Below are 260,920 nucleotides of genomic sequence, written 5' to 3' on the forward strand. Positions count from 1 at the left end.
CATAGCCTTTTAGCTTGTAACTATTATCATGTACCTTGTATTTCGAAAACATCTCCGCATATATTTTGTCACTTATACATGATATAGGCGAACCGGTATCCACATGCATGGCCAGCCGTCTATTCGCCACGGTCACTTCGGCCACTACCGGATCCGATCCCGTCAGTCGTACCATGTAAAGCCCGCTGGGGCCTCCGACTCCTTCGTCATCATAATACCCAGCCGAGTTCTCACGTTCGCCGTCACTGTCACCGCTACGTTCTATCCCTTCCACTCGATGTGCTGTATCTAGCCGGAGGACTTGACCCTCCGCTTTCCGTCCCGCACTAGGGCATACGCGCTGCAGATGTCCAGGCCTCAGGCAGACCCTGCAAGTAAAGTTCTGATAGCGGCAGTCCGGCCTAGTGTGGTCTCTGCTTCCACAACACAGACACGCTCCGGTCTTCTGTCGACTATTTAGCCCACTTGCATGACGGCCCCTACTTCCAGAACCTTCGTAACGCCGCCGCGACTCCGCGCGCGCGGCGCCGTCGGGACGCGGTGGGCGCGCCCCCTGCGCGTGCACCGCATGCACCGCGCCGTCCGTCGTCGTCCGTTGTTCGACTGCCGCAGCGTCATTCGCGGCTGCTTCCAACGCAACGGCCTTTTTGAAGGCCGACGCGAAGGTCACGCTATCCTCGCAGAATAACCTTTGTCGTGAAGTTTCACTGTATAGGCCACATACAAACTGGTCTCTCAAGTTCTCCTCTAGGTTATCCTTACAATCGCAATCTCTGGCTAAGTGTTTCAAAGCTGCTGCGAACTGAGCCACCGATTCGCTCTGAGCCTGTACTCGTTTCCGAAATTTATATCTCTCCGCGAGAATCGATGGCGTTGGCTGAATGTGTTTTTTCACAAGGTGGACCAATTCACTAAATGTCATCTCACCAGGCTTCTTTGGAGAACACAAATCCACCATCAGTTCGTATGTTGCGTCACCTACACACGCGAGCAACGTAGGTACTTGTAGGTTAGGTTTCACGTCGTTGGCAAGAAAATATTGCTCCATTCGATCGATATAGGTACTCCACGTACCCGAACTGAGGTTAAACTCGCCTAATTTGCCGACCGACATCTTGCCCGACATTTAAAACTAAGAAAAACTTATTATTTCGACTGCGCCACTGTAATATATCGAAGTAAAACGCCGAGTTGCAACAACGGTTTATTATGGACTGGCTTACATCAATTGACAGCTACAATATTATTTCCTAGAATACCCGCATAACATTATAATATACTACAAAAGGAAATCTTATAAGATCACTTCGTTGTCTATCTGTTTGGCTATCGTGTCTGTCAAGACCCGTCAAGGGAATTCCCGTTGACCTAGAATCATGTAATTTGGCACGTACCTATAGCAAGCATATAAAGAGGAAAATCCGAAAATCGTGAATTTGTGGTTACATCACAATAAAAAGTGTTATTTTTTCTATGATGGTACGAAATGGTGTGCGAGTCCGACTTGCACTTCATCGATTTCTTAACCCCCGACTCAAAAAGAGGGGTGTTATAAGCTTGACGTGTGTGTGTATCTGTGTATATATGTATCTGTGTATCTAGACAGATCGTATCTCCTGTGGCTGTGGCATCGTAGCTCCTAAACTAATGAACCGATTTTAATTTAGTTTTTTTGTTTGAAAGGTGGCTTGGCTTGATAAAGAGTGTTCTTAGCTATAATCCAAAAAAATCGGTTCAGCCGTTTGAAAGTTATCAGCTCTTTTCTAGTTACTGTAACCTTCACTTGTCGGGGATGTTATAAATTTTTAATTTACACTTGTTTATTCATATCTACCTAACCGATGTGTATTTACAGATTTGGAAACAACATATACTTAGTTACGCTATTTTAGCTTTAAGTACCATGTTTCTTTGAACTCCAAAAACAATTTCTATAACTTAGCCACATAGGCCCGTAAAAGTGTTATCTAAATTGTCTTCTAAATTTGAAAAGGAAGCCATTAGCCTCCTTTAAATTACCATTTAACATATTCATTAGGTATAATCCTAACCAAAACCTTCTATTCATATAAAACAGGTTACTACGAGGTGGTAAGTCAAAGTCAGATTTTCCTTATCCTTTAATAACATTGGACAACTAACATGCCTTGGAACACTTAAAACTTGTTTTACCAAATAAGCTGTCTCCTACACGCATTCTCGGCTGGCCGTACTTACCTACTATTTATACTTTAGAATGGATAAAGAAGTATTTTCTCAAAAAAACGATTCCTTCCTACGTAATAATTTCCTATAAAAACCGTATAATTTGAGCTTTTTGTACAACATACAATACACTAGTAAAAGACACACATATTATCTATAGTTTAAAAAAAAAAGTTGAGGTTTTTGAAAATCCAATAGAAAATCTTAGTTTCCTTTTACCCGTCTCCAAGCCAAAAGCACACCCTATGTGCTTTTAACATTATTGCTCAGCAGTGAAGCCCTAAAAATGTTAGTAAATAGCCCGCGTTCTAAAAAAAATATTTAGCCCTCTTAGAATTTGTGTAATATTCAGAAACTTTGATTTTTCCACGGTAAAAAGTAGCCAATATGATGTTTCACCAAGATCAGTATCAGGGGTTTAGTCGTAGAAAGGTAACTAACAATCAAACAGATACACTTTCGTGTATTATACGAACATATCAATAAATAGGTTATAACATTTGCTTAATCCTTGATAACATTGGACAACACGCCTTGAAACACTTATTACTTGTTTTTCCAAATCAGGTGACTCCCACACGCATTCTGCTTGTATTTGCGAAGTATTTACGAAATATTTCCTAAATGGAATTCAAGTACCTACATGTATGTATGATGAGGATGACAAAATAATACCATTAAGGTAAATGTACAAAATAGGTTATACCTAGTTATTAAAGTGTTAGAAAACTACAAAATTAAATAGAAGTAGTCAGATCCTATATGTTTAAGAATTAATGTACATGAGTAGATACAGGAGAATGGAAAAGGAACGGAACAGATCTATACAATAAAAACGTTAAATGTTAAAAGGAAATTCCAGTTTCAGCTCCTTAACTACGGAAAACATGGTAAGGAAATTGTTTTCCCGTTATTTTAATTTATATGAAAGAGTTTTTAACTGGATTAAAGTTTTTTTATTCTTGCTGCATTTTTATTGAAAATGTTAAAATAAAATGTAAAGCTAGCCTTTATCTTATTTCTGTACAAAATATTATGCCCGCGTGGAATGATGCCAAGAATACTGGCTGCATCTCTCCATTTAAGTTAAGGTAAAGATACGATTAAAGTGTGGGGTTGCCGGTGTACCTAGTTCGACGAGGCGATGTCGTTAGCATCTAAGTACTTATTAGATATTAAATTCAAATATTACTCCTCTTCAATGTGAGATCCCCGTTCTTGTCGATAGAAACAGCTTTCCAAACGGCAAACCAGCAGCGATAGATTGCAACATAACAAGTGTAGATTAACAATTTATAAAATCCCCGACAAGTGAAGGTTACAGTAACTAGAAAAGAGCTGATAACTTGCAAACGGCTGAACCGATTTTCTTGGATTATAGCTAAGAACACTCTCGATCAAGCCACCTTTCAAACAAAAAAAAAACTAAATTAAAATCAGTTCATTAGTTTAGCAGCTACGATGCCACCGACAAATACACAGATACACACGTCAAACTTATAACACCCCTCTTTTTAAGTAAAATATGGAAAAAATATTATTAAAATAATAATCAAAAATAATGATTAAAACAGTTTTTTCTAGTTCTAGGTTTTTGCCTTTTTGAGGGCTCGTTTTGCAATATGCATTTCATTTTTTTTAAATGGTGAATTCGTCTAACATTCGAGAATCGAGATGCACTCGATTGCAGTTTGTTGACTCGCAGTGATCCTCTGAGTTCAGACGTCTGCCTGCCCACGCTCCTAATTATTCTAGACATAACTCGGTACCTATCCTATACTATCTACATAGATACTAATACACATACAAAATATATAGAGCCTCGATAGCTCAACAGTTGAGGAGCGGACTGAATTCCGAAAGGTCGGCGGTTCAAACCCCACCCGTTGCACTATTGTCGTACCCACTCCTGGCATAAGCTATACGCTTAATTGTAGGGCGAAAGGGGATTATTAGTCATGATCAGCATGGCTAATATTCTTTATTTATAAAAAAAAATACATAAAGACTCCGGAACACGTTGGCCTAAGCGTATGCTGCAGTTGGCGAATCGCGTCGAAATCCTTTGATGTTTATAAAAACCTAAATATACAAGTGTAAATTAAAAATTTATAACACCCCCGACGATCCAAAGTATCTGAGTTTTCCAAAACATCATTTTCAAATAAATAATTATGTATTTAGGCAACGTCCATCTTGGCAGCTTGACATTTGTCTATTGACATAATATTATGAACCTAACGGTTATCTTACCTTCTTTTCTATAAGAAAACTGGAAAAGAGCTGATAACTCTTAAACGGCTGAACCAATTTTTTTAGATTATAGCTAAGAACACTCTCGATCAAGCCACCTTTCAAACAAAAAAAACTAAATTAAAATCGGTTCATTCGTTTAGGCGCTACGATGCCACAGACAGATACACAGATACACAGATACACAGACACACAGATACACAGATACACACGTCAAACTTATAACACCCCTCTTTTTGGGTCGGGGGTTAAAAATGTAAAAAATGTAAAAGTTGGCGAGCCTGCCAGCGCACGCGGGATAATTAGGTATAGCTAGTACGCTAAATGGGTCTCGCTGTATGCATTGACCGAGCCCAACAACATCCATATCCACACTTCCATACTAATATTATAAATGCGAAAGTGTGTCTGTCTGTCTGTCTGCTACCTTTTCACGGCCCAACAGTTTAACCGATTCTGACGAAATTTGGTACAGGATTAGCTTATATCTCGGGGACGGACATAGGCTACTTTTCATCCCGGAAAATCAAAGAGTTCCCACGGGATTAATAATAATAATAATAATAATTTATTTTCAGGCAATTTTTTTTTTTACACCCATTTCTTAAATATAAAATAAAATAAAATAGAATAGAATACAAGAGTAAAATAAAAATTAAAAATTATTTACGGTTGTTGCCACGATGCACGGCAAGCCAGTACTTCGGTATGCGATTTTCAGGACACTCAGAGCATACCCTGAGGATCTCGTTCTGAGAATTGCGGATACGGAACCAGAAAGCCGCAACCCGAGATCTAATAATCGCGAAATAATCGGGCACTTTGGCGTCAGCAAACATGCCCGACGCGCTGCAGTATTTAGGCAGTTTCATCAGAATACGGTATGCGTTATTATACTGCACTCTGATGCTGCTACGTGCACTTGCGGTGCAGTTGACCCAAAGCTGACACGTGTAAAAGCATTGACAATATGCTCTAAACAGTGTCAGCTTCGCCTCAGAACTACACCGCGCAAATCTGCGTGCGAGCATGTTGCACCGAACAGACAAAGCCCTTCTTTCTCGTTCCATGTCTTGGTTATCACGTAGATCCTCAGTTAAAATATGCCCCAGATACCTGAATTGCGCCACCCTTACTACAGGAACTCCATCTAAGAAAACCGACGGGATCCTCTCCGGGCCCTTGCCTGCACGGAAAACCATCATCTGCGTCTTTTTAACATTATATTTAAGGCCGTGATCTCTAGCATATTGTTCACAGATGTTGAGTAGTCGTCTAAGACCCCTGATTGAGGGACTTAGAAGTACCATATCGTCAGCATAGCTGATATTGTTAATACACGTTGTACCTATGTGGCAACCTACTCTAGTATTTCTAAGTCCCTCAATCAGATCATTAACATAAATGCTGAAGAGGTCCGGAGAGGTCAATCCTCCTTGACGCACGCCGCATTCTAATCTATAATCATTAGAGCCGGCGTCGCCCCATTTCACAAAATTAGTTTGGTTCTCGTACCAGTATCTCAACAGATCTACCGTCTTACGCGATACATTAGACTTAATAAGTTTTTGCCATAGTAACTGATAGTTTACCAGGTCAAAAGCTCTACTGAGATCCAGAAAGCATGCGTATACGGATGTGTTTCTATTCGTATAATAGTTAACTATCGATTTGAGACTAAAGATAGCCGAATCTGTTGAGAGCCCAGGACGAAAACCAAACTGCGCGTCATCAATCCTAATGTTCTGATTTACATCAGAATAAATTATTCTTTCCAGTATTTTGCCTATAATGGTACCTAAAGAAATCGGCCTGTAGTTTTTGAGGCTGGAAAGATCACCGGTCCTATTCTTTGGGACAGGAACTACCACAGTTCTCATAAGGTTTTTAGGCAAATAACCTGAGTTTATACATAAGGTAAACAGTTCCGCCAAATTAGATTCCCAACAACCCATCCGCTTTACGGATTTGTATGTTTGGTACCGAGGTAGCTTGCGTCCCTGTAATTGACATAGGCAACAGTTCCCACGGGATCTTAAAAAACCTAAATCCACGCGGATGAAGTCGCGGGCATCCTCTAGTATTCAATAACAAGCGATATTCTATGTGCCAATAGTGTGTGTGTACTTAGTTTGTGAGAAGGTAGACAAAAAACTAGTAAAGTTGGATAAAAATATGAAAGCAATTTATTTTTATCTCAAAACTTCTAAACATTTGAACTTCTTAATTTTTGTTTAAAACTTAAGTAATTACATGGTAGATATTACACCAAGTGCTTATCTGCTAGACCACTACACAGTATAAACATAGGTAGTTCACTCTGATATGTACCTAGGCACTAGTAGGTACGTCTACAAAGGTTACTCAAACTCTACATACTCGTAAATATTCATAGAAAGATCCAAAAATTTTTGAAATCCAAAAGTTTTGGAATTTGTATTTTTATACCTACAACATAATTAAAATTAACATAATACTCGACAAATGAAAAATCACAATTTAAAATACTATTTTACACGTTGCCTTTGTCCTCGTATAGTTTCTGTGTTTTCCATTGACCTGGAAAAATAAGCTATTTTTCACATCTTGCCTATTTTTCAGGGGGACTACGTTATAATATTTTCAGGATAAAATGTACTGTGACATTCAACGTAAGCATTTACTAAACTATGATGTATTTGTGAACTTTCCAAATTTTTTACATAGTCCAGTAGGTATTTGCCTACATTTTATTCTTGAAATATTATTGTTTTGGGTGATAACGTTTGTATTCCCCGTTAAACGTTTAGTACATTAGACAATTTTGATCTCATTAGATTAGTACACCTTAATCTAGGCTCGTATGTTTTATTTTTTCAGTATTTTAGTTAAAAATACGCAAGAAAGATTTTAGGCCAAAGATATGGATATTTAGACGCTATTAACTTTTAATATAAGCAATATTTCTTTAAAATTAAAACGTACGAGCAGATTCCGTCATTATATTTACAACAATTCTAAAAATCATAAAAATTAGACCACATTTAGGTACATACGGGGAGAACAACGTTATCGCTTTTTGCATGAAAATTTACAACTAGACCATCCTCTTAAAACCAAAGTTAATAAGAAATTCATACATACTAACGCAATCTGCAGAACACTCTACAGACTATGAAATCTATTAGTATTATCAAGTACAATAATCATAATCTCAACAGTTTGCAACAAGTGCACAACATACCGGTAATTTTAGTCTGCCATTTCGTCTATTTCTGGTACCAGACGCAATATCATTTGCAACGCGGTGTTGATATGCAAATCTCTAAATAGTATAAAACAAAGTCGCGAACCGCGTGTGTTTGTGCATTCCCTTATTTCTAACTAAACTTCTTTAGTAGATTTCAATACGATTCTCATCATTTAAAACATTTCACGGGAAAGATTTAACAAAAGTTCAATTTGCTCAAAACTTTGCAATTGTGTCTTATGGAGTGTAAATATCCTGAATATGCTCCGGTGTCAGAGCGCAGTGTAGGTAGTGTGTTCTAGAAGATTAGTATGGTATTGTGCGTTTGTGATGTGTACTGCTTGCTTTTCCTGCTTCTTTAGTAGTGGCTGGACGGTACATGTTGTATCCACACAGATTTAACTGCTTTGGCGGATTATGGTGTTTGTATATCATGAACGTTAACAAAATAACACCTGCATCTATACAACATTAGAAAGATTCATGTTTTACGGTCGGGTATAACATATTCAAAAGTCTATGGAATAGGTGAACTTACCTGTGCGAAGTCGGGGCGAGACAACTAGTAAATTATAACATACTAATGTAGGTACTTACTCACGTACTGGGAACGTGATGGTGGTGTTGTAATGCGCACGAGAAATTGAATTTTGCTAGCAAAGTTCATGTTATGTAAAAGCTATATGACTTGGTATTTCAATAATCATATTTAATCAGTTTCTATAATGTATAGATTAGAATTTGTTGTATTTGAATCCAAAGGCAAAATGTAGCTATCTCGGCCTTTATGATCGTTTTAGTGTAAGTAGCTACAAGGATCTGTTTTTTATTCTGTCTATGGATACATAAAAATCTGATTTTAGGCCATTGTTTCGATGCTATCGCGCTAGGTTTTCGGACCTGCAAAGCAAAAAGCCCTAGGAACAAATAAAAGCTCCAAGAAAGTTTTGTCGCACTAATTTAGCTAGGGCTGCCGCAATTTGGTTCGATTTATATCAGGGGAAACCCTCTACAGAATATACCTAATAACATCTACATCAAGTTTTTAACATAGTAGATCATTAGACTCCTACAAAATTCGTGGGTGTAGAGCTAGGCAAAAATATAAAATACTACCTGTTGCCCGCGACTTCCTCCGCGTGGATTTACGTTTTTCAAAGTCCCGCGGAAACTCTTTGATTTTCCGAGATAAAAAGTAGCCTATGTGTTAATAATACAGGGTATAATCTATGTCTATCCATTCTTTTCCGCTAAATCCGCCTGGTAGTTTTTGCGTGATTGAGTAACAAACATCCAAACATCCACACTTTCACATTTATAGGTAATATTTGTTAGGTTTCTTGTGAAAATAACATCCGGGTATAGAATAAGCTTTTAGTATACCTACATTTTATACGAATCTACGTTTACGTTAATATATTAACAATGTGTGTACAAAAGTTTGTTGGTAATTGATTGAAAGAATGTCGGAATTGCGTAGAGTTTCATCGCTGTTAATTTAACGCTCGACACATTTATATACAGCGCTTTTTTTTTACATTTTATCTTAAATATCCGTGCTAAAGATGTTTCATATAAACTGGGTATGTACCTGCTGTATAGTTGGCTAGGATACGGAATGCCTTTCCGACATCAGTTTTTCAATATAACTTTCAATATAAGAAGGTACCTTCAAGTCAAGATTGAATAGATTGTCTTCCAGGCAAGCGCGTTCCATCATCACTTGCCAGGAGGTTTGACTGGTTTTTCTTACATGTTTCAAATAAGTCTATTCAATTATACTTTGTATGAAAAGTCCACACATAGGCCACAACAGTGCCGTGTGCGCTAACCGGTAGTCTGCGCCCGCGCATGCTATTTTCAACCGCATACGTAGACCTACGCATCTTACGTCTACTATTTGTTTATTTGCGGCCGACATATTTAACTTCCAAGAATATTTTTATCTAGGCACTAACGTACGGAAAGAACGGAACTGTTTTCAGTTTATTTTTAAGCGTTTTGTCAACGAGTCTTATTTACGTTAAATATATTTTTTTAGTATTGTAATGGAGAATGAAATTGAATACAAGAATAGGTTTTCATCAGAATATGATTGTTTGACAAACAGGTTGACACAGTTGAAACACCATGGAATGTTATGCCAATCCTATAAATCTGTCAAGCACTTGCACGCGAAGAACTCAGTACCTACTGTCTTACAAGAAATAAAACTTTTTAATTTTTGTAATTTGCATGGCGGTCATTTTGAAATTCTTATTTAAGTTGTTGTTATAGTGGCAATAATTATAGAAATACACGTTCTGTGAAAATTTCAGCTTTCTACCAATTACGGTTCACGAGATACAACCCGCTGACAGACGGACGGACGGACGGATGGACGGACGGACAATGGGGTCTTAGTAATAGGGTCTCGTTGGCATCCTTCGGGTACGGAACACAAAAATATTTAAAATACAAAACCTGCGAATCTATTTAAAAGATGTTTTTTACAGCAAGTATAAAATGTTTACTCTTTACACACATTGTATTTTCGAGAAGTAAAAGCAAAAGCGTTGTGAACCGAAATACCGAGCCGAGACTTCAAAGAAAGGCAGCTAATTAAAAGCTCATACCTTAGTTTTCCACGCTTACTTCCTCTTAGAAAACTAGAACAACGTTTTCAGCGTTAGTGCTAAGAAAACTACAAACTGTAACTGAGCATACATTTCTGTGATTCTAGGGCTTCATTAAAACAAGCTCGACGCAAAGTTGATAGTTTATTGCTTTTTCACAAAATGTACAGTAGTCTGAAATTTCAGTTACCAGTAGGTCACACACAGAAGGTTGGGTGGTGCCGTTGATTTGTGGGACCCATTAGACTGCCCTTTGGCACTGAGTATTTAGCTCAAATACCCGCCTGAAGTACCTAAGTCAATGCCGTTGCTGATATAGGCACAAGTACCAAGCGCCGCGGTAACTTGCAGTTTAGGTTCCTGCTATTGCACTTCCTGTTGAAATAGAGCACTGCTAGCACACTTATACCTATATAATTTACAAGATGAGGAGCTATATCTAGTAAAATATTGATTGATTTACACTAGAAAAACTGGTCAGGTCTTGCGTGCATAGAGTAGTTCCGTATTAGTCATGATTATAAAACTTGATGCCTAGACAGACAGACAGACAAGAAAGTGATCTTATAAGGGTTCCGTTTTTCCTTTTGAGGTACGGAACCCTAAAAACTATTATTATAATAAATGTGAGAATATTTTTTCACAGAGAAACTAAAACAACATTGTTGTGTTAGTTACTAAAATAGTATAAAGCGGAGTGGCTAATTAGGAGCTTGCAGTTTACTTTGCTACAGTTATTTCCTCTTTGTATATAACTGTAACGCAATACACCTATATCTCCAATATGATGATGTTTAAAGTAAGTAATTAAATTACCTACCTAGCTATTTGTAAGCGTGATGTTATGTTTTCGTGGACAAATAAAATGTTTATATATCTATGCTTTTACCACCTTTTACTAAAAGCTTTTTACGTACTAAAATTTTTAAACAATAAGTACCTAATAGATTTTAATTATGTCATGGAGTTTATTACGCCAAAGCTTGCCAAAATAATATTACGCTGTAGGCATATACGGTATGAAAATTGATTGTTGCTCGTCGTTTAGTGTTTTCGTCTAATTAGGAGCCGCCTTTTCTTGGCATACCACGTCTTGATCTTAAGAATGAAACAAGTTGTTTGATTGTACTTCTAATTATGTTAAATTGATCATCCAAAAGAGAGGAGGATCAAAATGGCGAACGTGTACACATTTTAAGGTACGTTTTGACCTTACAGTCACGACAGTCGATATTGACGACAAGGAGACAGCAACAAGTGGCAGAAATGGCTGGTTTACGCAACGCAGGATAATGGCCGATGCAGGTACATTCATATTGTATAGCTGTTAGTTATTGCTATCAATATAATGAAAAATGAAAATGAAAAAAATTATTCGATTAAAGTTTAATTAAGTATTTAAAATTTAAATAATTTATTACGAAAATTATTTATTATGAATTAATTATTAATTATTATTAATAATTATTTCAATTATTATTTATTGAAATCGAGCCAAAAGAGCGTGTTGCAACGAATGACGGCGAATTTTAATCTATAAGTTAGAAGGATTCTTCTTTGTTAAAACTCCGTCTTTTGGGATTCAGGTTACTTACTTTAAATGTTGAAAATTAAGTCTCTATGTGCCACACTATAAGCCTATAATATAAATTAGGCTTTATTATTAAAATTTAAAAACCCCCGACACAAATACCTCTATAAGAAAACTAGAAAAGAGCTGATAACTTTCTAACGGCTGAACTGATTTTCTTCGATTATAGCTAAGAACACTCTCGATCAAGCCTCCTTTCAAACAAAAAAAAAAAAACTAAATGAAATCGGTTCATTCGTTTTGGAGCTACGATGCCACAGACAGATACACAGATACACACGTCAAACTTATAACACCCCTCTTTTTGGATCGGGGGTTAAAAATACAAAACTTATAACAAGTGGTCTATGTAGACTGTAGAGCCTACTAGACCATGTTTGTCTTGGTAAGGTTTCATCAGGGCTTACCTTAAGCTTTCCTTCGTCTTGAGGACGAGTTCCCGTCAAGGAATGTCAATTTAGTAGATTTTATCGCTCTATTTAACATTTTTAAAAGGAGCGCTCATTTTACAGGAAAAAATGTCTCAAATGAACCTTTGGATTTATTTAAGGCGCCATTCGTTGCCCGAGCCTTTTTGTTGCGTTCGATTTTCCCCGAACTTATAAGCTATCAAGGTCTTGGCGGTTAGCAGAACCAATTCGGCTCTCTATTTTGGAAGCCTAATTACTGATCTTGAATTTAAGTGTGTAGAATGTGGGTGGAAACCGTCACGTAATAACTAGGTACCTAAATATGGTATTAGGATCGTGATTAACTTGAATTCTAATTGTTGTTCAGGGTTTCATACCTTATAATGAAAAACTGAACTCTTGTTTCGTTGTTTCTTTGCTATACTAATTATGTCGACAAAGGTAAGTAATTAGCCTGAATAACAATTAATATAAATTAAGGTATGTTATCAATAAGGAATTCAAATTAATATACGCTCGGTCAGCCTTTTCTTGTATTCTCTTGTTATCTTGTATTCGATTTTTAAAGAGAAAGCGTATTGACAAAGGATAATGTTTCTCTCTTTTCCTTCTGTAAATATTTATCCCGGGTGTTGGTATAGGTATGTTTATTATGCCTCGGGTCAGGATCTCGGGTCACGCGGAACTCTCGCGGGTGCCACAGGGCGTCATTCACAGCAGGAATTAGGTCACAACGTTCACGGCACCTTTTTAAACAAAACTATATTTTTGTTTTGATAAAATGCTTCAGCTTCAACAGTCAACACATCAAAAGCTGTGTAGCTATAAGCTAAGCCATTCGTACTTATTTCATTCAGTCCTTTACAGATTATACGAGATATCTCATACAATAATTTACTCTATTTTAATACATTTTTTTTACAAAAAACTTTGCAAAGTTTTTGGTTTAATCTCTATGAGATATCTCATACAATTTAAAACATTATTATAATTACTCATAGATAAAAACCTATTTAATTTATTAAGAGGGTTAACATAGAAACCACATTGCTCAACTCACGTGCCAATTTGATGCACATTATTACTACTGGTGAATGGTGATAAGTATCACAACAACCAACATAAAAGAGAAATAATATACCAATTATCTCTTTATGATGAGAACCATGATTCAAATAGATCATATTTTTAATATCTGGAAGCCGACAATCGTTTATACCCTGTGCTTATAATCTTTTATTAAAAATTCCTCTGAAAATATCGCTGAAGGCAGATGCAGTTAAGCTCCCGGCTAAAAATCATTCATCGCTCGAAATTAGGTCATGAGTATTGCTCATGACATAAATGCACGCGACACCGACCTGATAATATTTAAGACATATTTTAGGTATAAATCAATGTTTTTAATGAAATAAATGTTTTCATCTAAAAGGTACATATTATTTCATCCTCCTTTGAGATACTTTTTTTTAGTTTTTAACCCCCGACCCAAAAAGAGGGGTGTTATAAGTTTGACGTGTGTATCTGTGTATCTGTGTATCTGTGTATCTGTGTATCTGTGTATCTGTGTATCTGTGTATCTGTGTATCTGTGTATCTGTCTGTGGCCTCGTAGCGCCTAAACGAATGAACCGATTTTAATTTAGTTTTTTTTGTTTGAAAGGTGGCTTGATCGAGAGTGTTCTTAGCTATAATCCAAGAAAATCGGTTCAGCCGTTTGGAAGTTATCAGCTCTTTTCTGGTTTTCTTATTACTTTTATCCCAGGACCACCAGAGGTTACGTATTTTCTGACACAGGAAATATGTACGATTGAGTAGTGTTAGTAAGTACTAAGAAAGCATGCCTAGCCTACGTGCTAGCTTGCTTAGACGGCCAATTTTCAGGTATCTGATAATCAAGGTACATAAAACCATTACTTACCTCACGTAAATTCTCCAAACTGATTTTTACGTATATTTTAGGCAATATCCTTAAAAATATGTCGCCAATACTCCCAGACACTTCCCGCGTCGGCCGTATTGCTTTGCAGATGCTTTAAAGCACCCAAAATAAGTAATTACTTAACTGCACGTAAATTCTGATGCTCCATTTTTATATATGTCCACCAGACAACTATTTTAAAACCTTTTACAAGAAGACAGACCGATCCAGAGGGCCAATCATCCCCTAAATTCAATTTTAATGCCTCTGTGGGTTTGAGCGCGAGGGCATCATTATCTACGCGCATGAGACTGAGTAAGACATGTATTAGGATATATTGACTTCTCTCTCACTCTCTTATAGTTTACTTATGTCAATTAATTATTAATATTAAAAAAAAACAGCTAAAAATTAAAAAAATTGGAGAATTTACGTGAGGTAAGTAATGTATTTATGTACCTTGATTACCTGATACCTGAAAATTGGCCGTCTAAGCAAGCTAGCAGGTCTGTAGGCATGCGTTCTTAGTACATACTAACACTACTCAATCGTCCACATTTCGTTCGTCAGAAAATACCTACGTGACGGCTGGTGGCCCTGGGATCTTTCACTATTGTAACAGAGGTTCATAATATTATTTCAATTGGCAAATGTCAAGCTGTCAAGATGGACGTTGCTTAGATACATAATTATTTATTTGAAAATAATGTTTTGGAAAACTCCGATACTTTGGATCGTAGGCGCGGAGTTTCTAATTTATAAAATATTATAATCACAGTTAAACGAGAAAACATCAATTCAATTATAATATCCAACAGTCAACCAAAGGCCAAGAAAAATCAACCCAAACCCAAACCATAGTCAAACTATTTTTAGGGTTCAGTAAGTATCTGTAGAAAAAAAAAATGTAGCCTCGACTGTTGTAGTCGCGTAGGTGTGCATGGCACCATTAAATATCGTAAATATAGGCGATGACCCTCCGCGCAGCTGAGGTTCCCGCATCGTAGTCGCTTTGTCGCGCAGGTTTGGATGATGCATTAGGCGCACTTTCTTTATATTTTATCTGCTTGAACTCAGCTTATTTACTTTAACAAAATACGTTTAAAATTCATCATTATCAGGATCAACCCATCGCCAGCTCACTACTGAGCACAAGTCTCCTCTCAGAATGAGAAGCTACCACACTGGCCAAGCACGTATTGGCACACCTCACGCACCTTTGAGGGAGCATTATGGCCAACTCTTAAGCATGCAGGTTTCCTGACGGTGTTTTCCTTCACCACTTCGTTGTCTGTCTGTGTGTCATCTTTCAAGAGAATCAAAACTTATAAATTGGGTATTTCCCGTTTACGTAGAATCATGAAAGGCAGGTAGCAATATCTTATAGCCCAAGTACTCTACTCCTGTGGCCCAAGTAAACAGAAAAATCCGACAACTGAATTGTCATTACATTAAAAAAAACTTGTACGGAACTCTTCATGTGTGAGGCAGACTCGCACTTGACCGGTTTTTGAAAGTTATGTCAAATAAAATTTTTACATGCAATAACAAACAAAATGAAATACAAGCCCATTTATTCCTTATTTCATCGGGTGAAAGTCGATTTCAATTTAATCGTAGGTATATCTTGAAAAGCGAACTATTATACGACTACGTAAAATGGGTACCTTTTTAAAGCAACGACATGTTAGAAACAGATATTTCGTTTTGGTCATGTTAAACTATGTGAGTCATTCAGATAATTCTTGATTTAGTGATGTTCGGTCAAAAATATTTCATGGAACGTATAATTAACATAACATTGATGTTACTTTTGAAGAGATATTAGCTGCCTTATTGGATTTATATTATTATAGAAATTGAGTTTTAGAATGGCACAAATAAACGGTAATTTATGAATAAAAGTTTAAAAAGCGTGAAATAAAAATTAAATTAAAAATTTAAAAAACCCCCGACACATAAACCTCTAAAAAGTAAAAAAATAATAGGTAAGTATGTATGGGCCCTTTAAGAATAGTATAAATAGTAAAGTTTTTATCCAAGCGTTCGTTGCGTCGGGGGACCGCTAAAGACTATTCTTTCTACAACAGATGACTTTCATAGTTTATGATAGGTAGCGGTCCCCTGGCGCAACGAGCGTTTGGATAAAAACTTTACTATTTATACTATTCTTAAAGGGCCCATACATACTTACCTATTATTTTTTTACTTTTTAGAGGTTTATGTGTCGGGGGTTTTTTAAATTTTTAATTTAATTTTTATTACTCCGGTACTTACGATACAAGGGAATAGTAACAAAGAAGTTATTTATCAGTTTTTAGTTTCAATTTTTTAGTTTAGTATATTTTTAAAAGAGTACCTTTAGGCAGATTTTGTCCATAAATGTAGAAATCTACATTTACATAGGTAAAAACATAGAATAAAGATCGCACCACGGTACAATCACGTGAATGAATGAATTATTTATTATTTTGTTCTCTATAAATAGTATTTATTTGGTTTTCCTTTCAATGATAATAATATAATTAGGTACCTACATAGGAATTTGTTGTACCTATCCCTTGATATCATTTACTATTCAGGTGATTTAATTTAATTCTAATTGGGCATTTCTCTGTCTATTTATTGCAAATTAAATACCTGTAATATCTAGTCCATTGTAGAATGTAATTCGATAAAAATTGTAAACGAAATGCGTGAACTATTTGCACGCCTGTCGAAATAGGTCAGGCCGTACTTTAGCTGGATGCAGCTGCCCCGGTAACCTACATCCAAGGCACAAGGGCACACTTCCCCCCACACCCCTGGAACATTGAGTTAGGCTCAACGCACATTCGTTAAGAATGTTGTATACTCAAACCATGGGCGTGGTTTATGTAGACATTGTGCAGAAACAAAATAATATTGTTAGACATTGTTCAGGGGGTGCCATCACCATAACCACTCTAAACAAATTTTTAGACGAATATTTATGTAAACTAATTAAGTAATTATACACTCGCATTACCCGGCTGAGTTTGTTGTGGGCTCTTCTCAGACTTGGGCGCGTTTGGAACCCTCGTAGCTTTTGTTAAAGTTACGTAATTAATTATCACCACTCGCTGTCACCACTATATCGTACAAATTTAACAATTTCGACCGTCAAAAGGAGTACAATTGTATCTACTTTGAATAAATGATTTTGACTTTGACTTTGCATGGTATGCCGAACTTGCCACATAGCCTGAAAATCCGATGGGACACCCAGCGGGTTGGGAGCCGATAGATGCAAGCTTCTTATAGTATAGGTATAGTAGTTAGTTTGTCGCGTGCCGTAGCGTCACCTGTATAATGTTTCTAGGTGAAAATCAACACTATAATATGCTCTTGTATTTTTTTACGAGGCATATGGCATTGAGTATGCTGAGCTGAAACCTTTAGTTTTTCAGTTTGTCACGCTTATATTGCTCGATGCTCAAAATAAATTAATATTTTTATTACTTAGTGATTTTTTCTAGCAACACACAAACCAAGACGAATTTACAACGTTGAAAACATATTTATTACATTTTATTAGAGGGACTAAACCTAACCATTTGCGTGAGAATAATAGTACGTACAACATGTATTCAAGATCTTTATTATTGATATGATTTAATTAGTGAATGTAAGTACATTTCCGGTGCTACTACATTATAACCAGTTTTCACTTTTAATTAAGATATCTTATTTTAAACGTGATAGACACTGATTTCTTTCGTACAGGAAATGTTAACGCATAGGAAACTGGAGAAATCTAAAAAAAACCGGCCAAGTGCGAAAATTATGCAGGTGCCTATACTTACTTTTTAACCCCCGACCCAAAAAGTGGGGTGTTATAAGTTTGACGTGTGTATCTGTGTATCCGTGCATCTGTCTGTGGCATCGTAAATCCTAAACTAATGAACCGATTTTAATTTGGTTTTTTTTTTGTTTCAAAGGTGGCTTGATCGAGAGTTTTCTTAGCTATAATCCAAGAAAATCTGTTCAGCCGTTGGAAAGTTATCAGCTCTTTTCTAGTTACTGTAACCTTCACTTGTCGGGGGTATTATCGTCACATCGAGCTTTAGTAAAAAGCTTTGTTTGACAAAAATTTCAATGGAAACTTTTTGAAATTTTTGAAACATTTTGAAATTTTGTAATTGGGTGGTGTACTTACTTTGTTTATTCTATGTAAAGATATCATGTATGTTTCTCAAATAAAAATTAAATTAAAAATTTAAAAAACCCCCGACACATAAACCTCTAAAAAGTAAAAAAATAATAGGTAAGTATGTATGGGCCCTTTAAGAATAGTATAAATAGTAAAGTTTTTATCCAAACGCTCGTTGCGCCAGGGGACCGCTACCTATCATAAACTATGAAAGTCATCTGTTGTAGAAAGAATAGTCTTTAGCGGTCCCCCGACGCAACGAACGCTTGGATAAAAACTTTACTATTTATACTATTCTTAAAGGGCCCATACATACTTACCTATTATTTTTTTACTTTTTAGAGGTTTATGTGTCGGGGGTTTTTTAAATTTTTAATTTAATTTTTATTTCACGCTTTTTAAACTTTTATTCATAAATTACCGTTTATTTGTGCCATTCTAAAACTCAATTTCTATAATAATATAAATCCAATAAGGCAGCTAATATCTCTTCAAAAGTAACATCAATGTTATGTTAATTATACGTTCCATGAAATATTTTTGACCGAACATCACTAAATCAAGAATTATCTGAATGACTCACATAGTTTAACATGACCAAAACGAAATATCTGTTTCTAACATGTCGTTGCTTTAAAAAGGTACCCATTTTACGTAGTCGTATAATAGTTCGCTTTTCAAGATATACCTACGATTAAATTGAAATCGACTTTCACCCGATGAAATAAGGAATAAATGGGCTTGTATTTCATTTTGTTTGTTATTGCATGTAAAAATTTTATTTGACATAACTTTCAAAAACCGGTCAAGTGCGAGTCTGCCTCACACATGAAGAGTTCCGTACAAGTTTTTTTTAATGTAATGACAATTCAGTTGTCGGATTTTTCTGTTTACTTGGGCCACAGGAGTAGAGTACTTGGGCTATAAGATATTGCTACCTGCCTTTCATGATTCTACGTAAACGGGAAATACCCAATTTATAAGTTTTGATTCTCTTGAAAGATGACACACAGACAGACAACGAAGTGGTGAAGGAAAACACCGTCAGGAAACCTGCATGCTTAAGAGTTGGCCATAATGCTCCCTCAAAGGTGCGTGAGGTGTGCCAATACGTGCTTGGCCAGTGTGATAGCTTCTCATTCTGAGAGGAGACTTGTGCTCAGTAGTGAGCTGGCGATGGGTTGATCCTGATAATGATGAATTTTAAACGTATTTTGTTAAAGTAAATAAGCTGAGTTCAAGCAGATAAAATATAAAGAAAGTGCGCCTAATGCATCATCCAAACCTGCGCGACAAAGCGACTACGATGCGGGAACCTCAGCTGCGCGGAGGGTCATCGCCTATATTTACGATATTTAATGGTGCCATGCACACCTACGCGACTACAACAGTCGAGGCTACATTTTTTTTTTCTACAGATACTTACTGAACCCTAAAAATAGTTTGACTATGGTTTGGGTTTGGGTTGATTTTTCTTGGCCTTTGGTTGACTGTTGGATATTATAATTGAATTGATGTTTTCTCGTTTAACTGTGATTATAATATTTTATAAATTAGAAACTCCGCGCCTACGATCCAAAGTATCGGAGTTTTCCAAAACATTATTTTCAAATAAATAATTATGTATCTAAGCAACGTCCATCTTGACAGCTTGACATTTGCCAATTGAAATAATATTATGAACCTCTGTTACAATAGTGAAAGATCCCAGGGCCACCAGCCGTCACGTAGGTATTTTCTGACGAACGAAATGTGGACGATTGAGTAGTGTTAGTATGTACTAAGAACGCATGCCTACAGACCTGCTAGCTTGCTTAGACGGCCAATTTTCAGGTATCAGGTAATCAAGGTACATAAATACATTACTTACCTCACGTAAATTCTCCAATTTTTTTAATTTTTAGCTGTTTTTTTTTAATATTAATAATTAATTGACATAAGTAAACTATAAGAGAGTGAGAGAGAAGTCAATATATCCTAATACATGTCTTACTCAGTCTCATGCGCGTAGATAATGATGCCCTCGCGCTCAAACCCACAGAGGCATTAAAATTGAATTTAGGGGATGATTGGCCCTCTGGATCGGTCTGTCTTCTTGTAAAAGGTTTTAAAATAGTTGTCTGGTGGACATATATAAAAATGGAGCATCAGAATTTACGTGCAGTTAAGTAATTACTTATTTTGGGTGCTTTAAAGCATCTGCAAAGCAATACGGCCGACGCGGGAAGTGTCTGGGAGTATTGGCGACATATTTTTAAGGATATTGCCTAAAATATACGTAAAAATCAGTTTGGAGAATTTACGTGAGGTAAGTAATGGTTTTATGTACCTTGATTATCAGATACCTGAAAATTGGCCGTCTAAGCAAGCTAGCACGTAGGCTAGGCATGCTTTCTTAGTACTTACTAACACTACTCAATCGTACATATTTCCTGTGTCAGAAAATACGTAACCTCTGGTGGTCCTGGGATAAAAGTAATAAGAAAACCAGAAAAGAGCTGATAACTTCCAAACGGCTGAACCGATTTTCTTGGATTATAGCTAAGAACACTCTCGATCAAGCCACCTTTCAAACAAAAAAAACTAAATTAAAATCGGTTCATTCGTTTAGGCGCTACGAGGCCACAGACAGATACACAGATACACAGATACACAGATACACAGATACACAGATACACAGATACACACGTCAAACTTATAACACCCCTCTTTTTGGGTCGGGGGTTAATAAAATAAAAATGAATAAACACTTGATCGATGGAAAAATGTTGCATACATTTTAAACAATCCGACGCTATCGTGATTCTTAGAATTTATTCACTAAACAAGTTATGAAGCTTGATACCTATACTCGTGTGACAGTGTAAGTGCCTCACACATGCACATTGTGCAGTGACAACACGTTAGGTTATAACTATAAGTGACTTATAGTCCGAGAGACGAACCCTGTTTCGTATTGAACTGCTACGTACCAGTATATTGTACCAGTATAATATACATACTTACATACTTAATATTATAAAGGCGAAAGTTTGTGTGTATGTGTGTATGTTTGTTACTCTTTCACGTAAAGACTACTGTACGGAGTTGGCTGAAATTTGAAATGGAGATAGATTATAACATGGATTAATACATAGGCTACTTTTTGTCCCGGAAAATCAACGACTTTCCACGGAATTTTTAAAAAACATATATCCACGCGAACGAAGGTATCAGGTAGTAGCCTAGTAGTACCTATTACATATAGTAAAGTATGGTAAAAGTGATGATAGCCAGCTAGTGGTTAAGTTAACGGTGAAGGAAATCATCGTGAGGAATCCTGCATGCCTGAGAGATCTCCATAATATTCTCAAAGATGTGTAAAGTCTGCCAAACCACATTTGTTTTCGACTGCCATTCTGAGAGGCGATCAGTGTGATCATGTTGCAGATTGCGGAAGAGTCATGCTGAGGTAAAGCAATGTGTTCAAATATTAAGGTATTTCTAGGTATTTTAAATGGTCTTTTACCTACACTTCAAGGAAATTTCCAATTAATTTTTAACACACATATCGAAAATTGTTAATCCGGCAGGATTCAAACTATAAAAATTATTTAGAAATTTGAAATGCTTCTTCATTGCTCGACCAGATCTTGTGGCCCTGAAATTGCTTGTTGTGTTCTTCATGTTTTCACATGCTGAAAACTATCAACCGCCTCTTAGAGTAGATGAGTAAACGCGTCGAAACCTGCTTACAACCGAAGCAGTCGCACACAGGTGCAAGTAGCGCGTGTGGCTGTGTGCGGCGTAAGCGTAGGCGGTACGTACACAGAGCTTTCACGGCGCAGCCTTGGCCGCGGACACGTGCGTCACTACTAGAGCTGCGACCACTGCCCTACGATGCTTTTATTTTATTTATACCTAGATGATGCCCGCAACTCCGTCCGCGTGGATTTAGGATAAAATCCCGTAAGAACTCTGCTTTTCCGGGATAAAAAGTTGCCGAAGTCAATTGTCGGGGCATAAGTTCTCTATACCAAATTTCATTAAATCGTTTAAGCGGATAGACCCTTAAGAATCCCGTAGGAGCTTGATTTTGCGGAATAAAAAGTAGCCTATGTCCGTCCACGGGATGTAAGCTAACTCTGTACCCATTACAAAGCGGTTGAGCCGTGTAAACGTTGCACACAGATAGACACACTTTCGTATTTATAATATTAGTATAGAACTATGAATGGATTGCTTTTGCTCGTGACGTCACATTATACATCGAAAGATTGACTAACACTAAATGATAGCCATTGAGCTCATTTTTGACATTCATTTTAATCCATTGAAGGTTTTCTACACAAATTATTTTAATATCACTCAATGATCAATGTAGAACTGCATCCTATGTCAAATATATTTAGTCTATACACTATAAATTAAGCGACACGTGTAAGTACGTACTATCCCTACTGTCCACACGTTCCCTGTAGCTAATCTATGTCTATTCTTATTTTTTGTAAATCCATAAGTAGTTAATTAATAAAAAAAAATTATCGACCTCAATATTTACATTCTTGTGTCATTACACATCACTAGATGTCCATCCCGCACTGACTCTATCAGCTAAGCGACTATCCGCCTAACGTTCCCCCAAACTTTTACACGCATTCCCTGTAAATGTAAACACTCTGTGGAAATATGACACTATGGGAAACTTCTTTCAGAGAAATTGATAGAGAAAGTAAATTCATCGATAAATATTTACATTCTTGTCTTACTGCGCATCACTACAGGGTATGAGGAGGCTAGCCCCCCCTCTACTCTATCAGCTGAGCGACACGTGTACTATCCCGTCTAGTGTAGATAGAATCCACCAACACAATCCACACGTTCCCCGTATCTACTCTGTGGAGAGGTTATAGTCCAAAGCCGAAATGCCTGTACATTCCGATTGGCCTAGGTCCTAGGGCCTAGGCAATCCTCAGAAATGCCCAGAGCGCTTAGTCCAAAACCAAAGCTTCAACTTCTGCCTAACAAGTTTTCAGACCAATTTGAAACTCTATTTTGTCAATTCGACTATGGACTAAGTAATAAATTCTTAATTAAGTAGGTATGTACCTATTTGACAAAAAGTTCACACCTACCTAGTTCACAAAAAGTTTCAATGAAGCCGTTTTTAAATTCGATGTCGCGTATTTTTAACCCCCGACCAAAAAAGAGGGGTGTTATAAGTTTGACGTGTGTATCTGTGTATCTGTGTGTCTGTGTATCTGTGTATCTGTGTATCTGTGTATCTGTGTATCTGTGTATCTGTCTGTGGCATCGTAGCGCCTAAACGAATGAACCGATTTTAATTTAGTTTTTTTTGTTTGAAAGGTGGCTTGATCGAGAGTGTTCTTAGCTATAATCTAAAAAAATTGGTTCAGCCGTTTAAGAGTTATCAGCTCTTTTCTAGTTTTCTTGTAGAAAAGAAGGTTAGATAACCGTTAGGTTCATAATATTATGTCAATAGACAAATGTCAAGCTGTCAAGGTGGACGTTGCCTAAATACCTACATAATTATTTATTTGAAAATGATGTTTTGGAAAACTCAAATACTTTGGATCGTCGGGGGTGTTATAAATTTTTAATTTACACTTGTATGTTTTTAAAACAGAATACAATTTCTATGATAAGTCAGTTAAACGTAAGTCAATTCTTATTTGATTTGCCTAGGCTAATCGAAATGTGCCAGTATTTCACTTTTGGACTATAACATGGATGCCACAGCTCTCTCCACTTTAGTACCTATGTACTTAGGGATGAACTAAATATATAACCAAACGACTTCAGTACACTCACCTATACATACAAAATCAATAAAACTGGCCATTTACTTTCTCGTACCTCTTTAAATTAAAATAACAGTAAATTTTAAAAGGGTGATTCCATAGAATTGGCTGTAAAATAGCCCACTATAGGTATTTACTATCGATATGTGTAGTCATATAATTTATTGAACATACCTACCTAATAAGTACATAATTTAAAAATATAATTAAAAACAACTTTCTTCTCTTCTCTATCTCTTTTTTTCGGTACTTGAAAACAAAATACTTGTGTAGTAAGTACCTAGTTCAAATCAAGTAAAGATTATGTAGACATTCATATCATAAATTAAGTGTAACTTAATACATAGTTAACATTTTATTTCTTGTTTTTAATGATTATTAACTAACATTATGATTTTAATGTGTTGAATTAGAAAAACGGTATTCTGAGAAAACAGAAATACGTAAGTATGTAGAGATATTCTTCGACATCAAAATAAAAATCTCTATTTCGCTACATACTTATCTATGATTTCACTATACTATTATTAATAACTGGCATACTATTTATCAATTTTAAAACACACTAATTGATGCACCCAGTTTCACTCGTCATAGACTACGTACGTACGTATACGTAACGATATATTATCTACCTAGGAATGTTACTCCTCCATAGAGTAGCTTTGTAATGGTGAAAGAACTATTAAAATCGGTTCAGTAGTTTCAGCGTATATCGATCACAAACAAACAAATCTTTGTTCTTTATAATAAGTACTATTAGTATACGAATAGGTGGATAAATAAATATAGGTAGGTATAACATGGAAAAATAACAAAATGTTCAAAACATTTCCTGTCTCAGTAATGTTACGTCGGCCATTAAAATACATCGTATATTTTATAACGAAAGAAAACACGAAACAATGTTCCACTATTATTCATTCTCTTACAGATTCGGGCGTCACTTTGTTTTGTAAGTGCAGCGATCGCTACGATATGCGCGCGCGCATGAATGCATTCGCGGTGTGACGGCTTCCCCATATGGCCAAGGCTAGGCCTTTTATGGCTCACATAAGTGGCCACTCACCCACCGCCTGAACGAGTCAGCAATATCAATGAACTGCCCATCAATAAAACATGTGGCTCTAAGCCAGGAAAGGAAACGGCGAAATGAGAAAAAGAAATATTTCAAAAAGGCATGCAATGCGTACACTCGATTGCGATTGTTAGTGCTATTGGAAAGCATTCAATGTAAAGCTCCGAGTACACGATATGAATTATTCGAGGGTATTATGTAGTTTTTTTATGCCTTTCCGTTTACTACACGCCATATTCGTCGTGATTGATTTCATGTCGTTACATAACTCGTATTGCTGTGCGGCCGGACTTTGTAAAGGCTGAAACACACACTTCGCGCGACGGCAACCGCACGGTATACCACACGCTACACTTCCGTGGGTCGCAGCCGATGCGACTGACCCGCACGATGGACGCGCTGCAGCTGACGCAACACACAACACTATGAAAATGTATGGCGGAGCTTCCAAATCTCCTCCTCAGACGCGCACGGCCGATGCCATACATTTTCATGTGTTAGTTTAGTATTGTCACGTCAACCGCGACATTAACTTGAAAATTGACGGACTTCACCTCTTATTAATCCCCTTAGGGTTGCCATTTCTAAAAACCCCTTCTTAGTGAGTACCTATATCACAAAAGAAACCTACCTGTTTGTTGATACTTGATAGAGAGAGCGTTAAAAACGTCGTCATATCGCGTTATGTGTTTAAACCTTAATAAGGAAAAAGCCTGCGTTTCATTGAACGGCGACCGCTCGCAAGGTTCCCGACACATTCAACCTCTGAACTCGTAGCGAGATATGCTTTATCGATGTACGTGGAGGCGGATTAAATAACAAGTATAAAAAGAGGTCCGTGGGAAGAGGTGTGTCGGCCGCCCGGTCGGTCATGAGACGCATTCCGTACCTTAAAATCATCACTACCCATGTTATAATACCGAAAGTGTGTGTTTCTTAGATTGTTGGCCTTCAATCAAGTCACAACAGAGCTACAGATTGACGTGATTTTTGCATGCATTTAGTTTAAGACCTAGAGAGTAACATAGGATACTATTTGTCCCGGAAAATAAAATTTTAAAACCTAAATCCTACCGGATATAGTCGTGGGTATCATTTAGTAAACAATAAAACCAAGCGAGCTTACCTATTAAAATATTAATTACATTGCAAATTAACCACAAACTGATTTGCGTTTTGAGTCACTGTTGATGTTTACATCGAGGATTTACCTATATCACCTATTTTTATTACAAGCAGCTAGTTACTTAATAGGAAATAATAACGACACAGCTGTTTGTCTATTACAAAAATAATAATAATAATAATTAGTCGGAACTCTTTAATTTTCCGTGAGAAAACGTAGCCTATGCCACACTCCAGGTCTTTAACTATATAGTCAAAAATCACGTCGATCCGTTATTTCGTTGCGACGTGATTGAAGGACAAACCAATAAACCAACAAACAAACAGACGTTAGCATTTATAAAATGGTTAAAGTAAGAATAACATAAAAAATCAAAAGTCGGTCTTGTCCCATATTATCTTTTATTTGGAATAAAGTACCTATTTTATAATATCTAGGTAATTCCTAAGTAGGTAAATACTTAGAAAGTCACCTATGTAAATCCGAATTTATGTTATGTAAATAGATAATTGATAACAAAGCTCAAAACTTTTCTAAAGATAGAACTAAAATAGTTTTGCATTTGTAAAAGTAATGCCTAAGTTAATTATCGTTATTTCCGCAACAACTTTTCCTAATTTTCATAATTCGAATACAAAGTTTTCATTTCCTACATAAGATTGTTTGTTCTAACTAAAGTACAGTATGAGTAGTTTTATCGGACCCGTCGTGTTAATTGGTTGATGGTTCGGCGCGGTGCCCGCGGGCCCCTAATGAAGCAGGTTCGTGCAGCTGCATTCCAGCCACGCATTTTCTGGGAACACACTTTTTTAACGCGGTGATGGAATGTCAGTTTTTAGAGCCGGTGCGTATGATTTTTCATTGAAATTAAAAAGAAAACGCTCTGAGTTTGCGGAGAGCACTGAAATGGACATATACGATTACCTACGCTGGAAGAGGTGTGCTGTACAAAACGACAGTTATTTTTTGGCTAATTCGAAGTGCTTCGCCCAGCGTACCGGGAATTAAAATTGATACATTATGGTCTTCGTGTTGAAACTATGTTGTCAAATGTATCCTCATTAACATCTTCAGGCTTCAAACGAACTAAAGTTGAAAACTAAAACTCGACTACGATCGTCTTAATAACCGCTGAAATATTAGAGTAAAATTGTTTTTCTGTCACTTGGTATATTTTAATGTTGTTGTACATTTATATTAATGAACTTAGAATTTTCTCTTTTTTCATTTGACATCCCACTCGATACAATAGCAAATAAAAATTTTGGAGACCCCACTTTTTTGATGTAACATCCGTTAGGTTCACTTTTTCGTATAAAATATAGCCTATGTCACCTGGACCTTTACAACGAATCAATTGACACCTCATTTATCAAAATCAGCCCAGTAGTTTAGGCACTACGGGGGAACACACAGAATCTGGATACAAACATACATAGACTGCTAAAATCATAACCCTTCCTTTTGGCTTTGCTGCAGTCGGGTAAAAAGACCGGTAGTCGCAAGTCCAGCGTACCTACTTATACTAGTAGATGTCAGTGGCGGAGAGGTAATAAAAGCAGCTCAGCATGCCGACCGCGTTTGTGCTCTTCTTTTTGTCGTCTGCGATCCTCGGCTTGTTTTATTATAACCTGGCAAATGCACGTTCATCTAAGGATGTACGGATAGTTTTATATGGAGCGAGAGGGAGTCTGCGTGAATGTATGGTGGCCAATTTCGGCTATATTTGGCTTAAGGCGGCACTCTTTTGGAAGAATAATTTGAACTTTGAAGTTACAAAAAAAATTACTGTGGTAAAGTGAGATTGCTTCTTGTTCGTGGATGGAATTATAAATGGAATAGCTTTTCGGATTATTTTTATGTGGTAAGCTGAATGCCCAAACAGATCATAAAAAGATAATTATGCCTTGTACGCGACTTAGTTACGGTGTGGATCCTACGGATTGCCAACGATCCAGAATTCTGAGTTCAGCGTTTTACGTTTCGCTGTAAAACTAATACATAATTACTACCTGGAGGTAAGTCTAATAAAGCAGTTCCTTATTTGACCGTTGCGGTCAGCTTAAACCTTATGCCTTAGGTACATTGCGCGCCCTAATCCGATTTTTTCCATTTAACTAGGTATATAATATATTATCTAAAAGAAAATTGGCAATTTACGAAATGTTTCTTTAGTTTATAATTTTTATTTATGTGATGTTCATATAAATAGTTAGATAATAAAAGAAGAAAAGGTGGAAGATATACTATATTAGGTCTCTATTAGTTTAGTTGAATCCATTAACAATATAATTTTCGGCCCAATCAACAAATTTTGTTCGTTTTGCGAATTACCATGGGCCTTGGGAGCTGCGTAAATTTCCCATGGGAGGGGTAGAAGCCCGACATCGGCTATCACGCGAGCCTCGGAACGCACCGTTGCGTTGCCGTGAGAACTCTCTAATGTGAACACTACCCGAATATTTAAGGTCTACAATCTACATACCTACATGATACAGCGCTTCTCTATGTTGCTCACAATCAATGATGTTATACGTAGCTAGATACGTTACATGCTTCATATCTAAAGTGAATACTTAAAACTACGACACATGGGTCACATTTGTGACCCAAATATATTTTTTAGGGTTCCGTACCTCAAAAGGAAAAACGGAACCCTTATAGGATCACAAATATGCATACTTATAATTTTAGGTAAGTACCTACCTACTTAGTATAAACCAGTAAAATATCTGTAAAATCTTTCATATAAGTATCATTTTATATTCATTTTCTTTAACACAAGTTAGTATTTATCATTGCTACAGGCGATTGCTGAACATTTGGAAATATATTTCCTTCGTACTCGACTTTTTGTAATCTTCAAGAAAAATCTTTTTCTTTTTGCTAAACTCAAACTAGTTAGGTACTAGGTAAATAAAAAGGAATCTGAAACAAATTAATCTAGCTTAAAGCTTAAACAATCCGAGGTAGTTCATTTTAATTATGCCTAATTGTAATTTATTGTTTTCGCGTAACACGCCAGGATAGAGGAAACAAAGGCGGATAATCCTGTAATATCCTGTATTCATAAAACAAAAACAAATCAGGAAAGAATAGAAGATTGTTAATTAATTAAATATCTGCTTGGAAACTCTGTTATGTAATAGGTATACATTTTTTCCTTATAAATCATCTTTAGTGACGAGCTGGATTTACTTTGCCTACATTTTAATGCAAAATATGTTGCGTAGAAGCCACTATGAAAACAGGTATAAGTACCTGACAAAAACAAAATATCTACATGATCATCATAATCAAAATAATGTAATGCACCTAGAATAAGAGGACAGTCTCATTAACAGTCAAAACCACAGGCATAGATATTAGTTTCTAGAATATGTCTACAAAATTTGATGGACTTTGGTTGCTTAGTATTCAAATGAAATTGGAACTACGATTGTATGAAACGAGTGACGGAGAAAGCACGCACAGAATCAACAACTCTTTTATTGTTTGGGACAATATTACATGGCGACCCACATGGGCATTAGATTTGTTTAAAGATAAATCAACACATCTTTGAGAACATTATGGAGAACTCTCAGGCATAAAGGTTTATGCTCACGATGTTTTGAAAGTAAGCTGCCAAAAGCATGCTAAAAGTTAGAAATGCGTGGCCGTCAGGTTCGAACCCCGACTTCCCAAAAGAGATTATCAGTCTAGATTAGAGTATCATCTTGTAGTGCACTTGTCATATCAAGATAATTTTATGTCTATATTTATTCACACACTCATATGATTCAGATGTATCTAGGTAAGGTAGGAACTTGTTTTCTACAGAATCTCTATTTCTATCCTAGTTCCTCATCCTAGTATCCTTAGTAGAAAGTTCAGAACTCTTAACACGGTCTAATTAAAGATAAAACCGTCAAATAAATTATTTCACTAAACAAATTTTGCGTGTCTTCTAAGAGATCCAATTAATAATCCAATCCTCTCATAGAGTACTAGATGATACCCGCGACTTTGTCCGCGTGAACTCTTTAATTTTCCAGGATAAAAAGTATGGCTGTCTCCAGGATGAAAGCTATCTCAATACCTACCTTCCAATTACGAGTAGATGAAGCCCACAACTTAATCCATATTGATTTAGGTTTTTAAAGATCCCGTGAGAATTTTTTGATTTTCAGAGAAAGCCTACGTTTTTTGTACCAAATTTCGTCAAAATCGGATAAAGGATGGGCCGTGAAAAGCAAGCAGACAGGCAAATAGGCAAACAAACCTCTACTTTTTCGCATTTATATAGAAGTATGGATAATAGAGAAAGCACATCGCACAACTCAGAACTGTAGAACGTTGGCTTTGGGATAAACGTCTAATTACAGCACTCGGCGCGTTATTACGCCAATTACCTCTCATTGCACAAAAATAACCGATAAAACTGACCACCCAAACGTTTATTTATTGCTCTGGCCTAACTAGTATCATTAATTTATCTGAGTCCTTAATAGCTTGTTAAGACAAGAATAGAATGACTAAGTAGGGCATGCGTGTATCTTAAAATAGTAGCGTAAGTAGTGCAAATCGTTGATAGTTATTAAAGCGGCGGCTAAAGTCGCTAAACAAATGATTGTCGACAATTAGTCAATTAACGCAAGGCTGCGGCGGCGGCGGCGCGGGCGCACAGTGGACGCCGAGAATCGAGATCGCGTAGTGCGGTAGCGGCTTTAGTAATGTGCTGGACACAAGTATCGATAATATTTAATTTTTTTTAAACTAGTTACTTTTGGTCTTTATTTTTATTCTAATTCTACAAGTTAGCCCTAGATTGAGATCTCACCTGGTGCTAAGTGATGATGCAGTCTTAAGTGAAAGCAGGGTAACGAAGGGGCATGGCCGTTTCATGAAACCCATATCTCTGATCAGTTTCTACGAGACATCGCTAAATCGCTTGGCGGCACGACTTTGCCGGTACGGTAGTAGCTAGCTACTGCCGAAGCCAGACCATACCAGACCAGAGACAATTTAGAAATTAAAAATCCCTAAATTGCCCCTATCGGGAATCAAACTCGTTACCTCCCGCTTGTAAGACTTGTCTTGTGTTGAATGTCTTGGCTGTTATCATCTTTTTTTTTCGCTGTCGTCACTTAAGTATTTAAAAGATTGGCCATGTTTAAAATATTAAATACCCCAATAACAACAACTGCGAAGCACGTGCAGGTTTTTTTTCAGTAAACCCCTGATATTAATATTCCAGAGTCCTTAAGTGGCAAAAAATTGAATTATTTATTTAACTTTCTTTTAACGTGCGTTGTAGTGAATGTTGTAACTTGTAATGCATCCAATAATTACAAGTTCGGCAATTTTATCGATACCTAACATGATTCAGCGGCAACACTAGTAGCCGAGGTTAGGTACAGTTGCTGAATGCTGTGTTACTGCACAGCAACAAGGCCGTCGACCCCGGCAACCTTGAGCCTGGCAATTAATTTCAATCCGGATCGAGCTTCGTACGAGGCACGGGTTGCGGGAATACCACTTTGTAATGCACACCACTTGAATAAATCACCAATTTCTTGACGGTTAAGACGTCGGCCTCCTACTCAGAGGGCCCGAGTTCGATCTCGCGCGGGTGACCTCTAACTTTTCGGAGTTATGTGCGTTTTTAGGGTTCCGTACCTCAAAGGAAAAACGGAACCCTTAATAGGATCACTTTGTTGTCTGTCTGTCTGTCTGTCGTGTCTGTCAAGAAAACCTATAGGGTACTTCCCGTTGTCCTAGAATCGTGAAATTTGGTAGGTAGGTAGGTCTTATAGCACAAGTACAGAAATAAATCTGAAAACCCCAAAATTGTGAATTTTACATCATTAAAAAAAAATTAAAGTGTGTTTTAATTTTCAAAGTAAGACAACTTTACCAAGTGGAGTATCATATGAAAGGGCTTTACCTGTACATTCTAAAACGGATTTTTATTTATTTTTATGCATAATAGTCTTTGATTTATCATGCAAAGTGTTGGAAAAAATAACCCGAGTACGGAACCCTCAGTGCGCGAGTATGACTCGCACTTGGCCGGTTTTTTTAAGCAATTTCTCCGTTAAGGCAAGTGATATTACTTGCTTTAATAGTGACGGAAAACATCGTGAGGAAACCTGCATACCTGAGAATTCTCCATGATGTACTAAAAGGTGTGTGAAGTTTGCCGATACGCACTTGGCCAATGTGGTACACAGCGGCCGACCTCTACAGATACATCGATGTTCAGATCATTCTGAGAGGAGACCCGTGCTCAGTAGTGAGCTGGTAGAGATTGATGATGATAACAATTATTGAATGATAATAATTGATCTTTAGCACAGTTTAGCACAGTTCTAAAGCACAGTGTTTTCTCGGCATTGTTTTTATTTTTAGCAAGCCGCATTGTCGTAGGCAATGACTTCTATGATAGAAGTCATTGCAGGTGATGATGAGTGTTAATGATGATAATGTAGGCTGTTAATGATAATGTAACGTCAGAATCGGTTACACTGTTGGGCCGTGAAAAGGTATTTTTCTTTTCTTTTTTTTATTCACTATAGGTAAGCGCTTGACCACAATCACACCTGATGGAATGTGATGATGTGATCTAAGATGGGACGCGTTTACCTAAAAGGTGCCTATTCACTCTTGTTTTAAAGATACCCGGATCGTAATTGGTAGGAAACACAGATCGCGGAAGAGTATTCCAAACCTTAGCCATGCGTATGAGGAATGAAGACGCAAAACGTTTCGTAGCAAACGGTAGCAGACAGACAGACAGATAGACAGACAGACAGACACACTTTCGCATTTATAATATTAGTATGGATACGGCTGCTATGCGGAAGTTTTTACGTTTTAAGTCGGTAGCCTATGGTTGAAAGTGAACCAAGCATTAAACCAGCCATCATAGAAGGTACAATGTACCCTGTAATTGCATTATTACAACAAAAACTTACCTCTAACCTTTGATTATGTAAATAAATTGTCAGTATCTAACACTTACGGACATGGAAGCCTTTCACAAAATGAATGTCCAACCGACGCGCCCACAAACACGAGCGCAAGCACTTTACTACAATTTTACTATACTCGTCCGTTGAAGCGGCAGAACAACATTGCCTCTTAACCATATACGGGGCTCTATTCTATTTATAAGTACATTGCACATTTATACCCAGTATAAAATATGAAGAGCTTTGAAAGTCCGCAATGGATAGGCAATACAGATGAAGTGTTGTCTATCGATGGTCTTCTTAATTATAATCTTTGTGTCAGGATAATGACCCGAGTCTGCCCGTGCGCCGCCCGTGCCGTAATAATATCAATGCGTACTACGAAGTACATTACTTTGTTATTATACTATTGTTATGGCTATTTGGAGCGATGCCGCGGAGATTGGAACGTATAATGTGTACTTAGGCACTAGATATTAGATAACATATACAATATATTAAGTACCTATATACCTACATAATATAAGCATAATTGTTTTGTATGCGTAGGCGAACTAACGCTGAGCGTAGGTCGTTTGCTTTATAGTATTGTAGATAAGGGATTTCGAGGTAGGTATGTATTTCACAACGATTTTTAAAATCACATCAGCAGCAGTACTTTAGTTAGGGACATACTTTATTATTTAGGCCCCATTCCAAAACCATAGGTACCTACCTACCTACTCTGTTGAATAAATTTGACATTTTAAGTTTTAACAGATTCCCAAATCCCAATACAAAAAATGCCAAAACGTTTCGGCAGATAAAGTTTGTTTTGCGTTTGTAAAACAGGTATTCAATGTAAGATATATCTAACCTTCGGTTTCGGCTTTAGCCACCTTTAGCCAAAAAATCACCTTGTGCAATTGCCCAAAACTTCGACTTCGGCCAAAATGAATCGTGGCTGATGACGAAAGTTCCTAGGTTTCTAGCAAGCGCCGATATTGAACTACGTACTTTTAACTTTTTAAGTAGGTTAACAGTAGGTTAACAAAGGTAGGAAAGATTATCTTGACGATTCAAAAGCACTTCAAAAACACAATTAAACTTTTAGTTCAATTGAATAAAAATATTTTGAATTAGAATTTGAAAATTAACTTTAAAAATACTTTATTTTATTCACTTTTAGCCAATCTCGAACTGAATTTCTTTAAGTATAAGTATAGTTAGGCATAGTGGCTTTAAATGCAGATTAGGTATATTAATTAAAATACATCGATGATTATTAAAACGCACTCAAAATTTTATTTCAAGCGGACACAGTCGCAGGCAGCTTGTAAAAATGTAATACAAGTGTAAATTAAAAATTTATAACACCCCCGACGATCCAAAGTATCTGAGTTTTCTAAAACATCATTTTAATAATTATTAAATATATAATTATTTTTTAATTTAATAAATAATTATGTATTTAGGCAACGTCCATCTTGACAGCTTGACATTTGTCTATTGACATAATATTATGAACCTAACGGTTATCTAACCTTCTTTTCTACAAGAAAACTAGAAAAGAGCTGATAACTCTTAAACGGCTGAACCGATTTTCTTGGATGATAGCTAAGAACACTCTCGATCAAGCCACCTTTCAAACAAAAAAAACTAAATTAAAATCGGTTCATTCGTTTAGGCGCTACGATGCCACAGACAGATACACAGATACACAGACACACAGATACACACGTCAAACTTATAACACCCCTCTTTTTGGGTCGGGGGTTAAAAATAGAGATTACTGCGCTATCCCGACCGCGATCAGGATAGAAGATTAAAACATATTTTCGCGATATAAATATCTTTATGACAAACATTATGCGTTTAGTTAGTATCCATGGGTATATTAAAAACCGGTCAAGTGCGAGTCGTACTTGGACACGAAGGGTTCCCTACCATCGTACACAAAATAACACTTTTTCATTTATTTATTTTAATTTTCATGGTGGAAATTTAGAAAGTTAGTCGTTGTTGTTATAGCGGCAATAGAAATACATATTCGCTGAAAATTTCAGGTCTCTAGTTATTATGGTTCACGAGATACAGACAGACGGTCGACGGGTGGACTGACAGATACATCTTAGTAATAGGCTCCCCTTGGCACCCTGTGGGTACGGACTACGGAACCCTAAAAAATGATATGAATCACCTTATCTCACACATTTCGCGTGAATGAGGATAAACGACTTGTTTACTTTGTAGTCGTGAACTGAAATAAAGGACACGTAATACTCGCAGAATTTCGATGCTGGCGAATGTACCTACTTAGTTCCGGCCAGGTTGCAAGCGTCTTCGAAGTTCGAACCCAGCAGATATTCATAATTCGACAATTGAGGAACTCCATCTACGCATTTCTACTTTTCGAAAATCGAAATAGAAATAGAAAAGTTTTGGTTCAAATTAAATTTTATAAGTGCTTTTGGATCGTCGTACAGAGAATTCCACCAAAAAATGTGAGAAAGGAGTCAAGTTCGGTAGCTATCAAGGGAAGTGAGTGATTTCAAGCTTAGCTGATAAAAGGTTTCATATCAAACGTTTACGTTCAATTATCACGTAAAAAATTGATATCTTAAAGTTTTTGTTCAAAAAAGCTTTTACAAGGATTGTTGAGTAAGTTTGAAAATGTATAATCTCTAAAATTATCTATGGTCTGGTTTGGTGGGGCTCTACTCTGGAGTTACTATGGTTACCATTACTATACCGTCCTATCAGCAAAGACGTATCGGAAGCGATGCGTTTCAGTATGGTACCGGCCATACATACTGTACCTAGGTAGGTACTACGTAGGAATATATTTCTATCATCAAATATCTCGGCGGAACCGAGCTCACGTAATAATAACATTAGATTCCTGAATATCCCCATTCCTCCAAAATTTAGTTCTTCAAGCCGGCGGCATCAGCAATATGAATGGTAAATTCCTCTGCCCACTGACTGGCCTGAATGATTTCGACATTCTTGGCGCAGCTCCGATAATCCGAGAAAAAATAAACGACCTGCAATTAGAGTTGTTATGTTACTAGAGCAGCAATATTTCGGAAAAGCTCATTCACCGAAAGTTGACTGGTATACAAAACAAAATTACAAGTCATCTTTCTTTCTTTCTTCCCTCTGGGCTGGTTTCCGCACTTAAACGTTTCCGTTCAATTACATTACTTGTTAAATTACAAGTCATGCCGCATGCGTTCTAAATAAGCTACAATTTACAATATTTAGTCTGAGTTAATGAGTTAAGCTGATTTTTTCTGATTCCCACTTTCGTGGTTCAGTAATTCAGTAAATTAACAAGAAATAATTGGCACTGTAGGTGCTTGCTTTTTCTCCGTCTTTCAATAATATTTTAGTCATCTTTGTCATAATTATGACGCATCACTAAACGGCAATGTCGTATAGTATACCTACTATTTGGGTAGTGTCTCAAGAGTTAATTTTTTTAATCAATATAAGCTCTAGATATGTTTAAAATTGTGTAAGTTTAGGATGCAATCCAATCCATTTTCTATGACCTATGTGGTCACTACTAGACATTTTTTATTATATATTACTAGACGTTTTCATTCTCGAAAACCACCACCACTCCACTAAACATGGTGAAAACCGTGGATGGATGAGGAAAGCGGAAGTGCCTTCCCGCCACCTTCTTGAGCAGTTAAGTGGACTGGAGGCAGCGAAAGATACTTTGCCGGAGGTCACCCTACAATGCATTTCAATCGTCATCTCCTCAAAGTTACGTATTTATGATCAAGAAGAGGTGCTTTTATGACGTCTGATGTTTAATGCCTTATGTCTGCTATTCCATGGCCTAACTCAATGCCTGCAGCGTAAATAAGCCCACTCCGAGTTTGAAAGTGCGCACGGTGGCACGAAAAATAAATCACGACAATATGGTACGCTCGGTATAACGTATTTTTACGCAACGCAAGCTCTTTGTTTATATATAGTTAGTAATGCTGGCAGTTGGCACACAGACGGCTGGTTATTCAACCGGGCACATTCCGCGACGGCTCCACTTTTTGCTCGGCCGTCCGTCCGTCCGTCCTCTTGTGCCGAGGAAAAACGACCAATTAAAGCTTTTAGGGCAGGAATTAAGCTAACCGCAAACTGCGGCATATTAAACTTAAAATTATTGCTCTGATATCTTCAGTTATATCTGTCGAATTTTGAAAATTAAATAGAGACAGGGTAACAAAACTTAAAACTTACCTACAGAATGGAGCTTTCAGTAAAATTAGCGGCTATATTGATTACAAATTTTCTACCAAACTCGTTACAGAGGATATAATAAACAGCGAGAAAGTATTACGGCTTTAAGAGGTGTTGTAAAGAGTGCAAGGTTTTTTTCTGTGTCTTACAGCAATTAGACACCATTACATGGCAGTGAAAAGTTTTTTATTTTACTTTTCGTTGTTTCTGTTATTTTATTGTTTGTTGTTTTTGTTATTTTATTTTTTGTTAATGCTATTATTTTATTTTTGGAAACATTTCTTAAAAATAAGGTAATATATGAATAATAAATAAATGAGAGTAAAAAATTCTACACCTAAATTCCAAGCAAAATAGAAAATATTAAAAGAGCTGTTCTTTTTATAGCAAATCTTTCGATATGACTCACTTTGTAACTACTTCATGAAACACAATAACATAAACAATGTACTTAACAGGTGTATTTTGCGATATGTTAGGAATTATGATGCAGTAGTGTGCGCAAGCTTTTAAATTCTCGTAGCGTCCGCGCTTACGCCGCACCTCAACACGTTCAAAACATCACTCTTGGAAACATTTTACAGTCAGATTCCAAGCCTTCATTGCCTTTGTTTTGCTTTCATTATAAAGGCTGCCGATTTCAATAATCTCTACTGTGCTTTTAGTCACAAAAGATACTCGATGTTTCACGTTTACTTTTGTTTATCTCGAAGCGGGCGTCCTTTTTCTTCGAATGATAAGTCCACATAAGAAGGTTTACGTCTCGACTTATATAATAGTACTGGCGCCAGCAAGATTGGACACTGTTTTTTTTTTGGTTGAAATAAAACTGACCCAACGCTTTTAAACGGCCAAGCCGTCCGCCTGGCAGTCACAAAATAAACGTTAATTGTTAAATTTTAGCTGAATGGGCCATGAATGATTTTTAATTTTAAAATCATCTTTAGTCTAATAATACCTAATTGCTGTTTGGCTAACTCCCACGTGGAGATACACGTAACTCGTAAGATATAACGAGAGTAGACACTCGAACGGCGTCAGGTAGAGACGAAAATAAAACAGGAGTTCTAAATTCGTGCTTTTATTAGTTCCATCGACTCGTTTTAATCTGTGGGCCCAGTGGCGGACAATGTAGGGCCAATCAGAGTAAAAAAACTTTGTTTTAAGCTTAAAGCACACTCAACGACGCCTGCGACGCGCGACTTCTGCGTCTCCAAAATTCCTAGATGTTGTTATATTATAACAAAACTGTAGGTATGACAATAATAGCGTTAATAATAGGTTAGTGTCCAAACTAAAATAAGAATTTTACGCCATATTGTGATGGCTTAGCTAGAAATATATTGTTTTTCTACGTACATTTTCAGTGGATTTTGTAAGACAAGACTTAGTTATTTAATGTAGAAATACTTTGCATAATAATGCAACGTATTTTCCGTGCAATCCATAACTTTCAAGTGACATTTGACATTGGATACAATATGGCTTTCGTAGTAAGTACAAGTTTGGACGCTTTATTATAGAACATATGTTAGCACTGTGGAGAAAATACTAATATCAGAGGGAAGAGACCCCGCGAACGAAGTCTGAGACATTAGTCCGCCGAGATAAGATAAACTGTTCTCGCACCTTTCTATGATGCTTTCTAACAGGGATAAATGCCACAACATCATATCTCGAGGGAACTACGATCCTGAAAACTGAACCGACACGAGAAGAAGAAAATCACTACGGAACCCGAGTAGGTGCCACGCAGTTGCTATCGTAGGTAATGAGACGAGTTTCATACAGTTCCTTGAATTACAAAATATAGTAAACCCGTAGCGCGTTTTGATTGCCATCGACGTCTTCAGTTTTGCGTTGCATATCGCATCGCATGTGTTTCAGGATTTAAGTTAAAAAAACTACGTGTTATGGTCGTACGCGGGCTCCGACCAACGACGGCAATACAACCAATCGCTACGAAACAGCCATAACAAAAACTCAACTCCTGTGGTGCAACATCCACATTATTTACATTTTTTCACATTCTATGCCGAAGTAGTATCAAATTACTATCGGAATGCGTAGTAGGGTCTAGTGTGGAACTTTGAACCGTAATCCTGTCTAGGTGTCGAATTTCTGCTTTTTTTTAGATTTTCATGTAACTTATATGCCCATGGTTTTTTTGATCGACCTAATACCTACTACATACTTAGTCAGGGTTTAGCATAGCTTCAAAACTATATAAAAACAATAAGACCCTGTCCAGTGTCCATTAAACACGAGCTAACCTACAACTTATAAAAACATCTTAGGATTTAACACTTATTTCTGAATAATAACTCTTCAGGGATTTGTGTTTGGGGAAGACCTTTTTTTTGGAAAAAAAAACACTTTACCTGCATCACGACGGTTACTACGAAATTACGTTTTGAAAAAAAAAACACTCAATAGTTGAAAGCATAGGCTCCTAAACTTTTGTGTCACAGCTCACTGCTCAGCGTTTCATTAAATAAATAAATTAATTAACAATTTTTTTTGATTGATGTATGCTGTCAGTAGACTAGCTACATTATTTTTCATTTCATATACGTTCTACATATTATTATTTAGACAAGTTTCTAGTGCTAAAAAAAATCATAAAATATTAAGTAAGTAATTTTTCTTTTTGTCTGTGTTCAGTGGCGTCGATTCTTTTGGCGTTCGTTTCACTAAAAAAATACCTTAGTTATAATGAAAGCCTCCGGCTTCTTATATGAATATGTTCCTCAATGGCTCAATTATTGTATTCCGTAGTATGTGCGTAAACTTTGAGAACCACCTAAATTAGGGATGGCGCTTAAGTATGAAAACGCATTGTTATAGATCGATCTCTATTGTATAAATAAGATAAGTAAATATTTTTTGCCGGCGCTATTTTCCATATAACTTATCTGTGATATATAGGTACAGTCCTGCAGGACTATTGAAATTTGAAAGTATTGTCACATACAATGCTCTCACGGTGGGCGTCCCTTAGTTATAGACTTTAAAGACTTTAACTTGAAAGACTTTCTTATGGTAAATAGAATGATATGTTTTTTATCATAGAAACAGGAGGCGAAATTGCAAATTCACATACATACATAAATAATACCTATAATATTTTTATTTATAATATGACTAGCTGATGCCCGCAGCTTCGCCCGCGTGGATTGGTCAGATCCCCTGCAGCATCAGGATTGAGGAGTTAGACTCCAAATTTTTTATGAAACAATGTCGCAAAGTTCCTCTATCGATTAAAAAAGAAATGACGCAAATCGGTTCAGAAATCTCGGAGATTTCGGTGTACGTAGGTAGAAAAACACAACTCCCTTTTTGAAAGTTGGTTAAAAAAGTAGCCTATGTTACGCCCTGGTCAATCCTCTATTTGTCTGTGAAAATCCCGTCAAAATCGGTTCAGCCGTTCCGAAGATTAGCCTTTTCAAACAGACAGACAGACAGACACAAATTTTAAAACCGGGTGATTCAGTTATGGTATCGTTCAAATAACCATATGAGCTTAATATGAGGTAGTTATTTCGAAATTACAGACAGACACTTCAATTTTATTTATTAGTATAGATGAATATAATAAGTTTAAAAAATGATTATAATAAGTTATAAAAAGAAATGGATATAATAAGTTTAGTATATAGGGCCTGTCTTACTATATTTTCCTATATGTTAAAAAAATACAATTAAAACGACACTTGTAAGGACTATTCTCACACTAACAATAATTAGGAGCGGTTCACAAAGCACAATGGGGCATATTGAGCCCATGTGTGCAAATCTCCACGGCCGATTGTAGCCACGTTGCGACCAGATTCCAGCCGAGTGATGGACGATTTTAGTTTTGTTATGCTCGGTCAAACCTCTAGTCGAATTGAGATTTGAGAGTGAGGAGTTATTTTTAACCCCCGACCCAAAAATAAGGGTGTTATAAGAAAATCGGTTCAGTAGTTTGAAAGTTATCAGCTCTTTTCTGGTTACTGTAACCTTCACTTGTCGGGGATGTTATAAATAAGGTACACTTGTAATTAATAACAAGCGACCTACCCCGGCTTCGAACGGGTAGCATATTACAATTTTCGTAGAGATCTCTATTTTTTTGAAAAAAAAATATATAGCCATATGTCACTCAGGATTAATGTAGCTTTTGACTGGTGCAAAATTTTTCGAAAACAGTTCTGTAGTTCCAAATATTACTTCCTACAAACTTAACTTACTTCTTTATAATATTAGTGTAGAAGTTAGGTACTTATCTAATTCCAGGCAATGAGTTGCAATACGATTTGCGTGCTGCCTGTTGTAAGTTTGATGGTGCCTACCTACTATGTCAAAATCTGAAATCCTGAAAGTTTCAGCGATACCTAACTGTACAATATATATATGTATTTACAATAGATGTACAATGTTTTAATATAATCGAATGAACTAGAACGTATAGGTAACAGACAGACAGACAACCAAAGAATCATTAATTTTTATATAAATACTATATAGGTATACAAATAAAAAGAAAACTCCTAAGTTCTAACTGACCAGCCTGATTCTATCTTTTACAGCCAACTAACTCACTTGTAGCAACGTAAGTCGTCTCTGAAAGCGTCTTTCTGAAGTCGATGGATTTGACTTAAAATACAACAGAACTCGAATGCGGTTGCCCATCACTAATGGATGTTCCCAAAAAAAAGGTATTTTCAAAAGACATGACTCCAACTTTTGCACTTCATCAAATATAAATTTAACTCCGAATAATGGTAACCAACCTGCTCTTTGAGACTCTTTGTCATTTTCAGACAATAGATTTTAAAAAAAAGTGGACCCAAAGCCACTCTCGAGCTTTTGTCAACATAAATACGTTCTGTTATTATTGTTTTTAACTTAGTTTGCCTTTTGTATTCTTGAGTGGTTTTTTGAAAAGACACTTTTGAATATATTCAATTTCTTCATGTTACACGTGTTACACATATTTTCTAATCTGTATTAACTATAATATATACAAGAGCAATAAAAATTCGAAATTCAAATTTTTTTTTTTCAAAATATTTTTATTCAATTAGACTTTTACAAGTACTTTTCAATCGTCAAGAGCATCTACCATTGGTTCGGAGTGCCTTTCCTACCGAGAAGAACCAGCAAGAAACTCGGCGGTTGCTCTTTTCAAAGATGTGATATACATAACTGATAGATATACATAAGATTTGATATAAATAACTCTGAAAAGTTAGAGGTGCGAGCCCGGGATCGCACCCCTGACCGCCTGACGTCTTAGCCACTAGGGCCTAGGCTATAACCGCTCTCGATCACAAGTGTAAATTAAAAATTTATAACACCCCCGACAAGTGAAGGTTACAGTAACTAGAAAAGAGCTGATAACTTTCAAACGGCTGAACCGATTTTCTTGGATTATAGCTAAGAACACTCTCGATCAAGCCACCTTTCAAACAAAAAAACTAAATTAAAATCAGTTCATTAGTTTAGGAGCTACGATGCCACAGACAGATACACATGTCAAACTTATAACACCCCTCTTTTTGGGTCGGGGGTTAAAAAGCTCAGAATTACATATAATAATAGTATGACCATAGTATGGCCTAAAGTTTTTGTAAAGTCTATTTAAAAGTGCTAATATTACGTCTTATAAGTACTTGATTACTTTTTGTACCATTTTCTCTCACCTTTTCTGTTCCTTTTGTGCCTTTTCAGACATATTTTCAGGTGAAAAAGAACTGTGTTTATGGGTAAAATTTTTGTACAATTTCCGGCCTCAAATTGCCATCTAGTGAGTACACTTAGAACTTTGTAATAAGGTTGGCTTCACAGTCCATAGTATGTTAAAGTGTATGGATTACTCGGTAGGTAGCGCTATTCGTGATATTGAAACAAAAAAGACAATAATATTTCTTGATTAATTTAGTGGGAGAATTTTATTTTCAAACCGTTATACTTATTTGAAAATTAAATTTTCTTCGAAATAAAAATAAATTGTTATCTTGGTCTATCGGGTCTATCTATGTTCTATCTTATTTTCTTTGTATTCGATGATCTATGGATGATCTTATTAAATCATTAAATCGATTTTGACAATAAAATGTCATTTTAAGTAATTCAATATTTTCATGTCAAAATAATATTGTGTATTAATAAATAATGATTCTAATAAAAATACAAAAATAACTCCCTTACAAAAATGTCAGAAATATTCCATAAAAGTTGTTACACCACACGAACAACAGGATACAAATACAGAACTCTATCGACCAATACCGGTGAAAAGACACGTAGGGACTCTAAGGAAGATACCACTTTTGATAGAAAATTTACTGAATTACAGCGGGAAATCACTTCTAGGATCGGAAAAGAAGTCAATGATACCCAGAGGGCGCGACAATCGATCCAAGACAAACTGGAAAAGATCGAAACTAAAATTAACACAATGCTCGACGTGCAAAACACAATACAATCACTTCGACAAGATTTACGTACGGCAGAAAATACACTGGTCGATATAATGGAAAAAGTGGAAAAAATAGAAGGATTCATCGGCGTCAGCGAGAGCTGTAGTCTTAAATCTCACAAAAGTTCCATCTTCAAATCTAGACCGATTTTGAAAGATTTAGAAGCAATATGTAATAAAGAAGATATCGAAATTTCTAGTCCTGAAAATGTATAAGCTAGTATACTATACTATTTAAAGCTAGGTTTTACTTTCTTTCCCTTATTTTATTTTAGTTAACAATTTTCCGGGTTCAAATCCTCTGTAGTTTTCGTAATTTGTCTTAAAAAGGTCTATTTAATTATTTTTATGTAATTTAACTGGAACTAATTACCTAAGTACTATTATTGTTGCTCATAAGCATCTTTTGTAGAACTATTGTTGTGTTGTTTACTTGTTATGCAACTCTATCAATTCTTTATCTCAATTAAAAGTTCGCTTGCAGGCGATTCTTATCTTCCTGTGACCTTCCAGTCTTCCTTCGAGGATTCCAATAAAAGTGGTCCCATTTAATCTGAACCAGGATTCATAGGTTCAATGTTTAACATGAATTAAAAATAAATGAAACAATTCATTTTCCTTAATGAAACAATTTATTTTCCTTATTTGTCTTCAGTTTTGAATAATTTCATATTAGCAGCTCCGAGCTGAACACATAATACATATCGCTACATGTTAATCGATTAATAACATTTCAATGAAAACAATTGTGTTTTTAATTTAATTAATCGTTTCAAACGATACACACATATCTATATCTTATTACAATACTTACATGAATCTATTTTTCAAATTAAAAAAAACTGATAAATTAATTGATAATAATAATTAGATAGTGAAGATAGTTTTCACATCTCGACCGTATCTTTTACTGAAATTTCAATAAAAGTTATTTTCTTTTTGCCAACTTTCAACAATTTAGATTTTGAACTGGTCGTAGACAAAATCAAATTGAGATCCATGATAAAAGTTCTGAAAAAGCTACCAGTAGTTAAGTATGTACTAAGTTTGATTTACACGCTATGACAATAGATATAGGTACATTTACAAGCGTATTTTGTATTACAAACGCTACATACTAATGTACAATATTTTACGTTAATAATGCTAGGTATATAATATTCTCATAACGTCTACTGACTTCGTCTGTGTCCTGTTGGAATTTTGCAAAACTTTCACGCAAATTCTAAAGTTTTTAGACCCATACAGTGGTTTGATATGTATCAATATGTCAGTCAGTTTTGCTTTTTAAGTAGTTTTTTTTTCTTTCAAATAACTAACTGACATATAAATGAACAGCTCAAATCGCTATTTTGTCCAGAAATTTGAGAATTTGTATGTTGAAGGTTCTTTCTACAATACAGAGTTGCACTGAGAAATAATTTTTTGAAATTTCACCCAAATGAAGCCGAGGCTAGCAAGTATTTATGCACCAACTTTTAATTACCATAAATAATCAGCTTAGTCAGAATTCGATACTTAACACGTAAATGCTGTTTAAAATATATATTTAAATCAAGTGTCCTACAATATTCATAAAAATACCAGTAGATAAGTAATTGGTCAAAATATTGTTAACGCTTTGACATAACCTTTTGTTATTCGTAGCGTAAATTATGCATAAAAAAAATAGCTTGGACACACTATAGTGTAACTGTCCACACATTCATTCATATTTAAAAAGCAAAACAAACTTTAATAACATAATATTATTAAATTGAAGTAAAAAATGTCTGATTCTAACCAATCTAAACTTTTCTTATATTCGCCCTTTTATGGTAATTAAGAAGTAGTGATGTAAATAAACAAAAAGTTTATAAATCAGAAGTTTTTGGAACGAGACATTGATATTACAATAAGTAATATTTTTTAAGAAAATACATTTTACTTTATTTAATATTTTATATTTATCTTAATGTATATTGATCATAGAAATTCCCTTCAGACTGTATGATTTTTACATTCAGGTGAAATATTTTTGAGATTTATTGATCATAACATTACTAAATTAAAATGACAAACATTAATTAGGTATGGCACAGTTTGAGATTTAAAAACAAAGTAAAAGTTATTTACTTGTAGTCATATCTGTCTAATATCTACTGAAAAATATCCAAAATATACAAAGTTAGAACATGTTCCTGTGCAATGTAGGCAAAGTCAAAAATAATCGATCCAGGACATTGTTTATGAAAAACAATTGTTTCTTTACGCTTTTTGCTATACCTACTATCCAGATATAATCTTTGATCCTACCTAAAATCTAATAACAATATATCATACTCGTAATACACTTTTATAATAGGGCAGTGTCTATAACTTAAAAATTAAGTACATATTACAATAAAAAAAATGCTTATAATAAAAACTGAGACAAGATTTTATCTGTACTTAAAATAGGACTAGATGTTAAAATTACCTAATAATAATACGTGAAACAATCTTTTTACTAAACACTAAATAAAAACTATTTTTGAAACTACCTTATTGGTAACTGATTCACAGTAGGTACGGATTCTATTATTTGTATTTACATACACAACGTATATAAATATCCAAATACTTAGTATTTTATAAGTAGTTGTTGCTTTAAAACTGTAACTGAATAATAGTTTAATCAAATCCATGCGAATTCTATATGCGAACAATCATGATTTTCACAGAGTTCATAAAGCAGCTAAGTAAAAATATAATAAGTAAAAATTATTCCATCCAAAAATTCTTAGTAAATTAAATGCAACAAAATTTGGCTACATAGGAATCAGATTTTTAAACTAGAACACCTTAAATAGGTATACATATATATTTTGTGCACCAATTCGTACCAACAAATAATTAACGAAACAACGGTTCTGAAATAACATTTTTCTAGCACAATCAGATTTGCAATCCATTAGCTAAACTTCTAAAGCAAAGTAGAATATCACATCAATAAAGATAAAATTAGGATAATTTTTAGCTATAAGTACATAGGTAATACTTTTATTAGTTAGCGTAGCTCAGCTACGATAGTATTATATTTCAACTTAAATCAACTAAGACATCTTTAAAAATGTACTAAATGCATGGATTGATCCAGCGCTGAAAAACTAACCAGTTCGACTTCGAACTTTAAACCATCTAGCTAAGTACGTACCCATATTAAAATTTATGTTATATAAAATATTTCTTTTAACGTTTTTATCATAGTTCCAGAGTTCCTTTATGTAATCTATCCAAAACATAAATAGATATGAAGGAATAGATGAGCTAAATACATTCACAATATTTTTCCTTTTTTTAGTTCCTTTCAACCTATTTTCGTAAAAATTCAAAATCATACTTCTAAATGTTCTTAATCAAACAAACAGACGAACGCGTGGATTAATCCGTGGAAGCAATCGGAACAGCAGTTACTCTTGGAGGTGTTTCTGCTATCTTCGGGCTCGAAGCATGGTTGTTTTAACTTCTTAGGACGACGTCCACAAAGTTTGCTGGGTTGGGGTTCTTCTATCGTTTCAGAACGCGGGCTTAAAAATACGGGAGCTGCAGCGGGTTCTGCAGGACGAGGTTGAGCCCACCTCCGGAGCATGGCCTCCTGCTCAGCACCCACAGGAACCGGAGCAGACAGTTTGCGTGCCCGAGCCAAAACCAAAGCTCGCTCTATTGGCTCCAACAATTCTAGAGCCAAAGCTCTGTCTAACTCTTCTCCCGCTAATAGTAAATATCGAGGACAGTAAGCTAATTCACCAAGAGCAGCGCGTTTATTGCTCGGCGTTAATTCTCGCTTAGTTCGTTTGCAGGCAGCTGTACTCCATCGCGCGAGTGCCTCTGCCAAGACAAGTTCACTAGATACACGCAAGGTTTCTCGTTTTACTATTAATACCAAGTCTTCGTACGTGAGATCTTCTAATTTTTCGTGTGTAAGGGCTGCATCCGCGTTGTCATCGATAACAAGAAGTGCGTTGTGTGCGAGAGAATCGCACCACATAGCGCAATGTGACAAGGTTCTTGCGGCAGCATCGCTCTCGAGGGCAGGCAAAGGGGGTGCTGAAGCGGCTCCAGGTAATCTCGCACATAAATATCGTAAGTCACGCAAAATTTCAAGCGCGACTTCCGCGTCTAACATTTCATCGAGACGACGCGCACATCTTTCAGCGAGCTGAGGACACAAGAATTTGTATGCGGCATTAAGAGTGGCTCGAGCCGTAAATACGGAAGTTAATTGTGTCGGTTCACAATAGTAATAGCGTAACAGCTGTTCGAAGCCTCTACGATCGATGTAGTCCACGACAATAACGTCTGCTTTTGTTGATAGTAGAGCGGCGAAGACGGGGCTTGTGGCAGCCAGGACGCGACGATGTCCGGGAAAGCGGAATGTGTCCCCATTGATGCCGGCTACGAAAACTATGTCACTCTGTTTTTCATTGTCGTACAGGCGACAGTTTTCATCTATTCGTAGCTCGCCGTATTGGCCGAAATCAAGTGCTAAAGGTAGCTGTGTACCAGATGTGCCAGACGTCGAGGCCTGGGAACCTTGGCTTTCACCGTTGCTGTCTGTGCACGCGGGGTTCGTTACCACGGTCATCTTGAGCTCTTTCTACCTCGTCTGAAAAGAAGAAAAATTGACTATTAGTTATAATATGCTTCACGAACCATAAATAACATAACATACAGTTGCGAATCGTTCATTTAGTGCATGTATCGGAATGTCTGACGCTAATTAGTGTTGTTAGCGCCCTTATTACCCACTCCTGTGCGAGGATATCAGTACCATATAAAGAATAATTATTGCCTCGGTTTGTGTTAAATACAGGTTAAATAGACCCCAAGGGCGGTCAATACTCAAATATAATAGTTGTTAGCAAACCGTATTTGGATCTAAAACAAATTCAAAAATTATGGAAGGTAAAAGGTAGTTTAAGTTCCGTACCATTTTTAGGATTCCGTAGTACAACAAACAGTTCCGTTCAGTCCGTCCGCCTGTCTGTTCGTCTGTGTATAAATAAACTATAAGAGCGGTGAATTGAACTATAGAAACCCATTATTATAAGTATAGATTACCGCTACACAGAGGCATAGGTATACCTATAACCTATTTTGATTTTGATAGTTTTTTTTTAGGATATCTCCTGAACATGAAAAGCGTATTGTATTATATACCTGTTTATAAAACAGGACAAATAATTAATAATTTAGAACCGTAGGTACTCCTTACGTCGATAAACAAACATAAAAGATTTTTTTATTGACATATCAGCTACATTGCGTTACATGCCACAAGCTTCTCGGAAAAGGTACGTTATAGGTCAATGTTATTGACTTTATTGGCGCTCTTGCTAAATTCTCTCCAACAACGTGTGTTACATTTCATTTTCAGCAGAACACTGGGAAGAAGACGTGCGTCAACGCCTCGCGATGCGTCATTTGCATCAACAAAATTATACTCGGAGATGGAAACAAGCAACCTTTTACAAACTTCAAACCAAAACTTGCTTTTTAACCCTCGACCCAAAAAGTTTGACGTTTATATCTGTGCATCTGTCTGTGGCATCGTAGCTCCTAAACGAATGAATCGATTTTAATTTAGTTTATTTTTTGTTTGAAAGGTGGCATCGGTTCAGCCGTTTGAAAGTTATCAGCTCTTTTCTAGTTTTCTTATAGAGGTTTTTGTGTTGGGGGTTTTAAATTTTCAGTTATATTTGCGTGATTCTGCAATTTTCAGGAAAGCTATTATATATATTTGAACCCGAAAATTCATAGGTAGTATATTCATTCACTTAACGTTTAAATTTCGAATGTGATTTTTAACCCGCTTACTCGTACAATGATTCTAATGGCCACATTGGTAATAATGGTTATTTGGTAGTCTTCTTCATATGTTTAGTAGGTCCGTAGAATAACAAGCGTTACTGAAGTAGTTGCGAACCTGTAAAAGAAATGGGCAGGGCACATGGTTCGAAGAATAATAATAATTAAAAGATGTTAAGATCCCCAAGTACTGGAATAGTGACCTCACCTCGAGAGCGGAACGTTGGCAAAACCTCCCAGGTGCACATGATGACATCAATCAACAGGGAACCGCTGGATTCAGGCCGTGGACCTGGACCGTGGTGTGTCCAGGTCCAGCCACCAGCCAGTGTCCAGCTGTGCACGTCTATCGGTCGACGACAACGGCATGATTATACTAAATGATTCCCGCGACTTCATCCGCGTAGATTTAGTTTTTTTTAATCCCTTAAAAATTCTTTGATTTTCCGGGATAAAAAGTAAACTTTATCCTTCCCCGGGATGTTAGCTAACTCTGTGCCTTTCATCAAAATCGGTTAAACTCTTGGCCGCGAGCTAGCAGACGGACAGACAGGTGGATTTTAGGCAGGTTCATTCTAATTGATAAGTCTCGACTGTGCCCAGAGCTAATATTACTGGCATCACTTATGTTTGCTATGTCGCAATCTAATGTCTTCCTGTTTAAATATAAAATATCCGAGAAATGCATTTCGAAACTGCAGAGGACATTAACGATTGTCGGCTATTCGTGATTCCTACTGACCCATATTTACATTCGCATAGCTTTATGGCGCTGAACTGAAATTGGCCTATATTTAGAGGCTGAAACCCGAGCACAGTACCCAATGTTAGTGATGTTGCGAAAGCAAAATGCGTTTCTCAGTTTCTGTGAACTGTTGAATAGAAACAGTGCGGCCATCTGCCAATTCCTAAGGCTTGATTTCCACTAAAACCAGATGGACGAAGACTTAGCAAATAAATCAGATTACAAGTCTCCTAGATACATCTCAGTTCCGCGCTGCGTTTGTTTAAAATTAAATCGAAAGAGAAATTGACACCTATCTTCATTACTTATTGAATAAAAAAGTGCGCACGTTTACGGCAATCCACGTATTTCCTATATTAGTTAAGTACATAATAATAGGTATGTTTCCTACTTAAAAATCTTTTTCAAGATTTGCCTCTGAAAAATGTTTCTAAGTAGGTACAACGGGAGTGTGGATAAAATTACTAGGACACAAATATTTACCAAACAGTTGGATAGTTCCACACTAAATACGCATTGTACACGCGCAGTGTTATTAAGTCATTGCAAATATTAGCTGAGCAAATTCCGATAGGAATTACGATAAGGGGAAATGAAACCTAATCTTATTTAAACGCAGTTACCTAGTGATCAATTTTTAATTACCAACAACTTGCCCTGAATAAAACCCTTTAGGACAAGTAAGTACCTATATCCCTAAATTAAAAGAACGTGATTGCGGGAAACTATATAAACTTAGTCGGGATTAGTCAAGGGAATCCTTTCATTCAGGTAGAGTAAGCCAAGGATGTTTTGACCCAAAAAAAGGCTCATCGGCAATGACATCTACAAGTATGTACCTATAATAGCGCATAACTGAGTAGGCTTTTACGGTAGCAGTTCGGAAGAGTGACAGTTTTCACAGGTTGACGAATCCCTGAACTCACGCGTGACGTCATCACACCCCTCCCGCATCGCTCCACTACCTCAGGAACCAACTCAGTAATGCGCTATGCCTATAGATCAGAACGACCTTTGGTGTCTTCCTCGCGAATAATAATAATTAAGTAAACCTATCTAGTTAAATAGCGGCATTCTGTCTAAGGGCCATCGCCCATGGAGATATTTTTGTAGAGATAAAGCAAGCGGTGCGTATTTTGAACGCGCAGCGGCTGTATTGATAATATATTTTTAACCCCCGACCCAAAAAGAGGGGTGTTATAAGTTTGATGCGTATATCTGTGTCTGTGGCATCGTAGCTCCTAAACTAATGAACCGATTTTAATTTAGTTATTTGTTTGAAAAGCGGCTTGATCGAGAGTGTTCTTAGCTATAATCCAAGAAAATCGGTTCAGCCCTTTGAAAGTTATCAACTCTTTTCTAGTTACTGTAACCTTCACTTGTCAGTGTGTTATAAATTTTTAATTTACACTTGTATCTGTTGCGGCCAGTTGTGAGTTATATCCTACAGGAATACAAATCCCGAACTGTATCAGTACGATGTACAACGGTAATATAATAGTTACACATATAATCATACGGGCAGGTGGAAATTAAAATGTAAAACTGATACGATTGGCCCCCGAGCCGAACTGATGCGTGCATCCTACATTGCGTAATTCCTTAAGAGCGATAATGCCAGCAGCCTTGACTAAAACCAAGGTATTTGATAATTAGATCACATTCGATATGTACGTGATGTAATATTTCTTAACAATAATTGTACGGTTACAATAGGCGTCAACACCATTAGGAAATAAGTAATATAAATTCATTCAAATTTCAACAAGTCATCAGACTTGATTTAAATTAAAAATGCAAATCATGACTAGTGCTGCATGCAAAATAATAATAATATCAACAAGTGTAAATTAAAAATTTATAACACCCCCGACAAGTGAAGATAGTAACTAGAAAAGAGCTGATAACTTTCAAACGGCTGAACCGATTTTCTAGGATTATAGCTAAGAACACTCTCGATCAAGCCACCTTACAAACAAAAAAAACTAAATTAAAATCGGTTCTTTAGTTTAGGCGCTACGGTGCCACAGACAGATACACAGATACACAGATACACACGTCAAACTTATAACACCCCTCTTTTTGGGTCGGGGGTTAAAAAACAAATCAATTCATCGCAAAACTTCGCCTTAAACTTGTCTTAAAAGTATCTAAGTGCCTACTATAAAATTGAAATATACCGACATTATGTAAATTGCTAGCAACGAGTTTTGGGGTTAGGTATCTACAGGAGTTTTCCGTAAGCTACAATTGGAGGTTCGTAGACTTATATATATATTATTATAGAGTCAAAAACAGATAAAATAATCTGTAAAGTAGACCTTAGTATTTGTAATAATGGTCATTAATTTGTTATTCTACTTTGAAATGTATGTTTATTTACAGTAAACAAAACAAGCATATCTGCTAGAGCTCATGTTATACCTTTTAACTGAGTTTCAACCAGATCACAGCGTAGAAGCTTCGGAAATAGAATGGGCTGCGACATGCGGAAATGACTGTTCAACTTGTGCAAAGCAAATTCAGCTTCATCGCTTATTATGGAACTGTTTTAGCTACTAAGTACTTACGTATGAACGTATTTAGTACCTACTTACGTTTTTTTTAACCCCGACCCAAAAAGAGGGGTGTTATAAGTTTGAGGTGTGTATCTGTGTATCTATGTAACTGTGTATCTGTGTATTTGTCTGTGGCATCGTAACTCCTAAACGAATGAATCGGTTTTAATTCCGTTTTTTTTTAATTTGAAAGGTGGCTTGATCGAGTGTTCTTAGCTATAATCGAAGAAAATCGGTTCAGCCATTTAAAAGTTATCAGCTCTTCTAGTTTTCTTATAGAAGTTTTTGTGTCGGGGATTTTTAAAATTTTGAGTAGCCCTTGATTTCACCTGGTGGTCAGTGATGATGCAGTCTAAGATGGAAGCGGGCTAGCTTGGAAGGAATAGGGCAGTTTAAAAAAAAGAATTTAGAACCCCCTTATCGGTTTCTAGACACCGTATCGGAACGCTAAATCGCTTGCCGACACAGCTTTGTCAGTAGGCTCGTAAATAGGCACGACCGTAGCCTTTCACCAGACCACACCAGAGAAAATTTAGAAATTATAAATTCCTAAATTGACTCTGCTAGGAATCGAACCGAGACCTCCCGCTTATTACCACAGCGCCCACGACTGCACCAGGGAAGAAGAGTAGGTACATACCTACGTATGTATAGTTGTACATGTCATCATCATCCTGCCATCGCCAGCTCACTACTGAGCACGGGTCTCCTTTCAGAATGAGAAGGGTTTGGCCATAGTCTACCACGCTGGTGAAGTGCAGATTAACAGACGTCACACGGGATCGGAAGCTTCAAGTCAAACACTTCTAAATACGAATAAGTATATTTTAAGGACACCGCGCAATAAAATGAACGCATTGTTATGGTTATTATCGGTGAAAAACACGTAGTCACATAACCGCAACCTTAAAATAAAATGGCTCTAGTAAATAAACAATTAAGTACTACCGCTATGTTATTATTCCTTAGCCATTAAGTTTACTTGTTTTACTTTTATTTTTAGTCAACAAAGTTTTACATATTATGTTGTTATTTACCGGAACTCCACCTAGCGGCGTAACACTAAGAAAAGTTAGTTAGGTATAAAAGCCCTTAAATAAATAAAGAAAAAAAAAAAAAAGAAAAGTTCATGAAAAAGATAAAGAGTAGGTAACTCCCCAAGCATTTTGCATATTATTATTTAACATACTTATACAAACATAAAATATTTTTATATTTAAATATTTTCTATAGCCAATGCGTATAAATTGTTTATCATTGACCTCATAACACTAATTTTTATGTAAAATACACCCAATGTATTAAAACACTTGTAAGTGTGACCCAAGCTCATTTAGTTTGCAGAACGCCATACATTCCCGTGTAAGTATAAATAAAGAGATCCTTTCAGCTTCACAAATATTGATACAACAGTTGCGTTTCGTAATCAGCACCTTTTATAGTAGCACGACATTGAAATCGGAGAGGCTATTTGCTGAACAAAAATATCGTTATATTTCTTAGCTACCTACTGTTATTGAACAATATAAGTTAAACCAAATACCTATTTGGGCAGAACACAGAATCGTAATAGATATATCAAATAATGTGCCATATAATATTTATGTAACTTATTAGAATTGTCCAAAGTAACTAATTCAAGGTACCTATTGGTCAATTATTTCACAATTACTTATTTAACCACTATACCTGTTCTGGTTCTGGTAGTCAACAAGAGTCTGTCAAGGTAGGCAAAGTTCTATTGAGGCAAACCGTAATAATTATCTAAATATATAAAAGGAAAAGGTGAATAACTAACTGACTGACTAATCTGTTAACGCACAGGTTAAACTGCTGGCTGGGTCGGGCTGTGGCATAGCTGTAACCTATGATGTAGACATCCACTAAAAATTTTGAAAATTCTACAAGGTAAAATAGGGGTTTGGTTGTGTAGTCCACGCGGATGAAGTCGCGGGCATACGCTAGTCATAACATAATAGGTTAACCATTATATTGATCTGGTTAAGACGTCGTTGGCCTCCTATTCAAGGGGGCATGGGGATCAATCCCGGGCACAGAACATCCCAGGGCACGCATCTCTATATTCTCGGAGTACCTACCTAATGTCCGTTTTAAGCAACAAATAGGCAGCGCTTGCTTTAAAAGTGAAGGAAAACAGTGTGAGGAAACCTGCATGCCTAAGATTTTTCCGTAATGCTCTTAAAGGTACTTAGGTGAAGTCTGCCAATCCGCACTTGGCCAGCGTGGTAGACTACGGTGACTATGGTCAAATCCTACCATGGACCATAGTCACCCGTGCTAGTGAGCCGATGATGGGTTAGTGATGATGATGGGGGTAGCCAAATATTTTTGGTTAACAGCAATACCTACCTATTTTTCCTCTCACGTTTTTCAAAGTTCAAAGAAAACTCATTTTATTGATGGGGCTTCTTCATCCCCAGCAATGTCGAAAATAACTCAACAGGAAATATTGAAGAAATAAAAAAAAGTTATAAAGTTTTCAGTTTTTCAAAGCAACAAAAGAAAGCAATTATGAAGGCTATATTTTTGTTCTTTGTAAGTGTTGAAGACCCTTGCTCCTTGATTGATGCTTGATTGGGCTCGATTCTTTTGACTTTTTTAGAGAAAAATTATTATTATTAAAGACTAGCTGTTCCCGCGACTTCGTTCGCGTGGAATAGTGACCGCGCTTTATATTAGCCACGGACGCTCAGGCGCGAGGCGTCTAGTACGTACTCTGTACGTTAAAAATGTTCGCCGTGATTCTTTAAATTGACATAACTTTTTTATTTATGAACCGATTGACATGAAATAAACACTAAATGCTAAGTGAAGCTTACTACAATATATTAGTGAAAACCGTATCTAAATCGAATAAGCCGTTTCTGAGATTAGCGTGCACAAACACACAGACAAACAGACAAACAGACAAAAAAAATTAATTACAATTTTGGGTTCGGCATCGATATAATAACAACCCCTGCTACTTTTTTTTTATATATTTCCATTGTACAGACACCACCTTTCTACAATTTTATTATATGTATAGATATAGATTTGCTACTGCCTGCTGCTAGTATTTTGGACTATACGCAACTAGATGGAATCCATGAAAAATTAATTTTATGAACTAAGTATGTTGTTATTGTAAAATTATACATATTTTTTTATTGTTACGGAACGCGGTCTACGCATACATATAAAGGATAAACTGATTGACAGACATAGAGATTTAAAAAAGTAGGTTTTCCTTAAAAAAGTAAATTCCCACTAAAAATAATTTTCAGAAATTATACGCAGGGAGACCAAGGCGGGGACGCTAGTTTAATGTCAAAATAAATTATGTACCTACCTACTCGTAGGTATTTCATATTCGACGATTTTTAATATCTGTTGTTGTTTTCAGACGAAGTGAAAGTAAAAATCCACACCCGAACGCGTGGAATATTTTGGCAACTACATCGGAGCATGGCACAACTTTCCAGGGCGGCACCGGCGAGTCCGCGCCGCCCTATTTTAGTAAACTAGGTCAAGAGTAAACCTGAAAAAAGATATGGCGATGCATTCTACTTTCTTATCGGCGCCATTCTTGTTGGCAGAAAATACGAAATTTTATGTTGAATATGGAAACATTTTCAGCTAAAAAAAAATTGTAAGTAAAAGTTTGTAATTGTAAGTAAAAAATTGGGTGATGTTTGATTATGAAAACTCAGTTCTCAGCTGACAAATTTCTACTACAGAGTAAAAAATCTTTACTCATAATATGGTTGTACCACCAAGCGTTGGTGTAATGCAGCATTGAAGAATTACAAGCTTAATTTGCTATAGTCCGCCAAAACAGACAAATCTGTATAGTGCAACGTGCTACATGCGATAAATGCACCGCCCGCCCCCTCCGCCAGTAGTGCGAAAAGCAAAAGTCTTTGCAATTGTGCATTGCGGAGTCTACATCTTCTGAGGATGATCGGAGTGAAACTGAAGTTTGAGGAATAGCTTTTCCCTCGAAGTAAGGAGGTACTTTTAGTGACCATAAAAAAAGATTTGTTCTTGATTCTAAATTTATTTAGGGGATTAAAATTACTTATATAAATCAGTTTTAGTTATAGTATGTTTAAATTATTCCATGCTTTAGCTACTTGTAGATCAAAAATCATGAAAGTCATACCCATTGTACCTACCTACCTACGATGAGTAACTACGTTTTATAGTTACTTCAACACTAAAATTTTGATTCTGTGAACATTCTGGACATTAAAACGCCTATAAAATGGTAAGGTCAAGCTCCTTACCGATGAGCAACTGATACAGATTCATGAGCTTATTTGAATCACAAGTGTAATGACTGATGATTCATTGCGGCTTCAATGTTTTGTGCTCTTCGAATATTTTACTCAGATAATAAATAGGTATCTAACTTATACCAAAAAAACCCGGCCAAGTGCGAGTCAGACTCGCGTACCGAGGGTTCCGTAGTCGGGTATTTTTTATTTGTTATAATTTTTCCCAAAACAAACACTATATACAAGGAATCAAAGCTTAATTTGCTATAATCCAAGGCAAATCTGTATGGTATAACTCCCAAGGTGTGCATTGTAAGGTCTACATCTCCTGAGGATGCTCCGGTGCAACTCCGGTATCGGAGCGAAACGTGCGTCGAGTGTGTTCTAGTGGATTTTTGTGGTGTTGCGTGGTGGTACTTGGTGCTTGCTTGGTGGCTGGCTTTTCCTGCATGTTTAGCAGTGGGAGGGCGGGTGGGGCATGTTGCTTGCTGCATGTTGTGCCATATAGATTTGCCTTTTTCAGTTTGATTTCTTGTATATCATGGCGTTATTCCGCAAAATAACGCCTGCTTCTATACAATATTTAAAACAAACACTATCCATTAAAAAAGGTAGGTATTTTTAACCGACTTCCAAAAAAGGAGGAGGATTCCTCTTGGATTTCTAATTTTGTTTTGATATGCTCGCTCGACTTCATACGACGACCTAGGTATATTACACGTGTAGCTAAACAAAAATCATTTTCTACTTTTTAGTGTTTTTGGTTTTGGAAGTCGGTTTTATTTTTCTTTTGAATTTTTTTTTGAGTGTTGCGCATTGACACCTATCTGATGTTATATAGTACATAAGTGCTTCATCATAGTTCCATTAATAAGTTCAAGTTCTTATAACTACTTTAGGTACCTTTTGCACATTATGTACCTACATTATGCTCAGAAGCTCTGATATTAATAGACACTAATCAATAACGCATTACGCAACTTGTATGATGTACACGTTTAGTTCAATGTTTTAAATATGTAGTGTAAATAAATAAAACATTGATTTATTAATTAACATAATACATAATACAGTTTATTTGTTGATACATCATTTTATTTATATAACAATATGCTACCGCATCAAAAGCTGTAAATAAAAAAAATACTGCATATACCTATAACAGTAATAGCAAAGTTTTCTTGTATTTTATTTAGCGTGTTAATTAAATATCAGCAACCCGTAGTACCTATCTAATTCTTAAGACGTTTAAAGATGTAACAAAGCGTACTAGGTACATTGAACCTTATGACTGGTACTGTAAACTTGTAAAGAGCTTATTTTTAATCGTGGTACTTATTATGGTCATACCCCACTGTAGGTACATACTCTTATGAAGGCAGTTAGCCTTACAAGGTTTCATAGAGCAAGTATCTACATTTAAGAGGGCTCTCTCCGTCACTCGTTTCCACTCGTTTCATACAATCGTAGTTCCAATTTCATTTGAATATTAAGCAACCTAAGTCCATGAAATTTTGCAGACATATTCTAGAAACTAATATCTATGTCTGTGGTTTTCCAGATTTCTGTTAAAATATTCGGTTTCAAAGTAACGCGGTCTTAAAATTTTCATACAAATCTTGGAGCCCCTGTAATTTTAAAATTGCATATTTTTAGAAAAATCTGAAACACCACAGACACAGATATTAGTTTCTAGAATATGTCTGCAAAATTTCATGGACTTTGGTTGCTTAATATTCAAATGAAATTGGAACTACGATTGTATGAAACGAGTGGAAACGAGTGACGGAGGGAGCCCTGTTAAACCCGATTTTAATCCATACTAATGTGTCTGTCTGTCGGCTAACTTTTCACGGCCCATCCGTTTAACCGATTTTGATGAATTAAGGTACAGACATAGCTTGCAACCCTTGAACGTAAGCTATATTTCGTCCCAGAAAATCAAAGATTTCCCACGGGATTATTGAGAACCTGCCTACTTAGTTATTACTAGCTGTGCCCGCGACTTCGTTCGCGTGGAATAGTGACTTGACATAACTTTTTTATTTATGAACCGATTGACATGAAATAAACACTAAATGTTAAGTGAAGCTTACTACAATATATTAGTGAAAACCGTATCTAAATCGAATAAGCCGTTTCTGATATTAGCGTGCACAAACAGAAAAAAAAAAATTACAATTTCGGGTTCGGCATCGATATAATAACAACCCCTGCTACTTTTTTATATATATTTCCATTGTACAGACACCACTTTTCTACAATTTTATTATATGTATAGATATACGCGGACGAAGTTTGGGCATCATCTAGTTTATAATACCTAATTACTTAGTATATGTAATTATGATCTGTAGGCCTCTTCGATTGAAATCTATGTGCATGATAACCGACAATTAGCTTTAAGTAGATTCCCCCAATATTATGTTATAATCACATTACCCGTTTGTTTCGCATCACTGCACTGCCTTCAGCAATATAATGCCCCACTAGATAGGGCGCTTCATAATCATAGTAACAAGACGTCAACATGTTTCAACGAACATCGGTGTCCGCACTCCTGTCAATCGTATCCGATTTAGAGTTAGACACAGCCCGTTTCTACAACCATGGGTAAGTTGAAAGAGAGTATATAGGTATTAAAGTTATATATGTAAATAATAACGTTTAACTAAATTTGAACAACTATCGTGAGTGATTTCCATTATATAAGTGTGGGTTGTTACGGCTATCGTATTTAGTTGATGTAAGCCCGACTAGTTTGGATAAGTTATCGAAAAAGGACCCCGGATGGGTTCGAAGCTAGTCGGGCTTACGTCGATTAAATACGTGAGTGTAGCCGTAACAACCTATACTTATTATGTAAATAATAACTTAGAGTTATCGCGCAAGTTTATTTTTTACAAACGGACTGCATCTTATGCGAATTGGGGTGCGGACGCTATGTTCGTGTGAACATGTTGTTACTATGAAGCGCCCCGTCTAGTGAAACATTTATATCGCTGACTGGCTTCGAAGGGAGCAATACTCGTTGAAGCTTTATGAGTGAATGACTTGTTGCGCCGTACTGTACGTCCATGCCTAATTCATTGATGACTAATTTACAGTTTACTCAAGTGTTTAGGTGTTTATTTTCAACAGTTCTGTAGTCAATATACAAAGGTACCTACTATATAACTACACTACATCCATAGTAGGTACTTAATATGCCATACCTAGTTAATATCAGAGTCAGTCAGTCTGTCTGTCTATCTGTCTGTCTGAAGTTTTCCCGTTTTATCATTAACATGTCGGGGAAGTTTTTACCCATCCCAAAATCATCCAACGTGCCTAAAGCATATTTTACTTCAATAGATTGGTTTTGTGTTAAAATAAGGTAGGTAGGTAACTACTAAGAAAATATATAACGTGAAACCATTGCGGAAACAAAATAATTATTATCGGACGGGCAGCTGGACGCGACAATACTGAAAACAACGATTCATAAAACTTAGCTTGTAAGCTGTGACCAAAACAAAGGAACATTTTTTGGGGATTTTTTCACGGTTTGTATAGCGATGTCTAGCTCGGAAATGAAATATTTTATACACACAAAATATGTTGTTCATAATAATTATTTACGGAACCCTAAAAAAGCGAAATCCAACTCGCACTTGGCTGTTTTTTAGATGTAGGACGGCAGACGAACCTATTAGATATTTTATTATTAACTTTTCGGATATGTTTTGAATAGAGTCAAATGATCGCGTAAGAATGTTTGGTTTCCACCCTGTAAAACTTAATCTTATTAATGTTCACCCTAAGCACACTAACATTAGAAAAAGTATTCGTAGAACCTTATTTTTGTAGTACTTAATAGAATTTATAATGTACTTACAAATAAACGAACAGCGTTGCGGCCACTTTGCACTCACCAAACGGTATGAGCATTTTATCCCCTAACGAAGGGTTAATATAGGAATTATAAAGCATTATTCATATTCCCTAATGAAGAATGGAAATATTTGTGAATAGAATTCGCCATTAAGTTTCCACTAGTGGAATATTTAAAGCTTTACTTAGGTACGTAAAACGCGTCAGCAATACGTCGTCGTACCTACCTATGCAATATGTCATAAGGTCGCGTCATGCGGGAAGTACACTGTCCTTCTCTAATTAAATGCAAAAATTCGTAATAAATCTATTAGGTACTGCATACTTGACAAGTTTTCTATAAAACTTGCAATCGATATCTACAAAATCCATCTTAATTGCGATACAAATGTGAATAGGCCAAAACATTCCTATTTTATTCGTCTGGCTTTACAAAGATTAGCCAATGTCAAGTTTGTAGTTATTTGTAACAAGTTAGTTAAACTATACAAGTATGAACCCCGTCTGTGCCGGCGCTCGCGGACACACGCACGGCACCCCCTTAGAGCACTTTCCATTCAGTTTTAACAAAAAACACGCAGAGCACGCCCGCTAGCCAACACCAACACAGACGAAGTCAATCCCAGTTTATTTAGTTAAATCTTATGAAAAACCAATCTACTTAACAACATTCCGAATGAATGGGTATAGTCATAGACAAACATAAGAGACACCTATATAAATTAAATAAATGACTTTGATTTTATATTTACTTTTTGCAGGATGCGTGCGATTTGCAATCGATGCACGCCATACAAGCATAATATGAAACCGCATTTTCCAAAAAGGAGCAGATCTCACCAGGTGGTGGTACGTTATCTGCGGCGTCAGAGACAATCGAAATTCAATTCGATTTCTCAGAATTCTGCACAATTTCAAACCAGAAAAAGCTGGCGGCACGTCAAAAAAAAAATTGGTATCATCAGAAATTGTATTATGAGTTCATAGATGACTAATAATAAGCTAACAATACAATCATTTTAAGCGTTGAACTTCTAAGTTTTGAGAAGTGCGCTGAAATCGGATGTTGATTCAGACATCTAATTAGTCATTTTTGGTGTTAGATACCTAATTAGGATTAAGGACTTATTATAAGCTAACAGATGCTCGCGTTTACAGAAATGAAATTAGTTCAGCTGGAGTAAAAATTATTTTAAGTTTTAGTTATAGTAAGTGACTGTTTAGAATTTCACCGCTGTATCTTTATTTTACTACCTTTTCAGTGATTACGTCCGTGTGATATAATTTATAGCCTAAAGCACTCGAGGATAATGTAGAGTTATATCTTACTATTATTTATCTATTATATATATATTATTACTTATTATTATCTATTAGTGAAAGAATTTTCAGAATCGGATAAATCCGAAATAATAATAAGTAAAAATATTTATGCTTAGGTACTTTCGAGATTAGGTACCTACCTACATAACACTCTACATCCAAACTAGTGTAGAGCGTAGACGAAACCTACCTAATTTAAGAGCTTTTTATGGGCGGATATCTCAAAGTTGTATAAAAAAACTTTTAGTAGATTATAATGCGGCTTACACCAGCAGTTAGAATTTTAGAATATTTAAAATTATGGATTCACAATATACAGTAGGATCTGCGGTTGATTATCTGCGGAAATGTAAACTTGATATTGTAAATCAAAATAAATACAAAATGTAAACTCTATGATTCGCAATAATAGGTTAGCCCACTCGTGTAAAGTCGAGGTACATAGGGAATAAGTTAAACCTATTCAATATTTTTTTTATTATTAGAAGTTAGAACCTGTAGGCACACCTGCCTTAAAATAGCTATAAAGAAACAGATAAGTCACTACTCACTTATCAATATAATATACAACGTTTTTTCGACATACTTAATTAGACATTTAATTTAAATTCAATGATAACATTTTAATTAATTCCAGTAAAAGTGAATACTGAAACCTGAAACGATATCTTCACCTTATGTACCGTATGTTAATTAACGCTTCAGTAGCAAACACTTATGTCTCATTTGTTTTTGAAATGTTCATTTACAGGACAAACGAACATAGAGGATATTAAACCTACCTGTTGGTTAACGAGGCTCACATTTCAACACGTTCCAAAATGTCCCGGAAACCCACAGCACTGATCACTTTGTTGTGTGAATTGTTATAATGTCTCAAATATGTTTAATTGGATGGGAACGTGTGTGTATGGATACGGTGGTTTGCGTTGTGAACGGAGATATGGGCAGGTCGCAGGGTGGCATGCGCGCGCCGCCCCGCCCGCCCAGGAAAATCCGAGCTCTCTGTCCGGCCGCCCGAACAGCGCTTGCGCGGTAGCCGTAGCACTTTCCCGCGCTAATAATACCAACGGTTTTCGCGTGGAGTCGCGACTAGCCTCCGATTGTGAGTGCTCGTTTCGAGAGCTGTCATGAAACGCGCATGCGCACCGCTTTTGAAAACAAACGTAGCTTCCTACCACAAACAAACCGTATTGACCAAGTTAATTTTCCATGAGCGATGGTATTGTGGTGGACAGCGAGATGTTTATGCAAAAATTCAAATTTTATTACCTACAGGTATTAGGTATACTGAATCTAGGTTTAGATAGGGATATGCAGTTGTAACTAAACTTATCTATGTTTTGCTCAATAAATGACTTATTTATTTACTAGAGGATTCCCACGACTTTGTCCGCGTGGATTTAGGTTTTTGAAGATCCCTATAATGTTGTTGCCTAAAAGTTGCCTATGTCAATTACAGAGACGCAAGCTACCTCAGTACTAAATTTCATACAAATCGGTTAAGCGGATGGGTTTTTGGGAATCCCGTGGGAACTCTTTGATTTTCCGGGATAAAAAGCCTATGTCAGTCCCCTGGATATAAGCTGACCCTGTACCAAATTTCGTCAGAATCGGTTAAACTGTTGGGCCGTGAAAAGGTAGCAGACTGACAGACAGACACACTTTCGCCTTTATAATATTAGTATGGACAGGTATTACATATTTAGGTTTAGATAGGGATATGCAGTTGTAACCTATCTATGTTTTGCTCAATAAATGACTTATTTATCTATCTATTTATTATAATCTAACTAAATCTCTTTTTTAGCGTTCCGTGTCTGCAGAGAAAAAAAGGAACCCTTCTAGAACCACTTCGTTGTCTGTCTGCGTCTCATAGATCGTCGGCCAATCTCTGTAGAGATAAGCCAACAGCGCTGGAGATATTATAATGCACAAGTGTGTGTGCAACACAGGTGCACTCTCTGTTCCGATTGTCTATTAGCCCGATGGGACGGAAATCCGACACGAACGAAGAGACATCAGCTGCAGGACATGCTAACCAGTACACCACTGAGGCAGTTAGTAGGCACTTGTCTAGCTGTAGTATTTTGTTTGCGTTTATGTTATAGGTACTACGTGCCAATGCCAAGTCAATAAGTGCGCATAATATCGCCTTTTTATTTCATTCAATAAATATTAAATACCTATCAAAAGTGTTGTTCATTGTGGATATTATCAGGAAATACAAATCAAAATTATATTTATTGGTATATTAAAATACTAGACGATGTCTGCAACTTCGTCCGCCTGGATTTAGATCTTTATAAATCCCGTGACAACCGGTAGTTTTTTGATTTTCCGGGATAAAAGTAGTACTAAATGTAGGTACATCCCCAGAATGCATGATGGTGACGAAGTCGTCTATGTGCATTTACGGCTTTTGTTAATTTTTAAATTTTCTGAGATCAAAAGAAGCCTAGTCTTAAATGTACTCGTAGGATGCTAGCTATCTCTGTAGGTTGTTACCTACCTTTCGAATTTCCGCCTCCGGAAGATCCAAAAGTCATTTGTGAGAATGTGAATCTTTTATAACAAAATTCCACAATTAATTTTGGACCTGCCTTTTTTACACAAGTTTAAGAAATCTAGCTCCTGAGAAAAGCATATTATACAATCGAAGATTATGTAAATGATAAAAGAGCGTGGATTTGATCTGCAGCTCGCTATGCGTGGGACCCTGGCCGGGCTTCAATTACTTTCATACATGGCGTCAAATCTTTGAAAAGAGCATCCGCCGAGTTTCTTGCTGGTTCTTCTCAGTAGGAAAGGCATTCCGAACCGGTGGTAGATGCTTTTGACGATTCAAATGTACCTGAAATATTTAGAATTTTTCAACCGTCAATCGGTATGGATGGGCCGGCAAGCTAGCAGACAGACAGATAGATACACTTTCGCATTTATAATATTAAATATGGATTAGGTAGGTTATTTAAGGTTTTGATCTCTGAAGGACTTAAAGGTCATGTTCAGGGCTCATAGTTAGATACAGCATTGATTTTTCATTGTTGGAGTCTAGACTGGCTTCGAATGGGGGAAGTAACAAATTACGCCCGGCGGGACGTCTCGACGTGAATAAAACCAAAACATAATTTTATAAAATAGGTAGGTACTTAAGCACTGTTAGGGCTTGTTCTTTTAACAAGTACTTAGGTAGTAATTGTTGGTAATGATGCTGAAATGACTAGGAAGAAAAAGTTGATACTTGATAATGGTAATAAATGTAGGTACCTACTTCTATATTTCGTAAAGGTGGACTTACCTTTATTGGCTACTAAAGTGTACCGTAGAGCCACACGGCGATTTCAAGCGCATACACGGCGACTGCAATATACTAATTAATTATTACAAACTTTAACGGCCCGCCGACGAACGAGTTGCCGGGCGACTAGTCGACCGTGCGTAATGGGTCTTAGATATTAAGTACTTCTATAGGAAATGGACTTCTATACTTACCAATTTCATAAACCTAAGATAGACTTTAGTAGGCCAATATTTGGAATATGACTGTGGCCTCTGCTCTGCATACCACAGACAGGTATAGGTACCTATTCTTTCTTTCAAAAAGTAATAGCTGCTAACTACCTACCCCACATCAACAATAATATAAAATTTTCATTTATCTAATGAAGTTAGTTTGATAAAATCTATATATTTTGGCTCATTCGATGTCATACGATCTGTTGCTAGGAGGCAACAAGATTGAACTTGCATAAATACGGGTGTTTTGAATTGAAGGTCTTAGTTTAATCTCCTAAGTGTGTGCTTTGTATTTGTTTTGTTTATTGTTTATTGTTAATACTGTGTGTCTCCAAAAAATAAAAAAATAAAAAATAAAAATAAAAATATTTAAATAATACCTGCTTTTCTGAGTGACGCCAATTTTTCAGAAGTGGGATGTGTCTTACGTGACGCAAATACTGTCTTATGCAGGATCAATGAGATCAATCGGATGAATCGGTTTAAGGATCAAGGTAGGTATAATAATATATGGGTAGTGATAAGTATATCACTACATACATATTGTCCTACATCTTTCCTAAATTATTTCATTGCGTCGTCGCGTTGATGTACACTCATTACACGTTTGACACGCCTACATTCTTACCCATGATGACTAATATAGTTCAAAAGACCTGAAGCCAGTTTAAAACTAGTTTGAAAAAACAACAATAGTCTATGAAATGTCAGTTTCAGTCTGTGGTCAATTTAACATTGACAATTTCTATTTCACTCAATAGTCAATTTTATGTAGAAAGAATCTTTGAATTGTAATATTGTTTATTTGTAATATAAAAAAGGAATTACCTACTAACTGTATAATAAAGTAATTATTGTTTCAGTGGATATCGAGTTCAGAATCTTTCGATCCTCGACTCCTAGGGATTAGGTTACAGCATGTCGTCGTTTCAAGATCGACAAAAGAGTTTATTTAACCACCTGAAAGATGCAGAGGAGCAATACAGTTTTTCCAAGTCAAATAAAGTTACAGAGCAACCCGATTATGGTGTTATCGACAAACGAACCTATAGGAAAATAAAGCGTGAAATGAAACAGTTTCGTGGTAGAGAAAGTATTTATAAAAGACAAGATGCGAATCTTCGGGAATGCCTACGCGCCAGATCGTCTCCAGACCATATGAGGAATCCACAAAAGTGGCAATATTATTCATTATCAGATGTTACGCCAGAACAAATGTCTGATAAAACTAATACAGAAACTGCTTTGGCTTTTATGCGTGAAATGGAGGAAAGGGAATCCAAAGATAACGAAGTTGTCGATGAGACAGGTGCAGTTTTCAAGAAACCAACATTTAATATCTCTAAAACGATTAAAAAGTTACCTGAGGAACAGAAGCAACCTCTATTCAAGTGCAATAAAATAATTATGCCAGAGTATGTAGTAGGAATGAGTAAGAAAAAGGTTAATAAACTTCCAATAAGGACCAAGAAAGAAAAGGATGATGAAGAAAACAAAAAAGCAGAGTTAAAATTGAACCATTTGTATGAAAATGATGATGAGGATGACTATAGCAATAATTGTACTTAATAAACTGAACTTGTAGAAATTTTCTTTCATTCAGAATTTTATAAGTACCATTTACCTTGGCAATGTTAACCACATCCCAATCTGTCACACATTGCACATTTTTAGGGTTCTGTAACACTGCAGCGCAATTAGCATTCAGTGATTGCAAAACAAATAGTCCAATCTGAAGTTGCATCATAGACATGGGTTGTGCAGGTCACAGACTTGAAGATCAAAAAGCCAAGCAAAGATGTTATTATGCAATGTCATATGCATCAAGTTCAGATTAGTTGTTTTTGGTGTTATACCTACTACAAAGGTTGAAATCTGTAGGACACACTTTGACTTTGTTTCAGTTAAAACAAGATGTATGGCTGCTTTTCCACCAGAGAAGTGCTATGCTACGTTGCTATGGATGCGTTTAATATCCACCAATCATATTCATTGGTGCACATAGCTTAGCACTGGTGGAAATAGATTCAACTAAGATATGTTTTTACATGGAAGGATGCGTGCTATGGCGTACAGTGGTGCAGAGCAGAATACCTCAGTATGCGCATCTTTCTCGCAGCTACTTTGCGGCGGCGCATCTTCTTCGCACAGCTACATAGCTTAGTAATGCTGAAAACGGTCACATATTTTCGTAGCATAGATTTCAGATCTTCGCAGCATAGCTGCATAGCACATCTCTGGTGGAAAGGCTCCCTTAGTCTGAATAAAGTGAAAGTGCACTCTATAGATCTCAGCCCTAGCTTAGCTATATTATAATCAAAACACAAAATAAATATAAATCTTTATTGCCTTAAAATATGCTCAATAATCACTTCAACACTGTGACACAATAGCAGATTCAGACTTGATTTCTAAATTGTCAGCTGGGGTGTCTGTCTTACTATCAGCCGCAAAAGTGCTGAGGTCTCTCATCATAGAGTAGGCATCTTCACCATCTGCATAGTATTTTGGTTCAATTTCTAAGATCTTGAAACCGAGTGAGTTTGTGTACAAATTAAGCGCAGCTCTGTTGCTTTTTCTAACATGCAGTGATACATATTTGGCCTGAAAACAAAAAATTATATAGCATTAACAGACTTGCTTATGGTTACCTATTAACTTTTTTTACATATTTACATATTTTTTCACACTAATAATTTCTACGGTGTAAATTGAAATTGTGTAGCAAGTTTTGAAGTCTTAAATGATGACAACACAAACCCAGCACACTACTAAAACTTTGAATCCCTTTACCTTATATAAAGCTAATGCTGGGTGTAGCTCTGCCCATACAAATCTTGGAAACTTGAAGCAGCGTCCAGTAAACTTAACCATGTATGGCTAACAGTGTGTATTATATTATCATAATAACTTAACTGTGTACAGCTAGCAGCTGACTGGATGCCACTTCAACTTGACAGTAAACTTGATCCTGTATGGCCAGCATAAGTTACCACAATTTTTTACATATATTATGTACACAATAATCTTTCTACATCTCTGTTATGACAATGTACACCAGAGAGTGATTTATTTTCTGCGTAGTTTTATCTGTCAACTAAAAGAAATCTAAAAGGTAGATTTCAATCTGCTCTTTGACAGTATTTGTTGGATATTAATTTCCTTGCTTATAAGTATGTGGGTATGGTACTTACTTGAAAACACTCCACCATAGCCAATGAAGCTTGATTCATCAGCTTTTGAGCAAGCCCAAGTCGCCGATGGGATCTCTTGACTGCAAGGGAAGTAATGTGTCCATGGCGATTATCTTCACCATCCTCCTCCATCTTTGCCAATACATAGCCTACAAAACAATAAATTTTATCTAGATATAGGCAACAAATACCAAGCAAGGCAGTTTTAGAAGTAAAATACTAGTAATTACTGAAAATAATACAAATCACATATTTAAGAGCACAATCTCATGACCCAATTTGTTTAGTTTGCATTATTTAGTGTTGGAACAGATTTAGTAAAACTAGAATTCTATTTCCACTCGTTTTTGGTAAGTAAAGGTATTTATACTATAATCTATCTGAACACTTTTGAACTAAAATTTCAGTAAGACCTTAAATGTTAACTGTGAAACTACATATAAAAAAAACCATCCGAGGATCTCATATCAAAATGAAACACTAACCTACTATGTGACCTTTTTCGTCTTCTGCCACATAACTGAGCTGGGGCCATGATAAACCATGATAGAAATAATATTTCATCTGGTAGTTCTCTGGCAAGCATAACAAGTTGCAATGCTGCATGTTCATAAGATCACTAGGACGAGCACAGCGAATATTCATTTTGATTTCTATATTATAGGTATATGACTGTTGAATAAATATGGTTTATTTTATTATTCCCTTCTCGTTTTCCTTTGTTTCGGCTGACGTATCTCTGAAGCTGGAGGGGTATCCGACATACCACCAAGAAGCTCGCGAACAAATCGGAATTTAGACAGACAGCACTTCCATACGATGTACCAGCCTAGAACAAAGACAAAGAACACCAACGTATTATTATCTGTTTTAAATAAACAATTGCTTATAAAACTAGAATAATAAACTTGATGTGGACTACTTACAAAATAAAACAAATATTAAAACTAAAAATACACTACATACGAAGGTTATAATAGCCAAAATCACTTCTTTCATGTTAAATTTTAAAAAATCAGTTTAGACTGTATTATGTGTAAAATGATATGGACACTAGATCATTGCGGAATGCAAATACCCGAAAATATCACATATAATAAATTAATATTGAATGTAACCTAATTAAACTAAGCTATCTACAAACTAGATAAAATATTATAAAACGAAACGCGTTGCACGAAATCAATGAATTCCGCCATTTTGAACTATAGTGCACTTACAAAATAATTTAATTTAGTTTAAAAATATTTACAGTGTAAAACACTTTTTCAATAGCCAAATTGGGTTTAACAATATAAATATCAATTTATTGCAGTCACTTAAAAATTTCTCAAGACAATAATAATAAATTATAACCTAAAAGGTTTTCTTTCAGTTTCAGTCTGACTGACGAGTCAGTAGTCACTCTGACATTGATTTTGACATTACATATTATTTTGGATTTGCATTTTTGTGACAGCCCTTGATGCCAGTTTTATACCGCCTTCCCACGGTTTCCACGGCGGTCCGTAATATTGCGGATGGACGCGGAACAACTCTCTCGGACTGCTCTAATGTTGTTCGCCACAAGCATGAAGTGGCACCATTTAAGAGCGATCCAGATCCAGAGATCCAGCACATGTCCAGCACAGACCTAGATGATCGAAGAGATCCAGCATTTATTCCTACTCTATCGATCCAGCTGTCCTCTATGGATCCACAGACCTATAACTGCTCGCGAAATTCAAATTTAATTTGGTTTTTCGCATTTTTTAAACTACACTAGCGGCACGCTATGATGGCCGGTTTGACACATTACAATAGTGATGTGGAATGTCAATTTATTCTCGAACAAAAAACAATTAAGTTTTGTTTTTGTACCTGATTAAATAGGTTTAATAAAACAAAAATGTATATGTTTATTTAATTTATTTGAACGAACTGAATATTTGAACGAAAATGAATATACATACTTTATATGCACACAAGAAACATATGAATACAAAAGATACCAAAAAAGGTGCCACAAAAGGCCATAATTAATCAGATTCGTCCATACTACTATTTTCACTGTCGTCACTGCTATCATCACATACATTAATAATTATATGTTCGTTTTCTATAATATTATCTATTTTCACATCTCTTTCATAATCTTCCCTTATTAATTTAACAGTTCTATTCACAACCTTTTCCCAGTCTCCTTTAGTCACATGTTCACAAGCTTCTTCTAATAATTTTAGCATTTTTTTTGTGGTAAATGGGGGTTCTGTATTGTGTCTTGCAGCATATCCCTTAATTTGAGCCCACACCAACTCAATCGCATTATACTCACAATGGTAAGGCGGTAACCGTATAACTCTGTGCCCATGTTCTAATGCTATTTCGTCAATGACGTATCGGATCTTGGTTGGTTTGTTTTCTTTTAAAAGACGTACTAATTCCGCTTTTAACATATTCATGTTTGCATCTACGCCATTTTTACGAAGCCATGCGACGATATCAGCTTTCTTTTGGGATTGGGCAGGTGGCTTGTCAATTTGCATCGAGTGGTATGGGGCGTTGTCCATAATTATAATAGATGGTTCAGGGAGGCTACACAACATTGAGGTAAACCATTCAGTAAACTTTTCTCCATTCATGTCTTCATGATAGTCTCCAGTGGTTTTTGACGCAAAAGCCATGAGAGAACCTTCGACAAACCCGTTGATGGTTCCGGCGTGACAAATTATAAGTCGCGATCCTTTTCCTACAGGAACTTTGGAAGTAGATGCTGCTGTGTCATCGTTCCAAGAACGGCCTACAGTATGGTTAGCATTAAGCCATGTTTCATCCAAGAACACAACATTTTGCCAATTTTTGATTTCTTTCACTTGCCGTAAAAAAGTATACCTTGCCATCGCTATATCAAATCTTTCCATCAATATTTTGCGTTTGTTACATTTTTTGTATCGAAATCCAATGGTCTTCAAAATCTTCGTTAAAGAACTTTCCCCACCGAAGAATAATCCAGCTTCCTTCAGTGAATGCACCAACTTTTTTCTTGTTGGATACTCCTTCTGTAAATAGTAGCCGTAAACATGGCTTCGGATAGCATCGGCATCAAAGCTATCGATGCCTACGACTGGTTTTGCTCGTTTTCTCTTTTTTGGTGTGTGAAGTTTATTTTCTTCTGTGCCAGTCTCGCCATATTTTTTTTTAGTTATCCGTCTAACAGTTCGTTGTCCAATATTAAGCGCATCAGCTACGCGTTCAACCACTGACGTTATAGGTAAAATTGGCCCTCCATTTTGAGCTTCACGATCGAAATAGTTACGAAGGCGTATTACGAACTCACGTGTCTGACTATTTAGAACAGTTCTCTGCGTACGTTCGGTCATATCGACGAAATCCACAACAAAGGGCTTGAACAGAGTCCAAATTAACGAGCAAGGGTCAACAGTAATGCAGTATCAATATTTGAAATCCAAAGCCAGGTCAAAACTATATCACAATCGCATTGCACTGACAGTTTATACTTTTCGAAGCAACGTCAATTCGAAACTGCTTTGTTTTGCATTGAGCATTGACGCGAGTTTGCCGGAGGTAGTAGTTGTGCTAGCCAGCGATCCTATGTGACGATCGTATTAGATTCCATTTTTAAAAATTTATTGATATTTTTTTGCGATTTCAGAGGTTTGTCCACATAGTGAAAATTGTTCATATTCACAAGTACATTCACCCCTTAAATGGTGCAAACTGATTTTTCTACACTTGTATACATTTAAGAAATCAATTTAATAAATAAATTTTGAGTCCTAAACCTAAAACTACATTCGATAAAATTTATGAATCTCTGCACATCACTATCGTCAATAAAGTAATACAATTATTTCCTTCAAAGTCGTTATCAATTAATACGGAACTTCATGAGCGGACAAACGTCAAACCGGCCATCATAGCGTGCCGCTAGTTTAATAGGTACGAAATTAGCTGTAGTATCGACTAATTCTGAGACATTAGTCGATACTAGAGCTAATTTCTTAACCTGGTCCCTTTCAAGTAAAGATTTTTATATAAACCTGTGAGGATGATACTGCCATTGTCGCAATTGAAATGCCATAAGCCCTACGTTGTCGTATTAGTTTAAAAAATGCGAAAAACCGTATAAAATTTGAATTTCGCGGGCAGGCCCGTCGCTTCCACCTTAATCACCAAGACCAAACCATATCCAACCATACCAAACATTGGTCTATGCCTAGACTAGTATATAGTTATCTGTGGAATGTGCGGATTCGTGGTCTGTGCCAAGCACTTGGATGCTTGGATGAAATCTCTATGGCATGGAGCATAGTAAAAAATAAAAATAGTAAAAATAAAAATCCAAAAAATATTATTAGTATTTAGTGCGGCTTGTAAAACTTATAATAAAACAATTGAAATTAATCTAAAGGCTTAAAATGGATAATGAAGATATTTTGGTTACTTCTCAGTAAGTTTAAACCATGTTTACACATTTTTTTAAAAATAATACTTAATTAAAATTTTATTAATAATACTTACCTATTATTACCATCCTATTACCTACATAATTGTTTTTGTTTATTGATAAATTATGCAGAAATTCCACCCCCAATTCCAGAACCTTAGGTTTAGTCAACCATTTATTTAATATTTTAAAATGTACTGTGTTTTTGTTTGGTACAGCAACAGGAGTAGAAATTTTAGCCATGAGGAAGAAAGAGCATTGGTGGAACTAGTTATAAAACACAAAGATGTAGTCCTAAACAAATGCACCAATTCAGCTGCTAATATTGCTAAAGAGGAAGGGTGGAAAAAAATATGCAAGGAAATTAATAAAAGAGGCTTCGAATATAAAAGAACCTCCGAAAGTTTGAAAACAAAATGGTTAAATCTTAAAAGGTTTGCAAAGAAAGTGTCACACAATATTATAGATGACACGAACTTAGATGAAGTGTTAACTAGTGTTGTGATGCTGATAAATGAGATGGACACAGGTGCAAGTCTGACTGCAGTTCCAATGGATGGTAGTGAAAACAATACAAATGGCAGTACGACTGAAGCTCCTCAGGAGGATAGTTTTCAAGCAGTAAATGGTATAAATGTTGTAATATCATAATTATTAGCTTTTATTTTACCCACCTATTTCTAGAAACAAAAGTTGGCAGCAAAAATGTTGTGAGGGCGAGCTGAAACTAACAGCTGGTCCTTTATGGAGAAGGGTGGCACAGGACTGTAAGCACTTGCGAGTCTGAGTAGACTTTTGCAAACAACTTAAGTACTAAAACATTCTGGACTCTGAAAGACTATTTTAATTTTTTTTATTTATCTATTTCTTGGTGCACATGGATCTTATAGAAATTTTGGTTTCCAAGTCAATGTCATTTATTCAAAATAGTTTGATTGATTTAATCATTTCATTTCATTCATTTGATTGTTAATTATTGAATATGTAAGATAATTTATATAACGGTGGTATATTTAATTATGTACATTTAAAACTTAAGCTAAGGGGTTTCCAAATGTGCCCTGGTTTGAGAGAAGCCAACAACTCAGCCAGCTATTCTTTTAAACCAACTTCAGAAAAGGTAGTTTTATATTGTTTCCTATTGTATTGTATTCAGTATAATATATGTGTATTTATGTGTATATGTCCACAAAGAACAATGAACCGATTTTGATAATATTTTTACTTTTATACATATTATTCATCACTTACCCAGTCACAAGAGGTAACTTGTCATTGAAAAAATCGGTCAAGTGTGTGTGGTGCACCCACACAACAGGTGCCGTACATCATCAAATCATTGTACAAGAAATAACATGACAGCAATTTAATTTGTTTTATTATTTGTTGTTATAGTAGCAATAGAAATACTCATTCTGTGAAAAATTCCACTGTCTACACAGACAACTCTGACAGGCGGACGGACGGACGGCGGATGCTTAGTAATAAGGTCCCGTTGGTATGCTTTGGGTACAGAACCATTAAAATCTCTTTATGTTTGCAGATATGGAAGAAGAGAAAGAGAAGGTCAACCTCTGGAGTGACAATGCACATAATCAGTCAGATGAATCTGATGGTAAGCTACACATTCCAAGCCACAAACGGCTAACTTGTCAGTTTTTTACAAACGCTAACTTCTCAGTTTTTTACAAAATAGTATTTGATGAAGTATGCTACTTCTCCGTGTGGATTTATGTTTTTAAAATCCCATGGGAACTGCCCTCCTAGTTGGGCTCTCCTGTTGTGCTTTCCGGTGGATACTCGCCATTTTAGCAGCTTTGGACCCCAATGCCGTTTATACGAATTATGTGCGGCAGACGGCAGTCCATTGCCACTTCAGGGATCGCAACCGAAGTCATAAGTAATAAGTATGCATTATTTTCGAGTAAATCTTCATTTGTCATAAATTATTATTGGTTGAAGAAAACTTAACATTACTTTTCTCTTTTAGTTTCAGATGCTGTAAAAGTTGTGCCAATCAAGCGGTTAGTAATTTGTTTTTAAACTCAAATTCGGATGATTTTTCAAATCGGGACCATTGTTCGCTTTTTGATTGTCAGTTATTGTGGAGTTTGTAAGATAATTATATTGCATCTAGATGATGGCCGCGACTTCGTCCGCGTTGATTTAGGTTTTATGAAAACCCCATGGGAAATCTTTGATTTTCCAGGACAAAAAGTTGCTTATGTCAATTTCGCGAATGCAAGCTACCTCTGTACCAAACTTCATATAAATCGGTTAAACAGATGGACCCTTATAAGAATCCTGCGGGAACTCTTTGAATTTATTTGACAAAAAGTAGCCTCGATGCTGCGACGACGCAACACAACGCAACGCACTAATGGAGCAAAGCTCTAAAACTAAAGCTACGAGGGTTCTAAGGGGATAATTTGGTACCCAGAGCCTCAATAGAACATTTGCAGTGCTGATACATTATCTAGTAATGACACAACATCGTTTGTTTTATTGTTTTTTGTCACTTTTTTTTTTAAATTAGTCTAATTGTAAAAGAATTTGATATTTTGTTAAAAAAACTAAAAATATTCATAACTTTTAGGGAAATTTAAATATGGCCATGCTGTAGATTTTTTTTTTTTGGAAATGACCTCCTCTATTTCCCTATCGCGTTTGATCCACGACTTTTTGACCACCCTGTATAGATAGACTATTAATACTATACATTTCTGTCTTACCTTTTAGAAGACGCTTCAGAACATTGAACTTCACTCCATCGGAATGTAGTCTACTCCTGAAGTGTATCAGAGAAGAAAAGGATAATATACTGATTAAAGGCAAAGGAATGTCAGCGAAGGCTATCAAAATGCAAAATAGGGCATGGGATAGGGTAACACATTATATCTTATCATTTTACTGATGAAATTTAGACCTAGTCTCTACATCTCTTAAACCGAGGCACATGGCAAGGTGACGCGACAACAATGTCTCTAACGAAATTCCTCAATCGAGCCCGAGACCTCCCACTTATAAGACCACAGCGCTCACCACTGCACGAAGAAGATCTTTAAAGTCCTGATCTTATGTTGGGGCCTCCACATATTTTGTGGCCATATCTGGTGTACAAAATAAACTAAACTAAATTATTAGGCTTAAATCCCGTCGTCGTAAATTCTTTTGCAATACTCCCTGTATAATGAAAGGGTATTAAAACACATTTAGACCTGTCATTTTATTTTAGAAATTTTGTACAACAGAATTAGGCACTTTATTCGTTACTGTAATTTCAGATAACTCAGAAATATAACAAACTGAGCCCACGGAAGAGGACGTATAAAGTGTTGCGCACGAAATTTGATAATATGAAAAGAATGAGTAACAGCGTTAACTTTAAAGACATTTTTTCTTCGGACAAAGATGAAAAATTTGACAGAAACAGAAACCGCCAACATGAAAGACTTGATGAAAAACATGAAGATTTTGCTGAGGTATCTTCTACTAAAATAGAACAGTATCTATATAAAAGTTTTCTATCCAAATTAATTTATACGAAGTTCTTTTGAGTCGTCAAGTATTAAGTCCGGATTGCCGATCGTACCGAAAAACCCCAACGAGAATCTCGGTAGTTGTTCTTTCCAAAAATTCAAATTACATTTAGTCGCGGCCGCGATTGCTTTCATCATATTGATTTAACCTAGGACTTGAAAAATTACTGGGAAGATTCTTTCTAAAATATGTGTGTTTCACAGCTATACCATCTGCAGTCACTTTTTTCTTTTTTTTACGTTACAATTTTTCCTGAAAAATAAATGTATCTATTATGATGCGATTTTTGGCACTATACAGGCATCACCTCAGAGCTGGTTTTCTAAAATATGTTTTAAGATTCCTACGGGCCGCTGCAGTTTGCGGTGGGTTTTTAAAATTTCAAATTTTTCAAAACTTCGATTGTAAATAATAAACTCATACAACTGATTTTTTACAGTCTTGTAAAGGCAAAACAAGCACTAAACCCATAAAAATACAACTTAAAGTATTTAAACTTTAATCTTACAGGTAAAATATGAATTCAAAACAGAGCCTGTGCCTGACACCAGTATGGATAAGGACAGTGACGTAGATAATGAGGAATACCCGGATATTTCCGTCGCATCTCGTGATAAATATGAAAAATACTCGGACCCACTATCTACGGTCCTAAATGGAGATTCTGGGATGGGTAAATATACTGAGAATATACACCACTAATTTTTAATTACCATAAAAAATCTGCTAGCGTTGACTTTACCTAAAGGCCACGATAACACCTGTAAATTTTACTCACGTAATGCACCTAGCTTACATGAATAACTTACGACAAATTTACTAATGTAAACGCTCTTACAAATACATTTAGGTACATTAGTAAATTTGTTTAATCCGAATTATGTAAGCAACTTACGTGATTAAAACTTACAGGTGTAATGACGGCCTTTCATTATTCATAGCATAAGGACAATGTGCAAATAAACTAAACCAGGCACATCAGTTAATTATGTAATTAAATATGAATACATATTGTATAACACCATATTGTATATGGTGATCAATAAATTTACAAAACTGTCTATGATATACTGTATTAATTATTTAACAAAGAAAATCATGATTCATACCAAACAACAGTTAAAACAGATTTTCGTTAATTATTTTTCAGAATCCATAAGCCATTTCGGGTCTTACACTCCACCGGAAAATAAGGAAATATCAAAACTGAAGCTAGAATTGCTGAAGTATCAACTGGAAACTGCAAGAGTAAGCAACAATTTAGTAATACATGGCTAATCCGCTAGGATATGGAACACCCTTCCTCCATCAGTTTTCCCTTCCACTTTTAATATGGTGCCTTCAAGTCAAGAGTGAATAGGCAACTTCTAGGCATGTGCAACATCTTAGGCTGCATCATCACTTGCTAGCAGGTCTGATTGCAGTCAAGCGCTAGCCTGTAAATTAAAAAAAAACTGCTGTACAAAATCTCTAAACTAATTGACAGGCCAATACAAGACAAAGTCAGTTGCTTTCTGTACCTTTACTAATAACCCTGATTTAGTTAGTATTCTATGAATATTTAAGGTCTTAGGTTTCTCATACTTGCTGACTGATTTTATTTATGTCTAGATGCTCCCACAACTTGGTCCGCGTGGGTTTAGATTTTTATAAACCCTGTGGGATCTCTTTGATTCTGCGTTAAAAAATAGTTCTATGTCTGTCTCCAGGGTGAGAGCTATCTCTACTAAGTAAATGATGCCGACAACTTCGTCCATTTGAATTAAAGGTTAAATAATAATCCTGTGGGAACTTTTTGATTTTCTGGCACCTAAGGTAGCCTTTATCCTTTCCCGGAACACAAGCCAGGTCTAAATTAAAAACTAAATTTCGTCAAAATTGGTTAAATAGATAGGCCGTGAAAGACTAGTAAACAAAACAGACATTTGACACATTTATAATATTAAATATCGATTTTAGTTGGAAAGACAAAGAATCAGCGCAGCTTTAGAAGGAGAAAACTCCGAGCGACAGTCAAAAGCCATAGAAACATCGCTTCGATTACGAGCGGCGAGATTAGACACCGTTGCCTCCGAGTCAAAACTGCCCTCAACCCATCCCGCACTGCAATACAGTGAACAAGAGAAACTAGCGCAACAGTACATGCGACAATTTGAGCACACTTGCAATTGTATGAAAAGTAAGATTAATTAACTTTCATTATTGATTAATTATTATATTTAATGATCAATCGATTTATCTGTAAGAGATTAATGTTACAAACTTTCCTCAAAACTGCCCTCAACCCATCGCACTGCAATACAGTGAAGGAGAGAAACTAGCGCAACAGTACATGCGACAATTTGAGCACACTTGCAATTGTATGAAAAGTAAGATTAATTAATTTTCATTATTGATTAATTAATTATAAATGGTACGTAAGAGATTAAGGTTAAAAATGAAGAGATTTCCTCAAAAAAAAAACAAGCAAAACCCATAGAAATAGATAATAATATATTTCTATGGATTTTGCTTGATTTTTTTTAAACAATTGTATCAAAAGTTAGATTAATTAATTTTCATTATTGATTAATTATAAATGGTACGTAAGAGATTAAGGTTTAAAATGACGAGATTTCCTCAAAAAAAAATCGAGCAAAATCCATAGAAATATATTATCTAAGTGTTACAATAGTAGAATAGCGAAGTTAAAAACCGTTGCCTCCAAAGCAAAACTGACTTCAACCCATCTTGCACTGCAACACAGTGAACAAGAGAAGAGAAGAGAACAGTACATGCGACAATTTAATCACACCTGAGTCTTGAACAATTTCTCATGTTTTCTAACAAGAAGCATTGCAACTAGGGATGTAATTATCAAAGAAATTATTTTTCGTAATAAAACTAGGTACTTACTCGTAGGTTCGATGTTTATCGAAAGTATTATTAGTTAATTTTTCTATTCTAAGTATAAATGATACCTACTGGTTTCGTACCTTTGTTGTTGTAATAATATATATTGATTATTGGTGCGTATTCAATATTTTAAACTGCGCCGGCGTTGCGCTGAACTTACAAAAGCGTGCGTTAAAAAAGCGTTGACGTGTGAACAGACACTTGGGACTGTATTTGTTCTATTTGAAACGCTTTTTTAACGGACGTTAAAAAAGCTCTCGTGCGAATGAGGTGAACCGATAAGAGGTATGGTGATAAAATCATCACCATTTATCACTTACGATTAGGTGAGATTGCAGTAAGGCTAACTTGTAATTGATAGAGTAAAAAAAATATTGTTAAAAAGATAGCACTAATTTTAGATCTGTCAATTTAGGTTAGAATTATAAAATAGCACCATTAATTTGTTATAATAAAGGATGCAGTGGCGTAAATGAAAGATGTTTTAAATACGAAAATTTTGTATATTTACTTGATTGCGTTTTACAAGATGATTAAATTATAGTATTTCATTAATAAAATTATTATTTTTAATAATATGCATTTGTACAATTTTCATCTATACCTAACTAAACTACGACATCTAGGAAATATATTACACATTGCTAATATACAACATGCTTTTTACATTGATATATCGTATCTACGGCAAACTATTACAATATTTATAAAATACAAAATATTGACACGTACAATATTACACCCTACATGACGCTCAGACATCATCAAGAAACAACCAATGTTGAAAATCCTGTTTTTAATTTTTGGAGCATGGGCACAAACAGTTCCTTGTATTACATCTGTTAAGAACCGCTTTAAGGTGGATGCGACGGGTCTGCCCGCGAAATTCAAATTTAATTCGGTTTTTACGCAATTTGTAAACTTATACGCCAACGTAGGCTTATGGCATTTTAATTGCGCCAATGGCAGTATCATCCTCACAGGTTTATATAAAAATCTTTACTTGAAAGGGTCCAGTTTAAGAAATTAGCTCTAGTATCGACTAAGTCTCACAAATTAGTCGATACTAGAGCTAATTGTGAAAAACCAAATTAAATTTGAATTTCGCGGGCAGACCCGTCTCATGCCCCTTAAGGCTGGAGCGCATTAAAGCGACGCTGCACAGCGCGACACAAAGCGTCAAAATATTATTTGCATGTCGCACTATAGCGGAGCTGGGCAGCGCGTCGCGGCTTACTTACTTACAGACCGTTCACTATAACTTGTCACCGGTCGTCATGTTGGCATCATTGCTTTTTTGCTTTATTCCTTAGAACTTAGTGTGTGATTTGCCACTGTGCCAACATAGCATCAAGGGTCAAGTCATAGTGAACGGTCTGTAGAGAATATTTTGACGCGAAGTGACGCGCTGCGCAGCGCCGCTGTAATGCGGTCCGGCCTTTAGACTTCTTATAGCGAGTCATTGTCTTGTGCGCCTGTTTCAAGCTTTATACCTTTCGAGAACTTTGTCTATATAAGCAAATACATACATATATTCTACAGTAGAGATATTCAAGATTGATTGTTCGTTAATAATACACTTTCTGACATGTATAGGGCATTAGTTGACTAATTCCATAAAATTCCTTGAAGTACTTAGCCCTCTATCCGACCATAATGGAGATGGGTCCTAGGTGGAATGGTAAAACAACGACATAATAATCCAAAATAATTTCGTGCTTGAACTCGTTTTATTAAAATAATCACTAGTGTTTTAGGTATAACGAATAATAACAATTTATCGGAAACAAAAATGTAAGAGTTCTTAGGGTGCGTTTCGACTGAAGCGAAACAGAGCGAAGATACATTCAAAAGCACAATCATGAATCATGAATCATGACGTGTCACGTCATCTCTTAATGATTTTATTGGTCTTTTAAACACATTTCCGCTCTACTTCACTGGAAATGCACCCTAGTGCACAGACAAATGTCCTTAATTGGTTGTACACAAATCGAAATGCATAGTCGCAACGAGTTATTTTTATTTTCTTGCTCCGAGGAACAAGAAACTTTTAAATACATTGACATTAACCGGTAAAGATGTTAGGCTTCTAATTTAGTATACATAACAATATTTGAGCTGAATGCCGAACTAGCAAAATATTCTGGTGAAGTTAAAATTAACATGTTACAAATTTTAGTAGAATGAGCATAAAGTTATGTCCTATTACTACTTTCAAGGAACATTTGATTTGCAGCGTTAAAAATCCCTAATTTTGTTTCACGATAGCATCACAACATTTGAATAGTTAATTAGGTACCTAAAACCGTCATCATCAATCTCCAAATGGTACCTATTTACATTTTATACTTACACAGGTTAAGTTAATAACGACTTTCGTCGCATACGCTACATATTTTATAATACTTGTTACAATTGAAATATTGGCTTATTCCGTTTATCCACCATAAAACAGCCCCTCTAGGGTGTATACTCGGAAATGAGTGCCCATCTATTCACCCTAGACTAAAAAATAATATAAAAACTTGCCGTCCAGGGTGCATAGATGCTAATCACTGCGGGTAATCTGTGTACCTTTCCGAGTATACACCCTAGAGTGGCTGCTTTGGGGTGGTTAAATGGAATAAGCCGAAATATTGTATAAAACTGGACGGACAACTCAACTCACTACAGCAAATGAGCATCCAGCAATTTAAAACTTGCGTATATAAATTCGAAAACCATTCCAGATTAAACTAACGGCAGCCTTCATTTTATTGTATAATATAAAATGTTAATATTAATAGAAACTTTGTTTAATGTACCTATTCGTTTTGTTGGCAGTCTACGTTGATATAATGTGCGTCATATAGTCGGTTGTCTTTGGTAATGTATGTTTTAAAGAGGTGTACCAGCCTCCAATCCAAAATGTTATGTTATAACATAGTCAGTGTCCAGCACGCACCAAGATCAATATTCAAACCGTTATACACGATATTTAAATCTAACAATCACTCATCGATACTTTAAGTACACAGAATAATCGATAAAATCAGTTCCAAATCTAGCAGCAACAAACCAACACAAATGATAACGTCTCCAGTAAACATTCATTAGGCTAAGTTTTCCCGACAACTTCAGCTGTTCATTATCATCTAATGTCTGCCAAGCTAACAGGAACATTTATGCATTATCCTATAGCTCTCGACTTGCAGCATGGGTCTCGGTAAACTCTTGAGGAAACCCAAATTCCACAAAGCCGTTTATGCTTTTGAAACCTTATCGACCATACTTCTTGGTCAGGCTACGTCGCTTTTCAGCTAAGCCTACGATCACAGCTTTTCAACTCAGCTATAAGTCTTATACAGCTTATATTACGGGAAGCGATGGCGAGCCAATGCCGTGTGGTGCAATGGGAGTCAGCGGAGTTAAGGGCGTTGTAGTCGATGAAGGAGGAACGGTTGTCGCTGGGGTCGAGTCCTGGGGAGGCTCCGCGGCTCTTATCAAAGCCCTGCGTAAGTCCTGGGCTCTGGATGCGAGTGTTCGTGCAGACTCTGCCATGTCCGCGACAGCGCTTGCGCAAGGGAACTGCAATGCCGCCGCTTTCGTCTTCGCAACCGTTGCAGCTAGAGCGTCAGATAACGCGTCGGAACAGCGGAGTATCTTCGCTTTGAGACCGGCGTGTTGGGCGCTCCTAAAATAAAAGGACCAGCAGTTAGAATCAGAATCTATATTATTTCGCTATCAACAGTTCGTGAACCCTTATCGTTTAGGAGTGCTGTACCATGCATCATCAGGGTGAAAAGTGGAGACTTGGAGTTCAGCCAGGAAGTTGTTGCTTGGTACCAACAGTTCCTGAATCCCCATAACTGAGGCGGGCAGTAGTCCTGCAGCATCAGGATCTTAATTCTGATGCTGCAGATGACCTCATAATCCTCTATTCAGCAAAAAAATCAAATCGTGTACCTACAAATAAAAAATAAAAAATATTGGTGATGTAAGGTAGCTGTCGGACACGAAGAAAACGAAAAAGCCAAGTTCTGACCTCCAAAGTCGGTCACCCATCCAGTGATTAATGGAAAGTGATCACAACCCTCAGCATACGACTGACAGAGAGAGAAACAAAATGATGAGGATTGGTGCTTTAGAGCACCAATCCTCATCATAGGGAACTCATGAACTAAATGTCATCTGACATTTAGTTCAGGGTTAGCCCTGAACTAAATGTCAGAGACGTTCTATGGCAAAGAATCATTGGTATACTGATAGAGCTAAGCAGTATTCGCAAAAATATGAAAGACAACTGACCTGTGCACAGTGTCGCCAACGTGAACTATTCTATGAGCGCTCAGGACAACGAATTTGCCGTGAGCGAGGAAGACATCGGGAGGTTGTCCCATTTCAATGGTCCGTAGGAAAGCTTCGACAGCGGTGGAGAGGTGGGCGCCGTAGGTAGCGGTTTGCGCCGCGTAGAATGCCGCTAGTTGCCGATCGTCGGGAGGCAACCTTGTGGCAGCGGCTACCGCGCTAACCTGCAATGAGAAATAAGATTACAGCTGCAAATATATTACAAGACTTCCGAGGAAGACTACTAACTATTCTATATCAATGCTACTAAGCCTCCAGAAAGCTACAACCTATCTTCCGAAGTGGGTATTCGAAGTGATTAAGGAAAGATCTAATGATAGAGCAAGTAAAAGATGTTCAAAATGCGTTCCAGTTCATATATCTGCTCAGCTGGACCCACTGGGTTTGATATCGATAAAACATATAAAATTAGGGATTCTAAATCGCCCAGCTGAGGATTTGAAGAACAGTGTGGCTAATTATGTCGTACATCTCTAAGCTAAACTAAAATGATAGGTCTAATTGCTATCACTTTCATGATGCTCCCTGCAGAAAGGGCTAGGTACTAGATTTACACCTGTCAGTTTAGTTTAGAGATTGTGTACAATGGAATTACCCACAATATACATACTTTGTTACTTGGACCATTTTTTCTTTTGGACGTATTGAAGGATACTGACCTCGCCCGCATGGTCGGCGTCTCTTACAAGAGCGTCGAAGGAAGCCCTTAGTTTGTCTGGTAGTGCTGCTCGGATTTCAGCATTCCGTCTGCCCACTGCAGTTCTAGACTCAAGTCGCACGTAGTCGTACTCCTCAGTCCATTCGTGTTCTGGAACTGCTGGCGATCGCCTGTTTAATTTAAAAAATATATTTAACACTTTATTAACAAACCAAAATTATTATTATTAAGTTTGCAGGGATATAGATTTCGTACGCGTGTGCAGGTGTGGCTTGCTTGCGCGTGGATCAAGCTTTAGGAAGACGTAAGAGACGCGTAGTGGGTGTTCAAAACCAATAAACTGGGAATAATATTAACCTGAACAATAATGAAGCATTTCCATGAATAAAGGACGCGGCACGCCTAACATCCTCAGTTAAGGAGCGTGCACACGCCACCAGCTGGTCCAAGGCGTCCTGTGTCCCGTCGGTCGGCTCGCGCTCGCGTTCCAGCCGCTCCGGCGCCCAGTCGCCCGCGTCCAACGCGCTCGTCGCTTCGTGCGTTATGCGCTCCGCGTCCTTGAGTGCCTTCACTAGCGGCCGTAGCTTTACTGCGATACCTGAGTATAATTAATTTTATTTTAGAAGATTAGAACATCCATAGGTACTTCCGTACCAATATTGTAAAAGCGAAAATGTCTTTCCAATCTTGTCGACATTTTGGTACAGAGATAGCTTACAATCCGAGGATGAACGGGTTTTTCCTTTAACAATGAAGACATAGCGAAGAAAAACATCGTGACTGCAAAAAGTTTTCAAAGGTGTGTGAACTGTAAAGCCTGCTAATTCGTACCTACTTGGTCAGTGTTTCTGAGAGTAGACTCAAGCTCAGTAGGCGATGGGATGAGATGATGATAATGAAGTTCGTGTTCATGAGCTGTAAAGGATATAAAACAAACAGGCACCTTTATCTTGTGCATCATGCGCGTTGGCCAGCGTAGCGTCGGCGAAGACGGCGAGGTCGTGCAGCGCGGCCCGCAGGCGCGCGCCCGCCACGCGCACGTCCAGCACGCGCGGCCGCAGCGCGCCGCGCCGCCGCCAGCCCGGCGACACGTACGACAGCAGCCGCGACACCGCCGCTGACGCTTCCTCCTGGAACAACATCATTTTACAATGATTTACAAAAAAAATGCCTGAAGTTCAGATAGGAGCCAGCGTCTCTCAGAAGAGCGACTTCTACCACGATGCCCTTCGCTAGAGTGCCAGTCTTTACTAGAGTAGTCTTTCGTGTGGATTTTTGACATACAGTAAAATGTAGTGCCCAATCCACGTCTACTTAGCTAACGGATATATTTTATCATTGATTTTTGAGACAAAAAATTCAGAAAAAAACCGGCCAAGTGCGAGGCAGACTCGCGCACCGAGGGTTCCGATTTTTTCTTTACTTGTGTTATAAGACCTACCTACCTACCAAATTTCATGATTCTAGGTCAAGAGGAAGCACCCTATAGGTTTAACAGACTGACAGACAGACTACAAGGTGATTCTATAAGGGTTCCGTTTTTCCTTTTGAGATACGGTACCCTAAAAATAGGTTCAGACACATCAGAAGTGGGATGGATCATGCCATACATAATTTTCTTGACAGATTCCTACCTGTAGCCTTTCAAGTGCCTCCAATGCTGCATCGCAAGGTAAAGGTAGCGCACGGGTTCGCGGTACGTCATACGTGCTGGAAGCTGAGGCGGCAGAATGCGCTGAACTGCCGGAATTAGCGGACGCACTGGACGTGGCCGATGTTAGCGATCCGGTGCCACTGCACGCGGAGTCCGCGCTCGCCGGCCGCGGCGCCCGCGGTGCGTCGTACAAGTCTGTGGCCAGCCTTGGGCAGTCGTATGTCCCGATTATACGCTGTACAGGCATCGGAGCTCGAGGTACGTCGTAATGGGAGCATTCTTCAATCTGGAAGAAAAGCATTGATATATCATGTCTGGTCTGTCAGACTCATTAGCGAATCTCTGTCTCGCTCATTATGATTACGCAGCCAGTATTATGATTCATCGCCCCGTTCATTCATTCTTTTGTCTCGCAGCTCGTTCGAGCAATGCGCGGCATTGTTATGATTACCTTAATCTTAGGTAATTACCTACTTTTATACAAGACAGGTACTCGTAATTAAAATCGAATCTTTGAAAGAGCAACCGCCGAATTTCTTGCTGGTTCTTCTCGCTAGCAAAGGGCATTCCGAACCAGTGCTAGATTTATTTGACTTAAGAAATCAAAAACACTTCGTAAAAGTTTATTTGAATTAAAAATATTTCTGTTTCACTTTTTAAGAGTACGCTCCAAACTTCGATTCTAAAACTAAGTACAAGGTGATAAAAGATGTCTATTAAATTCTGCCGCGACATAGAAGATATCCTCGCACGTTTTCTTTTCAGAAAGTGCATAATAAAAGATCGAGATGTTTTTTACAAAATAGTTCAAGGAGACGGATGTCCGCTTAGCTTGAGGCTTTCATTTCAGCGGGCTATTAGCCTCATAAATCTCTCCGGAATATTAATCAAAAAGTTCCCCATTTTTCTTTAAAAAATCCGGAGGAAACTAAGCAAAATTAATTCAAGCCATCCTTTAACATGTCGGGGTCCTTCCCATGTTAGACATTGATAAAGTGTTTTTTTAATCTATTGTTTCTGAATCAGAATGAGTGTGTCATGTCATCAGGATTCAGGATCCTCATTTTGATCCTCGTTACGATGGATGAACAAAACATGAAATTCCCCTGTCAGCGTCAATTCTGTGCGTAACTGATGAGAGGTCATGACACTGCAGTTCTTAAGTCACGTAAGTAGGTATGCTTATGTTATGGCTGGTTTTTAGGTACGAGTATTTACCCCAATCGTTGTGTCGTAAACATAGGTATTATCAACGATAACGTGTTTGCCTGCAATATGCGTAACACATTATGAATGTATAATCTTATTTAAATCGCCTACCGATTGCTTGGACTTAATAACTATCAAACTCCTGTTTATAGTAGGTATATCACGTATTTTGAAGTTTTTGAGTTTCTAACGGACGTATGTTTGTATAATGCTGTCTCGTTTCAACAATGTCTTAAGTCTGAGCAAAGTTAAAGTGCACTCTATAGATCTCATCGCCTAACAGTTTGGTGGTATTCAATGTAAGCTTACTTTAGTGAATGCGGGTGACTGTTGTGCGGGCATGGGTTGATGCGCGACCGGCGCTGGGGTGCGCGTGCGCCGCCTCTGCAGCGCGGAGCTCGCATCGAACACCCCCGCCACAATCCGCAGTCTGTTTCCTGGACATATTCCCTGGAAGGCAAGAAAAATAACGTATATACCATGTTTATTATGACGCATTTTCTCTAATATTATATCTAAACATTGTTATAGTTGGTTTGCCTATTTTTTACGCATAAATTACTGGCCCAATGCAGGTGAAACTTTCGCCTTTCGAAAGCAGTTAATGGGCTACGCAAAATCAGTTAAGATTTAAGCTACCTGGAATTCGTGCACTAAGGTTTATCAAAATTGATCCAGAAGAACGCTGATAAAACTTTTCTAGCGGGCGACGTTGAGACCGACTTTTTACGAGACAATACCGATATCATTTATCATTAAGTATACCTACCATTTTATTCAGATAATTAAATGATGATCGATAACTATGCAATTATTCTATCATCTATGGGAAAATCGTGATATAATACCTAAGCATCTCGATATTATGAGCATTCTAAAGCAACGACATTTACCTCTAGCTATAATGAAACAGTAAGTATCGTAGGTACATATATATTTTTCCTCTTTAAGTTTTAACTTTGGGTCACAACTCGCTTTTGTAAATTCAATTAGGTTGTTATTATTAATGGAACCACGTCATGTCGATGCAAAAACGACGTGCGATGACCTCAGAGTGGCTCAGAGCGTGCGACAACCAAAACAAGATCTCGATTTTCGCATTTACTGCTGCAGTTTATTGCAAGCAGAATGCAAATTCCCGTAATTTACTCTATATGCAAATCGTAAAAAACTGTTCGTGACAACTGCTTTAATTTGAGTAGCTTATCAAAACTCGATGGTATAGATGAATGCTTTATTAAAAAACTAGACGATGCCCGCAGCTTCGCCCGCGTGGATTGGTCAGATCCCCTGCAGCATCAGGATTGAGGAGTTGAAATCCAAATTTTTATGGAACAATGTTGAAAGTTCTTCTATCGATTAAAAACAAAATTATGCAAATCCGTTCAGAAATCTCGGAGATATCAGTGCATAGGTAGAAAAATATTACTCCTCCATTTTTAAAGTCGGTTAAAAAAGTAGCCTATGTTACTCCTTGATTAATCCTCTACTTGTCTGTGAAAGTCTCGTCAAAATAGGTTCAGCTATTCCGAAGATTAGCCCGTTCAAACAGACAGTCACTTCAATTTTATTCATTAGTAGGTATAGATTGGTAGGAGTATTTTTATAGTTATGCATAGGTTTATTAAGGTATGATGAAAAAATTTCCATCCATTTATCATTTCACTTTAGGTAAGTCTTCATCAGTACGACATGGTCATGACTTGACTTTTAGGCTTTCATATACAAGCCAAACTTGTAACCTATTGTAACTTAAAATTATTTAACTCTTCATTTTAAATAGGCTAGATCGTACAATAGGAAGATCTTCCTCCGAGCGGATCATACTCGGGGCCCAGTTCATCCAATCGTTGTAACTTGGAACTTGTATGTATGTCGCAGCGAAATGGCATAAACTTAGAGTTGGCCATTTCCCTCAGGTATAATTACCTCCCGCGAGGTGTTAAAACGACAAGTAACTCAATTAGACCATTTAGATTATCTTGGGCAATATTGTCATTATCAATTAGTGTTTTACTAGACTAGAATCGAAATCTGATCATCCCGACTCCACGCAGTCTTGTCTATCTTATCTCTAGAGTACTTTGTGAAGAAAATCGTTCAGTTTGGTCCGTAGTTACATTTCATACTAGCTGATGCCCGCAGCTTCGCCCGCGTGGATTGGTCAGATCCCCTGCAGCATCAGGATTGAGGAGTTGGACTCCAAATTTTTTATGAAACAATGTCCCAAAGTTCCTCTATCGATTAAAAAAGAAATGACGCAAATCGGTTCAGAAATCTCGGAGATTTCGGTGTACATAGGTAGAAAAACACAACTCCCTTTTTGAAAGTCGGTTAAAAAAGTAGCCTATTTTACGCCCTGGTCAATCCTCTACTTGCCTGTGAAAGTCCCGTCAAAATCGGTTCAGCCGTTCCAAAGATTAGCCTTTTCAAACAGACAGACAGACAGACAGACAGACAGACAGACAGACAGACAGACAGACAAAAATTTTAAAAACGTGTGATTCAGTTATGGTATCGTTCAAATAACCATATGAGCTTAATATGAGGTAGTTATTTCGAAATTACAGACAGACACTCCAATTTTATTTATTAGTATAGATACTACCTATGCATAGTATTCTATGATATCACTAGATTTGAGTACCTCAATAAATATAATAAATAATGAAATGAGTGGTAGATACCTAGTGAAATAGTCTAAAAATAGGGTTGTCGTTTTAACATCTCACGGGAGTTGGCCATAGGTACGCCTCAGGGTGTGACCAACTCCCGGTTTATGCCATTTCGCTGCGACATAGCCTTCGTGATTCAGGGTGCTTCTTCTATTGCTTAACATTATCTAGTGAGACCATTGTGTGTAGCTTCCCATCTTAGGTTCGTTTCGTATCAACATATGGCACTACAAGCTATTTACCTGTCTTCCTCTTAGCGAGCAGAGCCACCAGCCCTCGCTGCCGCCGGTGTTCTGCTCCAGCACGGTGAGCAGGTCGCCGCGCCGGAATGCCAGCTCGTCCGGTGACTCCGCTATGTTGTCGTATAGTGCTCGCGCCATGCACTGCAACAAATTAATACTACATAAGTCAAATAGTTTCGCCTTATTTTCATATACCTATCCTTTTATGATTCTGTAAGATTAATAATAAGGTTTCCTTATAACTACACAACACGAGGAAGCTAGTTGTGACAAAATAAATCAATCATCAATAATTAGTAAGCATTGTGGACCTAACGCGACTTAGTCCGCGTTATATAATTTATAGCCTATATCACTCGGGAATAATGAAGCTATGTACCAGTGAAAGAATTTTCAGAATCGGATCATGAGTTCCGGAAACTACCCCTACATCCAAACTACCTCTGTTACAAACTAAATCTATTACCTTAGATGAGGGATTGGTCTTTTTGGATTGGACCAATTCTTAGTCTAGTCTATTACATTAATATACCCAGATTAAGTCTTGAACCACAATTATTATATTTCCAGGAAAATGAAACGGCTATAGCCAGTCATTACTCCTGGATAATTCTAAAATGAAAATTCCAAATTGATCTAATAGAATTCAGGCGATAACTCACACCGTGTCAGAAAGGTCGCCATTAGATTTACGGCATACTTAATCAGATATAATTAATTTCATGTCCATAAATAGGTAAGTACATGTGCCGGTAATAATTCCCATGTCAATAAAAAACCTGCCCGCATGTGTTAGGCTCCGACTAATTTATGTGTATAACCATCATGCTTGTTCTCCCGCGGGAACTATGTACCTATATTACTGTCGAGTTTGTATGCAAATGTTTTGCAAATGTCTAAGTTATTTGCAAGCTAGTGTCCTGTTAATAGATATCTTTATCCATATCCATACTTCTTACTAATATTGTAAAAAATACGAAAGTGTCCGTCTGTTAGCTTTTCACGGCTAAGTACATATATCTTACCGATTTTGATGATGAACTTTGGTTCATGATAACATAAGAAGTAATTTTTATAAACTACATCTAAATAAATGGCAGCCTCATGCCTATTAGATCAGGGAGTGATCAGTGCATCCTTAGTACAAGCTTTTTTTTATTCCGATACAAGTTAGCCCTTGCCTAGCCACGGCCGAAGCCTCCCACCAAACCAGACCAGAAATTTAGAAATTATAAAATTCCGAACCACTTGCCGGGAGTCGAATCCGGGACCTCCCACTAATAAGACTACAGCGCTTACCACTTGTAAAGAGCAGCAATAGGGCTTTACACTGAACAATTGGGCCGCAAAGGTTGTAAAGTGATGTCGTAAAACAACATGATTCATGAAATTAAGCCTGTACATGAAAGTATGGCTGGAAGTTGACACCGCTGAAAAAGGTCGCAGTACATGAATTACCGATTGGCAATAAAATAAAATGATGTACCGCTTTCGCATTAACCCAATAACGATCAATTCCTCCCCGAGTCGTACGTTCAATCAGTGCTAATTAGTAGGTAGCTTCCATCTCCATTATCTGTCATTATGTGAACAGCATCTGCGTTCATTATGAATGATAAATGAGGATTTATTATGATTTTTTTGAAGTAGTGAGTGCCTTCAACCTTAATTTACGTATTTAACTACCAGAAGGTTATGCCGTACACGCCGTAAAAACCAGGATTCGTATTCCGACGAATAAATACACGTATTTGGGCATCGTTGACCCATCACCGACCCAGTGCTGAGGACGGGTCTCCTCTCAAAGTGAGATGTTTAGAAATAGACCACCACGCTGGCCAAGTGCGGATTGGCAGTCTTTACAACAACTTTGAGAATATTATGGAAAACTCTCAGGCAGGTTTCTTCACGATATTTTCCTTCGTCGTTAAAGCAAGTGATATTTAATTTTATAAAACACCCAACTCCGAAAAGTTAGATATGGGTGCCAAAGATTGAACCCCAGACCTCCTAAATCTTAGGCATTAGGCTATCACCGTTGGGGACAAATATTTGGTGTTATGGAAGCATTCATAAATAAATTGTTTGTAGGATATACTTAGTAGAAAGTAAGAGCCGTTATTAGGGAGCTGCTTATTAACATTTGACACCTATGCGTCTGCCTACATAATTTGACTCGAATTGCAACGCTGGTTAGGGCTGTCAAAATGTTGCTAACAAAATCTTAATCCCTTAATTTGAATAGACATCTAAAAAAAGGAGTGTTTTTTTTTTAAATCGGTGCATATTTTTCTAAAGTAAATAGTACAAATCGTACAAATCTAGTTAAAACCAAGCCAAGTAGTCGGAGATTGCCAAAAAGAGAATTTTCTTATTCAACATTTGAATCGTCAAATGCATCTACTACTATGGTTCGGAATGCTTTTCTTACCATAATTAATGTTACTAGGTATTGAAACCTGCCTATTTGTATTCAAATTTTGAAAAAAAAAAGTCTTTCATTGAATAACAAAAAATTCAGCTCACCCCTCGACGAATACGTAAAAAAAACCAGAGCTTTTTGAACAGAAAATCTCGATTTACGTAAATTTTTGCTTCCAATGAATGGTGCGAATAAAAATATATCAAAAAATTGTATAAATGTTGGCGTTTAATTTTAAATTACTCGGAGAAATGCCTCGTTGTCACGTCTCTGTCATCATAAATCCCGCGTTACGGGATTCCATATCGACAGCCCGCGCCCAGAGCGGGCGCAGCTGCAATGAACGCGTCCCAAATCGACCGATAATGATGGTTAGAGTGAGAGACGGCTGCAAGATTTATGGACGGAATAAATAAAAATATTAATTGTTATGCTGTGGTGTGTCTGGCATCTTCGATTAATAAACTACGGCGTTGATAAACTATCTATTAGTAAACTGATTCTTTTATCATTTGTATCGCGTGGATGATTGATCTTAGTTTCGTGTGTTCTGTAATCTGTACCTATGGTTCAAAGGTTAAATTATCAAAATTAATGCTAAGATTGCATGTGACCTCATAACATTAATTTTTGAGTACCTACTTATCATTATCATATCACCGCTACTATTACCATGGGCGTCACTGGTTCAACAATTTTTCGAACATAGGTATGTCAGTCATAAGAGGCAAAGTGGAAGCATTTCCATCTTTGGAAATGCTTCCACTTTGCCTCTTATGACTGACAAGCGACCCGCCCCAGCTTCCCACGGGTAGCTATTTACGGGTAGATATTACAATTTTCGCAGGGATCTCCAATTTTTTTGAAAATAAAATATATCCTTATAGATAACTTAGATAAATTAGACAGGTATTCCTTATTTTCTAAAAAGTTTGCAACCCTACCCTGAGTTGATCAGTGTTCACGAACAATTGAAGTGTAGTTAATACATGGAAGATTTCGCAGCCGAGTCTGGGACTATACCTACCGATAATGACAGATTGCATTGTGCAACACAACTGCGGCCGTGGGCGACAACGTTGGGGCAGGCCATGTCCGTTTCCGATCGACACATCCATTTATGCAACTGATATAATATTTATTAGCATTTATTAACATTTACAAAAGCCGCCATAGCTCGGTTAAGACGTCTGCCTCCTACTCAGGAGGTCGGGAGTTCGATTCCGGGCACCCAACTCAAACTTGTCGGAGCTATGTGCGTTTTAAGTAAGCAAATATTACTTGCTTTAACGGTGAAGGGAACCTGCAACGCCTGAGGCTGAGGTTGAGATCTATAGAGCGCACTTTGACTTTGCTCAGACTTAAGAGACTGTTAAAACGAGACAGCGTTATACTGCTGGCATAAATCTATCTCGTTTTAACTGAAACTTAAGTCTAAGCAAAGTCAAAGTGCGCTCTATCGATTTCAACCTGAGATCTAGTATAGAGCGCACTTTGACTTTGCTCAGACTGAAGACACCGTTAAAACGAGACAGGCGTTATACCACTGGCATAAAGTCTCATTTTAGTCTGAGCAAATCAAAGTGCGCTCTATAGATTTCAACCTAAGAGTTCTCTGTAATGTTCTCAAAGATGTGTGAAGTAGTCTGCCAGCCTTGGCCAGCGTGGTAGGCTATAGCTAACCTCTCCTCTTCTAACAAGAGACCCGTTTTCAGCACTGAGCCGACGATATATTGATCATGGTGATGATTATGATTAACATTTACACATTCGCAACAATCACAAAACGTTCACCATTTAATATTTATTCAATGCGGGCACTTTTGTTGCATTGTTTTTAATTAATTTGCTAATGAAGTTTTATGAAACGGTTTTAATTAAATCAGTCGCAACAGAATTGTAAATGGAGGGTCATGATTTGTGTACAATACATTTAAAATGTAAGTATCTGTACAATAAGTACGGTACACAAACAATTATGTACGCATGTTTTACATAAAAATATGTTGGCATAATAATAAAATGACTAAGACTATGATTTCGGTTCTCTTCTTTGAATATTATCAATTTATCACAAACGTGGTAGGTACCTATAGTATTTTTAGAGTTCCGTAACTCAAAAGGAAAAACGGAACCTTTAGATCACTTTGTTGTCTGTCTGTCTGGCTCTAGGTCTGTCCGTCCGTCGTGTCTGTCAAGAAAACCTATAGGGTACTTCCCGTTGACCTATAAAAAGCTATTTTTGATTAAAAAGAATTATCACATTACTCCAAAACTATTTATTTGAATTGCCCTGAATCTGTGCCTTAAATGATCAATCACAGATACAAATCGACCTAGTCGCTTTTTAGGGCTGCTTTCAGGTGTTATAACTAAGGGCTGAGCCATGCCATTTTCTTGATATCTATGAACTACTAAATAGGGTTTAAAGTACTAATGCCTACTACTAACCCCTTTCTCGGATCCTTTTTGGCACTTTGCACTGGGAGCATCCTTAGTGTTACACATAGAACATTGAATCCTTCTGATTTGTCTCACAAACGCAACGAAGTTCACTTTGTTCACCATTTCGTACGTCTGGTTACAATTAACGACTGTACTGTACTAAAGTGTAGTAAAATGTCGAGACAAAATGATGTTATTGAATGTAGATTATTAGAACCGGTCGAGTCTGGGATGAGTCAGTTCACAGAATATGAACCGCATAATGACGTCACATGCGTACGTGCATTTGGTATAGTTAAATCTTGATCCTTGGTTTCATCATTTGGGAACTTAGGTTTATGTGAAACCCTCCGTTCACCTTGTGGACTAGTCATTTTAATATTTTGTTCGTCTGAATTATGTATGTAGGTACTGAAGGCTTCCGAAGGATTTTTAAATAAATAGAGCCTCGATAGTTCAACGGGTGAGGAGCGGACTAAATTTCGAAAGGTCGGCGGTTCGAACCCCACCCGTTGCACTATTGTCGTACCCACTCCTGGCACAAGCTTTACGCTTAATTAGAGGGGAAAGGGAGTATCAATCATTAATAGCGTGGCTAATATTCTTTTTAAAAATCGTTAATAACAAGTACGCCTACTCACATCAACTTTATGTATGAATAAATACTGTGGCCAGACCACCAAACACCAGAGATTCCTAAATAAGTAAATAGCTACGTACGGAACTTAGTTAACTAATAAATTTCTATGAATCCTTAGTTGATTTAAAGATTGATTGTTAGCCTACTCAACCCTCACAGTGTAAACCTGAAAACTTACGTAGTTACTTTCTATTTTCGTAACGCCTAAGTAACTGCTTTTTCATAAATATCTTAGTATAGAAAATTCAAGGAACCAACAGAGAAACCACAACGAACAGAAGTTTTATTACATTACGGAGGCACACGGTGAAACTTTATTTCAGAACAGTTTCTTACAAAACTGGATTGAAGTCAAAATAAACTTATCTGACTTCATAAAACACGAACGACAGGTCGTAACTCAGTTCTGATTTTATTTTCCCTTACTCATGATAAATCGTCACACTTTAAGAATATCAGCCCGCACACACAGAATTTTAGGCGTACATAAGGTAGTTAAGGTTTTTATCGTAGGATATCGTAGGTAGTAAGTACACTACTTGGTATTTTAAAACACGTCGATAAAAGTTGGCGGCCTCAGAACAGCTGTTTTGTTTGGCAGCCTATTTAAATACGGACGGAAGTAACTATTATATATTAACTTACATACTTATATTACTGCGAATATTAGATACTTACATCCGAAAAAGATCTGAGTCCCTCTCGAGATACGCCTTTACTTCAAAAAAATGTCTGAGCTAAAACCACAGAGCTCCTAAGAAGGCACTAAATCTGTGGCTAAAACGTATGTGGAAAAGAACCTACTTGGAGTCTGGATGTAGGTACCTACGTTTCTTAACGTAGGTTTCGTTTCGAATTTTTCGTTTCGTTTCGATTTTCAATTCAATGTGTGTTTGGGCCGTGAGAGTATTCCGTGAGTACTAGACCCCTATACAATTTTATTTCAATGAGAAGTTATGGACACCGCGTATCTAGATGAGCTTTTAAAGCCAATGTAATCTGTCCTTTTTCGATTTTCGCAATTTATGGGCGATTTATATCAGCAATAAATAATTATTTTTTGGGTCACTTATTTAATCATATTTTATTTATTCATCGCTTTTTGTGATGTTCCATCGACATTTTTAACATACAGGTACGTATCCTTACCATTATTGATTATTATTATTAAAGTTCCTAAAGTTTATTCTACCTGTATGTATATGCATTAACATACTGGACATTACTTAGATATTTTTGAAGTAAGATAGCATATTCCAATCCGCCTATTTTAGGTACCTATGTGAACTTTTGGAATAGTACCTGCCTGCTACCTAGGTAGGTATAGAGCGATGGTAGTCATTTCCTAGGTACCTAACTGCTTTATAAGTAAGTAGGCACTTCTGTTATTATAAGCATTACGATGACTTCAACGTGTTTACAATGTATATTGTTTACATAACGTATTAATCGAATTACTTAGATAAAATGAAAAGAATTCAATAATGATCACAGGAAGTACATAAGTTAAGATACCAATAGTTTTTCACCATTTTTGGAAGCTGATCTACAGTATGGCAAAGATGCTGCGAGCCGGATCGAGTGAATCATAGAGCAATCATTCGCGGAATTGCCTCTACGTATGGAGTCGTTAACACACACGACGCATAGCCTTCTATCAGTGCACGTAACGCCGCGATGAGGTCACTGACTCACTGTAACTACTTTGATAAGCTCATGAATGGGGTGCCTAAATACTATACCGAGTAATTACGCGTATTATCTCACAGACTTGGTATAACACCTACTATTTAATTAACCCCTGACCCAAAAAGAGGGGTGTTATAAGTTTGACGTGTGTATCTGTGTATCTGTCTGTGGCATCGTAGCTCCTAAACTAATGAACCGATTTTAATTTAGTTTTTTTTGTTTGAAAGGTGGCTTGATCGAAAGTAGGTATTCTTAGCAAAAAATTAAAATTAATTATAAGTCCAGTCATACCTAACAAAACCTACGTTACGTTAATAAAATATTAGGTAAGGTGTATTTACTTAAAACTTTAGATAAAGGTTATTCAAATAAATTATGACTAATAAAAATTGTATTAGGTATATTTCGGTAAAGTTCCGTTTAATTATTCATCGTTAAACCACACAGATTACGTATTTCAAATATCAAGACCGCTAAAGTTCATAAGAAGAGCAAATAAGGACGACGCGTCACGCACCCTTCGAAATTACCGTTTGAGAATACTTCATCAATATTTTTCTGAGAAAGTTCAATGCACTAGGTGTACGTAGGAAAGGGCCCTGGTTGACAACACAGTTGGCCTTGTTTCTTCTTCACTTCAAAGAACTGAACTAAAAGGAAAATAAATAAAATCAACGGTTCTTGTTGTTTATAACTTTATAGTGACGTAGACATTTATTTGTGTCCTTTATGAATGAATAGGTAATAACTTAAATCATATCTGTGGTTTAACTAGGTACTTTAAAACAATAATAATAGATTTATATAATACTAGATAATGTCCGCGACTTTGTCCGCGTCCATATTTTGGGTTTTTTGATAATTATGCAAAAACTCCTTGATTTTCCGGGATAAAAAGTAGCATATTGTCCGTCTTCGGGATGTGAGATAATATGTCTGTATCAAAAAGATGATGCCTGCAACTCCTTCGGTGTGGATTTAGATTTTCAAAAACCCATGGAAACTCTTTGATTTTTGGGGATAAAAAGCAGCCTATGCTCTTCCCTGGGATGCAACTCATACAAGCTATATCTGTACCAAATTTTTTCATAAACATTTCAATACTGGCTGTGAAAAGCTAGCAGACAAACAGATACGCTCGCATTTATAATATTAAGTGTGGATTTTATCATAAAAACCACATTCAATGTTTGTTTGCGGTTAAAACGCGGGTAATGGATTAAAATAAATCAAGACGCTCCCAGCTAGTTTATTCCTAGGTACAATTACTTTACAAACAAGACAGGTTATAAAGGCAAACTAACAAGTGCCTCCCTGTTGTAAATGTAAATTTTGTCTTGTTTCTATTTAAATATTTAAGACTATAAATTAGGGAAACATTAGCAACGAAGTGGTTTTGATCCTACGCAGATACATTTTGCATGCAGCATAAAACGTATCTTCTACATAATTCATAAATGAATTTTGATACTTGCTGAAATAATTTCTAGAGGCAAGAATCAACCACAAGATCTTCTGCAGTTGCATACTTAAATAAATATGCAACACTTCGTTTAGCTTAAATCGTTTTAGTGTTCGTCGGGTATATTTTATCTGAGCACTTGCCTACCTGTTTTCGTGAAAGTCTCACAAGAAAAGATTTTTCGCGGCAAATACATTTATAATAAGTACTTATGTAGGTAAGTACTAAGTTATATTATTTAAGCTTGGTCCGGCATACATGGAAAAAAATCACAACTTTAAACCACAATAGTGTTAGAGCTTAGTCCTCAGAGCGCATTGATATTATAACTGTATAAATAAAAAAAAAGGAATTAATAAGGCAGATACCTTATTAATTCCTATTAACCTAGATAGGTTTTGTATTTCCTTTAGAAGAAGTTTCAGAAAAATGCACTCTAAATATTATTAAGTAGGTAATATTTGGCTACTTACATAATACTGGCGACGCGCGACGGTTAGATTGATACACCAACAACCCACAATCAATCACGGATAGGTAAGCTCTAACACTTTCTCCATAAACACAGACGGATGTCCACCAGACTTTGTACAAAAACCACTAGACTGAGAGACATCCATAACCAAAACGTCTGCACGGTTGATTCTAATTTCCAGCACGATCAATTGTATAAAATATTATAAATTGTAATAAATACATAGACATTAGAACATTTCCGTCCAGTGCACAGCTATTGGGCAGTTTTCGCGCCTGAGTAGTCTGCTATATGGAGAGTCAAAAATCAATGAGGGTTGTAACTGTCTGAATGGCGGGCGGCGACCTACGAAGGTCGCTTTTGCTCCTGTAGTACGCGACCCTTCAACGCGCATGCGCACAACATGCTTTGTCTATTTTTTTTTTGTAAGAATATTTCAATTTGCTTGCACGGAAACGTTAAGCACAATATGGAAAGTAAGAATTACTTACATAAGTTAGCGCTTGACTTCGTCAGATGGTATATCGTAGAGACCTGAAGTAGAGACGATAGTCTATGGTAGTATGCTAAAGCGGAATTTAGATCACGAAATTAGTTTCACGACATTAATTTCATTATCAATTGCACATGTAAACGTCTAATGCCGCAATGCAATTACTGTCGTGAAACTAATTCCGTAATGTAAATTCAGCTCTTGGACTCTAATTTGATTTCTACACGGCACTCGAACGCTTCATAGGTTGGCGATACGGTTTTTCAGGTAATAAGTAGTAACTCAGTCATAGCCGAAGCCTCCCACAGATCAGACTTAAGCCAATTTAGATATTATAAAATCCAAATTGCCCGTGTCGAAGTCGTCCTAGAGTTACTTCTGCGAATTGCAGAATTGTTGATTTACACCTTAGAAGCTGTAGCTTAAGTTTTTTTACTGAGCTTACCAGTATAATTTCCTGTTTGAAGACTGTCGAGAGCAAAAACGGTTCCAAGAACAGCAAAACAATAAATTAAATATTTGTCATAACTCATATCAGACATAACATAAACCTATCTACCTACCTAGAGTAACGGATACCTAGGGTGGGCGTATTGGATACAGGTGGCTATAGCTAACTAGGTACCCAGGTACTCAGGTCACGCAGTGCTTATAAAATATGCCACAGGCCAGGTCAGCTGTTTATAATCTGCACTCTGAAAATATATTAGCTCATTACCCACCAATTTGTTAACCGATGCGAAAATAAATGAGGCTTATGGACTTCAAAATTATGACCGCGCTACAGTAATGTGGAACAAACCAGGAACAAACCACAACTAATAAATTTAATCCATATTTGATTCGTATTAGGAAAGAGTTGATAATGATTGAATTGGGCAGTTGTGAAAAAACATCTGAAAAACTTTACTTTTTTGGTATACGTACCCACTTACTTCATACGTATTCTTTTTCATTCTATCAAAAGCTTAATACTTTTACACTTCGCTGCCGAACTGTTCGTTGCCATGGAGTGAGTAGGTATAGACTCAAGATAATCACACTAATATTATAAAGGCGAAAGTTTGTATGTGTGTGTGTGTATGTTTGTTACTCCTTCACGCAAAAACTACTGGACGGATTTGGCTGAAATTCGGAATGGGGATAGATAATATCTTGGATTAGCACATAGGCTACTTTTTATCCCGGAAAACCAAAGAGTTCCCACAGGATTTCGAAAAACCTTAATCCACGCGGACGAAGTCGCGGGCGTCAGCTAGTACCTACATAATTATTAGTTTACTACGTACAGGTAAATAGGTACTTACTATAAATTGTATTTGTTTAAAAAAAAATCTCAACTGTCGTATTGAATTATAATACGGTTTTCAGTTTAAATTACCATATGGATATTAGGTTAGAATATTTCACGAGGAAGATTAAAATATTTTTATTAGTACCTACAGAAAAGTCACCCGAGTACCTAAAGGCAAGTCAATGATGGGGAACGTCAGTAGAACATTTGTATCGCACGCTGTATGAAACTTTTTCAGATAGGTATCAATAAAACTATCGAAGCTGTCGAGAAAAACAAATAAATGTATCAGGAAGCGATTGCGTCCACTTAAAATAGTCGTACCGACGACTTCGTTCTAGTAATGCGGTGCTGAGTCGTCCGCCTGGCGCCTTGGCGCGACCACATATTTTTTTATGAACCATTTCATAGTTTATTGAAAACAAAATGACATGACTAATTATTATTATTATTGCCTTTTTATTTATCCTGATCCGTTCAAATAACCTATTTTAATATTATACATATAATAAATGAAGTTATTATAACAGTATAAGTTATTTTTCTAAAAAACAAAACCACTCGGTTAGATAGACCGTACCAACTGCTTTGAAAAAGAAACAAGGAAAAAATATGGATTGTACGAGTATGTATTGTACCTATATGAGTGAGCACATTGAGGCCCGGTTTAAGTGGAGTGGAGGAGATGTGTTCAGTCGACTAATCAGATTCTTAATAGATGAGGTTGAAAAATTATCACGTCATCTTTTAAAAATCTGATGGTCTTACACATATTTCTCTCCGCTCCGCTAAGGTGGACATCGTTCCTTAGTCCAGTGAACACAGCACACATATACATTTAAGGTGTAACAAAAAAAAAATGAAAAAAAAAAAGAAACCGAATTCTTGAACCGGTAAACTCTCCAAAAAGTACCACTTTAAGATCCAATCTAAACACACATTTTGCAAAGTTGATCTTAAAAGCTCGAGATGAAGAGATGTTAGATCCATTAAAACCTCCGTATCGCCGACATCAGAAGCAAAAACCAGAGCATTTAAATACCGTTTGAATCGCTGAGCAAAGAACTAAGAAGTCGGCGTCATAGATGAGGATGACACAGCCGCTTTTAAAGACTTGGACAACAACGACGCGCGGCGGCGCCACGAACCTATTCATCAACCTATAAGTTGTAAATCCTGAATTCCTACTAGATTTTGCACGCGAGCGACTCTCTTACCACACTGTGACGCTAACTAAGCAGACAGCACAAATAGGTACAATACGTGACCAATTTTAAAACAGTATACGTAGGTACTGTATACGAAAACTATGCGCAACCGACGTATGCGGCCGATATCAGTGTATTAGAGGAATTCAGGCCTAATACGAACAACTATAATATTATTAAGACGACCACACCACAAAGCGCGCCGACATTTATCGCTTCCTTGTACATATTTTAAACGTAATGATCGTAGACGACGTAGACACGTAGGTACCTACCGAGTAACGTCCTATCGTCAACCGTCGCGTATTGGAATGAATGATCATTTACCAGCTGACCCGCCGACCTTGCTTGTGTGGAATTTTCGAAAATTGGAGACGGGGTAGGATTTTCAAAAATCCTGAAAGAAGTACTTCTTCATTTTTAACCGAAAAACTAAATATCAATTTTCATGGATATATCTTGAAAAATGACAGAATTTCATACAAACTTTCACCTATTTAAACCCCTTAAGGGTAGAATTTCCAAAAATCCTTCCTTGGTGAGTGCCTACTCCATAAAAATAACCTACAAAATTGCAAATTTCTAACCACAGCGTATTAGGCTGTGCGTTGATAGATCAGTTAGTCAGGAGGAAGTCTTTTTATAGTGTAGATAAGTCTTTTTATATTGTACAATTGTACATGGAAAGAGAAACGCAAACAAGCAACGCTTTGTGCCTCCTCAGGTCTTTAGCTGCAATGTGGACTGTGGGGGCAAAAACATCGCACTCTCTGGAACCGACGTGATTATCTCACTAGATAGCAAGCATGAGGCAACGTGTGCGAAGCGAAATGAATATCCTTATCAAGTCGAGTGCTTTGCAAATGACACTTCTAAAATAAACAGCGTCAATGAAAACGAGTTTGCAAGATGTATACTACCTAGTTTGTATGTTAACTAGGTAATGGTGTATATCACACTCTAATATTATAAAGGCGAAAGTTTGTGTGTATGTGTGTACATATGTTTGTTACTCTTTCACGAAAAAACTACAGGACGGATTTGGCTGAAATTTAGAAAGATTAGATTATAACCTGGATTAACACATAGGCTAGGTATATCCACGCAAACTAAGTCGCGGGCATCGGCTAGTTCGTCATAAGTATAGATTGTTACGGATAGTACTCACGTATTTAGTCGGTGTAAGCCTGACTAGTTTCTATTCGGTGGTGTTGCGCTTTTTCGCAAGTCAGTAAACTGAATTGATAGATCTAAAATAGTGCTATCCTGTACCGCAGGAAATTTAAAAATGCATAAAGAATGGCACTACTAGATTTAATAATTGTAGAAGTTTTTGCACTGTACAACCGAATATTTAATATGCTGATGCCTAGTTTAACTACAGATAGTTAGCTACTTTATATAAAGTGCGCTTTACCTAGTGCGTTAAAGTAATGTTTACTGTTCGCTAGTACCATCGATGTATAGCTAGTACATTATACTTCAATGACAGAACACATAGAAGTACTTACTTATGGTTACAGTCTAGATTAGCGCGCGTCGGAGCGTAGCGGAAACCAATCCTTAATCTAAGATTAAGTACCTACCTAGACATACACATACTGGTAAAGACTGGGAGTAAAATAATACAACAATAGATACAACCCTGAACCGTGTGACTTCAATGTTTTGCGTAATTAATTAGATGTAGCAGAAAAAACAAACATGTGTACAAAATATGTAACGATTGTACTCTACCAAGTACCTACCTACTTACCAAGATACATCTTGCACAGCCATGAGCCATCTAATGTCTCATTAGGTCTCATAGGATAAAAAATGGTACCTACCTAAGTTTTATGTATGCCATATATGTATTCTCATATGGTAGTTTTAAATTAAAATTTCAAATTACGTAATTTATTCATCAGAATAGAATAAAAACACGCGAGCGCATATTGAATAACGCAGAGGGGAAGATTGAAAAGACTGAATGGGGAGATTGGGGTGAGGTGGCGAGCAGTGCACTTTTCAATTGCAACCTAAAGATAAGCGAGGATTCCTAAAAAGAAAAAAAAATTGGCCAAGTGCGAGTCAGACTCACGCACCGAGGTTCTGCATCTTTTAAGGATACGCATAATTATTTATTTTTGTTGTTATATTACCGCGAATGTTTTGTGATCGTTGTGATATTATGTTTAGCCACAATTTGAGGATCTTCGGATTTTTTCCTTTAGGTACTTTGTACTGACCTTGTCACTTACAATATTTAATACTTATATCTACAACGAGATGCCAAACACTTCGGCATAAATGGCCGTATTTTTTTTTGATTGCGTTGAATTTGATTTTTACAGCTCCAAGTGACTGTAGACTTAAGTATTTGATATAAACTCCTGATACCTACCTCAACGCGGTTCTGAGCAACAGAGTATTGACAGACAGACGGACGAATAGACAACGAAGAGATCCAATAAGGGTTTCATTTTTCTTTGCGATACGGGACCCTAAAAAGAGTTTTCCTTAATTTAACGAGTGTAACAATTACACTGGCGCCGCTGTTGAACAAAACACTTGCAACATTGGTTGAATGAAAATTTGCTGTTGTCTTTTTCGTTCGCGGAACGAGTAATTGCCGTCGTGTCCTCATTTTGTTGGTCTGTTACCCAATTTGTCTGGAGCAGACGGATGCCAAACGGCAATCCGAAGCGCCCACTTGTAGCTTGCGCCTGCTGCAGGTCATTTGGCATTTCTCCAACTTCGCACTGTTACATTGGACGTTATATTTTTAGTGCTTTTATGGTCACTCAGCCTGCAACCGTATAATTAAAACTTTATTCTATGATGAGTTACTGTTTCTGACAGATATTAGGTTCACCCATGCTATAATATTGTAAATTCGAAAGTGTGTCGGTCTGTCTGCTAGTTTTTCACGGCCCATTCATTTAATCAATAGGTACCTACCTATAGTGATTATGTCTTTTATCCTCAACTTGAACGAATGAAGCTTTTTGGTGTAATCTACTGAGTTTCATCTTGAAAATGCATCATTAGGTAGATATACCTACTCGTTAAAAAGCTCGTAATGTAGATTCAGATTTCAGTTAAGCTTAAAACATTCATCAAAACAAGCAAAGTAAGAATGTAATAAAACTTTTTGCTGCAGTAGGTACTCCTGTTGTTTAGTTCGTCTTGTTATTACCTACAGAAAGTTTAATCAAATCTGAAAAAATACAATCAAAGACATTTCAGTCCAAATGTTTAAAAGTTACATACTTTGAGACCCGGCAAATAACACTTCTGTCGTTTTAATTCAATCGATTGATATAGGCCTAAATAAACTTTAGTATATAAAAGGAACGAACTAAACAGTCTAAGATCTAAAACAGTTCAATTCAGGTTTAATTAGACAGCTTTGAGTTACTCCCCGGTTTTTACTCCCAAACAGGTTTTACTTAAAAAGCTTAAAACAGGGAAAAGATGTACAAAGTTTTTCAATAAAATACTCTCGCAAATTAAACGTGACGGAAAAAGAATCTTGAAATAACATTTACTTGTTTTTTTGTGCCTAAGCCTAATGGAAAGAAATACAATTTCAAACTAACCCTAAATACTGACTTTGTTTCTGTTGTTCTAAGTTGAATTCTGGTGTTAGGATGTTGACCTCAGAAATAGCAAATTATTTAGGTTTCTACCTACTGTAACATAACTAATTTTATTTAAAGAGCAGAAAAGGCTGTAATATCCCATCTTACTGAAAGAGTCACAAAAGCAAAATTTGAAATCTATCGGTGATTTGCAGACAATAAAACAACTATTAAAGGTAAATTATAAGCTTACTAGAAACGTTACTGTAATCCATAACAGATACAACACAAACTGTACAGCAGTCCTTAGCTGAAGGCGACGTAGCTAAGGAGTGAAGTTGAACGACGACTCTCGACGCGTAACACAATTTCAATGGTAGCTACACTCCAACACTCAAGAGCTCTGTGTCTGATTAAAACTCGGCCGCCAGTGCACTCTCTTTTATTTGAGCCCCAACATAATAGTAACAACTCTTTAATTTTAACCATTGTGTGCTTTAATATCCTTCAAGCCATCAACGTTTGTACTTGCAGCATTTTTATGTGGAGTATTTTTAGCTATCCAATTTTAGACAGCATTTATGAAAACTCTATTTTTTTAATGCTATAAGTAAAGATTAGGGATTTTTATTATGTGTGTCCGCGTATTGCTTTCCCACATGATGTTCGCCTCTCAGAATCAGAAGGATTTCGCTATACTCTACCTGGCCAAGTGCGGATTAGCAAACTTGAGACACCTTTGAGAAGTCTCAGGCATGCAGGTTTCTTCGTGATGTTCACAGCCCTTACAAAATGAAGGCACAGCGTAAGCAAAACAAAAAGGATGGTATTCAACATTTAGAACAATTTCCACGGTAGATAACTGCACTACACCACTCAAACGCTTCGTCTGATTAAAATTCGACCGCTACTGCACTCTGTTTTATTTAAATCCCCAACATTATTATTAAGCAAAAGCCCTATAATTTTAGCCCATTGCATGCTTTAAAGCTATTCATGCCATCTACTTATTTTATTCTTTCGGTATGTAGGTAGAGTTATTTTTAGTTCTTCAATCATGCAATCTTGAATCTTTAGTTCCTGTAAGTATAAGTATTTAAACTTTGTCAAATCGGCAAAGTTGCAAAGTATTTCCGCAAAGGCCTAACATTTTCTGCTATTTTTACCAAATCCATACCACAGAATATATACTTACCTATTAGAACTATATCTACTAATATCATAAATGAAAATAATATGTGTTTGTCTATCTGTCCGCTAACTTTTCCAGTCCCAAAGCCGTTTTGACAAAGGTACTGAGACAGTTTGCATCTCAAAGACATAAAGAGTTCCTATGGGATTTTTTTAATAAACCTACTGAAATCCACGCGGACATCATAGGTAGGTTATAGGTACTATAACGGTAAAATGGAAATTGCAATTAAGTTTAAGTTACCGCAATATGTTAGGTTTGTAGTAGGACCATACTTTTGTTATAACTTACCCACAATAATTTGGAATTGAATTACAAAGAGGGTGGACATAAATTTGACGCCGGAGAGTCAGCCAGACTCGCTACATTATGCACAAGATGGCACCCCAGCTAACCCAGCGTTGCTCAAACATGGCTTCCGAATAAATTATTCTAATGCCGACTTCGATTGCGATTTGCGAGATCTATGAAAATGGTGTTTCAGAAACGGGTCTTGTCTAGCTTTTGTCCCCAAATGCACGTACATTTTCATGCTAATATTATTTAAATTAGACCAATTTAATAGTTTAGTAGCAATTAGGGTATTTCAGACACCAACATCGCTTCCTTGACACTACCTTTAGCTACGCTGAAACTGAACAGCGATACTTTTGACCAAAGTCCAAATTCCTTCCTATTTTTATGGGTACTTGATAGTAGTAGGTAGGTATATAAGGCTGTAACTTGAAAAATTACGAGCATTCGTACAAACACCGGCTCCAAAAATGTTATTAGGTATATAGATCTACTTTACCTCTTGTATACATAATATATTCGGTAATAAATTAAATTATTGTTTACTTTTTAGTGTTTTTGGTTGTTAAAGTCGATTTTTATTTATTTTTGATTTTTCAATTATAAGTTTAGGTTCGTTAATCGTAGCTAATCCATTGGACTAATAATACCTCAGTGAGCTAATCACAACTTGTGTACTTGCTAATGGAGCTGATTGCTATATCTAGTACCTACCTATCTATTTATAGCGTGGCTGCTTATTATAGTTAGTAATTGAATTCCAGACAGGACAGAAACTTCCCCTGTTCTTTCTGCTATGTTGCAACAGAAGTTCGGGATAAAGTTTAGGAACCGCTGCACGCAGACAGGCTAGTGTCTCTCTTGAGACGTTGTCCCTAACCAAGTACCTACTTTACTATTAACTATGTAGCGTCTTTGCTAAATTAATGTGCAATAAATTGTAATTATCTCTTTCGTTTTGTTTATGAGCGTAACAAAGTTATTCCCGATTTTGCGGTCTAAAGGAGTTCAGCAAGAGTCGCAGGAGGTAGAAAAAACCCAGTTTTAGTGCTTACAGAAGATGTAAGCAACGTCAGAATCGGGCGCACCTTAAAATGCGTGAGCAGAGGTTATGTCAGCGCTCAATTCTGTTGACTGCATCTGCTATTTCTTCAGCATATCTTTGTTGCACCCGATGCTACTAAATTTTGCACGTCAAATGCATTTTCAGTATTACAAAATGCTTTGCGTGGCGCCGTTATAGTGGATCTTATAGTACAAGATCATTAAAGATATCAATAAAGATAGATGCGCTATAATATATAGCTAAGATGATCTACTTTGCTTATACTTTACATAAACAGGTCATCAGAATATATTACTGAAAAAAATTGCTACGAGCAGAATATTAATATCCATTTTTCACAAGCAAGTGACAACAAATTCACCCAACATAAAAAGCTCTTTTAACAGGAAATATTTGTGGATTATTAAAATTTTGCACAGTATAATATTTCATGCGCCAAATATCCTCGGAACGGTTTTTTTCCGAACTGCTACAATACGGCGAATCTTGTCGCTCAGCTCCCCCAGGCTACGTCGTCTCTTGACAGGGATAAATTCTGCCACCCTCTTTTTATCCTACTTGTAGTCTCAGATACGGCTCCTATATTTTCGATTTATCAAATACATGAAACATTTCAATATTAGGTAGCTCTTGAGCTATCCTAAAACCCGGATCATACATAGATACCTACTACCTTAATGGCGACTGGTGAAGGCGTAGTAGCGTAGACACATTTTTTCTCACCATAGATTTCCCATTCCGTAATTTACACTGGACAACACAACATGCAGCATGCTGCTGTATTTCACGCCGAGGCACCATCGTGCTGTAGAACTGGAATATAATATGCAGTACGACAGTTTGCCCCATGATACAAGGTGCATATGCTATGCCACACAGTTTTTGCTACAATATGCGACCACATAATGCAATGTAGGCACCAAGCGTTTCTATGGCGAGCAAGACATCTACCATCGAAATTGTTTCTAATCCCCTATGCAACAAATAAAAAAAGTTAGAGTAAGATTGACTTTATATTTGTTTGGCAACGTTATTTTTTATTTAATTTTGAGACTCATCAAATGAGGCTCCAAGGAAGTATTGGCACTTTCCATACCAGTTGAAGTTTCATTCATTTATTGCGGCTGCTAGGGTTATCATCTGAATAGAGTTTCATCCTACTTAGTATCAACAGTTAGTCAATGGAACTAGTCCAAAATCAAGAAATAGTATTCAATATATGTATTAATAATCGTATCGCTGTCTCTCAAACTATTATAGATTATATGATATTATACAGCTGCAGTGCTACAACTCATTACTGTACCTACAATTTTACTCCCCCGCTTCAACCTAACAATGGTAGGTATAAAAAAATAGGTACGCATTAAGAGACAGGCAATGCTAGGCACACACGGCCCTCGTCCATTACAAGAGATGGATACCCATACACAAGATTACCTCCTAGCTTTGTTCTATATCCCTTGAGGGCGATGTAATTAGTTTCGATCCGAAGTAACAATGAAGTGGGGTCAAATCAAGTTAGTTGCTGGTCATGCGGCTTAATGAAGTTATCTTAAAAGTTTACTACGAAGTTTTAAGACGAGCTTTCCACCCACGTTGCATCTACACACTTCGATAGCTACCTAGAAATACAGGTTAAGATTTAGGGAGCGTTCAGTGAGCCGAAACCTGAAACTTTTATTTTGAAAGCGACGCTATGTTTTCAGACTTGTCTTTAAACTTTCAGTTTTGGCCTCACTCTCCCCTCTCAAAAGTTAATTTCGAAGTCCCAAACCCGTGCCCGAAAAAGGTCTTCTATTACCTACTTAAGTAATTTACTAGATATTTAAAGAATTAAGAACTAATAATTTCAAAGAAACTCAGCCAAACCCAGTGGACCTGGCGAATACGGGAAAACTTAGCCAAGATTACGCAAGTCGTTAGGAGTTAGGGCTCCAATCGTCTGAGAGAGTCTATTATTTAACAAATGATGTGCAATGATTGTTCTGCTCAGCAAAATAGATTGTTTGTGTCTAAAATAAACCGTGACATCACGAGCATGAAGTTGTGAAACTAATGTAACCTAGGTAGTAGGTACTACCTACTTTACATCAGCTACCTTTTGTTAACAGGGCTCTCTCCGTCACTCGTTTCATACAATCGTAGTTCCAATTTCATTTGAATATTAAGCAACCAAAGTCTATGAAATTTTGCAGACATATTCTAGAAACTAATATCTGTGTCTGTGGTGTTTTAGAATTTTCTAAAAATATGTAGGTAGTTTTAAAATTACAGGGGCTCAAAGATTTGTATGAAAAGTTTTAAGACCGCGTAACTTTGAAACCGAATATTTTAACAGAAATCTGGAAAACCACAGACATAGATATTAGTTTCTAGAATATGTCTGCAAAATTTCATGGACTTTGGTTGCTTAATATTCAAATGAAATTGGAACTACGATTGTATGAAACGAGTGACGGAGAGAGCCCTCTTAAGTATTGGACACGAACACCTATCTACCTACTTAATTTCAAGCGAACACATTTCAGCTAAGTAAATATGAAAATATGTACCCATTTATAGGTAAGTATATATGAATAAACTTTTACATATTTTCTTATTTATTCTTTGAACGATAAGAAGTGCTGGTAAATTCCAAGTAAATGAGAAGAAATCATATTGGAGAGGAGAAATGCAGTGCACAAATAGATAGACCACGGCGACAACAAAAACACTGAGACAGATGACATTTAGATGCAAGAATCTTTGAAGCCGTTATTTTTTTTTCATCTATCGCATAATTTCCGTAAGTGCATAGGTGTAATACATTTTTGCTCTAAGTATGGATATCAGTTAGTTACAGAGATCAATCGTTTGATAACACTGAGTGTAGATATGTTTTCGTGTTCTACTTGTTCGTTGAAGCGACGATGTATTGATGACTAATAAATAAAATTGGAGTGTCTGTCTGTAATTTCGAAATAACTACCTCATATTAAGCTCATATGGTTATTTGAACGATACCATAACTGAATCACACGTTTTTAAAATTTTTGTCTGTCTGTCTGTCTGTCTGTCTGTCTGTCTGTTTGAAAAGGCTAATCTTTGGAACGGCTGAACCGATTTTGACGGGACTTTCACAGTGTAAGCGCCCTCTAGTTACTTAAGTTATTATTATATATTTAATTACGCTATCATACATACACACATACAAACACTCACGCACACATAAAATTCCATCCTATTACCCGCTCTCACACCCCGCTCCTGTCAGTTACCTTTGAACCTGCGTTTACGCACGTCGAGTCTGAAACCCGCAAACTGCGTGACGCCCGCTGTACAAACGCCACGCGCCGCTTGTGTAAAAAACTCATATAACGCTAAATTAATCACGCAAAAACCCGCTATTAAACTGTAAAAACGCTACGCTAAGTACATAAGTTAAAATCACATAAACTTTAAAATTAAGTGAAGTGTTCTGCGAATCTGTGCTTCGAAGAAACTATCCACGGAATACGAGAAAGGGAAGACTCCAAACCACCTGTGACCTATCCTGCCTAAATCCAGGTATTTATCCTACAATTTCTCTGGTCCTATCGCACCGTATCCAATTTCTCTTCCTAGAATCGTATTCATATACAATTCAACACTAAACACGCTATTTATTGTATATTTCAATATTCATTGCAATAGAATTACGTTCGGAACATAGGTACCGCCGCTAACAAAAATATACAAAAATCTTGTATAATTACGCATATTTATGTTTAGATCCACGCATTACATTATATTAACGCATTATATATAATTATTTATGTATATTTTTCAATATTTAAAGATAAAAACTTTTTATATCTACCTACAACAAACTCATTATAAAAATTATATCGAAATAATTATTCGCCTGTATTGAGTCTTATTCGCTTGAAATAACGTTTATTATCGCATATCAGAAATCAGAATGTCGAAATCTAACGAAACTATTGTTAGATTAGAGGCTAAGAAAGAATTCTTGTTTTTATCAATTCAACAAATATATGATTTAAGTCTGAAGGTGAGTGATCCTGTGAACAAAACGAATTTCTTGTCTCGCGTTCAAAGTTTAGAAAAATTACGTCAAGATTTCGCGATAGTTATAGACGATTTAATTTCAGCCTATTTGAAACATGACCCTGTTTATACGCCGAACTATGCCCCGCTAGGCGCATTTGACACATTATACTGTCAAATTCAATATACTCTAAATGAAATTAAAAGTGAATCTGCTGTGTCACAGTTTGACAACCAATACAGTTTGTTAAATAAAAAATTACCTCCACTGAATTTAAAAACATTTGATGGCTGTCCGTCAAAATGGACTGTCTTTTACGAAAACTTTTTGAACTTAATACATAACAACAATAGACTCACTGACGTACAGAAAGTCCAATACTTAGTTAGTTGCTTAACTGATAAGGCGCTTTTGGTTTGTTCTGGCATACCACCCACCTCTGAGAATTATCTTATTATATGGAACGCATTATTAGAGAAATATCAAGATACTAGAGTGCAAGCTACTCAATATATAGATACGATTTTAAATTGCAAACAAAATCAACCGCTCGAATCTTTTGTTGATCAATTTTGCTCCGCGCAAGCGGCACTGCAACGCCTAGAAATACCAGACTTATCAGACTTTATGATTACACACATTGCACTCTCAAAGTTAAGTAAAGATGTTGTGTCATTATTTGAACAAAATCACAAACACATTAAAATACCTACCTTTTCCGATTTAAATAATTTTTTAAAAGAACAATTAAAAATACAAACCTTACGCTCCGCTCAAGTTAACACTCAAACTCCAAATAAAAAACCTAATTCATATAAACCTAAATCGCAAACTCAGACTTATACTAGTACAGTCAGCAACAACAATAATTATAATTTAAATTCTCAAAATACTCAACGTAAGTGCTTAATCTGTAAAAATCAAGACGCTCATCCGCTTTACAAGTGTGAGGTTTTTAAAAATCAAGACGCTAAAACTAAGCTAGACATAGTGAGAAAAAATAGATTTTGTGAGTTCTGCCTAGGATTTCATTTAAAATTCCGCTGTAAGAGCCAGGGTCGATGTGGGAACTGTGCGTCTAGCTCACATCACAGTCTGTTATGTAGCTCCTTTTCTAAGCCTAGGTATGAACCCGGGACCTCACAGTCACATGCAACCGCTTACTCACCGAACCGCTATGGTGCTAACAACAGTAACACTCCGATACAGATGCCACCGCAGAATGATAAATCTAGCGATTTACCAAAGATTACAGCACCGCTACCCGCACCTCACGCTCCGCCAAGTAATCCTACAGAATTAGCACTTTCAGTGACTACCTCTTCACGCAATTACTCGAAAGATACAACTGTACTTTTACCTACCGCGAAAGTAAATGTATGTAGTAACAATACGCAATACGCTATCCGTTTATTTTTAGATACAGGTTCAATGACTAATTTTATTTCAAAAGAATGTTGCCAACGCTTAAATATGAAAATTAAATTCGCTCCGTCAGTTGTAAAAGGCATTGGTCAAACAGAAAGCACATCCCTGGGATTCGTAACATTTAAAATTTACTCTCGCTTTGACTCACGCTGTTCTTATACTATTACCGCTAGGGTGATAGACACAATTACCGACCACTTACCAAACGCTCGTATCGATGTTTCCCAGTTAACTCATTTACACGCATTGCCATTGGCTGACGACGATTATCATACTCCAGGGCCGATCGATTGCCTAATCGGTAATGAACTGTTCCCCTTCTTGCTTGGGTGTGACAGAGTGGTCTCGCCTCGTTCGTCTGTAGTCGCGGTTCAAAGCACGCTAGGCTACATACTGATGGGGAGAGCAGACTGCGCAGCTCACAACTCGACTCACCGCTCAAACGATTTTAAAACTTTTTTATGTCACACAGACTCTCCGTCACTTGATGAAATTACTGAACGCTTTTGGTCATTAGAAAATGTACCTAATAAAATTCACATAAGCCCAGATGATGAGGCATGTGAACGCATCTTTAAAGATACTTACTCACGCGATGAAACAGGCCGATATACTGTTCACTTACCCTTTAAAGATGATCCCGCTAAACTCGGTGACTCATACTCGATCGCCAAACTCCGCTTTCTTCAATTAGAGAAGAAATTAAACGCTAATCCCGCTCTTCGTAAAGATTATAACGCAACCATTCAGTCATACATAGACAAAGGTTATCTTACGAAAGTAGACAACCCTTCACGCGATATAAACTGTTATTATATACCGCACAGAGCTGTTTATCGCCCCGATAAGCAGACTTCGAAAACTCGTATCGTTCTAAACGCTTCAAGTCGAACTACCTCCGGAAAATCGCTTAACGATTTATTATATGTAGGTCCTAACTTACAAAATAACATATTTGAACTCTTAATAAATTTACGCTTATTCTCAATCGCAGTAACCGCAGATATTGAAAAACATTATTTTCAATTAAATTTAACGCCCGCGCATCACGCTTTTCAAAGAATTCTTTTTAGATTTGACACTGAGCAATCTATTGACACTTATAACTTCACCGTAGTATCATTTGGAGTATCTAGTTCACCTTATCTCGCTATGAGAGTCGTGCGTCAGCTAGCTGAAGACAGCATTGACAGGTACCCGCTCGCAGCTAATGAAGCTACTCATCACATGTACATGGACGATTACATAAACTCAATCGATGGTTTTGAGAAAGCCAAAGCAACTTATCATGAAATGGTCGATATGTTCAACTCAGGTGGTTTCAATTTAACCAAATGGATCTCCAATGACACTAAATTTCTAAATGAAGTTCCTAGCTCTCATAAAAATCCGCACGCAATTAATTTTGATTCAGATGCTCAAGACGTTACAAAAATAGTGGGAATGCAGTGGCATCCTAAACTCGATACTTTTACTTTTAAAATCAACGCTAAGGAAAGTCCACGCGATTATACAAAACGCTTAATTCTTTCAATTACCGCGCGCCTGTTCGATCCAATCGGTCTAATAGGTCCTGTTACCGCTTTTATGAAACTTCTCGTCCAAGAATGTTGGAAATTAAATCTCGACTGGGATACTCCAGTACCCAGCTCAATCGCTCAACAGTTTGAACAATTTTGTAATGAACTACCACATTTAGAACAAATCAAAATTCCACGCTACGTAGGGATGAACTCTGAATCCCATGTAACGCTCATAGGTTTTTCTGACGCTAGTGAAAAATGCTATGGAGCCGCCGTTTACATACGCGTAAGTTCAGATGAACATTCTTCTGGATCTATTCATTTGCTCGCTTCAAAATCTAGAGTCGCACCGCTTAAGAAAACATCACTCGCTCGACTCGAGCTTTGCGCATCTCTTCTATTAGCCAGTTTAATTGATTTGATACGTGAAACTCTTAGCAAGCGCTGCAAAATAAATAACATTTACGCATTTTCGGACTCTACAGTAGCTCTTTCATGGCTGCATTCTCCCGCATATAAATACCATACATTCGTTGCCAATAGGATTACCGAAATTAATTCAAAGTTATCTGCTGAACATTGGTATCATATAAAAGGACGCGAAAATCCTGCGGACATTATATCTCGTCCAGTCACGCCGAAAGAATTATTAGAACGCAAACTTTGGTTTAACGCTCCTCAGTGGACAACGCATCCTATATCGCGATGGCCTATAACGCCTTTTCAAGTAAACGCTCATAATGAAAATTTTGAAGAAGCAAAAATTACTGTTCTAGCAGTTGAAACTTCTGTTTCCGACACTCAACATCCGATTGATATCTTAGCCGAACGCTGTTCTAGCTGGTCTAAATTATTGCGCACCATTGTTTACATGTTAAGATTCTCTAAACGCTTAAAATCACGCGGTTCTATTACAGTTTCAGATCTAGAATTTGCAGAAACTTATATAATTCGCTATGTTCAAAATAAACATTTTTCTCAAGATATTCACGCTCTCAAAAATAATAAACCTTGCTCGAAATCGATCTTAAAACTTAACCCATTTCTCGCAGACGACATCATCAGAGTTGGTGGTCGTTTAAGCAATTCGCAATTAAATTTTGGTCAAAAACATCCAATAATCTTACCTTCTAAAGACCGCATCACTCAACTAATAGTTGATTATTATCATATCACTAATTTGCATACAGGACCCGCGTTATTACTCGCTTTACTCAGACAGAAGTTCTGGATCATTGCTGCCAGAAACTTGGTTCGACAACGTGTACACAAATGCAATATTTGTTTTCGCACCAACCCTCAATCTACTTTTCCACAAATGGGAGAGTTACCCGCTTTTAGAGTAGCGCAAGTTAAAGCCTTCGTTCACACCGCTGTGGACTACATGGGACCTTTCTTTGTAACTCACATTCGCCGCCGAGGTATTAAAAGTCATAAAGCGTACGTCTGCATATTTACATGCATGACTACCAAGGCAGTACACCTAGAATTAGTCTCAGATCTTAGTTCTGACTTATTTCTTGCAGCTTTTTTGAGACTAAGCGCACGCAAAGGCCCTGTAAGTCTAATATACAGCGATGGAGCTACTACATTTTTTGGTGCTAAACGCAAATTAGATGAACTTTACACTCTCATACAGTCCAATGCTCATAAAAATTTCATTGAAAATCGCCTCGCAGAACATCGTATTCAATTTAAACATAGCCCGCCTTACGGCCCGCATTTTAATGGTCTTAGCGAAATTAACGTTCGTTGTGTAAAAACGCATTTATACAAGGTAGTAGGGACACAAATCCTTACTTATGAAGAATTAAATACAATTATAATTCAAATCGAAAACTTATTAAATAGTAGACCATTATGTATTTTAAGCTCTGATCCGTCAGATCTTTCCGCACTTACGCCCAATCATTTTCTTAATCTCACTCCCGCAAAATATTTACCTGTCGAGGATTTAACGGATATTCCTGACAGCCGCTTATCCCGCTATCAATTGTTAACTAAAATTACTTGTTCTTTCTGGAAACGCTGGAGCCAAGAATATTTGACTTCTTTACAACACAGACAAAAGTGGAATACTCCATCCAACCCTGTGAGTCTTGGAGCTGTTGTTGTAATCAAAGACTCCAACGTTCATCCTCTTTGCTGGCCTCTAGGAGTTATAGAAGAACTCTATCCAGGGAAAGACAGTATAATTCGAGCAGTCAAAGTTAGAACGCGTTCCGGAAGCTACATCAGACCTGTAGTTCGGATATGCCCTCTACCTTCTCAATAGGCTGCTATTAACTCTATTTAAACGCTTTTAACGCTATAATTTTTATCTCTCTGTCTTGCAATTCGTTCTGTTTAGAGGATTACCTCTAGGCGGGGGAAGTTGTAAGCGCCCTCTAGTTACTTAAGTTATTATTATATATTTAATTACGCTATCATACATACACACATACAAACACTCACGCACACATAAAATTCCATCCTATTACCCGCTCTCACACCCCGCTCCTGTCAGTTACCTTTGAACCTGCGTTTACGCACGTCGAGTCTGAAACCCGCAAACTGCGTGACGCCCGCTGTACAAACGCCACGCGCCGCTTGTGTAAAAAACTCATATAACGCTAAATTAATCACGCAAAAACCCGCTATTAAACTGTAAAAACGCTACGCTAAGTACATAAGTTAAAATCACATAAACTTTAAAATTAAGTGAAGTGTTCTGCGAATCTGTGCTTCGAAGAAACTATCCACGGAATACGAGAAAGGGAAGACTCCAAACCACCTGTGACCTATCCTGCCTAAATCCAGGTATTTATCCTACAATTTCTCTGGTCCTATCGCACCGTATCCAATTTCTCTTCCTAGAATCGTATTCATATACAATTCAACACTAAACACGCTATTTATTGTATATTTCAATATTCATTGCAATAGAATTACGTTCGGAACATAGGTACCGCCGCTAACAAAAATATACAAAAATCTTGTATAATTACGCATATTTATGTTTAGATCCACGCATTACATTATATTAACGCATTATATATAATTATTTATGTATATTTTTCAATATTTAAAGATTAAAACTTTTTATATCTACCTACAACAAACTCATTATAAAAATTATATCGAAATAATTATTCGCCTGTATTGAGTCTTATTCGCTTGAAATAACGTTTATTATCGCATATCAGAAATCAGAATGTCGAAATCTAACGAAACTATTGTTAGATTAGAGGCTAAGAAAGAATTCTTGTTTTTATCAATTCAACAAATATATGATTTAAGTCTGAAGGTGAGTGATCCTGTGAACAAAACGAATTTCTTGTCTCGCGTTCAAAGTTTAGAAAAATTACGTCAAGATTTCGCGATAGTTATAGACGATTTAATTTCAGCCTATTTGAAACATGACCCTGTTTATACGCCGAACTATGCCCCGCTAGGCGCATTTGACACATTATACTGTCAAATTCAATATACTCTAAATGAAATTAAAAGTGAATCTGCTGTGTCACAGTTTGACAACCAATACAGTTTGTTAAATAAAAAATTACCTCCACTGAATTTAAAAACATTTGATGGCTGTCCGTCAAAATGGACTGTCTTTTACGAAAACTTTTTGAACTTAATACATAACAACAATAGACTCACTGACGTACAGAAAGTCCAATACTTAGTTAGTTGCTTAACTGATAAGGCGCTTTTGGTTTGTTCTGGCATACCACCCACCTCTGAGAATTATCTTATTATATGGAACGCATTATTAGAGAAATATCAAGATACTAGAGTGCAAGCTACTCAATATATAGATACGATTTTAAATTGCAAACAAAATCAACCGCTCGAATCTTTTGTTGATCAATTTTGCTCCGCGCAAGCGGCACTGCAACGCCTAGAAATACCAGACTTATCAGACTTTATGATTACACACATTGCACTCTCAAAGTTAAGTAAAGATGTTGTGTCATTATTTGAACAAAATCACAAACACATTAAAATACCTACCTTTTCCGATTTAAATAATTTTTTAAAAGAACAATTAAAAATACAAACCTTACGCTCCGCTCAAGTTAACACTCAAACTCCAAATAAAAAACCTAATTCATATAAACCTAAATCGCAAACTCAGACTTATACTAGTACAGTCAGCAACAACAATAATTATAATTTAAATTCTCAAAATACTCAACGTAAGTGCTTAATCTGTAAAAATCAAGACGCTCATCCGCTTTACAAGTGTGAGGTTTTTAAAAATCAAGACGCTAAAACTAAGCTAGACATAGTGAGAAAAAATAGATTTTGTGAGTTCTGCCTAGGATTTCATTTAAAATTCCGCTGTAAGAGCCAGGGTCGATGTGGGAACTGTGCGTCTAGCTCACATCACAGTCTGTTATGTAGCTCCTTTTCTAAGCCTAGGTATGAACCCGGGACCTCACAGTCACATGCAACCGCTTACTCACCGAACCGCTATGGTGCTAACAACAGTAACACTCCGATACAGATGCCACCGCAGAATGATAAATCTAGCGATTTACCAAAGATTACAGCACCGCTACCCGCACCTCACGCTCCGCCAAGTAATCCTACAGAATTAGCACTTTCAGTGACTACCTCTTCACGCAATTACTCGAAAGATACAACTGTACTTTTACCTACCGCGAAAGTAAATGTATGTAGTAACAATACGCAATACGCTATCCGTTTATTTTTAGATACAGGTTCAATGACTAATTTTATTTCAAAAGAATGTTGCCAACGCTTAAATATGAAAATTAAATTCGCTCCGTCAGTTGTAAAAGGCATTGGTCAAACAGAAAGCACATCCCTGGGATTCGTAACATTTAAAATTTACTCTCGCTTTGACTCACGCTGTTCTTATACTATTACCGCTAGGGTGATAGACACAATTACCGACCACTTACCAAACGCTCGTATCGATGTTTCCCAGTTAACTCATTTACACGCATTGCCATTGGCTGACGACGATTATCATACTCCAGGGCCGATCGATTGCCTAATCGGTAATGAACTGTTCCCCTTCTTGCTTGGGTGTGACAGAGTGGTCTCGCCTCGTTCGTCTGTAGTCGCGGTTCAAAGCACGCTAGGCTACATACTGATGGGGAGAGCAGACTGCGCAGCTCACAACTCGACTCACCGCTCAAACGATTTTAAAACTTTTTTATGTCACACAGACTCTCCGTCACTTGATGAAATTACTGAACGCTTTTGGTCATTAGAAAATGTACCTAATAAAATTCACATAAGCCCAGATGATGAGGCATGTGAACGCATCTTTAAAGATACTTACTCACGCGATGAAACAGGCCGATATACTGTTCACTTACCCTTTAAAGATGATCCCGCTAAACTCGGTGACTCATACTCGATCGCCAAACTCCGCTTTCTTCAATTAGAGAAGAAATTAAACGCTAATCCCGCTCTTCGTAAAGATTATAACGCAACCATTCAGTCATACATAGACAAAGGTTATCTTACGAAAGTAGACAACCCTTCACGCGATATAAACTGTTATTATATACCGCACAGAGCTGTTTATCGCCCCGATAAGCAGACTTCGAAAACTCGTATCGTTCTAAACGCTTCAAGTCGAACTACCTCCGGAAAATCGCTTAACGATTTATTATATGTAGGTCCTAACTTACAAAATAACATATTTGAACTCTTAATAAATTTACGCTTATTCTCAATCGCAGTAACCGCAGATATTGAAAAACATTATTTTCAATTAAATTTAACGCCCGCGCATCACGCTTTTCAAAGAATTCTTTTTAGATTTGACACTGAGCAATCTATTGACACTTATAACTTCACCGTAGTATCATTTGGAGTATCTAGTTCACCTTATCTCGCTATGAGAGTCGTGCGTCAGCTAGCTGAAGACAGCATTGACAGGTACCCGCTCGCAGCTAATGAAGCTACTCATCACATGTACATGGACGATTACATAAACTCAATCGATGGTTTTGAGAAAGCCAAAGCAACTTATCATGAAATGGTCGATATGTTCAACTCAGGTGGTTTCAATTTAACCAAATGGATCTCCAATGACACTAAATTTCTAAATGAAGTTCCTAGCTCTCATAAAAATCCGCACGCAATTAATTTTGATTCAGATGCTCAAGACGTTACAAAAATAGTGGGAATGCAGTGGCATCCTAAACTCGATACTTTTACTTTTAAAATCAACGCTAAGGAAAGTCCACGCGATTATACAAAACGCTTAATTCTTTCAATTACCGCGCGCCTGTTCGATCCAATCGGTCTAATAGGTCCTGTTACCGCTTTTATGAAACTTCTCGTCCAAGAATGTTGGAAATTAAATCTCGACTGGGATACTCCAGTACCCAGCTCAATCGCTCAACAGTTTGAACAATTTTGTAATGAACTACCACATTTAGAACAAATCAAAATTCCACGCTACGTAGGGATGAACTCTGAATCCCATGTAACGCTCATAGGTTTTTCTGACGCTAGTGAAAAATGCTATGGAGCCGCCGTTTACATACGCGTAAGTTCAGATGAACATTCTTCTGGATCTATTCATTTGCTCGCTTCAAAATCTAGAGTCGCACCGCTTAAGAAAACATCACTCGCTCGACTCGAGCTTTGCGCATCTCTTCTATTAGCCAGTTTAATTGATTTGATACGTGAAACTCTTAGCAAGCGCTGCAAAATAAATAACATTTACGCATTTTCGGACTCTACAGTAGCTCTTTCATGGCTGCATTCTCCCGCATATAAATACCATACATTCGTTGCCAATAGGATTACCGAAATTAATTCAAAGTTATCTGCTGAACATTGGTATCATATAAAAGGACGCGAAAATCCTGCGGACATTATATCTCGTCCAGTCACGCCGAAAGAATTATTAGAACGCAAACTTTGGTTTAACGCTCCTCAGTGGACAACGCATCCTATATCGCGATGGCCTATAACGCCTTTTCAAGTAAACGCTCATAATGAAAATTTTGAAGAAGCAAAAATTACTGTTCTAGCAGTTGAAACTTCTGTTTCCGACACTCAACATCCGATTGATATCTTAGCCGAACGCTGTTCTAGCTGGTCTAAATTATTGCGCACCATTGTTTACATGTTAAGATTCTCTAAACGCTTAAAATCACGCGGTTCTATTACAGTTTCAGATCTAGAATTTGCAGAAACTTATATAATTCGCTATGTTCAAAATAAACATTTTTCTCAAGATATTCACGCTCTCAAAAATAATAAACCTTGCTCGAAATCGATCTTAAAACTTAACCCATTTCTCGCAGACGACATCATCAGAGTTGGTGGTCGTTTAAGCAATTCGCAATTAAATTTTGGTCAAAAACATCCAATAATCTTACCTTCTAAAGACCGCATCACTCAACTAATAGTTGATTATTATCATATCACTAATTTGCATACAGGACCCGCGTTATTACTCGCTTTACTCAGACAGAAGTTCTGGATCATTGCTGCCAGAAACTTGGTTCGACAACGTGTACACAAATGCAATATTTGTTTTCGCACCAACCCTCAATCTACTTTTCCACAAATGGGAGAGTTACCCGCTTTTAGAGTAGCGCAAGTTAAAGCCTTCGTTCACACCGCTGTGGACTACATGGGACCTTTCTTTGTAACTCACATTCGCCGCCGAGGTATTAAAAGTCATAAAGCGTACGTCTGCATATTTACATGCATGACTACCAAGGCAGTACACCTAGAATTAGTCTCAGATCTTAGTTCTGACTTATTTCTTGCAGCTTTTTTGAGACTAAGCGCACGCAAAGGCCCTGTAAGTCTAATATACAGCGATGGAGCTACTACATTTTTTGGTGCTAAACGCAAATTAGATGAACTTTACACTCTCATACAGTCCAATGCTCATAAAAATTTCATTGAAAATCGCCTCGCAGAACATCGTATTCAATTTAAACATAGCCCGCCTTACGGCCCGCATTTTAATGGTCTTAGCGAAATTAACGTTCGTTGTGTAAAAACGCATTTATACAAGGTAGTAGGGACACAAATCCTTACTTATGAAGAATTAAATACAATTATAATTCAAATCGAAAACTTATTAAATAGTAGACCATTATGTATTTTAAGCTCTGATCCGTCAGATCTTTCCGCACTTACGCCCAATCATTTTCTTAATCTCACTCCCGCAAAATATTTACCTGTCGAGGATTTAACGGATATTCCTGACAGCCGCTTATCCCGCTATCAATTGTTAACTAAAATTACTTGTTCTTTAGAGGATTGACCAGGGCGTAAAATAGGCTACTTTTTTAACCGACTTTTAAAAAGGGAGTTGTGTTTTTCTACCTATGTACACCGAAATCTCCGAGATTTCTGAACCGATTTGCGTAATTTCTTTTTTAATCGATAGAGGAACTTTGCGACATTGTTTCATAAAAAATTTGGAGTCCAACTCCTCAATCCTGATGCTGCAGGGGATCTGACCAATCCACGCGGGCGAAGCTGCGGGCATTGATGAATAATAGTCGCGTCGTCTAGTCGCTTCTGTCTGTCTATCACATACAGAGCCCCCAATGAGTTTATACATGTGTATGTAAGTTTAAGTATTATAATATTATACTTACATTAAAAAAAAAGATTCCGACGAATTGAGAACCTCCTCCTTTTTTCGAAGTCGGTTAAAAAGCGAAGTGATTAGGTAGGATTGATACAGTGCACAATTCAAATATCACAAATCAATTTGATTTGCTGTCGTGAAAAATGATCAAGTATATGATTCATTTTGAAGGTAAAACTAATAGAACTATCGATTTGTTAACATAGACAAATGATTGCGTGCTCGAAGTCCAGACCAAATTGTTCTACGAAATAAAAATCAAAACAGCCTGTATTCTTTTGGACTGTGTTTAAAAAATTACAAAGCAAAATGAACGTCAAATGAAAAATGAAACACTTGAAACTTTTGCATTATTTTTAACTTTTTGTGCAAAATATTAATTAAAATTTTGTATTTAGACGCCATTTGGTGCAACTACAGGACTTATCAAGTCCTGGATTCATTGTTTTTGTCAAATACCTACCACATGAGTAGACCTACCTATACGGAGAACATTAGGTATCCGCGAAACCCTCAAAAACCGTCATACAACAGTTGCAAGAGGCGCATTTTTCAGTAAGTATGCACTGAAAATTTCAGAGACGTAGGTAACATTGGGTTCGCCGTAAAACGCGTTAGAAGTGGTTTTATAGCTCGTTCACACAGGCTGCGTAAGCGTAGATGTAGCGCGTACTATTGCGTTGTAATGTATGGAACTGTATGAAACATGGCACACCGCTTGCGTAATGCGTGGACGTATGCGTGACCCGGTGTGTTAGGGGTTTTCACGCATTACTACGCACGTGTCACGTGTACGCAATTGGTGTGATTTGGCCTTTAGTCAGCGCCGATCTCAATTGACGACTGACGTCGACAACTAGCGCTCGATGCAGCCGACTCTTGCTGTTGACATCAAACGCATTTTCAATAACATGCGCATTTTCGTTGCGAGCGCCTATTGCGTCCTCTTGCTGAAGTGAAAATTTCTAGGTGCGATGAGCGATTTTGGGATGGATAAAAACTTGAAGGTCGTGTCACCAACATGCTATTTTTAATAGCGCTCCGAGTGCCGATAGATGTAAAAACTTATAACACTTAAGTATAATGTTAGTGGTTTTAATGTACAAATTATGAAATTTTTATTTTCTATACCTACTGCAATTATTTTGAAAATCCAAAAAAGCAATTGTTATTTCATAGTTTTAAGTGAATTTAATTAAAAATTGGCAGTCTGTGGGGACTGCCAATTTTTTATTAAATTCTTCCAATTCTTGCGCTCCTTGGTATGCGACCGCCATTAGATTTGATTAAATTAAGCAATTTATTTTAACCAGCTCAACGATTTTCAATAAAGAACCCAATCAACAGCGCTACGGGCTAAATATATCTACCTATTTGTACTTTGATAAACGATTGCATGACTCGATCGTAGGGAACAATCAATTTGCTTACAGAGGAAATTGAGTCAGAACATAGAGCAGCAGACCTCTCTACTCTACATCAGAGGTCTCCACATAGTGGCGTCGATTCTGATGTTTTTCTCTAAACTAAATCAAGAATACCTGCATCTTTTAGAATATCTCATTATGTAAGGCGAAACATGACGAACTGGAAAATATGTAATTAAAATTAATAACATCTTATTGTAAAAATTGTTTCTGCAAATAAAAAAAAAATCTTCAATCTTGAATTTTTTTTTAAAATATGGTTAATAAAAAAAAGATTCCGATGAATTGAGATAATCCTCCTTTTTTGAAGTCGGTTAAAAAGGAGGGAAAATGAATTTTTAGTTAAAGACTAAATAGTGCAACTTTACTTTAAACAATAGGCTCACGACTGGCACCTAAAGTCAGGAGGTTTGACACTTCTAAGTTAAATTAAGTTTGTCTATCTTTTTCTTATTACATAAATAAGAAAAAGATGCAAATATTTATAGCGACAGTTAAAAAGAGCTCTGGGAGACATGCTGAGAGTGGAAGGGATATATCTGCGTATAATAAGTGCGCCGCCTAAATCCAGCGGCTCCCTGCGACTCATTTGATGTCGTCCATCTACTTAGTGGGGGTCTTCCAACGTTGACTTACATACCAATAGCACAGTCTTTCAAAAAGAAAAACCGGTCCAAAATGAATAATTTACTGAATGACAAAATTCACGACCGGTGAATTAGGTACACCAGTCAGATTGAGACCATTTTGCAGGGCACTGCTACTCTAATAATAACAACTCTCTGGAGGCAATGATGGCGTGTTCAGGCCGATTGTGATTACGAAAAGAAATCAAAACATCCTTTCCTTCATTCTTTTCGACTGTAAATATAAAACGTATAAGCAAAATATAGACTAATGAGTACCTTTGCCTTGAAACTTTTGTATCAATCAATTTTTAAGGTTGCGTTAGTCCAAATAAAAAACAGGACACTATTTATAAGATTACTCATGTGTATGTCTGTCCGTCTGTCACAGCCAAATTGCTCCGAATCTACTGGACCGGTTGAGTACTAATTTTCTAATTTCAACCCATATTTAAAATTTATTTTTTAGGGTTCCGTACCCTAAGAATGCCAAGGGAACCCTATTAGTATTTACGATACACATCCGTGTTTAGGCCACACTGTAGGTACCTAATTTAACCTGTCCAGTAGATTCGGAGCAAATTGTCTGTGTTAAACGGACAGACAGACACAAAAATGATCCTAAAGGGGTTCTTCTATTTCATTCGGACGTAGTAGGTACGGAACTCTAAAAGCTATCATCTGTAAAATCTGCGAAAATATTCTGAAAAATATTGGTCAGTTCGTATTGTAATCAGAATACAGCATCAACAAATCCAATAGGCACGCATTGAATAGCCATTGAGAACGAGCAATCGAATTTCCTGAGGGTCAAATCCCATTAGCTCGCTGTCCGCACTTCGCACCCCATCGCATCGCTTCATCACATTTAGAACGTATACCTAGTGCAGTATACTTAATATACCTATACAGAGAGTTATCATATTGCTAGAAGAGCAATTTCCCGTAAGTTGGGCTAAACTGGATTGTCCTAGTTCACCATTATTGAATTAAATGTATTGTACGGCTACTCCAAACAAAAATCGTGTGCCACAAAGCTTAGAAAATTACATTGGTCAAGTTATTAGCAAAAGATACAACTGCATCAAGAAATTCTGGTTTGAAATGCACAATCTAGTGCATCGTGTTTTATCATTGGCTCTGGATCTAATTTTAATCCGTTTGTCAACAAGTAATATCTCAACCGTAGGCACATCATTCATGGAGTTTACTTAAGTATCTAGATATATTCGATGGGAGTGCTTTTCTGATGAATAAGTATTAACTACTTATATCTGATCTGCTGCTCCATTCCCTAACTCAATGTTTTTTTTTTTAAAGAAGAATATTAGCCATTTTTAATCATGACTAACATTCCCCTTTCCCCTCCAACTAAACGTTAAGCTTGTGCTAGGAGTGGGTACGACAATAGTACAACGGGTGGGGTTTGAACCGCGGACCTTTCGGATTCCAATTTCCAGTCCGCTCCTATAACCGTTGAGCTATTGAGGCTTAATGTAGTTACACATTAGCCTACTCATTATTCGTGTCAACTGCTAAAATCAATGGAATAATCTAGATTCACAAGTTGAAGGCTTCGACCTAGTTCAACTAGTTATCACAACCGTGGTACTCAAACCGAGTCAAAGCCAATTAGAGGCAGAAACTGCCATCTTACACGTGAGCAGTATGCTCTGAGCATATCAGTGAGATTACACTAAACTTGTATCTTCTTGAATAAACACTTACCTACTTATTGACCGTAGCTATGCAGTATTAACGACAGTCTTAAATAAGCTAGGGTACATAATGTATGCAAAATAATTTTCCACTCAATATTGGAACAATTAACGAGCTAAAAATTAATAGTTGTAAGCAGAATATACAAAACATAGACCAAATAAAAATATTTTATGTTAAACTATTTAGGTATTAAAAGATGATGTCCGCGACTTTGTCAGCGCGGATTTAGGTTTTTAAAAATCCCGCGCAAGCTCTTTGATTTGGCATCAAAAGTACCCCGATGTCCTTCCCTTTGATCCAAGCTCTGTACAAACGTCAAAATCGGATGAAGCCTTGAAAAGCTAGCAGACACACAAATAGACACACTTTCCGATTAATGATACCTACTAGTATCAAATATTCATTATTAGAAAAACCGGATTGAAAAACTACACTCAATTTGTAAAACATCAATAAATTCATATTTCTATTACTTAGATGAGTGTACGGGTTCTATCGTTAGGCTACCACTCCAATTGCGATGCACCCTCGACTGAAGCCGTTCGCCTGCTTTTGACATATTTAGCGGAAAATTCCTATAACCAATTCATCTATACATTTATTTTATTCCACAAGGGAATAAATTAGAACGAGATGATTCTATGAAGGAGTGCAACCTCACGAAGCGTTGCTTTGCGTGGCAGTATGGCCTGAACTAATTTATATACAGAGTGTTTGGTAATTAGTATATAATGTCGACATGTACCCATGCTACTTTGATCTGATAAATACAATGCTGAAGTATAGTGACGAAATAAAATTATAAAATTTCCATACAAAATAATACTTAATAAAAAATTATGTCAAAGTTTTCATGACCCTAACGTGCTCACTAACTCACTGAGATCGTTGGCCATATTTAGATAAGCCGAGACCAACGATCTCAGTGAGTTAGAGCACGTTAGGGCCATGAAAACTAGGACATTAAAAAAAAATTGTATGGAAATTTTTATAATTTTATTTCGTCATTATACTTCAGCATTGTATTTATCAAATCAAAGTAGCATGGGAACGTCGTCATTATATACTAATTACCAAACACCCTGTAGATGCGCTTTGACTGAGACGGCTTTACCAAGGGGTGCAACTTGAAGCATCGCTTTGCTTGGCAGTACAGCTGGAATGGTGCTGGGTGCATCTCTCGATCGAAGCAGCATGATGAAACTGACCACCAAGGCAACGTGTCCTTTAATTTTGAACAGTTTCGACCCACGATTAAAAATTAAATACGTACCGGTTAGAAGCTTAGGTATAGCTCAGCTTTATGTTTCCATTCAGCAGTGTAACTAGGTCATACCTGCAAATAAAATGAGCGCAATTTATTCGGTGGTACAGGCAAAACCGCAAGTGGAAAACCGCCATAAAGTCAAGCTAATCGACTTATTCATGTGCAAATAAAGCTTAAAAATCACTTCGTCGCTTGCTCTCGCCGATCCCTCTTTTTAAATGGTTTTGGGGTGAAGGGAGGCAAGGGTAGAATGTAATTTTTAAGACATAAGTCGATTAGGTACTCCTATGTACTTTAACTTTGATATCAAGTACACGTGCTTATGTTTGATCTCACTTTTATGTTTATCAATACATCGAAATATATTTATATAAATCGTTTATTTAATCATGGAGGACGAGATGAAATATATAGACAGTATAAAATAATATTATAGTAAGTAGGAATTTGTGAAATATAAACATACGTCTACGTAAGTATATTTAATGTTTCACTTTGTTTCTTACACAAATACTTTATCCAAATGTACAAAAAAGCTATTTTCATTTTAATCCACCGATTAAGAGAGCGATAATTAAAGTATCAGCGATAAACATAGTATATTAGCTAACTATCAGTGAAAGAATTTCCAGAATTGAATCATAATTCCGGAGATACCCCGTACTTACAAATTAATAGATTTTACCTCTTTATAATAACAGTATAGGTACACAAAAGCTCGCCTACTATAAATTTTTCAACGAAGAACCTACTCCAACCTACTCATTTATTATAGCCGACTACCAGAAATGGCCATCTGGGAGTTTGCTAGAATCTATCTAAAAGTTGAGCTTCACAAATTGAGGTTAAGCAATATGAACTTTGCAGAGAAACTTCTATGTAGGCCAAGCAAAATAACAAAGTTTGTCTAGAAAATAATATTATGATAATAATATAGAAAGTCTCTGAATATTTTAAATTTCAGTAGGTACAATAAATACGTTCCTCCTCTTCGTTTAATTCAGCATGACCTATTCCTAAATTCGTATAACATTAAAACAATGTTTATTTTCAGTCAGTTCGGATCATTGAGTTATTAGATATAAATGTATTTAATATTCAAAGGTTCGAATAAAGTTATTATTTTAGAGAACTTTTTATTTACTTAATTTTTGTTGTTTTGTTTCAATCGAACAGTTGGACCAACAATTTTCGGATTTTTGGAATTTGATTAGAGGTTATATCGTTTCGTCCGCCATGAAAAGCTTGTAGTTAGCTTTTTATAGCTAAATTATTATTAAAGGCTGATTCACACCAAGCACGTACACGCGACACGTGAGTCGTGACGCGCGTAAACCCCTAACACACCGGGCTACGCATACGTCCACGCTTTACGCAAGCGGTGTGCCATGCTTCACCAGTTCCACACATTAGAACGTAATGGTACGCGCTACGTCTACGCTTACGCAGCCTGTGCGAACGAGCTTTAAGCTCTGAATTCATTTGTTTGAAATATAGAACGCAGAATGCCATCTTAATTCTTAACACTAAATGAGTCTGTTTTATTTTTAGTAACAATTCATAAATCCCTAGAATGTATAAAAGAGGTGGTATATACTCATTAATTAGACAAAATAGGATGGTTGCTAGTTGGACGATAATAATTACGGCAAGGACTAATGATTACATTCCTTTAGAATATTCTAATGTGGTATTACCAAGCTGGTTCGTATGTAAATATTATGTTAAATGTTTAAAGTAGAACTACACAAATGATAAAGATTCATTTATACTATCCTCTGAACAATCTCTCTCTACTAACCTCTAAACATTTCATCTACTTTTGAAGATAAAGGAAATTCTTTTTCCACTCCGTCACCAAAGATTAATACAATGGACTCTTCCTGGTGCAGTAGTAAAGTCCGTAAATAGCAGTACTGATGGATAACCACATAATGCTGTGACTGTTTTTTTTGTGATTTTCTAGAGAGATTTAAATACATAATTTATTCATACCTGAATTTACAGTGACATAGTACCACGTATCAAGTAAGAGGGGTAAGAGGTACCAATAATCTAAATTCAAGGCTATCTCTAGGCTCTACAAGTATTTATGATGCCTGCGTGGATTTATATTCTTAAAAATCTTGTGAAATCTGGCTGATTTTCCGCGGCAAAAATATTCTATGTCCGTTTAAAATATGCAAGCTATCTCTGTGACAAACTTCAAAATCTGTTAAGCTGTGAAAAGCTAACAGACAGTCGGAAATTTTCGCATTTATAATACTGGTAGATATGGATTTAGTATAAACGCAGCTTAGTATTCTTAAGTATTCAGATGCCATTCAACAAATCGCACTTGCTAAAGCAATACCACAGGTAATACTAAGTAGAGTGTCTTGTTATTGGCTCTGTCGCGACTCTCGACATGAATGGACAATAAAGCGTATAAAATATATCACCATTCGCCTTCGCCATCTAATAAACAAGACGAATGTCTGCGACGTGATCTATTTTATACATTACCAGATGATGCCAGCGAATTCATCCGCGTGGCTTTACCTAAGTCTTTTAAAAATCCTGTTGGAATTACTCAAATTCCTTTCTTTATATGTCTATGTTTAAAAAAAATCTGCATACAAAATCTCAAGTTTTAGCTGCACGTTTATTATATGTCATTCAGCTAGTTTCTCTCTCTGTGCTGTACCTACTGTATTTTTTAGGTTTCAGAAGAAAATCAAAGAACATTCAGTTTCATCCAGTCTGTCTAATCTGTGTATCACATGATCACAACTATTTAAACAAGTGTAAATTAAAAATTTTCAACACCCCCGACAAATCATTTTCAAATAAATAATTATGTATATCTAGGCAACGTCCATCTTGACAGCTTGACATTTGTCAATTGACACTTGAATATTATGAACCTAAGGGTTATCTAACCTTCTTTTCTACAAGAAAACTAGAAAATAGCTGATAACTTTTAAACGGCTGAACCAATTTTTTTGGATTATAGCTAAGAACACTCTCGATCAAGCCACCTTTCAAACAAAAAAAGTAAATTCAAATCGATTCATTCGTTTAGGCGCTACGATGCCACAGACAGATACACAGATACACAGATACACAGATACACAGATACACAGATACACAGACACACAGATACAAAGATACACACGTCAAACTTATAACACCTCTTTTTGGGTCGGGGGTTAAAAATAAACTACTGTGAAGCTGAAGCACAGTTACAGAACTGCTAAGCATACGAAATAAAGATTTTTCGGGGTATTTTCTCCACATGAAGATTTTTGGTTTACCCGCTTGCGTTACGTCGTGTAACAGGATATTTTAAATGTTTGTGCCGCAAGCTATCACACTAAAGTTTCTGCGATAGTTTTTCGAAAAAAACCAGTGTTTAAGAAATAATGACCGCCAAAGTTAACTGATCTAACTTATATACCTGTTCTAAGCTCTTCTGACACGCCCTTGACCAATTTTTCACATACTTATGAAAATGTGTGACTAAATATATCTCTTTTGTCTAGAGGTAAGGAGAAGTGAGGCATCCATAAGGTTTTGCTGTTTTATTAAAGACTGACCCATCTAATTCGATCACTGATGTGTGCATGACACAATATTATTAGCACAGCATATCTGGGAAACATTTTGATCTATCATTTATACATCATACCACTAATGGACGCATATGTTAGACCTACATAGAATAAGGAGTATCTAAATTGGGAACGATGTCGTAGTCACCTAATAAATAGGTTCAATTAATACAATCCTGAACACTTGCTATAGGCATACGTCACATGCACGTTAGGCTCCCCGTGTCTAACCGGAGCACGTTTTACAACTGATGACAGCCTCCTTCTACCCCCTGCTATGTGTATGTACGGGTAGATGCTATTTATGGCTATAAAACATAGGTAAGGACATTACATGTACACTAGAAAAGATACACAAACACAATACACTACAAGACAGATAGATATAGATAGATATAGAAAGATACATACAAAATGGCACTTATTTTTGTGTCAATTCAAAGCGCCTAACCTGTCATTTATAGGTAAAATTGATACAACAATTATCCGAGACATCGACATGAATTGTAATGTCGGTGATCCGAGGAGTTATACCAGTCTTCGATTGATTAAAAACTATTACTTGTATATATTGTATAACCTTTATAACACTTCTTCTACCTGTATTTTACTAATTTTCGCTAGAACAACTATTTGGTAGACACTAGACATCAAAATGAAATAAAACTCCAACTTTTGACCTCAATTCCAACATCATAATTAAATGAGCTCTCCACGTCCACGAGTTTTACCATTAAAATTAAAAATAATTTCGCTTCTAACAATAATATTTGCCATGCCAGCGCTTATTACAAATTAGTAAAAGCATATTTCAGTGCTGTTTCCAGAATAAAAACGAGATTTTTTGTTTAAAACTAGGCATTCAAAAAATATTTTACCCTGTGGACAGATCCAACCATACCAAAGTGTCTAGTTATAGCTTGATGTAGATACGTAGCATCTATTCAGTAATACTATCCGCTCTGTAGTAAAGTTAGTAATATTTTTTTAAACCTATTAAATGCATATTTCGCTCCCTAACATGGCATAGGTACTTTACCTAAGTTTAAATTGTTTCGGGTCCTAACCTAGGTCTTAAGTCCTAACGCACACTCGTCGAACAAGCCTCATAAGTAGGTATGTACACAAATGTTGCTTGTGCAGTCTACACATACTTACCAAGACGAATTTTCTTGATCGGATTAAAAAACATCGACGAGGTAGGAGGACGAGGACGACGAAATACACGTACGAGATCCTCGTTAGTTCTTCGGCAAATATACTCGCAGTAGATAGCAGAGCCATCAATTTGGTCTATCAATGACTCTGTTGATTTCTATAAATAACGGCAGTACAGATATAACTGTACGGTTTCAATAGAGAGATATTCCAATTTCTGTTGAACGTGGTGATGATTAGCGTAAACGTTTTCAAAAGGAACACGATCAATACATTCCCCTTACGAAGCTGTGTTCAAAGTGAATAGAAACAGTTAATTAACGTTTCGTCTGCTTACGTAGGTGGTGATATGTTAATTGCCCTCTGATTTGTCCCGTTTTATTGGCAGGCACCAAGGGAAATAGAATAGAATTGTTTTTTTTTTAGATAAATAAACTTTTACAAGTGCTTTTGAATCGTCAAAATAATTATCAGAATGAATAATTGCAGAAAACCGTATAATTTTCGGTTTACGACATTTACTGCTTTAATAAAGAAATCCCAAAAAACAAGGTATTAAAAAGACATTTAAACTTATAACAAGTGTAAATTAAAAATTTATAACACCCCCGACAAGTGATGGTTACAGTAACTAGAAAAGAGCTGATAACTTTCAAACGGCTGAACCGATTTTCTTGGATTATAGCTAAGAACACTCTCGATCAAGTCACCTTTCAAACAAAAACAAACTAAAATAAAATCGGTTCATTAGTTTAGGAGCTACGATGCCACAGACAGATACACAGATCCTCAAACTTATAACACCCCTCTTTGGGTCGGGGGTTAAAAATCAGAATAAGTAGGTAATAAGTATGAGTTATGTAATATGTCCAACTAACGCGATTGTCTGCTTTTCAAGCTTTTATCACCAGCGGGACTGCTTTGTAATATAAGTCGTATCAGATTCCGAACAGAATTTATGTATCATCTCTCTTCATACTTAATTTAGTTTTCTCCCATTTGCTCAAACTCAAACATAGAGTTAAAAAACTGCACATGCACTTACAAGCAAACTTTATGAAAAACCCCTTAGTAAATAAATGTGGAATAAAATATACAGCTTTTGAAGTACGCCTATGCTAAAGAAAGTCAATCAAACGCTTTCAAAACCCGGCTCGACGCGACATTGCAGCAATGGCAAATGCATTGATATTTTGAAGGGTTCTTCAATTATAACACATCGTTACACACTAGACTAGCGTAGGATTAATTAGCATACAACTGTATCAAACACTTGTTAATTTGAGAGCTACCTTACACACGAGCCACTACGAGACTTTTCTTTGGCGATGTATGGCTTTATGCAAAACATTTCTGAATTATTATATTTTACGACGAAATTTTTAACCTATTTTTAAACTTATGTAAAGCAAAATAAGAAGAATTTAATTTTTGTTCATTTTACCCCGACCCAAAAAGAGAGGTGTTATAAGATTGACGTGTGTATCTGTGTATCTGTGTGTCTGTGTATCTGTCTGTGGCATCGTAGCGCCTAAACGAATGAACCGATTTTAATTTAGTTTTTTTTTGTTTGAAAGGTGGCTTGATCGAGAGTGTTCTTAGCTATAATCTAAAAAAATTGGTTCAGCCGTTTAAGAGTTATCAGCTCTTTTCTAGTTTTCTTGTAGAAAAGAAGGTTAGATAAGGTTCATAATATTATGTCAATAGACAAATGTCAAGCTGTCAAGATGGACGTTGCCAAAATACATAATTATTTATTTGAAAATGATGTTTTGGAAAACTCAAATACTTTGGATCGTCGGGGGTGTTATAAATTTTTAATTTACACTTGTCTATTACAATGTTACATCAGTCAACTTCTTTCCCGATCTTCAACGTTAGTTAACATTCTTGTACTATTTACTTCAGACTCGTTTTTAAATACAATTTTAGAACTACCCACATAAAGTATCGATTTAAGCGGCAACAATCGTACACGATAGCAAATAAAATACCCAGTATCAGTAGAATCTAGCTTCTGTGTCTCATACTTGTTTACTTTGTGGAATCCTAGTTTAGCTTTAAAAATAATACCGCGTCTGGGACTTCGGGTATTAAGGCGCCTCCAGGTGTCTCTTTTCTGAGAGCTCCCGCATCATCCTTCAACGTTTTCGAGACTCTATTCCGTCTGCAGAAGGCTCATTTTGGGATGAATTTATTAGAACAAAATCGATTAGGCGTTGTTTACCGAGCGGATTTGTATCGGAGTTGTAATCTGGAGCTCAGCGTATCGCTGGTGGCGTGTTTCGTGTCTCTGAGATAGATATCGTCCGCTGAGTTATTGGATTCAGTTTACTTAACTTTTGTAGTAAGTAATGACGTTAATAGGTGAATTGTATAACGTTAAGGTATAGGAGTAGATATAAGTAATAATAAAGATAGCAATAGAAAGATTGTTTATATTATAAATGCACTGGTTCGGAATACCGGAATCAGTTTTTTCTTGCTAGATGATTGCTGTTTTCAAATATTATGATCGACTAAGACCTAATGTCATTGTCAACCGATTTACGTCCACAGCTGGACAGTTGAAACTATATCTCTTGTAGAGACCACGGTCTTTTGCCGCCTGTATCCGGCGACAAATGCCATGAGAATTTTTTGTTTTGTTGATATTAATATTTGAGATCCTGTAATAACTATATTCAGAATTTAGCCGCCTTTGACTCTCATGTAGCCGAAAGGTTGAGTGCTTAGAAAGCTATAGATGTTAGCACGGAGCGCGATGTTTCCTGCGCCGGCGCCGCGTATATTAACATTCTGCGAAGCGCTTGTTACGAGCTGTTAAATTATTAGGGCTGCTATTATTTCTTGTTATTTTAAGTCACAACATATTATTAGGGAAAAACATCATGAGTTTCTTGCGGGTTCTCTTCAGTAGGCAGAACATTCTGAACCAGTGGAAGATTCACTTATCGATTCGAAATCACTTTTAAATAAAACTATCTGTTCCATTCTATATACTTAGGGACATTTTCTACAACCAAACCAAATTAAAATCCTGTATCTGTTTGTTTGTAGGACCTACTTATTTTTTACTTCTATACACTTTAAAGGATTTCAATGAAATTCTGGTTAAATGCTGGGGGCGAACATTATGCTATATATAGCCTGGAATCCTGGAAGATGTTCTTATCATTTAATTACATATACTGAATTCTCATGTGTTTAAAAAAACCCCATAACCGTGGATGAAGTTGCTCCACCATTAAATTGGAACTGAATTCGAAAGCTAATAACTATCACAGCGATTACAGCCGTTGAAAGATAATATTTCTAAAAGCAATAATAGAGTAGATAAAACATTACCAGTTCCAGTTCCAGACCCAATAAAAACCACAGACATGCCAATAAATTCAACCAACCAATAAATTTCTTATCTGCGAAATTCCGCGCGTTGAGCTATGTATTTTGATAGCATAATATCGTTACGGTATGATCAGTGAATAATGATTGAAAACCACACGTGATGATGATGATAGATGATATTCGTGACTTCGTCCGCGTGGATATAAGTTTTTATTATATCCCGCTGGAACCCTTTGATTTTCTGGGATAAAAAGTAGCCTATCTACGAGTAATATATCGGCTCTTTCTAAAAAGTAGCCTTTTGTTAATTCAGGATATTAATAAGCTATCTCCATTTCAAACAGATTTCAAAATCGGTTTAGTCATCAGTCAGTTAGGGCATTGTGGTCTATGCGTGAAGGACTAACAAACTCCCAACCTTTCACTTTTTATTATATTAATTACGATCATCATTACCAAGATCAATCCAATATCAACGTAAAGTTCTACTCAGTTGTTCTACTCACTACAGTGACTTACATGGTAGTAGGTATTTAAATTGCGTAGTTATAATATGTCTCAAAATGAAACTATATATTTTAAAAATCAGGAATGTTATGGACTTCGTAACCGAAACTATAAGGAAGGGGGTACCTACAGATTTTTGTGATCGTACCCATAAATACCTCCCTGTCTTATAGTTCTGTAGGTTCGAACATACGGGTTACCTGGGAGAGATCACTCTAGTGATAAGGTCACCCTTTGTACTTGTATAAGTGTATCATTTATTATTGTCTTTGTATTTTGTACAATAAAGTTGTTTAAATAAATAAATAAATGAATGAAACGGATGAAATTCTGTACATGTATATTTTCCGTCGCCAGATCCAGACCCGAAATCTCATATCTTAAGCAACCCTATTATTTTAAATACAATACTCCAATACTCCAAATGTATTAATAAATGATACAGTTGGAAGGAAAATGCACAAAATAGAACTCGCTTATCAAACAGCGGATGGGTGCGTGCGTAAAAACAGATCAGGAAGTTGACATACTGACTTTCCATCCGGGTCAGCATTGGTCGCCAGCCCTGGAGACGCGACGACCGACGCATGCGCAAGGTCGCCGGGTGCGCCTCTATCGCCGATGGCGCCTATTGACCGTTCCAACCACAAGCAAACTACACTCCTATACCTCTCGACATAAGGCACACAATGCCAAAACAACCTCGACTTGTCTAATGTTTGTTTAAGCAATTGCAATAAATCAGTATGTCGATGCTTCGCTTATAAGTTAGGTACGTCCCAGTTTAGACATCTATAATAGGGACGTCCATGCATCAATGACGGTAGTATCTATTGCGTCAATAGATGCTATGCAAACGTAATTAATTGATTGGGTATATCTATTAAGATTCCATTGTTTAAACTGTTTGCGATTTTTTATAGCACCGATCGGTTTTGTAGCAACCGCTATCAAAAATTACTTCGGTTTTACAAGTATCTAAACGTTCACTACTATTACTTCAGTTCGCTTTCTGCGATTATTCTTGCCAGGTCCAACCAAAAGTTAACTTTTTTAAGTTAACATTTGTGCACAGCTGTATTACTGTGAAAGCACCGAAAAACATTAACATGTGAATAAATGATACGAGTAGTTGGTCGTAAGTGACGAATCTCAATAGGTAATTTGTTTTGTTGAATTTCCGCCATGTATGTAGGAAATAATAATTCTTATAGTCCTAAGATTTCCGTTCGCACGGTAGAAATTCGCATAAATTCTTTGACTTTCAAGATTTGCCTTTAGAAAGCCTATGAAAATACAAACAAGTTCCTCTTCAACAAATCATACAATGCAAACGCAGTTCGATACATTAGCAGAAAAGAGAGTTTTTAACGTGTTTTATGTAGATGTTTCGTCAGTGTAAACTCACGGTTAGCAACATTGACAAAACATTTTCCCAGTAAACAGAGCACATAAATTATGAAGAGTGGCCGTCCGCTTCTACGTTATATCTATCCAATAAGCTATTGTTTGTGAATACCTATAAAAATACATTTATACAGATTAGTTATACAAAACACGTAAGTAATCAATCTTCTTGATAATTTTAAAGATATCTTCAACCAAACGTAACCTTGAAAGATTATGATTAAATCGGTTTTTTACGTCGTTACTAATATTCCGTAGGTAGACGTATCTAAGTATTTGATATTTTGCAATATGATACGTGCCTAAGCGCAAGTGCGAAGATTATTTCCATTCCAATTCAGGGAAATATCTAAATAATATTCCAAAATGTAGGTATGTATCTACTTCATTTAAATGCATTGACTATAAAATATGCAAAGCAAACAATAAACATCGTGTTCCCAAGACGGAAATCTTGTTTCAAAATCAATCATCATTATAGTCATCAACATCGTCAAGGAATGATATTGAACTATTTGCTACACAGATATAAATTTAAAACACAAGAAGCATTCTTAACTTTATGAAGCAAAAAGCTTAAGACTAAAAACTAAGCTAAGCTTAGCTTAGTTTTTAGATTATTTCCTTGCTGACCTTAACCCAAAAGATATATTTCAATTTTCATCCCCTGGGCTATTGCATTTCCCAACAAATTTATGTACCTACATAGGCTGCACTAAAAGTATCGGGAATGGAATATTTCCACTGTCCCTGTCATATTAAAATCTTTTCAATTGAAAACTCCTTGTTTTTAAAAATCGAATACCATTTATTTATTTAAAAAAAGATTCTCGGTCTTGTCACAAGGTCTTGCCAAACTTGTTTAGTCGTTGAGAAAATGGAATTGACTCGAGAAAATTCTAGAGCGATGATTAATATGACTTTCGAAGTGGTTTAACACAAAAACCGTGTGTTGATCGGATGATTTCTGCATTTGGTGATGAAGCCCCATCTATAACCACAATGTATCGCTGGTTTGCTGAATTTCAACGTGGACGTGTCAAGCTCAGTGATGATCCCCGTCAAGGTCGTCCAAAAACTGCAGTCACCCAAGAAAACGTTGATGCTGTGCGTAAGCTGATTGAGGAAGATCGACATGTGACATACCGCGAAATTCAGGCAACTTTAGACATTGGCATGAGTCAAATACAAATAATCTTGCATGAACAATCAGGTGTAAAAAAGTTGTTTTCCCGATGGATACCGCATTTGTTCTGTGAAGAGCAAAAAGCGGCTCGCGTTACTTGGTGCGTCAGAACTCTCGAAAGATTCCACGCAGGATCCTCAAATGCTGTATACAACATCGTATCAGGTGACGAATCCTGGATATATGCGTACGAACTCGAAACAAAAAACCAGTCACGAGTTTGGGTGTTCGAAAATGAGTTAAAGCCAACAAAAATTGTTCGTTCACGAAGTGTTGCAAAAAAAATGGTGGCCACGTTTGTCTCCAAAACCGGCCATGTTGCGACTATTCCTCTTGAGGGACAAAGAACGGTTAATGCAGAATGGTATGCTAGCATTTGTTTGCCACAGGTCGTTTCTGAACTCCGTAAAGAGAACTGCAACCGCCGCATCATCCTCCATCACGACAATGCGAGTTCTCACACCGCGCACAGAACAAAAGAGTTTTTAGAGCAAGAAAACATAGAATTATTAGACCATCCGCCGTACAGTCCCGACCTAAACCCTAATGATTTCTGTACTTTCCCTAAAATAAAGAATACATTGCGTGGTCAGAGATTTTCATCACCTGAAGAAACTGTGGACGCCTACAAAACGGCTATTTTGGAGACCCCAACTTCCGAATGGAATGGTTGCTTCAATGATTGGTTCCATCGTATGGAAAAAGTGTCAAATTTCGCGGAGAACACTTCGAAAAGCAATAAATACATTTTTAAATAGTAATGTTGTGTCACTTCCTTGATTCCCGAAATTTTCAGTGCCGCCCTCGTATAAGATCTAGTTACATTGTAGTTCTTTCTTATTCAGAGACTAACGTAGTAGTTTCGTTAGAACTCCGAGGATGCACCAGGTTCCATCAAACAGCGGGCTATATTTTAAGCATACGCTTGTTATGTCGTGATAAATGTTCAGTGGCTTTTTCAAGTATATTGGTTCCATGTCTGGCGCTGGTGTGCCAACCCCAAATGTCCTGCCTTCCCACAGCCTAACGGACAGACTCTTGTAAAAAGATGCGTGTGTAGAAGCATTATCCTTTTATTCCCTTGTTTTGATATCTAACATGACCTAATGTTTATTCTGGTCGAGTGTCCCACAGCCGTAGTACAAGGCACCTATTGTAGCCTATCGCTTGTAATCGTGTGATAAGACAACAAGTGTTCGCCGTATCTCATTACCGGGGCGTAGCACGTTGCTGCACACATTCCTGCATGTTTTGTTGACTCGATAATTTGTGCTAAGGCTAACGAGACCTATATGGTTACTTTACCAACAATGTCAACCCTGAAGCGCTATCGCGCATTTGTGAAATTAAAAAAACCGGCCAAGTGCGAGTCAGACTCGTTCCGTGCCATCGTACAAGAAATAAACACTTTTAATTTTTTTTTTTAAATTTTCATGGCAGTCAATGTAATTTTTATGGTTTCCCATTACATACTCGTACCCAAAGGGTAAAAACGGGGCTCTATTATTCTCACTCTGCCCGTCTATCTGTCCGTCTGTCAGTCTGTCCGTCTGTCTATTTAATTTTCTTATCTATGAGCAAAATTCGTTTAGGAACCTTAAAAAATGTCTCCGCCAGCCAACGTGACATTACGTGATAACACTTACCAGTACCACGTGAGATTCCAGTCTATCTTTGAAATATTAGTTCGATTGAAAACAGTGTTATCTAATACTCATCACATGATTACTAACGTGGCAATATCGCCATTGGCTTTTAAAGTTATTAACACTTGTATGCGATTCTGTCGGTAACTTTTCAATATCGTTTATCTTTGTAGGTATTTCTTATCACTATCATATCAGTACCTACCTATACCACAGAATCTATACCTATTACAAACTAAAAATATTATTTTTGACTTTATAGGCCATAGTTAGGTAGCAAAATATTTTTTTATTAAGTAGGTCCTGTACTAGATGATGCTCATATTATTACATCTGAAGAAGGTTTTCAAAAACTCCCGAGGGAGCTCTTTGTATAATTTGTTATTTCTTTTCAAATTTTCAGCGTCCTGCGGGTTCCCGCAAGACTCACAATTAATACGGGGATAGATTTATTTCAGGAACCCCATATCATTGGTAATAGATAGTATAATATTATTATTAATTACTTAAGAAGATAGCTTTGCTGGTATGAGTGATATTTTAATTTTTAATTGACATACGATTAAATATCCACACTAATATTCTAAATGTTTAATCGGTTTTGACAAACTTCGGTATAAAAATTGCTTACATTCCAGGAACGGACATAGGCTACTTTTTGTCCCGAAAAATCAGTCTCCCGGGAGTTTTTCAAGAACCTAAAACCACGTGGACGCAGTGGCGGGAATCATCTAGTCATCCATAATTAGGACGCCGTAATTATACAAATCTACCAAAGTAAATGATATTGGCAGTTTTTCAAGGCAGCTCTATGAGATAATAAACATCAACAATGATGGGGACGGCTAGTGAGTAATAAACAGCATATTCCACTCGTTATAGCCAAGTACAGCATCATTGCCATGCCTTTGTCATGTCACATCATGAACGACATCCATCGTCGACTCGCAATTAGCAGAGTGACAGAAAATATGGTCTTTACTTACTCGGAATTGCTAATTTTGCTCATAAAAAGTACTTACCTCTTACTTCAAAGATATAGTCACCATTTTCAAGTCTGTCTGCCTAGTGTGCCTGCCTATACCTACCTACCTATAGAAAATATATTTTCGGAATCAATCATAGTACATCTAGGTAGGTATATTAATTTATCTTATTTGACTGTTGTTTACACATTTTTTATTTATGTACTAATAGGTATATTAAAGTTTAATACAGCGTGAGGACATTGATTCAGGCCTCACGGTATGATTAAAGTTCCGAGCCCAGAAGCTTTAATGTATACCTCAGTTGTAACTTTTCAAGTCAAAGTTCATTAACAACCCATCACCGGCTCACTACGGAGCACTGGGCTCCACTCAGAATCGACATAATCAACCACGCAGGTCAACACACACGTCCTTTGAGAACATTATACAGCTCACAGTCACAGGCATGCAGATTTCCTGACAATAAAGTGATATTTAATTGCTTAAAAGTAAAAGACACATACTCGTAACTCCGAAAAGTTAGACTTTAGAGGATCGAACCCCGCCAAGTCGCAACTATGTATAGACTATAGACATGGGAAAAACTATTGGAAGCTGGGTGCTTCCTTGTTAAATACTATGAGTCACTATAGTACTGGACGCTTACATAGCACGCTAGCAAAGTAAAAGAATCTCTACAAGTTTTTGCGCTACCATATTCATTAAATGCAATTACGCGATTCTCGTCCTCTTATTTCCTGGCACGCGTCCAACTTTTAGTTTGTTCTACAATTCTTTGCCTTATCGGTAGGGTTGCCTTTCCAGTCATTGTTAACGGGAGTTCATTGCAAATCCTACATTTTTAACCCCCGACCCAAAAAGAGGGGTGTTATAAGTTTGACGTGTGTATCTGTGTATCTGTGTGTCTGTGTATCTGTGTATCTGTGTATCTGTGTATCTGTGTATCTGTGTATCTGTGTATCTGTCTGTGGCATCGTAGCGCCTAAACGTATGAACCGATTTTAATTTAGTTTTCTTTGTTTGAAAGGTGGCTTGATCGAGAGTGTTCTTAGCTATAATCTAAAATAATTGGTTCAGCCGTTTAAGAGTTATCAGCTCTTTTCTAGTTTTCTTGTAAAAAGAAGGTTAGATAACCGTTAGGTTCATAATATTATGTCAATAGACAAATGTCAAGCTGTCAAGATGAACGTTGGCTAAATACATAATTATTTATTTGAAAATGATGTTTTGGAAAACTCAAATACTTTGGATCGTCGGGGGTGTTATAAATTTTTAATTTACACTTGTTGCTCCTGTTATTAAAAGTTAGTGCCTAGAAAACATATGAATATTTGTAGGTATCTTTTGAAAACTGTCAAATGAGCAAATGTTTGTATTGGTAGAATGATGGAAGAAAATGAAACCAATTCGGCTCTGGTGCTTTACAGTGTAAGATTAAGTAGGTAAATAAAAAATTGTCTATAACGCAAAATGTCCGTTTCATCAGCTTGAGTAAAAAGGGAGGAAAATTTGCTTAGTTAATTCAGAGAAATTATTATGTTGGGTTGCTAACAATGTGATCTAATCCAAAATAAGGTTTCCAAAGTATACCTCCTACCTAACGAATTTCGAGAGGTAAACAGGAAAATGAGGTCGCTTGACAACCCTCCTTCATCAACGCCTGGGAATTATAAAGTTCGTTTACTTGATTTAATCCAGTTCAACGTTCAATCAATTAAAAACTGATTTATCTTTACAAATGAAGCGAACAAAAACGGAATTAACTTTTTGACTATAGAATGTAATAGAGCCTCCAATAAACTTTTACATGTGCATAGTAATAGATCGTCAAATCTGTTATCACTTATCACCCAAACCACATGTTTGCAAAATTTCAACTTAATCGGAAAAGAATAATGGAGGTAGCCAATAAATCTGTTAGCAAACCAATTTCGACGGAATGACGACATACAAACAAGTCAAACTAATAAAAAGCTTTGGAGAATACGGTCTTTTCCCGAAGAAACATACAGTTGTTAGTAACTAGATTGGTAACTAGATAAAGTTGCTCGCATCTTTCTCGTGTAAAAACTAACGTCTGAAAGTTACCGGCATCTACTTGTAGACATTTTAACTGGATTTAAGTCATAACTATAAAACTCCTTCTATAATATCTTCTGTAAGTGGATCAAACTCTGGGATTTAAAATTTAAATTAAAAGAGCGCTTATTATAATTGATTTTGGCATATTATTTAAGAATTTTTATTATTGACAGATATATCGATCGTAGGACGTAGATACAACATCTTCTCTCTTCCAACATCTAATCAGGATTTAGAGAGATATGCGAATATCTCTACTAAAGCAAATTAATACAATGAAAATTTTAAAAGGAAACAAGATTTTCTCTTAAGTACATATAAAAAATAAGGAAAAATTCATTTTTTAGTTTTTTCCTTGAGTTATAATTTTTTTAACTTGAACGTCTGCGCACCTAAGCATGATAAAATTGACATTTATTTTTCCGATTGCCATCTCGTCCTGTCGCGTGTTATGTATTAATTATTATGATGTTTTAAAGCGCTTTGCATATTCTACTGCATAGCATATTTTAATATCTACTTCTATTCAGCAAATAAATGCTAAATATTTCAGAAGTACTACGTATTTTATACTCATATAGGTTCATATGGAATTAAGTTTTGTATAGTTTATTACCAAACTAAACACTAATTAAATTTGAATTGATAAAGGCTGATAATAATTACTACCTTTTGGGGCGTGTACTTACATGTAACGATGTTTAAAGTTTAGTGTTCTGTAAATAAAACAGATCATTAGGTGCGTCAAACAAGGGGTCGTGGTGTCAATAATTAAGTTAAAATAACAGAGTGGATGATGTTAGGGTGCTGCTGGGTGTTGACCCAACAGGGAAGCACCACTACAAAGGGAATTATTTCTATATTATACCTACATATAGGGACTTCATCTGTGTTGGCGTTGGTTGGCGGGCGTGCTCTGCCTTTTTGGAGTGTTTTTTTTGTTAAAACTGACTGAAAAGCGCTCCAAGAGGGTGCCGTGCGTATGTCAGCGAGCGCCGCCGGCACAGACGGGGTCCATACTTGTATAGTTTCCCTAACTTGTTACAAATAAGTACAAACTTGACATTGGCTAATCTTTGTAAAGCCAGACGAGAGAGAAAAAAAAACCTACACATAGATACGTCCTCTGTGACCTATCGTATTATAGGTAAGTAGATATACCTAGAACGGTTAAAGGTTTAACTAAATACCTACGTAGCGACACGCGACGGTTGCATGGCAGGGCTGAATTTTTTTATAATGAAAGCGCGAGTACGCGTGTACGATTTGTTCTGCAAATGGCACTCAAAACTAAATAAGGGACACCCGTATAAGTTATATACCCGTATTTATTAAAAATAATTATTTTTGGTTAATTAAATTAAAGTAGCCATAGATAAATCATCATCACTGGAAACTTTTCTGAGCTAAAGAGAATCAACAAAGTTTTGGATGCCATTAGTTTGGTTTGAATAATCTATAATATTATTATAATATAGCCTAGCTTAATGTATGAACTTCTAAAGTATATTGCTCATAAATAAGCGGAACTCAAATGATTGGATTCAGCTGATAAATAATAATGATGTTATGTTATAATCGACCGCAAAACCGTTGTCATTGAGATTGCGGTCGCCTTTACATAAGCGGCGCCATCGGCGACACACAGTGCGTATTTGTAGTGTGCGCACGCGCTGTTGATGTTTATTTATTAACTGACCATACTCGTTAAACTAATTCTCTCACCACCGAGCTGAATCTAGTACGAAAATATAATCTTACTATAGCTACTTAGGACATCAAAATTTCACTTTCAAGATAAGTGTCGACAGTACAAATATTATAAAAACTAATCGTAAGTTTAGATGTAGGAGAATCTTAGGAACTAGTGATCCGATTCTGAAAATGCTTAAACTGTAACAGGATATTTTAAATTACCATGCCGATAATGTGTAAAAAAACTATGTTTACTTTTAAATAAGTATCTAATACTTACCTATATTTTTTAATTACCTAAGTCCTAGGTATTAGACCGATTTCCCGAAAATTCGTAATAAATTCGTTTCATCCCTGGGTTAAGTAATTCAGTAGCTTTGAACAAAATCCATTTAACCGATTTTGACGACAAGTTTTGTTTAGGTTTTGATGAAAGATTTTGTTGTGTGTAAGCTTACATGCTGGGGAAGGACATAGGCTTTTTATCCTGAAAAATCAAAAAGTTCCCACGGGATTTAAATAGGGTTTATTTGCACGAAGTCGGGGGCATCATCTAGTATCTAATATATTTTAATTACCTACGTAGTTTTATAACTATGCAAATCACATAGTGTACACAATACTTAATTGTAACGGGACGGACGCGCGGCCGCAAGGGATGAGCGGACACGCATCGCTGCTTGGCACAGATAACCACCCCGACTCAACACCGCTATAATTCAACACGATGTCAGCGGACGGAAATCCTAAAAGTAGGGGCCTATTTTTCGTCTACATCGGGGTGGCATGTTTATTGTAATTTAGGATCTACTTACATCACATATCATGTGTATAAAACATAACAGTGTACATTATAAGAAATAAAAACCTAAGAAGAATCCTGATCTAATATTATATGATCAGGATTCTCGTTAGGTTTTTATTGCACAACAAGCAGTAATTAAGAAATATGAATCGTCAAATATATCTATGAAGCTTCTTTAACTTAAATAAGCATCTTCTATGTATGTGGACAGAAGTAAGAGAAACCCTAGTGCGCTCCCTACAACTTTCCGTACAAACGTAGTTTGATCCCTATTTGAATATTAACCAACAAACTCAATGAAATTTTGTAGACAGGTTTTAGAAACAAATGAGTATATGCGTCTGTGGTTTGCCAGATTTCCATAAAAATGTGTAGTTTCAAAGTTACACGGGCTCAATTTGTATGCACTTAAGTAAATCTGGTAATTTTACGCAAAGCAAACATCCTGCAGGCGTCAAAGAAACATGATTATTTCAGAAAGGGTATCTTTTTTTAATCCTCGACCCAATAAGAGGGATGTTATAAGTCTGACGTGTGTATCTGTGTATCTGTCTGTGGCATCGTAGCTCTTAAAGTAATGAACCGATTTTAATTTAGTTTTTTTGTTTGAAAGGTGGCTTGTTCGAGATTGTTCATAGCTATAATCCAAGAAAATCGGTTCAGCCGTTTGAAAGTTATCAGCTCTTTTCTAGTTACTGTAACCTTCACTTGTCGGGGATGTTATAAATTTTTAATTTACACTTGTTAAATCTAGCCCACGCCAGAGTGCGAATTTCTTTTACTCTATAAATTTATGTTTCCAGTTTTAATTTGTGTAGAAATTTGCAACTATGACGCCTATAAATGTATCGTGGTTCTAAAGTAAACCGTACGGTACTAGGTAACAAGATGAGCGGTCACGTACGGAGGCTGTCCGATGCAGATAACACGAGCCCCATGCGGTCCCTGAAACACTACCGTAACTCACCAGAATGTCACCGCAAGGGGATGCGAAAAAGTAAAGGTTTTTTTTTTGCAATAAACTGCTGTATTGTTTGTAGGATAAATCAAGGGATGTAAAAAACTTGCACCGTTGCCTTTTTGAGGTTTTGTTGTCAATCTTTGAAAAAGCTTTATCTACCGGCAAGAGAAATAGGGATGATGACTACTGGTCCAATTAGTGACTTTTTATCAAACGTCAAAACACTTGTTTAGAGAGGAAGCTTGTATGAAATTCACAGATAGAGCCTCAATAACTCAACCGGTAAAGGAGTGGACTGAAAACCGAAAGGTCGACGGTTCAAACCCCGCCCGTTGCCCTATTGCCGTATATACCTACATACTCCTAGCACAAACCTGACGCTTAGTTGGAGAGGAAAGGGGAATATTAGTCATTTAATATGGCTAAAAAAAAAAAATATAAAAAAAAAAATCCTAAGAAATAATTTATTTTTGACATAGTCATCATCCCAAATGCGGTCAAATATGTACATTTGGTGCATGGTGGTGATAATTCGTTCATGCTTTTCCTGCTGTCCAGCTTATTGCTCCTTGTGCATGGACTTCCGCTAACGCATACCTACTCAATTCTTCAACAAAAGATCAAATTAAAATAAACTTCAAGTTTTGACCCATTGACGCATCGATTAGTCAAAGCTCATAGGCGGGGCGTGGGTTACGTTTCTATACCCATTCCGAGAATATGTAGGTGTCTAATCTATTATATCTATTGTAATTCTCTGTACAATAATAGTCTTTGCATCTTCATAGATTATGCTTTTCATCTACCTAATACATATCATTAGATAATCTTTCAAATATATCGTCTCTTTACAACAACACCTAACCTACTACTAATACGAAGCAATTACTTAGTTATCACAGACTTAGATAACGCCTATGGAGCGCACTCTCTTATTTTGAAGGTGGCGGACCTATATTATACTCGTAGGGGCCGGGGAAACGGAAGCCAAAAGGGCATTCCATATTAGCGGTATGAATCAGAAACAAGGAAGCGAATCGTTCGTTAGTGTCCATGGAATGTCAATTTCGTAGACTAATAATTCATATCCAAACAAATATTAGGTATAAAGGCAAAAGTGTCTGTATTCTTTCCATGGCCCATTTCTTTAGTCAATTTAGACGTTTGGTACAGAGACAGCTTGCATCCTAGAGACGCATATACACTATACAGGCTACTTTTAATCCCGGAAAATCAAAAAGTCCCCACAGAATTTTTTAAGCCTCATCCAATCAACCGATTTTGACGAAATTTTATACAGCTTAAGCTTGCCTTCTGGAGGTGGGCATGCGCTACTTTTTATTCCAGAAAATTAAAGAGTACCCACGGGATTTTAAAAAACCTAAATCTACGTGGATCTAGTTGTAGGAATCACCTAGTAAACAATAATTTACAAAATCACATTGTGCTCTCCGCAAAGCCGGATTTATTAATGTCTATAACTGACCAGAGATTGGATTAACCCAGCTGCTAATTTTATATTTTTCTGCTTACGTATTATACTCGTAGCTTATCCTGTCACATTCCACGATACATGGGTATCTACTAAAGGATTCTAAACAAGTACATGTCAAATATATGTTCCAATACAAAGACCTATTTACACAGAGATAACACAGGTCAGCTAGTCATGCTCATCCTTCTACTATTTGAAAGTTTGTTTAGATTTAGATATCCGTGTACCGTTAATACTTGAACAAATATACGGACGCGAGAGACTTACTTTCAAGTTAGATAAATAGGCGCAACATTAAACTAAGCAGATGCTAGTTAAAATAGCGCATGTTGAAACTTAAAAGATACACCAAGTACCTACCTAGTGCAAATCCAGGTTTTGTATGACTGTTTGGTTTGTATCAAGATAGCCAAAATCAACAAATAGGATTTTACATAGTACGCCATAAGTTAGGATAAGGTTACCATATTAACACTATGTACCTGACTAAATTAAACTCATAATCTATTCTCCTAGTTAGAAGAAATTTAAGCAAACTCAATACCCAAACCGAAATCTAAGGGTTTCGCCTACAGATCAGGCAATGCTGGGCCCTTATGGCTAAGCCCCAAATCAGATTGGTCTAAAAAAAATAGTTGCGCTTATACTAAAAACAAGTGACTATTACAAATTAAAAAGCAGCTGATTACAAAAATATTAGCAGTGTATGCTCTTTTTTAACCCCCGACCCAAAAAGAGGGGTGTTATAAGTTTGACGTGTGTATCTGTGTATCTGTGTATCTGTCTGTGGCATCGTAGCGCCTAAACGAATGAACCGATTTTAATTTAGTTTTTTTTGTTTGAAAGGTGGCTTGATCGAGAGTGTTCTTAGCTATAATCCAAAAAAATTGGTGCAGCCGTTTAAGAGTTATCAGCTCTTTTCTAGTTTTCTTGTAGAAAAGAAGGTTACATAACCGTTAGGTTCATAATATTATGTCAATTGACAAATGTCAAGCTGTCAAGATGGACGTTGCCTTGATACATAATTATTTATTTGAAAATGATGTTTTGGAAAACTCTGATACTTTGGATCGTAGGCGCGGAATAGTCCAAGAAAATCGGTTCAGCCGGTTGAAAGTTATCAGGTCTTTTCGGTCTTTTCTAGTTACTGTAACTTCACTTGTCGGGGGTGTTATAAATTTTTAATTTACACTTGTCTTTTGAGATGATTCTTTGAGACTAACGATACGCTCCAACCTATTACCTCATCATTGTTCTGTTTCTCAGGCATGATTAGCGTCAAGCGCAAGCCTGTCACATAGTAAAAAAATGATTGAATTCTAAACACCATAGATAATATTATGCTGACTGTGCCTGCATAATATGACTGACCACCATAAAACTTTTCAGTAGCTATTGAAAGCACGGACGTCATCATCTGAACAACTTTAAGAAATAAAAAACTGGTTAAGTTTCATAATCATAACACTTGCGTAACACTGTAAGTTCAAAATAAAACTAAATCATAAGTACGATGCACGTCATTTCCGCCAGGGAAATATAAACGAGCGTCATTCGCTATTTGCAGGTTTTATTGCCACCATGCCATACGACATACGGTTAACTCCGCATATGCATAGGGACATAAACATAACAGTTGCTGAAAGATTTATTTCAGTACTAGCTGATACCCGCGACTTCGTTCGCGTGGATGTAGGTTTTTAAAATTCCCGTGGGAACTCTTTGATTTTCCGGGATAAAAAGTAGCCTATGTGCTAATCCAGGGTATAATCTATCTCCATTCTAAATTTCAGCCCAATCCGTCCAGTAGTTTTTGCGTGAAGGAGTAACAAACATACACACACACATACACACACACACACACACACACATACAAACTTTCTCCTTTATAACATTAGTGTGATAGTGTGAAGTGTGATAGTGTGAAGTGTGATAGTGTGATTGAATTTCAGTATTTCAGTATGAAGGCGAAACTGAATTCTACTTATTGCAGAAATTATATTCGTAGAAAAGTATGTAAGCAGCTGGTTTGTATAAAAATACTCAGTTTTAAAAGTGGAGTCACGCTGAGTAAATAGTTCGAAAAATTGAGAAAAGTTTTGAGCTGGGGGTAAAAAACAAAAAGGCAATTTCGAAACGCAATTATAATGTAGAGCATCGATTGAAGTATAGACATGTAATTAATTACATAATATGTAGAAGTAGTTTTCATAACCCAGAAATGAAGATAAACCAAGTGCATATATGCTTTTGAAATACATATTTATGGGAACAATTTACCCCTGGAACAACCTCTCTTTTTCATTATTTTAAAATATTATAATAATAGTTTTTTCTACCTATTAAAATCTCAGTTTTTAAAACTTTTATTTCGAAGTCATAAGTATGTTTCTGCTTTATGAAAATATCCAAAGAATTATAATATTAATAAAAAATACCCCGCATTAGTGTGTACCGGAATTAAATATGTAGGTAATACAAGTAGGTAGGTCCTAGTGCAAAAGTAAGACATTAAATGAAAGTTAATCAAATATCCTCTTCGTATCTTCAAATGAATGAATCGATAAACATACTCGTAAATCTCTAAACTGGTTTGTTAGGTGACCTCAAATTTAGTCATTCGCTGAATCAATCGATACAAGGACCGTTATTCGCTAGTCGTGATTTCATATATTATTATCGATTTTAAATGATTTGCAATTTTACGACTTTGGGCAGTCGACTCCGGAACGAATGTTCCCATGGTGCGTAACGAATCGTTTCTTGATTCATACGCGTTATGCAGTATGTTTCACGTACCTACTCTTATCGTACCTATACATCTACGTGTATTACCTACGTTTGGTTATATACGTTTGGTCACTAACTATGGGTCTCATAAGAAAGCCTCAGAGTCAGCTTAGGACAGAGAGAGCTAAGATCGAAGTTCCTCTACGTGATCAAATCAGAAATGAAGAGATCACGTCAATGTGTTGCAAAGCTGAAGTCGAAGAACCGATATTCGAGTCACTGAGAGTCGCTGGAGAAAACCTACGCATGACAGAACTTTTTGAATTGGGGATTCAAACGAGCTTCACAAGCTAATAATTTGAATCGTAAAAGTTCTAGTGACATTAATTATTATTATTAGTCACAGGCTGTATACCTACGTATTACATACTAATATACTTAAAATAATTTGTCTATTAAAATTAACTCAGTGTAAAGCCAGAAATAATGTTTGTATTTTTTCTATCGATTCAAATACACTAGCCAGTCCATAGCCAAAGCCCAAAATGTATTTTTTATTTCTGCAATTGTAAAATCACGCTAATGGATGTTTATCTTTTAAATCGCATAGTTACGCTTATTAGTTTTCATTGGAGAATGGAGATCGGTGAATGGATACAATACAAAAATATCAAATGCTAAAATTATACTAAATAAAAAAATAACTTTTTCAAAAACGGTTGTTATCAGACAAAGAATAGGTTGTATGTAGGTCTCTTATTGGCATTTTTAAAACTTGGCATTGCAAAAATATATCACAAAGAGCGACTCAACAACCTGTTTTATCAATCTTGATCTGAAAGAAAGATCAGTTCAATGCCCGTTTTTCCTTTTGCGTTTTCACTAGTTTCCAACCAACCATATATACTACATACAGTAATAAATAGCTACTACACTATCTATCCATACTAGGACATTTGCTATGATTAAAATGCTACGTAATAAATACCCGTTTATATTAGATATTGTTAATTGTGTTTGCTACAATTAAAGTAGGTAGATATATGTACTATTTTAAGCTCCCAATTGCTATGTATAGGTACATAGGACATACCCTCTAAAATTCCACTTGTTGACGAAAAATCTTTACAATCAAGTTAACAACCATGGCTATCATCATTTCCATGTTTAACGAATCAGCAATTTCTGACCCATTGTCATAAGAATTGATGAGAATGATAACTGTAAACACAATGTAGGAATAAAAGCGTTTTTATTAACTCAGATTATACTTACTGCATATGTATACCTACTCATCCTTTTAAACTGTAGTAAAGTCCGCTACTAAACGCTGTTCTATAAATATTTCTAACGGTGTATAATATGAAAAGCTTTACAAAAAAATATTCACTAAACTATCGACCACAAAAAGAAACTGGGAATTCAACTAGTAGCATATACATTCAATAGACAGAGCCGGGAACTGTCGGGACTCAGCTGTTATCGATTGCTAACTGGCTCGCCTAATTACTTAACAGAGGTTAATACACCCATTATAGGACACAGGTTCATCGTTACAAGGTTTAGTGATGCTCTATTACTGCCCAGATAATGTTACACGAGGAATGTAAGTCGAGTACCTACCTACCTAAAAGTAAAATTAGATATTCTTCTACCATTATAAGTACATAGATGAACTAGATGTCTTCCGCATCCTATTTGGGAGGTCGGAGGTTCGATCCTGGACACACACCTCAAACTTTTGCGAGGTAGGCACATTTTTAACCCCCGACCCAAAAAGAGGGGTGTTATAAGTTTGACGTGTGTATCTATGTATCTGTGTATCTGTCTGTGGCATCGTAGCTCCTAAACTAATGAACAGATTTTAATAGAGTTTTTTTTTTGTTTGAAAGGTGGCTTGATCGAGAGTGTTCTTAGCTACTTATAATCCAAGAAAATCGGTTCCAGCCATTTGAAAGATAACAGCTCTTTTCTTGTTGCTGTAACCTTCCCTTGTCGGGGGTGTTATAAATTTTTAATTTACAGTTGTAAGCAATTAAATATCACTTGCTTTAACGGTGAAGAAAAACATCGTGAAGTAACCTGCTGACAGTTATCCATAATGTTCTTAAAGATGTGGGAAGCCTACCGATCCGCATTTAGCCAGCGTGGTGGACTGTGGCCCAAACCCTCCTCACTCAGTAGTGAACCGGCAATGAATTGATCATGATGATAATGTTGACCATAAGATGATTCCCGCGACTTCGTCCGCTTGAATTTAGATAAGTACATATGTATTTAAAAATCCCGAGCGCACACTTCGATTTTCCAGGATTAGCCAATATCCGTGTTTGGAATGCAAGCCAACTCTGTAAAAAATAGATTAAGCCCGCAACTTTATCCACTGAGATTTAGGTGTTTTATAAATCCAATGGAAACTTTCATTTTCCGAGAGTAAAAAATAGCTTTGGCTGGTGATGGGTTGAGATCATGATGATGATGTAGGTAGATAATAAAACTAGTCGTTACTTCCATAGTAATATTATAAACGCGAGAGTCTACTTCATTTTTAATAGCCCATCCGATTAATCGATTTTGACGATAGTCACAGAAATAGCGCTCCCTGGCGAAGAACATTGGCGTCTTTTTCTCCCTGAAAATCAAAGAGTTCCCACAGGGAGACACAATTTGGTACAGAGATAGTTTTCATCCTGGAAACACATACACTAAGCTACTTTGAGACTGATTAAGAACTCTTTGATTTCTGGAATAAAAAGTACTCCAGAAATCAAAGAGTTCACACGAGATTTTTAAAAAACCGAAATTCACTCGGACGCACAAGCATCACCTAGCACCTACATTATAAATCATTTATTGTAGCTTGTATAAAAACTTACTACACTTACCTGTAATTTGCATAAATGCAACAAGCTGACCTTTCAAGACCATTTTGTTCGAGAACTTTTCGAGACCTTGCTGAGGACATCGCCTGAACTCCTGACTCACGCGAATGACTACATTGTGAATTACCAAAAAAATATTCCGTTTATACCTACCTAGTTATAAGTAACTGACCTCAGGTATAAAATTGAATGTAAGAAGAGTTTCAAACATCCCCTATCAATAATGGAAAACGTGGTTATTTGAAAAGTCATTTGGAGGTGCCCATTTCGATTAACTACTAACTAACGTGACTATTATTTCAATTTTTAATCAATAACTGTAAGTAATCCTTAGGTGTGACATTAATATCTAATATTGATTTTTGATTTGGATTAAATGGTAAATAAATCATCACATTAATACTGAATACATTAGGTATGTTTCGAAAACCGAAAATCTTCAAAAGAAATCTAAATAATACTATGGGTGGGCTACGTAAATTTATGGTGATCGCCGCTACTCTTCACGTAAAAGATCAATAATAGCATTGGTTTTGGGCGGCGCGGTGTGGCAGCCGTTTTTTTACATTTGTGGCGTCCCGAAGTGGTGTTAGAAGAAATCCTATAAAAAATAGTTAATGAGCACGGCTCACTTCGAACTCTTGTGAATGGGAGGTCAAAATAAACGCATGTGTAGACGAACTTCTGCCGTTAATATTTTATTTATAAACTAGCTGATGCCCGCAGTTTCGCCCGCGTGGATTGGTCAGATCCCCTGCAGCATCAGGATTGAAGAGTTGGAATCCAAATTTTTTACGAAAGAATTTCGCAAAGTTCTTCAATCGATTAAAAAAGAAATGACGCAAATCGGTTCAGAAATCTCGGAGATTTCGGTGTACATGGGTAGAAAAACACAACTCCCTTCTTGAAAGTCGGTTAAAAAAGTAGCCTATGTTACACCCTGGTCAATCCTCTACTTGTATGTGAAAATCCCGTTAAAATCGGTTCAGCCGTTCCGAAGATTAGCCTTTTCAAACAGACAGACAGACAGACAGACAAAAATTTTAAAAACGTGTGATTCAGTTATGGTATCGTTCAAATAACCATATGACCTTAATATGTGGTAGTTATTTCGAAATTACAGACAGACACTCCAATTTTATTTATTAGTAGTATAGAAAAATGTATTAAGTAAAATTATGAAACCAAGGAATATAAATATATTATTTTATATATTAATTGCACTGAGCACTGGCTTTAAACAACTTTACGATATATACATACACCTATATAAAGTTCCAATGAGAACGCTCCAGTACAGCTGTTGTTCTGTGTTTTTCACTACGACACAGGTTAAAAAGTTTTCCAGTAGCAACCGAAAAAAATATAAATGTACCTATTATAGGAAAATTACCCCTAATCCTTAGGCAGAATCGAAAAGAAATTGTGAATATTTAAGCATCCCAGAAGCTATACAGAAACATTTATCTGCATTCCAGTTGAGTGGATTCCTAACTTTATCTAAACACCGCCCATCGCTATATTTAGTCTCAAAATAAAACACATGGCATCCAAAAGCGCTCGTCGGTCACTAAAAGCAAATATTTGCGCAAAAACTAAAAAAACGCTAACGTTTCAGTATAGGGCCATTAAATACAAATCCAAAACATGCTGGGGCGTCCTCGAGCGGCCTTACATTCCTGGAATGCACTACCTGCTTTTTATAGCGGAGATAAAAGGTTTACACTTTTATGCGTACGTTGTAACCTGACCTAATTCGGTTATCGATCAGTTTGCAGCCACCGACGGGATCACAGCGACCTATCAAAGTCGATTGGCTAATGCCTCTAGTGACCCAATACCTCGGATGGCTTACAAACACATGTATGGCCATGCCATATGGTGCTATGCAGTATGCACTAATGCAGTCATGGGTCAAGCATAACTCTACATTTATAGATGAAATAAATCAAATAATTATAGATTTTTATTGCGTCTCATAATGGCTATAATAAATTGCAACAGTCTATTCATTACAAAAAAGCTATAAAGAACTGAAGTAAGTACCTAGCTATATTTATTTTAATTGGAAAAATCTGTAGGTTTGCGGCACGGCAGTCGGCGGAATGCAAATTGACTTTACCACAAAATTCGCATTTCCAGTTTTATTTTATTTAAGTGAGAGAAAAAATCTCTTTAAAGTTTTTACTTTATTTTTTTGTTTTTAAATCCTTCCACCATCACCACCATTATCAAGCCATTGCTTGCTTTGAGGACGGGTCTCCTGTCAGAATGAAAATGGTTTCGCCATAGTCTACCGCCTTGTCCAAATGCGGATTTCTCACATTTTTATGAACATAATGAATTATGGAGAGCTCTCAGGCATGCAGGTTCCCACACGATGTGTTTCTTGGCCGTTAAAGAAAGGAAAATTTAGAGGTACGTCCGGGATCGATTCCTAGACCCCGCCAACTAAGTGGATGACGTCTTAACCACTGGGCTAGGCTATCACCGCTAAGTCCTTAGAATAGATTTATTTTACACTGATTGTACGATAATAATTATGGCATTGTATGAGGTAAGTAAGCCAAGGCAATTCATGAAAGTTCGTCCCCAGGCGATTCCCCATCCGGGCGCAAAAGTATTAATGGCTCGGCCACACTACGGCCCTGCCCGTGTACGGCGTGAAATAAATCGTACCTAATAGTGGAAATCAAAAATGAGGGCGAACATTTATATGTCTTATGAAATGTCAATATGTATTACGTACGCGCAGATAAGATAAGAGAAGAATACCAAGAGACAGCTACAGTAAAGAAAAATGATTACTTTACAAAGCTTGTCCTTGTGACCGAAGTCACAAAAGATAGTGTCACGGAATGACACGCGTTGTCACGCGCACTCCTCAAAGCGAAAGCACAAAGGGTCAGTTGTTAAAGAAATTGTGGCGACTGATTTGATTGTCCGCCTCGGTGCTTACTTAGGGCCAGCGCAGACCGAGCGGCAAGCTCGCATGCTCAAGCTCTTTTCCCATACATTAATGTTTTTCTTTTTACCACACTCACACTATGCTGCGCTTTAGTTACCTTTTACCAAAAACTGTGTTTAATTTTTCAAATAAATTATTTTCAGCCTGCTAATAGAGTGGGATATGTTGGGTATTTCCCTCGAGGAAGAAATCCGTAGGAGAACCAAATTAATCTACATAGCTCAAGCTGAAGAAGCAGTAGGCAGACCATGTCTGTCACAGAATTGGGGCAGACATGATCTGGAGTGGAGGCCGAGTACCAGGAAGTGGGTGTACGAGGAAGGCGGAAGGCCGTGTGTAGTGACTATGTAGTTGTAGGTACAGCAATGGACCCAAACAGGCTGATTAATTATTACTATTATTGATTGATTGCTGAATATTAAAATAGGTATGCTTATGGTTTTATTTTTGTCGCCGGATTTATTGACAAACGTACATACATCATACCGTACACCTATTCATGAATCCGTCGGAAAACTGAGCGTGCGTGCGACCACAGTATACCTACCGCTTGGTCTGCATTGGCCCTTTGTCGGCATGATGAGCGAATAGGTACAGGCCAGAACGAAAATAGAACAGGGAATGGAATACTCAGATTAAGTGAAGTGCAACTTATTCTTGCTAAGCTGAGGACCGTTTTCGCACGTCCCATTTTAGATTTCTTGGTTATACGAAGATAAAAGGAGTTGAGACGAAGTTATGCATCTTAGGGCTTTCAAATCGAGAAAACTCATCCTAAATATGACACTACCGAGATGTTGGGCGGACCAGGTGAAGGAAGTACTTGACTCTGGCATCTACTGTGCTTATCAGACTGTGCTTCCAACGTAGCCTGGAATTTTTTTATTAAGAGGGTGTTATCAAAAAGAAGCCACGATTTTCAGTAATAACTAATGAGAGAGAGAAGCTAGGAGGAGGAGTACGCTAAGTAGTACATAATTAATTATTCAATGCCCAAAGCCCAAAAAACAAAAAAAAATTAAGAATCATGATTGATGATTTTGCACTGGCGCTAAAGATACACAAAAACGACTTTTAAGCTAAAAGTGAAAGCAGGTTATATTTCATGCTTAGATTTTTCGATAGTGTTGGCAACCCTTGGCGTTATGAAGGCGAGCGAACGTCTTTATAACTTTGAAGACCGTATCCAATAAGTTGTAAATGAAGTCCACGTAAGACGTCTGAAGTGTTTTGAACAATTTGTAGCGAAATATAACTTATTTTAATAGATAATTAAATATACCTAGATTAAACTTTTAGCTTTTCTTCATAATGCGATTGCCGACAATACCTGCGTGCGCTACAGCTAGGTAGATAGGTACGTACCTAGTATTTAGGTACGCAGAAAAAGGTTTTTATACGCTCTAAGAAAAAATTATTATTAGATTTCAGGATTTTGTGTATAGTTAATACATCTATAAGATACAATAAGAGCAATAGTAACAGTAATTATTGAACATAAAATGTATAACATTTTATTGGTCATAAAGAGTTTTATATAGGAAATTATATAAAAGTTTATTAATAGAAACAAAACAAAAGAAAAGATTCAGTTATTGAAACGTCACTTACTACATAGTTGATAATATATTATTTTATAAAATCACGAAGCGCATACCTGTAACAAAGAAGAGTTAATCAGTATAGAATCGATAGCTCTTTAGAATGATACAAATAAAGACAACATTTACACATTTATCAGGATACATCACATTGTATTGTATCGGATACAAAGGGTGTGGGGATTGAGCGGGTATAATAAAAAGGCTCAACAAACAGCCTTCTTTCTCAGGCTTTTTCTATTTTGACATAAAGCCTTCATAGTATTATTGGCTACAAGCTACAAGCTATTAGATGACAGATGAGAGTTGGTATGCTTTATTGCGTCGGGATTTATTGTAAGGCTGCCTTCCCACCAGCGATTGATTAATTCCACCCCCGTTGCTAACTTAACGATCAAGGATTTGGTGGATTGGTAATGTAGTAATGTGTGTCAAACTTGCCAATAGGATAGCTTGATTTTCATAGCATTTTGTTAGCTTAGCTCTGGTGGAAATAGGTTTAACAAAGCTAAGTTTTGTACATATACTAGTTCAAGAGAAAGATGCGAGCTTGGGATGTAAGCTAAGGACACGAGGCTAAGGATGTGAGCTGCTAGGGATGCGTGAGTAGCTATAGCCACAGCCTTGAAACATACTATAGCTATAGAAAGTATTGAGGCCCGATTTCTACATAAGCGGAACGGGAGGAGATGTGTTCAGTTAATCTGATTGGTCGTTCGTATAAAGAAATAATTATCACACCATCTTTTAAAAATCTGATTGGTCGACTGAACACTTCTCTCCGCTTCGCTTAGATAGAAACCAGGCACAGTCTAATTGTGCCTCTTCTTCGCGTAGCTTTCATTTTCATAGCATATCTTACCAGCCGCTATACCACTTAAGTTTGCTGAAATAGACACATAGTTTCATATCTAAGCTTTAACCTCGTTTACCGCTTAGCTACATCGCACATCTCTGGTGGAAAGGCAGCCTAAAGCGTGACTTTCGGAGGTCGATGACCTCACTACTGGCTCCTGCGGTATAATAGAGATAACTTGCCGCTGCCGTGACATTGTTTATGATAGTAAGATGGCTAAACGCTGATCCACTTAAGCCGCAACGAAAACATAACAAATTATGAGATAGCAGCAAATTAGTGAGGAGATCATTATAAATAACAGTGCATTAAGGAGAGTAGAATATATTGGGGATTTGTGTTTGGAGCGTAAACTTACAGCTACGGTTCCTGCGTTGAATACTATTCTACTAATGTTTCTTATTACGGTATTCATGGTTATAGGTATACCTACTCAACCGATAGGTATACGTGACGTATTCAAACCCCAGAATTTTCAATTTTCCAGGATACAAAGCCATGGATCCCGGGATGCAAGCTATCTCTGTACCATACGTCAAAATCGGTTACACGGATGGGTCAGATTCAGACATTCATGATGGAAAAGCGTAAAAGGGATGCAAGTCATCTCTGTATAGATAGATGGATGATGCGGACGACTTGGTTCACGTGGAATCAGCTTTTTTAAAATACCGATTGATCTCTTTGATTTTCCGGGACATAAAGTAGCCAATGTATACATGGATATGGATAAATAAAAGAATAACAACTAGAATCTTTGAAGCTAAGATACATAAGAATATTAGCTATGTACATCCCGAAATAATTTAAAAATGTTTTAAATAAAAGTCTTATAAAATAATCACTATAATTAAGTCGTTAGTTCTTAAAACCTAACAGAGATAAATCTTGAAATAAAACTGTTAAAAATTTAGTTTCGTGAAGCGAAGATAATAATTAAGGAGTCGGCTATTAGGAATAGATTGTCCGATCGGCGAAATCTTAATAAATCAGCGTAACGATAGCAATAAATAAACCCGTTTCTGCTTTCCGGAGGAGTTGTCCGTGTGAGTGAGAGTGAGTAAATAAAAAACGTGTCATTAAATTTGCATATAGTGTTATGTCTGAGAGGATGTGAGTTAATTGGGTTCACTCGTAAAACCCGATCGCGACCACTTTCAGAAAAACTAAATGGTCTCCGTCGCAATACGTTCAAGAACATCAAAAAGAAGGTGATTAAGAATTGACGGTCGGTAATTTGCCATGAGTTCGCTGTTCAAGAACATTATAAAAAAATGTATGAATAAAGCTATTTTATGTAATGCCTCCAGGGCCATTTTGTCTTGATAGTTTTTGTGTAAAACTAGATTCAACTTTTTTATTCATAACCGCCTTGCCCACCGTATTTAGTGAGTATAGAATTTGTAAGGAATTAAAGTCAAAATTTTCTCACAAGGCTGAAAGTAAACACTTCACTGAGTGCTAAGTTATATAATAAGGGTAACTGCGTGTTTTGTTATCTGTATGATATTTTTATCTGTAATACATAAGATCGCACAGTTTAAAGGCGTTTATTGCGTAATTTCCTCGATTGACCAAAACCAACCTGATGTATAAAATATTAAACAGATTATAAAGTCGAACATGGAAAGCAAGAAAAATGTTGGTAGGAAATGATTTAAAACAGTAAAAAATAGAAATAAGGCCTACGGCCGGCCTTATAACTATTTATCACTCTCAGAACCAAATAATACTTACTATAAACAAATTCTAAATACAAAATACATTAAATAAAATATTCCTACAAAGCTGACAAAAAAATGAAATATGTAATGCTATTGAAAATTGATAATATCGCACCTAACAGAAAGCTTTTGAAACTTAATAAATTCATATCTCCTCATACAAGACTGGACGTATGAATGAATGTAAAGAACGGAGAATTTATAACACAGACGATTGTATAAGATAAGAATCTGGCTCGAGAATTTACAGAGAAGAAAATTAATTTTAATAACATTTAGTATTCAGCTTCGTCGTAGAACAAAATCGATTTTAGATCGATATCAAGATACAACCTGGGAGGGCTAAGGCGGTATCTTTAAAATGCTTCGAATCTTGGCATGTGCTACCCATTATACTGTCCGCGGTATTTGTTTTATAAACACTTGAGCTATAAAACTTTGCGACACATCGTTGAAACCATTATGTAGAGGCATTGTAGAGGTAATAAAAATAAAATCAAAAAAAAAATTTCAAAAGAAAAATAAAACCGACTTCAAAAACCAAAAACACTAAAAAGTAGAAAATAATTTTTGTTTAGCTACACATGTAATGTACCTAAGTATGAAGTCGAGCGAGCATATTAAAACAAAATTAGAAATCCAAGAGTGAAGCTCGCCCGACTTCATACCTAGGTACATTACATGTGTAGCTAAACAAAAATTATTTTCTACTTTTTAGTGTTTTTGGTTTTTGAAGTCGGTTTTATTTTTCTTTTGAAAATTTTTTATTTCACAATTTTTAGTGGCCCCACTGTACTATAATATGCTATGCCCAGTTAAAACCCTACTGTTTACTAAGCTATTACAGTGATCGCGAGCAATTTGCTCTTATCCATTGAGGAGTTCTGTTCTCCATCTCCGAAGATATTCATCAGATCTTCACCAAATTTATATGGGACCACCTGCACAGTATACCCTTTCAAACAAAAAAAAATTTTCCAAATCGGTCCAGGGGTCTTTGAGTAATCGGGGAACATACATAAAAAATATAAAAAAAAAAAAAAAAAAAAAAAAAAAAAAAGATCCCGACGAATTGAGAACCTCCTCCTTTTTTGGAAATCGGTTAAAAATATATAAAATGCATTTGTATTTCAAAGCTCGTACTGGAGGTTAATAGATACAATTTAAAACAATTCTTTTTAGGCTAAGCGGGTACCAGCAGAATTATATCTCTCGATGATAATTGATTAACGACGTTTATAGACATCTGCGGCGTTGAAAGAGCTAAGACAATCTCTAATGATACACCATTTGGGAGGAAAATGGCTCTCAGGTGCGCCTGAATCACATCAAAGACACTTTACGGTTGATTTCGGCAATTAGCTAGTATTCGTGAAGGAATCTTATCTGCAATCACATAACATAGCTGGAATTGTTCTTCTAAAAATTTAGACTCTAAAGTAAGCCTAATATTTAGGTCACTTTAGTCTTAATTACTTACTTTTGGCTTGCTATATTAATTATAATCGGTCTACTTAATATTGTAATCTAGATTTTAGACTCGTTACCACTTTTTATAATCAGCGATTGCCATCTGACCTCCAAAATTTATTGAATGAACTTTTCACATTAGCTGGAATAATTCTACCTGGATAGGTGTGATAATATAGTGTGACAAGTCTACTAAAGTCCGTTCACTAACAAGTTGGGTAGTGACACCATATTTATTCTAAGTGGACAGACTATAAATCAAGGAAAGTGCACGAGATTAAAATAAAAACCTAGTTAAAAAATACACAAATATTTTGAAATGATAAATAAATGAAGACTGTTTGAGTCTTTCTTTACTTGAAATCTCGTCAGGGTAGACTAAAAAGTTAAAAAAAAAACAACAACCAAAGATTTTAAGTTTAAAATCAATATGCCATTAAAAGACTAACAGACATAGTATGTTATGCAGAATAAGTTACAATGTTATAACTTATAAATAACCTATAGTGCGCTAAAAATAGATTCATTCTCAACCAATGTGTTATGTGATAAAATTGTACCGTAAATCAATCGAGGCCACATTGTCGGCCCTTAACAACTTTAATAATATATTTACAATGATTACTAGTCGGTTGATGGATATATTGTTGATTCATAAACAACGATAACGGCGATAATACAAAATTATGGTCCTCAGCCTTTTGAACTTGAAAATATGTATATCGGTATATATGTATGAATTTGCATAAATGCAGAACTTTTGTGTTCAGAATTTTAAAGCTGTAAGCCGTTCACGTTGCCACACGAATATTAAAATCGACTTTTATGACGAAATTGTACTATATGAGTTCCGGGGTGACTCGAATCTGCGATCGTAAAACCTTGGGAAAACAATGTAAAATGAATGTCGGTAAAAATAAGGTTTTAAATTAAAAAGGACAGAACCCATAAAGAAATTACTATCGGGTCGTTGAAAGTGGAACTTTGATAGCAATAGACGCCAGACTCGGTAGTTATAAATGTCCTAAAACAGGACGATTTACGTCATAGAAACATGTGTGGCTATCGAAAAGATAATTCTCGGACAAGTGGCGCCATGTAGCAATTAAATACATATTGAATGTTTCATTGCAACTTACATGACTGTTATTATTGATATAGATACAGATGTTTGCTATGGTGTAATGGTACCTATACATCTCGGTCTGTAAAAAAGTAGTTTCAAAAAGTGTGCGTTTTAATGTGAAATTATTTGTATTGAGGAGACAACTTTAGATGAAGATAATTATAGATAAAGACGTTTCGTGAAACTATAACGTAAGTAGGTAAGAAGGTAAGTTAAGGGCTGTAAGCAATTTGATATAACTAACGATTGATTTATTTATTTATCTAAACATTTTTATTGCTTAATACTATAACAAAGAATAAAAATTCTGGATGGACTAAAAATTGATATGTATAGTAAGACAAACCTTTTAAACATTTTTTTTAATTAAACATATAATTAAATATACGTAATAATACGAAATTAACATAAAAGCTTAGTCACAATTCGGACACATTAAAAAAGTAATGATTTTAAGCTTATTTCGTGATTTAACGACATCAGATAACGGGTATACATCGTGATATGTACCCGACTACAATATAAAATAACAAAAAAAAAACTGTTAATAAATATAATGCGTCATGTAATGATATCGTACCTATAGCAATAAATAAGACGACGATGATGTTATGGACTCACCTTTATGTAACAATTCATTAACATTATGTCCGTCTTGCGAAGGCCGGCGATCATTTCATTTTATTCAATAACTTTTCTTTCATTATGATTATGAAAGAAACATTTGATATATCGGACCTACCTAGCCGTCATTTCATCTGCGTAATGGGTACAATTAAATTTTCATTAATATATTATAAGATTGAAAAATGAAAGTCTTTCATAAAAAAAAAATTATTCCCTTTATTTTTATTCTAACCCCTTACTCGTACTGCCATAATTTAAAGATTCTAATCCCAGTGGTAGGTATATGCTGTGCGTTGATAGAGCAGTCAGTCAGTCAGTCAGGACAAGACATTTATTTATATATAAAAAAATACTCGTGGATAATGTTACCATCTATATAAGACACAGATTTTAGCCAGATTTAGAGCCTTGATAGCTCAAAAGTTGAGAAGCGGACTGAATTCCGAAAGGTTGGCGGTTCAAACCCCACCCTATGCACTATTGTCGTACTCACTCCTGGCACAAGCTTTACGCTTAATTGGAGGGCAAAGAGGAGTATTAGTCATGATTAGCGTAGCTAATATTCTTTAAAAAAAAGACTACGCGGAATGCAACTTTGTAGAGAAGAGGATTTAAGACTGAAAGAAATCTGGCAAAGTTACGTAGGTATATTAGAAATGCTGTATGAGGTTTAGCTTATCTCTGGTAGAGTGGTGACCCTACACACTAGACACGCTAGACTAGACACCAAGAACACTCGTAAGTAGTAACAACCTATTGATGAAGCACTGCAAAGAAGAGGATCCTCTTATACTGAGAGCGCTGAAGTGTCGCTTCTTCACCGCAGACTGAAGGGCAATTTACGACGGAAGATGGATAAAATGTGAAAGCGGAAGAAAGTATAGTAATATGATTTATGGGTAAAGTTCGTTTGATGTGCCAAAGTCGTTAGCCACCCAAAATTATAAAGTTAAAATGAACTAAAAAGATTTTTCATAAAAACTGGGTTTTATTTATGGAAAAATTGGGGAAATTAGTAGTTATGAATTAGTCAAACCCATATTACAAATGCGAAAGTGAACTGTTTGTTGGTACGTTGGTGTATGGGTTTGTTGGTTCGTCCTTCTATCACGTTGCAACGGAGTAACAGATCGACGTTTTCAGGGGTTATAGTTAAAGACCTGGAGACAGACATAGGCTACTTTTATCCCGGAAAATCAAAGAGTTCCCCACGGGATTTTTAAAATCCTAAATCCACATCCAAAATATATTTTTCTCTTAAAATTACTGAAAATTGCAAAGGAAAAGATACCCAATTAAGTCAGTAGTCTAGACAAAAGCACAAGGCATGCACAAGGTGTATTAAACGGAAGCTTAATATTACTTATATTTTAATTTTTAATTTAAATATGGAATTTCATCTACAAAATTTTAAGTTAATGAGCAAAAGAGAAAGTCTCACATAATATCCTTATGACATGCAGTAGGCACCTTCTGTATTAACGAGTAAAGTCTGCATAGTCGTTCTCATAATTAAGTTATTAATTAACATGATTAATAAATAAAAGATAAGTTTCGCAAATAATAAAAGATTTCGCAGGCGGCAGGTAGGCGCGCCATTTAATACGTTCGTTGTTTCATTTGTGCTCGTTTATTATTTTAAACGATCTTTCAGTGATTGATATTGTATTAATTACTTTAAAATCATTCCAACAACAACTAACAATAAAACAGCTTAAAACTCGTGCGAGAAATGAGTACTACAATAGTGCAACGGGTGAGATTTGATCACCGACCTTTTTGACCTGAGTTTGTCGTGGGCTCTTCTCAGACTTGGGCGCGTTTGGAACCCTCGTAGCTTTAGTTTTAAGTTACGTAATTAATTATCGCCACTATATCGTACAAATATAACAATTTCGACCATCAAAAGGAGTACAATAATACCTACCTACTTTGAATAAATGATTTTGACTTTGACTTTTTTTATTTGAGTCCACTATTAGGCTTTAATTTTAATTAATGTATGAAAACTAGATTTCGTATTCACACGAGACACCACCGGACCAGTTACGTGTTACCAGAAAATTCTAGTTGCTTTGGTCACTTGGATAAACTTACGAGTAAAGCAAGCAAGTTGGACGGCAAAAGAACACGCGGCAGAATGCAGATCACAGCTGCCGATGGTCTGACCAGCCGGGCGATTCAGAACACTCGATTCGGTAAGTTGTCGTTCGATAAGGTGTATTTTTCAATGGAAAGTACGTCTTATCGAACGGTAACTTACAGAATCGAGTGTTCTGAATCGCCCGGCAGGTCATGTCACTCATTGGTCTTCCACTTGCAGCCGCAATTAGAAAAGTCGTGGAAGCTATAGTTACATTTGAAGGCATTTGATTGCGGATACAACCTTCAGTTATGAAGAAAACGACCAAGAAGAAGAAAAGTAGATGTATTTGTATTCCAATAAAATTGAGTAGTGTCCAAGTTAAAAAATTTATTCGTGCGCCATATTATAATGTACGCAGTCCTCGCTTAAGAATCGTGTTATCACTTTATAATAGGGCATTATTGTGTGTCGATTCTGCGCAAGTGTTGAATTATTTATTAATTTCAATCGAATTAAACGTATATCTGTTTCGACAACGTATCACTGCTCCATTTGCATATCAGTCATGTTCCGCCGCGAGCTGTGCGTGCTTTGCGTTGTGCTGTCAAAAGAACAACTATACTTCGCAGGACGCACCCGGCGCGGCGTCGCAATGTTAAATATACCAAGCTGAATACTATTTTAGAAAAATTATTGTGATTTTATCATCTTTTGAGAGTTCTATACCTCAAAAAGGAAAAATAGAACTGTAGGATCACTTCGTTATCCATTTATCTGTCAATACTTTTTCTCAGAAACGCATGGAGTTATCAAGTTGGAATTAATATCAAATACTTAAGTCTACTAAACCCCTGTGTGTCCCTAGTAAGCGGAAGTCCCAACAAAAGACCTATGCCCAGCCGTGGACGTTTATCGATTGTCGATGATGATGATGACTTAAGTCTCTTGGAACTGGAACAATCAAGCTTCTAATCAACTCAATATAATAAGCACGTGCTCACTTACCGAGCTTACGAGGAACGTAGGTAAAGTTATTAAATCTTATTAGATACAAAATATTATAACTTATATATTGTTTTATGTAGTGGTGACATGTTCATATATTTGCGGAAACACATAGACTCAAATATATACGATTATGTGATGGTTTATTACAACGTGGTCCTTACAATGTCTCTTGGTCTCTACATTCACCTTTCACTTCACATTCGTTAGATTTCCTGAAACCCTTCACGGAAATAGAATATGTGATGGGTATTACACAAACATTCGTATCGTTCATCTGTCTACAAAATAATACAGGCATTTTCATTACCACAATGGAGATTTCTAAAACGTATATCATTGCATGCATTTTAGAAATCTCTTGCACCCCGATTGCGTTTCCTATTTGACAAATGAAAATGAGCATTAAAATTATAAACTTATGCAAAATAGGAGTTTCGTAGTTCTGGTAGATAGGCTACTAACGAACGTTAACTATCTCAGAGCTGACGAAGTTACTTATAAACTCAGTTGAAGTCTTTGATGCTCCGAAATCTCACGCTGTGATCTAATTTCTCGTAACAAGGATTTAATAAGCCACGCCAGGGATGAAATATGGCCATTTGTCCCTGGATTTCTTAATAAAATAATCCGGGAGCTAGTTTTATTGTGTAAAGTCACGAGCACGACTGTCAACTGTGAGCGTGCAATCGTCAGATGGTATCTTAGCACGAACTCTTACATTGCCCGTTTTGGCTCAAAACATAACACTTGCCGTCATGAAAATGTACAAAATTGGTGTTATACCTGTTCGTTTACTGCCTACCTACTACGAACGAAGTGATTAAGACGTTATAATTTTAAAAGGTTGACGATTAAGAAAAACAAGATTATAAAATTGTGTTCTTAATATTCAGAGAGTGTTCGTGTTGTAAATTGATAAGATTAGTAAATCCCTGTAGGATACAAAAAACAACTTTTATTTAAAATAACATACCTACCTACTAACGGCCGAATATAAAAATGTCTTTTAGTGCTTAAAAGCTTGTTAAATAAGTGGCTGTTTTCTTACTTTTTGTACGATAAATTGAAATGAAATGGAATCGTCGAAAAAACTTGATTTGTTGAATTTTCGAGTGCACTGCAGAAAATTATGTAAATTATTTGAATTTGTACTTACGAATACCTAAGTAGGTATATTATATCAAAGGCTATGAAATGTCAAACAAGGTCCATGACAATATGATAGTGCAAATGCAATTAGATACATTAACAGAAAACAGAGTTTTTCAGCGTTTTTTAATGTAAATATCTCGTCACTGCAAACACACTGTAACTCGTACCTATTAACTCATTTTATTTCAATGCAGTCTAATAAGAAAAAAATGCAAACTTGCCGAGTGGCGCCACATACAAGAGCTCATAGTGACATGATTGCTATAATTTCACTATAAAATATAGTCTTCCCATATCCGTCGATGCTGATGGCCAAATTAGTACCTACCTCTCCTTATCTGGGCAAGGCACTTTTTATTCAACTACGAATAAAATTAATAAAACAAGTTGTAGGTACATACAACATGTTCTTTGTCCGTAACATGAACGCGAAAGAACAAAAAAATCTACATTTGTACCGATTCAAAAGTAACCTTCAGATCGAATGCTAATATGAATAGTTTACCATATAAAGCTTATGAAGAAATTGAAGAATCTGATATCTGATGTGCTAAAGAAAGTGCTCATCAAAAAACAAACTTTTTACAATTGCTAGGAATTCTCTATTTTCATCTTGTCGTTTTTCTGAAATCTAGATTTTTATCTCTCTATCTATTTAAGGCGTGCGAATGGAAAAACAGAACCTTTACAAGATCACTCGTGTGTCTGTCTGTCTGTCTTTTTGTTCGTCTGTCTATCTATCTATCTGTCTGTCTGTGACAGTTAATTTGCTGCAAATCTACTGGACCGATTATTCTAGTACCTACTAACCATGATTGACTTATATCAGTTTAAAAATATACCTATTCAATTTGAATCATATTTTTCCACGTAAATAAATATTTCAAAATATTGATAACGCTCTTTAAATGTATTATTGTACACGTCGTTTCTTAAAATCGTGCGCTGATATCAACTTATACAAACATGCGAGGAATTTAAAAGGCTCACAATAGGGAAGACGAGCGTGCCCGTATGAGTATTGTCACGATTTATGATTGACGCGGAATTTTCCAATTCATAAGCGTTGGGAAACTAGGATAAACATTGCCGGAAACAAGGGTCAAATATTTACTAAGTAGACTCAGATTTAACCACCTGAAAAGCTACGAACGGAAAACGAGTTGAAATAAAGATGAGTAGAGGAGTACGACCTAATCTATTCGATTTATTTCGATTCGATAGATGAAATGAAGCAGCAATTTGGGTAGCATTCCGTGTACCGGAACCGTGTAACATTCCGTGTATTCGGGTACCGTGATAATATAGTAAGGTACATAGCACCAATTCCTGATTAACTCGCATGCATCTCGCATATCTATATTTGAAAGTAGGAAAACTCATTTTCAAAATATTTAAGATATTTTAGGTAACAAATATTCGACTAACTACAGGTCGCAAGCCTGCAATCTGCGAAGTTGAAACAAACTTTAGAAGTTCGCCGTAGATCCGGCGACGAGCGTAGTTATTAGTTAGCCTTAGCAGTTTTCATACAAACTGGGATCCTATTATGCAAAGCGAGTTTGCAATTTATATGCTCATTAAATCTTTCTCTTATATTCAATGTTAAGACTATTACTTTTTCGTAATAATTGTCACAGTACTTCTAAAAATATTTATTGCAAATACGTACGCCTTTGGTTGAACTCATTGTTATAATTAATGCGAAAGTGTGTTTGTTAGTGGGGTTATTGGTCTGTTGATTTGTTTTTCAATCACACTGCAAGCGAGCTACGGATCGTCCTAATTTTTTAGGGTTCTGAGGAAAAACGAAAACTTTATAGGATCACTTTGTTTGTCTGTCTGTCTGTCTATCTGCCCGTCCGTCCGTCCGTCGCGGTCGTGTCTGTTAGGAAAACCTATAGGATACTTCCCGTTGACCTAGAATCATGAAATTTGGCAGGTTGGCACGTCTTATAGCACAAGTACAGGAATAAATCTGAAAACCGCGAATTTGTGGTTAAGTACATCATTTAAAAAAAATGTGTTTCAATTTTCTAAGTAAGATAACTATACCAAGTGGGGTATCATATGAAAGGGCTTTACCCGTATATTCTAAAACAGATTTTTGTTTATTTTTATGTATAATTAGTTTTTGATTTATCGGGAAAATGTTGGAAAAATATCCGAGTACGGAACCCTCAGTGCGCGAGTCTGACTCGCACTTGGCCGGTTTTTTGCATGGATTTGGTTAAATACCTGAAGAGTGACATAGGCTACTTTTTAACCCGGAAAATCAAAGTTCTCAAAGGATTTTAAAAACTTAAATCCATGCGGATGAAGTCGCGGGTATCATAGATAATGCATCTAGTAATATCATTCTTATTTATGAAGAAATATAATAACGTCCTTACATTGCCAATATTTTTGATACGCTACACCGATTTCTCCGAGATTTCTGAACAGATTTGAATTTTTTTTACAGTAAAAGGTCATACATATCGTAGCGAACCGTAATTAAGTACCATTCAATTCGTAAAATATATTAACGAGTAATGAAGTATGGCACATGTCTAGCCTAACCAGTGACCGCTAATATGTAAAAGCCTTCACCCAACCGACCACTTTCGCAAAACGTGAGACCGGCTTTTAGCAAAAATTTGATCAGTGAAAGTCAAATACAGCATTACATCGAAGCCTGAAGGGAGCCCGATTAATATAATCGATTCTGCTTCTCGACTCAGCTATTTAGATAAAGCCCTTTAATACTATGAAAGCTTAGAGGGCTTGCTGAAGTGAAAATCACAATTTAGTTCTGTAAACTGTTTTATTTAGGAGCACCACTTTCGCATTGCATAAGTATAGCAAGTCGGATTTATCACAATAACTCTTTTTTAAATAACTATCGCCAACTCCTCTATAATTCGTAGGCATCTTCTTCTTCTTCTCTCTGGGCTGGTTTCCGCACTTAAACGTTTCCGTCTGTTGTGCGTGCGTTGCCCCTCCCCGCCGAAGTCTTCACTCCAGCCATCCAAGCTCGCTCCAGAAGCCAAGTAGACCGCCCAGGTTGCCGAGGGCTTCATGAAGTGAGGTTGGGGATCCCAGATGGCGTCCTCGATGTTCTGCCAGGCTTGCACACTCCAGGAGCACGTGCGTCGGTGTTTCATCGACCTCCATGCAGGCCCTGCACAGAGGACTGTCGGTAACACCTATAACGAAAAGGTGTTTGTTTAGTGGGCTATGCCCTGTTATGAGTCCCACCACCTTCCTAAGTTTACCTTTGTCCAGGCGGAGTAGTTTGTTAGTTTGTCGTATATCTATGTTAGGGAAAGCCTCTTTGGCTTGCCTGCAGTCAGTTGCGTTTGCCCATAGTTGAGAATGCGTAGTGCGTGAATCCGTAGGCATATTTCAAAGATGGAAAATCCGAGGCTTCTGAAGTACCAACACTTCAAGATTATTTTTTTAGAATATTTCTAAAATATTTAAGCTATTTTTGTAAATATTCATCTAACTATACAAGACGCAATTCTACGTTTCGCGAAGTACCTACGCGTCACCAGCTTCGCAAGTCCGAATGTTACTAAATAAATAACGAATTAAATATGTACTAGCATTATTTTCAGTTTAAACAAGTGTAAATTAAAAATTTATAACACCCCCGACAAGTGAAGGTTACAGTAACTAGAAAAGACCGAAAGACCTGATAACTTTCAAACGGCTGAACTGATTTTCTTGGACTATTCCGCGCCTACGATCTAAAGTATCTGAGTTTTCCAAAACATCATTTTCAAATAAATAATTATGTATTTAGGCAACGTCCATCTTGACAGCTTGACATTTGTCAATTGACACTTGAATATTATGAACCTAAGGGTTATCTAACCTTATTTTCTACAAGAAAACTATACAAAATAGCTGATAACTTTTAAATGGCTGAACCAATTTTTTTGGATTATAGCTAAGAACACTCTCGATCAAGCCACCTTTCAAACAAAAAAAAGTAAATTCAAATCGATTCATTCGTTTAGGCGCTACGATGCCACAGACAGATACACAGATACACAGATACACAGACACACAGATACACAGATACACAGACACACAGATACACAGATAAACAGATACACACGTCAAACTTATAACACCCCTCTTTTTGGGTCGGGGGTTAAACAAAAGAAAAATAAAACCGACTTCAAAAACGACAAACACTAAAAAGTAAAAAATAACTTTTGTTTAGCTACACGTGTAATGTACCTAGGTATGAAGTCGAGCGAGCATATTAAAACAAAATTAGAAATCCAAGAGTGAAGCTCGCCCGACTTCATACCTAGGTACATTACACGTGTAGCTAAACAAAAGTTATTTTTTACTTTTTAGTGTTTGTCGTTTTTGAAGTCGGTTTTATTTTTCTTTTGAAAATTTTTTATTTCACAATTTTTAGTGGCCCCACTGTACTATAATATGCTGTGCCCAGTTAAAACCCTACTGTTTACTAAGCTATTACACTGATCGCGAGCAATTTGCTCCTATCCATTGAGGAGTTCTGTTCTCCATCTCCGAAGATATTCATCAGATCTTCACCAAATTTATATGGGACCACCTGCACAGTATACCCTTTCAAACAAAAAAAAAATTTCCAAATCGGTCCAGGGGTTTTTGAGTAATCGGGGAACATACATAAAAAATATAAAAAAAAAATAAAAAAAAAATAAAAAAAAAAAAAGATTCCGACGAATTGAGAACCTCCTCCTTTTTTGGAAGTCGGTTAAAAATTGATATAATAATAAACCGACGAGAGCAATTGCAGCAAAAAATACTACTTAAAAATGTTTCTACAAGTTACACAATTACAAATTAACAGAAATAAAAATAAAAACTTTTAAAAGTATTAATCACCGTATCTTTATCTCTTAAATCGATACATGTTTTATCGGTCGATCAGTCGATATCTTTTTTAATAGCAGCGCGATAATAATTTTACGATGTTAATAAAAAACAACCCACATTGTAAACAATCGTCGATTTCGATTTCCGTCATTTGCGATCATTTCAAAAGTCGGACCACCCAAAAAAACAATCGAAATGATATCGATACAACTGCATTTTATGCACTTGTTTTTTGGTGGTGAAGCGTAACAATGCGAAGTTGACAGGTTTGGCTTTATTAAAACAAGTGTAAATCAAAAATTTATAACACCCCCGACAAGTGAAGGTTACAGTAACTAGAAAAGAGCTGATAACTTTCAAACGGCAGAACCGATTTTCTTGGATTATTGGATTATAGCTAAGAACACTCTCGATCAAGCCACCTTTCAACCAAAAAAAAACTAAATTAAAATCGCTTCATTCGTTTAGGCGCTACGATGCCACAGACAGATACACAGATACACAGAGACACAGATACACACGTCAAACTTATAACACCCTTCTTTTTGGGTCGGGGGTTTAAAAGGCGTGAATAATACCTATACATTTTCTTTCAAACATTCAAGCCATGTAGTTTTTAGAGCTTTCTAAACTTGCCTTATTTTTGAAAGACAAGGCAGTTTTTTATACAGCTCTAAGTTTCAAGCTTTTGAAAGGATTCTTTTGAAAGTCCTGGAATTTAAGATTTAGACACCCAGTGGAGAAATTATGATACTTATATTTTTTAATTTATTTGACTGAAATTTGGAATGGAGATAGATTATATTATCTTGGATTTACACAGATACTAATTTTTATCCCTTAAAAATCCATGGTTCTCGTGGGATATTTAAACATATATATATTATGATACTTATATTTTTTAATTTATAGACTAGCGCTTGGCTGCAATCAGACCTGCTGACAAGTGATGATGCAGAGATAGGTTCTTGACTAGAAGATGCCTTTTTACACTTGATTTAAAGGTATTCATATTATAAAAGTGGATGGAAAACCCGATGCCTGAAGGGCTTTCATATCCTAGCGGTTGGATTTAGAAACGAAAAAGCAAATCGTTTCGACGTAGGTACTACCTATTTATGAAGAGTACATATTTCGTTATAGTATAGGTATACATTGTAGTGTAAGCTGAAATTCAGTGTTGAGACTTAATGGACTATTTAATGTGTTATACTTATTTTAATAGGTATATATTTTCAAAATCTTAAGTTAAAAATAATTGCTTAATATTTTACTGATCAAGGATAAGTACTTGAGATTAATCACTCATTTTCGAGACATCGATTGCATTGGAGCAATTAAAATGCAATCGTGAAATTTATTTTTTGTAACCCTAATAACAGATAATAGTAATGATGAGAACCATATTTAGAGATGTAATGGTTACATTTATGATGCACTGTCAAGAACCACTCATTATAAAACAACTTAAGGTGCGCTTACATGTGCAATTTCTTAAAAAAATATTGCTAGACAACACGTATGGAATATGGATCAATCTAGAGCAATTAGTAGAGCATTTTCAATAAATTTCGGCAATCGTTTCGGCAATATTGTTTCTAATTGCTCTATATATTCCATTCTCTTTTTTTCTGTTTTGAACTCATGATAATAAAAGTACTACAAGCCACTGCCACTAAAACCTCGCGAACTGCCATCGACAACTATTGAACTAAATTGCTAGTCTATGAAATTTTTGCCTATTTGAGCCTTTATTGATACAACTCCATGCCCGATACGATACGGCGCTATGCAACAATATTGCTGTTTTTAGGTAGGTATTGCAGTAAATTGCTTCATGTGGTCGTGGCGTCCTAACTTCAATTGCCCGTGTAAGCGCGCCTTTATGTACCGGCATCCGATATGGAGTCAATTTGCAGTATACGGCTGACAGCTTCAAGTTACTTTTTACAACACGAGGTCGATGACTGGAGACTAAACAACATACGTATTCAATGTCAATGCACCAGGAAACATTTCCGCGACACATTATGATATATGAAGCGAATTAGGTAATATCAGTACATCCATGGGTAATTTAGCTAATTTTATTAAAATACTTAAGTACCGAGACTTCTTAAGTCGGCATGTTCATAGAAAGGTCAATTTGTAAAACCGAACAGAGACAAATAAATTTCAATTTCCATATAATAAATACAAAGTTTTCCCAGGCAGGCAAACAAATTCATAAAAAAATGTTCTTTGAAACTGTAACCGCATTAAAGCGCGCTAAAATTCTCAGTCCTAATTGCAACTTTCATTAACGAAGTGCCATCTTAGTTCTTTAATTAAGTTAGCATCTAGCTTTCTCCTGCTTATCTCGTTTGGGACGGACGCAATTAAAATTTAAAATGATTTTGAGCGATAGTGCTGTTAACGGTTATTATAATATATGCAACTTAATAATTAATTTAATGGAAGTACTGTCCATATCACACTAATAATATAAAGGCGAAAGTTTGTATGTGTGTGTGTTTGTTACTCTTTCACGAAAAAGCTACTGGACGGATTTAGCTGGGAATGGAGATAGATTATACCTTGGATTTACACAGATGATACTTTTTATCTCTTAAAAATCCATGGTTCTCGTGGGATATTTAAAAATATACCTATCAACGCGGACGAAGTGCGTTGGGGCACAATTTGGGCTTTTTGTCTTAGTTTAGTGTTTACGAACTATAATCGCGACAAGTTACTTAATTATCGCGATATAAGTTAATCTCATATTTTATCAAAAGAACGCTCTCTATTGAACTACTTAGATACTTTAATGTGACCAAGCCTTCAAGACTTGACTACAATCTTAATTTTGGTTAGTTGTGCTTGTGATGCAAATTGCAATATAGATGCTGATTAGATACACAGATTTGGTTTTTAAAGACTATGTGACCTATCACAATCAAGCAACCAGGTAAACATAAGTAATAAAATAAAAGTCTAAATTAAAAATTTATAACACCCCCGCCAAGTGAAGGTTACAGTAACTAGAAAGAGCTGATAACTTTTAAACGGCTGAACCGATTTTCTTGGATTATAGCTAAGAACACTCTCGATCAAGCCACCTTTCAAACAAAGAAACGAAATTAAAATCGGTTCATTAGTTTAGGAGCTACGATGCCACAGACAGATACACAGATACACACGTCAAACTTATAACACCCCTCTTTTTGGGTCGGGGTTTAAAAAAACCTATCTACATAAAGATAAATACTTAATCATCAGAGTGAAAATAGCAGACTGACTCTGGCATAAAGTACGTAAGTAAAGTAAGTACGTATTTATATGGACACAGGAAACGATGTAATGGATACAAAGGCATTATGCAAATTATAACGACAATATTTTACTAGCATTGTTGCACTTAATCACCTACATAAACCTTTGCGGTTAAGTATTAATTTCATTTCCATCTTATTTTTCATCACGTTGCGTTGATGAAATTAAAACATTCCTTCTTACGTAGGTATATCCAACCGATTTGAGCATGTATTATTTTCAAGGTAAACGAAAAAACTATTAAAATATTATAATGAAGTATAATAGTATCTTTAGTAGAGCTGTGATTGCGTACTGGTTAAAACGTCCGCCTCCTTTTCGGGAGTTCGGAGGTTCTATCCTGGGCACGTACCTCTAAACTCTTCGGAGTTATGTGCGTTTTAAGCAATTAAAATATAACTTACTTTAACGGTGAAGGAAAACATCGTAAGAAATCCTGCATACCTGAGATTTCGCCATAATATTTCCAAAGATATGTGTGAAGTCTGCCGTCCACACTTGGCCAAGACAGACAGACAGACAACAAAGTGATCCTATAAGGGTTCCGGTTTTCCTTTTGAGGTACCCTAAAACTAGAAACGTGACTAATATGGGTAAGTGATTGCTAATGACTGGGCTAAAACTAAATTACTGTGCTCGTATGCATGTGTGTAAAAGTGACCTACATAGGTACCTGCCTAAATGGATACGTCGCGTTCTTTAGTGATGTACTAGCCTTAAAAATAATTCATAACAAGTCTACATTCTAATCGACCCGCCTCTAGTCCGCACGGGCACGGATACCTACACTAGTATGTATGTACCTAAATATGTATCTATCGAATTCTTTTCTAAAGGACACATGAAGAGATATTCCATGCCTATTATAACTACAAAAGCTTACCTACCTGTCTGTCTGTCTGTTAACATTTCACGATCCCTTTAACCGATTTAAATGAAATTCGATACAGAGGTTTTGCATCGCGGTTTATATAGGCTACTTTTTAGGGTTGCGTACCCAAAGGGTGCCAAAGGGACCATAAAGAGTAGCCTCCGTTGTCCATCCAACAGTACGTCCCTCCGTCTGTCGGAGAAGGATCGGGACTACTAGGTGATGATCTAGTAAATAAAATAAACAGATAGATAAAAGAAAAAGAACTGGACACAAGTGGCACACGACCGCCAATTTTGGAAATATATTATCTGAAGAAACTTATTTCTAACAGTGGACGTCCATCAGTCCAACAAGGCAACAAGCATTTTTCAAAGTGCAGTACTGTGTGGGTATGTACTACCATTGATTTAGGACGAATAGGTGTTACGACGAGGATGTACAAATACTTAGAGTGTAATCAAATGATAGATTTAACTTTTTTGATGCCAGGTTTAAAGTCACGATCTAATAGTCGGAACAGAGTACTCTAGAATGGCGATTTTATTGAGTAGGTATAGATAATAGACACCTCACTAGCTTTTTCAAAGCAGTACGAGTATTTAGATAAGTTGGTATCTTTGCATTACCAGCCAGACTCGTTGATAACGGAGCCTTGAGTTTAGTAGGTATTTAACGTTTTTAGATGCTTAAAACCCCGTTATTTTGCGGACCACATATTATTCAGTGATCGTAAGAGTAAAAGCTTTATAATAGGTAGGTAGGTATGTATAAAGAATCGCTTGTAACGCCTAGACAGCTTAAAGAACGAGTATAAGAATACCGTTGCGATCAGACTAGCTCGAGGATAAAATGGTCTAACAATGAAATGTGTGAAACGTGACTGAATACTATACTACCTACATCTTAAGGTCTAGACAGACAACGCATGAAGGCAACGTTTCCAAGCCTGCTCTAGAATAGTGGAGTGGCCGTAGGAGCCACATTACTGTCATCGCGCTCTGAGTGGGTCTTCATAGGTGTCCTTGCTACAAATAATTATCTATACGTATAGAAAGACTGGTCCTAACTGACTGATTGATCTACTAACGCACAGCCACAGCACGCTGGGGTTAGAAACTTGTGAAGATTTGACGGTAGATTTCTCTTAAGATTTATGAATTAGGCATTCGCTAGGAAAGATTTTTGGAAATTCCACCCTTAAGAGAATTAAACCGGGGATGAAAGCTATATCCATCTATAAAAATTAGTATTTACTATTTAGGCTATTGTTTAAAAATGAAGAAATATGTGTTTCACTATTTACGTAAATACCACCCTTAAGAGGATTTCATAGGGGATAAAAGTTTGCTCGTATACAAACTATTTACAAAAAGCCCGTCAATTTTTGAGTTATATCTAGGAAAATAGATATGTAGACTATTGATTAACAAAAGGGCGCCTGTTTTAGGGTTTTTAGAAATGTCATTCCATTGCTGATTTTTAGAAATTCCACTCGAGGTGGATCAGCTAGTTACATAATATGAACACGCGTTTAATATTAATGAGGTACTGTGATGTCCTGACCGTCGTCGTCGCGTCGCGCGTCGCTCGTTTAGCCTGTTAAGGGCTTTAGCGATATGCCGCACTTGCTTTCCTGTAAACAGGGTTGCCAAGTCGTTTTAGATTTGTCGGAAATGTCCCGAAACGTTTCGCTGCACTCACTGCTTACATATTTATATTTTCATTTTTAAATACATAGTAAGTAGATATATATACCTGGAATGAAAGTTAGTGGAATATCAACTCGCTGAGGATAGAAATTATAAAACTAATAAAAGTGACATCCGAATGATTTTTTTTGATAAATAATCTAGAATTTTGTTATGTCGACAGATACTTAGGTGCCTAAAGTACTCCGTCTACCCCTTTTAATGATTTGCTACCAAACTCAACCGCTGAGATGTATTTAGTTCCTGGATTGCAGATCTGGAAAAAACAGTGTCCCTGTAAAAACTTAAGGAAATCTGGATACCCTACCCGCAAATGTAATTCCATCTCGCTTCAGATCTCAACTTGCCTACAAGTACAAACTTAAGAGATTAAAATTCATGACAGCAAAAGTCCAGTTAGAGCTTACGCTTTTTACGCCCCAGCCTTTGACATCAAAGTTAAACGTAAACACGTATCCTATTAACTCTCATTTTATATCCGAAAAGCTCTTAACAAAAATTGAAATTCAAATTGGATCGTAAACTGGGCTCTCTTAACTCATCTGTAAACTATTTTTAACGCCGAGAGCCTGAATATTGAGGTACGCATTTAATTGATTGACCAATCCCACGCATCCCGCTTTTTAAAGTAGATATAGTTTTTAACATTTTAATATATTTACGAGTTACGACCAACAGTGGTAATAACATTAGGTTCTTTTATTTTAACTATTAAATTGGTCGTAATTTGTACCGAATGTCCAAGGAGCCTATAATTACGGCGGCTTATATTTGATCCAACTGAGAATATCTCAGTAATTTAGAGTAGAACGAGACAATCCGCGTCGAACGGTAGCGGTGGCTTTGGAATAGTTTTCATTCTGTCACGTCTGAACGTATGTACTTAGGACTTGACGGCACAGCTTATCTTAGTGACTTGTAATGTCTGAGCTCCAAGGGTTGCTTTTGAATGGTGTTAGAACGAGTTAAGATCTTTTTATTTTGCGCATCGTGATCCGTAGTTCATATAGCACTTATAGCAATCAGTACTGGGAGCTATTACTGCAGCTATTAGGTTCATATTGGATCAATGAGCTCACGTTGGCAAGTGCGAAACGGCCACGCTAGAGGCTATAAGTCAATTAGGTTGTAAAGGGAATTTGCGCTAGTTTTTGCTTCGTGCCTTATCTCACGGACCTAGCGGCTATCGGCGTGGAAAGTAATTGATTCCAAGTTGATATAGATCTCATAGATGACAGATCATATTGTTCGCTGTGACACAGTGACTGTGCAGCACTTTACTCGATACAAATACAAAGATAATCTCCACAATCTCGTCGGCGTTTCTGTAAAACACAATAGCGAAATAAATCTTTGTACGAGAAGTGTGTATTAAAGTCTTGGAACAGTAATCTGTGACAAATAATTGCTGGCCTTTGCGAATAATGGCCAGCGTTCGTAAAGGTTAACAAGGCTCTTGCGAGACATTGACTTCAGAACTGTCCTCGGCTTTGTATTTGGAATAATTTAAAAAGATGTTCCTTATTAAAAAGTTTGAAAACGTTTCATTTTAAAATCAATAAGTAGCGTCATTTAACTTGTATTTAACAAAAAAGCCTGTCTTACATCGGTAAGAATAATGAACGCTCTATTGAAACACTAAAATGGGTATACCTACGTTTGAATGAAGAATTTAAGAGGGCTCTCTCCGTCACTCATTTCATACAATCGTAGTTCCAATTTCATTTGAATATTAAGCAACCAAAGTCCATGAAATTTTGCAGACATATTCTAGAAACTAATATCTATGTCTGTGGTTTTCCAGATTTCTGTTAAAATATTCGGTTTCAAAGTTACGCGGTCTTAGAAATTTTCATACAAATCTTTGAGCCCCTGTAATTTTAAAACTACATATTTTTAGAAAAATCTAAAACCACAGACACGGATATTAGTTTCTAGTTCTAGAATATGTCTGCAAAATTTCATGGACGTTGGTTGCTTAATATTCAAATGAAATTGGAACTACGATTGTATGAAACGAGTGACGGAGAGAGCCCTGTTAATAAACGTGCAGTTCAATATTTGTGTCGTCAATAATTTATTAGACATACTTTTTCTTTGAGAGGTATCTATAATAACTACTATCGTTACATTCTCTTACTAGCCTTTTCAGAATATCAAATCAATAGACTATGTAGGTATGTAGGCCTATTTATAATTTTAATAATCTTTCAAAGATTAATCATTTAAGAGTGCCTGATTTCTCAAAGTGTTTCATTGCACTTTAATTGAAAATTCGTTTTTATTTATGAAATAGGTATATATGGAAGACGTCATTAACGCCCATTTCCAATGCTGAAAAATGCATTTCTTATTGTGCCCTAATGTGGAATGAGCTTTATCGCATCGTAAACAGGAAAATCCAAGAATTACAACATAAGAAATAGGTAGTACGAATCCGGGTAGTCGATGCCGGCGCGTCAGACGCCTGGAGAAGCAATCTGAGGGCGCCGTGGCCTCGTGCCGACCGTATATGGCTACTGACGGCCGACGGCTTGCCTTGCGACACCCCTCATATAGACGTAAGCCTAGGGTTAGCAGATTTTTTAAAAGCTCTGATAAAAACCTACTGTAAGAGCTCGTTCACACAGGCTGCGTAAGCGTAGATGTAGCGCGTACTATTGCGTTGTAATGTATAGATGTATGAAATATGACATACTGCTTGCGTGGCGTGAAAGTTCACGTAGACGTAATGCGCGCAGTTATGTCTACGGGACGCCCGCGCTCGTCACTACGCACGTGTTACGTGTACGTGCTGCATACGCAATTGGTGTGAATCGGCCATAAAATAAGTCTTGTCATTTTGTTATGAGCGCGCGATAAGCGTAGATCGTAACAAGGGACACCGCCGATATTGTGTTCACAAGAGATCTTGGAGCCACCCAATATGCGCTGAGGGTTTTGTAAATAAAAATTTATTCATACCTACTTACTATATTGAAAGTGTGTCTGCGAAGTTGAAAGAAAAAAGTTTTGTAAATCATTTTTTTACAATTTTTTTTTGTTCTTAATGTATTTTTAATAAAAAACTTGTTTAAAACAATGCCAACCCTGACTGCCTGTTACCTTTTTACTGCTAAACCGCAGAACCAAAAGAACTACGTGACAAAATTTTGCAAAGAGATGGCGTCTCGAAGATGAACTAGATTTACAGGATACCTACGTCAAAAAAACTGTTAAATTAATGATGCAATTATTTTTTCAAAGTAAGCCGAAACCCTGTGTCTAAAAGCCAAACCTCTGTGTCTAAAATCCTGACGTCTCTGGTAGCCCTACGTTAGCCCAGAATTGTTTACGTGCAATTTGTTTGCGCTCAGATTCATTTAAATGTCATTTGAACTGGTCAAACTTAAAATTAATTACTTAATCATTAGGTAAGCTCTCGAGACGATACTCAATATTCATGTTATATCAGGCACTTGCGAATCGACAACCCACATAAGTATTTAATCCATAAAAATCCGCCAAATGCGAAAACGTTGACATAACTTGACATTTCACAAGTGTAAATTAAAAATTTATAACACCCCCGACAAGTGAAGGTTACAGTAACTAGAAAAGACCAAAAAGACCTGATAACTTTCAAACGGCTGAACTGATTTTCTTGGACTATTCCTCGCCTACGATCCAAAGTATCTGAGTTTTCCAAAACATCATTTTCAAATAAATAATTATGTATCTAGGTAACGTCAATCTCGACAGCTTGACATTTGTCAATTGACATAATATTATGAACCTAACGGTTATCTAACCTTCTTTTCTACAAGAAAACTAGAAAAGAGCTGATAACTCTTAAACGGCTGAACCAATTTTTTTGGATTATGGCTAAGAACACTCTCGATCAAGCCACCTTTCAAACAAAAAAAAGTAAATTAAAATCGGTTCATTCGTTTAGGCGCTACGATGCCACAGACAGATACACAGATACACAGATACACAGACACACAGATACACAGATACACACGACAAACTTATAACTGCCCTCTTTTTGGGTTGGGGGTTAAAAATCATCATTATCAAGCTGCTTCACATCTAAGGTTACTTGATGGGACTTCCACACGCCACGGTCTTGTCTTCTGACTCATTTTATGTTGTCTATCCACCTAGTAGGTATGCTGCGCTTTTCGTCCCGGAAAAATGCAGCAGAAATTGAATATCTCAAAAGAACCCTAATGACACCCTATTGGTTTTCACCAACAAATAGCCTAGAGATAATTTGAAAGTATGTACCAGGTACCTATTTAAATTCTCGCAAAAACCTTTCGAACTTCCAAACTTGGACGAACAATCACAGCTTCAAAATATACAGGAGCTGTTAAATTATATTTGCAAACCGATAACCCACTTAAATATTCAAAAAAATCCACCAAGTATTGAAAATCGTTAGCATAACTTGACATTTCATGTGTTCTTAAGCTTGTCGCATCCTTGAGCTTTGCTAGCAAAAACTTATAAATAACTTCTAAATAAATGTTAAATCCTTGCAAAAATGTTCTGGACTTCCAAACTAGGGCGAACAATCGGAGCGTCTAAAGATACGGGAGCGGTTATTATGTAGCCTAATATGGGAAGATGGGAGCATTCTCCAAAAGTGGACTAAAGGACGCCGCCGAGGACGGCTAGCAAGAAGTCGAATTACCGGCTCGAGGGTTATTTAAGGAACTGATAGTTCCTCGAAACCACGCACGCGACGCCCGTACTACTTTTGTGTAATGCGGTATTCGGATGCACCGGTTTTTTGCTAATTGGTCGAAACGAGTCCGCACTCCACTGCCTCGCATTGTACTTGGAAAAGTTTACAAAGCGTGAGATCATTGTATTTCACTCCTTCCTCGTCTCCTAAGTGGAATATATTTTCTACGTGCATTTATTCAGTTTTTTTTTTATTTTGTTTAATGAGAGGCTTTGGCCGTGGCTAGAACTTAGGTTATCGTACCAACAAAGACGTGCCGCAAAGCGTTTCTAGTATTCGGTTAAGATGCTGCTTTTAGAAAGCGAATAGGGGTATAGCTTTGAATAAATTCATCCAAGGGGCATTCGGAGAGTGACATAGGCTACTTTTTATCCCGTAAATCAAAGAGTTGCCACGGGATTTTCAAAAACCTAAATCCACGCGGACGAACTTACGAACACAAGCTAGTAAAAAATAATCTGTCAGAGACATTAGGAACAAGCTGAGGTGGTTATTTTCCTCTCCAGAATATTTTCGTTCCAAGTTGTTAGAGATTTTCTTGGTATAAAATCAAGGTGAATGTTCTAATTCTTTTTTACTGAGCGAGTTCACGGACATTATCTGGTATGCAAAAAATCGTCGCCTCGATTGGCAACTTTCTTGTGATTGATTTATGTTTTGGTATATAGGAAGTAGGTACATTTATCTCTAGTTCGATAGCTAAAACCGTTTACATACTCATATATCTTTATATCGTACCGTATCAGTCATCGATAAAGTTATAGGAAACATGATTTCATGCTATAAAATGAGGAGTTGTATCAACAAGGAAGGTAAAACAAATAGGTTACATTGATGTGTAGATAAATAGATATGATGACTTGAATTTTATCGCACACACGTGGAGTTAGAGCTTGAACAATGGAGAATAGACGCCGATTCCTTCGAGAATCTTCCTTCGAAACTTTTTGGTCTCATCAGGATTATTTGTACGGATTATTCCTGATGAGTATTAATTAATATTTGCATGCTTATGAAGTAGAATATGAAGGTCGCTACTTAGTTATAATTTTGAACTCAACAACTGATATAACATTTTCAAATTTCATTTCAGAAAATGTTCCATGACATATTTTGAAATATTCTTCTCCAGCAACATATCTAGAGAGCACCTATTCTCTTCTCACTACCTCGCAAGTTCTGACGCGTAGAGAAATAGGTACCAGGGCCACCATCGCCTTTTCTAGCCGGATCTTAGAGTTTATTGTCTCCATGCATATTATCTGCAGTCAGTTAGTAGGTAAGTAAAAAATAGAGGAATGAATTAGGTACTATTGATTCCTCCATATTTTCTTTAGTATTGTCGAACAAAAGCAACGTTGGCGCTATTTAAAAGAGGCCTATGTCCAACAGTGGATGCATGTTGGCTGTTGATGATTTACGTGTATATCATAGATATTGAACACAAGCAGAACTAATGGAAAATCGCGTCACCTTAGCATTGTTAATAGGTAAACGACACGTAGGTATAGGTAAGTACTTATGGTGTGCACAACATCCACATATGGTTCTAAAGCTTGACGACTTTGTAACACGGTTCGTGAAAGCATCCAGGCGTCAGAGCGAAGTCCAGTTAATGCGCCGGTCGACATGAAGATTGAAGACCTCTGATATTGAAATAGCTTGTGCGCTGCAAATAAATGATACGAATGACGAATGGGATTGCATTTCGTTTTGTGCTAGAATAATTCATGTTTCTACTCATATGAGTACCTACCTTTACAATTTAGAGAGTACGCTTTGATGAGTTTGTGAATATGCAGCAGTAGTAACGCGTTCAGTGTCATGTGCCACAGGCTATCAAAATCATACATAGTTAATTTATTAGAAACGTTATTATATACAAGAGTAAATTAAAAATTTATAACACCCCCGACAAGTGAAGGTTACAGTAAAAACTAGAAAATAGCTGATAACTTTCAAACGGCTGAACCGATTTTCTTGGATTATAGCTAAGAACACTCTCGATCAAGCCACCTTTCAAACAAAAAAAAAACTAAATTAAAATCGGTTCATTCGTTTAAGCGCTACGATGCCACAGACAGATACACAGATACACAGATACACGCGTCAAACTTATAACACCCCTCATTTGGGTCGAGGGTTAAAAAAAGAGTAAATGACTGACGCGCATAATATCAACGTAGGGTACATGTAGCTGTACCCTAAGTTGTATGTAGGATTTCCTTTCAGCTTAGACCCCCACAAAGAAAACATTTGCAGGAATGCCACCCGAGTAATGCCAGGAGTCAGGACGAGTCAACAGTTTTCATTAAAAAAAATTAAGTAGGTGATTACCTTAATTAGTGCTTTCGAATCAATTTAAAAACACGCAAAAATAGACGCATTGCTTCGAGTTTGACAAACATCACACACAGTAAAGTTTCCGTGCGGTCATTTACGCAACTGTTTGAAAATAGGATAGATAATTGAAACTATACAATAGAAAACATTATGTAATTAACTAATTAATAGTAAATCAAATACTAACAGCTTCTCCATGAAAGCCCACTTAGGTACCTATACCAACTGTCTATAAGCTCTAAATCTCGCAAAGCTCTGACTACTACGCACAGGCTCATATCATTCCATTAACGTAATAAGGCTACCACTAAGATGCATACAATGTACAGAGATAAGGATACCTATGGATACGATAGTTAACATTATTTCTTATTGTGCTTTAGTAATCTCGCTAAATATGGGACAAATATCGTTTTGATCGTTACCGTGCTGTTGTGACTATTTCTATATCTTAGAGGGGTGTTATAAGTTTGACGTGTGTATCTGTGTATCTGTGTATCTATCTGTGGCACCGTAGCGCCTAAACTAATGAACCGATTTTAATTTAGTTTTTTTTGTTTGATCGAGAGTGATCTTAGTTGTAATCCAAGAAAATCGGTTCAGCCGTTTGAAAGTTATCAACTCTTTTCTAGTTACTGTAACCTTCACTTGTCGGGGGTGTTATAAATTTTTAATTTACACTTGTATCATATAATATGATCTTGTGAAAATTTACTGTCAGTTACTGTAGGGTGCTAGTATTAGTAGGTGAACTAATTTGTCTACAATAAATCTTACTTTCTAGTAAGTAAAGTGAAATCTAATGCACGACGTTCACGAAGTTTTGGCCACGACTATTTCATAAGTATTTAATTAAGTTTATATGTAATATTGTAATTTATGTTATAATTAAATATTAATATACATACTGTAATATTTTCTTTAATAAAAAAATAATAAAAAAATAAAAATTATACCTACTTAAATATTAATGGTAGGTAATGATGGTAGGTACCTATGTTATACTAAGTAACGGTATTTATGCTATCTAATGGCTATCTAGTAATTTGTTCGCCCACATTTAATTTATATTCTCACAAACGAGCCTGTAAAATATTATGTTTTCAAGAAATATTTATTTACAACATTTTTTTGTAAAGCTCTTGAATAAAATCCTTACAAAAGCTTCAGGAAATGTAGCGCTACTTTCAATGGGTGTAAAGGCCACAATTTGCAACTAAAAGGCTTCATAATTTACAAGTATTACCTACTTAACATCATTATATTTACCTACACACATAAACTTGATGATTCTTAGTGGCAATATACTCAAACAGAATTATTTATGCTTTATTTTGCACCAGAAGAGTACCTAAACATGATTCATAATCTAGGTATGCAACAAAGAATGAGCATACGAGGTATGATGGGACTGAAGCTCGTGTTATATTGTAGGTAAGCGTTGTGTAGGATAATATCTTACTAATAACTTAGACCTACCCATAGGATAATATTAGTACAATGAGACTAGGTAATAGAATTAAAGAAGAGGTTACTAAAGAAATAACATTGCAATCAAACCGACACCAAATATTTTTTTGATGCACATATCACAGTACACGAGTGGAAGTAGTACATACCGACCAACCCGAAAAACATTTCCGTCGTTTTGGTGCGGTGGGAAAATAATAGTTATTTTCATCTCACTCGCTCGGAAAAGATTCCTTTGCCCTTTGAAATCTGCGTGAAAAGTGGTAATTTTGCTCGCTAGCGTGCAAAGTACGAATTGAAATTCGAAAATTCGTTGAAAAGCAAATGGTTACTTTCCAGTGAGTGCCATGAAAAGAAAATTACGTTTCAGCTTAAAAATCACCTCAAAACGAAGATGAACACTCTATGTACATTTTATTACTATCTTATCTCGTTACTTATATTATATTCAGACGGACTAGCGACCAACTTAAAATCATGTGCCGAATTTTGCGAGGGGATGTCGACGCTCCAGACCTTCATGACCAACTCTGTCGTATACGAGTACCTAAATTAAATAATAATCTTCGTCCACGAAAGAATAAACTTTTCGTGGTACCAGTTCATCGTACTGTTGCTCGATCTATGGCACCGATACCGCGTTCATTGGCTTCCTTCAACGCGCTCTCGGATATAAATGATCAATGGGATCCATTCAATGACGGGTGGACATCGTTGGTTCAGGAGTTACTGAGGTACGCGGAGAGCATTGAATGAACAGGATCATTCAGTGCTCTCAGCGTACATACTACATACATTCAAAATTTAAAATCTTTTATTGTAACATATTTTGTTCTAGCTTTACCTTTTATTTTTTTTTCTCTTTTTGTATTTGTGTAATAATCATCTAGTTCGTGTAAGTGGCACTGCCGTTCAATTAGATGTAAAATAAAATAAATAAATAAATAAATAAATATTATATGCGGTGTATAGGTATCTATATGTTTCAACGGGTCAAACAAATAGACAAGTTTTAACTATCGACAACGGATATAAATTGCACGATCGGTATTTTCTTTTTAGGTTATTAAGATTTGTACAAGATGAAATCATTTTGTTTTTAATTTATACCGCGAACATTTTCGTGGTTTTAAAGTTCAAGTAAAACTGAAGTAAAAGAGGACATTTATATGCAACTCTTTAGTCTTTATTAATTGAGCTTTAATATTATGTCGCAAAACAAAAATGTTTATTAAACTGTGACTATGCTTACAAAGAGTAAGTATGCCTATTGCTTTAAAATATAAGTTAGGTAGAACTGCTTAGAGATATGAATCCGTATAAAACCGTAAAATATAAGCATTTGTCTTTACGACAATAACTCTAAATTATGTCCCATTTAGATAAAAGTGGCTCCTTAAATTACCCGCTAATGCTTTCACTTCGCTTGGCTTAGCTGGTATATTATTTACTGACTAGTCGACACGCGCAACTTCGTCTGCGTTAAATAATATTGTCAAAATATAATATAGTAATTGTATCTTCTAAAATAGGATTAAAATAGGTACCCACTATAACCGTAGACATGTTAGGTACTATATATATCACCATTTACCTGCCAAATTTTATGATTCTAGGTCAACGGGAAGTACCCTATAGGTTTTCTTGACAGACACGACGGACGGACGGACGGACAGACAGACAGACAGACAACAAAGTGATCCTATAAGGGTTATTTTCCTTATGAGGTACGGAACCCTAAAAAAAGCAGGAAGCTTGCTGAAAATGCCTTAGAATTCGTAAACAGCGGGCAACCTTGGCTCGGATCGATAGAGCCTTGAACTACGACCGCAGCACCCGGGAAACTCATTTGCCACTCAGTAGCAGTACCTACTATGTCCTATGTACTGACTCACTGAGTAGGCTTTTACACGAGATTTGCGGTCACGATATACAACACACGGTACACTGCTCACTACGTGGCGTCATTGAGTACTAAGAGTGAGGTAAATCTCGGTTTGATCCTAATCGACGATATAACAAAATATGGGTGAACTATTGGGTGACGTGAAATCAAAGAAAAATAAGTTAGTCATAGGCTACATACTAGACACCCATTGAGGTCATGAAAATTGAAAATCATAATATCTAACAGAGTTGTAAATTGTAGATAAGTAAGTAGAAATAGATATGTAGGCATACTTTCTTTGATGTTTTCGCAGACAAAACTGTTCGAGGTCTTTTCGAATCTATGATTAAAAAGCTTTCGCTCGTCCTTGCATATTGGAATTTTATATCAGATCTCTTTGCCGAAGATGTAGTATTTTTAAAATGAAAGTACCTATACTGTATACAGTACCTGCTATTATAGTGAAGCAGTTTGGTAAGTATAAAAACATTTTAATGAACTTATTTGCCCAGTGTGACCTTAATAACCAATTTGTATTATTAAAACGTCGTCATGTACAGTTAGAATTTAGAGCAGTTTATTAAACCTCAATTTAAGAGCATAGGTATTAATTAGAAATGTCAATATTATTGATCAAAAGTAGGTTAGTAGCATAAATAAAGTGGTTCGCAAAAACATAAAGTGTCATTTTTTACAGTCCAATCGAGTAGGTACTAGGTACTTGCCTACTTAGATGTTTAAATCTTTAGTTGAATTTTGCTTTCTAAATTTCAATAGCTAAATAATAAAAAGAAAAGTCGGAAAAGGCAATAGGGTTTTCCATACCCGTTACGCTATCGTATCTATTCCACTGAAAAAGAGCGAAGCGAAGCTTAGCGGAGACGTGTGTTTTGGACCGGATCATTGAGAGATATGATATAAGTACGAGTAATAATCACTTCATCCAACAATAATTTGATTAGTCTAAACATGTCTCCGCTCCGCTCCGCTTCAGTGGACTATTGTTTTATTCTAGGTGTACCTACTAGTTTTTTATTCTCTTAGCCTAAAAATGTTTATCTTTTCCTTTTTAAATTATCTTATTCTTAGGTTTCCTTACCCGAAGAGTGCCAACGAGACCCTATTACCTATTACTAAGTGTCCGGCTCCGCTGTCCGTCCGTCCATCCGTCTGTCTATCAGCGGGCTGTATCTCGTTAACCGTAATAGTTAGAGAGATGAAATTTGCACAGAGTCTATCTTATTCTAATTAGCGCAATAACAACAAATAATAAAAACTTCCACATTGAAATTACATAGTTTTAAGAGGGCTCTCTCCGTCACTCGTTTCCACTCTTTTCATACAATCGTAGTTCCAATTTCATTTAAATATTAAGCAACCTAAGTCCATGAAATTTTGCAGACATATTCTAGAAACTAATATCTATGTCTGTGGTTTTCCAGATTTCTGTTAAAATATTCGGTTTCAAAGTTACGCGGTCTTAAAATTTTCATACAAATCTTGGAGCCCCTGTAATTTTAAAACTACATATTTTTAGAAAAATCTAAAACACCACAGACACAGATATTAGTTTCTAGAATATGTCTGCAAAATTTCATGGACTTTGCTTGCTTAATATTCAAATGAAATTGGAACTACGATTGTATGAAACGAGTGGAAACGAGTGACGGAGAGAGCCCTGTTAAATATCTTGTACGATGGTACGGAACCCTGCGTGTGCTAGTCCGACTCGCACTTGGCCAGCTTTATGTACCTATCTTATTTTCTAGTCTTATCATGAGGCTACATCTCGTCTTATAACCTCATTTGTTTCTATTTATACTGTCTAGTTGCAACTTGCAAGACGCGAAAATGATTCCGCGAATCAGTTCTGATAAGGCGGCTGATAAGCGTGCGGTCAACCTGTTTGTATGCTTCCTTCGTTCTCGATTAGGTACATTTGATAACATTACTTACTTGAATAATACACAATTTTAAATTCTAAGTACATTAGACTTTAAAATAGACAAACAGTGAAGGGCGTTTGTGCACTCATTCGTATTAGATTCGTATTCGTTTTCTTAAAAATACGATTCAAAGTGGCCGTCATACAAAATGTACGTGAGTTTGTGCATTTGATTCGTATTTTGACGGATCTGTATGAATAAGTAGCTACTTGGCAGAACAAGCTTTATGTATTTATTACCTACAAGAAAAATGGGAGCTTTTCGCAATTTAATTTTTGGTTCTTATGAACCTTACAAAGTACGCACCTAGCCAACTTACTTAGCTTAAATTACAATATAATGTGCTAGCTAAGCATCGTTTATGTAACTTTATTTAAATGCCTACTTATTTAATACTTAGGTAGGTATACGAAGAAAAAGATAAGTTTATAAAACTCACAATATTTGAATGTAGATAACTAGATAAGATACCTACCTTGATAGTAGATAGCTAAGGAAAATTGCGATCAGAGTGTCAGCTAATTTACCTGAAAATACAAGCCGTAATACATGGGGCAATAAAACTATTAATTAAATAGGTAGGTACTGTAACAAAGAAAACCTCTTGCAAACCGATTTTAATCACAACGTTTAATTAATACCTACAGAGGGCTGAAATCGTTAATAAGTTCACGAGGCGAGATTAAAATCGTTTGAGACAATCATGAATGTTGCCGCTCGTACATTGTGTACGGAAAAACGGGGAAAGCTGGCTCACCTGCGTGGGGAGAACAGTCTCCCGGCCCAGGGGTATCGACATTTTGCTAGCGGCGCCGCCGGCCGCGCCCCGGCGCCCGCCCGCGCCGCACCATCCACCGACCCGACACTACGGGCCCGCGCGCCGCCTCGCACCAACAAGAAAAACACTTTTCCGAAAGCTCGCTCCCCACAAACTCGAACCCACCACTGTTCAATGTCGCTATCGCCAAAAAAATTCGCACATCACCAAGAAAATTCTCTTCGCAATCAGCCTTATCGGACACTCGAAGGGAAAATCCAAAAATCCGAGCGATACGACAACGCAACGATGACACCGGACTAACACCCGCCCCGATAAGCGCGAGCGTACGGACTGCCGGCCCGTGCTCCGCGCGACCGTGATACAGCGGCGCGCAAGCTCACCCTGCGACGTAGGGTTACCAGATGCCAATCACTCGCCGGATTCGCTCAGTTAAGGCCTGCAGGGCATCCCGCATGATTTGCACATATAAAAGACGAAGATCAATTGCATCAAGAGCCCTTACAAAGGGCCAAAACAAAGTGACACAATTTTTCAAGACCATCACATGAGGAAATGCTTCATTGCATCATACCGTAAGAAGACCAGACACCGTAGTCTAATTTCAAAAGCAATATTTCTGTTACTGAGTACAAGCTGGGTTTAAACCGTTTAAATGATGTGGTAACCCTAGCAAAATGCCCAGTAACCAACTCCGTAATCGTAACCGCATACGATTACCCCATCCCCATTTTCTTTTTGTCCTTTTAGTCGGACCTCCTTTACAAACTACGACATTGACATACAACTCGCATTATCGCGTATATTGCAATCTATCCTCGATGTGGCTGCTCCAGTTAAAGCTATCGACAATCGATAAACTAGCTATCGATATTTTAATCCAAACCGCTTTGGTTTCGAGTTGAAACAACCTCCATCAGTCACTCGGGACACGGGCACGTGCCCCGTGCGCTATCGAGTGCGTACTCGACACATGCGCACTTCGCAGCACTATTCGCTCATTCATTTAAAGGTATCGCGGCCCGCGGGATACATGCAGTACGCACACCTGAACAAATATTATCGTGAGCCACAATAGCAACGTTGTTTCGAAACGTTCAAACAATTAATATGACCGGCTTATAAATAGCAATGGACGAAGGAATTATTATGCTCTTGACTGTATCATCTGATTGTTTGACTAAAGACTAATCCGCTTAGCAGATGATACGAGTACATATTATATAATATGGTGAATCCTAAAAAGGAGACCCTGAAAAGGTATGAAAAGCTTTAAAAAGGTGCTGTTGCTCCGTTCACTTACTTACCTGCCTACGTAAAAAAATCAAAAACAGTTATACTGAATTTTGAACTGTGGATCTTGTGGATATGAAGATGGATATGCCTTGTCGATTTTTCTGAAAAATTCAGATATACCTACATAACAAACCCGTCCTATTTAAGTCTCTTTGAAAAAGATACAGAATAAAATATTGACCGAAGATGCAAATTTTACTCTACCTACGAGTACTTGTACAAGTTTTATTTTAGTCTTTGACTGTTATCATCATTATCAAAACTAACTTTCTATTAAGTCATTCAAGAAAAAATCGTTGATGAATTACGACTGGACGTGCATTGGACGTGTGTTTGCAAATCGTGACTCTACGATTGATAGAGTCGCTGCTTTCTATTGTGCAATCCTACTGCCTGATTAATAAAACGGTTCAGGTGTTACAACAATTTAATAAATAAATTTCGAACACATAGTTACAATACATGCCCGTCGGCTACCTATATCATCCCCGACTAACGAAATGTACCTACCTATGTTATCTGTAACCACATTCCAGCTCCATCAAAAGATCCAGCCTACTGTTTTGCAACTTAACTCAAATGATAGTCAGACATTTGACATTTATTTTTAACTAGATAAGCCCGCGGCTTCTCCCGCGTGGATGCGACTACAATTTGTTATTTCGGAAAAGTGTAATTTTAACTAAGTAACAATGTTCAAACCTATATATCCTTTAGGTAGGTACATGATAAAGTTTATATTTAAATCATATTGTTTCTCTAGGATACTGGAAGGTTAATTCCACAGAACACACCATCCTTCTTAACTCTATAGAAACTAATTTACACCCATTGCAAATCTGTTTTTCTCAAAAATCAAGTTTTCGAAATAACACATTGCAGTCGCAACCGCAAACAGGCGTTATGATAACGAGTGATCCTACACAGTAAGTTTGATCTAGGCAAATGAACTACACAGATAGGTAGATACTAGATACCTATAGCTACCTAAGATTCTTCAAATAACTGCGAGCATCGTAGGAAGGGTAGCTAGGAGTGGTCTGCGTAGGCGCTTCTCGAGGCAAACATAATATTAAGTTCAGGTAGTGCGCCCACTTTTCCTTTCTGCTACGTTCACCGCTCCAGATTACGTCATTTACCAAGTCATGTTCGGCTGATACGAATATTGTATTAGGTAGGTACCTAAGACCTGCGACTTCGGCTATATACAATCACAGACGACGAAGAAAAATGAAAAATACGAACAAATGAATTCTTAGTACTCCCATAATGAGATGTTTATGTTTAGAAATCCGAACTTATTTTTATCCTACTATCATTGAATTGTAATGGCTCCAATATAAATCTTTGGATTGTATTTCTAAAATGCACGTTATGAAATTTTTTGATTCGTCTCCCGTAACTGAAAATAATATAATATGTGTAGACAATCCACAGACCGCGATCCGTGATAAAAATTAAGACGTCATAAACTATCATCATGAACAATCCATGATCGGCCCACTACTGAACACAGGCCTCCTCTTAGAATGAGAAGGGTTTACGCCAAGTGCTAATTGGCAGACTTTACACACCAGCATTACTCGTGTGGAGAACTCTCATAGGTAGGTATAATGTACCTGAGTAAGTATGCCTAAGTATTTTGCATAAGAGTCTTGTACCTATGCTGTGGTATTTGATTGCAATTTTCTACCAAATTTTTTGGCAATTTAAAATAGTAAAAGTTAAAGCTTTTTGACAGAGGACAAACGCCGAGATAATTCCAAAAGTGTCCAGTTTCTAACGACTTCCAAAAAGGAAATGGTTCTCATTATACTTAAAGTTTGAGTAGGTACGGAACTCTAACGAAAAACAAACTTCTTATAATATTATGTAGGTAGATATGTCCTATGTAGCTTGCCGAAGCCAGAATCTACGTTATAAATTATGATGAATCTCTTTGACGCCGACAGGCTAGCAACATGCCACTGCTTTTGCATAATGAAAGTGGCGGCGAAAAAATAAACTCCTGTGTTTTTCTCGGAGTAAAAAAACCTGTTTGAGATACCTAGACGAAAAAATAACATCTTGTTTTATATTTTTGCTTATTCATACTTAGGATATCTACGCATGTCTACGACCTGTCCTCTTTATTTTTTTAGGTAGATACTGGTATTTTTATCAGATCACATTCATAACTGTTTCTAGTCTCAATAACTCAACGGTAAAAGAGCGGACTGAAGTTATGATAGGCCGTAGATTCGGATTGCCTGAGGTAATAAGGCAGGTAGGTATACGTGTCTCTACCTGTAACAAGTCAGAGTCTAAATCAAATCTTCCGCGTGAATTTAGGTTGTTAAAAATCATGTGGAAATTCTTTTATTTTCCAGGACTTAAAATAGCCTACGTCTACGTAGGTACTTCCTATCTCTGCACCAAGTAGATGATATCCACAACTTTATCCATATGTATTTCGGTTTTTTTTAATCCCGTGGGAACTCTTTTATTTTCCACAACAAAACTTAGCCATGTCCTTTTCCGGGATGCAAGTTCGTCGAAATCGACTTAACGGATGGGCCGTGAAAATCTAGCAGACAGACAGACACACTTTCGCATTTAAGATATTAAGATTGGATATGCCAACGGATAGTCACTATAATTTTATCTACATCTACACTACCTATTATATAGAGAGGTAGAGTTTGTAAGTTTGTTTGTAGGGGGTAATCTCTGGAACTACTGAACCGATTTTGAAAATTCTTTCACCAGTAGAAAGCTACATTACTCCTGAGTAACATAGGCTATATTTAATTTTCAAAAAAATTGAGATCTCTACGAGAACTGTAATAAGTTACCTGTGCGAAGCCGGGGCGGGTCGCTAGTATTGTATAAAGGTATTACCTAAATATTATGTAAAATAGGCGAAACATCATCATTTTAAAGAGTCAGGCAGATAATATAATATAGCTAAATAGCCATATAAGTTAGCTTACGCAATGTCAAACTAGGTAGAAATCGCCACGCGATCTACATAACTACTTACTCTACAAAATCTATGCAGTAAGAATATTTGTCTATAAATATTAAAATATATAAGACTAAGATAAAAATCTTAGTTCAATAGTTTTCAGGTTATTTACCTGGACGCCTTCCATAGCGCCCTCGAACATCGTCCATCGTCCATAAGTGGTCATCAGAAACTTAACACGGGTCACACTGGGTCACCAAAACTATATCGCGGTTATGTCAGTTGCGTAAGCGTCAGGAAGTGTCCGCAGCAAGTTCACTACTGCGAAATGTGACGTGCCATGGCAAATAGACTGTTTAGTGCTTTATTAGCGCAAAGTGTGCAAATCGTTCAACGGTCGGACACCGATCGTGTTCACTTGCAGGGTGTCCACTCTTTTTTTTAAAGAATATTAGCCATGCTGATTCAAATTCAAATTCAAAATATTTTTATTCAATTAGACTTTTACAAGTTCTTTTGAATCGTCAAAAGCATCTACCACTGGTTCGGAATGCCTTTCCTACCGAGAAGAACCAGCAAGAAACTCGGCGGTTGCTCTTTTCAAAGATTTGATATACAATATTATGCCATGTATAAAAGCAATTGAAGTCCTGCGCATTGCTGGAGCGAATTGCAGGTCAAATCCACGCTTTTTTATCATTTACATAATCTTCGATAGTATAATATGCTTTTCTCAGGAGCATATTTTTAATAGATTTTTTGAACCTGTGTAAAGGCAAGTCCAAAATTGGCTGAGGAATTTTGTTATAAAAGATTATACAGGTGATCAGGACTAATACTCCCCTTTTCCCTGCAACTAAGTGTAAAGCTTGTGCTAGGAATAGGTACGACAATAGTGCAACCGGTGGGGGTTGAACGGAAGAGATTTCCACGGTTGTGCCACTTGTCTAGAACCTTGTTTGAACCGCCGACCTTTCGGAATTCAGTCCGCTCCTCAACCTTTGAGCTATCGAGGTTTTACTTATTTTATATACCTATTTTATAATAGCCTACTGGCTGATGCCCGCGACTTCGTACGCATGGATTTAGGTTTTTAAAAATCCCGTGGGAACTCTTTGATTTTCCTTGTTAAAAGTAGCTTACGTCACTCAGTTTCCAGGTCTTAAATTATACCCATGCAAAACATCTCGTCGACCCGTTCGTTGCTCCACCATGACGTGATTGAAGAAAAAACCAACAAACAAACACACTTTCGCAGCTATAATATGGTTAGAGTAACAAGCTCGTACGGCTGGGTCTAGTTTGAGATTTTGCATGTAACTATGTATATAAGCACAGAATTCTAGTAGTACCTACCTCTAATCTCTATACCATACAATAGTACATAGTCGTAATAGTCTGCCAATCCGAGTACTTGGCCAGCGTGGTAGACTATGGCCAAACCCTCATTCTGAGAGATCTGTGCTCAGTAGTGATCTGGCGAAGGGTTGATGATGATGATGATGATCTGATGAATATTTTCTCATGCGTAGTCGGGTAGTCTTTATCGCGATATTTTTGGGGTTCCGAAGGAAGTCAACAGAAACCTATTACATTACTAAGCCTCCGCCTGTCCGTCAGCCAGCGGGCTGTACCTACCTTATGACCGTACCAGGCAGAGCTGAAATCACTGAATGTGTTTGCCATAACAAATAATAAAATTTAAAAATGACCACCATAAAAACTAAAGTTATATTTCTCCTAGGAGTACAGAAAACACTTGACCTTTTTTTTTTGACTGCCGCAACCGAAATTTGGTCAAAACATTGTTAGGTTTAACTTGCTAAAAAGTGGGCACCCTAATTTATTCAGATTGAAATTGATTGCCGCAAGTCGCTTTCATTGTCGTGATTGAGGCAAATGGATGAAACGGACCTTGCGAGGTTGTTAGTTATAGTTATTGAACAAACGAAATACGGCAATGGCGATCCATTGATATTGAACTGATTTCATACGTGGGAGCGTGGTTTTCTGCCTGTCTTTTTGAAGTGAAAGCGAGCAGAGCGATTTTGGGATGAGTAAAAACTTCATGGTTGCGTCACCGACATGCTAACGTTAATAATGTTCGGAGTAGGTGTCCAGTTTTTTTCAAAGGATATTAGCCATGCTTAATCATGACTTATATTCCCCTTTCCCCTCCAACTAAGCGTAAAGTGTCTGCTAGGAGTAGATACGACAAAAATGCAACCGGTGAGGTTTGAACGAGATGGATTTCTACGGTTGTGCCACTTAGAGACTCCCTGCAAGTCGTTTGATGGCGTCTGCCCTATCCACCTAAAAAGAAGTAGGTACTGCGCTTTGCAATAAATAGGATTGTAAGTAGGTAGAAACAGCAGTCAAATAAAAGAACTCTGACCTTTCATTTCCTGCGCAAGAGCAGTAAGAGATGTACCAGTGCTAGTTACATCCACCCTTCACTGCAATTAAAGATTTTTACCTAAACCAATCGTATGCTGCACAAAATCTTACTAGTAAGCTGCTTTTCCTTAGATAGCAGGCAATCCTAACCCTACTAATATTATAAAGTAAAAGTGGGGGTGTTTGGATGTTTGTTACTCAATCACGCAAAAACTACTAGATTAACACATAGGTACATTTTTATCCCGGAAAATCAAAGAGTTCCCGCGGGATTTTGAAAAACGTAAATCCACGCGGACGAAGTCGCGGGCATCAGCTAGTTAAAAATAAATTAAATAATCAAATGGAGTAGTAAAAAAAACCACACCTTAATTTGCTTTCTTTATTAAGAAGTTCTAACAATCAGTTATGGCGTGAGGTTAAAAGGTCGACACACAAACGTAGTATGTACTCGTAAGCTTGTCAACAAATTGTTTAAGTGAGTACCTATTCATCGCTTGCTGCGTTTGCTCATACGTAAATCTCTCTCAATCTCGTATTGGCGCAAGTCCGCTCTTTCTAAGAAGTCGCGACGATCCAGAAACCTGAAAATAAAGTTTACTTTTAGTTTCTACTAAAATTGCTCGATGGTGGCTATTTTCTAATACATACTACTATAATATCATAAACGCGAAAATTTGTCTGTTTACCTGTCTTCTAGCATTTCACGGCCCATCTGTTTAACAAATAAGATTCGAAAAAAGCTACAAAATTGCTTGTAGCCTAGCAAACGACAGCGTTTATCTATTACTGTGCTGCAATCTATCTCTGTACCAAATTTGGACAAAATCAGTTTAACAGATGGGCTGTGAAAAGCTTGCAAAGAGACAGACACTTTCCTAGTTATAATATTATCTATAGTATGGATATAAAAGGGGAACTGACTGACTGTATCAACATACAACTTTAACCGCTCGCTGGGTCTAACAACTTGAGATTATGTAATGTAGATTTTCTTTATAACATGACAACCAAACAAGTCCCACTAAGACGGGATTTTCATAAATTCTACCTCAACGAAACTGGAGTAGGTCAGCTCATCATCATCATCATTACCATCAACCCATCGTCGACTAACTACTGAGTCTCCTCTCAGAATGAGTAGGGCTTGGCCTTAGTCCAAAACGCTGACCCTGGATTGGTAGCCTTCACACACCTTTGAGAACATTACGGACTCTCAGGCACGCAGATTTCAGTTCAGCTGCTTTTAAAATAATTATATCGCCAGTATCCAAACTTACCCAGCTTTCCCTTTGTTAATACTTGCAATTTCTTCCTCTACACCTTCTTCTTTTTTATATGTAATCCAATCTAGTTTAGATTTCTCGAGCGTCGATAGGGTGTTCTTCTTATTAAGCTGACCTAAAATATTGGATAGGCCACCGCCTCGACTTCGCGATTTTTCTTCTAATTTACTTACTGAAAACATAGAATTTTGTTTTAATTCATATTACACATTTTAAATGCGAAAGTGTGTATCTGTTTAATAAAGAATACCAATACAAATCTAACCTTACTGGCACACCAGTTTGGTGAGCGATAATATTATAGTTTCTTGTGAATTTTTTTTTTTGATTAAATAAATTAAAAAAAAAAAAAAAAAAAAAACAATTCTGATCATCAATAAGAATACCATAGTACCTCTTAACGTTTGGTAGAGATAGCTTGCATCCCTGATCCCAGATATAGGCTACTTTTTATCCCTGAAAATCGAAGAGTTCGATCGGGATTTTCGAAAACCTAAATCCACGCAGACGATATTGCAAGCATTATCTCAATAAAAATATAAAATTCTGCAAGTAGATCTATCTATCTGATCCCTTATATATATTTTAAAAGACATGACGTCGGATCCATTTGTGGTTAAAGTTTCCATATACCTAGATATCTGCTAGATTCTAGCCTACCATGAAAATGTAAGCGAAAGGAAAATACATTTGCGCATTAGTAATGTATGGATAATGGATATAGAAAATTATTAGATTATATTATTATTTTAACTACGAGTATACACACCTGTAGCAGCAGTTTCTGGGGTTTTAATTTTCTCTTTAATCATATTATTTTCAACAACAATAGTTTCTCCTGCAAATTCGAATATTCTTTTCTCTCTTTCTTTATCGCCTTCTTTATCTTTACTAACACTGGTTTGTTTAGGTTCCAGTACATCGCTGTCGGGTTTTACAGCCAGCGCAGGACTCGGTTCTGGTTTTGTAGTCTTTGGTTTTGTGTCAGTTCCTTCTAAGAATTTAGCCCATAGGTCATCTTCCCTTTTTTTATCTTCTTCTGGGTTTTCAGCGGCTGGTTCTACTTCCTCAGACGTCAATTCTTCTTTATTCTGAATTTCTTTAATACCGTTTCTTGTTTTTAGTTTTTTTTTACCTTTGGGAGGCTGCACAGACTTTCTTTTCTTAGCTTTGTGTTCTACTTTCTTTTCATACTCTAAGTTGGTTTCGTCATCTGCAGATTCTTCCTCTGAAACCTGAACAGGCTCTTCAGGCACATAGTCGTCATCACTTTCACTTCCAGAAGACATCTGAAATTTTTTGTAACCACATTAATCTTCTCAAAAAAATAAATACATATCTGTTTTATAAGTATCTGTTAAATATATATCTGTTGTAAAAAAAATTGACTAGGTAATATTTTAATTTGCACAACCATGGAATTTCACAAACAGATTTATGTAACCTACAACCATGTTCATTTTATTAAATAAATAAATAGACATAATACTAGGTGACGCGCTTTTATAAATAAATATGAAAGTGTTTTTGTTTGTCGGTTTGTTAATCACGCCGCAACGGAGCAACGGTTCCACGTGATTATTTTCATGGATATAGGTAAAGATCTGGAGAGTGACATAAGCCACAGTTTATCCAAATTTTATCCCCGAAAATCAAAGAGCACCAGCGGGATTTTTAAAAATTATGATTTTATCTTAATTAAAGATTTACGCAGAGTTGTTAAAAAAAAACAAGAATTTAAGTGGAGATTAACTGATTTAATCACAACAATTTAATGAAGTCTCGTGATTAAATTAGTTTAATCACCACTTGAATTTTTTAATTTGTTTCAGACAACTCAGTGTAAGAAAGTAAAACTTTTTACTGACACATAAGATGTTACGCGCGGCGACCACGCGTTCGCGCATTTCACGTTTCCTTTGCTTAAGCATTTCGCGTTTCCTTCGCCTTCTTGATACTAACAAGAGTGTCAACAAAATCAATTCTTCCTCCGAACTCGAAGAAAACATGGTTACAGAAATACCGCGTTGACCGTCGACCTGCGGGGCATTAGCAACTGCACGCTTGATTGAATACAAAGACTTTAGTGTAACTTTTAAACGTTAACTTTGGGTAAAGGTGTTGATTAGAGCCACCCGGCAACCGACCTGCAACCGCTTTGCCTCGTGCGGTTAGTATTCTATGGATGGACTTCAAATATCATAAATGCGAAAGTGTGTCTGTCTGTCTGATACCTTTTCACGGCCCTGCAGTTTAACCGATTCTGTCGAAAGGTACAGGGTTAGCTTATATCCCAGGGACAGAGTTCCCACGGGATTCCTAAAAACCTAAGTCCACTTGGATTTACGTTTTTCAACATCCCGAGGGAACTCTTTGATTTTCCGGGATAAAAAGTAGCCCATGTGTTAATCCAGGGTATAATCTATCTCCATTCCAAATATCAGTCAAATCCGTCCAGTAGTTTTTGCGTGATTAAGTAACAAACATCAACACTTTCACATTTATAATATTAATTAGGAATTAGGATTAGGATAAAGAATACTAACAGCACGAGACAAACCAGTGAACGTCTGTTTCTAATGAGCTATGACCTTGCATATGTATTTAGTATGGAAATATCAATCATGTCTTCCAGAAAGTTTATTTGTATACTAAATAACAGCTGTAAGCATAGGAACGTTAGTTTCGTAAAGTACACCATAGCCCCAGGGCTTAGAATGCGAATGCAGAACGTGTGACCGCCCGACGTCTGTTTCCTAATAAAATAACGATTTATTAATAAAGTATCAAAAAATTATAGTTCATTTATGTTCAACAATTGGTTTAGGATATAAATATAGGTCAATATAATATTACTTAATTAGCTTTACATTTAGATTGTAATCTTAGATTGTTTAGTAAAGTACTGCTGTCAGCACTCAGATGAAAAATGGTAGAAATAATAAAAGAAGATTTTTGAAAATCAATATTTTATTTCAACTGAAAGATTAACCTAGCAATTTACCAATCTGCTTAACCAATATAAACAAAATTTGTTACAAGCTACTATACTGGAAAATCATTGAATTGCTTTAGAATTCTTAAAAAATCTAAATCTGAATTTCTAAACAAGTTTCTTTCTATTTCTGTTTCTGTTTTTAACGTTTGATACTTCATAAAAGTTGCTTCCTGTTTTCGTACGCTTTTGCGCCCTTTCCAATGCACGTCTTTGCTTAGCAGTCATTTTCTTTTTAGTAGATGCATCATCGTTTGCCTTCAGTTTCTTTCTTTTCTGTCCCACCTCTTCTACTGTGAATGTACCACTTGCTACTTGGAGCCTCTTTCTTTTTAACTCTTTCACAGTCTCTGGATCATTAGTCAAATGATCTTCCACATCACTGCATACATTTTCATCATTGCTATAGAACTCACTAATATCTGAATCACTGTCATCTATAGTTTCATTTTTCTCTTCTTCTCCATTTTGTGATTTGCTTTCATCAAGTGTTTCATCTATGCCTTGTAACTCTTCAGGAACAACAATGTTATTGAGTGGCTTCACATCATCATCATTATCAAACTGCAATCCTACCCTGATCTTAGCAAAATCTTGTGCTATCACTAACTTATTGACAGTCAGCGTCGGTTTTTCCAATGCCTCATCCTTTGCCTCCAATTCAGTCACCTCGCTAGGAGTGTCTTCTTTTTTCTCTTCATTTGTTTTCTTTGCCTCTTTATCTGTTTCATCCTGCTTCGGTAACGGTACCTCAAATCCTTCAGGTGCAACATAAAATGGAAGTTTGCCTCTTTGCCAGTCATTCAAAACCATTTTTGATACCTGTGGAATATCAGGCTCTCCTTTCTTTAATAATTTTCCAGTTCGTGCTGCTAATTTTTCCAAAAACTCTGTTGCAGTATCCCATCCATCAACTTTGTATGTTTTCACAAGATACTCTTTTCTGACTCTTTTTATTACCTCTTCTATATAGTCTTCAGGGTTTTGCACTAGTTCAACTCTTACTACACCTTTAAGAACTTTTTCAGTATCCGTTTCTGCAGAAGGATACACAACGCCAGGACAATCAATTAAGTAAATTCTTCTCATCAATGTTATATACTGCCAAACTTTAGTTTCACCAGCAATAGGTGCAACTTTGCACACTTTCTTAGCTCTCAGTGTATTGATAACAGAAGATTTGCCTACATTTGGATAGCCAATGAGACCAACGCTGATTTGTTTTTTGTCAATATGCAATTTAGCAAACTGTCTCAACAAATTTATAAGTGAACCTTTACCAAAGGGATGTGTCATAGATGCATGAAAAGCTATTGTGGGATATTCAGAGCTTAAGATTGCCACCCATCGCTGTGTTACCCAGTTGGGAACCAAATCAACTTTATTTAAAATAAATATTAGGTGTTTATGTGGTTTTTCTTCTCTCAAGAATTTTTCCACATATGGACTACGGGTGCCCATTGGATCTCTAGCATCAAGTACTTGCAACAAGACATCCGAGGAATCTATCACTTTGTACAGTTCATTCCAAATTCTTCGGCTCATCCCTGCACCAAATATCCACTCCCTCTGACCATCTTTCATGCCGCTATCTTCACGGACTCTGTCTATATCCTTAGTCTCATCATATTTCTCAGCATTCTCTTCAACAGACTTAGACAAAGTTTCCAAGTCATTAAATTTTAAGTTGACTCGTTTTCTTTGTTTTTTTGGGCCAAATGTTTTATCAAACCCTTCTGTGTCAAGCAAATGAACTCTTGCATTTTTGGCCTTTTCATTGAGTAGTGTTATTGGCAAGTTGGTCGGTTTCATTATCACTTGATAAGGATTTTTGACTGCAGCTCCGAACTCATCTTGGAATTTTTGTAATGCATTTTGTGATATTACTCGAGAGTTTCCAAACCACTTTTGATTTGGCTCGACTCTAGCTTGGGTGCCGGATTGCAGCCAACCTTGAAAGGGCGCAGGTGTCAAAATTTTGCCTGTCTTATCTCTCTTCGCTTTGAAATTACGGTACATCTGAAGCCTCTTTATTGTTCCCTTAGTTCTAGGTTTTCCAACGCCCTTCAAACCTTCGGTTGGCCTCTCGGGATTCATGGAATGCCCCGATTTGTTGAAGCCCTGCTTTCGGGGCGCCCCCGAAGCAGACCTTACTTTCCCCATGGTGGAATTTAAAATATATCACAGCCACGAACACTGTATCTATAATAACACGCGGTAAAATAACACTGCTGCTTGCTCAAAAATCATATATTTTAGAGGTTATGTCAGTCAGACGCCTGTTGTTGACAGTTGCAGAAGAATTGATTACAACATGCTTAAGCACGAACTTCACACAAGTAATCGATTATTATATCTAGATAATACTAGGACTTACCTTTATCTGAAAACAGATAGTTTGATAGAAACTTTGATCTTATTATCAAGAAATAGAAACTTACTTTCGGTCTAAATTAAACATATACTGAATATCAATCAATATATTAAATAAATTACAATCTTCGAGAAACACTGCAATAGACAATAGACTTTTATTTTTCCTAGCAATTAGCATTTACTTCAGTTCGTTTCTAGCTTCAGAGTTATTGTGATCTATGGTTTATAGTTGTGGAAAACTTTTTTTCTGGTCGGTGCAGTGGTGGAAATCGATTATCTATCGGATTGAAAGCATCGATTACTAATAAAACATCTGAGATGTTCAGAATCTGATAAGATTAAATTTTACTAAACTGTTTATTATATGCGCTTCTTGGGCGAACCCCGTACTTTTGACATGAGAGCTGTTGACCCATAAAGTTAAAATGGCGCGTGAGAAGTCTTTTTGTACGGACTATCTATATTCCGGTACTTTATTAAATTCCGGTCAACGGCTCAATGGAAGAAATGGCATAAAAATTATAAAAAATCAGTCAACTGCAACTCACTAGTTTGGCAAAAATAAGACATATAGAAAATCACAAGATTAACCTGTGAGATTAACACTTTTTTAAATCATAGAACAAAAGTCCGATTTTAAAAATCTACGGCTTTTCAGCCTTTCATTTCAATTGTAAATTGTTCAGTAATCTCTAGGAACACCTAAATCTACAAAATATAGCTGTACCAAATATTTTTATGCAAAACTTTTTGAATAACATGCTAAAAATCCAAGCTACTATATCAATGTTACCCGCTTATACTGTACTGCATACTGCAGTGACAAAAAATTATAGTTTACTCTCTGGTTGGACTTCGTCTGCGATGGCGCTTGCTGGCGCGCGTGCTGTGCTTGTTTGGAGTGTTTTTTTTGTTAAGAGTGGCTGGTTTTTGTGTTAGTTGGTGTTTTTTGGTGGTGGAACTGACTGGGAAGCGCTCTGGGGGGGCGCCGCGCGTGTGTCGGCGGGCGCCGGCGCAGGCGGAGTCCATACTTGTATAAATTCAATAACTTGAAAATATCACAAACTTGACATTGGCTAATCAGAGTAAAGCCAGATTTAAAGAAAAAAAAAAACTCTCTGGTCTCGGGCCCATGCATGGCCCATGGTAAATGTAAATGACATTTACCTACTCTTTGTGTAAATGTCAGTACTCAATTGTCAAAACAAAATGTCAGAACAAAAATTCAGTGAAAATCGTATTTACTATTTTTCAAATTTCAGAAAGGCTTTGATCAAACAATAGTTTTTCATGGATGATGGTGTATTATAATTTGTAGTCTGATACAAAAGCACTATGTTTTAGCTAAACTAATTAAACCGTTATCCGTAATAAAGCAGTTCCAGTTTTGCTTTTTTTGTGTCGTTCTTGAATTCACGATCACAATTGCCCCGATGCCTGTAAGCATCCAGACTCTCAAGACAACATGTATGACATGTTGTCGGAATTTCGAGTATCAGAGTTTGATTCGTTTGTGGATATATTGAGACTGTCTCCTCGTGACGCTTTAGACACATTCGGCGAGATGTGGTACCCAGTATTTTTGTGGTCTCTGTGCTCGTCCGTATTCGTTCACACTTGTGCAGCGCTCGTTGCTTTTGGTACCCTCCGGAAGCACAAATACGGAAAGTTTTTCCCTGTGTTACTTATAGTGATGGGTGTGGTGAGCCCTGTGACCTCAGGTGTAGCCAGTAGTGCCGCTGTAGCTTTCATTTACCGTGCCGCAAACTTAGCCATGCCTCCCATACACGCCATGATATGGGGCATTGGACAGACTTTACTCGGAGCTGGTATTGGCTTCACAAGGATTTTAGCTACACTGTAGTAAAAGTGTGAGAGTAACAATGGTAATGGTTTGAACAATATAGAGAAGTTTAGGATTACAGTAATGTCAATTATCATAGTATAATAGTATGATAAAACAATCTTCAGTCATGGTGCTGAATTTTGCATGATTTCCTAATGTGTTAGCATCAATAATTTTAATTATAAACTGTATAATTATATGAAAATACTCATTAGTGTATCAAATTATGCTCGCTGTTAAGTGACACCTTTCACTCTTCATAAATAGTAAGTAAGCCTTCTGAGTAGTAAAAATGTAAAGGAACTTTTGATATACAATTGCATATAACTGTAGTATAGAAGTAAACTATTGTAGTAGTGATAGCACAGTGGCCAGCAAATATTTGTGTCGTAAGAGATCCTTGATTAGGTTATTTGAATTGATTTTATTGTAAAAATTTAGGATTATTACAATTATCTTACAAATATGACTGAGTTTGAACATTGTTACTAACTTTAAAGTAGTTTAAAGTAAATACTTTGAAGTCAGTGGCATGCAGGTAGTATGAAAGGCACTTAACTCAAGAATTTCAATACATAATTTAAAAAAAAAAATGGTAATTTTTAGCCTGCCTCGACTAGATGTAATGCACACTTCAAGCACAATATGCATTCCCTGAGAACTTAATTGATTACTAATTACATATACTTAACAAAAAATCTATTATGTTTTACAATTAGAATGTGAAAGCAATTGGTTTGATTCAGCTGCATTACTTTATTATTGATCTTTAATTAGACCCACCGAAATATAAAAATTAACATTTTACATGGACTGTATATTATTATAGCTTTAAAAGAATTACATAAGTGCAATGGTTTTATTTTGAGTATTGTAAATATTAGCCAAAATTTATAAATATAGGGAATTAATTGGCAAAGACATTTTTTGTGTATATAATCTGGAGAATTATTTATTTTTTAATATAGAATACTGTTATTGCTTTATTTCATTTCCTAGTGTACTTATCAATGAATACTTCACCTACCTCTGTTTAGAATGAATATCTTATTGGAATTTCCAAATGGAGTTAATGACGAAACAAAATTGTTGATAAATAATTGTTGAATTTTGTTCTTTGTGGTGGTACTAAATTCACTCAAATAACACTGAAGTATGTAGTAAGTGCCTATACATTTTGAATTAAAAAAAAATAACGAACTATAGCTTAAATAATATTTTTATTTTATATGAATAGATTCAATTTGGTACCTATTTATTACTAAACATCTGTTCTTAAATCTAAAACACTTATTCAGAATGGTGTTGTAAACAATGTATAAATTATTCTATAGATTTGCTTGTGTGCAAAATATTAAAATGATCATCAATCTCACAATTAGACATTTATAATCTGCAATATTAGCTAAGATAATTTGGGTGTATCTGTATAGTATCAATTTTATATAGGAAAGTATTACAATGATGTATCAAGTTTTTAATATCTATCAAAAGGGAAAGAATAAACTTGGTTTTTAATATAGAAATTGTTTCCTTTTATTATTTTTAAGCCAATAAATAAGATACAATAATAATATTTTTTAAATTGTCCTAAAGTAACATAAATAAACCTTTATATTTATACAAACCTATTTGATTTTTACTTCATTTATTGAAACCATAAAGTTATACATGACTATGGTGATAAAAATAATTTGTGTTTAGGTGTTAATTTAATTGTACACAAAATGTAACAGATTTAACTGTAGGGCCATCATTTTTATCAATCTTACTTGCGGAAAAGGATCAGTTCTTTGTAACAGTCAATTTTTGATGTGTTACAATTTCATATTGATAACAACATGATTAGTTATTAAAAAGTACTCAATGTAAATTGTATCAGCCATTTAAACATCAATAAATTGCACTTCACATAAAAATTAACATTTCAATAAGATACCTTAAAGTGTACTACTATGTATGTATTTTGAATGACTTCTGCGCTCATGACGGTAGTGGTCACTGTCATCATCTTCATGGCTTAATTCTTCAATTGTTTCGCCTAATATAAGAGGAAGTTCTAATTTCTCCTGTGATAAAATGTTCTGAAAAACAAAAAAATATAACATTAACTATAGGTTAAAAAAATCACTACTAAACTAGTGCTGTTCAAATTTGATATATCATATATTTACTTCTTCAATGTCTTCATTCCTAGTGTTTAACCTGAGATGTTCATGTAAAGACTTAGTTTCAGTTGTGGCATCTTGCAGTGCCAATTTCAACTCCACAATTTCCCTTCTTGCATTTGATAATAATGTTTCTGTAGTCCTTAAGTTGTCCTTTAGTTCTTTTTTCTCTGATTCCAGTTTAGCTTTAGAACTCGAAAGGGTTTTGATTCGGTTTTCATATAATTTCAATTCTGAATCACAGTTCTCTGTTCCAAGTGCATTTTTATTTGCTTGCAAATTACTGCACATTTGTTTTAGGTATGATACATTTTGTTCAAGAATGGCTTTTTCTTCTGTAATTAACTTTATTTCATTTTCTAATTGGCTAATTTTACATGACATTGCTGTGATTCTAGCTGATTGACTTTCAATTATGCTGTTTTTATCCGTAAGCTTTTCCTCCAAACTCTGAATTTTATTCACATATGATTGTAACTGTATTGATTTAGAAGCTGATTCACTTTCCAAAGAATGATTAGTATTCTCTAATATGTTAGCTTCCACAGAAAGACTTGCAAATTGTTCAAGCATATCAGACCTTTCAGCTTCTTTTTGGGATAGCAGATCCTCAATTCTTCTAATCTCTGCTACATAGTGCTGCAATTGCTGTTTCAAACCGTCTACATCTCTCTTTGATTTCTCTAATTCAATTTTTGTCAGCTTTAAAGCACCATTAGCATCTGCTAAACTGTTTTGTAAATGTTTGTTTTCAATAATGGCTGTATCCAATTGTTGAGTTATCCTTAATATTTCTCCATTTAGGAAATTAATTTGTGATTCATAATCAACAACTTTGTGTTCAGACACTTTATTTAAATTAAGTTTTCTCTTCAAGTCAGCAATTTCATTTTCTAGCTTATTTATATCATATGACTGTGATTTAATGTTATGTTCTAAAACTCCAATTTGTTCAGTTTTGTGATCTAATTCAATAACTAATTTGTCACGTTCTTTGTCTATTACCTTGATATTATCTATTAAATTTACTTTATCATTCTTTAGTTTTAGTATTTCCGATTGTAAATCTTTACATTTTTGTTCTAAGCTTTGAATTGTATCCTTAGATAAACTTAGTTTTTTCTGAGTAGTTAAAAATTCATTTTGTACCTCAACACTATTTCTTTCAGTTTCCAACTGTATATTTTTTATTTGATTAGCTAAAGTTTTTTCATTGATGTAATCTGTTTGAAGTTTTTTTATTTGTTCCCTTAAGAAGTTACATTCGTCTCGAAGTTGTTCTGCAGAAGCCTTCCCAGTTCTGTTGGTCATTTTATAAGAGCGATTTTCCTCATCCAACTGCTCAATTTCATTTTGTTTATATATTAAATCTCTTTTTAACTTATCTACTAGTTCTGTTGCTTCTTTATATCGTAAATAATATTCTTGCTTATCTTTTTTTAACAACTGTATTTCTTTGGTCATATCTTCAATTTTAGCAGTAAGTCTTTGAGAGTCTTGTTTATAAAAGTTACCTCTATCATTATTTAAGTTTAGAGATTTAAATTGACTCAACCGTTGACTCAGCAAAATGTTTTCCTTTGACAATTCTGAGTTCTCTGTGTTAAGGTGACTTATTATATCTTTGTAATTATTCCTTGTGAAGTCCTGTTGGGTACACATTTTAGCCTTTAATTCATCATTTTCTTTTTTCAACATAAGAATCTTTTGTTCACTTTCACATAATTTAGAATGTAAGTCCCTAATGAAAACATTATTAGGAGACAATTTAGGACTGATTTGTTTTCCACTGTCTTTATTAGTATTACTTTTAAAAAGGTTCATTGTTTCATTTAATTTATCCTGAATATTCATTATATAAGTCTCATATTTTCTTCTCTCATCTTCAAAGAGTTTTTTTAATTCATCTTTCATAAGGCACTTAGGACTATCTCTGGAAATTTCACTGTCAGATTTCATTTTAATGTTAAAGTTTTTATTGACTTCAGACAAACAAAGTATTTTATCTTGTAAGCTTTTGTTAAGTTCAACTAAATCTTTTATTTCTTTCTGTAGAACATCCTTTTCTTTTAATGTTAGAGTTAATGATTCACGAAGTTTTTGAATTTCAGCAGAGTTCTCTTTAGAACTTCTATGTGACAATTCTCTTTCTAATTCAGAATTCTTCAGAGTTAAACCCTCTATTCTAGTTTGCAAAAAATTTATTTCATTCATCATAGAGGCTAATCGTTTATTACAATCATCTTCCACTTTTAATGCTAATCTATCAACTTTATGCAACTCTTCCTGTAAAGTTTTATTCTTATCAGATAAACCCAAGGCACGGAGCATTGCTTCATGCTGCTTTTCTAGACTGTTTTCAATTTCCTTTTGCATGTTTTCATTTGCTCTTTCAAGTTCTTTGACTTGTTTGATAAGTTTTTGTATTTTTACATCAGGTTGGTCATTATAAAAGTCCTTACTTAAAGCTGCTAAAGGTCTTCCACCTTCTAAAAGTTTGTTTAATCTAATAATTTCACTATCTCTATGTTCTATTTGATTTTTAAGCAGTGTAATCTCATCAAAATATTCACTGTTCCGTTCTTGCAATGATTGAATCACTTTGTTAAGTTCTGAAATATCTTTGTCAGCAAATACAGTTTTCTCATCATTACATATGCAAATTTTTGATACTTGATAATCCCCTCCATCCTTCCTCTTATTGCGACTGCTAAGTGTTTCCGCACACAACCCTCTTAAACTTAGGTCCCGTATATCATGTTGCAACTTGCTAATTAAAGTTTCCTTTTTTGAAAGCTCATCTGTTAAAGCTTTTATTTTTCTCCTACTGTCCCTGGTTACTTTTAGGTTTTCCTCTTTTAGCTGCATCAATTCTCTATGTAGCTGGTTATTTTCTTGTATAAGTCTAACATTGTCACACTTATATGGTTCTGCTTCCATCAACAAAGAATCTCTCTGCAGTAGGGCCTCTTTGGAAAGGTCCATGTAATGCTGTAAACTGCGTGTCGTTTGGAGCAAATCTGCAAGTATGCATTCTACCAAAGGTACGGCGTCTACGGGTAACGTACTATTATATCCGAGTTCTTCCAGTTTTCTTTTTAAATTGAAATAAGCTTCACCCATATTGAATGAAACCGTTATGATTTTAAAATATACAAACTGCTCCCTAACTCTTAATTATTATCCAAATCTAATCACACAACAATAGACGATCGTATCACTAAAAAGTGAAATTAAATTGTAACTTTTAAACATTCTTATTTACATGAATAATTCAAACAATTTTGTTGAAATTCATAATAATTCATGGTTGAAGTGGTTTTTTTTTTTTTTTTTTTTTCTTCTCGTCTGGCTTTACATAGATTAGCCAATGTCAGGTTTGTAAGTTGAAGTGGTTGTATGTTGTAAAATGATGTCCACAGATGATGTCACTGACGTAACACGTTTGAAGTTGACATACAACCTACTCACCTACTCTATGGTTGACAATTGACAGCGTTGATTTGCTTTTTAACGGGCTTTACGGCTCTGGATTCTAGCTCTATTGAGCCTTTGACAGCGTTGATATTTGACTAGAGCACAGAGTCAATACATTAATTTTATTTATTTTCAACAAAAAAAATATCCTTATTGGTTTCTTTGTTGTGCTTGTAAATGCTTGATAGCTTGTCTGAGCAGTAGAAGAATCTGAACAAGCGGCATGCAGTAAAATGTTCATATATTATTGCAATTACAGTCCCACTTCCAGGCTCAAAAAAACTAGAATCCAGAGCCGTAAAGCCAGTTGAAAAAAACTTTTCATTGTGTGGTGGTCACGTTCACCGACAAGAAAGAAAGAGCTCTGGTTCGCCCACAGGGTTCGCCGTGTATGTATAACGTAGTGATTACATACTCTTTGGTTGCTCTTTGGTGTATGTGTGAAAAAAAAGGCCTTAAAGGACTGTTATCCAGGCCCGTAAAATAAATTAAAAAAAAAGTATGTGTGAAAAGGTTGTACTCTGTGGCCGTAAAAAAAAACAAATTATTTACAAATCGCAATACCACAATACAAAGAAAAGAAATTCAAAAATTCTAACAATAAACAGGTGTATAGTGATAACTAATCAATTGGCTTTGAATAACAACCAGTGCTTAACATTAACAAGTTTCATAAAATGTGAAAATCATAAAAAATATCAAGTATTTCTACCTGTAATGTTTCGACTTTAAAAAGCTAAAATGAATCCATATAAAGATATGGAAGAAAGTTCCTACACAGCATCTCCACGCCTGGCCTATGAGGACATAGCAACAAAACTCCTAAAGGATAATTTTTTCCTAACTGCCTTGGAGCTTCATACAGAGCTAGTGGAAAATGGCAAGGAACTACCCCAACTGCGTGAATTCTTTTCAAATCCTGGAAATTTTGAACAACATGTTACAAGAGCCACGGATTTCACCTCTATGCGTATGTATATCATTGATATAATGGAATGTTTATTTGCTAAATAATAGGGCATAACAGTAGTGAAGTCCCATACATGTTTTGTTTTCATTTAGGTATACAAAATCTTGGTATCGGATCATAAATTTCTAGCTTTACTTATTTCATTTCATTTCCTACTTATTTACCTATGTAATTTCTTTATACATATTATACATTTAACTTAACATTTTTAATAGATGCTAATTTGTAACAACCTTAATTATATTTAATCACAACCGATACCATTGAAGTTCTTATGTAATTTGTTTAACAAACAATGCCTAAATGACAAGATTTTACAAATAAGAATAATATAGGTCACCGACCCTACTAGTAACACTGTCACCACTCGCTAACTAATGTTTTTAACTAATCCTGCCTATTGGTTCAATAACTAAACAATTATTATAATATTAAGAGCGCATTTGTTACCCTTGTAGTTTTAGTTTAGTAAAATGAGTTTTTAGTCAAATGTAATTTATGATCACCGTTATCTAGAAAATTCAACAAATGACAATCAAAAATCAAAGAACATAATATATGATTTATAGCTTATAACACCCGAGGATAATGTAGCTACCTATCGTTGAAAAAATTTGCAGAATCAGATAACTCCTTCCATATCACTAGATCCAAACTTTCTAACTTTACCTCTTCATGATATTAATGTAGATTCTCAGTGAAAAGAGCGAAATGTTCCTTAATTCTGTTTTATTTTGTTTAATAGTTAAATTGAAGCTTAGTTTCCAAATAAAATCATTGGTTGTTTCAAATTAATTATTAGCTCTGTATGTTGTATTCCCTTTCAATTAATCACATAATGCTTTCTTTGGATTGTTCTATTTATCTGATAATAATTTATAGACCGAACACCGAGCCAAGCCACATTAGACTCACTAGACACAGCAAGATATTCTGAAGATGGTGGCGGAGACAGGGCAGGCAGCGGGAATGATGTTGCTGTTCTTGAATTTGAACTACGCAAGGCTCGGGAAACTATTAATGCTTTAAGAGCCAATCTTACACAATTTGCAGGTAATTTATTGTGACTTTTTATTATGCTAGAGTGACCACTAGTGATGTAACGAAATTCAGCAATTCTACTATTCAGTAATTATGGATATCAATAGCTGTATGTAAATCTCTGAATCATTATACGGAAAATACGAATGTTTAGTATGTGTCGCAACACTAATAAATTCCTACTGCTTTACTCGGCAAAAATCCTCTTTATTTTCTATCCTGTAGCAATTTGGAAAAATCCAGCCTAATTCCTTGCCAACATTATAAAGGGAACTTCTGTGCAAAATTTCAACTTTCTAGATCTTTCAGGATTTAGACTGAGTGCTGATGAGTCGGTCAGTCAGAGAGTCAGGGCTTTTTAAATGTATTAATTTGTTAAGTTTGGCAGTAATATGCTTAAGCCAATAAATTAGTTCTAAAAATTTACACACCCACTTATGGCTTATAGACATTTTTTTTTCATACAATTGACATGCATAAATCTTGTACAGCAACATGTAATTTTTCATTACTATAGGTCCTACTATAATAATATAATGTTACTATTGAACTATAAGTACCTACATATATTGCACTTGTGTAAATATACTTGGAAATTTTTGATTATTATGCAAAATTACATTTATCTGTGAAGTATTGTAAGTAAAACTGAACATTTTAACATCATCATCATCAATCATTTGCTGGCTCACTACTTAACATGAGCTTTGGCCATATGACCCAGTGTGGATTGGCAGTCTTCACACAACTTTGAGAACATTATGGATCTTACCTCAGGCATTAACCAATGAGCATGAGTCTCTTATTCTCAGAAGGGGTTAGGCAATAGTCTGCCACGCTGGCCCAATGCGGATTGGCAGACTTCACACACCTTTAAGAACATGGAGAACTCTATGGCATGCAGGTTTCCTCACAATGATTTCCTTCATGTTAAAGCAAGTGATATTTAATTACCTAAAATTCGTAATTCTGAAAAGTTATTGGTGCCCAGGATCGAATTCATAACCTCCCAAATACGATGCGGACATCTTAACCACATCTAATGATTTGTAGTTGTTAGTATGTAATATAATATGTATTTTAACATACACTTATAATTTAATAATCCAAAAATTCTACAGAAAACAAAATATTAAATTTTTCTCAAGGAAAAATAGTAAGAAATGTTAGAGAATTGAGATGATGGAATAAAATAACCTCCTTAATTTATTGATTTCTCTTTTAACTCATATTTTACAACTTTTTCTTTCTCACAGATGGAGATTCAGCGCTTGATAAAAATTCTAAAGAAAATTTTAATCAAAGATCTTTAAAACCACACGAGAAAAGAGCTCTCAACTTTTTAATAAATGAATATCTCTTGCTTCAAAATTACAAACTGACTAGTATCACATTCTCTGATGAAAATCCTGACCAGGTAATTATTTTATACAGTAACTTATAATTACCTTTCATAAGCTCATAAGTACAGTGAACTGGGTTATCTTACACTGCACCATTTAAAATGTTGTGGCATTGTCTCCAAAAGACACGTACAGCAGTGGACATATACAAACTGGTGGATGGATGTATGGATGAAACTAGCTTTTGCCTACTACAAGGTCAGCCATCAGCATGGATTTTTAAAACCCCTGCAGGAATTTTTCTGGAATTATAATACATATATCCATCATAATATTATCTTACAAGTTAGATGTAAGCTATCTCTGCTTTCGATTGAAAGGTAGTTGGGGTGATAGGTTTTCTTGACGGACACAACAGACGGACATATTGACAGACAACAAAATGATCCTATAAGGGTTCCGGTTTTCCTTTTGAGGAACTCTAAAATTGGAGCACATTTGAGCCAAGAGCACGAATAATACATTACAAGTCAATCTGTGTTACCGTATTGTAATAAGATCGCATCAAATGGTACAAGTCAATCTCCAGCTAAAGAGTTCCCGCGGGGTTCTTAAAACCAATCCATACGAGAAAGTCGCGGGCATCATTTAATTCTAGATAAGTTTAATACTATCAGCACATCCAATGCAATAGCCTTGAACAAAACAAATTAACACAGCAAAAATCTTCACGTTATTAGTAATGCATCAATTAAAATTTTAAGGAGATTAATATTATGATGTACAGTGTGTGTACTATGCAGTGGAGCGCATATTCGATTTCTATGTGTTTATATTGTACTAGCTGATGCCCGCAGCTTCGCCCGCGTGGATTGGTCAGATCCCCTGCAGCATCAGGATTGAGGAGTTGGAATCCAAATTTTTATGAAATAATGTCGCAATGTCTATCGATTAAAAAAAAATTACGCAAATCGGTTCAGAAATCTCAGAGATTTCGGTGTACATAGGTAGAAAAACACAACTCCCTTTTTGAAAGTCGGTTAAAAAAGTAGCCTATGTTACACCCTGGTCAATCCTCTACTTGTCTGTGAAAATCCCGTCAAAATCGATTCAGCCGTTCCAAAGATTAGCCTTTTCAAACAGACAGACAGACAGACAAAAATTTTAAAAACGTGTGATTCAGTTAAGGTATCGTTCAAATAACCCTATGAGCTTAATATGAGGTAGTTATTTCGAAATTACAGACAGACACTCCAATTTTATTTATTAGTATAGATAAGGCGTACACCAAGGAGGTATTAAAGGTGCCATCTATTTTGTGTTGCATAACTGCATAACTGTATAGTTATTATGTTGAAGCAAAAGGTTATTGAAGCTCTGTAAAATGATTTGTCAATTGTTTTCTTAGGAATTTGAAGATTGGGATGACGTCGGCTTAAATATGCCTCGACCAGCCAATCTTATATCTCTATTTTGGGGAAGCACAACCAATCTGAACGTACCAAAGGCTGATGCGTCTACTGGGACAGATTTGTTTCGAACAGACATGGAGTGCCAGACTGATATCGACGATAGCAATGTGTGTGTGAGTTGTCAGACATTAGACCATGACAGTGAATGGAATCATGAGGTGATTAACTAACATGGCTTGTGTACTAACAATACTTGTACTGTGACTGATTCTTTAGACCAGCCGCATATTATAAGAAATTGTCTGTTAGAAAAATTCTGATAAACACTGGAACACACTCTGCTCATACATTTAGTAGTATACCCTGCAGACTGTTAGAATTTTGCTGGATCAGACGTATTCTGATGTTCCCAGAGTGAGTGGAACAGAAAGTTTCTAATAGACAATTTCTGATATGCGGCTGGCCTTATATTGATCGCAAACTGATTTAGGTATAGCATGTATTTAATATGCATTGCATGAATGCATGCATATCAAATACATGCATGCATTCATGCATGTAAATAATAATATTATACTCAAAATTCGAAAAAGCTTAATGACAGGTACCTACCTAGATCAAAAATTCGAATGATGCCCTCTGGGAATGACAAACTTTCTTTATATCTAATCTACAAGAACTTACCTATGTTGGATGTATAAGAAAAAGTCCAGCCTAAATATGCAGATGAACAATTAATTAATAAATAGATAGATAAATGGTTTTGGCTTCTATGTTGTGTGTTTAAATAAATGAGTAAAAATTTTAGTTTGTCGTAACTCATAAGGTATGGTATAAATGTTGCATGGTTATAATTCATTCGAACTTTGGGTACTGAAAAATACATATTGTTATGCTGGATGATTTGATATATCATATAAATAATATATATAATTAAAATAAATCGTTGGTTTTATGTTTTCTAGCCTTGCTATATTCTTCAAGTGCATATTTCATTTCTGTCTATGTGAATTGTTCATTATCACTGAAAATGCTATTTTGGTCAATTATTGATACTGGTTTGCGGTTTCAATTAGCATGTAATTGTTGTACGTTTATCAATGTATCTCCCTCTTTCTGGCACACAGACGCTGACCGCCTCTGTACCTACTTCATTTCATTTGGTTACAGAGCATAAAACGCTTGCATTATTTTTTAATGGATATATCTACCTACTCGTAATATTATGAATTTATCGAAAAAAAATCTTTATAAACTGTACAAGTTATGAGCTATCTTTTGTAAGGGAATATCTCATTAAAAAAATCGAATAATCAATGCATCAAATTAGTTCAATCTAAATCATACTGAAATACTTTATTTATAATCAATTTGGCATTAAAAATAAAATCAATCACGCACCGAAAATAAACTATTTAATACCACCCTAACGAATAAGATTTTATTCCCTCTACAGCTTTTAATTCAAGCCGAAGAGATAGAATTATTGAAACAGAAAATAATAGCATTGGAGACAGAAAAATTGAATTTTCAAAAGCTCTACGACGCGGCTATAGTAAGCTTGAACTCTTTAACGAGTCCTACCTCCGAAAACAAAGGTCTCGAATTACAAATACCAACTGACAAGTCGCTTGATACACAGTCAAGAGTGGAGCAAGAGAATGAAAACAAACCTTTACCTTGTACTGCCTCGGAAAATCATTATGGAAGTGGTAATTCGACCCTTAGCGCAACACCTGAGCAGTTTGAAATGATATATAGCGATAAGAATAGCAGCATGTGAGTACGAAGTCTCTATGTACTATGTATTTATATAGACCTTAGGATCTATACAGCCAGGCTATATTTGGACTGGAAATCGATTACAAAATTGCAGGTTTATTGCAATTAACATAACTGCATCGCAACAGCCGACCGACTCGAGTCCGCTAGCAGTTGGCATACATTCTAGTATGGAAAAGTTCAGTGTGGTATTACACTTTATAGTATTATAAAAAACTATCGACCCTAATAGTGTAATGTGAAAGTGTGCCTGTTTATCTGTTACTTTTTCGCCTGCCTATTCAATTAATCGATTTTGACGGGTACTAAAGGCCAATTCACACCAATTGCGTACACGTGACAGGTGCGTAGTGACGCGCGTAAACCCCTAACACACCGGGTTACGCATACGTCCACGCTTTACGCAATCGGTGTGCCATGTTTCATACAGTTCCATACATTACAACGCAATGGTACGCGCTACGTCTACGCTTACACAGCCTGTGTGAACGAGCTATTTATTATACCTATATCTGTCATGTAGGTATAGGCTACTTGTTGTCCTGGAAAATCAAAGAATTTCTACAGGATTTTTTAAAAAGAATTCTCGGGTATCATAGAGTATTTTTTTTTCAGGGTAAAGAAAGAAGGTTCAAACACCAGTTCCTTCGAGCCCGGGCTCCTCACTGACAGCGTGCGCGGGTCGCCTCTAAGGCGGGGCAGTGTTACGACGCTGGACGAGACGCTCAGCATGAACGACGCGGGCGAGTGGACGCGCGTCCAGTACGAGTACACCGTCGAGAATAGCAAAGAGATGTGGATTGACAGGTATTTTGACAATCGTCGTCGCTTATAAACATAATTCACTCTGGTCGCCTCTAAGATGGGGCAGTGTGACAAGCCCTTGAGAGACATAAGTTCTCTCTCTTTGTGGACCAATTCCTTACCTTAGTGTTTGATATAAAGCTATTCCATGTTATCTTGAGCACTTATCTTTTTTTTTATCGTGCACTTTAGTTGTTTTTTATTTGTCCGCAGTGCCCTGCCAAACAATTTAAAGGAATCAATACTAGCTTGGTGCTATGAGACCTTAGATCTGAGCGAACCTCTGGCAAACGATCTCTTATCCGAATTGGTGAATAGTGAAAAACCTATCACTTTGCCGGGATTACTTCCACTTGTTGCTGATACTTTACCGAGGGTAGGTATTTTTTAATATTCTAAATAATAAATGAGGAGGAATTTTAGTCATGATTAAAATGGCTAATATTACTTTTTTTCAGTAATTGTATTGCATGAAAACGCTCATAATTTTCTAGGTTCTGCCCCACACCTTAGTTGCTAGACGAAGCGAGGCAGCTGCATTGTTGGCCGCCGCGGCCGCTTTGCTGCCTCCTGGAGACCCGCGGCGGTCAAGGTTACTTCACTCCTTACTCACCCTGTATAAGAAACCGGATCCGCCGGACGCTAAAGCCATATGTGAAGGTAATTAATGTCTCCTTAGGCTGTCAACCTGCCGGTGAAAGTGATCTCCCACCTTTAGAAATAAAGCTTAATCCACACTTAGTATCATAAATGCGAAAGTGTGTCTGTCTGGCTGCCTGCTAGCTTTTCACGGCCCAACAGTTAAACTGATTTTGACGAAATTGGGTACAGCGTTAGCGGTAGGACATTGGCTACTTTTTATCCCGGAAAATCGAAGAGTTCCCACGGGATTCTTAAAGGTGCATCCGTTTAACCGATTTATATGAAAGCTACAGAGGTAGCTTGCGTCCCGGAAATCGACTTAGGCAACTTTTTATTCCGGAAAATCAAAGAGTTTCTACGGAATTATTAAAAAACCTAAATCCACGCGGACGAAGACGCGGGTGAGAGGGTGGGCGGTGCATGTCACATGCTGCATGGACCGTACAGATTCGCCTTTTTCAGCGGATTATAGCAAATTAAGCTTTTGATTCCATGCATATATAAATAAACTTCGAGCTGTATACCCCCAATTCGAAGTGATTAAAGACTCACTTTCATTATTTTTTTCCAGCAACATGTCTAGTAGTCAAATGGGGTGGCAGCGGCGAAGTATTATCCTCAATCGCCGAACTCCTAGCCTCAAGATCGTCCGAACGTCGGGTCTTAGCGAGCCAAATATGTCTCTCTATTGCACCATACGTCCCTATAGAACTTTGCACTTCGTTATTACTAAGTCTAGTAGTACTAATGTGCGAATCAAGCGAACCAGAGATTAGAAGTATTGGCCTCAAATCCGCGTGTCTGATTTGCCCGGTCGCCGAACACAAATACGGTCAGCTGGAAAACATCATGTTCAATTTTCTAAAGGACCCGATTGATAGGAATGTTAAGGATACTGTGAACGTTTTCGTTCCGGTGTTGGCGAGAAGTGCTTTAATAGCCGGTAAGTTTAAACAGGAAATCACTACCCATATTATAAATGCGAACGCGTATTTGTTTGTTGGTTTATTGGTTTGTCCTTCAATCACGTCGCAATGGATTGACCTGATTTTTGCATGGATACAGTCAAAGACCGCGAGTGTTTTAGAGTGTGAGAGTTTTATCACGGAGAAAGTCAAGGAGTTCCTATGGGATTTAAAAGAACTAAATCCACCCGGACAAAGTCGCGGACATCAGCTAATCTTATATAATTTAAAAACTTGCTTATACCCGTGACTTTGGCCGCGTGGCCTACACAAATTTCAAACCCCTATTGTTTTTTTCAAAAACCCTTTCTATGCAGATGTCTATTTACGTCATAATAGCTATCTGCATGCCAAATTTCAGCCTGATTCGTGCAGTAGTTTGTCTTTCTATCCATCTGTTTTACCAAACTATATTTAGGTTTAATTTTTAATCGAATAACTTCTCATGACGCAGTATAACTTTCTTAATCAAACGACCGTTTGTGGCTGTTTAGATACTTCCATTGCTTAATGCCCCATTGCTTGGTGTAAAACAAGAATATTTAACTTTATGTTGCAGGAAAGTTTTCCACGGAACTCTGCAGCAGAATAATGTCAAACCTGGACAAATCGTGCGCGGACAACGAATGGAAAACTGTTATACTATATTTAGATGTTATGCGAGCGTTAGTTTTAGCTGAATTGGCTTACGTCATGAATGTACAAATAGTTAAGGAAGCAAACCTGAGTAACTGTGATATGGAAACGATTAACCTGCAAGATGTGCCGTTGAGTGAGAAGTTTATAGATTTACAATGTTACGTGACTGCAGATGATCTGGACGCTAAAGTATTGTTAGGAGTTATGAATAGTTTAATTAAAGAGACGCCTGAAGTTAGATGGACGGAGCTGGATTGGTTTATAAATATGTAAGTGTTTAATATGTGTTTAATCGCAATTGTAAATGTACCAATGATAAAAGCAAATGCCATTCGCAAAAACCGAAAACGCGCTGACCAGCAAGGCAATTTCGCAGCTCAGTGGCTTCCTAATCAAAGGGGTCTGCCAATCCGCATTGGGCCAGCGTGGCAGACTATGGCCTAAACCCTTCCCATTCTTAGAGGAGACCCATACTCAGTAGTGGGCCGGCAATTGGTTGATCATGATAATGGTGATTTCCGCGTGCGCACGATTTGCGGGCATTCGCATACCGTCCCGCATCCCCTTCTAACTTACTGTTCTCATTCCAAAATTTCTATGATAATGTTATGAAATGAAATTTTGCATAGGAGACTTTTTTCTCTACTGATACTTTACTAATTATCTGTATTTATTGATTTCAGAATAAAGCAAATACTCGACATTGCGACGAAAAGCAAAGCATTGAATCACCATGTGATATACGAATCGCTTATAACCTTATTTAACAGTTACGTGGACAACTTTGGAGTTGATTTCACGTCGATAATACTCAATCCGATTTTCACTAATATTATTACGGAGTTGGAGAATAAATTGGAGAAGTTGCACGCGGTGAATGTGGACAGTGTTGTGATTGTTGGTATTTATTTAGTCTCGATTTTAATTCCAATTGAGGAGGATGGCCAGCGAGCAGAATTCCTGCAAAAGTAAGTATTGTATAATATTATATTTATGGAAACACTATCATACCCTATTGATAAGTAGACGGAATGACACACATCATGTTAACCTTGATTACCTTCCCTACATTCCCTATTTTGATAATTTAAAAAAAAAGTGCATTAATTTAATTCAATTAATTAATTCAATTAATTTAATTAATTTTTTCTAACCACTTTAATGTTATAAATGTGAAAGTGTATTTGTTTGTCAGTCAACATCCAGGTCGCAACGAATTGACGTGATTTTTTGAATGGATATAGTTAAATACCTGGAGACTGACAAAGGCAGTCTCACTAGCAACCTGAGAAGTTAGCGATGTTACACCTCAGTGTCTGCGAACGTGTCTGATCTCTCTCTTGTCGTGGCGGATTGCCGTCCCAGAGTAACACTTGTGTTTGTACAAACACTTATACCGAAGCTATATTTTGGGCAGAAGAATACATATTGATGTAAAGCTTGCAACTATGCCTTTAATTTACAGATGGGTTATGTACAGTAGCATTAGAGGTCTCCCAGTGAAAATATTCTCGGTACCTTTCAAATGGCTCGCGAAACACAAACCAGATATTCTCTACATATTCCTGCAGCATCTACGAGAATGTAAGTATCTCCTCAACTTTCAACTTGGTTTAAATTCCAGTCTGTTATTAATGTATAGAAATCATTTTCCGTTACCCGTTGATAAAAGAAACTCAAACAAAAAAATAATTTTCCTTAAGTTTTGGCAATTCAAATTAGATATTAAAATACATACTCGTATTATGACCAAAGTTTTTCATAGGCTCAATAAATGGCTCCATCACAAGCAGAAGATATATCTTTTTGACCAAGTTATCATCGGATCCAGTTCATAATGATTATGATTAATGGTCATGTTGATGATATGTCTATATTGTTTTAAAAATCTGGTTTCCAGTCTGCGCCAGTAGTTGCGACAGTGCAAGCGGCAGTACTATCCGGGTATACATTGCCGCTCTCATCAGCGAACTGCTGAACTTAACCGACGTGGACGAGCAGTGTATCGAGAAGCAGCTGCTACCGGCCGCGGTCGCGCTACTGTACGACAGTGACGTGTAAGTTACCAGAAGTGCGGGATTTCTCCTTTGACCAAAAAGCTAAATGGCAGTATGGGCTGATAGAGCGCCGCGCCCATACAATTATTGGCGATCACTTGAAAATGCTCAGCTAACAGCTATTATAAAATAAATAAATTTAAAAAAATAAGAAAAAATTAAAACCCAGCTTCAATAATCACTAACACTAAAACGTAAAAAGTATTTAATTTATTACCCAATATAAATGTAAATGTTATATTGCAAGAAATCAAGTCGATTGACATTCTACCGTTTAATTATAATATCACTAGTGAGATTGTAATATCACGGCTTTGACAATATACCTGCGACATTACAAGAGTAAAATGTAGTTTAAAATAACACTTTTTGGAGATTCCGGTGCCATATTTCCTACCAAATATAACTTGAATACCTTCAAGGCTAGAATGAATAGACATCTTCTTGGCAAACGCGCTTCACCCTAGATCTAATCATTGCTCTTTATTAGGCATGAATATCATCAAGCTCAAGACTATCTTACAATAATAATAAAAATTGCGTCTGTGTTTGATAGTTTTAAAGAGGAGTAGGGGATTTGTTGTTGATCTTTATTTTGTTTTTAGTACGGTCCGAGAAGCAGCAATCACGACTTGGGGAAGCATAACCAGGACGAGCATAGCTCGCCATTTGACTTGCGAGGACCAATGCTGGCCGCCCTTCGAGAACATTCTTAACACGGGTGCTATATCGGGAAGGGAAGGCGCGCGGGCTGCGGAGGCTTTAGCGCTACTGGTGTTACCTACTGTGGACAGCCACGCCGTGTCCGAGAGAGGTATGTGCAGAAGCATTGATCCAAGCTCTACACCAATGTTGGCTTCTTTTCGGGAACATTCTCAACACAGGTGCTATACCGGGATGGGAAGGCGCGCGGGTTGCGGAGGCTTTAGTGTTATTGGTGTTACCTACTGTTGATAGTCATGCCGTGTCCGGAGGAGTATTTGCAATGATCCTAGGCTCTGGAGTCTAGACCAACCTAATAAAATCTCATACTAAGCACACAGATGATCCCACGATATATGTGGGTATCGGGTTACTCCAAAAAGCTAGATTTGTGTCTAGAATCGTGCCCCCGACCATCCGAATAAAAGTCCGACGTCTTAATAACTGAGCTATCACCGCTAGTTTGCTCACAAGGTATTCATACTATAAAAACCGACCAAGTGCGAGTCAGACTCGCGCACCGAGGGTTCTGTACTCGGCTATTTTTTCCGACATTCCGCACGATAGATTAAAAATTATATGCATAAAAATAAATAAAAATCGGTTAGATGATGCTATAAGGGTTCTTTTTTCCTTTGGAAGTACGAAACCCTAGAAATACCTCATACAATCTTTTTGTATGTATTTAAGCTATAATCTCATTGCTTTGTCTGACTTCTTCCAGCGGTGTCGCTGCTATGCGCGCTATGCCACGTGAGTGCGGCGGCGGAGTGCGTGTGCGCGTTGGCGCCCGCCTTGCAACTGGCCGCGCACCACTGCGCGCATCACCCGGCGTTACTTCCTGCACTTAGGTATTTTTAAGCGCGCTTCATCTTATATCATACAAACTTTCCTTTTTATAGTATTAAGTGTTAGTGAATAGGCACCTTCTAGGTAAACGCGTCCCATCTTAGACAACATCATCACTTTCCATCAGGCGTGATTGTGGTCAAGCGCTTGCCTATTATGAATAAAAAAAAGTAGGATATTATATTAATAAGGATTCTTATTCTGTGTTCAAATCAACAGGAAATTAGAGGAGACAGTCCAATCGCCGTCTCTAGCTCAATATAAACCAGCCATCGAAGCCCTGCTCCACGTGGCGGGCTCCACCGAAGCGCCCGCGAGGGGACGCGACCCCTCCCCGCGACCCCCCACCAACCTCCAAGCGGCGCAAGAGGTCGGCCGCAGGGTCACGCAGATGTTCCAACAATCCAAGACCAATATGAACCTGCAAAGCATCTTCAAGAAGAAAACGTAGCAGACGGAAGGTATCACTGCAGCCGAGGTATTGATTTGAAGGAGTAAAAGGACGTTTGGAATTGGTTTTAGAGTTTGACAATAGAAAGGACAACATGCCGTTTATATTATGTACTTTGATCGTGCCAAAATGGAAACACGACGCTTAGCTCCGCTCATCGACCATATAAAAAATATTTATCTGACAGCAAAATGACACTTCGCGACTAATATAAAACTTAAAAACTACACAGTAAGGCCTCATTTACACTAGAGTTTTTTAACATCCGTTTAAAAAGCGCCCAAATAGATTTATTTTCCCTATTTCCTTTACTTGATAGGGTTACTACTCTATCGAGCAAGGGAAATAGCGAAGGAATATATCCCTTGCACTCTTTTTGACAGTTGATAATAATAATTAGTCGCCATTGAATCGTGCGTTTTGAATGAAGATGACTGGTCGCGACCGCCTTGCAACTGTCACACTAAACGAATATTCGTCAAGATCAACCCATCGCCGGCTCTGAGCACGGGTCTCATCTCAGAATGAGAAGGGTTGCTGGCCAATTGCGGATTGACAGATTTCACTTTCCTTTGAGAAAATTATGGAAAACTTTCAAGCGTGCAGGTTTTCTCACGATGTTTTCCTTCACAGTTCAAGCAAGTTCTATTTAATGCTTTAAACACACATCTAAAAGTTAAAGGTGCGTTGCCCGAAATCAAATCCCCGACCCCGCGTATAGGAAGCCGACATCTTAACCACTTGGCTATCACTGCTCTATTACGAATCTTCTATAATCGAATATTGCGCTGCATAACGTAACATAACGTAATGCATACAAAGTTTTTTTGAATTGGAAATGGAAATGTTTAAAAATGATATCGGCTGTATGTGGTTGTAATAAATGTACTTACAATAACAATATTAATGTAACGAATTTTTATTGCGCATAAAACCTTTACATTTTTTTTTAATCCAAGCGTTTTTCAATCTTTGTTGATAACTAAGTTATTTGCATTAATACAAATTAAATACAAGGATTTTATTATTACATTTTGCATAACTTTTATTTAATTGTTTTAAATATCCCTAAACACGCAATAAAAATTCGGCATACACTTATTTTTATCAAAATAATTGTGTACCTGCTAACGAAAATTTAAATAAAAAATTAGCTGTTCTATTCAAAATAGCAGTTATATAAAATCATATTTGTAATAGGTACACAATAGTGTAGTAGTTGATTAAAATTATTACAACTTACAATTTCATTCCAACTCGAATTTCCAAAATAAATAATATTACACAATCATATTTGTAACATTGATGGTTAAATTGTACCTACTTTGAATAAATGACTTTGACTTTGACTTTAAAAGTAGTCTTTAAATTGGATGTTTTACTCTGTAGTCGAATACCAATTCTTATTAATAATAATAATAATTACGTAACTATTATTTATTTATTAGTTCTTAGTAACATCTTCCAGCTCTAAATGTAATTTACCCCAGTCTCCACCAAATAGAACTTCAACTTAGGTATTAACTGACCATATTAAAAAGTACTCGATTTATTTTTTATGCAAAAACAAATTAGAAAATATATTTGAAATGTTGATGTTAATGAATTTAAGATTTTAAATGTAATAAACATTAGAGTTTAAAAAAGTATCACCTATCACTAATAAAATTAAATGAACTATTTTTACACCATGTACGCGTAAAATATGTATTATTATTATTGATGTTAAATAGTGCATCTAATTTTATGTTAGATCCAAACTTAAGTCTTGACAAATAACCATTCCAATAAAATTATTTGTAAGTATCAAAAATGAAATTATAACACTATAAAATGTACTTAATTACTTTATTATTTATGAACTATTATTTATTTATAAGATAAAAATAATATCTGCTGCTGCTATAATTGCTGTTATCGTAATAGGTACCCCTTGAATACCAGTTTTTAGTTTCCGAAAACAAAATTAGAAGTTTAGTTCCTTGTCATACAAGTAGTAGTATCGAATCTCACGAATGCCATCAAAGTTTTCGAGATCTGCAAACTCGTAGTAGGGGTAAAGTGTAGTATGAGATTTTACATCTCGCCAAGGTTGATAGAATTCGATGTCGAAACACCTCAGTAAATAGACCTAAAGGTATAGATTTTAACGTCATATATTCGCAAGGTTTCTGCTGGAATGCTGGCTGTAAATGCAGGACGAACTTGAGTTTTAAAACGAGAAGCTTAAAGACCATTTTACTTTGACGTGTTTCGACGCTCGAATTCTGTCGTTAGCGAAATTTAAAATCAGTATCTCCACGGGCGTGGAAATCGCAACAAGTCCGAGCTGCTATTGATTGGTCTCTATAGAGCGCACTTTGACTTTGCTCTCACTTAAGACTCTGTTAAAACGAGACAGCGTTATACCGCTGGCATAAATCTGTCAAGTTTTAACTGAAACTTAACTCTAAGCAAAGTCAATGGTCGCTTTATAGATTTCAACCAATGAGTTGTATCGAATTTGGTGGCACAGAGAGACTATCGCCGCGATTCTCTCATTCGTAGAGATGGTGTCTAACCTTACAGAAGTTAAATGTATAATTGTCATTATTATCATCATACATTAGATTCCGGTTCATATAAAGGCCAATACACATTCTGCGTTAAGTGTTAAGTGTTAGTGGTAGCTAATTGGAGTTAATTCGGTTGAGTGTACACAATCTTTAAACTAATTTGACAGATTTAAAAATAGTGCTATCAATTTCACGATGTTTCTTGAGGAAAAGGACAGCATTAGACTTAGCGCACACCAGTAGAATGGAATGGAATCGCGATGCGGCTTTTTTGTCTTGATAACAATCCAAATTAATGAATCTTATTTATTTCGGCACTTGGCACTTCGGCGGAAGTTTATTTGAGTCTCCTCCGTGTTTCATTTTCAGTGTGCCAATTTCGACCATATGTCAACTTTCATAAAGCTGAGTTTTAATACTTTAATTTGTTATAAAAAATACCCGGCTCTGCTCCACTCCATCTGTATGCGCTGTCCCTTACTTTAAGACAAGAAAGCAGCAGCTCTTGTAGTGTGTTTAGTTTCAGAGTTCAGATTGTCAAAAACAATTATTTTAATGACAAAATTGCGTAGTTTATTCAATATGGTGCTAACCTTGTTTCCTATAGCTAAGCATATTATTTTTTATTTATACCTAAGTTATTATTATTATTAGACAAGTTTATAGTTCAAAAGTAAACAAATATGTATAGGTTTCGTTTTTTCCGAACAAAAAATATCTGTACAGACCAATTTGATCAATGATTTTTTTCGTTTGACGTGATCGATTCGATTTTCCTGTGCTGTACTCATTTTCTTTATTAATATTAATACTTTGTTATTGTTATTTATTTAGTATTTATTGAGTTGTAAGTAACATTTCATATTTTTCGTGTTATCTTTTAAGCGACGTTAGATATAATAAAATAATATTTATGTAGGTACTTAAAATACTTGCACGCATTCTGTGAATCTCGCTACTTGGAACTTCTTAGACTTATCATTATTATTATAACTTTACATGTTAAATTTGTGTGATAAAATCTATGTTGAAATCAATGTATTGGCACATAAAACTGTAGGTTGTGTCGGAAAAATGTTAAAATCTAGTGGAAACTCCTACATTTTGTTGCGCAGATAATAAGCCGCTTCCCTGTTAACATTGCGGTGGAATCAGCTAGATTTGTTCCTGGCTTAAAATAGTGGGAAAATATAATTTTTTAAAGAACTTGTTGCATTTTATTTCTTAAATAGATACATAATATATGCTTGCATACATATAACTTATATGAGGGATGAGGATCTTTACGCACTACTGGTAGGTAGTGCTAGGTAAGTATTAGTCATTAGTCACAATAGTAGAGGTTTTCTTGACATAATCATGGCATGAGCTTCCTTCCGTATATTACTCAACTAAGCATTGATGTTTTTGATGTATGGAATAAAAAGTAAATACATGCAAGTATCAGTTAAAAAGTTAAGATCTAAGGGGCCTCTGAGACGGTCAAGCATGTAGATTTTTGCTTGGGGCAAGCATTCTGATCGTTTACAATGTTTGCTTGATTAGTGATTACATACTCTTTGGCTTGATGGTTGAGTCAAGGCATTTACAATTTACATTACCTACGTGATTGACGCAATTTTATATTTTTGCTTGACGCGACCGACTTTCGGACGGTGTTGGAGTTATCTCGAACACTGTCCGAAAGTCGGTCGCGTACCTACTTGAGAAAAGTATTGTTTGCTTGATCAGGCTGCTTCCATCGAGTACATCGAACTCCTATACGATTATCGATTTTTAACGATACATCGGCAACTTCGACATAATATATATCGAACATCCCTACTTCCCTCTGACATGCCTCTGAACTCTTGTCTGTGGCTATGTCATGCTCCCACTGACCTTTTTACTAAATATAAGTACGCTGGACAATGGGCTTGCTATTGCCAACGTGTTTTTGAAGCAAGTTGATTATCACCACTTTGGCACTAATAGCAAGCAGTCTGCGTCATGGGAGCGTATCGAGCGTACTCAGAACTAAATGCACTAATGATGAGAAAAAAAACTGTCAAATACGGGGACCATTCGAATTGGCACAAACAGTAACTGCCATTTTGTATGGCACACCTTATCTAGTATACTTGTATAAGTTCATATCTGTGTCATGCCTGGTCTATAAAAAAAGCTGTGATAAAAAGTTGAGTGCAAACTGCATTCTGCAAAGACGTTCAGTGGTCTGTCTGTGGTGGATAGTAGTGGAGTGAGTGAAATCACGATTCACGAGAATTTTAATTAAATTGTCTTTCTTTTCTTAAACAAAAGCTATTAAAATGTCCGAAAAACATTTACAAGCCGGTGAGTGTCAACTTCATTTAGTTTAAGAATTATATGGCCATAGATTAACTTTATCAGTTTTAGTGACTCAAGTAACTTTTTGCAGGTGATGTTTTGCCTCCACATACCGGTAAATTGAGATTGTTCGCGATGAGATTTTGCCCCTACGCTGAAAGAAGTGTGCTTGTTCTCAACGCTAAAAAACTAGAGCACGATTTAGTTTTTATTAACTTGGATCACAAGCCTGAATGGATATTTAATTTTAGTCCGAAAGGTAGGTAACCAAAATGTCCAATCTCAACATCTCATATATTTATGTTAAGTACAAACATTTATAATTGATATTATCCTAGGTAATAAATATTAAATGTCATCATGACCATTATCAACCGATAGATGCATACTCTTGGACATATGTCTTGTAGGGACTTCCACTAAATATTAAAAGGGACTTAATTGAAATAAAAAATTATATAAGTAAACGCATAACAAAATATAGGGATATTCATTCCATTATACCTACTTATTTGCTTCAGTTCTATTTTCTATCTTAATTTATGAATTAAACCAATTTTTTTCATTAGGCATTCTTTGAGAGATTACAAAGAAACTTACTAACTTTACCTCTTTGTAATACATATAAGTATAGATTAGGATGGATTTCTAATAATTATGAGCCCATTTATTTAGAATGTTGACTAATTCTAAAGAACTGAGTTTATTATACAGTTGTTTAATTTTATATAGGCACTGTCCCTGCATTGGAGTATGAACAAGGCAAGGGTATATTTGACAGTAATATCATCAATGTCTACCTTGATGAAAAGTATCCTGATGTCCCTCTTCAGGCCTCCGACCCTCTGAGAAGAGCCCAGGACAAGTTACTAGTGGAGCAGTTTGCAAGTGTATGTCTTTTAATTTCAGCTTTTTTTTAAAATGTTTAAATGTATTTTAGTGGTAAGTGCATGGAAAGACCACTGTGAATTTTTGAGGTACCTAGTATTTTGATTGTACATGAAAAGTAGTACATACTTTTGTAGCAATGTTATTACAAATATTTTAATACTTACAAGGATCTGATGCTTTGACAATGCAGCCCGGCTAGCATGGGCAGTAGATAAAAATTATATCCCCGATTATATCCACTGATTTCTATGACATCAGTGGATATAATCGGGGGATATAATTTTTATCTACTGCCCATGCTAGCCGGGCTGGCTGTATCACTGTAGTGACGACAGTATTACCAGTATAAAGAATGTACAGCAACCAGTAGTGTTGCCTATCAGCGTCACAGTTGCTTGTCTGTATTGCTTGAAGCCGGACTTGGAGCCTTTAGGTTTTACAAGGCACTGTCAGTTTTTGTTAATAAATTGACATTCATTAAATTCTAAAAAGTGCACACCTCTCACTTGTGTATTATTAAATAAATATCACTTGCTTTAACATTGAAGGAAAACATTGTGAGGATACCTGCATGCCTGAGAGTTCTCCATAATATTCTGAAAGTGTGTGAAGTCAGCCAATCTGCACTTGGCCAGAGTTGATGGCCAAGTGAGAAGGTCACTCTGAGCGGAAACCTGTGCTCTGTCGGTTGATCATGATATGATGAAATTCTAAAAACTTAATTGACTTTTTTAGGCTCAATCTGCATACTACACTGCTGCATTTAACCCTGCAGCCCTGGTGCCAAGTATGGTAGAAAACTACCACAAGGGCTTAGAATTATTGCAAAAGGAGCTCCAGTCTCGTGGTACCAAGTACCTGCATGGTGATGAACCAGGTCTAGTTGATTACACACTGTGGCCTTTCTTGGAACGATTTGAAGCTCTCCCATTGCTTGGCAAGTCTGAGTTTGCAATTGACAAATCTAAATATGAACTTCTGGTAAGTAATTCTTTGCATTCCATAAAAATCTATTTACTTCACTTAGTCGCTAGTGACTATGATGTTGATATGATAATAAATGATAGTTTATCTGTGATAAATATCTTTTAAAAGAATAAATTTGATGCTTAGGAAATTAATAATAAGCATGAGTCTGTTAAAATTTATAATTTATAACCCTTTCAGCCAATATATCTAATTTGTTACCATCGGATGAAATTGTAGTCTAGTTAGCAGTCGAGTGTCTGCTTGTAATCCATATAAAAAATTATCATGTACATCCTAAATCAGTGTTGACTTAATTTACAGGTTGCCTATTTGGAGGCAATGAAAAATGTGCCAGCTGTGAAAGCTTACGCCTTAGCACCGGACACTCATGCCAAGTTCACCGAATCACGCCTGAAGGGTGATGCTGATTACAATATGTTGGACACCAGCGCAGTTTGCTGCATGCGCCCGAGAAAGAAGAAGGAATAAATACACCAAGTTATTTTCAAAACATTTTAATGACCACAGGCAGACCAGACTACAGGCACCTGTGCTTTACCTTTGCAATTATAAGCAATTAGAAAGACATTATCATTATACATTTGTCCCTAAATGTTTATTTGCTGATACTGATGGAAAAGCACTCAATAAATGAACGGATCCAGAACAGCTGATTTGACAGAAAGGAGTCAACCATTCTTTTCCCAGTCTGTGATGTAATTCTCAATGATTTGAAGGTTTGATCACTGAAGTAAAACTTATCACAAAACATACCCAAAACCTTTGTGGAAAACATTTTCTTGGGTGTAAATATTAGTGCTTAGGTTCAAAGCAATATCTTTTCTTTTCTGCTGCAGTACAATATTTACTTGATTTTTGATATGTGTATGAAACCAACACTTATGTACTCATTTTGGATTTTGAATTGCCAAGTTTGTTTTGTTTTAGGAGAGTGCAATATTTTGGCTGAAAAATTATCATTCCTTGATTTTTTGTGAATAAATTGTTATTATAATATAAGATAAGCTATATAAAAATTGCAATAAAGTGTATACACTTTTCTTTTTCTTTTCTTAATTTCTTTTATAATGTAGCCCATTTCATTTACTTTAACAAAATTAAATAATGTTCTTATCTTAAATATTGTTTGGAAAGAAATTATAGTGATTATTTTATCTTTATAAATAATGATAAAATGATCTTGATTTTATCGCAAACAATTGTAAGCAGTACACCTGCATTATTTTCTGAGTAAAAGATAGTATATAAGGCACAATTTCATTTTAACCTTTGATTAGCCTTATATTCATAATTATAATTTGTGTACTAGTGTCTAGTATAATAATGTAACTTATGTTAATGCTTTAACTTGCAATGTGGTCGTAGGCCATAGGTAGATGTGTAGATGGGTACCTAGTGTAATTAATTGACCTTAAGATATAACAATGAAAAATAAAATAGGTTCAATGACTGAGTTGTAATCAGTCGTCAAGTCAAACCAAAGATATGATAGTAAACCGCAGAATGGTTAGATAACCGAAGAGCCGTATGTAGGTATATAAGTGTGTTTATTTAAGTATGGTGAGTTTACTGAACCGATTTTGATAAGGATAACAACAACCACCACCAACTAGATAATGTACCACCGAGGTACCTTATCTAGTTGAGAATTTAGGTTTTTCAAAAATCCCGCGGGAATTGATTTTCCGGGATAAACGGCGAATATCTGTTCCAAAATCCAAACTAGATCTATACTTATATACCCAAATTTCGTATTACCACTATCTCAAATTTCGTAAAAATTGGCTTAATGGGTGAGGCCGTGAAATGGTATTTATTACTAGTAGATAGGTATGGATAAACGATTTTTTTCTCTTTTATTACTTGTATGTTATGACAAGTATAATTAAAGTACTACCTCCGTTTGCCTACCTACTGGTAGACAAACGGAGGTAGGTATATAACCGAAACGATTTACAATTTATCATGATTAGCAAGGTCAAAATATTTTCACCACTATGCTAAGTCATGACTTCATGAGTCATTCAAATTAGTGTTACTAGAATATTTACTACCTACTAGTGATTAGTGTTTGTTAAATATTTACTACCTACCAAAATACTTCCCAGCTTACATACTTAATATGATAACGACAACATTAAGTTTCGCAATGCATATATTAATGCGCTCGTATAAAATCTTAACTCCAGTTGGTCATTTGTTGGAATTCGTGCTGCCGTATCGTACCATGGCTAAAGCTGTTGCAGGAAAAATCAATTTCAATACAAAACATTTAAAGCGAGGTTAGTATTTGTCGTTTATTTATTACTTTGTTTTAAATACTGTACCTAGTATGTACTAAGTATCTACGTAATAGTTACTTAGATTCAAGGAACATAGGTACTATACTACTCTCTATCGAGAGCTTATAGGTACCTACGTTTTATGACGTATGGAACCTAGATATCTAAGTTAAAAGGTTGTTTTTAAAAAAAAGTCTACCATTTAAATTTTTACCTATTGTATTTACCTAGGTACACGTAATTCAGATTCCATCCATTGCATTTTTGATTTTTTTTCATTCAAGCAAGTTTTTTTTTCTTTATTTTTTCTTTCGTCTGGCTTTACACTGATTAGCCAATGTCAAGTTTGCAGTCATTTACAAGTTAGGGAAACTTATAAGTATGGACTTTTGACTTCGTCTGTGTTGGTGTTAGCTGGCGGGCGTGCTCTGCCTTTTTGGAGTGTTTTTTTTTGTTAAAACTGACTGGAAAGCGCTATAAGGGGGTGCCGTGCGTATATCGGCGAGCGCCGGCACAGACGAGGTCCATACTTGTATAGTTTAACTAACTTGTTACAAATAACTACAAACTTTACATTGGCTAATCTTTGTAAAGCCAGACGAGAGAGGAAAAAAAAAAGTATGGACTTCGTCTGTGCCAGCGCCCGCCGACATACACGCGGCGCCCCTTTGGAGCGCTTCCCAGTCAGTTCCACCACCAATAAACACCAGCAGAACACAAAAACCGGCCACTTCTAACAAAAAAAAAAACACTCCAAAAAGTCAACACGCGCGCCAGCAAATGCCACCACAGACGAAGTCCCTCAAAGCAAGTTAGCAATGTTGCAATTTTTGGTTTATGGTTGTTCGTCTGTGGTCGATGATAGGGATTTTTTATCGATGTTTAAAATCGTTAAATCGATAAAAAGTTCGGTATTCGAATAAGCGACTCTTCTACGAATCGATTATTTAACCTAATTTTTAGGTGGAACTCGATAATCGATATAATATAATATAACTAATTAAAAATACATACTTACAAAATAATGTTTATTTTTCTTTCCTCTAACAGGTGACCCCCTTCCACCATATAATGGAAAACTGCGAGTTTATAATATGCGACTTTGCCCCTTTGCACAACGCACTATCCTGGCTCTAAATGCAAAGAACATTGATTATGAAATCGTCAACATCAATTTGGCAGAGAAACCTGAATGGTTGACTAGCAAAAGTGCTTTTGGTAAGCTAGTATCTGTAAGGAACTTTCAGAGTTTCTCTGAAATTGTTCCAATTCTTAACAAACACATCAACCTACTTCAAACGTCTACTCCAAATTCAGCAGACAAAAAAAATGTATCACGAAAAATACCTATCTGAGCAAGGTAGAATACAGGAAAAAACTGGAGCAGCGAGCGCAATTTTTTTTTTAATACAGATAAAAAGCGAAAGATAAACGAACTCAGCCATAACAAAATTTTATATTTTAAAGCACCTCACTCTACTTTTCTCATGTTTTGATACTGGAAAAACAAAGATTTTCAAGCGAGGCTGTAGCATCTAGAAACCTGAGTGAAGCCCGGGGTTTAGGGGCGCCCATGAAAAGGCAGCATTACCCCCGCATTTAATACATCTCGTGAGACAATAAAATCAAATCTTCGTATACTATTTAGTTACCCACCCATCTGTCTTTAGAAGTTTCTGGGAGCAAATTGTTTATTACACTTTGAGTATTAATAGTTTCCGGAGTTAAATAATTACTGCTGCCATCATCGTCGCCACTCGACTAGAATTTAAATAACATGACAATATAACGTTTCGCAGATAAGTTTTGGAGGGTATTTTCAATAATCTTTAGTCTTTACTCTATGGTTCGTGTTTTTAGCGAGTGAAAGGGACGCCATCATACGTCGAAGCAAGACAGCAATAGTTAATGAACAAAAAATTCCTTGTAAGGAACAGAATAATTTGCTTCGGGTGCGGGATGTTCTAAATTCAAATTACATTACCTACATCCCTAACTCAATTTAAGGCAGCAGCTGTGTGCGAGCTTAATTGCATATCGGGTCGAGATAGTAATCGGGGTAAGAGGCGAGGTGCCCCACCCCGATTGCCATCTCGACCTGTCGCGTGGCACTATAGGTATTTTTCCTAAAAAATAAATGTGTTTTCCTTTACAGGTAAAGTGCCATCAATTGAGATCAAAGAGGGTGTATGCATTTACGAGAGTCTTATAACTGTAGAGTACTTAGACGAGGTCTACCCGCAACGGCCGCTGCTGCCAAAAGATCCGGTTAGGAAAGCTATGGATAAAATCATCGTTGAAGCCTCGGGACCGGTCAGTATTATTACGATAAAGGTCCGTAGCCGACTGCGGGCAGCAGCAGCAGACGACGTGTCGCCGTGACACTACTGTTTTCTACGTGTTTCTGTTAAATAGCTTCCAGATGCGGCGTATCACTACGCACGTTAGGCATACATCCATATGTAGTAATATTATAAATTCACTCCTAGGCGAAGCTTCGCGCTCGCCACCCCGCCCGGGGACGCTGTAACGGCCAGTAGAGCCTACGCAGCACACTCAATCCGAAAAAAAAAAATGCAATAGTGTCTGTCTTTCTGTTAGGTTTTCACGGCCCAACAGTTTAGCCGATTTTGACCAAAGGTACAGAGTTAGCTTACATCCCGGGAACGGTCATACTTTTTATCCCGGAAAAGCAAAGAGTTCCTGTGGGATTTGAAAAAACCAAAATCTAATCGTTGTCGGTTTGTTTCATGACTACATACCTACATTATTACCTACGGGGCCACCAAATTGTCTGTGAACTGAAGGAGTGTTTTGAATTTCCAGATCGTAACGTTTTTCTTGAAAAGTATCAAGGCGCCAGACACGATCACAGAGGAGACAGTTTCTGCGTTCCACAAAGCTTTGGAGTTCATCCAAGAGCAACTGAAGGAGCGCGGCTCGCCGTACCTAGCTGGCGATGAGCCTGGCTACGTGGATTACATGAACTGGCCGTGGTTCGAGCGGCTACTGGTCTTCAAGGAAGAGGATCCCCGTGTGAAAATCGATCCAAAGAAGTTTAAATTACTGGTATGTGCATGCTTACCTGTGAAATGATAGCTGTAGAAAGGGTTCGATCCCGGGTATGCACCTCTAAAGTTTCTGTGCGAGTTATATGAGTTTTAAATAATCAATTTTCACTTGTTTTAACAGTGAAGGAAAACATTGCGAGGAAGCCTGTATATGCTTGAGATTTCTCCTTATAGGAATATCTCAAAGGTGTGTGAAATACGCCAATCCGCACTCAGTCAGCCTGGTGGACTATAAATATATCTTTCGGAGAGAATATCACTTGCTTTAACGGCGAAGGAAAACCATCTTGAGAAAAGCATGTCTGAGAGTTTTCAAAGGTGTGCGAAGTCTGACAACTTGCATATGGCCAAAGTGGTAGCCTAGAGCCTAACTAAACCCCGTGCTTAGTAGTGGACTGGCATTATAGGGAGCTGGAGATGATGATGAGATTTTTTAGATGAAACTAATTTCGTGAAAATAAAAAATAGTGTTGGTTTCGTTAAATAAAATGGCAAAACGCACCGAATTCAATTCGGAATGCAAGTCGGTTACGGTTAAAAATGGGTAACGAACATAATGTTCAGTTAGGTAAAGATTCTTGACCTTTACCTAACTTAACATTATGTTCGTTACCCATTTTCTACCCGTTGTCTATTACCAAGTAACTTCCACAATTTCTTGCAGAAGTCATATTTTTTCACTGTGTACCCCTAAATGCGTTTGAAAAATCCATGTACCTATCTTATTGAGAAAATATACTTACTTATATTTCAGACGGCGTATCTGGAGAAGATGAAGAAAGACCCCGCAGTTGTTCCGTACCTAGTTCCAGACAATGTCATGGTCGCATTCCACGAGGCGTTCAAAACGGGCTCCACTCCTAACTACGATCTTCTAGACTTTTAAATAACCTACCAACATTTTTATTTTTTACCAATACTTATCTATGTATAGTTGTAATTTTTCTCGAAATAAAATTCATTATTCTATTTTCGTTACCTATTTTATTGTTTTATTTCGTATATGTAGGTAAGTATTTATTAGGGTTCCGTACCCCAAAAGGAAAAACGGAACCCTTATAGGTTCCTTTGGTTGTCTGTCTGTCTGTCTGTCTGTCCGTTTGTCGTGTCTGTCAAGAAAACCTATAGGGTACGGGATACTTCCCGTTGACCTAGAATCATGAAATTTCGGCAGGTAGGTAGGGCTAATAGCACAAGTAAAGAAAAAATCCGAAAGCCGTGAATTTGTGGTTACATCACAGAAAAAAAATTAAAATGTTTTCAAAGTAAGTTAACTATACCTACGAAGTGGCGTATCATATGAATGATATTTATTTATTTTTATGCATAATAATTTTTAATTTATCGTGCAAAATGTCGGAAAAATACCCGAGTACGAAACCCTCCGTGCGCGAGTCTATTCGCACTTGACCGTTTTTTTTTAAATTCAGATAACTTGTATCTAAATAAAAAAACCGGCCTAGCCCTTGACTGCAATCTCACCTGGTGGTAAGTGATGATGCAGTCTAAGATGGAAGCGGGCTAACTTGGAAGGTGTATGGCAGTTTCTGTTAGACCTAAACAACTTTGGTTTCTACACGCTTAAATCGCTTGGCGGGACGGCTTTGCCACCAGACCACCATGAGACCATTTAGAAAATATGAATTCCTAACCGCCCCTGCCGGGAATCTGACCTGGGAGTCGGGACCTTTCACTTATATGACCACAGCGCTCACCCCTGTGCCTTTTTTTTTTTGTTGACGCTGGGGAATGCATTTACGCATCCCCCCCGGAAGCTAGCCAGCCAGCCGTGAGGCAGCCAGCCAGCTGAGGCAGGGTAGGTATGTGGGACTCGCCGGCCGAGAGGCGACCGGAATACCCACTAAACCCCAGCGGCGCTACTGCGCGTCGCCTGGCGACTGGGTTACGGAACGCCGTAGCAAACAACCGCGACCCAGCCAGCGACGTCTGCCGAGGCAGACCCTCCACCGGGGACCGCTCGGTCCCCACCACCGCACCTCCGGGAGGCACCAACGAAGTGCGTCCCCCAACCCTGGGACGCGCACGTCGCCCGCGTCCCATCCTACGCCTCGTCCACTGTGCCCTCTGCTAGTCAGAGGGACACGCGGAGAAACCTCCCCCCCTGCCAGGTCATTAGCCATAGCCAACAATATCTCCGAAGAGAAATCATCAGCCATGTTACCGGGGCTCACCGGCCCGAACACTGCTCTTCCCCTCGGACGCATCCAAAAGGGACCAGCAGCATCCAGGCACACTGGGAGGTTACCTGGCTGGCGCCCCTCACCACTGTGCCTGGAAGGTCGTATTTGTTCTACCTGCCATCAATCTACACCATCACACGAATCGACCCCAAAGGTGGCAACAGTCAGAGGGAATTTTCAATATAATTGTGACTTTTACTTAAAACCTAATTACTTAGTATGACGATGTTTTTTTTTTTTTGGTATGACTGAGTGTATGATATAGCAAGTTTTTACGATTTTGCATGATTAGCAAGGTCATTTCTGTAACCATTTTATTGCTAAGTCACTTTGAGTCATCATAATGTTGTGAGATGTTTGTACCTACTACCAAATATACATGATAACCAATGATAACGAGTAGGTAGATACATTAAGTTTCGCAATACATATATATTAAGTACCTAGTAGACTCGTACAGAATTTTGAGCTCAGTTGGTCAGTTGTTGGGATTCGTGCTGCCGTATCGTGCCATGGCTAAACCTGTGGCTGGAAAAATCAATTTCAATACAAAACACTTGAAACGAGGTTAGTACCTACTTATATGTAGTTTTGTAATGCCTGACTTTGGTAGGTAGGCAGGTACACGCAATCGATTGTTTATTTTATTTTTTAACCCCCGACCCAAAAAGAGGGGTGTTATAAGTTTGACGTGTGTTTCTGTGTATCTGTCTATGGCATCGTAGCTCCTAAACTAATGAACCGAATTTAGTTTTTTTTTTATTTGAAAGGTGGCTTGATCGAGTGTTCTTAGCTATAATCAAACAAAATCGGTTCAGCCGTTTGAAAGTTATCAGCTCTTTTCTAGTTACTGTAACCTTCACGTGTCGGGGGTGTTATAAATTTTTAATTTACACTTGTATATTAGGTACGTGTACATCGATTGCTTATTTTATTTTTGTTTGATATACCTGCCTTTAGCTAGGTAGTTTATTTTGGTTCATGGTTTCGTCTGGGCCATGGGTGAAAATATTAGAGCTGAGTATTAATAGATAGTGGTCTATCTATCAACGATAGAGATAATTTTTATCAATGTTCAAACAGATTGAAAAATTCGTACTTTTCATGATTCCCGAATCTACAATTTACACATGTAGGTCCGAGTAGGTACTTATTTAACGTCGTAACTTTTGGCCATATCTACAAAATAGGAAAAGACGTACCTTACTTGTTACATACCTACCTAATGTTTATTTTCCTTCGTCATTTCAGGTGACCCCCTTCCACCGTACAATGGAAAACTGCGAATTTATAGCATGCGACTTTGCCCCTTTGCACAACGCACGATCCTGGCTCTGAATGCAAAGAACATTGATTTCGAAGTCGTCAACATTAGCTTGGCTGACAAACCTGAATGGTTGACTAGCAAAAGTCCTTTTGGTAAGTTCGTATGTTTAGTGAACTTTCAAAGAGCTAACTAAGCACCTAGGCGTTAAAATTCACCACCATTAAAATTCACTCAACGGTTTTTATTCTTAAAAACGAGTGAGACATCCCACTTAAAACATCTAACATCTACCTACCTATTAAGCTAGTCCAAGGCTAGTCTAAAGCATGAGCATTGAACAGGTGAAAAGAGCAACCGCCGAATTTCTTGCTTGTTCTTCTCGGTAGGAACGGCATTCCGAACCAGTGGTAAATTACTTTGACGATTGAAAAGCACTTGTAAAAGTCTACTTGAATAAAAATCTATTCTATTCTATTCATGCTAGTAGAGCCCTAGTAGCTACATAAGTAGGTATTTATTTCTAGAGATAATGCTTTACAGGTACAGTGCCGTCAATCGAAATCAAAGAGGATGTATGCATCTACGGTAGTCTTATAGCTGTGGAGTACTTGGACGAGGTCTACCCTCAACGACCGTTGCTGCCGAAAGACCCGGTTAGGAAAGCTATGGATAAAATCATCGTTGAAGCCGTAGGACCGGTCAGTACTTATTAGATTATAATTGCGCACTTTAGGGTTTCTTACCCGAAGCGTGCCAACCGGACCCTATTACAGTGCCCGGCAAACAACATTGATGCGTTTGGCTGGCGAATGGCGGGTGCGCGCGATTGGTTGATCAGTCGGCGCGGGTGCACGCGATTGGTTGATACGTCGACTTTGGGTTCCCAGATTCGCGAACTTACTCCTATTACACCTCTTCGGGTCCAAGTTGTTTGCCAGGCAGGGCAGTAAGCCTCCGCGGGCGGCTGTCTGTCAGCGGGCTGTATCTCGTTAACCGTAATAGGTAGAGTTGAAATTTTCATACAGCGTGTGTTTCTATTACCGCCATGACAACAAATACTTATTTCCATCTTATTTCATATGAATTTCAAAATAGCCGCCATGAAAATTTCAAATAAATTGAAAAGCACGATTCTTGTACGACAGTGCGAAACCCTCCGTGTACGAGTTTCTTTTTCAATTGAACATGAAGAACTTTGGTAGGTACATTGAGTGTTTGAAATTTACAGATCATAACGTTTGTCTTGAAAACTGTCAAGGCGCCAGACACGATCACAGAAGAGACAGTTTCTGCGTTCCACAAAGCTTTGGAGTTCATCCAAGAGCAACTGAAGGAGCGCGGCTCGCCGTACCTGGCTGGTGATGAGCCTGGCTACGTGGATTACATGAACTGGCCGTGGTTCGAGCGGCTACTGGTCTTTAAGGAAGAAGATCGAAAAATCGATACAGAGAGGTTTAAATTACTGGTAAGTAGCACTCCGTCATCTCAGCCAACTTTTTTCACTGTGATGCCCAGCGCCTGTGTTATTCCTAAGTTGCGTTATAAAATTCATATCTGCTCAATAAAAATGTATCTACTTATATTTCAGACGGCGTACCTGGAGAAGATGAAGAAGGACCCCGCGGTTGTTCCGTACCTAGTTCCAGACAATGTCATGAACACATTCCACGAGGCGTTCAAGACGGGCCCCCATCCCAACTACGATCTTCTAGACTTACAATTGAAATAACTACCTACCTACCTACCTAAATTTTTCGTTTCCAAGGTTCCGTACACGAAGGATGCCAACGGAACCCTATTACTAAGTCTCAGCTGTCCATCCATCCGTCCGTCTGTCTGATTGCGGGCTGTATATCGTGAACCGTAATAGGTAGAGTTGAAATTTTCAAAGAATGAATTTCTATTGCGGCTATGACAACAGATAATAAAAATTTCAAAATGACTGCCATTAAAAAAAAATAGTGTTATTTTTTGTAGGATGGTACGGATCCCTTCGTGAGCGAGCCCAATTCGTACTTGACCGATTTATTTATTTTTACTAAAATGTATGATTGTGATTTTGTTAAGTAATAAATTTTTTACTCTATTTTCGATTTAAGTTATTTTATTTATTATCCTTTTTCAATAAAAAGACTAAACGAAATCCTACTAGGTACTCATCATAATGAACGCTGAAATGTAGTAAAATTGTTTATCCGTTGTATGTTGATATTGTACCTACTATATTTATATTTATGAACTCTGAATTTTTTCCTCTTTGAGTTCATATAAAAAAATGTATTATGTAACATATTATATGTATTACATACATTATAATATGTATGTGTACTGCCCCCTGGACCTCATTCATCAAAATCGCCTCTGTAGTTTTGGGCGCTACGGTCTTGGATGAATTAATTCATCCAAGGCTATGGTGAAGCATACATAAAACGAACTTGCATAGTAGACTGCTAAAATCATAACCCTTCCTTTTGGCTTTGCCGTAGTCGGTAAAAATATGTTTAATACATTTACATTACTCATTGTTATTTTCAAATCATTTATTATAAGAAACATTAAAAAATGAAAGTGATTTTAACAAAATTTATTTTATTCAAAAGTAGTTTCCAAAGTAAACAAAAAAAGAATTTCAATGAATCAAACATTTGATGAAATTCGTCAAAATAAAACTAGAAAAAAGTACATACTAGAAAGAAAAGTAATTATAAGTTAAATTATTACAATATACTCATAGTAAAATAATTTACGAAAAAAATGCTATGATGTCAACCATAGTATCACAAAACATCGTTGCGCATACAAAATCCGCTATGTAATTTTTTAGAATTTTTGTTTTTGATATCATTTTTTTTTTATTCAGTTATAATAGGCGCGTTTGCACGGATAAACCTGTTCTTTAGCATTTGTGGTACTTATTTGATTTCAATCTAAACGTAACGCAATTTTTTCCAAAAAATTTAAGTTATGAAAATTTATAATTTTTCACACTAAAGGTCGTCACTCACATAATTTTAGCGCATCGCGGCAGTGCTTTGCAAAATAGCGCGATTCCACGAAACCAAGCTGCGTGATTGCCGCAAATCTATTTTCTTATCATAGACTATTATAGTATTTACTATAACATACAGAAAATAACAATTATCAAGTGCTGGAGGAGCAGTGGTGAATTTGGATATTTCCTACGCACTAATCCGATCTGTTCCATTGTCTGATGGCCAATTTGACAAATGATTCATACAAACAGTACAGTTCCTTCAGTCCGAATATTTCGGACCTAAGTCGGCCTAGTGCGTAAACTGACACAAAAATAGTTCAGAACGTGTTTTCACGGATTCGGATCGGATGCAGTGAGTAACCGCTCTCAATCAGTGACTCTAATGCTATGATCATATTTAAGCTGGCCGCATATTACTATCAGAAAAAAATCGGACACACTGTTCACACTGTTCATACATTTTGTACAAGACCCGATACGCGGATGACTGTCAGAATGTCGCCGTATCGGACTTACGCTTCTGATGTTCGCAGAGTGAGTGGAGCAAAAAGTTTTCTAAGAGATATGAGATTATGCGGCTAGCCTGAAGGATTTTCGTTGGATTCTAGCTTGACAACATAAATACACAAATTTGGTAATGCTAGCCTATGCCGCCTAAATCATTTTCATCAATCCATATTTGAATAAAATGTCAATAAACCTTACAACCATGTCAAAAGCAAGAGAATGAGCTAAGAATTCCATTTCATGTTTCATATTACAAAGAAAAAATAGAGTAATTTTAAACTATTGAGTAGTTAAGATACTTAACTATTATTAGTTAAGTATTTTAGTGTAACTATTAAAGTTACATTAGCTTAACCTTTACATGATAACAATAAAATTATTTAAATAATACTATAAGTAAAATTGTACTCTAGACTTATATTGATTTAAAAATCTATCATGCTTAGTGCTTTATCAGTCTTTACGAACACATTAACCTAATATTTATATTTACCTGCTGTTGCTTCTAATTTAGAAGTAATTTTCTTCAAATCAGCTTTTTTATCTAATTTTAAATAAGTAGTGTTTCTTATTTCATGTATTTTAATCCACTCGGGTACTTCTTCCACAAGCAACTTTATGTCTTTGTATAAATCATTAGCAGATACACTGGATTTGAAACTACTGTCCAATTTAGACAACACGATGTTCAGGGCTAATACATTCTTCCTCTCTGTGACAAAGATATTCCTCAACGTTCTTGCCAGATCTGGTAGTCGACTGTATGTCAAGTACTTTTGGTCACTCTCAGTGGACCTTGTCATAGCTTCAAGAGCCTTGGCTGCTTGCTTAGCTTTTACCTTTTCTAATAATGCAGCTGGCAAATTACGGAGGGCAGGGTTCAAAATCTGGATGTCACTTGTGGAAGGCTGATTTGTCTGTGTGGTAACACTAGTCGATTTTGGAGTTTCTTTGATACCAGTGGCAACTTTTTCTTGTTCTGTTAAGCCCCTCGCTTTAGCCTGCACAAGTTTTTCTAATGCTCTCTCCATTTTTGTATTGCATTTGAATAATTCTCGAGCCTTTGCGAGGACATCTTGGGCGGAAGAATACCTTTCTGTGTTGGGCACTTCGGGAAGCTTAGCGGTATCTATGTCAGGAAGCTTCTCAATCTCAAACTCTGGATGCCAGCGTACTATTTTGTCATCGGGAATTTCGATAGGAGGATCCAATGTCGAGCAAAACTGAGCATGGTGTTTTTTGACCAATTGCAGAAGGATGTCATAGAAATATCTTCTTCTCTCCAATAGCACACTAGGATTCATGATTTTTATATCATTGGGGAAATTGGGAGAAATCATCAGCTCATAGGACTCCTTGTGAGATGTATTGCTGAAGTTCTTATTTTTCTGCACTTCAAAATTGTAAAAGTCTGGAACCAAATGTTTGATTTGAGCCAAGTGCTTTTCTGTGAAATTTCTTTTGAGCATTTCCTGTACAGATGGTTTTAGCTTATTGAAGGTTATTTTCTCGTTTCTATTATATAGCAGAGCTACAACGGTTTCCATGCCACGGAACAGCTCTGCAAGGAATCTGTAGTGGTGTGGTAATGGTAGACTGGATGAAGGTGCCAAAGAAGAATGTTTTATGTAGGCTGGAACCTGTAAATAGATAAAAATATGTATCAATTTTTGGCCTACTTATTTTAAGCTGAGGCAGATTGCTTAGCTCACATTTAACAAGCTAACTAGGTATTTGCTGATTCAGTAGTGACTTTGTGATAATCAATGACCTGCTTTTAATTTTTAAAATAAGATCTAAGGGCAAGTGCAGACTGAGCGCGCCGAGTGGAGTAGAGGCGAGTAGAGTGTGAGGAGTATATTATGGATGTTAACCAGTTAGCTGAATTTCAGTATAATAAAAAAAAAATATTCAACCATGCCAAAATTAATAAGCCCAGTTTAAGTTAATAATAAGATGGTGCACCTCTATGTCACTCCACTCAGTCTGTGAGTGTTGTACTTTAGATGACAGTGGGTTAACTTTTAAGTTTGAAACAAACATACTTATTTTAAGTACAAAAGTAATAATGGGTGTGGATGTACCATGATAAATACAGCTTATAGTGTGAACATTTTGAGATCTCATTCGCCATTTTAGCTCTATGTGTCAACTATCATGTCAAAAGTATGGCTCACTTTTAAATTAAGGATTAAATTGGTACTTTGACATGACAGTTGACGCATAGACCTTGGCGAGTGAGATCTCAAAATGTTTGCAATATAATTAACGTGGTACATATTATGATCATTCATATATCATTATATTCAAAATCATAATAGATGACATAACATTTGATAGATAGTTATATTTACCTTGCTAGGGCTTTTAACTGGGCTGACGAAAACCTTCCTGGGGGATATAAGAGGTCTCTGCTTAACCTCGCCACCTTCACTTTCTTTCTTTGGTGACAAAAATTCCTTTCTAATTGTTGACTGCTTACTAGGACTGAAAACAAAATCATTACACTATTAGTTTAACAAGTTCCAAAACTAAAACCTCTTAGGGCCACTTGCACATCAGACTGCTAAAGTATATTTACTGTGAAAGTTAAATTTGACCATTATCTTATCTTACACTCTCTTTGCTTTGTTTACTTTTAACAGTATCTTTATACTGTTTGTAGCCAACAATATACAACCACATAGCTTGAAGAAAGTAGCTTGTTGGATCTTAACATATACAGTGGTAGCAATAACGCCTACTAATAATATTATATGTATTATGAATGTGAAAGGCTGTCTGTCTGAAAGCTTTTTCACACACCACAGACACACAGACCATCTGTTAATCTCTTTTTGACGAAATTTAGTGGCTTGCAGCCTGAGGAAAGACCTAGACTAATTTTACTGGAAAATCCACATAGACGAAGTCGCGGACATTATCTAGTAGGGGCAAATTAAGAAGGTTATTTTACTTACCTTTGAGGAACATCCACATCAATGGACTTAAATTCTTTCAGGTTCTTTGTGACGGCTTCATTGCGAATCTTTTTGTCGGTGGTTTCTTTGAGCTCTTGTATACCTTTACTTAAACGATCAGCAGTAGCCCTAAGTTCAGCTAACCTACTACTTGCTGCTAATTTCTTTTTTATGTCACCTAAGCTTAATTCTTTTCTTGCCGCATTTACAGACACAGGCTTGGAGGGATCGGAGCTTTTGATTATATTCGAAGCACTAGCTTTTTTCGCGAACACTTCCACACTTTGTTGGGGTTCAACTTTGTTGTCATTTCTCGCCAATTGGACTTCGGCGGTCTTTGTAACTACTGATTGACTTGCTACTGTACTTGTTTGTTTAGCATTACGAGCTAATATATCATTGTGTTTCAGCAAAGGAGTTTTTCTACCCAATTTTATGGACGAATCTGCACGTTCAATGTGCGCGATTTTGTTCTTTGAACTTACGATTTCATCTGTCGCTGGCCTCTTTCTGCTATTGAAAAACGTTGTGAGCTTAGTTTGCGACATAGTACTGCATGAAATTGTATATTTTGTAATAAATAAACAATAATTTATATCCAAATTCTGTATTCTCCACACCGAAACCCATGTAATTTCCCTCCAAAAGTCGTTAATTTCTGTATCTGTCAATAATTTTTTTTTTCTCTCGTCTGGCTTTACACAGATTAGCCAATGTTAGGTAATAATTGTTTTTGACTTTTGGTTGCATAATTTACTTTACTCTGTGGTTAATGGCAGTGTTGCAATGTTTCCACTTTCAATTTTAATTTTACCCTTGTTTCTCTGGGAATTCACCCTTTCATAAACGTAAAAAACCAACCAAGTGCGAGTCAGACTCGCGCACTGAGGGTTCCGCACTCGGGTATTTTTCCAACATTCTGCACGATAAATCAAAAACTATTAGTTATGCATAAAAATAAATAAAAATCTGTTTTAGAATGTACAGATAAAGCCCTTTCATATGATACCCCACTGGGTACCTATAGTTATCTTACTTTGAGAATTGAAACATATTTTTTTTTTATATGACCACAAATTCGCGGTTTTCAGATTTATAGTTACCTGTATGTACTTGTGCTATAAGACCTACCTACCTGCCAAATTTCATGATTCCAGGTCAACGGGAAGTACCCCCTAGGTTTCTTGACAGACACGACGGATGGACGGACGGACAAACAGATAGACAGACAAACAGACAACAAAGTGATCCTATAAGGGTTCCGTTTTTCCTTGTGAGGTACTGAACCCTAAAAAGCATCTTAAAACATCCTAAGCCGTACCTAATAATAATGTCACTCTATATTTCACTCTAACATAAGGAGAAATACCTAAGTATAAACACTAGTTTTGTCAAACCAAACTTGTGTGTCTAGTCATAACACAGATGAATAACCTAGGTTTTTAAAAATGATGAGAGAGAGTCTTTTGGATGCGCCCCTCATGCTTGTGGTAAACAACATACAGCAAGCAACGGCGAATCGGTAAACACCACAGATGGCTTTCCTGCCAATCGGAACGCTCCAAAGTATTTGGTAAGCAAGTTGGCAAACCCATTTGCTGTTTGCTGTTTATCTATAACACAGAAAAAACAATTTAATATCTAGGTAAGTCCTACGTTCTAGTCACAAGCATTTAGCGGCTTCATTAAAATCAGCTGTCATCTAGAGAAAATTGATTTGAATTTTATTTTAAATCCGTAATTTCAAGACATTTATTTTAAATTACATTACCTATAACGGTGATTTGCAAATAGTATTTAAAAAAATGCCACCTAAACCAATTCTAGTAAAAAACGACACAATGAAAAATGTTTTAGTGGCACCAAGCAGAGTTGTTTCTAGACCTGATAAACTCGAGGGAGGAGAAGAAACTGAAATTGCTGCTCAAATACTTGTGCCTCCAGAAACTGGCTGGGGCTGGGTAGTGGTTGCAGCTTCATTTATTAATGTTTTTATATTCGATGGTATAGCTTTTACGTATGGGAGTTTGAAGAACGATATTTCTACAGACCTTAATTTGTCAAATTCCTTAGTTAATTTAGTGAATTCACTCTGTATTGCAATTTATTACATAGCTGGACCATTGGCTTCGGCATTTATAAACCGCTTCGGATTTAGAGCTTGCGTTATGTCCGGATCAGTTTTAAGCTCATTTTCATTGTTTATTTCATACTTTTCAAATGGTTTTGCGTCTTTTTGCATATTTTATGGAGCAATTGCTGGTTTCGGATATTGTTTAATGAATATGGCATCGGGCCTAATTGTAGGGTTTTATTTCGAAAAGCTTCGGTCAATAGCTTTAGCTATATGTTCATGTGGATCAAGTGTTGGAATCATGGCCTTTTACCCATTAAATGTATATTTAATTAAATTAGCTGGATGGCGGACAGCGACTTTATTACACTCAGGACTCATTGGGCTAATATACTTTTTGGGGATGACTTTTCAACCCCTTTTATCTTTTACCGTGGTGAAAACTACAGAAGATCAAACACGCACTGTAACTTACTTGCCAAATTTATCTACGGCTGGTCTACGTCTTGCGACATCACGTACTAAAACCGACGATAAGACGATAGAGCCAACAGCTACAGAACGCTTATTTAGCGCTGTTTCTAATTCAAACTTCCCTACGGCAGCTGCACTAGTAGAAGATACTACAGTTGGATCGGCTGCACAACCAGGTCCCTCTACCGCTGCTGTATCTAAACTGACATTAACTGCAAATGCTCCTCAAGGAGGCATTAGTCCCAGACAGCTCAAGCAAGTGAAATCTATTATGTCTAAAACGAGTGTACAAGATAAAACAAAGCCTCCACCAGTCGAAATAGCAGTTACTGTAGAAGAACCTAAGGAAAGTAGCTGTTGGGGACGCCTGTGCCATTGGGATGTACATGTACCGGAATCACGCCCAATGTATCGAGATGATGTGTTTTATGAGGGAAAATTAGAGAAGCTACCAGAATATCAAAAAAGTAAAATGGCTTCAGGCACTTCTAAAACCGGTTTGGAGTATCAGTTAGCTGTATCTAGAGCCGTAACGGTTGATGATTTACGTGAAAAGAAAGGAGTATTCACCACAGCGGCACGAAGAGTACTAGCGACAATGATGGATCCTAAACTACTCCGAAAGAAATCGTTTATATTTTTATGTTTAGGGGGATTTCTTATTTTTGTAGGATATTTGACTCCTTATGTTTTTATTCAGGATAGAAATGTTCAAGCAGGCCTTGATCCGCAACATTGTTTATTTTTAGTGAGCGTCATAGGAGGTGCCAACGCCATAGGTAGACTAGTGTTGGGAGGAGTTGCGAGTAAGATAGATCCAATTAATGTTTTCATTTTCTCAACATTGATTAGTGGCATCGTTACTATTTTATCAGATGTATCACTTAATTTGTCCTATCAATATTTCTATTGTTTTGTATTTGGATTTTTTTCATCTGCCACAACTTCCTTACGTAGTATGGTAATCGTTTCTTTGTACGGGTTAGATAATTTAACAAACGCAACTGGTGTTATTCTTGTATTTCAAGGGTTAGGTTCTTTAGTTAGTACACCAAGCGCAAGTATACTTAAGAATATGTATGGATTTTCTATAGCGTTTTATGTGGCTGGAAGCTTTATAACAGCTGGTGGTATTATTTTATTACCTGTTAAACGTATGTCTGAAAAGGAAAGTAAAGTTACTCTATAATTGCAAAATCGTCTACTAACAAACTATCCCTAACTATATCACTAGGTATCTAACTACCAATATTATAAATAAATGCGAAAGTGTGGTTGTTTTTTGATTTGTCCTTCAATCACGTCACAACGGACCAGCAAAATGACGTGATTTTTTTGCATAAGTAATGAGTATAGTTAAAAACCTGGAGAGCGCAATAGGCTACTTTTTATCCCGGAAAATCCTGCGGGATTTTTAAAAACCTAAATCCACGTGGATGAAGTCGCGGGCATTCTCGATTCGGTAAGCTATCGGTAAGTTATCGAATGATCGATGAGTGTTCTGAATCGCCCGGCCGTAGCCTTACGACCAAATAATTGCTATAGTGCGTTTCATCGAATAGTACCTATGGCGTTATGTTGGCTCCCCTGTCTATTGGGTGGTCATGGGCACCATATTGGCATGAGAAGACGCAGATTTTGTTTATTTTAATTTGATTTTCATTTCATTCATTCTATTCGATGAAACGCACTATAGAATGACGAAGATAGGTTCTTCCTTAGAATAAAATATGATCGTTAAGTTTATCGTATTCGTCTATTTTATGCGAATAAAGGTGTGGTTGCCACTTGTCATGGTAGGGGTTGACTAACGACTTTTAAATTGACGAATGCTGTGATCTAGTAGGATCTATGAGTAGGATCAACAGCTAATATAGTTAGTTATTTCACTCTGATAGGTACCTACCTAAACTTGCCTATAAACTCCGCAAAAATATACTCCTTCTACCTACCTAGTACCACAGTTTCTAGTACTCACTCTACTGCATGTCTACTGCACATTGCGTAACGTAAATTACGTAAAATACGTAGTTATGCGGTATCGAAACCAAAGTATCGATATCAAACCGGAATACAATAGTGAATTGTACAACAAGGGCAAAAATGGGGTTAATAAATATACTCTGCTTTTCATTTCGATTGTGAAGAAATGTGGTGTTTCAGTTATTTATTTACGAATTATAAATTTACGAGCCTGAGAAGCAAAAAATTATTTTAAGTTGCACAGTACCTAGTCTCTGATTCTTTGATTAAAACATTAGAAATGTTTAATGACTCTCTCTGCGGAGTTTTTAATGGGTTTATAGTACTTTTTGAATTGGATTTAACAACACTAGAAACCATAGAGATATATCTGTGCCAGGCACTAGAATCGTTCTGGGTAGGTAGCTTCGGTAAGATATCTGGGTAGGTTGTATTCTGTGGTTCTGATGTCCACAGACTAGTAATCTAGAGTGCTGATGTCGATGTTCGACTTTCGAGCGAGCGCATTTAATTCTGTCTCTGAATTCTGGAACCGGCCGCCATACTCAAACAAAAAGATTGAGATGAAAAGATAATTTTTTTAACATCGGAGCTTGTTGAAAGTGTTTTAATTTACTAAATGAGTTCTAAATCAGATGTAAACAGAAGAGTACTCGCCATCCAGGCGAAAAAGAAACGGCATAAACTCGGAAAGAAGAAAAATCGCGAGGAAGATATCGGCGCTGGTGGACAAGGAAATGGGCTGCGCAATCAAAACCAGAATCGGCTCGAACCGACTCACAGTTCGTCCAACGAAACCATCGAGGAGGATGAGGATGAGCAATACGCCAGCGACGACGAGGAGCAAGAGGACAGTGCGGACTACTGCAAGGGAGGGTACCACCCCGTCAAGATCGGAGACTTGTTCCTCAACCGCTACCACGTCACTAGGAAGTTGGGTTGGGGGCACTTCTCCACCGTGTGGCTGTGTTGGGATCTAGTAGACAAGCGGTTCGTCGCTTTGAAAGTTGTCAAGTCAGCTCCACATTTTACAGAAACTGCCTTAGACGAAATTAAAATATTGAAATCAGTCCGCGACAGCGATCCAGCCGATCCTAAGAGAAATAAAACTGTCCAATTGCTGAACGATTTTAAAATCACGGGTGTCAATGGGACTCATGTGTGCATGGTGTTTGAAGTCCTAGGGCACCATTTGTTGAAACTCATACTCAAGTCTAATTACAGAGGGATTCCTCGCGAAAACGTTAAAACTATTATTCGCCAAGTGCTGGAGGGTCTAGATTACCTTCATACTAAATGTAAAATAATTCATACAGATATCAAACCTGAAAATGTGTTAGTGTGTGTGGATGAAACATATATTCGTAAGTTGGCAGCTGAAGCTACTGAGCTACATTCCCTAGGCCTCAGGCTACCACACTCCCTCATTAGTACAGCTCCAAAGGAGTTTCAGGAACAGGTAGTTACTGGTAAAATGAGTAGAAATAAAAAGAAAAAACTGAAGAAAAAAGCAAAACGGCAGTCAATGCTTCTCAAAAAACAAATGGAACAAATTGAAGAAATAGAGGAACAAAAAAAGGTCCCCAATAGTGATTCAGCGCCCATGTCCCAAGACAATGACGACTCACCGCTAACTCCTGAAGAGGAGAGTGTTATTGAGAATACTCGCTCAGAAAATGAGCCAAGTGTGAATGGTTGTAATGATAGTGAAAAGGCAGACGATGAAGCTTTTGACACTGATGCAGAGGCTGTGCAGGTAAGGAATAAACAATATGGTTGTGGAGATGATACTGGTACTCCTATGTCGGAAGGGGAAATGACTGACACACCACCATCATTCAATTCTCAGAGCAAAGGTAAATCTCTGGATAAGAGCCCGGACCCTGCATTTGATGTGTGTGAGGTGGAGGTAAAGATTGCTGACTTGGGTAATGCCTGCTGGGTGCATCGCCACTTTACAGAGGACATTCAAACTAGGCAGTATCGCTCACTGGAAGTCCTGCTGAGTGCTGGCTATGGCACATCGGCTGACATATGGAGCACAGCATGCATGGCGTTTGAACTAGCTACTGGAGATTACTTGTTCGAGCCCCACTCGGGAGATGGCTACAGCCGGGATGAAGATCACCTGGCTCATATCATTGAGCTACTCGGAGACATTCCTAAAAGAATTGCAGCATCAGGAAAGTATTCAAAAATATTTTTCAATAAAAAAGGTGAATTGAGAAACATCACTGGGCTAAAACCTTGGGGCTTAGTTTCCGTCCTCACGGAAAAGTATGAGTGGAGTCAAAATGATGCAGAGGAATTTGCTGATTTCTTGAAACCTATGTTAGATTTTGATCCCAATCGGCGAGCCACTGCATATGAGTGCCTTCAGCACCCTTGGTTGAAGCCGCTGAAGCTGGAACAAAATGAGTCTGAGGAATAAATGCTCTCTGTGGATGTCAATGTTATATCACTCATAAAATCAGTAGTGTCAACATTTATAAGTATTTCAATGTTTTATGTTTTAATCAAAGTTTATTTATGGATTTGTTTGTGAATAGTTTAATTTGTATCTAGATTGTTTTGTTAGCAGTCCTTGATTTTCGAATTAAATTGTGTGCAAATAGAGGAAAGTTGATGCATAATAAAAGTTTAGATACCCATATTTGACAGTAGACATGTATATAATACTGCTGCTCAAACAAGTAGCACCAACTTAGATTGGCATTTATAAACTCCGAATTCCAAAATTGTACAGATAGCTGTAGTAAAAATTGTGATGTATGATGACATATAGACAATATAGGTTGGTCACATTATTAAACATTAGAATATATAGTTGACTAGTTGCACTAAACACCACCTAGAATGTGAGGAACCTATGCAAGTCATGCAAGCATGTAGCCATTCTGGTAGTATGTATGTTCACATAGTTTAAGTTTGTCTTTTATCACTATCACAATAAAAATCTCATAATGTAAACTTAGAAATAAGACAGTATTTGTAAAGCCACATTTCCGAGACTGCCTTTTTATATTTGAATGAGTCGCTTAAAATTGTAAATGGATGGAATCAGCCGTTACCCAGAGGCAGTGAGTCAGTGACCTTAAACCAGTTAATAGTTATATTATTTACCATAGATCCCAATTTACATGACCATAATTTGTATAATTATTATATCTGCAAATTTACATAAATAAAATTACGAAACGAGCTTGTTATTATGGATTTTTCAATTTAGGATCCTTTATTTATTTTTAAAAGGTAGGACAATAAAAACAATACCACAGGTATGACTATTTTACTGTAACAAAATAAAATATTTGATGTAAGTAGTTCATGGATTTATTATATTGTGGATTGTTAAGTTTATGATCTAACCATTACAACAGATTCTGCTACAAAAAGTATGAGCTGAAACCTGTATGATTTCCACTAAAGGTGGGGCAGGAAGTAACGTTGCTTAGGAATTAGTTTCAACTCCCAAAGAGTATATTGTATGGTAACAATTGGGCCATTGCATGAACATCACATTGTTATAATCATATAATGGTTACGTAAACATCAATACAGAAATAGTTGAGCATAATAAGAAGCAAATTGCTCTAATAAATCCATTGTAAATTTATAAACTTTATATTTAAACAATAAAAGATGTTTATCTTTCGCTTTGTAACTGAAGTTATAGGTAACTAAAACAAGTTTCTATCATTCAGCCCGGAATCATTTTACCAATAACATTAAAATCTTATTGAAAAAATAAGTTTATGTTATATTTATTTATTTAAACTTAAAATGAAGTTAGATTTTATACAAATATTTAGTGTAGCAACACTATAATGTAGGTAACAGTATAAATGACTAATTTTAATCAAAATGGGTTCAGTAGTTAAATTTTTTCAACAGTAAAAATAAATAAATAGCAATGAATTCATGGTATTGTTGCTGCACTGCAGCAATGCATTTTAACCAATGGAGAGTGTTGGATAATTAAAGTGATCTGCTGGTCAATTCCGGAAAATTTGTATCAATCACTATGAATGGTTGCCTCAATGCTTTGTTGCAACAAGGACACCATAAGTGACCATAATATATTGAGCCAATCACAACAATTATGATTGTAATAATGATTGATGCAAGTTTCGACCTGCTGGTGATCACATTGCTCCAGTCTCAAATTAAGGTGATTGGCTGAAATTGCCAGCCAGAGAGTGTGTCAGCCAACTTTAAATGATCTTTGCTCAACCATTCACCAGATCTTATCATCTTACCTAATTACTTACCCAGATAAGATCGTAGAACTACACAAATTGATATGTCCATTGATTGTAAGAAATAGAGATAACCATAGGAGCAAGGGAGACTGGTGTTTTACCCACGGCCGCGGCAGAACGGAGATGGTAGGTATGCGTTGTGGGCGTTAGGAGTGTATTAGTGCGTTTTTCGTTACCATGTTTCTAAAAGCTACTGGGCCGATTTTGTGGTTTTTGCATTACACAGGTACTTACAGTGGCCAGAGCTTTAGAAAGAGGTAATCGGCTGATTAGGCTTTGTCATTGTCTCTGTCACTGTTCAGACTCCATACTACAGTCGTATTTTTCGACATTTTGCACGATAAATCAAAAACTATTATGTAAGTAACTATAAAAATAAACAAAAATCTGTTTTAGGATGTAACTAGGTAGGTACAGGTAAATCCCTTTCATATTACCCTATATGGGTATTAGGTACCCTATATGGTTTAGTAATCTTACGTTGAAAGTTGACGTGTAAATTAAAAATTTATAACACCTCCGACAAGTGAAGGTTACAGTAAATAGAAAAAAGCTGATAACGTTCAAACGGCTGAACCGATTTTCTTGGATGATAGCTAAGAACACTCTCGATCAAGGCACCTTTCAAACAAAAAAAACTAAATTAAAGTCGGTTCATTCGTTTAGGCGCTACGATGCCACAGACAGATACACACGTCA

The 260,920-nt window shown here is 36.5% G+C and overlaps 18 protein-coding genes and 2 long non-coding RNA genes across 30 annotated transcripts in view; 10 read left to right on the forward strand and 10 right to left on the reverse strand.

Moving 5' to 3' along the window:
- LOC123868463 (uncharacterized protein K02A2.6-like) overlaps positions 1-1,114 on the reverse strand; it is a 4,047-nt gene extending 2,933 nt beyond the window's left edge. Inside the window, exon 1 of the mRNA XM_045911004.1 lies at positions 1-1,114. This exon is cut by the window's left edge and continues 2,933 nt beyond it. Coding sequence (XP_045766960.1) covers positions 1-1,114 — 1,114 coding nt within the window.
- A 42,570-nt stretch (positions 1,115-43,684) lies between these two features.
- LOC123868222 lies at positions 43,685-45,591 on the forward strand. Its single transcript, XM_045910655.1, has 2 exons — positions 43,685-44,264; positions 44,539-45,591. Exons 1-2 carry the CDS (start codon positions 43,788-43,790, stop codon positions 44,557-44,559), a joined length of 498 nt encoding a protein of 165 aa, XP_045766611.1. The 5' UTR covers positions 43,685-43,787; the 3' UTR covers positions 44,560-45,591.
- A 1,378-nt stretch (positions 45,592-46,969) lies between these two features.
- On the reverse strand, positions 46,970-63,833 carry LOC123868216 (BTB/POZ domain-containing protein 6). Of its 2 annotated transcripts, none has more exons than XM_045910645.1 (2): positions 63,445-63,833; positions 46,970-48,681 (listed from the first exon to the last, which is right to left on the reverse strand). In XM_045910645.1, the coding sequence occupies exon 2, from the start codon at positions 48,658-48,660 to the stop codon at positions 47,428-47,430; it is 1,233 nt and encodes a 410-aa protein (XP_045766601.1). In that variant the 5' UTR covers positions 48,661-48,681; positions 63,445-63,833; the 3' UTR covers positions 46,970-47,427. The 2 variants fall into 2 exon arrangements, with proteins under 2 accessions (XP_045766601.1, XP_045766602.1); XM_045910646.1 differs by lacking the exon at positions 63,445-63,833 and adding an exon at positions 61,344-61,385.
- Positions 63,834-66,925: 3,092 nt separating this feature from the next.
- Positions 66,926-67,769, forward strand: LOC123868220 (protein TSSC4). Its single transcript, XM_045910651.1, has one exon. It carries the CDS (start codon positions 67,100-67,102, stop codon positions 67,748-67,750), a length of 651 nt encoding a protein of 216 aa, XP_045766607.1. The 5' UTR covers positions 66,926-67,099; the 3' UTR covers positions 67,751-67,769.
- Positions 67,770-68,510: 741 nt separating this feature from the next.
- LOC123868221 (N-alpha-acetyltransferase 10) lies at positions 68,511-70,883 on the reverse strand. Of its 3 annotated transcripts, none has more exons than XM_045910653.1 (4): positions 70,732-70,883; positions 69,861-70,204; positions 69,376-69,524; positions 68,511-68,785 (listed from the first exon to the last, which is right to left on the reverse strand). In XM_045910653.1, the coding sequence occupies exons 2-4, from the start codon at positions 70,018-70,020 to the stop codon at positions 68,555-68,557; spliced, it is 540 nt and encodes a 179-aa protein (XP_045766609.1). In that variant the 5' UTR covers positions 70,021-70,204; positions 70,732-70,883; the 3' UTR covers positions 68,511-68,554. The 3 variants fall into 3 exon arrangements, with proteins under 3 accessions (XP_045766609.1, XP_045766608.1, XP_045766610.1); XM_045910652.1 differs by having other exon boundaries at positions 70,628-70,777; XM_045910654.1 differs by having other exon boundaries at positions 70,596-70,738.
- A 2,759-nt stretch (positions 70,884-73,642) lies between these two features.
- Positions 73,643-80,833, forward strand: LOC123868215. Of its 3 annotated transcripts, XM_045910643.1 has the most exons (10): positions 73,643-73,825; positions 74,041-74,450; positions 75,366-75,437; positions 75,813-75,846; positions 76,562-76,706; positions 77,107-77,304; positions 77,873-78,035; positions 78,513-78,610; positions 79,322-79,504; positions 79,695-80,833. In XM_045910643.1, exons 1-10 carry the CDS (start codon positions 73,794-73,796, stop codon positions 79,743-79,745), a joined length of 1,386 nt encoding a protein of 461 aa, XP_045766599.1. In that variant the 5' UTR covers positions 73,643-73,793; the 3' UTR covers positions 79,746-80,833. The 3 variants fall into 3 exon arrangements, with proteins under 3 accessions (XP_045766599.1, XP_045766597.1, XP_045766600.1); XM_045910641.1 differs by having other exon boundaries at positions 79,322-80,833; XM_045910644.1 differs by having other exon boundaries at positions 75,819-75,846; positions 79,322-80,833.
- Positions 80,834-81,304: 471 nt separating this feature from the next.
- On the reverse strand, positions 81,305-199,498 carry LOC123868211 (breast cancer anti-estrogen resistance protein 1). Of its 3 annotated transcripts, none has more exons than XM_045910629.1 (9): positions 199,352-199,498; positions 91,046-91,186; positions 88,438-88,578; positions 86,900-87,205; positions 86,209-86,395; positions 85,623-85,863; positions 85,267-85,435; positions 84,548-84,771; positions 81,305-83,933 (listed from the first exon to the last, which is right to left on the reverse strand). In XM_045910629.1, exons 1-9 carry the CDS (start codon positions 199,403-199,405, stop codon positions 83,609-83,611), a joined length of 1,788 nt encoding a protein of 595 aa, XP_045766585.1. In that variant the 5' UTR covers positions 199,406-199,498; the 3' UTR covers positions 81,305-83,608. The 3 variants fall into 3 exon arrangements, with proteins under 3 accessions (XP_045766585.1, XP_045766584.1, XP_045766586.1); XM_045910628.1 differs by lacking the exon at positions 199,352-199,498 and adding an exon at positions 95,919-96,070; XM_045910630.1 differs by lacking the exon at positions 199,352-199,498 and adding an exon at positions 194,916-195,266 and having other exon boundaries at positions 81,306-83,933.
- On the reverse strand, positions 119,104-126,950 carry LOC123868228. The gene is made up of 3 exons (XR_006796618.1): positions 126,939-126,950; positions 120,325-120,330; positions 119,104-119,769 (listed from the first exon to the last, which is right to left on the reverse strand). It is a non-coding gene; the product is annotated as an uncharacterized LOC123868228 (long non-coding RNA).
- LOC123868224 lies at positions 173,839-179,662 on the reverse strand. The gene is made up of 2 exons (XM_045910657.1): positions 179,641-179,662; positions 173,839-174,203 (listed from the first exon to the last, which is right to left on the reverse strand). Exons 1-2 carry the CDS (start codon positions 179,653-179,655, stop codon positions 173,889-173,891), a joined length of 330 nt encoding a protein of 109 aa, XP_045766613.1. The 5' UTR covers positions 179,656-179,662; the 3' UTR covers positions 173,839-173,888.
- A 2,446-nt stretch (positions 199,499-201,944) lies between the features above and the next one.
- Positions 201,945-208,171, reverse strand: LOC123868225 (nucleolar GTP-binding protein 2). The gene is made up of 4 exons (XM_045910658.1): positions 206,005-208,171; positions 203,632-204,151; positions 202,857-203,034; positions 201,945-202,160 (listed from the first exon to the last, which is right to left on the reverse strand). Exons 1-4 carry the CDS (start codon positions 208,018-208,020, stop codon positions 202,067-202,069), a joined length of 2,808 nt encoding a protein of 935 aa, XP_045766614.1. The 5' UTR covers positions 208,021-208,171; the 3' UTR covers positions 201,945-202,066.
- A 1,254-nt stretch (positions 208,172-209,425) lies between these two features.
- LOC123868223 (transmembrane protein 170A) lies at positions 209,426-211,601 on the forward strand. The gene has a single exon (XM_045910656.1). It carries the CDS (start codon positions 209,699-209,701, stop codon positions 210,095-210,097), a length of 399 nt encoding a protein of 132 aa, XP_045766612.1. The 5' UTR covers positions 209,426-209,698; the 3' UTR covers positions 210,098-211,601.
- On the reverse strand, positions 211,592-215,569 carry LOC123868209 (centrosomal protein of 135 kDa). Of its 2 annotated transcripts, none has more exons than XM_045910626.1 (2): positions 212,257-215,569; positions 211,592-212,166 (listed from the first exon to the last, which is right to left on the reverse strand). In XM_045910626.1, exons 1-2 carry the CDS (start codon positions 215,368-215,370, stop codon positions 212,020-212,022), a joined length of 3,261 nt encoding a protein of 1,086 aa, XP_045766582.1. In that variant the 5' UTR covers positions 215,371-215,569; the 3' UTR covers positions 211,592-212,019. The 2 variants fall into 2 exon arrangements, with proteins under 2 accessions (XP_045766582.1, XP_045766581.1); XM_045910625.1 differs by having other exon boundaries at positions 211,592-212,163; positions 212,254-215,569.
- A 693-nt stretch (positions 215,570-216,262) lies between these two features.
- Positions 216,263-230,462, forward strand: LOC123868208 (RAB11-binding protein RELCH homolog). 3 transcript variants are annotated; one of them, XM_045910621.1, is made up of 16 exons: positions 216,263-216,694; positions 217,577-217,747; positions 218,992-219,152; positions 220,487-220,708; positions 221,947-222,269; positions 222,888-223,079; positions 223,290-223,452; positions 223,571-223,736; positions 224,290-224,661; positions 225,243-225,591; positions 226,006-226,290; positions 226,788-226,906; positions 227,223-227,379; positions 227,985-228,193; positions 228,806-228,932; positions 229,150-230,462. In XM_045910621.1, the coding sequence occupies exons 1-16, from the start codon at positions 216,466-216,468 to the stop codon at positions 229,379-229,381; spliced, it is 3,477 nt and encodes a 1,158-aa protein (XP_045766577.1). In that variant the 5' UTR covers positions 216,263-216,465; the 3' UTR covers positions 229,382-230,462. The 3 variants fall into 3 exon arrangements, with proteins under 3 accessions (XP_045766577.1, XP_045766578.1, XP_045766580.1); XM_045910622.1 differs by having other exon boundaries at positions 220,487-220,663; XM_045910624.1 differs by having other exon boundaries at positions 220,487-220,657.
- Positions 221,164-233,136, reverse strand: LOC123868227. The gene is made up of 3 exons (XR_006796617.1): positions 232,356-233,136; positions 224,229-224,234; positions 221,164-221,174 (listed from the first exon to the last, which is right to left on the reverse strand). It is a non-coding gene; the product is annotated as an uncharacterized LOC123868227 (long non-coding RNA).
- A 976-nt stretch (positions 233,137-234,112) lies between these two features.
- LOC123868218 (pyrimidodiazepine synthase-like) lies at positions 234,113-237,185 on the forward strand. Its single transcript, XM_045910648.1, has 5 exons — positions 234,113-234,270; positions 234,356-234,523; positions 234,997-235,154; positions 235,891-236,136; positions 236,446-237,185. Exons 1-5 carry the CDS (start codon positions 234,246-234,248, stop codon positions 236,611-236,613), a joined length of 765 nt encoding a protein of 254 aa, XP_045766604.1. The 5' UTR covers positions 234,113-234,245; the 3' UTR covers positions 236,614-237,185.
- A 983-nt stretch (positions 237,186-238,168) lies between these two features.
- On the forward strand, positions 238,169-242,480 carry LOC123868217 (pyrimidodiazepine synthase-like). Its single transcript, XM_045910647.1, has 5 exons — positions 238,169-238,427; positions 239,478-239,645; positions 240,583-240,740; positions 241,254-241,496; positions 242,253-242,480. The coding sequence occupies exons 1-5, from the start codon at positions 238,268-238,270 to the stop codon at positions 242,382-242,384; spliced, it is 861 nt and encodes a 286-aa protein (XP_045766603.1). The 5' UTR covers positions 238,169-238,267; the 3' UTR covers positions 242,385-242,480.
- A 1,631-nt stretch (positions 242,481-244,111) lies between these two features.
- Positions 244,112-247,059, forward strand: LOC123868219 (pyrimidodiazepine synthase-like). The gene is made up of 5 exons (XM_045910649.1): positions 244,112-244,266; positions 244,951-245,118; positions 245,507-245,664; positions 246,195-246,431; positions 246,555-247,059. The coding sequence occupies exons 1-5, from the start codon at positions 244,212-244,214 to the stop codon at positions 246,693-246,695; spliced, it is 759 nt and encodes a 252-aa protein (XP_045766605.1). The 5' UTR covers positions 244,112-244,211; the 3' UTR covers positions 246,696-247,059.
- A 476-nt stretch (positions 247,060-247,535) lies between these two features.
- Positions 247,536-252,107, reverse strand: LOC123868212 (DNA replication factor Cdt1). The gene is made up of 3 exons (XM_045910631.1): positions 251,429-252,107; positions 250,823-250,955; positions 247,536-250,108 (listed from the first exon to the last, which is right to left on the reverse strand). Exons 1-3 carry the CDS (start codon positions 251,974-251,976, stop codon positions 248,945-248,947), a joined length of 1,845 nt encoding a protein of 614 aa, XP_045766587.1. The 5' UTR covers positions 251,977-252,107; the 3' UTR covers positions 247,536-248,944.
- Positions 252,108-253,111: 1,004 nt separating this feature from the next.
- Positions 253,112-255,250, forward strand: LOC123868210. The gene has a single exon (XM_045910627.1). The coding sequence runs from the start codon at positions 253,234-253,236 to the stop codon at positions 255,163-255,165; it is 1,932 nt and encodes a 643-aa protein (XP_045766583.1). The 5' UTR covers positions 253,112-253,233; the 3' UTR covers positions 255,166-255,250.
- Positions 255,251-256,423: 1,173 nt separating this feature from the next.
- LOC123868213 (SRSF protein kinase 3) lies at positions 256,424-259,168 on the forward strand. The gene has a single exon (XM_045910633.1). It carries the CDS (start codon positions 256,579-256,581, stop codon positions 258,388-258,390), a length of 1,812 nt encoding a protein of 603 aa, XP_045766589.1. The 5' UTR covers positions 256,424-256,578; the 3' UTR covers positions 258,391-259,168.
- The last annotated feature ends 1,752 nt before the right edge of the window (positions 259,169-260,920 follow it).

This window comes from Maniola jurtina, chromosome 9 (assembly GCF_905333055.1).
Source record: "Maniola jurtina chromosome 9, ilManJurt1.1, whole genome shotgun sequence".
Taxonomy (NCBI): Eukaryota; Metazoa; Arthropoda; class Insecta; order Lepidoptera; family Nymphalidae; genus Maniola; species Maniola jurtina.

Bases quoted from the DNA above. Each gene is read 5' to 3' on its own strand.
- LOC123868222 (XM_045910655.1), top strand. From the start codon at position 43,788: ATGTCAGAAATATTCCATAAAAGTTGTTACACCACACGAACAACAGGA. The intron at 44,265-44,538 runs GTATAAGCTAGT...GTTCGCTTGCAG, and splicing joins AAATTTCTAGTCCTGAAAAT to GCGATTCTTATCTTCCTGTG.
- LOC123868216 (XM_045910645.1), bottom strand. From the start codon at position 48,660: ATGACCGTGGTAACGAACCCCGCGTGCACAGACAGCAACGGTGAAAGC.
- LOC123868220 (XM_045910651.1), top strand. From the start codon at position 67,100: ATGTCGTCGTTTCAAGATCGACAAAAGAGTTTATTTAACCACCTGAAA.
- LOC123868221 (XM_045910653.1), bottom strand. From the start codon at position 70,020: ATGAATATTCGCTGTGCTCGTCCTAGTGATCTTATGAACATGCAGCAT. The intron at 69,525-69,860 runs GTTAGTGTTTCA...ATTGTTTTGTAG, and splicing joins CGAAAAAGGTCACATAGTAG to GCTATGTATTGGCAAAGATG. The intron at 68,786-69,375 runs GTAAGTACCATA...TTTTGTTTTCAG, and splicing joins CTATGGTGGAGTGTTTTCAA to GCCAAATATGTATCACTGCA.
- LOC123868215 (XM_045910641.1), top strand. From the start codon at position 73,794: ATGGATAATGAAGATATTTTGGTTACTTCTCA. The intron at 74,451-75,365 runs GTATAAATGTTG...TTATGTTTGCAG, and splicing joins TAGTTTTCAAGCAGTAAATG to ATATGGAAGAAGAGAAAGAG. The intron at 76,707-77,106 runs GTAACACATTAT...CTGTAATTTCAG, and splicing joins AAAATAGGGCATGGGATAGG to ATAACTCAGAAATATAACAA.
- LOC123868211 (XM_045910628.1), bottom strand. From the start codon at position 96,035: ATGGTGAACAAAGTGAACTTCGTTGCGTTTGTGAGACAAATCAGAAGG. The intron at 88,579-91,045 runs GTAAATAGCTTG...CTTGCCTTCCAG, and splicing joins GCTCGCTAAGAGGAAGACAG to GGAATATGTCCAGGAAACAG. The intron at 85,864-86,208 runs GTGCCTGTTTGT...AATTATACTCAG, and splicing joins GCATGATGCACAAGATAAAG to GTATCGCAGTAAAGCTACGG.
- LOC123868225 (XM_045910658.1), bottom strand. From the start codon at position 208,020: ATGGGGAAAGTAAGGTCTGCTTCGGGGGCGCCCCGAAAGCAGGGCTTC. The intron at 203,035-203,631 runs GTGTGTATACTC...CTATGTTTTCAG, and splicing joins CCCAGAAACTGCTGCTACAG to TAAGTAAATTAGAAGAAAAA. The intron at 202,161-202,856 runs GTAAGTTTGGAT...CTTTATTTTCAG, and splicing joins ATTAACAAAGGGAAAGCTGG to GTTTCTGGATCGTCGCGACT.
- LOC123868223 (XM_045910656.1), top strand. From the start codon at position 209,699: ATGTATGACATGTTGTCGGAATTTCGAGTATCAGAGTTTGATTCGTTT.
- LOC123868209 (XM_045910626.1), bottom strand. From the start codon at position 215,370: ATGGGTGAAGCTTATTTCAATTTAAAAAGAAAACTGGAAGAACTCGGA. The intron at 212,167-212,256 runs GAAGTAAATATA...TTTTTTGTTTTT, and splicing joins CTAGGAATGAAGACATTGAA to CAGAACATTTTATCACAGGA.
- LOC123868208 (XM_045910621.1), top strand. From the start codon at position 216,466: ATGAATCCATATAAAGATATGGAAGAAAGTTCCTACACAGCATCTCCA. The intron at 223,453-223,570 runs GTAGGTATTTTT...ATAATTTTCTAG, and splicing joins TTGCTGATACTTTACCGAGG to GTTCTGCCCCACACCTTAGT. The intron at 228,194-228,805 runs GTATGTGCAGAA...GACTTCTTCCAG, and splicing joins CCACGCCGTGTCCGAGAGAG to CGGTGTCGCTGCTATGCGCG.
- LOC123868218 (XM_045910648.1), top strand. From the start codon at position 234,246: ATGTCCGAAAAACATTTACAAGCCG. The intron at 234,271-234,355 runs GTGAGTGTCAAC...AACTTTTTGCAG, and splicing joins CGAAAAACATTTACAAGCCG to GTGATGTTTTGCCTCCACAT. The intron at 236,137-236,445 runs GTAAGTAATTCT...CTTAATTTACAG, and splicing joins AATCTAAATATGAACTTCTG to GTTGCCTATTTGGAGGCAAT.
- LOC123868217 (XM_045910647.1), top strand. From the start codon at position 238,268: ATGATAACGACAACATTAAGTTTCGCAATGCATATATTAATGCGCTCG. The intron at 240,741-241,253 runs GTCAGTATTATT...TTGAATTTCCAG, and splicing joins TCGTTGAAGCCTCGGGACCG to ATCGTAACGTTTTTCTTGAA. The intron at 241,497-242,252 runs GTATGTGCATGC...CTTATATTTCAG, and splicing joins CAAAGAAGTTTAAATTACTG to ACGGCGTATCTGGAGAAGAT.
- LOC123868219 (XM_045910649.1), top strand. From the start codon at position 244,212: ATGGCTAAACCTGTGGCTGGAAAAATCAATTTCAATACAAAACACTTG. The intron at 244,267-244,950 runs GTTAGTACCTAC...TCGTCATTTCAG, and splicing joins TACAAAACACTTGAAACGAG to GTGACCCCCTTCCACCGTAC. The intron at 245,119-245,506 runs GTAAGTTCGTAT...AATGCTTTACAG, and splicing joins GACTAGCAAAAGTCCTTTTG to GTACAGTGCCGTCAATCGAA.
- LOC123868212 (XM_045910631.1), bottom strand. From the start codon at position 251,976: ATGTCGCAAACTAAGCTCACAACGTTTTTCAATAGCAGAAAGAGGCCA. The intron at 250,956-251,428 runs GTAAGTAAAATA...TTTTGTTTTCAG, and splicing joins GATGTGGATGTTCCTCAAAG to TCCTAGTAAGCAGTCAACAA. The intron at 250,109-250,822 runs GTAAATATAACT...ATCTATTTACAG, and splicing joins CAGTTAAAAGCCCTAGCAAG to GTTCCAGCCTACATAAAACA.
- LOC123868210 (XM_045910627.1), top strand. From the start codon at position 253,234: ATGCCACCTAAACCAATTCTAGTAAAAAACGACACAATGAAAAATGTT.
- LOC123868213 (XM_045910633.1), top strand. From the start codon at position 256,579: ATGAGTTCTAAATCAGATGTAAACAGAAGAGTACTCGCCATCCAGGCG.